Source organism: Carcharodon carcharias, chromosome 19 (assembly GCF_017639515.1).
Source record: "Carcharodon carcharias isolate sCarCar2 chromosome 19, sCarCar2.pri, whole genome shotgun sequence".
Taxonomy (NCBI): Eukaryota; Metazoa; Chordata; class Chondrichthyes; order Lamniformes; family Lamnidae; genus Carcharodon; species Carcharodon carcharias.
Window position 1 is genome coordinate 42,172,459 of NC_054485.1, and position 288,358 is coordinate 42,460,816.

The 288,358-nt window shown below is 42.7% G+C and overlaps 1 long non-coding RNA gene across 1 annotated transcript in view; it reads left to right on the forward strand.

The window, feature by feature from the left end:
• The window catches only part of LOC121291556, a 16,667-nt gene extending 1,875 nt beyond the window's left edge, over nt 1–14,792 (forward strand). Inside the window, exon 2 of the long non-coding RNA XR_005946027.1 lies at nt 13,856–14,792. This is a non-coding gene — a long non-coding RNA (uncharacterized LOC121291556). The remainder of the gene's footprint in view (nt 1–13,855) is intronic.
• The last annotated feature ends 273,566 nt before the right edge of the window (nt 14,793–288,358 follow it).

The following is a 288,358-nucleotide window of genomic DNA, read 5'->3' on the forward strand; positions in this document are numbered from 1 at the left end:
GAGAGGGAGAGTGTGTGTGAAGGGAGTGTGTGTGAAGGGAGGGAAGGAGAGAGAGTGTGAGGGGAGAGATGACTGTGAGAAGGGAGGAAGTGAGAGTGAGTGGGAAGATAAAGGGAGAAGAGAGTATGAGGGGTTGAGAGATGGAGAGAAAGTGTGAGGGGGAGAGGGAAAGAGAGTGTGAGGGGAATGTGTGTGCGGGAGCAGAGTGTGTGTGCATAAGTTTGGCTCAATCCCAATATCAGGGTTCTCATTCACCCTCACCCCCACACACCAACATGAACTCTCAGTCCACGAGGGTTAGTGAGCACCCGAGACTGGGAGTGAGCCAGGCACACATACTCTCACGGTCATCTTTATTTATTACCCATTGTTTTTTGCTCAGAAAGTTGTTTCTTTTTCCATCTCAGTTCCTTTTTGAATTCATGTTTAATGTTGTGCCAAACTTTATCTTTCTAAAATTTGATCATCAGTCCCTTGAGTGAAAAAAATCTTAAAATGTGGGCCCCAAGTGAAAAGGTTGGCCAAGCTTTTATTAAGTCAACAGTCTATATTCACTCAAAGTGAAACATGCATAAGATAAAAAGCAGTAGTAGGTATAAGGTACACACAGAAATACACTGTTCCACTATTCCTTCCAACTAGTAGATATTAAAACAAATTACTATTAGGTCCTTCATCAATCGTGCAGGATGTTCTGCTCTCACATACCAGATTGTTATGACGTGGTGGATGATGTGTGCCAAGCGGATCAAATCCACGAGGGAAAATTGATCACGCGGTCACAACTGTTTTGTAATTTGCATTTTATTTTGAGATGTGTGCCTTGAATTCAGAAGTAATAAGGCTGCCGCGGCTTCAAAGTCTTTTAGAAAATTAAGCATTTATTAGCAAAAGAAAAAAAATTCAAGCACATACATAGGTCTATAAATTACTACTATAATAACTCCTAAAACCACGAATTAATCTGGCTCCCAGTTACACTTTTGTTAAGGCAACTGTAAAAACAAATAGATTTAAATAGACCCAGGCAAAGCAATGCAATACTCTGGATAGTAGTATGGGAAATGATTTTTCTCAGTTTTGGTTCCTGCAGGCAGCAACTAAAAAAGAGGCTGGAGGCTTGTTCACACTTGTGTTATATCTTAGAATTCCTTCTCCCCTTACACATAGCCTCATCTCCTTTATATATGTTTCTCCCTTTAAATGAAAATTTCATTGTTCCCATATGTTTTTGCAACTTTACTTTTCTCATAATATAAATCTTTCCTGGTGCTAATTTTATCAGTAACCTTTGAGAAAAATAAACGCACCGGTTGGCTTAGCTTCTTCTGGATAAGTGAAGCATCTTACCATCTCTTTGAAATTCAATCTACTCTGATTTATCTAAAAATGCAAATTTTCCTTACACCTCACATTTTAAAACTTCAGCCATGTTTATGTACTTAGCATTTCAAACCTAATTTCGTTTTTGATGACTCAAAGCCACCAGATATGCTGTCTCCAATTCAATTAAATCCCATACATACACACATATACACAGACACTATCCAAACCCCACTTATACAATAAATCACAATATTATGAAAATTATTATATTTCCATGACAAGAGCCTCTATTTTTCCTGCTCAGTCCAAGTCAATTGAATACACAAGCAGTGACAGAAGTATATATGCTAATATGCATGGGCATATGTAACCACGCCAAGATGTGTAACAACGTAGTTTTGTACTTTTTAGGTGTCTTCTGTGAATTTTTCTGTCTATCCACAAATGAAACTAGTCTCCTTTGCTAAACAGCGATTAACAATAGTTACTAGCTTACTTTAAGTGGACAAATATTAAATATGCTGGCATAGTTCAAATAGCAGGGAATCTAAATAAATAACATGGCCACTTAACTCTAGGAGGAGGAAAGCAAGATTTCTGTCTATTAGTTATGCCAGATTGTGTCCAGCTATGCTGTTCTTTGAAATTTCAATTGAATGAAGAGGAATGGACAGATCTTATATTTGCATCACTTCAAGGGAGCTCCAAAACTCTAGCAGATTCCTCAACAGAGGGTATTGATTATTGTTATTTCTGTGGGGTCAATGGTTCTGTTAGGAACTGAATTGTTTTTAAAGTTTTCTTTTTATTTGGACCAGAAGAGAAACCTCATGCAGTAGGCAGCTCCGCCTTCGAAAAACATAATGCAGCTAATGGCACTCAAGTCCACTTTAGGTAATACCTGCCTAGGCAGCTGATCCATCCCAACATTTAGAAGAGAGTCATGGCCTTAAGTTTGGGTAGATAGAAGTTCAAGCGCTTAAGCTTGCATTGGCAAAGAGAATTCCCAGGAATTTCAGAGAACTTATGTTTAAACAATTATAGAACGAGCGGATCCAGACTTTAAATGTACAAGATATAGGTCGGATCCCCTTCTTCAGTGTTATATTCTGATTATAGGGAGCATTTAACTGCGGGTATAGAGGATAGAGAAAAGGAGCAAAATTAGTACATGTCAGGATTTTAATTTATGAGAGAAAAGGCTGCAGAATGGTCCCAAGCATCAAAAACTGCTCACTTAGTGATAGCTGGATACAGCAGCATGAAAGTACACATGCTACTTGCTCTTTTCAACATTGGCACTTACCTTCCATTTCACTACTGATTAATAAGCTCCTGATTGGGCAGAATGACATACCTCTCTCACTCGGGTCAGAGTAGGCAGGTAGGAGTACACCTTGACATAACCAAACCCAGAAATTAGTTTCCTGAAAAAAATTTCAGCTGAGCCTCCCCATTTGTGACCTTATACAAGGCAAATTTCCTTATAGATATCAGACCTCTTATCTTGCAATGCAAATTCCTACAACTCAGGGAAAGACACAAGCTGTTACCTTTCTTGTTCAGCACATAAACGATTTGAATATGGTACTGGGATTTTTGATTTTTGTTTCATGTTGAGTTATTATAATAATGAATCATTTTGAGCTAAAATTCAAAAACATTCACTCAGTACATCCTGAAAGAACACTGTTGAAGGTCAAATTCTTGTAATCGCTCTAAATTTTCAATGTAATAAGCCTTTCCTCCAGATATTCTGTGGGACTAGTGTCAAGCATAAAAAATAATTGCCTTTGGTATCATAATGTTAATTTTAGAAAATGGCTCAGAAATGATATCACAAGCTAACCATTGGCAATATTTTGATCCAGTACCTTTTGGTGAGCTTATATAGGTTGGAGGCCCTAAATCAGTAAATACCATGAAATTTCCATAATAGGAAATTAACTTTTCCAGGAGAAAGAGCAGAGATTTACTAGACTTGTATCCTATGTCTGAGTCAATGATTCTAGTGACTTATTACACAGATACACAAGCAGGTGATTTGTGGGTTGAAATTACACTGACAGCCAAACAATCTCAACCATACAAATCTTGTCAAGTCACAAATTTCACAATTTCCATTCACTTGCCAATTCTGCTTTCTTTATCTAGGCTTGAGACAAAACAAGCGTTATAAATTGTTCCTATTAATATACTTTGGCTCAGATTTTGTGGGAAACTTTCATTGTCTTTACTCCTCCGAACTCGATGGCGATTTCAGGGGCTGAAATTTTGGCTCCTCCTGTGCAGGGGTCGAAAATACCAGCACCAGCCAGCATCCTGACATCATTCCTGGCTCTCTCTATTCTCATCAGGGTGGTGAAAGGGCCCCCCCGTGATCCAACCCACTCCAGGATTAAGACCAATTAAGTTAGTTGAAGAGCTCATTAAGAATTGACGAATGGAGGGTGGGGGTGTTGTGATTTTCGTGGGTGGTGCATGGCCTGCATGCAGTGTCTGGGGCAGGCCAGGCAAATGGAGATTGGCACACAGTTGGCAGGGAATTAGCTGGGCCCCCAAAAAAGGGTGAACAGCGCAGAGGGGGACTTGTCCACTTGGAAACAGGTGTCATTGGTGTGGAGAGAGCTTGCAGTAAACGTTTAGAAGCTGCAGGGCGTCATCACCTGCCTGGCATCATGGAGACATAACAGCAAGGGCAATGCTGCGAAGCACAATTGGGCAGCCACCTGACCACATGGAAGGCAGCCAGGCCTCTGGCTCTTCTGAGACATGGTGCAAACTAAATGCTCTGCGATCGCTCACTCTGCAGTATCACTGCTCAAATAGCAGCCACAACAATGGCTGCTGAAGATCAGTTTAAATTGGGCCCACACTTGGGTAGTCCACCTCAGTTTGTGTCCCATTAATCGATCTCCAAATCAGTGTCAATTTAGGGCTTCTTCCATGAAACTCAGGACCCATTTACTGTTTCCGCTTGGCGGGGGGCACGCAGGAGGGGTGGTGGTGGTGTTCAGGGCCAGGAACCAGTCCCAATTTCTATCTCCCACACCTGCAGTAAAAATGCAGTCCCTGGGATCAGCACATTCCTCGGTAACCATGGGGCCGAAGTTTTAGGCTGGCGTGAGTGCGCATTCGAACTCACATGAGAAGATGTCGGGCGAGCATCCCAACACCATCCCACGAGCTTGCGAAATTTCGGTTGGCGAACAAAAGTTGGAAGCGTGCCCGCCGACAATTAAGAGGCCAATTAGTGTAATTAAATTTGCAATTGTCTCTGATTTTTTGTAGTCCATACAACATTAAGGTTGGCGGGCGGGTGAATTGGTCAGGCGGACTTTTCACAAAACCTCATTCATGGGCGGGATGAGGTTTCCGTTATTAAATAAAAATTTTTTTAAAAACCTATGGCCAGCATTTTTATCATGTATATGCTCAAGTGACTGACTGTAATGCTTGGACATTTTTTTTCCTGATTTTAAAAACTTTATTCAATTGTTTTCAAGTCTTCGGCTCTCCGAGGCAGCTCTCGGCCTCCAGGGAGCTTTTATTCCGTGCTTGCCCGCGCCCATGTCAGCGCCTGCCCTCCTCCCACCCCCACCCTGGCAGCGCTGAGCATTTCAGCACAGGCTTCACGCTAGCTGGTTGTTAATTGGCCAGCCAGCGCGAAATCACAGTCAGGGGCCGATCGCAGTCGGCAGTCCGTTCCCCGGCCAATCTTGGGCCCACCGACCTAAAAATTCTGCCCACTGAAATCCAGGGGCTGTCAGTGATTCTACATTTCTCCAGAGGCAGCGCTGTTGAGGTCCCCCCAGAATCAATTGGTCCCCCCATAATCAATTAGAAGTCACTAAACTGAGGAGAACTTGCTCATTTACGCTCTTAGTCTCACAGGAACCTTTGAAAATGTTAAACATTTGTTGAAAGAGGTACAGCAGGGATTTTAGTGGTGCATTAAGTTCCTAATTACGCTAAACAACCTCACTGACCCTGAAAGAGTATGTTTTGCATTCGTTGAATGTCAAATATCTCCACGATGATAAGGAATTCCATATATTTTTAAAATAATACTTTTAAATCTTAGTTTAGTTTCTACCCTCAGCCCATGTTTACCTTTCAATCGTTTATTTCACTATGTATAGCATTTAAAAATAAAAAGGGATCTGGGAATGTTTCTGGGTTCTGAACCTGCCCCTGGGAGGAAACAGTCACATGTGGAAATTATGACTGGTGTACCCCCTGAATTGGCATGGAAACAGGTACCCTGTCCAATTAATGGCAGTGGGCAGGCTCTAGGACCTTGATGGGGTGGGGGGGAGTGGGGGTTTATCAGAAGCCTTCCAGCTTGAGAGGAGCAGCAGGATGCAGTGAAGGGTAAGTAACCGAGAGCGTGCTTCAACATGAAGGTGCCCTCCCACCAACATTTAAAAAAATGTATAATGTAAAAAAGAAAAAGGAACCAGGCCCCCAGTGTGGGGGATGGGGAGGGAATCACTGTACAGAGTGGCCTTTGGCAGCCCCCCACCCAGGCAGGCAGGAAGAGCCTATGGGTCTGCCAGAATGCTGGCCGCTGGCCTACTGTTGAATTCCTGCCTCGAGGTAGTTAGAAACCCCCCACCACAAGCCCTCTCCCCCTCACCACCATTGGCTACCGATACTGGACACCAACGGAAAACTCCTGTCACCTCCTCCAACTACCCTTAAAGAATCTAATTGACTGCCGGCCTTGTGGGGATGGGCAACTCTGACAACCCCAAACCTACCTAGGCAAAGGTTACTACTGAACTGACTAGTTTCATTAAAGATCGAATGAGATTTGTTTGAAACATTCTGATAGAGCATCATGGATATGTGGATGCAGGGACAACAGAAAATGGAAAAGCTTTCAACACCAATGAAGTCAGCAAATTACAGCCTATCTGAATGTTTAAGTCATGCATTTTTGAACAAAACTGTTTTAAATTCTTCTGTGAGAATGGAAAAGGAACTGGTAACTGCACAGGCCCCTTTTATGTACAGTGACCTCATTTCCTCCGGAGATCTTCCCTCCACAACTTCCAACCTCAGTCTCCCAATCCCGCACAGCCCTCTTCTATCTCCTTCCCAAATAGGAATGTCCTGGTTGACTCATTGTGTTAACCTGCTCCTGCCCCACGGAACTCAATTCTTCCTATCTTGATGCCATTCTGTCTCTCTCCTTGTCCAGTCTCTTCCCACCTACATTCTTGATTCCTCTGATGCCCTACATCATTTCAAAATTTCCAGTTTCCTGGCTCTAACTGCCACCTCTTCAATATGGACGTCCAGTTCCTCCACCACGATGGTCTGAGGGCTCTCCGCTTCTTCCTTGAACAGAGGCCCAAAGAATCCCCATCCGTCACCACTCTCCTCCGTCTGGCTGAACTTGTTCCCTCACTGAACAATTTCTCCTTTAACTTGTCTCACTTCCTCCAAATAAAAGATGTGGCTACAGGTTTCCGCATGTGCCCCAGTTATAGCTCGTCTTTTTATGAGGTATATGGAACATTCTTTGTTCCAGTCCTACTCAGGGCCCCTCCCACAGCTCTTTTTCCGGTACGTAGATTACTGTATCGGTGCCGCTTCATGCTCTTGCCTGGACCTGGAAAAATTTATCGATTTTGCTTCCAATTTTCACCCTTCTCTCACCCTCACATGACCCATCTCCGACACTTCCTTTCCCTTCCTTGACCTCTCTGTCTCCAACTCTGGTGACAGACTATCTACCAATATTTAATGCAAGCCCACCGACTCCCATAGCTACCTCGACTAGAGATCCTCACATCCTGCTTCCCACAAGGACGCCATCCCATTCTCCCAGTTCCTCCATGATGCTACTTTCCAAAACAGTGCTTCTGACGTCTTCTTTCTTCCTGAACTGAGGGTTCCTCCCACTGTAGTTGACAGCGCCCTCAAACCATCTGCCACACCTCTGACCTCACCCCTTCCCCTCCCTCCCAGAACCATGATAGTGTCCCCTTTGTCCTTACTTTTCATCCCAGCAGCTCCACATTCACAGGACCACCCCTCGCCATTTCTGCCAACTCCAGCATGATGCCACCACCAAACACATCTTCCCCCCACGACCCACCCCCACCCATCAGCATTCCGCAGGGACTGTTCCCTCCCTGACACCCTGCTCCACTCCTCCATCACTCCCAGCACCTCATCCCCTTACCACGGCACCTTCCCGTACAAATGCAGAATGTGGAATGCCTGCTCCTTTACCTCCTCCCTCCTCACCATCCATGGCCCCAAACACTCATTTCAGGTGAAGCAGCACTTCACTTGCACCTCCTTCGATTTGGTCTACTGTACCTGTTGCTCCCAATGCTGTCTCCACTACATTGGGGAGATTAAATGCAGACTGGGTGACTGCTTTGAGGAACACCTTCACACAGTCCGTAAGCCTGATTCAGATCTTCTTGTTGCTTGCCATTTCAACTCACCATCGTGCTCTCATGCCCACAAGTCTGTCCTTGACCTGCTGCAACGTTCCAGTGAAGCCCAACACAAACTCGAGGGACAGAACCTCAACTTCCGATTGGGCACTTTATAGCCTTCTGGACTTAACATTGAGTTCAACAACTTCAGACCATGAACTCTCTCCTCCGTCTTGACCACTGTTTTAATCTAATTAGTTTCCTCAACAGCAACCCCCATCCTCAACAGGGAGTCTGTCATTTATTCTTAAGGTTTGCTTTCACAGAGTGCTGACCTTTGTTATGCAATTTACACTTTCTGCTATCTTACCTTTATGCCACTATCAGCACCTTCCTTAGCCCCTAACTCTACCATTAACACTTCCTTTGTCTTGTGTCTATGATATCTTTGTCAAATATCTCCTGAGCTCCCATCAATCCATGACCTTCTATTTTGCTCCACTTGCTCCAAACCCTCTTAAACAGTATAAAATCAATCACATTTTTAGCTCTTTTCAGCTCTGAAGAGTCATACAGACTCAAAACATTAATTCTGTTTCTCTCTCCATAGCTGCTGCCAGACCTGCTGAGTTTTTCCAGAATTTTCTGTTTATTTATCCCCTTTATGAACATATAGCAAGAGCTGTTGCACAAGGTTGTAAGAACTTGAGTGGCAATGCACCATTTAGATTTTTTCACCTTTTTATTCTTCCCCACTACCATTCTCCACTGTAGCCCCCCCAACACCCATTATTCACTCACTAAAAGGGAAGACTTTAAAATGTTGCATTTTAGGTAGTTTTGTATCTCAAATTACCTGAAAATACTAATTATCAAAAAATGATCACTCTAAACTTCCAAAAATTGAGAGCCAAAATAATCTTACACACAAAATAATCGTACAAATATTGAGAGCTTACATCAGCAAATATGAGTTTTCAATGTCCTTCAGTTTAGGATTTGCAAGCATTATCTGCCCATTGTATTATTAAAATTGAACAACTTCCATTTAACTGAGGGTGAACACTATGTATACATGCAAGTTACTGCCATTATTTTGCATTTTTGTAGAAATGGCTAGCAATACTTACGGAGCAAATTAGTTCAATGTTGAGTCTAGAGAGCTGTAAAGTGCCAAATTGAAAGATAAAATCCTATTCCTCAAGCTTATATGAAGCTTCCCGAGCACAATGTAGGAGGCTGAGGACAAAAGGCTCAGAGTGGAAGTGGGGTGGAGAATTAAAATGACAGGCTTCCAATTTTTGACCTTTTCCTCACCTTCACACGTCCAATTCTTCCTTTCCTCAACTTCTCAGCCTCCATCTCTACATAGGTTATTGGACAGTAGCAACGAGAAGCCCACTCACTCCCAGAGTTTCCTGGAAACACTCTACTTTACTTTCCCAGTTTCCTTGTCTCTGTTCTGATAATTCTATCTTGCATACTAACAGTTCTGGTACGTGGTCCTTTTGCCTCAACTGAGGACTCCCTCCACTGTGGTTGACAGTGGCCTAGACACTGTCTGTTCTTTTTTCACAATTCTGCGCTCACCCTGAGAACCATGATAGGGTTCCCTTGTCCTCACCTTTCATCCCACCAGCCTCCCTATTAAATGGATCATCTTCCATCATTTCTCTCACCCTCAGCGGGAGGTCGTATCTTAGCCCCCCATTCTCCTGCCCTCTTTCAACATTCTGAAGGTAGCATTCCATCTGAAACACCTTAGTCTCCTTCTCAAATCACACCAACATTCCCTCCCCTTCCCATTGCACCTTTCCATTCAAGCACAGGAGGTGCAAGACTACCGTTCACACCATCCAAAACCCAAAAAAAGCTCCTTGTAGATGAAATAACGATTTATTTGTCCTTCTTTCAATTTAGTATGCCACACTTGCTGCTCATGACATGGTGTCCTCTATAGTCATGAGACTAAATGCATTTTGCAAAACACCTCTGCTCAGTCTGCAAGTGTGACCATGCCTGTCTTTTTAATTCAGTATTCCACTCCCACTCTGACCTCTCTGTCCTTGGCCTGTTTACACTGCTTCAGTGAACTCAAAGTGACCTCGAGTAACAGCACCTTATCTTTCAGTTAGATCCTTCTGGACTCAACATTCAGTTCAACAATTTCAGTTCATAACCTCGATTTCCCCCATTTTTTTCTTTGCGATTGGTTTTGGCGATGATTCTGCTTTTCCCATCTTTTGTCTCTTTACTTGTCCTGTTACCATTGCCTTCTACCTTGCACCATCATCCATTTTTACAATCAATTTCTCCTGCCTTCTACCCAACCAGAGAGCTTCCATTTCATTCTTCCCCTACCCACTACCCCATCAACCTCCAACCTTTTCACTGCCTCTGCACTTGCTTAAATCTTGTTACATCTCCAAGCTTTTCGAGTTACGATGAATGGCCAAGATGAAAACATTGGCTGGGATTTTGGCCAGCTCTGGGCATCAAGCTGGGAGGTCTCATGGAGTTGAAAAGAGAGCCGGTAAATTCCAGGGACCCGGGTCAGGAAGGCTCCCCTGTACAGTCCTGCTGCCGGGCTGTTTTTCCAGCCGCAGGAGTGGCAGGGGGTTGGCTCACTAACCAGAGCCAGATGACCAATTTACATAATTAATTGGCTAATTGTCACCCACTTTTCCCCACTACTGGCAATTTGCCAACAGTGGAATGGACCCCTGTCACAAGTAAAGACCGTCAGCTGCATGGGGATGGCCCCCATGGGAATGGGAGGTTGTGGTGGGATCATTGGAGCCAGAAGCTCCATAGTGCAAGGAAGGGGCCCCCTGCAGTCCCAACGCCACCACTTTCCCTTCCAATTGTTAAGGCCTGACCGCCTGGCCTTGGCACAGGAACACATTTTTTAATCTCCCATGCGAGGGTGCCTCAAACTGGAGAGCCAGCCCAATGCCCTCAATTGGGTAGCAGGCCCAATTTCAGCCTCTTAATTGGCTACTGACAGGAAGAAGGCTGCAGTCCCTCTGACTCGGGATCCATTTATGGTCCAGCCATCAGGACTCAGCCCATGCAGGGAAAATCCTGGCCATTAAGTCTGTATTTTGCTGCCTAATTTACTCAGGATTTCCAGAATTTTCCATTTCTATTATAATCACAAAATCGTTATGGTGCAGAAAGAGGCCATTCAGCCCATCGTGTCTGCACCGGCTGTCCAAATGAGTGACTTAATGACATCCTCCTGCTGTTTTCCCATACCCTTGATTCTATTCAAATAATCATCTAATGTGCTTTTGAATGCTTTAATTGAACCTGCCACTCTAACTAGCATCTTGTATGACCTGTTATCTAGTTGTAATTATAATGCTTGACCCTGAAAATAAGCAAATAAGGCTGATGGGAACATGACTGCTGCACTGTTTTGCAAATGAATTGGTTAAGCATGCTACATCTGCATTTTTCTGGCAATCTACAGCTTGACCCTGACTTTACAGGCATTATGTGTTCAGAGAGACAGACAGATTCAATACAATCTCTGTTACTTCAGTTACTCATAACAGAGTTGACAATGGATTAAATATGACAGGAGAGGCTTCACTAAAGCTGTACCATATAACAGCCTCAAAAAATTCAAAAGGTGTTATAATTATTACTCTGCCTTAATGAATATTTAGCACTGTGGCTTCTGATATTAACAATGTGATACTTTGGAGTTAACGTGCAGAACTTGGTTGAATTACATGATGGTTGAAGCACTGACAATTACTATGTCTGCCATTGATTCACTCAATAATTACGTTTCTAAAGTTTTGTGAGTAATTCAAGAGATTTCCTTTGCTCATGTCACCAGTACTTAGTTAAAGTAAAAGTATTCCTCCCATCGATAAAAAAAATTACCAGAAATCTGTCACTCTCCACTTTCCTGGGTGGGTGCTGCTCTAATAGCACTCAAGAAGCTTGACGCCTTCCAGGATAAAGCAGCCTGCTGGATTGGCACCCCATCCACAAACATTCACACCGTCCACCACCAACACACAGTGGCAGCTACAAGATGCACTGCAGGGACTTACCAATCTCCTTTAGACAGCACCTTCCAAACCCACAACCACTAATATCTAGGTCAAAGGTTCAGACACATGAAAAACTACCACCTGAAAGTTCCTCTCCAAGCCACTCACCATCCTGACTTGGCAATACATCGCCGTTCCTTCACTGTCGTTGGGTCAAAATCCTGGAATCCTCTCCCTAACACCAATGTGGGTGTACTGACACCATGTGGTCTGCAGCAGTTCAAGAAAGTAGCTCACCACCACCTTTGCAAGGGCAATTAGAGATGGGCAATAAATGCTAGCCTAACCAGTGACGCCCATGTCGAATGAATGAATGAATGTAATAATTATTGTTAAAATTATCTATCTCTTCGATGAGGCTAGCTTAACCAGCAACACCCATGTCCCATGAATGAATGTAATAATTATTGTTAAAATTATCAATCTCTTCGATGAGGTGTTTTGTTTTAAAAGAAAAAATCAACATCTCTTAAAAATGATAAAAGAGTTTTATATTTGCATAATCATTACAGATTTACATTTCTGTGGTCCTTTACATCCAGGCAGTTGCTTAAAAACGGATTAACATTAAGAGGACAAAAAGTGATAAATACTGGCCAGGAGGGTACGGGGAAAAGGAAATGGGCCAGGGAGGTGTCTGCACTGATTTTTGACAACTCTGGCAAATAAGAGTTGTACTTCACTGTGTTAGACTGTGTCCAGTTGTACCAGTCCAAATCAAGCCAGTTTAGGTATACAGTGGTAGATCCCAAATTGATTCCAGATTGTATGTGTAAAGTGGTGGTCTCAGTGGGAAGAAAGATTAGATTAAAACTCTTCTGCTTAAATATGCTATGAAGAAATATACTTTCCAAAACTTTGGGGTACTGTGTGCAAATACAGTTTTCCATTCATACACTCACCTGAAGTCTGGTGAATGGTCTTGCATTTGGATAAAGTGCTCATTAAAAATATAGTTCTGAAACTCTCAAATTTTTTCAAAGAGAAGCTCTATAACACCTGAGGGAATCAGGTTGGAGAGCTATTTAAAGTTATCCTTAACTGCAGGCCAGGAAAGGTAGAATCAGGTATGGCACTGCATATTCACTCCAAAGAGTTCTTAAGTATGAAAGGCTTCCACAATTTCATCCTACGACAGTGTTTACTTATAAAATTCACCTGCCACTGAAATCTGCTGATCCATTTAAACTCTCCGCTCACCCCACCCTATCTGCACCAATGTTCCCAGCCTGTCAAGTAAGGAGCTGCTGCAGGAACAAGATGAGAATCTGTCCCTCCGGATTTCCCAACTGCCCAAATGGTGGACTGTCTATCAACAATCTGATTAGTGCCGGCAGCTTATTTAAATGAAGCCTGACAACTGAAATCAATCACTGGCCAATGTCTCCTGGTGAGCACCTGACCAACCTATGCTTGACACTGATATTAACTCTAGGAGCTTCAAGTCGAAGACAGTATGACCAACTATTCGAATGGCTTCCTCAAATCAAACACAATCTTCTCTTCTCAACTAACATGTGAGAATTTAACTGTTCTCAAATTGAAGTAATCTAAAAGAACAATTTCATTACAGTATTTATTTTTCTCATGTAAAGGCAAAGCTTAAGATATTTAGAATGGATATATTAGAAAAAAAATTCAAAAACTAATCTTTTTGAACTTTTTGTCTTATTTGATAAGGAAATGAAATAGGGCACAAGATATGCTAGGATGACATTTTGGGGTGATTTCCACTGGATACCTCAGGAGCTAAAGTGGTCAAGGGGTGGCCAAGACGGAGCGTTAAACTGAAACACTGGATAAACCCACAATTAGTTGAAGCCCACACTGGCGATGGTAACTTGGAGGCCTGCTGATACAAAAGCAAAATACTGTGGATGTGGGAAATTTGAAATAAAAGAAGAAAATTCTGGAAATAGCTAGTCAGGCAGCATCTGTAGGGCATGCCTTCTCCCTCCCCCTTTTCACCTGCTTAAAATCTATTACATTTCTAACTTTTCCCAGTTCTGATGAAAGGTCATTTGCCATGAAACATTAACTCTTTTTTTACCTCTACAGATGATACCTGACCGACTGAACATTTCCAACATTTTCTGTTTTATCTTGGGGGCATGCTAAACAACTGATTATTGCCTGCCAGCAGTCACTGAAGAGGCCACACAGCGTTTAGAGGCTTGTGCTTCAAATAATGCCTTTTCTTAACAGCGACCAGCTGTTTGTGAGTATACAAAAGCATTGATATCAATTTCAAACTCCACTTATAAAGGGATATTTACCATTTAAAGTGATAACATTTCACACTGGACCTGTAAAAAGGGCCTCTGAAACATCAGAAGACTTTCTTTGTCAAGACTTTACCAATTCTCGAGCAACATTTATTCCAGATATTCTCTAAGCACTTCTAATAAAAATAACAAATGTTGAGTCACGGCCATACTGGTGAGACAATATTGTGACTTTAACTGCACTTTAAAGGACTGAAATTCAAGAATGCTTCCAAAAGCCATAAGACACTTTTGTGGATTACAAAAGATTATCTAGTACCCAGAGAGAAACATCTTCAGAGACTTCAAGACCAACCTCCCTCAGAGAGAGAGAGAGAGAGTCCTGCAAAGAGCCATCCGTTGCTGCAGTCAATTAAGCAGCCTAAGTATATAGCTCTAGTACCTTGCAAGAGGACTCCCTCCCCTCAAGTTCACCTGAGTTCTCAACCTCTGGCAGATCTACTATAAGAACTTTCGCAGCCACGGAGAAATCTCTACTTTTCAAGATCTTCACTTCCAGCCAAAACATCAGCTCAACTAAGAAACATCAGGACCCACAATGAAACAGAGAGCAAATTAAATTAAATTTTATAATGACTGTTTTACCTTCAACTGTATCTATTTTTTGTGTGTGCGATAGTGTGGCTAAGTTATGTGAATGAGACATTAAACTTTCATTTAACCTTCAGGGTAAGTGTGTGTGAGAAATAAAGTAACTTTCTTCATTTCAATACACAAAACCTTGCTGCTGATTTATTTATCATTGACTCAGTCACTCTGAGGATAAGAAATACACACATCCACATACAAATATATTTGACCATGGGTAATAAAATATAACACCTTAAAATTGTCTGAGAGAGCTGCTACTCCAAATTACTGACCACCTTATCAGAGTTGCTCAAGGTCCCTCTTGCACTGGATAAGGAAAGAGTGGGGGGCATGTAGACAGGCAGAACAACATCAGTTACTGCAGGAGAGAGAAACAGGATGGCTTCCTTCTCCCTATGGGTGCAGGACACCCTCCTCTGGACCTCCTTCACCAGGACTTCTAGTTCCACATCCAAGAGCTGCGCACCTATTTCTTCAGTCCCTAAAAAAAATGATGCAACGTGCTGCTGTGTGACAGCCAGAACCGTCCCCACCTGAATTGCAAGTGGGTGTGAGAAGCGTACAGATACTGCTCCACAGAAATTGTTTCATTGTTTTATAGTTTGCCATTGTGAGATTTGAACTCTTGATAATCTTCTAAATGAAAATCAAATCAACAAAATTGGGATAAATCAGGCACAGCCCCTAATTCAGGTCAGCTGTAAAACCAAGGACAAAAATTTAAAGGAACCTTACAAACTTCAAATCAAAACGTGATTAAAGGGGTCAACAAAACACCCCAGTCCCCGCGGTGCCCACCGAGCACGGAAGGCCTCGAGAGTGCCAGCAGACACCGCGTGCTCCCTCTCCAGGGACATCCGGCAGCGAACGTAGCCGCAGAAGAGGGACAAAAAATCGGGCAGGACTCCCCCGTCGATCGCCCGCTGCCTGGACCTGTTAATGGCCAACTTGGCCAGGCCCAGGAGCAGGTTCACGAGGAGGTCCTCCTCCTTCCCGACCCCCTTCCGCACCGGGTGCCCATAGATCAGGAGCGTGGGGCTGAAGTGCAAACAAAACATCAATAAAAGGTTTTTCAAATAACTAAAAAGGGAGTGCAGCCTACAACACCCTATGTATACATGGTCCACGGACTCCACAAGACCGCAAAAAGGGCACGTGTCCTGAGAGTCCGTGAACCTATGCATCCTCTTATTATAGGGGACTGCTGCATGCAACACCCTCCAACCCAGGTCCCCGATAGAAAGGGGGAGGACACCTCCGTAGAGGGCCTCCCATCGGGGGCCTCTGCCGCCGGACGGCAACAAGGCACGCCAGGGTGGGTCCGGTCGATGGACAAGGGCGAGAAAATGGAAGGTGTGCAGCAGCAGTCCATACAAAAAGCCCCTCTTTGCCGTGCCAAAAGGCATGGAGGGCATGTCCCCGAGGCGGCTCATATTGCGGGGCACCAGCACCCGAGGGAGGGTTCGGGGCTTGGGGCCAATCTGGAATTCTGTCCGAACAGGGGAATGTTCAGACGGAAGACCACCGCGCACCTGGGCCACCTCAAGACCCAAAATAACGTCGGGTCCGAGCACGACCGTTCTCAGGTCTTGGATGGCATCGGCTGCGACCTGGACACTCAGACGTGCGTCGCGCCAACTCCTGCGGGTGCATCCAGCGCAGTCTTCCGCCACCCAGCACGTCCCTGCTCCTGGTCACCCCTGCGGCCACAGCACTCCTCGCCGCCAGCCACTGAAAAGGACAGAGGGCTGGATTCCTGAGCAGCGGCTCTCTGACGATAGCCGCTACTCCTGACGGGGGAGAGCTGCGTTGCGAGGCGACCACTTTCCAGACTTTGATCAGGTCCTGGTAAAGGACAGGCAACGCCTGCAAGGAGCCACCGAGGCCCAGCTGTTCTATAAACAGGAGCTGCATGTCATAATTCAGGCCATGCACCTGACGGAAGAAATACGTCGTCAGGGCACACCATCTAGGAGGAGGCTCGACGTAGAGGTATCGCTGCAAGGTCTGAAGGCGGAAAGTCGCCACCTGTGTGCGTAGGCACACTAGCGCCTGACCACCCTCCCTAAGCGGGAGACTCAGAACCTCGGCAGCGACCCAGTGCAATCTTTTGTCCCAGAAGAAGTCGACTAACAATCTCTGGATTCTTGTGACAAAGTCCGGGGGAGGGGTCAAAGTGACCAGCCGATACCACAACATGGCGGCGATCAGCTGGTTTATGACCAGAACTTGACCTCGGTAAGATAGCACTCGGAGCAGTCCTGTCCAGCGCCGCAGGCGAGCGGTGACTTTCGTCTCCTGTTCCTGCCAGTTTGCCGGCCAGGATTCCTCAGCGGGGCAGAGATGGACCCCCAGGTAGAGGAGGCTGGTCCTGCTCCAGGTGAAAGGCCTGAGCTCCTCGGGTAGGGGATCCATCTGCCACTGACCGACCAGGAGTCCAGAACATTTACCCCAGTTGATCCTGGCAGAAGAAGCGGCAGAGTAGACCTCCTGGCACTCGCGCATCCTCTGCAGGTCAGCCGGGTCACTAAACATAAGGAGCACGTCATCGGCGTAAGCCGAAAGGACCACCCCGATGCCCGGCCCGCGCAGAACCAATCCCGACAACCTCCTCCACGAGAGGCGCAGGAAAGGCTCCACGCAAATAGAATACAACTGGCCAGACAGGGGGCAGCCTTGACGTACCCCTCTCCCAAAGCGAAGGGGCGCCGTCAGGGACCCGTTAACCTTCACTAGACACTCCGCGGCGGTGTACAGAAGTCGGATCCGGGCGACAAAATGCGTCCCGAACCCGAACGCTCGCAGAGTTCCGAGTAAGTATCCGTGATCCACCCTGTCGAACGCCTTCTCCTGATCGAGAGACAGGAAGGCGTTCGACAGACCAGCCCTCTGGGAATGGTGGATGATGTCCCGGACCAGATGGATGTTATCATAAATGGTTCGGTCCGGGACGGTGTAGGACTGGTCAGGGTGGATCATGTGGTCCAGCACGGTGCCGAGCCGAGAAGATATGGCTCGGGCGAAGATTTTGTAGTCCGCGCTGAGGAGGGAGACCGGGCACCAGTTTTTAAGAAGGCGGAGATCCCCCTTCTTCAGCAGCAGGTCAATCACGGCCCTGCGCCACGAAAGGGGCATCTCCCCGGTAGCAATGCTCTCCCCCAGGACCCCCGCGAAGTCACTCCCCAAGACGTCCCAGAACGCCCTGAAGAACTCCACGGTCAGCCCGTCTAGTCCCGGGGTTTTGCCCCTAGGAAGACCGTCGAGTGCGCAGGTCAGCTCCCCCAGACTTATAGGGGAGTCGAGCTTTCCGGCGCACTCCGGGCCGACCTGCGGCAGGTCCTCCCACAAAACTCTGCAAGCTTCCTCACTGGACGGATCCAGAGAGAACAGGGCAGTGTAGTAATCTCGGGCGATGGCCCTGATGCCCTCCGGATCCGAGACAAGGGATCCGTCGTCGGCCAGCAGCGTAAGGAGCTGCTTACAGACCCCGGGCCTTTTTTCCAGCGAGTAGAAGAAGGGGGAGCCACGGTCCATCTCCTTAAGGAAACAGATCCGCGACCTCACGAACGCGCCCCGAGATCCGACCAGTTGCAGGTCCCGCAGCGCGCCCTTCTTCTCATCGTATACCGACCGCAAGGCTGGGTCCGCGTCGGGCTGACGGAGACGTGCCTCCAGGTCGAGCACCTCCTTCTCCAACTCCTCGACCCTGGATTTGCGTCTCTGTCGACCCCTTCGCGTACTCTTGACAGAAAACTCGGACGTGAGTCTTGCCCACGTCCCACCATAGCCTCAAGGAGGGGAAGCCTCCCCGCTTCCTTCTCCAGCCGGCCCAGAAGCGACGGAACGAGTCCAGGAACCGCTGGTCTTCCAACAACAGGTTATTAAAATGCCAGTACGCGGACCCCGTCCGAGCGCAGAACGAAGTGAGCTCCGCCCACACCAGACAGTGGTCCGTGCACGGAACCTGCTGTATAGAAGCAGCCGGAACGCAGGACACGTACGCCTTTGAAACGTAAAGGCGGTCGAGTCTGGACGCTCCGACTCCAGGTGACACAAAGGTGAACACGCTGGAGTCAGGATGGAGATTTCGCCAGACGTCCACTAAGTCGAAGGACCTGACCAGGTCCCGCAACTTACTCACACCTCGCGTGCAGTGCGGGGTACCGTGACGGTCCTGGACCCCGAGGGTGCAATTGAAATCCCCGAGGACGATGCACTCGCCAGCGTCGATGGAGCCGAGATGAGTGGACACTTCTTCAAAGAAGCTCGCTTGCTGCTGCGTGCCCAGGGGAGCGTACAGATTCACAAAGTGAAGCACCACCCCCCCCAGACGCACAGTCAGGTGCAGCAACCGGCCTGGCACCGGCTCCTTGACCCCCAAGATCTCCGGCTGAAAATGCGGGGCCAACAAGATAGCCACCCCGCCAGAATTGGAGGCTAGGTGACTCATGTAGACCCCCCCTCGCCACTCCAGGAGCCACGTGGCTTCGTCTCCCGGAACGGTATGGGTTTCTTGCAGGAAGCACAACGCATACTTCCCGTCCCTGAGGACCGAGAAGTTCTGGAACCTGCGCTGTGCGCCCCTGCTGCCGCGGATGTTGAGGCTGGCTATAGGCGTCTTCATTGTCAAAGGTACATCAAACCTTCACCTTAAGTCATTAAAAAGAAGAGGACTTTTTAGTCCTTCCTCTCCTTCAGGAGCCCAGCGAGAAACGTTTGGACCCTCCGCCGCGCGTTCCTATCCAACTCAGGAGACTTGAGAGCCTCGCGAGTGGACCAGAACACCAGCGGAAAAGAATGCCACCGGTCCAAGGCCAACTGAACCCTGTCTCGGCGACCACGATGACTCGCCAAAAAGTCCCGGAGTTCCCTTGGGGGGATGAGGGGGGAGTCAGTGGAGGGCACCAGGGGATCCACTGCCTCGCTTGAGAGCGACTCAGCGGAATCTCCAGCGCTCACCACGGACATCCCGTCCTCCTCCAGGTCGTCGCCTCCAGCTTCCGACCCCTCCCCCGCATTGAGTACGGGGGCTGATTCGGACTGCCAGCTGGCCCCACCTGTACCTCGATCCCACCCCCAGGATCAAGGCCAGAGGGGTCCTCTCTGGTCTCCTCTAAACGTTTTGGGTCAGAGGGCAGCGGCAGTTCTGATGCCCGCTCTCCTCCCGGCACCGGGTCGTCCGGGGAGCTCAGGACAAGCTCCTGACCCAAAACTAGGACGCCGGGTGCTAAGGTTTGGGAGGGAGCGGGAAGGCCTTCCTTTTCGCCGCCACCCAATGACCCGTTAACATTTTTTAAATTTTGAAAGCTACAGTCCCCCGACGAGCCAGAAGGTACCTCGGGGGTATCGAGGGTTCCTGAGTCGGGCACCACCTCAAGGGAGGTGCCTTCAGTGACCCCCGAGGGGCCCTGTTCAGGGGACTGCAGCAGGTTGACGGGGGTAACAGTGGTGGGAGTTGGTGCAGGGGTTTTGAGTTCCCCCAGAGGACAGGGCGAGATTTTACTTGGTGGAAACGCCACCACCTCTTCATCGGGGGAAGGGACACACCCAACTTCTTCAGTTTGGGCATCACCCACCTCCTCCTCCGAAGCGTGACGTCTCTTCCGGGTCAGGCTGGGGGCTAGGGAGACCTCCATTTCCGAGGCCCCCTCCTCCTTGTCCAGCCCTCCCGGACACTCCACCCTCTGGGTTTTGGGTGTTAGATTCCCCGGCTCGGGGTCCCGCGTCTTTTCCCCGCCGGCCCCGGGACCACGCGCAGGGACGATGCCGGGCCCAGCACTCGGCACCTTAGCACCCACGGGCCCGGGAGCACACGCGGACACGATGCCGGGGCCGGATGATGTCTTTTCCCCCGAGCCGGTGCTTGCAGGTGTTTGGGGGTTTTGGGGCGTTTCAGGGGCCGCCTCCAGGTTGCGGGTCTTCCTCCGCGCCTTCTTACGGCGCGGGGGCTCTCCCCCCGCCTCACCGGCAGCCGAGATGGCAGTGGCCACCGGCGTCGCTTCCCCTTGCGGGGAGGGAGATGGAGTGGTGGCGGGGGGAGGAGGGGCGGTGCCAGCCGTGGCCGCTTGGGTGGGGCTCGTGGCCTTGGAGGCGGGGCAGTTCTTCCTCACGTGCCCCGCCTCCTTACAAGCATGGCACCGCACGCCCTCCACGGTCCAGAAGACCCGATAGGCGGTCCCCTCAAAATTGATAATGAAGGCCCCTTCCAGGCACTCCTCCTGGGCCAAGCAGACAAATATCTGGCGCCGGAAGGAGTACACATGGCGGAGGGCCGAGTCTTTGAGGCCGAGCGGGATTGGTGCAACCCCCGACCTGACCTCCCCCAATTTATTAAGGTGGGGGAGGAGGAGCTCACTGGATAGAATAGGCGGGATGTTCGAAATAATAATTCTCTGGGCGGTGGCCTCAAGGGGGTCCACCGCCAGAAAAGTCCCGCCCACAGTGAGTCCTTTTTGCAGGGCGAGGTGCACCGCCCGCTCGGACCTCAAGAAGAATATGGCCTTCCCATACATTTTAGAGGCCGCGACAATGGCTGAGGGGCCGACGACCCCAGCCATAGCCTTTACGCAGGCCTCAATAGTCATCTCAGGGTGAGCATAGCTCTTTACCCCAAGGGCCCTGGTCAGGAGGCGGAATGGTGACAGGGCAGCGGGAGCAGCTGGAGCCGCAGAAGCAACCACCCCCGCATAGGTTTTCTTTTTTTGAGGCCCTGCCACCGGTGACAAAACCGCCTCCACATTAGCCCTCGAGGGCCCAGCCACAGGCGATGGTGAATTGGCCTTAGGGCCAGAGCCACGCCCACCCTGGGAAGGATTGGCCATTTTGTTTGAGGAAAGGGGGTGGGGGAGAGAGGTAGAAACAACCTCCCCTCTTTTAGGCAGGAGAGGAGAGGAGGGAGAGGAGTAAAAGACAGGGAGGCACAGGAGGGAAAGAGGTAAATGTCCAGGTGGGTGTCCTCGATGGTGGATGGACGGTGGGTGGGGGCCTGATGTTCTTCAGGCAGGGGGAGGCGATGTCTTCACCAGCTATTGCTGGCCTTACTGGGAAAAGGGCTGGGTTGGGGGGGAGGGGTGGCAGAAAGATGGTTTCAGCACACACACACATCCTCCCTCTCTTCCTTCCCCAACTCCTCTGGCAGTCTTCTTGCCTCCCCCTACAAAACACAGTCCTTAATTGCCCCCACCTTAAACAAAAATACACAGTTCAGACACCCACCTAGGATGTTGTTTTTCAACTCAGTCCTGGCCTCCTGGCCTTCCTGTCCTGTAGCAACAGCAGCAACTGTTCTCTTCTCTCCCTCTCTCTCCTTTGGCACCACAGGGGCAAGGCAGCAGCAGCAGAACTGGAGGAGCAGAAGCAACAACCCCAAAGCAGCAGCAGTTGTTCCTCTCTCTCCCTTGGCTCAAACAGGGGCAAGGCAGCAGCAGCACTGGAGCAGCAACAACCCCAAAGCAGCAGTAGTATCAGTCACAGAAACACTGAGGAGCACCAACAACACACACCTTCTCTCCTCAGTGTCAAGCAACAAACTGAATTCACAATTGCCTCAACGAGATTGTTACGAAAATGAACTCTTGATACTCTTTTGAGTAAACCTGTTTCCATCTGTTTCAGATGAAGTTACATTGTTTCATAGTTTGCCATTGTGAGATTTGAACTCTTGATACTCTTTTTGAGTAAACCTGTTTCCATCTGTTTCAGATGAAGTTACATTGTTTCATAGTTTGCCATTGTGAGATTTGAACTCTTGATACTCTTTTGAGTAAACCTGTTTCCATCTGTTTCAGATGAAGTTACATTGTTTCATAGTTTGCCATTGTGAGATTTGAACTCTTGATACTCTTTTGAGTAAACCTGTTTCCATCTGTTTCAGATGAAGTTACATTGTTTCATAGTTTGCCATTGTGAGATTTGAACTCTTGATCTTGGGGTTGCAAGCCCAGTACCATAACCACTTGGCTATTTAGGCCAAGCCAGAAATTGTTTCTTGAGCACTGAATACAAAACCATTCTGATTTGTATTGTAAAGTTCAAATTGTGGTAACCAGCAATTAGGACCAAAATTCTGTGTTGAATCCAGATTATCAATGTTTTATTAATTACATTGTTATGGTTTAATGGCAATTACATTGTTAAACAGGTGATGGGTATTTGCACACCTAAATTTGGGGATAGCTGGGAAGCTGGGGGTTGGAGTAGCATTGACTGTGAATTCAGACAATAAACCCTTTTCAGCAAAGAAAACAGCTTGGTCTTAGTTTTAACTTCACCACCCAGTATGGATCCAATTAACACTGGCTCTTAAACAAGCTTCATCTTATCAGTGCCATACCCACTTAATCTTTTTTTCCATACTTTGCCCAAAATAACTCAAAAGCCTTTTTAATGAGAATGATTATAGTGCTATGAACAAAACAGGTGCATAAAAATATGAACATCAGGTACAGAAATACCTCCTATAATATTTTTTGTTGTTGTGCGTGATCTGACTATTTCAATGTGTGGAACCTATACATTTTTTTTGCCTAGTCACACACACATAATACCTTAAAGGGCACAACCTGTGAACAGCCTGCATGATACCTTCCAAGTTGTTGTGTGGTCACACATACATGTAACTTAAAGGCCAGAATTTTACGTTCGGTATGTGGGCGCGGGCCCAACATGCCCGAGCATAAAATGACGCACAACGTTGTTGGGTATGTCCCATCGCGCACTTGCACAATATTTTATTCGGCAGGCGCATGCCAGAGTCGGCTGCGCACCCGCTGATAACTGAAAGGCCTATTAAGGCCATTAACAAAGTAATTCACTTGAAATTTACACTACCCATGTAAAAGGCGAAAAGGCCAAGCAGTCTTTACATTTTTTAGGAAACCTCATCCACGAGCGGGATGAGGTTTCCTAAAGCTAATACACATGAAATAAAAATTATTTTGGAATTAAAAACATGTCCCATCTCATAGTCACATGAGGGGATATGTTTTATTAACTTTTTATTGTCTTTATTAATTTTTTTTAAAAATGCTTCAATCTCTCTGAGGCAGCTCTGAGCCTCAGGGAGATTGTAGTGCTCTTTTGTGTGCATGCACGAACTGCATGCCAGGCCCGCTCTCTCCTCCCCTTGCCTGCGCAGGTGGCGCTGAGCACCGCCACTTGTAATCCACACAGGTAGTGCCTTAATTGGCCCGCCCATGTGAAATCGCGGAGTGAAGCCGATCAAGGGCAGCAGTCAGCTTCCCGGCAATTCCCATCTGCTCCCACCAAGCCCACCCAATGAGGGAAAAATTCTGGCCAAAGTGGGCACTGGAGGAGGAAAGTAGCTGCAAGGTTTTTTAGTGACAAGACCACCATTGTAAGGAAATAAACAATTCTCTTCTAATGTGTAGTGCAACTCATTTAATCAATAGATCAGAAATGCAAAAAACATGATTGGAAAATGTAAAGGATTCACATACCAATCTTCCATTTGAACTAATCATAACTAACATATTAAGGAAGAGCAATATAAAAAATTGCACATAAAGTAACTCAGATACTTATAAACAGTCTGGAAAAACCAATAATTGCACCATCGATGTCAGAAGATACCAGAGAGCCTGGTCCAACTGGAATAACCATTCATTTTTCAAATTACTTACATAAATTGGGTTTTGAAAATCAGTTTTGTCAATTATTTTCAGAAAATACTTCTTACATCTTCTGAGTTTCATGTCATGGCTGAAGGTGGATAATAGATAATTAAGCAGATTTGTTTGTAAGCTTCATTTCAGCATAAAATATATGTTACACCAAGAATGCAAGGAATACCAATCATGGTCCTGCAAATTATGTATTTAATGAGGCATAAATTGAATGGCAAAGAGCCTTCACATCTTGAAGCATCTTTCTTCTTCATAATGCACAGACTCATTACAGCACATAACAAATTTAATGGAACATTGGACACTATTAATGATTTGATCCTTTTCATTAACCCCAGCTGAAATTATCCATTAATATGATAAAATTCTGCATTAATTTTCCAACATTTATCTCATCCAATAAACTAACTTAGTCTTACAAAATGAAGGCACATAACACATTTTTGCATCAAACAATGTTTGGGCCTGATTACAGTTGTGTAATGGCACATTACTTCAGTCTCTAACTAAATAAGGATCTACAAAGATTTCCTTTCATAATGCGTCAATGAAAAGTATTTTGGCAAATGAGTTCTAAATTTGAAGAGACTATTTGTGTACTATCTCAGCCAGTTTGGATAAACTATGCACAATCTGTTGCTTGATAGTACAGAACTTGAATATTGCTGAAAAGAGAGCCATGTTGTGGAAGCTTTTCATCTTGCACTCCTCAGGACAAATGCAATAATTTCAAACAATCACAATAGTTTATGCCACAGGACAATTGGGTGCTGATTAGTTGGCAAGTAGATTCTGATTGGCTGAGGCATTGTCATGGAGGAACAGGGAACGACAGGCAACAACAGTTTAAGCAAGGCATTTCCTGCTGCTACTATGCAATGATTATACAACTGGTACTTTCCACTAACAGAATGCTGCCATCAGTCCAAAAAGACCTTCTGCAGTGTCATGTATGTGTGATGCCAGGTATGTAAGCTGTACATTCCAGTGATTGGCTGATCAAATCAAACAGCATGCCCCTTTGTTTGTTCTTAATAGGCAAAGTAAACTGTAGTCAACCAGCCCACACTTACAAAACCCAGAACAAAATTTCTACTGTTAGACTTGATTCTGTAATTGAGCAGTATTTGCTGAATAATTCTGTGTGCTAATAGCTACACCAACAACCATTTAAAGATAAAAATAGAAGGTACTGGAAAACCCAGCAAGTCTGGCAGCATCTGTGGAGAGAGAAAACAGCGTTAACGTTTTGAGTCAAATATGACTTCCTCAATGTTCCGAATTTTATCAAACTTGGGGGGGGGGGGGGGGGTTAATTTAAGCAGCCCTGATTTCTCCTCTCACTACCTGTCGGACTGCATGGCTTCATTATGATATTGTAGTGTCAGGTAAATTATGTTTGGGGGGGGGGGGGGTGGTGTGGCAGTATTGTCACTGGACTGGTATTCCACAGACCCAGGGTAATGCTTCGGGGACCCGGGTTCAAGTCCCACTATGGCGGATAGAATTCCCTTTAGGGAAGGAAATCTGCTGTCCTTACCTGGTCTGGCCTACAGGTGATTCCTGTGGTTGGCACATTTGGTTGACTCATTAGGGATGGCAATAATTGCTGACCTAGCCAGCAATGCCCACATCCCATGAATGAATTAAAAAAAAATTCTCCTTAGAGATTCATGTAACATTGTTACTGATAATTGCTATATCTATATAGTAATTTCTCCTTGTCTTCCAAAGTGCATCACTGAGTATGATTGCAGTATAAGCAGCATGAGGCAGCAAGAGACCGAACAGCAAAAGGTGAGTTCTATGCAAGGGAAGTTTTGAAGTTGGGAAAACTCAGAAAAATAGGTTTACCGAATAATTCACTTTTTACTCCAGAGCTCCTTAATTTTTTTTATGTTAGGTTCAAACTCACAAAACATTCTGATTGAAGCCTAACAAGTAAGGAAGCCCAAGGGGAGCAGGTAGGTCTAGTGGGCAAGTTGGAAAGATTGTGAGGTTGGGGTTATGGAGCAGGGGGCTGGTTGTCCAATATGGTGGCCGGGGTGGAGGGGGAGAGGAGAAAGGAGATAACTGGGTAGGTAGCTTGCTGGACCTGCAGGAAGCAATCTGTAGAGCAACAGATCTCATGGATTTAAGTTTTCTTGCCTTCTTTCAACTAAGGCCTGGAAAACCCAGCATATGTGAGCTTCAAAATAAATTGACTGTTAAAGTGAAGGCAGGCAACCCAATTATAGTATTTAAATAACCAACCAGCTTCTCATGAGCAGATTGGTTGCCTGCCTCTCACCTCTGTTAAAACTGGAAAAGGGTGAGATAAAGGTGAGTTTCAGATTTATTTAATTTTAACCTCTGGCCTGATGCCAACCCATCCATTTTTGGGGTTTAAGATTCAGCCCAATCTGTTTCTTCATTTCACCCCAACATATGCCATTTATCTTTCACCAGTAAATTATACATGCATTAGCAAAATAAACAAGAAAATTATCCACTATTTGATTCAACAAATGTGCATCAAAGATGGAAGAGAGCCTGCAAATGCATTTTTCGGAAGCTCAGATGTTACTTGCTTCACTTTTCTCCCCAGTCTTTTTTAAAAACAAGGCAACCAAAGGAGTGTCATATTCTCGTCTCCCTCTCTCAAGAATAAAATTTGTTCTCTTAGAAATTTCTAAATACCTTGAAAGGAATTGGGGGAAATACTGTGTGAGTAAGAAAGGGAAAGAGACATTAGATAGCCAGACCAAGAGCTGTATCAATAAAGCTCAACTAAGCTACGCATACACCAGTAAACTGAGTCTGCAAAGCTCTATGTTTCTATGAATATCGCTCTTCAGCTGCTCAGAGGTATTAAACAGCAGTCCAGAGTTTTCTGGAAAGTGCTTGAACACTGCTCAGTACCTTATACAACAACAACTTATATATAGCACCATTAATGTACAAAACATCTCAAGGTGCTTTAAAGGGTGTTATCAAACAAAATAGGCACTGAGCCATTTAAGGAGATATTAGGAGAGGTGAGTAAGAGATTGGTCAAAGAGAAGGGCTTTAAGGATCATCTTAAAGGAGGAAAGAATGGTAGAGCGGCAAAGAGGTCTAGGGAGGAAATTCCAGAGTTTATGGCATAGGCAACTAAAAGTAAAACCACCAATGGTGGTGTGATTAAAATAGAGAATGAGCAAGAAATTAGAACTGGAGGAGAGCAGAGATCTAGGGACGCTTACAGAGATAAGGAGGGCTGAAGCCATGAAGGGACTTGAAAACAAAGTGAGAATTTTATAATCAAAATGTTGCTTGAACAGGATCCAATGTAGGTCAGTGAGGTGATTAGGTGAACTTGACTTGCTGAATTTTGAGTGAGCTTAAGTTTATGCAGGTTGTAAGATGGGAGGTCAGTCATAAGAGCATTGAAATAGTCAACTCTAGAGATAACAATGATTGATGAGGGCACCAGCAGCAGATGAGCTGCAGCATGGACAGAGTTGGGTAATATTTCCTAAGATCAGCAATGATAGATAAATATAATTGCAAAGTCCCAGGAAATAATAACGTGATGGAATCCGTGGTTTCAAAGCTTGTATTTTTTGGGGGTCGGACCCAAACTGAAAGGGAAACTGAATCTTCAGGTTTCAAGGAAAAGTAAAATGGAAACTTCGGGGGCAGAATCTTCTGTTCGGCATGTGGAGTCGGCTGCGCGCCCACTTAGCTGTCAAAGGCCTGTTAAGCCCATTAATGAACTAATTAAAATACTTGTCAGGGCTGCCCACCCAACCTTAGGGTTGGCAGGCAGGTGAAGAGCACAGGCAGCCTTTGTATTTTTCATGGAACCTCATCCACAGGTGGGATGAGGTTTCATGAAGGGTTTATTAATTAAATAAAATGCTTTATGAAAATTCATAAACATGTCACATGAGGGGACATGTCTCAGTAATTTTATTTTTTCCTATGTTTTATTATTAAATTAACCTCCCTGGGGCAGTTCTGTGCCTCAGGGAGATTTCTGTGCTCTTTTGCAAGCATGCGCTTCCAGGTGCAAATCACCCTTTGTGGGCCTTAATTGGCCCGCCCATATAAAATTGCGGCGCACAGCCGATTGCACGTGGCGATCAGCTTCGCGCTCACCCGCGCCCGCTCCTGACCAGCCAGCCCTACGGGGAGAAAATCATCCCCCAGGTTTCTGGGAGAACAGAAGATTGTTGACACCATGTAAAAAGAAAAAGAGCCATCCAAGCTCAGAACACCAGTGGTGCATTGGATAAGGAGATGAATGCAAATGCTGGATCTGGGAGCAGAAATGAAGGAAAAATAAGATTACTGCTGCTGCTTCAATTATCTGGCCATACAGTGTACAGGGTAACTACTGAAGTTGCAGGTATCACTTATTTTGGTAGATCCACACCATCAAGATGGTCATGAGCAGAGCTGAAAACACTCTGGAAAAACGTTATTTTGGTGAATACCATGCCCGAGGAAATCAGGTAGAAGGAAAGTTGCTCCCAGATGTGAATCAGTGGCTAACTTCTCTGGAAAAGGAGTTACAATTTTAGTTCAAGAAGTTCAGAATTTTGAAAGGCGTTGTGGCTGAGATTGGTGCCATATATGCCAAGTGGACTGCCCATTAAATCCACAAGAGCTACCTTTGTTGCATCTGCTATTTAATGGGCAGAATATTGCACTCAGCGGTTGAGTGTGCGCCCGACCCGAATGAGGGTAAAGTGACGCGTGATGACGTCGGTCGAGCGTCCCAACGTCATTGTGCACTCAAGTGATATCTCGGTCGGCAGGTGCATGTGGGAGTGGGCAGCACATCCGCCAACAATTAGGCGGCCTATTAAGGCCCTTAATCAACTAATTGCTTGGAATTTCTTGCTGCCTGTCCAACTGTTTGGTTGGTGGGTGGGCGAAAAAGCCAAATAGCCTTTGCATTTTTGGCGAAACCTCATCCACGGGCGGGATGAGGTTTCGACCAGTGATCAAAATAAGAACATTTTGCACTCATATTTTACATATCCCTTCTCATGTGACATGAGGAGACATGTTTTCATTATTTTAAAATTCTTTATTTATATTGATAAAAATTTTCAGCTTCCTGAGGCAGCTTTGTGCCTCAGACAGTTTTTATTGCATGCACCCGGGCACATGCATGAACATCAGCGCACCCGCTCCTGCCGCCCCCACTCCAGCAGCGCTGAACGCTGGCCGTTAATTAGTTAGTCAGCATGAAATCCATGCCGGGACCCGATCCTGGGCAGTGGTCGGCTTCATGACCGCACCCAGGCCCACCTGCCTGCGCCCGCCCAACGAAGACAAAATTCTGCCCAATGTGTACATAACTCACATTGACTGCTACTTTCCTGTTAAATTTGATTGTTAAGGTAAAAGTTGCAAAGAGTGAAATCCTGTCCACTAGTTTTTTCATTGGGGTCATTTGGTAAATACAGTTCTTTTAGTTGTTGGTCTCCACATGCATGATAATGAATTTGAGAGCTTGTTTGGAATTGATCCAAACTAGGTTGTCAAGTGGGTTTGCTGGAACATTCCAGGATTTAAAAGAACAAGATTTCACATTGACTTTTGCAGTTATCATGACAATATTTTTATATTAGTTATGAGCCATGGCAAAATAAGCAGCTTAAGTTTCAGGATCCAATTTTAACATCAGCAAATTTTCCTTGTAATTATATGTATGGACAAATCTTGCATGAATTCAGAAAAGATCCTAATTTGAAATTATAGATAACTTTAACGATGTAAATATGGTTTAAACCGAGTGCAGAAATAAAATTTAAATCCAAATACTGGTTGGCCACAAACATAATTAAATGCAAGTGATAAAAAATGTTTACCAAACTTTATCAGTGATTCCAGTAGCAAGGCAATGAAAAACATCATGAATTAAAAGCTATGACTTTTAAAGTCAATTGACCGGTTTGATAAATGGATTTTTTTTCCCTACAAGAAACTATCTGCAACATTGTATACATTCAGTTCAGATAACTCTCATACAATATCCTACTTTATTTCCTGGCAGGGAAAACCTTTTGATAAAAAAAAAACAGTTAAATTAATGCCTTTATAATTTGGAGTTCATTCAGACTTCCAAATCTAATTTTCTGCAGTTCACTACTCAATTCAATGGAGTAAATGTTGTTGCTGTTCTGTTCCTCTTAAGCTTTTAATGCACTTTACGTTTGTGATGTACTAATCATCTAATGACTAATGACTTTATTCACAGTAAGTCAGAGGTTATACAGAATGTCAGACAGGGAAAGACCAGCTGGTTCATCTAGCCTATTGCATAAAATTGTGATAATTTCTACATACAATACAGACACTTCCTACCCACCGAGAGCCATGTAACTTCCTGGTAGAAACAAAAAAAGACAAAAATGCAGTGTCAAATACATGGAATAAACTCTGGAAATTTTCTCTGCCAGCTGTTACGACCAGAATGGGAGGAGTGTGCGAATTATCAAGACCCACTACTCTGCAGCCTGTGCCATTAATTTAAATGTTTATTTTTCTCACCGACATGACCAATTGTGTACCGATACCTCTAGTACCCAGAGGAAGAGGCTCTAGGCTTCTTTCAAAAACTCAGAATGATTAATTTATATTAAAACAAAACTTCTTTTAACAAGTTGCAAGGACTGGTTAACACAAGTGTAATTGGGAAGTCTCTTCCTAAAGAATTCCCCAAGCGCGCACACACAGACAAACAAAGGACAAACAGGTACAGTCTCTCTGTAGAGATGGGCTTTTGGGGATGGGCGTAATAAAATAAATGAAAAATGTCCACAGGGTCTCAACGCTGTCGACTTGGAGTTCTCTCATGTGCTGGTCTGAGTGGATGCTGGAAATTCTCACGAACACTCAGCTTTCCAGGTCATAACGCAGACTAGTTACACTCAGATGAGGGTTCTCTGGCTATAGATTGATAGCCACACAATTTTAGGCAAGGTAGGAAGAAGGAGCCAGACAAGGTAGCCTTCTTTCCTCAGCTTGGTCTCCAACAAAACTGTGTCTCCTGAACGAGCAGGTTCGCAATGTAAGTTTTCTCCCTCTGCCATGTGATTGCCTTTTTGTCTCCCAGCTTTTCCTTAATTAAAGTGTTTTGCAGTTCAACAAACAAACAACTCCTTCTCAAGTGCCATATCGGTCCCATGATTTCTTGGATGAGGCCTGGTTGTTTACAGTTCCAAGGTGAATTTACGAGCTTCGCTTAAAAAAAATCGCAGGTTGGTATTCAGATGACCAGATCTTGCCAGGTCCTTCCAGTTTTTAAAAGAAAACTTCAGTCTTGAAAGAAATGATCCTAAAACACACCCCCTTAGGTAATTATAACTAGTCCAAGAGATCACATTGACCTTAACTTACATTAAAGGGCATGCGGCTATGTCACGCACAAAGAGATCTCCACCCTGGTCAGAAACATATCCGGCTCTGTTAAACATAAACAATTGAATCAGTGTTCACTGCACTGGTTGCCCTTGAAAGATGGTGGTGAGTCTCCTCCTTGAACCAGTCTGTATGGTGAAGGTCCTCCCACAGAGTCATTAGGTGGAGAGTTCTAGGAATTTTATCCAGTGACAATAGAGGAACAGCGATATATTTCCAAGTAGTGGTAAAAAGTGACATGGAGGTGGTCCCATATGCCTGTTGAACTTGTCCTTCTTCATGGTATATATTGCAGGTTTGGAAGTTTCAACTGAAGAAGCCTTGGTGAATAGCTTCAGTATGTGTAGTATATGGTATACACTGCAGCAATGGTGGGCCTGAGGCAATGGGAGTCAATGATTAGGTGGTAGAAGGAGTGCCTATCAAGTGAGTTGCTTTGGCTTGGATAGCATTGAGTTCCTTGAGTTTTGTTGACGTTACTCTCATCCAGGCAAGTCAAGAATATTTCACTCTCATGACTTGTGCATTTGGGTGATGGAATGGTTTTGAGGAATCAGGAGGTGAATCATTCACCACCAAAAGCCGAACTTCTGACCTCCTTGAGTAGCCACATTACTTACGTCGTGGATCCAGTTAAGTTTCCAATTAATGATCGTTCAAGAAATTTGATCGTGGGTGATTCAGTGATAGTTATCCAATTCAATCTCAAGGAGAACTAGTTAGACTCTTGCTAGAGATGGTCATTGTCTGCTATTTGTGTGACACAAACATTATTTGTCACTTGTTAGTTGAAGCTTAGATGAGCATAAGATCAGAAGTAGATTATCCAGCCCCTTGAGCCTATTTGGCCATTCAATAAACTCATGGCTGATCTGTGACCTGCCTCCATATGTCCACCTTTGCCCTATATCCCCTACTACCTATGGTTAACAAAAATTTATCCATCTCAGGTTTAAAATTTTCATTTGATCTGGCACCAATTGTTATTTGCAGATGAAAATTCCAAACTTCTGCCATCCTTTGTATGTAGAACTGTTTCCTAATTTCACTTCTGAAAGATCTGGTTCTAATTTATAGATCATATTCCCTAGACTTGCAGACCAGCTAAAATGCTTTCTCTCTATTGAGCATAACTGTTTCCTTTAATATCTTGAAAACTTAGGTCACAATCATAGTTTAACCTTCTAAATTACAGAGAATACGACTCTAACCTGTTTATTCTGTCCTTGTAATTTAATCCTTGGACTTCCAGGCATCATTTACTACATTCCCTCCAAAGCCAATATATCCTTCCTAAGTTGTGACGCACAGAGCTGCTCACAATACTCCAAGTGCTAAAGAATGACTTATGTCCCCTTGTATTTTAGTCCTATCACTGTTTTGTTATCTCCTGTGCTTGTTCATGACATTTCACTGATCTATGTACATAGTTCATGAATCTCTTTGGACCTCCACTGTTTCTGATACTACCCACATCTTGCTGAATGTGGGCAGAGACAGCATCATTATCTGAAGAAACATAAAAATATAGAAAATAGGAAGGGTAGGTCGTTCGGCAATTTGAGCCTGCTCCACCATTCAATATGATCATGGCTGATCCCCTATCTCAACGCTGTACTCCTGCACTCGCCTCATACCCCTTGATGCCTTTAGAGTCCAGATATCAATCTATTGTCTTCTTAAATATATTCAGTGACTTGGTCTCCACAGCCTTTTGTGGTAGAGAATTCCAAAGGTTCACCTCTTCTCACTTCCAAAGGTTCTCCTCATCTCAGTCCTATATGGTCTACGCTGTATCCTGAGACCGTGATACCATGTTCTAGACACCCCCCCCCACCCCACCGAGGAAATACCATCCTTGTATCGGGTCTGTCCATCCCTGTCAGAATTGTATATGTTTCAATGGGATCTCCTCTCATTCTTCTAAACTCCAGTGAATACAGGCCTAGTCGGTTCAATCTCCCCTCATACAATGATCCTGCCATTCCAGGAATCAGTTTGGTGAACCTTCACTGCACTCTCTCTATGGCAAGTATATCCTTTTTTAGGTAAGGAGACCAAAATTGCACACAATACTCCAGATGTGGTCTCACCAAGGCCTTGTACAGCTGCAGTAAGACATTCTTGCTCATGTACTCAAGTACTCTTGCAATGAAGGCCTACAGGCCATTTGCCTTCCTAATGGCTTGCTGCACCTGCATGCTTGCTTTCAGTAACTGGTGGACAAGGACATCCAGGTCCCTTTGTATATCAACATTTCCCAATCTGTCACCATTTACATAATACTTGGTCATTCTGTTTTTCCTAACAAAGTGGATAACTTCACACTTATCCACTTTATACTGCATCTGCCATGTATTTGTCCACTCACTCAACTTATCGAAATCACCTTGAAGCCTCTTAACACCCTCCTCATTGCTCACATTCCCATCAAGTTTGTTTCATCAGTAAACTTGGAAATATTACACAACAAAAACAAAAATAAAAATACCTGGAAAAACTCAGCAGGTCTGACAGCATCTGCGGAGAGGAACACAGTTAACATTTCGAGTCCGTATGACTCTTCAACAGAACTAAAGAAAAATAGAAGAGAGGTGAAATATAAGCTGGTTTAAGGGGGGTGAACAAGTAGAGCTGAATAGAGGGCCAGTGATAGGTGAAGATTGCCAAAAGATGTCACAGACAAAAGGACAAAGAGGTGTTGACAGTAGTGATATTAGCTAAGAAATGTGCTAATAGGTGACATTAAGGGTAAAAAGCAGGACGAGCAATGTACAGATAGCTCTAGTGGGGTTTGGGGTGGGGGAATGGATCAAAATGGGCTAAAAGGTAGAGATAAAACAATGGATGGAAATACGTTTAAAAATAATGGAAATAGGTGGGAAAAATCTATATAAATTATTGGAAAAAAAGGGATCAGAAAGGGGGTGGGGATGGAGGAGAGAGTTCATGATCTAAAGTTGTTGAACTCAATATTCAGTCCGGAAGGCTGTAAAGTGCCTAGTCAGAAGATGAGGTGCTGTTCCTCCAGTTTGCATTGAGCTTTGCTGGAACACTGCAGCAGGCCAAGGACGGACATGTGGGCATGAGAGCAGGGTGGAGTGTTGAAATGGCAAGCGACAGGGAGGTCTGGGTCATGTTTGCGGACAGACCATAGGTGTTCCGCAAAGCGGTTACCCAGTCTGCGTTTGTTCTCTGCAATGTAGAGGAAACCGCACTGGGAGCAGCGAATGCAGTAGACTAAATTGAGGGAAGTACAAGTGAAATGGTGATTCACTTGAAAGGAGGGTTTGGGCACTTGGACGGTGAGGAGAGGGGAAGTAAAGGGGCAGGTGTTGCACCTTCTGCGGTTGCATGGGAAAGTACCTTGGGAGGGGGTTGAGGTGTAGGAGGTGATGAAGGAGTGGACCAGATGTCCCGGAGGGAATGATCCCTGTGGAATGCCACCGGGGGGGGGTGAAGGGAAGATGTGTTTGGTGGTGGCATCATGATGGAGTTGGCAGAAATGGCAGAGGATGATCCTTTGAATGCGGAGGCTGGTGGGGTGATAAGTGAGGACGAGGGGGACCCTATCATGGTTCTGGGAGGGAGAGGAAGGTGTGAGGGGGGATGCGCGGGAGATGGGCCGGACATGGTTGAGGGCCCTGTCAACCACCGTGGGTGGAAAACCTCAGTGGAAATACTACATTTGGTTCCCTCATCCAAATCATTGATATACATTTTGAATAGCTGGGGCCTAAGCACTGATCCTGCAGTATCCCACTAGTCACCACCTGCCACTCTTATAAAGACCCATTTATTTCTACTCTCTGTTTCCTGTCTGCTAACCAATTCTCAATCCATGCCAATTTATTACCCCAATGCCATGTGTTTTAATATTGCACACTAACCTCTCATGTGGGACTTTATCAAAGCATTCTGAAAATCCAAATACACCATGGGGGGAACTTTCTCCCCATCAGGGAGGTGGTTGGGTGTGAGCAGGGGTGCAGCCTAGCGCCACCTGTGATCAGCTGCGCGCCACAATTTTACATGGGCAGACCTGGCGTGACGCGCACCCGGAAGCGCTGAGTGCTCCCTATGTGGGCAGGGGGAGTAGGCTGAGTCAGGGCCTGCGCTCTTTCACGCATGCGCACAAAAGAGCACAAAAATCTCCCTGAGGCATAAAATTTAAATAAAGGAAAAAAAAAGACATGCCCCCTCATGTGACAGTGTCACATTAGCTGGGACATTTCCATGAATTTTATTAAACATTTTTATTAAAGTTTAAAAACCTTCATGAAACCTCTTCCCGCCCATGGATGAGGTTTCATGGTAAATGCGAAGGCTGCCTGGGCTCTTCGCCTGCCCGCCAGATAGGAATGTATAACTGTTGTAATGCATATGTTCACTCCTTAAGTAAGTTTTAGCCATTATCTATCGGCCATCATGCCTTTTAATGAAGTTCCCCAATCTACCTTAGCCAACTCACGTCTCATACTGAACATTGCGCAATGGTCAGCAAACACTTTTGACAGAGCATTATTTTGAAGCAGCTGAAGTTGTCTGGCCTTGAACACTGCTCTGAGGAACCCCTGCAGTGATGCTCTGGGGCTGAGATGATCGGTTCTCAACAACCACAGCCATCTTCCTTTGTCCTTGGTATGACTCCAGATTTTTCCCCGATTCCCAATGACTTCAAGCATACTAGGGTTTCTTGATCCCAATGAGAGAATTGGATGGGGGATCAAATGTGTTCAGTGTGTTGGGATTTAGGAGGATTGAGCATGGGTTCATGGGAAGCCGCATACAAAATAGTAATGGAATGGGAAGACAGTGCTCGGATATGGGAGAAATGGAAATGGGGTCGGGTTATTAATATTGAGCATGTTTTCACAGTGGCAAGATTGGGCAGAGGCTTTCAGGTCTTCTTTGGGAAGTTAGGGAGGCAGTTGTGAACTGCAAACCCACAGTCAGGAGATACCGAGAGATGACTGTGTGGAGGTACCACGGACAGTAGATAGAACAGGATGCAAGTCCTAGCCCTTCTATCCTTTAATACCCTAGGACCATGATCTCACTGGATCAAGGCACTTGGCCATTACCTTTCTAGGCTAATGGAATCCCTGTCTTTATGCTTACCCAACCACCTCAATGAGGCAATGCTATATTCCAAGGGCCCTGTTTCCGATGCCGTTGGAAGGGGGTTCTTAAATCTAGCAGTATTAAGGAAGGATATCTCAATCTTGGAAGCTGGCCCTTTTGTCTGCTAGAAGAGGGATGTTGAGTACAGGTTTACCATGTCATCTCTTCTTAAGATTCATATACCTCTCCCTCAATCCTCGTGACTTATCAATCCACTTTTGATCTCATCACTTAGCTCTGACCTCCACTGTAACCATCAACTTCCGTGTTCATGTCCTCTTGCCTCCCAACAGGCAGAAGGAAATGAAAGTGAAGAGGCTGCAGCAATGAGGCATAGGTGGGAAAAGGAAATAGATGAAGGGACAGGGCAAATTGAGCGGAGTGGAGATGAGATTGGACAAAGTGAGTCGGACTAATGGATAGATGGGAGCAGGGAAGATACATCTTGGGACACACAATGTAGACGGCATGAGCTTTTACTATTTTATTGCAGTGTTGAAGATGTGCTACAAAATTGTGCTGCTGAGAAATTCTCTAAACTGATTAAATGTGCAGATTATTTATTTTAGGTCGGGCGATTAATTTATTTTTGAACAAACCAAAATGAGGACAAGTTATTGAACTTTTGAGATATCCAAAAACAGAAGAATTAACAAATGTCAAAGTATTCCTTTGTGCACCATGAGTAAACAGGGCATCTCAAATTCAACAAGATACAAGACAATTCAGAAATTGATGTGTTAGTGATCTTTCACATTCAATGGTTCTTAAAACAAGCCACTTGCTGTAGTTTTGCATTTAACATATACAAATGGCATCTGGGGTTCCCTCAGCAGAGAACAACTGCTCTTTGTCTTTTCATACCATTAAAAACAAGCACTCTAGAATACAATTCACATAAAAAAGCATGATGAAAAACAAACTATGAATGGAAACAGAAAGCAAAAAACATCTGATGCTGGGTATCTGAAACAAAAACAGAAAGTACTGGAAGCAGCCAACAGGTCAGGCAGTAGCTGCACACAGAACAGACTGGTTAATGTTTTTGGGTGCTGACCCAACGTTTTTAAGAAAATAAACTTAAAAACAATTATTCACTCATCATCAAATCCCACTATTTGCTCTAATGCATATAGGCAGAACACTCTGATCAGGAAGGAGGAAGTTAGCTTGCTAGTTCACGCTCCATATAGATTCGCAATAGCTGGGCAAATGTTCAGTTCAAAATCAAAATTCCCACATCCTGGAGAGTCACCAGTGTGAAAGTGGTGTATAACTGGCAACGTGACAAACTGACCAATTTCTGTAACAGTGTAGGATCTATTTGGCTATGCATTGAACAAATAGTACAGGATAACGGCATTGCTGGCAAATATCCAAACACACATCACTTTTATGTCTCAAGGTTTCCAAAGACTAATTACCTCTACAGTCCACAATGCATGTTCCATATAAAATATTATCTTCTATTGTAGAATGTACTTAATATGAAACATTAGAACCAGCAGAATGATGTGGCAGTAATGCTGAAGCAATAAAGTAACAAAGACAGCTGGTATCTTCTTCTCGACATCACAGTAAACACTAATGAAATACTGGGCATCATCCAAGAATGGTGAGAGACAGAAGCTGAAACTTCTAAAGTACAAAATGCAGACAGTTATGTAATTCTATTAAATACAACTTTAACCTTGGGGACATAATTTAGAAATTTGCAGATAATGCAATAATTGGCCATGTGGTTTATAGTGAGGTAGAAAGCTATAGATAGCAGGATGATATCAATGGATGGTCAGGTGGACAGAAAAGAGGCAAAGGAGTTAAACCCAGAGGAGTGTGAGATAATGTGTTTGAGATTTGGGTGGGCAAGGCAACACATGATAAATGCTGTAACGCTGAGAAGTGTGGAGGAACAGAGGTACCTTGGAGTGCATGTCCACAGCTGCCTGAAGGTAGCAGGACAGGTAGCTAAGGTGATTAAGAAGGCATTTGGGATGCTCTATGACATTAAGTTTAAGAGGAAGGGTTGTTATGCTAGAATTTAGTTTGGTCACAGCTAGAGTGCAGCATACAATTCCATTCACCACATTACAGGAAGAACGTAATTGCACTAGAGAAGGTAGGAGGAGGTTTACAAGGACATTGCCAGAAATGGAGATTATTAGTTGGGAAAGATTCGATCGGCTAGGGTTGTTTTCTTTGCAACAAGGAAGTTGAGGGAACTTTTGAGATGTATAAAATTATAAGGGGCCTCAACAGTGGATAGGAAGGATCTACTTCCCTTGGCAGAGAGGACAATAACCGGGGTGGGGGGGGCGGGGGGTGAATATCAAGTGATTGGCAGAAGCATTAGAGAGGAGTTGAGAGAGAAGAAATATTTTTTACCCAAAAGGTGGTGAAAGTTTGGATCTCATTGTCTGAAAGAGTAGAGGATTTTTTTTTACATTGTAAAAAAAATGTATTTGATAAGCAGACTGAATGCAGGTGGTCCACAAAGTGATCACCCAATCTGCATTTGTTCCCAGTGTGGAGCAGAACATAATGTGAGTAGCGATACACTATACTAAATTGAAAATACACGTAACTTGCTGTTTCTCCTTAATGGACAATTTGTGAACTTGGATGGTGAAAAGGGAGGAGATAAAGGGCAGGTGTCAGGTATTTCCTGAGAAAATATGCCCCGTATCTTCCTTCACAGTCAAAACCCCTATTTCTGACTCTGACCAGACAAAAAAAAACACACATTTACTTTCCTCTGGATTTTAAGGGCAACCTTGTGATGAAGGATCCTGCAGAGCTCAGCGCATGAAACCAAGAAGGAAGTATCAGAGTGAATCTGCGCACAAGCTGTGCCCCCTTTTTACCCACTAGCTGCCGTACTCTGTAGGTAAAGAGTTTAAATGCCCCAATGCTTCTTTGAAAAGCTGTGGAGAGAAGGCAAGTGTGTAAAGGGGTAGGATGGGCAAGGTAAGTGGGTAAGGGTGTAGGGTGAGTAAGGTGTTGATGGGTAAAGTAAGTGGGTAAGGAGGTAGGGTGATAGGTGAGTAGGGTGGTCAGGTCGGGGTGGTGGGGGGCAGTCGGGGTGTCAGGCTGAGTCGGAGGGTTGGGGGTGGAGTTGAGTGGTGAGGTTGCGTCAGGTTAGGCCGTGGGGAGGAAGCCAGGTGGGTTGGGGAAAATCAGAGCATCAGGGGTGTCAGAAGGTCGGGGGAGGGAATTGGGTGGTGGGGGTAATCAGGTCGGGTCAGAGGTGTTTGGGGAGGGTTGGGGGTGGTGTTGGGTGGTGAGGTCGGGTGGGGGTTGGTGGGAGTCAGGGGAGTCAGTGTGAGTGATTGGGTGGATTGGGGGAATGGGATCAGTTATATAGTTACCCAGGAGTTACACTAGGGATTTTCTCTCTAACATTTCCTGCGCAACTATCCAGGTAAGTAAGTTGGAACCGTCCAAAGTCTTCAACTCTAACTCAAGAGCTGGAGACTTTCTCGGAGGATCCCGGGAAGCAGGAGAATTACCCATCAGAAGTTCAAATCTCTCGGGTAATTCCTACAGAGTCACTGCTTTGGGACTTCTTAGGGATCCCGTAGCATATCTTGGTTGGGTATGCCTGGTCTCCAACTTCTCGGAGATCAGAATTCCAGGGCCTACATGTCTTCATGAATATTTGAAATTCAATCAGTATGACAAAATGAACATTACTTTACATGGAAAGTTTGACAAACCCTAAGTAACTTTGGAATAGAAGAAATATATCTCACATACAGCACAATAATTATAACTTAATAAATACTAACTAACAGGACTTCATCACTATAATATAAATTGGATCACATACCGAACAGCAATTATAGTACAGGGGGTTACTTTGTGAGGAATAGACTTGCATTAAAAAAATAAATGTTTACCAATAATATTCTTTTATCCAAATCACATTTAGATATAATTCACTATTTCTCAGACCAACACACCCAGAATAAAGCCTGTGATTATTTCAAAATGCATTATTTAAGAACAGAAGCTAAGAATAAAAAGGACACTCATTGCATCAGTTAAACCTACTTTGAGGTGTTGTCAGTATTTCCAACTCCCTCCTGCAGCTATGCTAATCCTGTGTTGCTTTATTTTGCACTGAATCAGTGAAGCTGTCCATTTCTCTTCCAAATTCCAAAACTGAATCAGCATTTGTTGCAACCCAAGCCTATTTACTTCATAGATTAAGAATGTCAACAGTAGAAAAACTGCTTCAATTATAAGGTAAAAATAACCTTTAATTACAAGTATTCATCCCAGATGCACATTAGGTGGCATATACCCTTCCACGTCTCACTCAAGCACTAATTCTTCATGTTTCTAGTGCAATGTGTGCCATTTGGGGACTAAAATGGTAACGGATGTGCACACACACACTTTTGCCATAAACTGTGCTGAATGTCACCTTGGTGAATGCATTAGCACATGCACAGTGAACATCTGTTGCAGAGCAGGTGGATCATGGCATTAATCAATATGCAATGCTGATTTGACACCAGTCATGTCATTTTGCAGCTCAAAGCTCCAGCCAATGTCTTCTCGACTTCACACAGCTGAACAATGGGTTAAAGAACAGGAAGCTAACCTCCCCACCAGTGCATCATAAGCTACTTACATGTTAATTGCTGGTTGAATTCTTCTGGCTGCTGCTACAATTCTACAAGTGTTTGGAGTATCCCAAAGATCTTTCAACTTGCAAAAGTTGGCATGGACTGTGTCATAGGTGCTGAAGAAATTTTTGATGACTTCAAGGCTTTAAAAAAAACAGTTGCTCCCTGACATGGATGAACCAGTAGGTATTCAGCATAACTGTGAGATGAGCATATGTTCAATAGTTTAATTGTTCTGTGTTAGATTGGTTGGTCTGGTTCACTGATCCTTGTACACTTGCTTGATTGCTTAAGCCTGTGGGTAGAGCCAAAGAATTAAGTACTGATACCAGACTGGGAATGTCCCAGAAAGGATTTGAGATCTACCAAGAGCATGTGTGTTGGAAATCCTGTAAGTTCTGAGATATTTTAGAGTATTGTAAATAAAGATTTGCCATCACAGCATTGTTCTGAGATAATTCAATTATGGAAGATATACAGAAACCCAGCGTAAACACAACAGAGCAAATGCCATACAGAGTAGGAAAAACTCCAAGAAGAATTAGAAGTGGAGTAGTATGGCTCTCACCAGGAGGCCACATCTGCCAAGGATGAGCAGGAAGCAATTCTCCTACTTGAACCTCAACAAAGAAAAATGTATGTTTGCATTTCACAAAGGGCACCAGCATCTAAACCTGCCACCTGATGCAGCCACAACAGAAGGATAAGGGTTGCATTGCCAGTGGCTGTGAAAGTGGCCTTGGTAATGAACCATTATGCATCTAGGTCCTTTCAGGCTGGAACTGGAGATATTTACAACATCTTTCAGCTTCCTGTACACTGTTGCCTAAGAAACATTACTGAGGCACACTGTTCAAAGTGAGATAACTTCATTTCATTCTCTCTTGCCAGAAAGAAGTGGGCCCGGAGTGAGCATGCAGCTTAGCTAGAATTGCCAGCTTCCCAAAGGTGCAGGTGCCATTGACTGCATGCTTATCACTTTGCATGTGCCGTATGTCACTCTGCCTTATACCAAAACTGAAAAGGATTCCAGTCTCTCAACATCCATTGGATTGTGTAAACCAATGCCTGGTATCCTTAGAGTGGTCATCATGCCTTCTTTCTGTGGCAGTCTGCTGTGCCAACTGCATTTGATCCGTGATTACAAACTGAAAAGTGGCTATTAGGCAACAAGGACTATCTGCTGGTGACATGGTTCATGACTCCTGGGACAACCCACAGTATTCGGGGACAGCATATACAGATTGAAAGGCATGCTGCCACATCAGACCACTGACAAGCTGCAGCAACACTTCACTGCCTGATCTGCTCTGGATGACACCTGCAGTATTGGCAGAATGACTGTCAAGATTTTTGGTAGTCTGCTGCAGGCTGCCATCGTGAGGGAATACCAGGTGTATGGCAAGCAGCTGAGGAACTGGAGGATTGTGAGGACAATAAGAATGAGACCTTGACAGCCTCTTGCTGCCCTGGAAATCCTTGAAGAACAAATTCAATTGATTTACCAGTAACCACAACCCCAATTCCCCATTCATCATCATCCACATCTTATTTTCCTCTATTACTGACATAGCAGTCACCTGGCAAAAATGCATAAATAAAAGCAACCACAAAATAAACCTTTCAAACTAAATTTATAAATGAAATCCTGCTATATTGTCTCTAAACATAAATTAATCACTCTTGTGCATTTCCTTAGTGCCTGTTATTTGTGTGCCTTTTGTTACAGACAGGAGGGGGTTTAATTTAATCAGCCCTGATTTCTCATCACCACCCATTTGTAAACAGAAAGGTGTTATTGATTTTTCATTTCCCTCCTTATAAGTAGTGGCCTATTTTCCCAACCCCTCAGTTTTCGTGTGACCCAATTTCTATTAACCACTCCACAGCAAACTCAAGATAGGGTAAATGCAGAAGGGTAGTTTATTCACCCATACTCAAACCCGAGAGGAGGGGTCCCAACTTAGCCTCCTTCTTCACTCATGCAGTACAAGAAGGGAGAAAATAGAAAAAGAAAGGAGTTTACAGGGCAAAAGCCACAGCATAAAGAATTATTGTTTCTCTGAGTTCAGAGCCCAGAATCAAAATCCAATGATATATTCTTTCACAGAATCGGCAGGCTGCAGATTGATGCTGGATAATTCCCTCTTACAGTAGAGATGATTTCCACGATGGGATGAGTACATAGAGATGAATTAGTCTTGTACAGAAATTCATAAGTTCCAGTAGAAACAGTGTAGATGGGATCAGGCAGTTAAACCTGGACAGAGCTCTGACTCTGAGCTGCTCCTTGCTAGGTGGAAAATACAGCCTGCTTTTTAGCTCCAAAAGGCAGTATTACAGGTTACTTCAGCTTGCAGGAGTGGGGGAAGATGGAGTCATGTGATTCCCACTTATTTCAACTTTGGCTTGGGCAAACAATGTATATTTCTTTGTCTGGATTATTAAGATTGGTAATGTTTCAACCATTAAGGCTTTCAAAAGAGGTTTCAGGGTCCTTTGTCATTGCAGATTGGCCATCTTCATTGGCCAAGCCTGGCCTAAGAAATGTAAATGGCCTTTGTACATTTCCCTTGGAATTTGGTCTCTGCAGTTACTGGTGTCATTAGCGTCACTTTAGAGATAATGAGGTGTCAGCTTCTCTGAATGCCAGAATGTTCCTTTTGTTTGAGTCATAGCCGGCCATGCCTTCAGAAATTTTAAAGCTTTGTCCAATTTTTCAAAAGATTTTATAAATTAGCCATGATAATATAGAGTGAGGCCTTAGCTACCTGACATTTTGCATGCCTTAGGTGTTACTACACAATGCTAATCCAAAGGCTGCAGCATGGATGGTGGAAGGTTGCTAACTATCAGTGCAAGACACTGTAAATGGCCTTGGGGGATTATCTCAAGCAACTCTGGACCTAGAAGGCCAGACTGCGGATTGCACAATCTCAGCATGGGTAGTGGTAGTTTGGGCAGGCTGGTTGACAGGCAACAAGGACACTGGCATGGCAAGAGTGAGAGGATGAATAACACACAGAGAGGATAGCAAGTGCATGCTCCATGGAACTAGTTCCACCCCTCTGGGGCAGTGCCTGAACAATCTTAGTAATCTGTTCAAAGACATATTGCTTTGGACCACTGACATCTTGCAGGCCCCTTTTAACACTGGTATCTGCAACCATAATAGTAGTAACAGTATGAGCCTGCATGGCTCCAAGGTGAACTAGCATGGCAGCAGTCTGAACTTCCACTGCACCTTTCAAACACTGGGTAGCTTTTGCTTGTGCTACAATGAAACTTGTGACATTGACCAGATGCTGCATCATGGTTGGGTCCAGAAGTGATGAACAACATTGGCCACCACTTCCGAGCTGGAAAGGATGGGCTCTGAGCTCCGTGTAAAGCTCCATCCTCTGCAATAGGGTTCATGTGCAAACCTGCCCTCCAGCAAGTTGCCCCCTGCGTTGGATGCAGACCACTCATGCTGGATGCAACACTGCCTCTAATTTATCCTCATCATCAGTATCTGAGTTGGTGACTAAGCGTGAAATCAATCGGTAATGCTGCATCTTCAACATCATTCTTTACTTGGTATTCCTCCACTGCTTGGCCAGGTTGGACTTCTTGGGTACCTTAAAGGAAAAATGCACCAGGGTAAGGTTGCAGGGAGGGCACTGGCAGTGTGGCAAGGGTAGGAGAATGAATGCTGGAACACACAGAGAAGACAATAAGTGCATGCTCCATGAAGCCATCACCATTCACCCGGGACAGTGCTTACACCACTGACAGCTTGTAAATTAAAAGAGATTGTGGGATGAGAGTGGACTGAGAAGGAGGATTAGATATCGGGATTCTGACATCTTCAATGGTTTCAGTCTTGCCGCTGGCCGTCGCCTTAGCAATAGCCTTTCCCATTATTACAAGCATTGTCTCCTCCATAAGGGTTAGGACGTACAGGTATACCTGCCAACTTACAGTAGCTCCTGCTGCCTCTGGTTGTGAGCCACTTTATTCTGCAAGAGAAAGGGAAGTGTGTCAATGAATGTTGAAACCTGTTTGGCTAACGTGGCTGTCATGGTTGAGTTGGTGGCAATATATGCAAGCTGTGAGATGTGAATGCAAAGCTTGTAGCAATATTAAGTGTGGAGGGTGAGGTGAATCATCTTAATGTTAGTTAAGAGTTCTGATTGACAGAGATTTTTGGTGGGTGAGTCAACAGGATGTGGTGATTTGAACAATATCTAAGGCTGGTGGTGCAGTTGACAAGTTGTATTCAGTGAACTGGGCTTGACCAGTCATGTTAGGTTCTTGAAACGCTTGTGGCACTGTTTCCAGGTCGTCAGAATTTGACTCCTGTCAATGTCTTCCATGGCTATCTGCTTCCATGTCTTTTGATGGTGTGGCTGGAGGGCCTCTTGCCCCTGATTGATACGGGACACCTTTCCTCCTGTACACCTTCTTTGCCAATACCTCCAGCGCAGCAGCTAAAGACCTTGGAGGCCACCCTCTCCCACAGTGTGCCATTCTTCAATATTTCCAAGGATACATTCATTTCCTGCAAATCTCACAGCACCTGCTCCAGCCAAAATGCATCTCAACTTTAAGGGCCTTATGTGGTGCTGGGAAGTTAAGATTTTGGGCCTGCTACTGATGAATGCAGCCAATGATCAGTGCCATAAACAATGGGTACATGTGAAAATCACTAAAATGAGCAAGCAGCACAAAGTTGTTGTGTTGCCTAGATTTCAACCAACAGTGTATATCACACATTGTGATCTCCATGTCCATTTTCAGGGGTTATCCAATTTGGGCCCCAATTTCTCCTCTCGCCGGCTGGGATTTTCCTTGCCCGCTGGTGTTGAGCGTTTTCGGAGGCATGAGCGGACAATATGGTGAGAAGGCCAAAGATTGGTTCACAACATCGTGAAACCAGTTTGCAATCTTCCACTCAGCCTGTTGATGGCGGGTCGCGTACCCTGCCAACGGATGTCGGGGACCTCATTGTAATACATCAGCATATCATTATAAGACCAACCTGTGGGACTCATCTCACCACCCACCCCCGCTTGATCATCTGCTCAGATCAACAAGAAAACATGCTGGAATGTTTCACAACAGTATATTTGAGGTGTGCACTTGGTGGGCTGCACTTCACTCGAGACTTCAAGGTTTGTTGGCTTACCTTGCTTCGGTCAGCACTTGTAGGCATCAGCGCCAGGCTTCACAGACGGCACCACATCGCTTTTAAGGGGACTCATGGCAGGTCTCTATGTACCAGATCAGCCATAGATGGGTGGCTTTTCAACTGCTGCTGGGCTAGGTCTTGCTTGGGGAAGGAGCAGAAGTGACCTCAGGCAAGGGAAGAGGCTGCAGGACAAGGACTGTACTGGGGAAGGAGAGTATCCCAGGGTGTGTGTGGGAGCACATGTTGATCTGTGCAAGCGGCTTCAAGATGGTGAGGGCTGAGGAGGAGTCTCCAGAGGAGATGAGACCAGATGGAGATGTGAGTGTGTGTGGGAGAGAGTGAGTGGTGATGTCCCTTGAGCTGGCAGTGAGTGAGATATCAGCGAATGTGTAATGGACTTGAGTGTGTGAATTTAGAGTGATGAAATAATTGCCATAGCCTGGCTGCACAGTCTTCTTTGCTGCAGTCCTGGGCTGGAACCACTGAGCATGGCTGTACTTTAAATGTGGTGCCTGGCGTGATGAAGCGGGGAGGTGACAGCGTGGCAGGTGATTTAAAGCCTGCCTGGCATTGAAACGGCGTGTATTCCAGGAATGAATAATTAATGCACCGGGTTTGGAACAATACATCATGAAAAGCTGCCATTGCAGCCGGTGGGTAAAACGTCATTTTTCCCGCCCGCTACCACACTTAGTGCGAATCTGGGATGACTCTGCCTGCTGTGTTAAGGTCAAGGTTTCTCACAACAATCTCTAATTCATTCTTTCCCATGACCTCAAAAGTGAGCAACTCCAAACACTTCTTAGTTTTCCTTCCCTCCTACGATCTAAATACCTTCAAAAACAAAGCTTGGCATTGTGTGTTTGTAACTTACCGATGCATTTTTGTTTCTCTTCACACACTTCCCAACCTTTCTCCGTTCCAGAAAAGACGTTAGCCCCAATATTTACAGGGTGTAGGTGGGGCCAAAAATAAAGTAAAATCCTGCTAATGCCAGGGATGGGAATATCCTGGAAATACTAATGGCATGACTTAATTAGCATTTTTTTTGGCTCAGTTGCCCATTTCCCTGGCCAGTTGTAGGGAGGACAAAGAGAACACAAATGACAGGAGGCTGTAGTTCGGGACACTAAGGGATGCCCCATTCCACTTATTAACCCCCTTTCATCTATCAGTGGGTAGTTAGTGTCAAGACTAATGACTTTCAACTCATTATTAGAGGCCATGGAAGGCATTACAATCATGCCAAATTCTATCCTTAGCTCATGTCCACATATGCATGTTACAGCTACATTCACAAGTCAGCAATTAGGGTTACAAACACATAGGTTCAGACTTTACAGAAGTAATGATGTCAAAATCATTATTAACTTTCACTGTCATTACTTCTCTGAATCTGAGGAAATCCAAAAGCTGTTGTCAGTGATTCTCTGCTTCTCCAGAGAATGTGTTGTTGAGGTTCCCCCGATTGCAATCAGTTATAAATTGATGAGAACTTGCTCTTTGACATTCTTAGGGTTCAGTGTAAAACCCTTGAAAATGTTAAAAAATGCTGAATGAGGTGTAACTGAGTTTTTTTAAACAGCATACCAGGTTCATAATTATTGCCAAACAGTCCTACAGGCCCTGAAAGAGCAAATTTAAGTTTATCTGATGTCAAAACTCTCCATTAGCTTGACAATTTTCAATATATTTTAAACTCTTTAAAGATTATGATATTTTAGCTTCGACATGAATATGTAAGTCCCAATTATTTATTCCATGATCTGTAAGATATTAAAAAATTGCAGTGAAGGAACTAAGTGGTTTTAATTTTCTACTTTGCTGTCTGTGAGAATACTTTAATATGATTAGTTTATTTATCCAGCTTGATGACATCATTGTTGCTGGATGCCTGGAGATGCCCTTGACTCGGTGTCAGATTTGAACAGGCATCAGGAAAGGGGAAGTCTGCAGCACAGTGGGCAGCTTTCTTTGAGGTTAACGGTGAGTATTATTACTGTGTCACTGAACTGCCAAGCCCAGCCCACTAAGTCTAATTACAGCAACAATCTGTATTTGACAAAGATGAGATCAGCTAACTTGATGTTGTTTCGGGATCAAAACAAGTACATTCCTTGTCCATATAACTCTACACTACACTGGCAATTCATCTGTCCACAATTTATATTGTACGTGAAGAGAGTGCTGATTGGTTGGCAAGTGGCATTGCCATGAGGAATACACCACTGATGGTGACTTCACATACAGTATAAATTGATTTTCCCCCTTATATTGGTATTCTTGTGAGTGTCCTGACGAGTGCAAGACAAAAAGGTTAGACATGTCTCTTTTTTCAGCAATACTCAAGTTCTATATTACCAAACAACTAGATATGCTGTTGTTTGATCAAAAGACTTTCTTTTGAAATGCCCAGCAATATCTGTAAAGCACTTGTCTTTCACAACTCAAATTAATGAAATGGAGATCATGTGGATTTTCCATGGTTGCTTCTTGAACACCTGCAGCACAATTTCCCATCTTTACTAATGGATTTTGACAGTTCTGACAACTGACTTAGCTTTTCTCAGTTAAACTTATTGATGTATCTGCAGGGAAAGCATATTGGTTTAAAACCATGCATTTAGCAAACACGATGAGATGTTTTGTGGCTTATTACCGGTGTTAAAATTGAAACAGGAGAATTTTGAAACTGTGATGCTGTGGTTATACGGTGAATTTAGAATTTTTTTTAGTGCAAAGAAACATCATGAAATGAAAAGCATCAACAATCAATATACATTTTCATTTCACATTTCTCTGCATTCAATCCTGTTTTCAACTTCAAGCATCTTTTAAAATTCAAATTGTTACAATTTTCTTAGCTAATATACTTGTAGGAATATTTATTTCCGACAAAGCACTCTATATGGTCACACAAAGCCAGTGAATGGGTTTTGCAGTAACCTCTCGCTGTTGGAAAACAGGAAAGGAAATAACTTTATACCGAATGTAGAGCACAGAAACAGGTCTACATGGTTTATTCCTGCATTTAAATTCCATGAGCCTCCTCCCATCAATTCCAGTTAACTTTTTCCATTCCATTTTCGATCTTATATGCTTGCATGAACATTTTTTTAAGATTCTTTTTTCCAGTCTGAAAGCTCTAGTCTCTTGTTTTCCCCTTATAATTCCAACATTTCCCACTAGGAATTCTATGAACAGTGTTCTGTAAATTACAGCAGTAATACCTTCAACCATCTATTTTTCCAGCCCTCTCTTAAGTACCCACAGGGTACTGAGTGAATAAATTACCTCTTTCTTGCCAAATCATGGAAGATAAAGTTAAGTAACCAGGATTATTTATTAATTACAAAGACTTAAGTTTGGGTACCTAAGTACTTAACAACTATGAAAAGATATAGTCTGAGTTATTTAGCTGATCAATATTGGACAGAGTTATGAACCAAATAAGTAGCATAAGTTGCATTAGCAATTCAGTGCATCACAAGTAAATCTAAGATGAAGCAATGCTGAATATTACAGTAGCAACCAGAGTCTGAGATTATTTCAATTGGTCACGTTACTTTAGGACTAAGCTCCTAGGTAGCTAAGTTAATTAGATTTCATAACATCTTGCTCTATTTCCCTTTATTCTAGTCAAGTGCCCTTGTCCTTAACTTTCCTTTACTTTTCCCTATTTCTGCATTTAACTTCATTTTGTTTCACAAATGTTCCCCTATTTGTAACGTCACCAACTTGCTTTGGTTTCGTGCCTACAACCAGGAGAATATGCTTCCTTGTTTGTTGCAGTAACAATACACAGTGCTAATGTACAGCAAAAAACCCTGTGCTTTGTCACCACAAGCATTTCCTATCTTTGTCTGTTTTGGAATAATGCAAGTTTTGGAGGTCAAATGCCCTGTAGATTGCCTGTGTCTAAAATGGAGCTTTAGTTTAGAAGCTGCGCACAAAATGGACTTTAACTGTTGAATAAACGAAGAGAAGCAAGTTAATTCAAACCATCATGAAAGCTTTTAGCCACAGAAGTTTCTAGATAATTAAGCCATAAATACCTTCCAAGCTAAAAGCCATACAGGAAGACTTACTTATCTAACAGATATCCTTCAGTAGTGTTAAAAGCCATTAACTTTGGACTCGATCATTTAGAACAACATTTAGGAGATAGAGATGTGACGTCTTTCTTTTGTGAGAAAAAAATCTCCAGCAGATGTAAGTATGCCAAATCCCCTTAAATTTGGGTGAAGCTATTGATGGATAAATGGGGAAGACAGAGCAACATCTCACAGACTTAGCTTTTATTGGAACATCGTGACTACATCAGTGTCAGCAATAAGGTTGTGTAGGCAGTGGACCTTCAGGGTAAATTTTGCAGGGGGCCAGTCAATTAAGTGAGGTCCTGTGGGATTGGCATCCAAATAGGTGCAGGGGTGGGGAGATGCAGTCAGGAAGCTGAATGAGGGCTGACATTTAAAGGGGACTGGGCAGCATGCACAGTGGCAGAACTGCATACCTGGGTAGCAAATTTGCAGAAGTGAAAGGAGGAGGAAGTTGGATTCCAGAAGAGGAAGGGGAGCCCCATGATTCATGAATATGGTGCCTGAGGTAATGATGGAAGCTGTGAGGGCACAGAGACAGGTGCTCCTTCCAGAGGATGGCAAGAGGAGATCAGCTAGCTTCACAAAACAGGCATGTCTGGAGGTTACGGAGGAGGTGAGCAGCCAAAATGTGGTGCAGACGATGTGGATCCTGTGCTGGAAGTGCTTCAATAATCTTTTCAGATACAGCAGGGTGAGTGGCATGAAGTTTCCAAATGGCAACCATCACACTTTCACCTCGCAGCCTTCTCCAGCATATATATCCTGTGAAGCACTATATTTGCATTCAGGATAAGAAAGTCTATCCACTTGACTCTATGGTCTGAATTTCACGGTGGAAGGGGGGAGCCTAATGTTTGCACACTTGCACCCCCAAAAGTCAGATGCCAGATAACCGACTTTATAAAAGCCCACCCTGCACTAAAAGCTAAACAAGCAGAGAGTGGGACTTCTGCCCCTCAGTGGGAGGAACTCCCACCCTCGAAAGCTCCTGGCCAATCAGACTGACCAGCAGCTTAAGCAGTTGCCGCAGTGCCAGACTGAGTAGTGGACACTACTGGGACTGCAAGTAAGCCCGGGGATGCAGACAGCCATGGCCTCCAAACCCAGATAACAAGGAATTGGGGAGCCTAGGGAGGGGTGGTGGGATGGGTTTTAGAGACAATGGAGGGAGGAACAAATGGAGGGGTAACTAGGCAGAGAGCGGGTGCTCTCCATATGCACAGGGATCACCACCCCCACCCCCACCCCCCAAATAAATGCCCGATTTCTTTTCCCACTTATTTCACAAAGTTAAAAAAAATAGCCTTCTCATTCCTGCCCACCTCAACCGTATTATGGCATAGACAGTATAATATTCAGGTCAATTGACTTGTTAACCAGCTCAACTGCCTGTTAATTATTTATTTAAAAATAATAGGTGGACTTCCAATTTTAGCACCTGCCTGCCTACTGTTTTATGGGTACTGGGTTGGGGTGGGCAGGAAGGAGGTAGACTAGACACCCGTCATATTTTACTTGCCCTCCCTGCCCTGGCTGGGCAGGGGGTGGGGTCGAGAGGGGGAGTTGGGGGGTGCATAAAATCAAGCCCAATATCTCCATAGATAGCAGTGGAAATATCCTTGTGTTTTCTGACCTGACGCTTCCCATTCCACACTGACCCACTGCCGTCCTACCCCACCCCCACCCCCCCCCAAATGTTGTGCTTATGCCCTAAAGACTGAACTCATTAACAGTCCTTGCTCTCTAAATTTCCTCAAAGCATTGAGCAAACGATCACCTTGAGGGCTGACCACTATATTCAAATCAATTGAAATGCTCACCCGTACTTGGTTAGGTAGGAGCTACAATTCGGCCCTGGAGAGAGGAGGCATTGGTGTCCCCCACCCAGGTCATGGACCTTCCCAATAGCCCTGCTGATAAGAAGCACAACACTGGGTCGTAACCAAACTCTCATATGCAGGTGGCACATGACACAGGGCCCTCATGAATTTCACAACACAGAATATCCACCATGAGCATCTAAAGTGTCAGAGCCTGGAAACAAGCGAGCTGCCTCCAGCTCTGCTATAGCCACAAGGGTGACATCAAAAAGTAAGGGAAAGAGGATGCTGAAAGAGTCTTAGCAGCACAAAATAATTCACTTGAGTGCATTTTCTGTGATTGAGGAATGATAAACCTTTTTCAAAGAGCTATTTTCTGTTGTTTCCTAGGAAGTGTCATGGTTTACTTTATTTCCAATCCCAAATTGACCATGGATAGTGTAAAGTATAGGAGCAGCATGAGACTGTAGTTCTTCAATGCGGGACAAAGTACGTAATGCATTGACAATTTCTCACAGCACAGGCATTTGTTTGTGGGAAGTGGATTTGTACATATAGTGAGAGCAGCAGGGCAGAGAATGGCACAAGGGTAACGATGATCACAATGCCTTCAGTTGAAGTGTACCAGGATGAGGGAATGATAGGCTTCTCTGGCATGCAGATCAATGCGAGGACACATCATAAGCATCCCAAAATGTTCATGCTCTGCTAGAACATCTTCCTCTCATCCTCCTTCTCCAACAAAATTGGTCTGTCCCCAACAATCTCTAATGCCAGTTCCAAAGTGCCAAGTTGTGCAGGGTGCAGCATGCCACAGCTACATGTGACAAACTTGCCAGCCCGTGTAGACATGCGCCTCTCCTAACAGTCAAGGTACCTGAACTACATTTTGAGAAGGCCCTGGTAGTTAGAAAGCACCTAGAGAACCTCTTTTGTGTCTCTGTGGTGGTGTTACTCACTGGTGTCAGTAGCTAAGTCTTCAGCAGATACCGTTGGTTACCCAGGAGTCATCCACTGATGGTGTGTGGAGATGTGAAAAGCTGGGATACCTGAGACTGCCTGCAGATAAAGGCATCAAAACAGCTCACAGCAAACTTTGCATGCATCTGTTGAACCCTCTTGTTACAAGATCACATACCTGGTACAGATGGAATGAGTGGAAGGCCCTTACCTCACTTTGTTTTTGATAATTTCACAAGAAGAAGTCAATTCATTCACTGAACGGATCGTGGGTGTCTCAATAGAAGGCTGCTAAAATAAATGTGTTTCAATCCAAACTGTTTAATGCAAGGACAATTTGACAAACCAACAATTGCAATACTCACTTCTACCCAGCTGTGCAAGCTTTATGATTCCTAAGAAATATGAAACTATGAGAATATGAAATATGTACATGAAAACTATTCAATGCTACCATCAATAAATGATGAGAATACGGTATGTTATCAAATATTTAATAATCCTAGGACATGTTTTCAGCTGCTAACACTCAGGGGAAGTTTTCCATATTCAAATGTATCATTGTGTAATGACAGGATTAATTACTAATCTAGTAAAGATTTTTTTTAACAAATCTAGTTAAAAAATATTTTCTGGGAAGAGTGGTCATACATGCTGAATTTCATGTTCAGTTTGAGAGTGATGTAGTAAAATATGAAACTAGGATCTTAAAGTTCAGCAAAGCCAACTACGTGGCAAGTTGGCCAAGGAAGAAATAGAAATTATATTAAGTGATATGAAACAAAAACAAAAACAGAATTACCTGGAAAAACTCAGCAGGTCTGGCAGCATCGGCGGAGAAGAAAAGAGTTGACGTTTCGAGTCCTCATGACCCTTCGACAGAACTTGAGTTCGAGTCCAAGAAAGAGTTGAAATATAAGCTGGTTTAAGGTGTGTGGGCGGGGGGGGGGGGGGATTAATATCACCAACTTTAACTTTAACACCTATGTGTTCTTTTGTACTATTGTTGTTGACATCTTTTGATGATCTGCTTCTATCACTGCTTGTTTGTCCCTACAACCACACCCCCACTCCACCTCTCTCTCTCTCTCTCTCTCCCCCCCCCCCCCCCCCCCCCCCCCCCCCGCCCCACACACACCTTAAACCAGCTTATATTTCAACTCTTTCTTGGACTTGAACTCAAGTTCTGTCGAAGGGTCATGAGGACTCGAAACGTCAACTCTTTTCTTCTCCGCCGATGCTGCCAGACCTGCTGAGTTTTTCCAGGTAATTCTGTTTTTGTTTTTGTTTTGGATTTCCAGCATCCGCAATTTTTTTGTTTTTATATTTATTTAAGTGATATGATGCTGGGTAAGTAATGGTGAACATTTAAAGAAATAATTCATAATTCTCAAAGAATATACATTCTCTTAAAATTGAAAATGCCACAGGAAAATGGTCCAACAGTGGCATACAAGGGAAACAAAGGATTGTATTAATTAAAATAAAAAAGGAGGCTTCTAATGTTGCCAAAATCATGAGAAACCTGCCTGATGTTTGGGGGCGGGTTGGGGGGGGGGGTTTATAATTTTATAATTCAGCAAAGGATGACTAAGAAATTGGTCAACAGGGAGAACATAGAATCCAAGAGTAAATTAGTAAAAAAAAATACCAACAGACAGTCAGAGCATCTACAAATAACTAAAAGAAGATTAGCAAAAGTAAAGGGGCAGAGCCTGAAGAAAGTATAATGGGAAATAAGGAAATGGCAGAGATGTTAAACAAATATTTTATATTTAACTTCACAGTATAAGGCCCAAAAAATATAGTGGAGAGCCAAAGGCCTAATTAGAGTGAGGGACAACTGAAGAAATGAATGTGACTAAAAGCCAACAAATACCCTGATCCTGATTGACATATAACCTAGGGGCTTTGAAAGATAGTGATGTATTAGGTTTTCATCTTCCAAAATTTCGTAGATTCCTGAATGTCCTCATGGATGGATGGCAGCAAAGCTCGCTCTTTCATAAAGGAGGGAGGGGGAAAACAGGAAATAGTGGCCAGTTGTGGGGAGGCAATGACGTAGTGATATTGTCACTAGACTAGTAATCCAGAGACCCAGGGTAATGCTTTGGGGCCCTGGGTTCAAATCCTGCCATGGCAAATGGTGGAATTTGAGTTCAATAAAAATCAGGAATTAAAAGTCCAATGATGACTATGAAACCATTGTCGACTGTTGTAAAAACCCATCTGGTTCACTAATGTTCTTTAGGGAAGGAAATCTGCTGTCCTTACTTGGTCTGGCCTACACGTGACTCCAGACCCACAGCAATGTGGTTGACTCTTAAATGCCCTCTGAACAAGGGCAATTCGGGATGGGCAATAAATGCTGGCACACATCCCATGAATGAATATTAAAAAAAAGTTAGCCTGACATTAATAGTAGGAAAACTGCTAGAATCGATCATTAATGGTGTGGTAAAAGATAACTTAAGTATCAGAAAAAGACTAGGCATAGTTAACGCTGTTTTATGAAAGGGGGATTGTGTTTGAAAAATCTATGGAGTTTTTTTGAGGACATTTAACTAGCAGGTGGATAAGGGAAAACCAGTGGATGTAGTTTATTTGGATTTTCAAAAGGTATTTGATAACGTGCTACTCAAGAGGCCACTCTACAAGATTAAGGCTCAAGAGATTGGGGGGTAATATATTTTCAAAGATTGGCTCACAGATGGAAAACAGAAAACAAATAAATAGGTAATTTGCAGGTGAGCAGTTTGTAACTAACAACAGTGCTGCAGGGACCAATGTTTAGATCTCCTCTATTTGTAATCTGTATCAATGATTATATGAGGGAACCAAATGCATTGTATCAAATTTTGCTGACAATACAAAGCTAAGTAAGCTATCAGGAGGATGTAAAGAAGTTGCAAAACAATATAGGTGGTTTAGTTGAGTGGGTAGTAAGTGAACAGATGGAGTATAATATGGGAAATTGCCCTCTTTGCTAGAATGAATAGAAAAGCAAAATAATTTTTAAAAGTTTGGGAGACTAATAAATGACAGATTTGTGGGTCCTTGTATACACATCACATAGCAGATACAGCAACCAATGAGGAACACAACTAGCATGTTACCCTTTACTACAAATGAGTTGCAACACAAGAGTAAAAACAACTTGCAGCAATTAAACAGGGCTTTGGTGAGAGCACACTTTGTTACTTCTGTACAGTTTTGGTCTCCTTCCCTAAAGAAGGGCATAGGAGTCTTACAGGGGGTGCAACAAAGATTCTTCAGATTGATTCCTGGCACTAAAGGGTTGCCATATGAGGACAGATGGAGTTGCTAAATTGGCCTATATCCTGTGCAGTTTAGAAAAATAAGTGGCAACCTCACTGAAACAGATACAACTCTTGGAAGCTTGACATGTAGCTGCGGAGAGGCTGTTCCCTCTGGCTGGAGAGTTTAGAACAAGGTTCGCAGACTCAAGCTAAGAGGTTGACTATAATACTGAGCTGAGGAGAAACACCTTCACTCCGGGAGTAGTCAATCTTTGGGATTCTTTACCCCAGAGGTCTGCGTGTATTCTGTCATCGAGTATATTCAAGGCTGAAATCAATAGGTTTTTGGAATCTAATCGAATCCAGGGATCTGGGGAAAGTGGAACTGAGATAGAAAATCAACCAGGATCTTATTGAGTGGCAGACCAAACCCGAGGAGCTGTGTGGCCTGCCGCTATTTCCTTTATTCTTTTTTTTGTTGGGGGTGGGTGAAAAGCTAATGTGGATTTCCAACAACTAAAATATAAACTTTCAGTGGTTATAGTTGCAGCAAGAAAATTAGGATTTACAGGGAATGCATGTACTAGTTATTGTAAAGGGGCACACACATTCCCATAGAGGAGAATCGTTAATGAGTGGCAAAAAGACTTTGGCGAGTTTTCTTATTAATAGAGGTTCAGTGGTGGCAGTGACATAACTCACTGATAACATAAGAACATAAGAACTAGGAGCAGGAGTAGGCAATTCAGCCCCTCGAGCCTGCCCCACCATTCATTACGATCATGGCTGATCTCATTTCAGCCTCAACTCCAATTTCCCGCCCTCTCCCCATAACCTTTCAACCCATTACTAATTAAAAATCTGTCTATCTCCTACTTAAATTTATTCAGCATCCTGACATCCACTGCACTCTGAGGTAGTGAATTCCACAGATTCATGATCCTTTGAGAAAAGTAATTCCTCCTCGTCTCTGATTTAAATCTACCACCCCTTAGCCTAACACTCTGGCCTCTCATTCTAGAATGCCCCAGAAGGGGAAACATCCGCTCCACGTCTACTTTGTCTATCCCCTTTAGCATCTTATGTACCTCAATTAGATCTCCTCTCATCCTTCTAAACTCCAGCAAGTATAGGCTGTGATGATGCTGCCCATGACATTTGACTTAATATCTTTACATCTGTATTCCTTAATATGCATTTAATTTACATGGTAAAGATGGTATTTTGAGTATTAAACCAAGAACTTTAAGGCAGTTTATCCCTATTTTAAGTTCACTTGCTATTTAGGTATGCAAGTGTTCATATATGAATTACATACACAATAACACTGGTAAAGACTTTCTTTAAAAGACCAACAATAGTTGGCAGCTGCAAAATAAAAACCAGATCCCGAGTGCAGAAAAGAATAGACATTCAGTTCACACATCAAATGAAAAATTGGCCTTGAATATGGCTGAACAAATCATCAAAAAGTCTCAAAGTAAGTAAAAAGTCTAATGGAATGTTGGCCTTTAATTCAAGGGGATTAGTGTTCAAAGGAACAAAGTGATGCTCCAGTTCTATGGAGTCTTATTCAGGACCCGTCTGGAGTATGGCATTAAGTTTTGGTCACCAAAATTCAGCAATGATATTGTCACAGACTAGAGGGGGTTTAATTTACACTGATTTCTCCTCTCACCACCCATTCATAAACAGAAAGGTGTTTTGATTTTGATTTCCTCCTTTATAAGTGGTAGGCTATTTCCCCCAATCCCTCAGTTTTGGCGTGATCCAATTTCTATTAACAACTCCACAGCAAACTCAAGACAGTGTAAAGTCAAAGGGGTAGTGTATTCGCACACACTAAAACACAAGGTGGGGGGTACACTGTAGCCTCATTTTTCATTCATAAAAGGGAAATTAGAGAAAGAAAGGCATCTACAAGGTGAAAACTAAAGGATAAAGAATTATTGTTTCACGTGAGTCCAGAATGACAGTCAATGGGGTATTCTTTCACAGAGTCGGCAGGTTGAAGACTGATGCTGGATAATATATTTTTCCAGTATAGGTGACTTCCACAATGAGATGGGCACATAGAGATAAATTAGTCTTGTAGGTGCTGGTACAGAAATTCAGAAGTTCTAGTAGAAGCAACATAGATGGGATTCAGGCAGTTAGAAACCTGGACAGAGTTCTGGTTCTGAGCTGCTGCTTGGTTGATGGAAGATGTCAGGCTGAGTTTTGCAGCTCCACAACCCAAGGTAACTGGTTCTGTCAGCTAGGCACAGGGGTTGGGGCAGGGGGGCTTGGTGGGGTTTGTGTGATATGACTCTCACTTCTTCACTTTGTTTAGGACAAAGGATGCATATTCCTTTGGATTCTTCAGATCGGTAATGTTTCAACCATTGATAATTTCAAAAAGAGGTTTCAGGGTCCATTGTCCTCACAGACTGATCATCTCTGTTAGCCAGGACCTGGCCTTAGAAATATAAATGGCCTTTTTACAATTCCTTGGGATTTAATCTCTGCAGTCACAGGGGGCATTAGCGCCTCTTTAGAGATAATGAGGTGGCACCTGTTCCCCGAAGTTCTTTTGAGTCATAGCCAGTCATGACTTCAGTCATTATAAAGCCTTTGTCCAGTTCTTTTTAAAAATTGTAAATTAGCCAGTGGCTTCAGGATTACATGTTGGCTCAGAAAGGTTATAGTATAGATTCACCAACTAGGGGTTAATCAGTGAGGCCAGTTCCATAAAACTAACTTGCATTGACTTGAATTGAGAAAGTTGAGGGACGATTTGATTCAAGTACTTAAAACAACTAAGGGATTTGTTAGGGTAGATACAGAGAAACTGGGTTGAATTTTACTGGGAAAGGTGAAGTCCCACCACCAGTGCTGAATGCGGGAGGTAAACATCAGTTCAGCTGACAATGGGAGGGACCTGGACCAGCATATTTCTGGTGCAATCTATTAAGAAGTCATCACCAGGACTTCCAACTAATTCAGGACAGCGGGCCATCCCCAAGAGCTGCCAGCCGAGAGAGCCAACAGTTCAGCAATCTCAGCCATGCCACAGCTAGGGATGGCCAGCGCCAAGGGTACAGCTGGAAGGAGAGGGCGCCTCAATGGCTGGGTGCCCTCAAAGAAAGGTGAGTTTGATTGGAGGAAGCACGGTTAAGCAAGGAGGACCCGGCATCAGGGTGCGAGCCATCATTGAGCACAAGCAGTGCCGTTACTGTAAGGGTGGCCCGCTGTGGGAAAAATGCTCGCAAAGGCGGGATATGGCCCTTAATTGTCCATTTCAGTAGCTCAATTGACCTCCAGATAGGGGTTGGAGTCACCAATGTTCCCGCAAATGGCAATACAGCACAAAGGTGAAAAAAAGTCAGGCTCCCCTCCGAACACCTTCCCTTGCAATTTTGCCAGTCCTTCTGCCTCCCAGACAGTCCCCAAAGGGCCAAGAAAACTCAGCGCACTATTTCTTCCAGACAGGAATCCATATTCTTAAAATTATAGCTGGGCCATTTAGCACTGAAATAAGGGAGTTTTTTTTTCCACAACAGCACAATCTGGAACTCTGTTCCTCAAGAAGGCTGCTAATGCTGGGTCAATTGACATTTTAAAGGCCATGATCAACAGTTTTTTGTTGTGATAGAGAACAAAGAAGGGTCAGTTATATTGAGATATAGCTCAGCCTTGATCTAACTAAATGGTGGAACAGGCCGTGTGGGTCCACAGCATAAAGCAGGAAGAGAAGGAAACAATGGAGTACAACACTGAGAAAGAACTAGCAATCCTGGCATGCTGAAACCTACCTGAATCCCTAAACCTTGGAAAGTTGACACAGGTTATGATCAAGACATATTTAGTGGCAAAAAATCTCTTCATGCATTATAAGAAAATGTTAGTGGTTACTCCAGGAATTATAAACTTTCACTCTGGATACCACAGTACAGTATTGCAGAAATAACATTTTTATTTTATGTCAAGAAGCTTTCCACAAACTAAACATCAATTAATTTTATATTATGGAAAATCTGTTCTGCAATTGTGAATCATGTCAATTTTATAACACAAACATGAATATATCCTAAATGTTTCATACTGTCACCAGCGACAGATGGTGCCTCTCCCTGTTTACAATGAAATTCTGTTAAACTATTTTTAGCACAAGATTACTGTATCATTTTAACACAACCTGGTTAGTGGTGAAAAACATTTGCTGCTTTGATGTGAAGTAAGAAAAAGTCAGCATTTTCATTTCATGTTTCATACATTGCAGCTTTTTGTCAATTTGTTTTACATTTATGTACAATAAATGAACAAATAAGATGTTACTTTGACAAAAGTAAACGGCTGCAGGTGCTAGACATCTGAAACAGAAACAGAAATTGCTGTAAATACTCAGCAGGTCTTGTAGCATCTCTGGAGAGAAAAACAGAGTTGACGTTTTAGGTCGATGACCCTTGGTCAGAACCAAGACTTGGAAATGTAACAGTTTTTAGGCAAACCAGAGAAAGGAAGGGAGGGGAGGGAAGAACAAAAAGGAAGGTCTGTTTTGGGTGGAAGACAGGGGAGATTAAATGACAAAAGGGATGATGGTGCAAGGCAAAATGAGATGGTAATAGGATAAGTAAAGGAACAAAGGATGCGTCTAAAGCACATCAATGGGAATAACAGAATCAAGCCCAAAAGCTGCAATCCATAAAAAGGAGGGCAGAGGTAATGCTCTGAAATTGTTGAACTCAGTGTTGAGTTAGAAGGCTGTAAAGTGTCTGGTTGAAAGATGAGGTGCTGTTCCCCGAGCTTACAATGAAGTATGTTGAATTACTTCAATGCATTTCACAAACTACTGGGCATAGAAGGTATATAAATTTTACAACTGTTTCATCAAATCCTAGAAACAGGATAGCATTTTGCGGTAAACCATTTCACATTGGTTATATTAGAGGCATATCAGGAGGAAAGTGACTGAACAATTGAAGAGCTCAGGTCTTAGAGGCTTTTCAAGGTGTGGGAAGAGAAAGCAGCACTAGAGCAAAAGCGAATGGGCTTGATGGCTAAAGTCGCCAATGACGGTAGAGCAAGAGCAGGCAGAATATACTGTAGACCAGAATCAGAAGAGTGCATTCTGCTTGCAGGTTCTTAAGGCAGGAAATAGTTGCAGAGTTTAGGCAGAGAAATGTTCTCGAGGGATTTGAAAACTGGGATGTGGAGTTTTTTCTATGAAGGACAGGCCACTGAAAACAAAGTTCTGGACCAGCTTGGGAATCCAATAGAAACAACATTGGAACAATTGAGCTTTTCAGGAAATGAATGCATAGATAAGAATTATGGAGGTAGTGCCATTAAGACGGGAACATAGATGAAGAATGTTCCAGAAATTTGCATTAACAAGCCCTATCAATGTGGAAACTGAAGCTTACTTCAGAGTTCAACAGGACATTTGAGGTTTTCACAACTATAGATTTAGTCTGAGCTGGAGTTCAGAACAGAGGTGGGATAAGTAACAAAGGTTCTGATGAAAGTCAAATATAATGACCTTGCTTATGAAAAATGCTCTGAGTTTTTAATGGGTTCAATTTTTAATGTAAAATCAGAAAGTTCAGCTTTTGATAAGGTCCCACATGGGAGACTGATAACGAAGTTAAGAGCCCATGGGACCCAAATCAATTTGGCAAATTGGATCCAGAATTAGCTGAATGGCAGGAAGCAGAAGGTGATGGTTGAGGGGTGTTTTTGTGACTGAAGCCTGTGTCCAGTGGGGTTCCACAGGGATCTTTGTTGGGTCCCTTGCTGTTTGTGGTATATATAAACAATTTAGACTTGAATATAGAAGGGTTGAACAGTAAGTTCGTGGATGACACAAAAATTGGTGGGGTGATAAATAGTGAGGAGGATAGCCTTAGATTACAGGAGGATATAGACGGGCTGGTCAGATGGACTAATCAGTGGCAAATGGAATTTAATTGGGATAAGTGTGAGGTGATACACTTGGGCAGGACAAACAAAGCACGGGAATACATGATAAATGGTAGGACCCTGGGAAGTACCGAGGATCGGGGGACCTTGGTGTTCATGTCCAGCGGTCCCTTAAGGTAGCGGGACAGGTAGATAAGGTGGTTAAAAAGGCATATAGGATACTTGCCTTTATTGGCCGAGACATAGAATACAAGAGCAGGGAGGTTATGCTGGAACTGTATAAAACGCTGGTTAGGCCACAGCTAGATATTGCGTGCAGTTCTGGAATCCGCATTATAGGAAGGATGTGATTGTACTAGGGAGATTTACCATCGTGTTGCCTGGGCTGGAGAGTTTTAGTTATGAGGAGAGATTGGATAGTGGAGTTATTTTCCCTGGAGCAGAAGAGATTGAGGGGGAACATTATTGAGATGTATAAAATTATGAGGGCCATAGATCGGTTAGACAGGAAGGAACTTTTCCACTTGGTGGAGGGATCAATAACCAGGGGGCATGGATTTAAGGCAAAGGTTTAAAGGGGATGTGAGGATGAATGTTTTCACCCAGAGGGTGGTGGGAATCTGGAACTCACTGCCTGAAAGGGTGGTAGCAGAAACCCTCATAACGTTAAAGAAGTATTTGGATGTGCACTTGCGATGCCAAGTTATACAAGGCTTTGGGCCTGGTGCTGGAAAATGGGATTAGAATAGTTAGGCACTTGTTTGACCGGCGCAGACTCAATGGGCCAAAGTGCTTTTTTCTGTGCTGTAACCTCTATGACTCTATGAGTTCAGTGATAGACATGGAATTGAGAGTGGCGGTGAAGAGATAAAGTTGGACATCATTAACATTCATACAAGTGATGCCCATGCATGCAGATGTTGTCAATCAGAAATAGACTATAACCAGCATATAGGAGCAAGATAAGGATTGAAGGTTGGGGCATTTCTGAAAAAAGCAAAACAAACATTAAAAAAACTTAAATTTAGGAGTTTACTTAAGCATGCAAAATTCCCATTTCTATTTCAGATGCAAATTAGTACATTTTGGGAGGAAGGACCAGAGGTGCATATTCCAACAATTTGTGCTTTCAGTAATTGTGTTTTATATAGGAATTTTCTAGCACAGGTAATGTCCTTTCCATCTATTGTGCCTGTGCCAGCACTCTAGAAAGTGCTATCCCCTTATGACCTTTAATCTTCTTTCAAGGATTCATTGATTTCTTTCATACAAAGTACCCATGGATTCTGCTTCCACATTACTTTCTGACATATATCATAAAGGTTTGCAGGACAGCAGGAGGTCATTCATTTCATTGTGTCTGTGCTAGCTATTTCCTCAGGCAGTCAAAACTAATGCCACTGCCTGTTCCCTCTCCACAGGCTTCCATCAACTCTGCTGCAAATATTTATCAATTATTTTTCTCCCAAAAGATGCAAGTTTTTGCATTAACCATTCCCAAATGCAAAGTCTCTGTGTGCTGCATTCCTGGAGGGTCCTATGTTCCTTCCCTCTTCCCACCCAGCTGGACGACTATCCAATTCTTCTCCTCATGGACTCAATGTAACTGCACAGTGACTACCTCCTGGAATGTCCATTCTAGGAAATTCCCAGCCCTGCGACATACCTTGCACGACTCCAGCCACTCCTCAACCTTAGAAAGCCTGAGCCTTAGATCATATGACTGCTGGTACTTTCTGCACACGTGATTATTCAGGACACAGGAAACATCATGTGGTTTTCACAACACATTTAAATTGCAAGCAACAATTCAATTATAAATTTATTTATTTTAAGATTAGTATCTCCTTACCACCATTTGTTGTTCATCAATAACAGACTTTTTATTTAACACAGTTAAGATCCCTTTAATATTGATAATCCCTACTAAATTAATCTTATCTTCAAATCTAGTTAATTCCTTGTTATTTCTATATTTACTGTTGCCGCTTGGTTTAAATGACAAAACACTGCTTTCCATTCTGCACCAAGTTCCCAATCTCTCCAACGTCCAACCTTAACTCATGAATCTCTTCCAAGTTTTTTCCATGGCACTGGAATTCTTTCTAAAATAGGGTGCTCAAAATTCTAACTGTAACCTAACCAGTGATTTGCACAGATTTGCATTACTTTTCTACACAATGCCTCCCTTACAACATACAAGATCTTTACAGCTATATCAACTTGTCCTCCCACTTTTAAAAATTTGTCAATCTGAACCCGTATGTTTTGCTGTCCGCTGGTATTTTAACATATAAATTATGGCCCTTAACTTCAGCACCCCCCAGCTTTGGATTTGGGTAGGGTGGGGGGTACCCCAAAAATGGGCTGGGGACTTCCTCTGGCAAGTTCCCAGGCAAGGGTTTGCATGGCAATTGCCCAGAAGTGCTAACTTTGTCTGGACAATTGCGCTGCGCTGGAACCACCTGAAAATACAATTTAAATTGCAAACTTTGATAGTTCATCTGGGATTATACCAATAGTTACCTGGAAAAAGTGTGAAGAATTAAAACGTTTTCAACTTCTGAGTAGTTATTGTAAAGACCCAGACCAACTCCACGGCCGCCCCCCCCCCCCACCCCCAACCTACCCCTGTCCCCACTGCACCCTCCCCGCCCCAGGAGATTCTCCCCATTCCCCTCCAGACTCGGACCATCCCCAGCCCCAAAGACAAGGACTCGGACCGAACCCCAAGAATCGGACTCAGATCCCCCCGACCCTCCTGACCTCCAGACCTCCTTAACTCACCCCACCCTCACGGGTCTCCCCGATCTCTGGCCCCTCCCCCACCCTGACCAAGACACCCAACACTCCCCCACCTAGGACTACAACCCCCGACCGCCCCCACCACCCCTAGACATGGACTGCCCCACCCCCACTAGCTGTGCTCCTAACCAAGCTGCTCCAGCAAAGCTATAACAGCGGCATTTACACAGCAATGTGGAAAATTGCCCAAGTCTGTCCTCTTCACACAAAGCAGGACAAATCCAACCGGCCAATTACTGCCCCATCAGTCTACTCTCCATCATCAGCAATGTGATCAAAGGTGTCATCAACAGTGGCATTAAGCAGCACTTACACAACAATAACCTGCTCACTGATGCTCATTTGGATTCTACCAGGGCCACACAGCTCCTGAGCTCATTACTACCTTGGTCTAAACATGGACAAAAGAGTGGAACTCAAGGGGTGAGATGAGAATGACTGCCCTTGACATCCAGCAGCACTTGGCTGAGGGTAGCATCAAATTGCCCTAGTAAAACTGGAGTCAATGGAAATCAGACGGAAAACTCACCATTGGTTGGAGTCATACCTAGCACAAAGGAAGATAGTTGTGGCTATTGGAGGTCAATTATCACAGTCCCAGCACATTAACACACAAGTTTCTCAGGGTAATGTCCTAGGCCCAACCATCATCAGCTGTTTCAACAATGAACCTACCTTCCATCATAAGGAAAGAACTGGGATGTTTGAAGAGAATTGCACAATGTTCAGCATTATTCTCAACTCCTCAGATATTGAAGCAGTTGTGTCCAAATGCAGCAAAAACCTTTTTAAAAAAATTTATTTATGGGATGAGGGCTTCGCTGGTTAGGCCAGCACTTATTGCCCATCCCTAATTGCCCTTGAGAAGGTGAGGTGAGCTGCCTTCTTGAACCACTGCAGTCCATGCAGTGTAGGTACACCATAGTGGTGGTAGGGAGGGAGTTCAAGGATTTTGGCCCAGTGACAGTGAAGGAACAGCGATATAGTTCCAAGTCAGGATGGTGGGTAGCTTGGAGGGGAACATCCAGAGGGTGGTGTTCCCATCTATCTGCTGCCCTTGTCTTTCTAGATGTTAGCAGTCGTGGGTTTGGAAGTGCTGGCTAAGGAGTCTTCATGAGCTTCTACAATGCATCTGGCAGGTGGTACACACTGCTGCCAGTGTTCATCAGTGATGGAGGGAGTGAATGTTTGTGGAAGGGGTGCCAATCAAGCGGGCTGCTTTGTCCTGGATGGTGTCAAGCTACTCGAGTGATGTTGGAGCTGCACTGATTCAGGCAAGTGGACAGTTTTCCATCACACTTCTGACTTTTCCCTTGTAGACGGTGGACAGGCATTGGGGAGTCAGGAGGTGAGTTACGTGCTGCAGGATTCCTAGCCTCTGATCTGCTCTTCTAGCCACAGTATTGCTATGGCTAGTCCAGTTCAGTTTCTGGTCAATGGTAACTCCCCAGGATGTTGATAGTGGGGGATTCAGCAATGGTAATGCCATTGAATACCAAGGGTCGATGGCTAGATTCTCCCTTGTTGGAGATGGTTATTGCATGGCACTTGTGTGGCATAAATATTACTAGCCCACTTGTCAGCCCAAGCCGGGATATTGTCCAGGTCTTGCTTCAGTATCTGAGGAGTCACAATGCTGCTGAACATTGTGCAATCATCAACGAACATCCCGGCTTCTGGCCTTATGATGGAAGGAAGATCATTGATGAAGCAGCTGAAATGGTTTGGCTGAGGACACTACCCTGAGAAATTTCTGCTGTGATGTCCTGGAACTGAGCTGATTACCCTCTAACAACCATCTTCCTTTGTGTTAGATAGGTGTACAACATCCAAGCTTAGGCTAAGTGGCAAGTTGCATTTGCACCACATAAGTGCCAGGCAATGACCATCTCCAACAAGAGAGATTTCAATCATCTACCCTTGACATTCAATGGTATTACCGTCACTGAAATCCCCCACTACCACCATCCGGGGAGTTACCGTTGACCAGAAAGTGAACTGGACCAGCTATATAAATACTTTGGTTACAAGAGTCTGGGAATGTCTGGGAATCCTGTGGAGAATAACTCATTTCCTGATTCCCCAAATCCTGCCCACCATCTACAAGGCACAAGTCAGGAATGTAATGGAAGACTCTCCATTTGCCTGAATGAGTGTATCTCCAACAGCACTCAAGAAGTTTGACAACGTCCAGGACAAAGCAGCCCACTAGATTGGCACCCCTTCCACTACAATCAAAATTCACTCCCTCCACCGCCGATGCACACTGGCAGCAATGTGTACCATCTACAAGATGCACTGCAGTAACTCACCAAGGCTTCTTCAACAGCACCTTCCAAACCCATGACCTCTATCACCTAAAGGACAAGGGCAGCAGATGCATAGGAACACCACCACCTGCAACCATCCTGACCTGGAACTTTATCGCTGCTCCATCAGTGTTGCTGGGTCAAACTATGGAACTCCCCAACACACTGTGGATGTTCCTACAATACATGGTCTTCGATGGTTCATGGCGGTGGCTCACCACTACCCTCTCAAGGGCAATTTGAGATGGACAATAAATACTAGCCTAGCCAGCAACACCCACATCCCGTGAATGAAGAACAGAAAAAAATAGGGCCAATGCTGGGAATCAGAAGTAAAAACAGAAAATGCAGAAAAAGCTCAGCAAGTCTGGCAGCATCTGTGGAGAGAGAAACAGAGTTAACATTTCAAGTCCAATATTACTCTTCTTCGGAAGTTATTCTGAAGAAGAGTCATACTTAACTCAAAATATTAGCTCTGTTACTTGCTCCACAGATGCTGCCAGACTTGCTGAGCTTTTCCAGCATTTTCTGTTCTTGCAAAAAAAAATACTCCAGACCATGGACATTGGCAGATAATTTTTGATTCTGTTGTTCAGCTTTAATTGCCTGAACCCAGTTTGTTGCTTGCATTTTATGCTGTTGTAGGTCTGCTACCTTTTCATTCTTCAATATTTCACCAATATTCTGACTAGTACAGGCATGTCATACTCTAAAGTTTCAGTCACTACTATTAAAAATTGGACACAAACAAGCTGTACCGTGGCAGCTGAAAATCATGTGACTTTTGACATTTGGACTACAGACAGTATCAAGTCCCTGGAAATTATCTAATTGAATATGGATATAGGTGAGACCATCTGTGGGATTGCACATCTCATTGTTTAAGGATGATCCAACACTTAAAGTCTATGGAGTTTCTATACTGCCTGTCTCCATTTTTTCATTCTGGAAAAAAGGGAAGACCAAAACTGAATGGCCTCTATCAAATTCCCATTGAATCACGATGGCCTCCCCAGTCCAAACTAGAGTGGATGGGCCCCATGAATGTTAAGCCAGCTGTAATCTGAAAAAAACTGTTTTCAAGGACTGAATTCTTAACACCCAAGGACCCAGCAAAACCACCAGTTGTCAGCCAGTCTGAGAACCAGGCTCTGAAACTAGCTGCAAATCATCAAGCAGCCAAAGTACTTAATCTGTTCCAGTTTCAAAGTTCAGCTGAGAACCAACCTCCTAGACAATCGATTGCAAGAAACCTCACAACCTGCCATGCATCCTTTGCCTTACAAAACCCTCAGTTCAACTTTCAACTTCGGGTCCGTTCAAGAATCCATAGGCCTGCCATGTGGGAGACTAGAAATTATAAATCAAAGGCTGAATTAACTGTAATCTGTAAAAGATCACTATCTTTATCTATACCTAATATTTGTGTGTGTGTGTGTGTGAGAGAGAGAGAGTGAGTGACAAAGTGGGACTCTGTGCGTGACGCTGTGTTAATTCGGGTGAATGGGTGAGAATAAATAACCTTTTTATTAAACTCACATAAGCTTGCAGCTTAATTATTTAATTGGATTACACTCCAAGGGTAAGAAAAGACTGACCTCTTTCCAGAGAAAACAAATACTAATTATGGACAGTAAGGGCACATACATGTTGTTCCTGACACAAATCTTCTTTCATACTAAGGGAAGTATTTTCGGGTCAGTGAGCGGGGGTGGGGCCCGCTCGCCAACACGTAAAATGACACGCGGTGATGTTAGATTTTCAGTTCGGCAGGCATGCAGCTGAGTCAGCTGCATACCCGCCGAACTGTCAAAGGCCTATTAACGCCATTAAGAAAGTAATTAAAGTAGTTCAGAATGTTGCCCGCCCAACCTTAAAGTTTTCGGGCAGTGGAAGAGCCCAGGCGGCCTTCACATTTTTCATGAAACCTCATCCACGGGCGGGATGAGGTTTCATGAAGGGTTTATTAATTAAATTTAAAAGTTTCAAACATTTGATAAACATGTCCAGTTCATGTGACAGCGTCACATGAGGGGACATGTCCAAATCATTTTTCTCTGTCTTTAATAAAAACTTTCATTCCGAACTTAATCTCCCTGTGGTAGCTCCATGCCTCAGGGAGATTTCTGCGGCACAGGCCCCAACTCAGGGAATCCCCACTACAAACCGCACCCCCCTCCCGCCCGCACAGGGCATGCTCAGTGCTTCCGGGCACGCATCATTCTGGGCAGGCCTTAATTGGCCTACCCACATAAAACGACAGCACGGCCCCGATTGGGGGTGCCGATCTGGTTCGCACCTGTCCCCGCCCACCCTGCACAACCCCCCACAATGGGGTAAATTTCTGCCCTAAGAATCAATATCCAATCCCACAAGTATCATGAACTGACCAAACTCCTGCTAATTTCCCACCCAATCCTCAGGTTCCAAAAAACTTATAATCAGAATCTATTGTTTTTTTTAGAAAATGTGCTGGTTATATATATCCTGTTTGTACTCAGGCTTATAAGGAATGGAATAATGGACAATAGTGATCCTACTATAATTCCAAATCATATACATGCATTTTCCCATAATTTAGTATAAGTGAAAGTTCAGAATCAAAGAAGATCACAGCACAGAAACTGGCCATTTGACCCTGAAAGTCTGCACCAAGGTTTTGTCATGTGAACATGCTAGTCTCATCATACTCCCCTGTTTGCTCCCCACTTCCTTTCAAACGCTGCTGTTATTCGCTTTTAAAAATAACTTGTTTCAACAATGTTGAATTACACATTTTTAGTGTATTTTTTTTCTCTTACATCTTGTGTGCGTTTCATTATTGTTGTACATGCCTGTTCTTTTGTTGCAGCCTTGCAAACATTGAGAAGAATCTTTCATTATTTATCCTTCATAACATTGAGGACTTCCATCAGGACATTTCTTAACCTTCATTCAGTTCTAAAGAAAATGTCAGAACTTTGTAATGTTCTCGATTTCCAGTGAATCTATGCTGCCACTTATCTGTTATTTAGACATCTTTCCTGTAACAGGGTGTGTAAACATGTGCCCAACTTTGCAACTTAATCAATGACTTGTATACATTCAGCATTACTTCCTTGATTTTGTCCGTTATGTCTCACTAGAAAACCAAGGATTTGGTTTGCCTTTTTTATGGTTTCATACACTTGTGTTGATCTTTAACATTGTTACAATCCCTGTGGGGACCAGTGATGTAAAAGAACCAAACTGTCCAAACAACTTCAATTGAAGAAACAGAGGGACAAGATTTCAATTTTTAAAACTTTTTCTGTAACAATCAATATTAATGAAACATGAATTAACAAGAAAATTGTATTCAGTAGAAACTATAAGTTGATCTTTTCATAGCCAATACAACAAAGACAGATCTCACAGATTTCTTCAGTTGTCCCTTCAGCATCCAAGGCATTAATCTCAGCCACATAGTTCCACAAAACTCCATTCTTCCCAGGTAGCGTTTCAGTTCCTTTATTCACGCAGGAGTTTGGTCCGAAGTCCCAGAAGACATCAGGTTTATCACCACTGAGTTCCACTGATTCAATGTCCATTAAAAGGTACATCTCTCCAGATCCTTCACAGCCCTCCTCCCAGAATCAGCCTTTTTTGGTCTTTGCCAGTTTTGCCATGACTTTCCACCTTAACTCTCATACACTCACAGCCCTTCCGCCACCACTGAACTATTCTGCTTCTGCTGAAACACGACACTTTTTGAGCCCTGTGTCTGTTCTGAAATTTGACCCCTCAGCCTGGCGTTTTTTCCCCTAATCAGCTTCTACTTCACTAGCAATCTAAGTCACATGCTAACTTCTCAGAAATCTGATGTTATAGCCAGGAATTCCAATTAGCCTCCCTCCCAGAAACCTGGTCATGGTTTCTGCCTCAGTTAGGGACTGTCTCAAAAAAACCACAGCCGGTGCAGACAACACCCTGCAAGCTACGGATTTCCACACAATAGTCTGTGTGCCTGAAAAGCAGGTTTCAAAATCATGGCTACCCTTCCACCCAAATTAATATCATACCTCTTTACAGCATGCATCTTTTCCCTTTCAATTCAAAATGTATTGTTTCATATTTTTTCCTACATTAAATTGCATCTGATGCTTATTTTGCCAACTGTTACCTTCACAATGTGCTCCTGCAGTATTTTACAATCTGAAAAAAAAAACTGTTACACATTTGGTGTTAAGGGTAAATTTCAATATTGCTTTTTTCATTCTTCAGTTCATTATTTACATGTGTAGTACAAACAAGTAGGCCCAACACTGACCCCTGTGGAGCACTACACACCATCGACTGGATTTTCAAAAATGCCCACAGGGTTGGGACCTTGTGTGGGCACAATTTCAAAATCATGGTCTCAGAGATCATCTCAGGATCCTGATGCATCTGGGAAAGTTTGGAATTTTCAAAAGGACCAGGCCTAGAGAGAGGGAGAGGGGTTGGGGGGAAAGTGGGAACGGAAAACCTACTCACTGTCAATTAGTGGCCCATTAAGTGACTTAAAGAGCTTATTAAGGGGCCTATCCAGTCAGGAATACTATTTTATATCTTTATTTTGACAAACCTGAACAGTCTGTTTGTTAGCATCCATCTATTGGATTTATTATAAATTCAGAAAGAATTTGTGGAAAACTGAACTTTGATGGGCCAACTAGTGTCTGGCCAAGTGCTGAATCTTTTCTTTGTTTGCGTAGCTACCCTCCTCTATGTTCCAGCTCCTAGTCTTCTAAGAAGTGGCTGCTCTATCTGGCAAGGTAGTGCAGGCCCCGAAATGGATGCTGTCTGCCTTTGCCCCTGGTGCCAGGCAGGCAGCTCCTGCATTCTGGAGGTCCTCAGTGCCACTGATTGGGTACTGATCTTGCCTCCTGCCCAATAAGGGCATTTAAATTTAAAAATAATGTTGCAAGATCAACGCAATTGTGACACAGAATTCATAATTCATCCAGGTGTCAGGTTCCAAACCTGGCTTTGAAAATCCAGCCTCATAACATTCCAGTATGAGAATTGGCCTTTTATCCCTACCTTTGCATTATGCCATCTAACTATTTCACTAATCATGCAGCTAGATTCTTCGTAATTATGTACGTTATTATTTATACCATAGTCTATGTGGAGTACAATAAATTTTGCCACATTTTCATAATGCAAAAGATATTGCTAGAGAACTTTGTTTAAATATAGTGTTTACTTATAACTGTTAGGCTGATACCAGTTAAAGAAACAAGATGAAAGTATTAATATTAAGTATTAATATTTACAAGATACATTTCAAGCCTTTTCAATGAATCATTGATACACTTTTAGCAATATAACAATGAAGACCTTGGTAGATGATGTCCCCATAGATTTGTTTACAGTTTTGTTTTTCTGATGACTAATACATTTCAGAAATAAGTATTATTGAGGAATCAACAGTGGATTTAAGTAAGTGAATTTTGGGCTCATAAATATTCTGAAATTGATTAAGACAGACAAGGGGGCATACATCTTAATCTGACTTCTTTGAGTCTGTGATTTTTGAAGGTAGCCTGGGTAAAAGACTTCCTCTTTAAAGAATCAACAGAAAATAAATAATTTAATCTTGTTATTCAGCTAAGTGGTATAGATCCAGTACAGTAATGCACTTAACTCTTATTTATTTTTCAAGTTCTCTTCTATATCACATTGCTGACATCTTTATAATGGTACAACAAACATTGAAGCGTGTTTTTAATCTTAAATTTATCCCCTCAGCAATTGTATCACAGGCATCACTTCTCTGCTAATTGCTTGAAAAATTTTGCATATGAACAGGTTGTTGAACAAACTGCTGTTTCAAGTATTTATTTGTAAAATGAATCATCAGAGGCTTAAAACAGCACCTTCATCAAATTCAGATGTTACTGTTTTAAAAGAATCAACAGCTAAAACAAGCAACCTGAAGAACAACTAAGTCCGCCACATCATAAAGCATTAAATAGTTACCATTTAATAACTCTTGCCAAGTCGAAAAAGGTGGCTCATATTCGATTGACGTTCAGCATCTGATGCAACTACCAGCAAATTTCTTTGCTTCACTAACTATTCGAAGATGGCATTTATAAGAGGTACAACATCTAGATGAAAATCAGTCAAAGGGAAACCAAGTTCAACTATGCATCCTTAAAAAAGTTATTTTATTGGTTGTATTCCATGATTTAAAGAATATATGCAGTTGAACAACTTGAAAACAATGGTGAAATTGGGCTAGATTTTACAACGGGGGGTTGTAGGGAGTGGTGGATCCTGTTCAGCAGTGGGTGCTGCTGGGACTCCAAGTAGCCCAGGATGACGACCCAAATGGATCCCGGACTCAGGTAAGTCAAGGGTATTGGGCGGGGAGGGGTCGGGCACCTTAGGGAAGGGGGTGAGAGTGTGGGTTTTGCAGTGTAGGCAGAGTGGAAGGAAGGGAGTAATATCTTCGGGGAGGTGCCCCAGTGCACAAGGGGTATCCCCCTGATATAGTAAACCCTTTCTTTTAAAAACTTTTTTGAAAGAACTTCTGCCTGCCTGTCCATGCCAACAGTTATGGAGTGGACAGTACAATAGTGAGGTAAATTCGCTTGTAACAAGCTCAATGGACCATTAATTATGTATTAACATATGGTGGGCGTACTGTCGATTTTGGTGCCTGCCCACACCTGGTATTATGGGAGAAAGCTTGGGAGTAGGCGGGAAAGTGGTGGGCTAGCCACCCCTCGTCTTTTACATGCCCCCCACCACCCCACGTCAAAAACACACCCAACGTGGGACCATAATATCCTGTCCAATTCCTTTTAACAATTTTTGTGAAAATGCAAGCATAAGTATTAAATACACATTTATTATAGTGAAATAAATCATTGCAAGAGGAAACCTTCCCCATTTGAGCTTTATTTTGAGTTTTACTATATTTAACCTTCACTTTCCATGTTCCACTTTTGCTGCAGCCTTGTAATGCTCCCAGTTCACATTCATTTTTTTTCTTTTAGACAGGATCCCAAATCATCTATTTGCTACTGAATTCCCTTACTAAAGCATGACTGATTTTGATTAACAGCTGTCTGGTAGGTCATCTCCAGTCCCAGCATGACCAAACAATGTACATCAGTTGCAAGCTGTGAAGTGGCAAAACATCTGGCAACATATGGCTTGTATACAATTCAGATCTAAGTAGCTCTTGCTACATAATTTAATCAAAGTCACCTAATCTGCCATTTCCTTTCAAAAGAATCTGTTTATCCATTAATTTTCATTTGCCACACAAAATTTATTTGTAATTTAGAAACAAAACCACAATAATGGCAAGACATTAATCTTGGTTACTTTTACTTGTGCATATATAGGATAATGTGAGCAAGCTACATGTAAATCATACCAAATGAGCCAGTATCTGAGATCAAGACACACCTTATTAATAAATGCAGTATGCAGTACATTTTTATTGGTGGCATTCATGTCCTAGGCAGGTACATTCACAATGTTGATGACCTAAATTTTGGGCTCGTACAAAGATTGCTTCTGTTCTCTTTGTGTTGGAAAATGGCATTTTAACCCACAATACTGAATTCTGGGAAAGTCAAGGTTGTTTGTACTGGAATTCTGGGAAATCTGGGGTGAATTTTCACTTTTTCTGCTGTTTTCCCAGGTGGCAGTGCATCTATGCAAATGAAAATCTAGCAATAAAAATGCAACTTCATCTGACTGATGCAAAAATGGGATTCTTGTAACTAGAAATTGTTTCCAACTAATGGCTCTGTCTGGTTGATTCCAGACTTATCAAGGCTAAGCTGGGTAAATAATTATCCCAAAAAATATTAACTTGAGGAATTTCAAGGCCTTTTTGGAGTTGTGCGGGTACAATTTACTCTTTTCCTTTTTGGTTATTTTGGGGGTACAGTTATCAAATTATATCTCAGTCAGTACCACATTTTCAGAATCTTTTTGCTACCAGCGTTTAAACATGAATACTACACAGTACATTTTTTGTAATGTAGCATATAGTCACACAAGTATATAATATTTGAAATAAGAGTGAAGAAAAAAATAGCTTAAGGTTAGAAAGAACATACAAATGTTCCTAAAGTAGCTGTGAATAGATCTTTTCTTTTTTTTTTCCAATTTCAATATTTAATAAAGAAAAATACAATATCCCTTTTGTGCTCCACAGCATGAAAAATATGGGACTCTGTTTTACCCATAACATCTCACTAATTGTCTTTTTAGATCACTTTAAGCTCTTAGTTGCTGCAACCCAACAGAAAAGAGACCAAGTTTATATCTCCATCAAATAATATAAGAATAGCACCTACCCTCATAGACTGCTCTGAAGCCTTGAGCACTCACTGCATAATCACTAAGAAGCCACAGGGTGAGAATAGAACTTGAACTCACAATTGGTGGAGGAAGCTGAAATCCAGTCAACCTACAAAGCAGAAACGAAAATACGAAAATTCAGCATAAAAAGAAAGTTCAACTTTCATTATTATTGGAATTAAAATTGGAATATTTCACTTTTTAAAAAAATGTCAGAATCTGGCAGTAACAGGCATGGGCGGGTAGATTAAAAACAGTTCATCGAGTCACAGAAACAGCCACGTGCCATGCCAGGATTGCACAGTCTTTAACATTGATTAATGCAGAGAACTAAAATTTGCACTGAGAAATCCAGCCTGCAAAAATACTCTTGCAACAAAGCTCAGTTGGGGTTGCTAATTCACCACCAGGTTTTGGAACACTTGTTGCTTTATCGTTCCCAAACACACAGTGAGGCAGAAATGAAATGTCTACGTGGTTGCTTTAGTTAAAATTATGTGCTGGCTAGTAGAGTCAGCTACCTGAGCACTGTCCAAATCTAGGCCTATTGCTCAGGTTCTCACTGGATGAACAACAACAACATATTGGATTTATATAACATGCTGAATGTCAGAAAAGCATCTCAATGTGATTCACAGAGGCACGGGCGAATATGGAAACCGAATCAAAGAAGATGATATCAGGATCTATGACCAGAATGGCACAGTGCCTGTATGGTTTGGTGAACTGAAAAAGGATATGCACAAAGGATTAGAGGAAGGGGCTATGTTGGGCTCGAGGAAGTTTCAGAGGTAGAGTGGTAAGGCCCATGAAGGGATTCAAACACAAGGTTGAAAAATTTAAATTGGAATTTGAATTCTCTAAATTTAAATTTGAGGAGTCATAAGCTGAAATAGGCTTGTTCTTAGCATCTGCCTCAGATGCTCAAGAAATGGGCCTCATGAATGTTGTGACATAATCAATAGCTGCTCAAATTGGATTCAAGATGCTAATGGCTAAATTGGAATAAGTTTTGTGCCCATTTTACACCAGAAATACAGGGGCAATACATGTAAAATACCCCCTAAAAATACTCAAAATTTTAAACTATGTTATTTCCAAATCTAAAGCTGATAAGTGTTCTTTATTTAAAATTACTAGCTGTGCTATTTCATAACATTAAAATATTGATATTAAATGTTACACAATGTTTTGCAAATGCTGCTCCTAAGCCAAAATGCAATAAGTCACCTACAACCAAAATAGAACTGTAATTTTTCAGTTGAAAAGATCTTTCTCAATGTATTACGAGGGTCACTCAGCAGACAAAATAGTATCATGAATTTGACTGGTCTTGTCCTCTTTTCATAACTTTTTCCCTCAGGACTGCTCTGAGCAAGTCCAAGTTGTTTACCCAAGTCAAGCTAGCATGTTGCGTGTCGAATGCGTGCTCTACACTCCTTGGTTCCCTTGCTTCCTAGCATCTAGAGCTGAAGTGAGAACAATCACTAAAGAATGTCCTGCAAGAGCAATCCATCTTGCATTGTTAATTCATTTTTCACAACCTTCTGACTCAGGATATTGCTACTGAGCCAAGGCTGACAGTGTGGCAATAATTTATCAGATTTACAACACAACCGCTATAGCTAGAATTCCTCAGCAAGAAACAAAGAACCCCCCCAATATATTGACAGAAGTTTCTGCTAAACAAGTGAAGGAATGTTCAGCAAACTGCAGCATAAATTATGATAATTGTGACCTATTGCATTATCAGCTATTTTGGGTATGTATCGGTTTGCTACTTTTCTAGGCTGGTATGCAAATTTGAACTAAACACAAACTCTAGCAGTTTTATAAAATTGCAGAATTCATCATGTGGAGTCTCATTCCTATAGAAAATTTATATGTTGCAGATTTTCTTTGAAGCTTGTGTTCTGCTATTTAAGTTTCTACCTTAGTCCAATGCATGGTGTTATGATACGGTAGGTGGTAAGTGCCAGCAGGTGGTAATTACCATTCATTGCAAATGAAGTTTGTTTTATATTCCAGTCAGTGAGACAGTCTCCTGCACTCCTGTACAATAGATGTACTTCAGGTCACAGACTACTGCATTTTTCCACAATACCTTTTCAAATAGATTCTTAGGAAATGAAATTGTAATTTCAATTCCAATTATTTTAAGGAATTACCCATCACTAACTCCAATATTCTTTTCATCATTACTGTTGTGAAACCACTCTTACTACAATTAAAATATCAATAATTATCCAATGTTCATAGCTATCAGCAAAATATGGAAAACTTAGTGTTTTGTTGCAAAGGGAAACTTAGCTAAGCTATTGCAACAATTTGCAATTTGTATTTTTATCATGAGAAGGTATGTGCACTGAAGTCAAGAAGTAACAAGCCCACTGCCGCTTTTGGAGATTTTAAATATTAAATTAAAATATTTATTAACAAAAAAACTTAGACACACAAGATTACAGTTACACAGTTAAATTTAACCTTACCACATTCCGTAAAAGATTTCTACTTAGCTAGATTCCCAAATAAACATCTTTTTCCCAGGCACAATCCAGATAGATTCTTAATCCATTAAAAATCCAATGATATTACCACAGGCACCCACTGTCACTATAAGGGAGGCAATTCACAATCTCACTCGATAATGAAATTCCAAAGCTTTTAACAAAACCTTGCTTTCTGGAACAAGCAAGCACTTCCCTGGGGTGACTAGAAACTGACACTTCACAGCATATGCTTCAGGATCTCACATGGCCACTCCTCTCATACAGCTTTCAATCTTTCCTTAAATATATTTCTCCCTTTTTGATCTTTAAATCCCATTGTTTCAACCTTCTTTTAAACTCAAATTCTTCCAAATATAAGATCTTTTATGTTTCTATTTTGTCTTTGCTTTTGGGTCAATAAAAATATGATATTCCCACTGCTTGTTTACTTATGAACTCCTCCAAAATGATATTTCCTTTACAGTGGATAGCAATCTTTAATTTGCTTTCTGTGCGATGGTTTAAAAATGATTGGTATCCCCTGCCTTTTATTTCTTGTCTTGCTGTTGAGAATTCCTCAATCTGATTGGTTGATCAGCCTGATTTCTGCTTGCCATAGATTCCTTGTAAAAGGTAGTAAGTTCAAACTGATTTTGGAATGGATGAAGTCTGTTCTGCAAGAGCCCCTACTGCACATTAAGAGCAGTCACTCTCACCTCATCTCTGGTATTCAGCTCTTTGGTCCATATTTGGACCAAGGCCACAATATGGCTTGGAGTTGAGTGGCTCTGGCAGGAGTGTATTCCTGCTTCTCTCAACAAAGATGATTTTAATATACATTTGGAAGTGAAGCAATATTAGTAGCTCATCAAAGCGTTTTGTAAACTGCAGTGCCAATCTTTCTTGCTGTTTTTGTTGGTGCATGTGGTCTCAAAGAGAGAAATTCCAAAATAGCAAAAATCATGGGGCAGAATTTTCTGTGCCTGCTGGCATCGAGTGTCATTGCGGGTTTGAGCGGACAATATGGCGGGAAGGCCACAAGTTCCATTTCACACCATTGTGAAACCAGTTTCCAATCATCTGCTCCGCCCGTCAAAAGCGGGCCGCGTTTCCCCCCGCCACACGTTGGGAACTTCATTGTAAGACATCTGGATATCATTATAAGTCCAGATCACTGGAATCACCATCCTTCGCTGGATCATTCGAGCACGTCAGCATGATTGCACACTAACATGTTTCACAACTGAACATAGGTGACATGCACTTGGTGAGCTGCACTTCACGGTTTCTTTGCCTACCTTGCTTCGAGCAGCACACACGGTCATCAGTGCCAGGCTTCGAAGGCAGCTCCACATCACTTTTAGGGGACTTATGGGCAGGTCTCTACTTACAAGACCAGCTGTAAGGTGGGAGTGGCTTTTCACTGGCTGCAGGGCTATGACTTGCTTAGGGAAGGGGGAGGAGTGGCCTCAGGCAAAGGAAGGGGCTGCAGGGCTGAGGCATTACTAGGGAAGGGGGGGGCATCACAGGATGTATGGGTCACATGTTAATCTGTGCAAGTGGCCTCAAGAGGGTGAGGGCTGAGGAGGCAGTCTCCAGAGGAGATGAGGCCAGATGGAGATGTGAGGATTTATATGAAATGTCCCATGAGTTGGCAGTGAGTGAGATGCCAGTGAATGTGTGATGGGTTGGTGAGTGTGAGTTGAGAGCAATGTAATGGTTGCCTTACCCTGGGGGCATGGATGAGATCATTCATCCATTTTCTGCACTGGATGGCCGACATCTTCTGCGCAACATTGGCACTGACCACCTCTGCCACTGGCTCCCAAGCCAGAGTGGTGACATTGATGGGCCTCCTGCTGCCAGAGCCGTGGTAGAGGACATTGCGGCGGGATCCAATGGTGTCTGGAAGGCAAGCCAGGGATGTGTCTCTGAATTGGGAGGCTGCAGACTTCTTGCCATTCAGAGCCATGTCTTCTGTGCAGCAGTTCTGGCATGGAAGCACTGAGAGGTGTGCACTTTACATATGGCGGTGAGGTGATGGCGTGGCAGGCGAATCAGAGGCCACCCACCAGCAAAAAGACATGTTTCCCATGAATGCATAATTAATGAGGCTGGATAGGGTCAATATGGTGCAAAAAGCCACCATTGCAGCTGACAGGTAGAATGTTCTTTTTCCCGCCCGCTACCGCACTTAGTGAAAATCTGGGACAATTCTGCCATGGAGTTAATAACTCTTTACCATTCCATGTCTTATGATTTGAACAGTTACAATCAGTCAAGTGAATCTACACCACCCAGGAATAAGGCATAATTTTGTTCAAATTTCCTGTATTTCTCTTGTCGGACAGAACCTTTGCATAATAATTATTCTGGAATAAATGACACGGACATTAATAACTTCAGTGTCGAAAAATAGCCATAAAACTAAACACTTAAGTAATCACTTGGAAATTGCAGAGTCGCCAAATTATGATTACCCCAAAACATATGAATACCCTTTAGTCACAGTTCATTTTATATTTTGAATGACGTGCTCTTTGTGCAAAGGAGAAACATATTGGGCAGATAATGAAAGAAAGAACTTAAATTTCCATAGTGCCCTTCAAGACCTCAGAACATTCTAAAGTGTTTTACAACCAAGGAAGTATTTTGAGTGTAGGCTTAATGTTAATTTTATAAAAAGCTCCCTCCTATATCATCAGAAACTGAAGTGGACTAGCCATATAACTTCAAGAAGCTTGACATCATCCAGGACAAAGCAGCCCACTTGATTGGCACCTCATCCACAAACATTCACTCTCTCCACCACCAGCAAACAGTAGCAGCAGTGTGTACCATCTAAAAGATGCACTGCAGAAACACACCAAGGCTCCTTAGGCAGCACCTTCCAAACTCACGACCACTACCATCTAGAAGGACGAGGGCAGCAGAGATATGGGAATACCACCAAGCAATTTCCCTCCAAGCCACTCCCCATCCTGACATGGAAATATATAACATTTCCTTCATTGTTGCTGGGTCAGAATCCTGGAACTCCCTCCCTAAAAGCACTGTAGGTGTACCTACACCACGTGGACTGCAGCGGTTCAAGAAGGCAGCTCATTACCGCCTGCTCTAGGGCAATCAGGGATGGGCAATAAATGTTGGCTTAACCAGTGACGCCTACATCCCATAAATGAATAATAAATAGAAAACAATCCTGACCAACGATGTGCATACACACATCCTTCACCCCAAGAACACCGTCACTGTGACAGCTCCTGATTCTAACTTACTTTCTGAACAATAAAACGTAATCATTGGATGTTTTACTGAAATACAGAATCTTGTGCTCTCACTGGTGGTGAGCTTGGAGGGAAGGGCACATAATTAGGCAGGCTGATGGTGTACCGGAACCCTGCCGCAATCCCGTTTCCCCCCCCAATGGGAAAACCCATGGTCGACCTTCCTGCCCTGCTGCCAATTCAGGTCCTTAAGTGATCAATTAATAATGACTTAACTGCCTCATCTCACCACTACTGGTATTAACCAACCTGCAGGCGGGCCTGTCGCCATGCACAAGCAAGATGGTAAACCTGCGCAGGCTGCTTGTCGCCTCTGATGGTGGTGGGGGAGGAGGCCCTCAATCAAAGACACTCAGTCAATGCCCCTGCACCACTCTCTCCACAACCCGCATCCCGCCAAACAGCCCTTTCCACATTACTTATCTGTGGCCTGAGTCGCCATGTTGGGACTCTGGTGCTTGTTCTACTGGCAGCAGCCACGACTTTCTCAGTGGCGCTGCTGAGCAAAACAGCTGATAGCCTCTGATTGGCTGGCAACTCTCAGTAGGCGTGACATCTGCATCCAGGGTCATGATTCCAGGGGAATGCCTGCCACTGGCCTCACCACTCTCTGATTGGCTTGTGGTTCAACAGGCCTTCTGGAAAAAAGACAGTGCAGGTCTCTCGCTGGCTCTCCAGCCGGGATCTCCAGGCAAGATCTCCGATGCCTCAACAAGATTCTGTCCATAGACTGAGAAGGTGACATTCGTTTTGTTGAAGAAATGGGTAAACCACACTTGAAAATAATTACATTTTAGACATGAAACTCACATCGGTTTTCTAATGCTACATATTTTTCTAAAGCTGCACATTTTTCACAGTCTCAAAACAAAATATCATGTTACAGAATAAATCAAAAGATCATTGTATCAGAGCCAAAGCCATGACTAGGTACGTGATGTTGATTTAATTCGAATGGTTTAGTTCCATGATCATTGCAACAAACAAGCCCACAACAACAGCTTCTTGCTTTTTTCCCTTCTGACCTGCTTCAATGTACCTTGCAATTTAAGTGCAATGTAAAATGGTTTTGTTTTAAACTTACAGTTCATGAATCAAAATGAATGTCTCCCCCCTTTCCACTTAAATAGATCCTTGGAAATAACAAAACAAAACATTCCTTATCTGACCTCTTTAAAGCTGCTAAAACAGGATTTCGGTCATTCAACAGCAGCAACTATCTGTTGCTGTTGGGTTACATTTGAATATCAGAGCAGGAACTATGGAGAGGGAAGGAACATATTCCTGATATATTCTCCCAGAGAATTATTTTCAATACTAGTCAAGGGCATTGGAAAGTTTGCTTCCAGCCTCAATCCTGTACTTCCTCATCATTTTATATGTATTATTACATATTATAGGTTAGAAGCAGTTTGGTGTAATATAATGGAGTATGTTAGACTAAGTACCATAAAGGGTTAATTGTGATGTCATAGAAGGAAGTGATAGATTCATGATGTGAGACTCTGGGACAGTCTAAAGTGAAAGGAAGAGAAAAGCAAGCATGATCGGAAGCTTTTAAGAGTGTTGCCCATAACCTGTAAATATGTTAAAATAAATGTTTATAGAGTGTTTACAGCTAGCAGTCTTCTGAAGTCATTGAAACTTGTCCAACTCATCAACACAATAATATATTTGGTCTGTATTTCACATTAACTGGAGAGTTTGGAAATCAATGGGGCCATAGAACTTTTACTAGCAGGCAAAAATCATACGGTGGTACATCAGTCATCTGAGATACACCCTGCTTGATGCACACCGTGACAAATATACAGCCTGCCCACCTGTTTTTCCTTTGAAATTCTGTCTCTGGGAATAATCTCTTGGGTAGTTCTTTCTGCTCAAGCTTGGTATTTGGGACAGAAATAGGATTCTCTTCCTGTTAATATTGCACTAAAAAATCAGTAAATTAATTCTAAAATGAATTTGAAATGTTCTGATGATCTTCAGATACATAGCTTTATTCGATCTATAAAAATCTGTTACTTCCTTCTTGCTGCAAGGGAACAGTATAAATACAATTGTTATATTTTAATACAGCTTGGTTGTAACTTTAGAGATTCATCCATAAAACCTCGGCTGCTACTCCAATGCACATGCAGTGCTAATTAAGTGCTGCACTGTTGGAGGTGTCATTTTCTTCTTGTTTTGGTTGAGACAATAAACCTAGATCCCCTCTGCCCTATCAGTTGGACATAAAAGAATCTGGACCACAACTTCAAAGAGCAGAGGGGAGTTCTTCCCATTGGTCTGTCCAATATTTTCCATTAATCAGCAATGCTTAAACAAGTGACCTGGCCATAATCACAATGTAATTCGTGAGACCGATGTGTGCAAATTAGCTGACATGTTTCGATAGTTAGAACATAGAATCTTTACAGAGGAAGGTGAATAAATACTTGAAACAAGGAATATGTGCAGCATTGGGGAATATGCTGGGCAAAAGGTTTCATTTTGGATAGGTCTACCAAAAGCTAGCATGAACGTGACGGGCCTGATTTTTGCTATCGACGCAGGACGCTCAAATTGGGACATTTCCTAACTCTGCACACCCACTTTGGTAGAAAATTCCGTCAGACCTAATTTTCGCGCTGGGGATGGGATAGAATCAGGCCTGCTGTACCCAGAAGCACATCAGAGGCAGCCATAGGGTCAGCCAAGTGCCAAGGTGGGCTCGTTAAAAAGCCCACCAAAGTTCTCTGGGACCTCATCTCAATCATTTGTTTACATTTTAGCACTTCTAGCCCTCACCACTCATGTCCTCTCCATGCCACATTATGATCCCCAGTTACCCCAATGGCCTCTCAAACCCTCTATGCTATTTCATGGTACTTCCATGCCCATTCATTCAGTATCCACTCTGTACAGAACCAATGCTCTCTATAGTAACGATGTCGTGTGTGGAACCGCTCAAAAACACCCATTCATAATTTTCATTTAAAAAACTGCTGTTGCTACAACCCTATAAAAGTGTCAATCAACCAGACCTTTAAAGTATCATCACAGAAGCAATAAGTACTTGGCACCTCTTTATCTCATGCACGAAAACATTGAGCCATTAACAAAATATGTCACAGAAAACATTAGCTTATTATACCATCATAAAGCTGTTAGTCAAGCAAAGTTTCATTTCTCTGCACCTGTGTCAACAAAGTTAATGCTTCTATGAGAGTCTGGGCTCTCAGAAAAGCATGCATAATAAGGCTTTATACAAGGTTAGCAAAAGTTTGGTTCAGACAGACAGTGGCCTGAGGGAAGATAGAATCAGTGGCTAGGGTATGAGTTTGTGGTAGAAGCCAAAGAAGATGGCTTCAATGTTTACCTGAAAAAGTTGGATGTTGGACAAATAATAAAGGGAAAAGGAGTGGTGGAGAATTGGAGTTGCATGTCATCAGCCTACAGATGGATGCTGACTGTGGGTCTGTGGATGGTGTCACCAAGGGGCAACATGTTCATGAGGAAGAGCAGGGAACCAAGGATTGTTCCTTGGGAATCTCCAGAGGTAACAGAGGCAATGATGAGGGGACAGGGAGATCAACTGTTGCTGGAGTTGCTCTGATCCTAGTTGGACATTTAAGCGTCAAGCTAAATAAAGTAAAGCAGTCTAATTTGGAAAATGCAACAGAAGAATTAGAAGAAACCTGCAGCTGATTGTGCCAAAGGCTATTGGAAAGTCAGGGCAGATGAAGATGGGTATTGCACTATAGTCACAGATAGCCATTTTGAGACTGGATAGGGCCATTTTAATACTTTATCTCGTCTCCTGTGCTGTATAGTTCCATAAGAGTCAAGATAGTTATGTATTTGTTCCCAATTATTGAACAATAAAATAGTGGCTGATATCACGTTAGCTGTGCAAGTTGTTGCTAAATGGCATTACTCCACAATGCAGATACAAAGCCCTATACTGCTTAGCAAAAGGATTAAATTAACATTTTCAAAGTAAAATGAATGCTAGGGCTAAATTAATTCTGGAACCATGCAGTAACTTTAGAGTGCACCAAAGGAAAAAAGGCACAAATAAAAAAAACACGATGATGTGCTACCAAAAAATGCAAGGAATCGTAAGACATGTTTTTCCTTACTGCAGTAATGACATCAGAATAGTTAATCCTCAGATGTGAATCTGATTATATTTCCAACAGGGAATCAATCCATCTGCAGTTATGGCTAGTTTCAAACAGACCCCAAAATGAATAAATGAATACGTAGAACTAATTTCAAGGTTGTATTTCAAAATCAGAATTCCACAATTTTCACAATTACTTTATCTGATTTATCTTAGACATGAATTTAAATTTCTGCACCTTTTTTATTACTTTAAAATTAGCCTTTGGTGTTGACTATTGTGTGGTGTTATCTGGTCACACTTTAGCTTCTTAACTGCCTTTTTAATATTATTTTTAAAAAAAGGTTTGAAAACTTAGATTAACTTTTTTTTTAGCTTTTACTGGCATGGGGAATCTTAATTCTTTATCGTTAATAACTCCAGCTACAGATGAAAAACAATCACCTTGTGATGTTTTAATTCATAAAATCCCAGTTTTATAAAAAAGCGAACATTTACCCTGAAGATGTAATAGAATTCTTATTTGACCAATAGAGCATGAAATGGAAGCCAATGGGAATCAAGAGGAAACCGCTCCACTGGCAGGAATCATACCTGACAGTAAGGAAGTTGGTTGCAGTTGTTTGAGGCCAAATCATTTCAGTCCCATTTAGTCATGATTGTAAGAGTTCCTCAGGGCCAAGTCCTATGCCTGACCATACTCAGTTGCTTAATCAGTGGTATTCCTTCGATCAAAATGTCAGAGGTTGGGATGTTGGTTGACAATCGCACAAGAATTCAGTTCCATTTGCAATTCCTCAGATAATGATGCAGTTTATGCCCACATGCAGAAAGATATGGGGTGGAATTTTACATCAGTGGGATTTTACCGTCCCGCCAAAGTCAATGGACTTTTGAAAGGCTCGCTGCATTTTTTGGTCCCACCCCTGCTGTGATGGGGCCATAAAATTCTGCCCATGAGAAATATCCAGGTTTGGGCCAATAATTGCCAAGTAACATTTGAGCCATACAAGTGTCAGGCAATGACCGACTCCTGCAAAAGAGAATTTAACTATCTACCATGGACATTCTACAGCATTGCTCATATTGAATCCTGTATCATCTATACCCTGGGGTCGTTACTGACCAAAACTGAACTGGACCAGTCACATAAATACAGTGGCTAAAAGCGTAGGTCAAAGGCTGGGAACTTTACAGAAGGTGACTCACCTTCTGACTCAAAGCCTGTCCACTATCTACAAGGCATATGCTAGGAGTGTGATGAAATAAACTCTACATGCCTGGATGGCTGTAGCTCCAGTAACACTCAAGGAGCTCAATGCCTTCCTAGTCAAAACAGCCCACTTGATCGGCACCACATCCACCACCTTAAACATTTACTCCCTCCACCACTGGCACAGCAGTGGTTGTAGTGTGTAGCGTCTACATGATGCACTGCAGCAGCTCACTAGGAATTCTTCAACAGCAGCTCTCAAGCCCCTACTATGACCACCTAGAAGGATAATGGCAGCAGGTGGATGGGAACACCACCAACTCTAAACAGTGTCCAAGTCACACACCATTTTGATGTGAAAATATATAACCATCCCTTCATTGTCGCTGGGTCATTATCTTGGAACTCTGTATGAACAGCACTGTGGTGGCAACTTCACCACATGGATGGCAGTGGTTCAAGATGGCTGCTCACTATTACCTTCTCAAGGGCAATGAGAGATGGAGAATAAATGCTGGCCTTGGCCAGTGGTACTCGTATTCTGTGAATGAATGAAGAAAATCCGCAACAAAGACAGTTCAGTTACTGATGTTGATGTTGGTGTTAATTTTATGGAGGAACTCTCACAATGAAACAACTTTACATCAACATGATTCCATTAAACACATTTAGTAATTAGTTCATGAGAGCAGCCAGATTTGTTCAAAGGTACATTTATGTTAATTGCTAAATGACAGATGTTTGCTAGAAATGTACTGGAACTTTAGAGTGCTACAAAATCAGTGTGATACTGCTGGCCTGTGGTTTTGTTAATTGTTAGTGATCGCCATGTATCATGACTCATTGGGATATACTTATGCGTGCATTTTATACTCTTTTAACTTCTACTAATTTCTACCATTCTTGCCTGTACATGTTTCAAAAAGTGACCAAAATATGACTGAATTTATTATGAAGTTTGAAAGCAAGGAGGAAAAGTGACAAGGTTTTAAAGTTAAATGGAAAATCTTTCAATTATGAGAAATATATTGACCAGCACTGTAAGGAGGCTTAGTTTTTCACCATACTTACTAATGATTTGGTTGAAAGAATAAAGTCTATAAACCAAATCTGCAAATGACACAGTGGAAAGAGGCAGAGTAGGCTGTGAGATTGGAAGCAGGGAGTTGCAAAGGACCTTTAACAGGCTAAGTGAATGAGCAAACTATAGCAAATGGAGTTCAATGTGAGGACATCCACTTCGTACCTTAGAAAGACAAAGTGGAACAATTACTTAACAGTGAGAGGCTAGGAACTAGTAGGGAAAAAGGTATCCATGCATGCAAACCACAAGGAGTTTGGTACAAAAAGTAAGCAAAAAGGCTAACAAAAGGTTGGGCTTTATGACAAGTGGGTTGATATAAGTCATAAGTTTGCAGGGCAAATTGAGGGAGCAGTTAACAAAGCATATAGTATTGTAGGCTTTATTAATAGGGGCATTGAATACAAGAGTAAGGAGGTTATGTTGAACTTTGTGTGAGACACTAGTTAGGCCTCATCTGGAATGTTACGTCCAGTTCTGGGCACCATACTTGAGGATGGATGTGACAGCATTGGAGAAAGTACAGAGGTGATTCACAAGAATGATTCCAGAGATAAAGAACTGTAGCTATGAGGGTAGATTGGAGAGATTGAGACTGTTTTCCTTGGAGAAGAGAAGGCTGAGAGGAGACTTGATAGAGGTATTCAAGATCCTGGGAGGTATGAAAAGAGTAAATAGTGAGAAACTGTTCCCACTCAAGAGAACATCAAGAACTAGAAGGCACAAATTCAAAATAATTGGCTAAAGGAGTAATAGTGATGTGAATAAAAACATTTTCATCCAGAGTATGGTTGGAATCTGGAACAAACTTCCTGAGAGGGTGGTGGAGGCAGGTTTGATCGAGGTATTCAAAAGGGAATTGGATTGCTATCTGAAAAGAATTAATGTGCAAGGTTAAGGGGACAAGGCAAGGGAATTGGACTGGGTAGAATGCTTTTTCAGAGAGCCAGTGCAGACTCAATGGGCTGAATAGCCTCCTCTGCCCTCTAAAGATTCTGTGATCTGTATTCAAATGTGAAGCAGCTATATTTCAGCTGTACAGAACTTTGTTCAGACCCATACCTGGAGTATTGTGTTCAGTGTTGAGCATCGCAGTCAGGAAAGATATATTAGCATTGGAAAGGTTACAGCACAGATTTACCATAATAACAAATTATGAGGATAGATTGCATAAATTTGGTTTGTATTTCCTTTAGTTTGGAAGGTGATCCAATTGACATGTTTAAAATGATAAAATGATTTATTGTAGATGGAAACTATTTCCTCCAGCAAAGGGATCCAGAACAAGAGTGTATCATCTTAAAATTAGCGCTAGGTCATTTAGAAGTGAAATTAGGAGGCATTAATTCACGCAAAGGGCACTGGGACTCTGGAATTCACTCCTCCAAAGGCTGGATGCTGGATCAATTGCTGTTTTCAAGACTGAGATCAACAGATTTTTGTTAGGTAAAGATGTCAAGGAATAGAACAAATGTGGAAAGTGGAGTTGAGGTAAAGATCAGCCCTTAACCAATTGAATGGTGGAACAGACTTGAAATGATTCAACTGATCTATTGGATTTGAATCAATGCCAAAACTGAAATGCAATTTTCATAGTCATAACTCATTGTTGTGAAAACAGTCAATTAAAAAAAATACCATTCTATTGTGATCCTACTTGAAGATGTCCTGCATTATAATTAAGAGTTTGAGCTGCCAGATCTTTGAAAAAGGATATGTATTGGAGCTCAGATCTGCTCACTTAACTTTGCAGAAAATATATAAAATCAGTTTTTTATAATTTTCCAGTGACTAATTTTTAAACATTTACAGAAACGTCAAATGCAAACATTAGACACCAAGCATCAGCAATTTAGCAGTTCATGTTCTTTTATTGTAATGCAGATCTTCAAAGAGGATCACAATAAAAGAGTTGTATTTTTTAAATCAAATGTTTTAGCAATAGTGAGTTATGATTATGAAAATAACATCTCAGTTTTATCATTATTGCTAGCATTCTGAACAGATGTGCCATCATGAAATTGATTACGATACGCTGTAGGTAGCATGACACTTTCCACAGATTTTGACAGAAGCACATCATTTGAAAAATTTCTGCTAAGACTGAGACACTAGAAGAGAAGAATTCAACTGTCTGACTCTCAGAAACAAACTGAAAGCACAGGACAAATTGACAATTAAAATGCTATTATGCGCAACAAATAAATATTGCATCCCTTGACAAAAAAATAAGATTATTCATTCAAATTCCAAGTCTCTTTGGGTGCAAGTCTCCAGTTTCCTGCAACTTTGTCAAAAATCTAAAACTCTGAAACAGCAATGTAATGTTCCATAACACAGTCATCCAATGTTGATGGATGTCCCCAGTGCCCAGCTAATAGATTTTGTTGCTGCTCAGGGAAACAGTACAGAGCTGTTGAATGGGCCAATCCAATTAAATTGCAAGCAGGTTGCAGGTTTCAAATTTCAAATATCTAGACTTAAGTGGCCTCCACATGTTGATCTCGGAACTGTTGCCAATGGAGCAAATGATGTCAAATAAGCAAAAGAAAATTTGATTAAAATTTGAGAAAATTAGATTTTTATTTGATGTGGAACAATACAAATTTAGGGAAACTCTGACTGGCATCAATTATATTAAATGGAATCTCCTCTGCCAAGGAGAGAAACATTATTTACCAATGTGCCAGATGCTGAGTAGAGATGTTGTGACATTGTCAATAGGAAAATGTTAACAGTTTGACTTTATTCACTGTATCCATATTTTGAATGGCAGCTCTCGCTAGAACTGGAGTATTATTTAATGTGAGCTTTTTATTTTTTGAGTTGGCAGATTGTTCATAGTAAGATTGGAATATTAGCAATTCCAAGACAAAAATAACAGTTAAGCTATATAGTACACCAAGATAGGCAAGAAGTTGACTGGCAGGGAAGTAATTTCACTTAATTCAAGCTTGATTTAACCTCTTCATTATAAATAATATTTTAGAGCTACAAAATGCTACAATCAGCATGTAAAATTATGCTTCTCTCTATTCTAACTTATTTCTTTTTCATAGCAATGATTTTATTGTATTTCGAATTAATTCATTTAATGTTATTCACAGAAAGCCAAACACGTGGGTCAGAATCTTCGGGTTGGCGAGCAGGGGCAGTGCTCGCTTACCAACATGTAAAATGACATGCGGTGATATCAGGCGTGCGTCCCGACATCACAGCGCGTAATTCAGATTTTCAGTTCAGCCGGCACGCACCAGAGTTGGCTGCGCGCCCGCCGAACTGTCAAAGGCCTATTAAGGCCACTTAAGTAGCAATTGAAATGCTTAACGAAGTTGCCCATCTAACCTTAAGGTTATCGGGCAGGCAAAGAGCCCAGGCGGCCTTCGCATTTATCATGAAACCTAATCCACGGGAGGGATGAGTTTTCATGAGGTGTTTATAAATTGAATGAAAGCTTTAATTAAAGTTTGTTGATATGTCCCAACTCATGTGACACTGTTACATGAGGGGACGTGTCTTAAAAATTTTCTTTCTTTATTAAAATTTTTTAAAAATCAAACTAATCTCCGAGGCAGGCCCCGACTCAACCTCCTTCCCCTGCCCACATAGGTAGCGCTGAGCACTTCTGGGTGCACGTCACGCTGGGCGGGCCTTAATTTTCCTGCTCACATAAAATGGTAGTGCGCAGCCGATCACGGGTGGCAGTTGGTGCGCGCTCGCCCGCACCAGCTCCCGTCCAACCCCCCTGACGAGGAGAAAAATTCTCCCCATGATTTTTTTAAATCAATTATACAAAGGAAATGAAAATGAACCACTTAAGTTTTGTCATTTTGTGTGGTTATATTGACTAAAGAATAAAGAAATAAAGAAAACACATTATATGCTTTGCACAATCTTTGGAGAACCTACTTGACTGCAATTTATTTCAAGGCTATAAAATGAATCATTGAATTTGAATAATATCAAGGAGCCATTTTAAACGCCATTAAAATCTGTAAGATAAGTGTCCGTCAGCCTTGAAGATGCTATCAGCCATTAAGCTTTACAATATACAGACTTACAATTCTTGTTTTGTTGAAGCCAGCTTTATGTTTGTCAGTTTTGGAGTAGAGCGAAAGAGGGGTTATTTTTGTTTTGATTTTGAGCTTCCCAGTTGCTCTGATTGTGGGTCTAAATATGAAATAACCACATCTTTAAAAGTCTAACTTAATGGTAAGCAGACCAAAAGGTTTTATTAGAAAATAAAAAGGATTCTTTCACACAACACAAATTTTTTATGGTCGTATAAAATTGCTATTTAAGAATATTATATATAAACCAGAGTCAACGATGACAATCCAGAGTGGCCTAAAAGTCACTTATTTGCATGCAATTTTGTGCCGATGTGTTGTCATAAAATGTTTATGAACACTCCTTCCTCAATGTAGTGCATGCCTTGAGAGCAAGATATTTTTTCAAGTTTTAACAAGGCAATTGTTATGGGACTAGTCTGGAATCATGGCCCTGTGGCCCTATAATAAAAGTAGCATTATAACTCAGTGCCACATGAAAAGAGGGCAAATACAATGGATACAAAGTTCCGACATTAGGTTGAACAATGCTTCCTGGAATACTTAATCGGACAGCATGTCAACTACATTACAGGCCATGTCCCTTGCATACGAGAATCCAAGGTTCCGTTATCGAATTAAATGGTGCTGTAAGTTGTCCATCATTGATAGAAGAAATCAACTCCCAGTTAATGCACACAAACCTGAAGTGAAACTAAACTGGTTATTTGGTAATGCTGCCTTCCTCTTTACTGTGCCAGAAGATTCCTGTTTTAGTCACAGCGCAATAATTTTGAGAACTCAAAAAGGTATAGCAAAACATGACATTTGTGCTGTTTTAGTATGTGAAAAGAAAATGAAAGCAGTATTTTTTCTCTAAACAAGAGTTTAAAAGGTTACTGGCATTTCCTTGCAGAAAGGCAGTGAAACTAAATGAAATAGCTAATTCAAAAGTGTGAAATAATATTAAATTGTGGAAATGACAATCAGTTCAATTCAAATGTTTGCTGTTAGTATGTGTGAAACTGTAACATTGAAAATGCATTTTTCATGCTTCAACACCAGGCAGGAATAAGATTTCCAATTGGTGTCATGTGTTTAAGTACTTGGTTGCTATGTGTGGAAACAAAAAATAAAATCTGATCTGATGAATAATGCGACAGCACAAGTGAAATTAGCAGCTTCTTCAAAAGAATTGCGTTCGGATAAAAACCAGGAATTTTGTTTGGTGCCTAAGATTTCAGAGGCATGTTCAGACTCAAAAAGCTTGTGCTAATGTTTAGCATGTGTATTGAACTGAGGCTAGATGACATTTTATTCAATGTTAGGATAAGTTTTGGGAGTGGCTCTGAGGGCACTGTTTATATACAGCTGCCTTGTACACTTGGGCACAGAACGTCCATTAATCTCCATGCTCCGACTATAATCGACCAAACCAGCACAAATGATTGTGGAATTTTAAACACAAGTTACGTCAAGTGTAATTCAAGTTTCCACAATCTTCAACACTAGTTTAAAAGTGGACATGCTGGAAGCCTTGTCTGTCAACAAAACAAGCCACACTCCCAAATTGAAATAGTGAGCATGGTCACTTTCTGCCAATGAGCTCATTTGCTTTTTGGTGCGCAGCACTAAACAGGGATGTCTTACCATATTTACAAATATCAAAATCATTGACTGCAGTATCAATAAATGATTTACCAGTTCTTGTTTAAAGTCAGGTTAGTCACAGGTGGTGGACCAGGCATTGCCACTCTTAAATACATGATTTTTTGTTTAGGTTCAATAATGTGCGTCAGCTTCAGCTCAGCTGGAAGTACATTCACCTCCAAATCACAACATTCCAGATTCAAGTCCTAGTCCGGGGGCATGAGCACAAAAATCAAGGCTGACACTCCAGTGCAGGACTGAGGGAGAATTGCACTGTTGGAGGTGCTGCCTTTTGAATAGCACGTTAAACTGAGGCCCCATCTACCCGCTCAAGTGGATGGAAAAGATCCAATGTCACTATTTGGAAGAAGCACAGGGGAAAGTTAACCGTAGTGATCGGCTAATACTTATCCCTCAATCAACATCAACAAAAAACAGATTATCTGATCATTATCATATTGCTGTTTGTGGTAATTTGCTCAGTGCTGAGTGGCTGCCACATTTCCCAAATGGCAAAAGTAACTATTCTTCAAAAAGTCCTGCATTAGCTCTATAGCACTTTGAGACATCCGATGGTCATCAAAAAAGCACTATATAAATGCACAACTTTCTTTTTTAGGCCCCATTGTCCTGGATTAAGGAAGATTTTAGTTTTGTAACTATGCAAGTGAGTTTGGGTATAAACTTGAACAATAGCTTCACTTAGGAAAAGGGGCCCAAAGATAAAATCTACCCCCACCCTATATTTTTTGTTGCTGGATGTTATGTGCATAGATTATTAAAGTCTGTACAAATTTAGCCACATGAATGATATGTCCTGCTGCCTGCTAATGTAGTGGGAATCTTGCATATATTGAACTTCAACATTTACCAATTTGGATGAATTTTTAGGCAAGAAAGTGAGTGATGCACATTTCAAATCATAGGTGATGCAATATATTTTTTGAAATTATTAGGATTAAGCAAATTAGAAAGCCTGAAGTGTGACAGAAGGGGACCGCAAATTACCTCTCATCAAAAACTATGGACAGGGTTTTGTATTTTGTACTGGGATCCTGACATTGAGGTCAAATGCTAGTCTCGACCCCGCACCCTGTCAGGAAGTCACCCTGGCCAATTAGTGGCCAGAAAATACGCTCACTGTCCAATTAAGGGTGGGTGGGGGTTTGGAACTGAGTTCTCAAAACTGGAGGACCAATAGGAAGCCCTCCAGGATTGAAAGAGTTGTGCCTCTCATTGCAGGTGAGGGAGAGAGAAGGTGCCTTTATCCTGATGTGCCCTGTCAGCACTTTTAAAACATCTGAAATAAAAGTGGCCACAGCTTCTGGGCCATTATTGTTGAAGGGGGAAGGGTGGCCTGAAACCACAGCTGTAGTCAAGGAGGCAGGGTTTGGGCTTTGTGGGGCGGGGAAGTCTCAAAGTCACGCTGGAGCACTGTAACCCCCCCCCCGCCACCCCCACCGACCCTTGGGCCAGATTTCCCATGCATTGGGCGGGCTTGGTGGGAGCGGCCGTGGAGCCAACCACCGCCCGCGATTGGCTGTGCACCACAATTTCACACAGGCAGGTCAATTAACGCCTGCCCTGCGTGGATCATGAGTGGTAGCGCTCAGCGCTACCTGTGCGGGTGGGGGGTAACGGGGGAGAGTCGGGTCCAGCGGCGCATGACTGTGTCACATGAGATGGGACATGTTTTTATTTTTCAAAAAAAGTTTTTATTTAATTTGTAAAAGCTTTAGGAAACCTCATCCTGCTCACGGATGAGGTTTCCTAAAAAACGTAAAGGCCGCTTGGCCTTTTTGCTTGCCCACCAATTGTAAGTTTCTGGTTAATTACCTGGTTAATGGCCTTAATAAGCCTATCAATTATCAGCTAGCATGCAGCCAACTCTGGCGTGCGCCCACCAAACAAAATATCACGCGTCATTTAACATTCCGGCATGTCAGGCGCACACCCACACACCGAATAGAAAATTCCCCCCTTGGAATCCCCCATGCATATGAGGCCTACAAACTGACTAATAAGTTGCAGTCAACCTCTGATCAATGATCTTTAAATAAACATAAGAAGCTACCCATAGTTTGCACATGGGTAGCTCTTCCACGCTCATTCCAGAATATCTGAAAATGCTATGGGAGCGGGATGGTACTAGAAGCCAGGAATGAAATTATGCACATGCCCATCTCAATTCCCACCCCTATCAGCATCAGAAAATCCTGTCCCTGATCACTTTGCAAATGGATATGAGAAACATTGAAGATTTCCTTGTTTATTCAAAATATTGGATGATACGAAACTTGGAAGCATTATGAACTCTGAAGAATCTCAGAATTGCTTTCATGCAGAAGGAGACCATTTGGCTCATCGTATCTGCACTGGCTTTCCAAATGAGCAAGAGTTAGGGGATAGTGCAGAACCTCAAAAGGCACAGGCAGATTGCTGGAATGGATGAACGAGTGACAGATGAAATTTAATGTAGAGTGAAGTGATTCATTTTCGCAGGAAGAATGCAAAGGGACACATAAAATAAAAGGTGTAATTCTAAAAGGAGCGCAAGAACAAAAGGACCTGGAGGGTGGCAAGGCAGGTTTTGGGAGCGTTTAATAAAGCATACATTATCCTCGGCTTTATCAATGAGGCACGGAGAATAAAAACAAGGAAGTTATATTAAACTTGTATAGAACACTGATCTACTGCTCCAGAGCAAGCTTAGCATGGAGGTCCATGGTCACAAACGCCCTCTTAGGGCATGACGCCTGAAAAGAGAGAGAGATAGAACACTGGTTTGGCCTTAACTGGAATTTTGCATCCAGTTCTGGGCGTCACCCTTTAAGGAAAGATGTGAAGGCATTAGAGAGAATGCAGAAAAGATTCACAAGAATAGTTTCAGGGGTGAGGATCTTTAGTTACACAGGCAGTTGGAGAAATTGGGAAAGTTTTCCTTGGACGAGAAGATTGAGAGGAGATTTGATGGAGGTATTCAAAATCATGAGGAGTCTGGACAGAGTAGATAGGGAGAAACTGTTCCCATTGGCAGAAGGCTTGCGAATAAGAGGACACAAATTTAAGATAATTGGCAAAAGAAGCAATGGTGACATAAGGGAAAACTTTTTCATGCAGTGAATGGTTAGCATCTGGGATTGTAATAAACATGGTATACCAGACAGGTTTCTTGTTAGAAACAGTAAACTTTATTTAAAGAGCTCTTGATAAAGCTACATGATTGAACAAGGTCCACGGCTAGAAAGCTCTGCCCTTAAGGTTACCTGCATTTAGGACTGATTCATCTGTACAGTCACATGATCTTCAAAAGAGTATGAAAGGTTTTACTTATAGTCACTATATACCTCCCTCTTCAATTTTGCTTTGCATCTCTTATTTGCAAGAATATCTTAATCTATGACAGATACAAATATACACAGTTCATGCAATTATTGATTAAGTCTCTGAGGTGATTTTCTAATTCAGTTAAAGTGACATAGCTCTATGACTTGAGATTCTTTTACTGGATCGACTTGATCAACAACTGCAGCATCAGGGGCATCCTTAGACAATGGCAGTTCAGAATTAGTTACTTCAATAGAGACATCAGGCATGTCTATTCTATGTCGATCTGGCAATTCAGGGATCAAAGGTTTGACTTCGATTTCAGGTGGAGCAACTGGGTGCCGGAGTGTCTCTCTGCTTCTTAGATGAACCATATGTTTGCGAACAATCCATTTTTCCACTTCCACTTGGTATGACAAAGGTCCTGCTTCAGAGCCAATTATACCAGGAACCCATCTAGGTCCATTTCCAAAGTTTCTCAGGAAAACTGTCTCTCCCACAATAAATCTTCACTCTTTACTGTGAATATCATGATTCACTTTTTGACTACACTGGTTCTTCTCTATCTTTTCTTCTAAGTTAGGAAACACCAGACTCAACCTTGTACAAAGGTGGCATTTCATCAGTAATTCAGACGGTGTTGAACAAGTAGTTGCATGAGGAGTCATGCAATAGTTGAGAAGAAGTCACAAAATCCGTGTTTCTAACGTTCTTTTGGTTAATTTCTTCATTCCTGTTTTAAAAGTTTGTACTGCTCTTTCTGCTAAACCATTGGATGAGCGACGATATGGAGCTATTTTAAAATGTTTAGTCCCATTTAAGTTCATGAACCTCTGGAGTTCCATACTAGTGAAAGCAGTCCCATTATCCAAAACAATGACTTCTGGTCGGCCATGTACACTAAAACATTGGCGCAGCTTTTCAATAGTTGCGCACAATGTAGGTAATCTCACTTCATACACATCCACCCATTTAGAATGCACGTTGATGATCATTAAAAACATGGTACCTAAAAATAGACCTATATATTCTAGATGTAGTCTAACCCAGGGTCAACCAGACCACTCACACAGATGCAGTGGAGCTGAAACAGGCAACACCTGTTGTTGCTGACACTGTAGAAAATGTCTAACCATTTTTTCTATATCATTGTCTATACCTGGCCACCAGATATAGCTTCGTACAAGAATCATAATTTTCAAAATGCCTGAATGGACACTGTGAAGCTCTGTCAAGAGTGGTTTTCTTTTTTGTGAAGGGACAATGACTCTTGCTCCCCACAACAAAATACCATCTTGACAATTTAATTCATCTTTATAGGCATAGAACTCTTCAGAGACTTGTGCATTTGACCATCCTTGAAATGCTTGTTCTCAGACTCTTGATAAAATTGGATCCCGGTTTGGCCAATTCTTTATCTGATTCGCACAGACCAGTGAGGAGTCCAGGAAATTCAAAATAATGCTATCTGGCAAAGGAAGGTGACTTAGGGCATCTGTATTTGCTCTATGCATACCCAGGCGGTGCATAAAAGTGTACTCCTATGCCAACAAAATCAAAGCCCACCTTTGAATTCTGGCAGAGGCATTGGCAGAATTGTTTTATCTTCACTAAATAAACACATAAGTAGCTTGTGATCTGACACTATGGCGAAATGTCAGCCATGCAAATATTGATAGAATTTCTTTACTCCAAATATTATGGATAAGCCTTCTTTTTCAAGTTGCAAATAACCCTTCTCGGCTGCAGAGAGGGTTCTGGAGACATATTCTATTGGCCAATCAGAACCATCTTCCATCCTGTGACAATACTGCTCCCACACCATAGGGAGATGTATCACGGGTTAATATTAATTGCTTTCATGGGTGATAATGTGCTAGCAGACATGATGAGTGAAATAGCTACTTTGGCTTTTATGAAGGTTTCTTCTTGTTATGCCTTCCAAGACCATCTGTGGTTCTTCTTCAATAATAAATGTAAAGGGGCTAACACTGTAGATAAATTTGGCGAGAAGTGGCTGTAATAATTTATCATGCCCAAAAAAGACGAGTTCAGTGACACTGGTAGGAGACCATGCTTCCTCGATTGCCCTGACTGGATGCAACCCCTGGGCATCCACCCGATGACCAAAATAAGTGACTTCAGTCGTTTAGAAAGTAAACCTCTTTTTTCAATTGTACCCCAGCCTCCAAAATTCTCCTTAAGACTTCTAGGTTGGCCAAATGTTCAGCTTCCGTTAATCCTGTGATCAGGACATCAACCAGGTACACTGCAACTCAATTAAGTCCTTGTGGTAGGTTTTCCATGGTGCTTTGGAAAATCACACCAAAAGCCAGGTGTACATATTGGTACAGGCCGTTGCACGTATTGGTTCCATACCCTCTAAATGTGCTGTCCAACTCTAGCTGTTGGTATGCATGGCTCATGTCCAGTTTGGTATACGATTTTCCTCTAGCAAACTTAGCATACAGATCTTCAATCCTCCAGTTGGATATTTGTCTAATTTAGCAGCCTGGTTCACAGTTAACTTGTAGTCAGCACAGATATGCATAGTTTGATCTGGTTTCATTACAGGGGCTATGGGCGCTGCCCATTCTAAAAATTGGACTAGCTGGATTATTCCTAACTTCTCTAAGCGGCACAATTCTGCATCCACCTTCTCCTTTAGTAAGCAAGGCACGGGTCTGGCCTAAAGAACCTGGGTGTTGCCTCCCAATCTACGTATACTTTTGCTCGTAGGCCTTTAATCTTTCCCAATTAACCACGGAATATGCTGTCTTACTTTTCTGGCAGCTCAGGAATTCCTTCTGTTCTAACTTGAAAAATTTCTAACCAGTTAAGTTTAATTTCTTTTCACCAATCACTACCCAAAAGATTAGGTGCTTCAGCTGTTACAACAATCACTAGCAACTGGGCTGTCTGTTGCCTGAAGGTTACAGGTACAGAGGCGAATCCTTTTACCTGTATTGCCTCTCCAGTGTACATCTTCAGCTGAGCCATGGTTTGCTCCAGATTCAGAGGCTGGGTACCTTCCTTAGGTAGTTAAAGACATTTTCTCCCACCGCTGTGGTCGATGCTCCTGTGTCAACCTCCATGACTAGAGGCTTCCCCTTTACCTGAAGGGTGATGATGACTGGTTCAGTTTTCATTGCCTCAAGATTACAAAGGGAATAGATATCAGTTTCAGCGGCTTCTGGCTCAGTTATATTGTGCACTTCAATCATCTTGGCCTTCCGTCTGATTGGCTGTCTTGATTTTGCCCTCCATTGTTCTATAACATGCACTTTTTTGAGAGAGTATCACACAGAATCACAGTGCAGAGTAGTGGCATTCTGCCTCTTTAAATCTGTAGGCTTCCCGTACATTTTTCCCCCCACATTGGTAACAAATTAATTTCTGAATCATTAGTAAGATGCTTCCAGTATTTCTTTTTGTTTTTCCAGCAGTCTAGGCTGTTTCCTGCTTCATGGTTGTCTCCCTGGTTTTCATGCCATGCCCAGTGCTAGGTTCCAGCCCCAATTTAAGAGCGGTGCCATGTTGCACACTCTGCAAAACCTGCGAGTACCTCTCAGCACTCTCCAGTGCTAGCGATATTTCCATGGCGCACTTCAGATTAGTATTAACTTCTGCAAGTAAACGGTGCTGAATGGCGTTGTCGTGTATGCTGCAAACCAAATGATCCCGCAAGATGTCATTGAGAGTGTCTCCGAAGTTGCAGTGCTCAGTCAACTGTTTTAACTTTGCAATATACATTGTGATTGACTCACCTGGGCCCTTACTCTAGAGTTGAACTTGAATCTTTGCAATAATCACCCGATGACTCAGGCTGAAAATGTGTCTCCTTGAGGTCTGCTATCATTAAAAGATTTGGAATTGGGTGCTTTGGGGGCTGTCAGACTATGGATGAGGGTATATGTCTTGCGGACACTTAGAAGAATTGCTTTCTGTTTCTCCTCCACAGTTATTTCATTCGCCATAAAGTAGAAACCTAAGCGCTCTATATACTGACTCCAGTCTTCCATGGAGAAGTACAGGTCAATTCTGCCAAGAAGTGGCATAACTGGTAAGTTTACTTTTCCTTCTTCTCTTAAAAATTGATATACTCCCATTCAGGAGGCGAGGTGCAGCGTCGGAGCTATTTATCCTCGATGTCAATTGTCATAAAATTGGTGTACCAGACAGATTTCTTGTAAGAAACAGTAAACTTGATTTACAGAGCTCTTGATGAAGCTACTTGCTTAAACAAATTCCATGACCAGAAAGCTCCGCCCCCTAAGATTACCCGCGCTTAGGGCTGATTTGTCTCTACAGTCTCGTGATCCCCAAAACAGTATGAAAGGTTTTACTTACAATCACTACAGGAATGCACAGTCTAAGAGTGTGGTAGAGGCAGATTCAATGGAGGCATTCAAAAGGGAATTAGATTGTTATTTAACAAGGAAGAATATGCAGTGCTAAGGGGAGACGGTGGTGGAGTGGCACCAGGTACACTGCTCCTACGGAGAGCTGATGCATACATGACAAGCTAAATGGTCTTATTATGTACTGTGACAATTCTGTGATTTCAGTCCTTTCTCCACCCAACAATAAGGAACCCACAGAACATTTAGCAAGAATGAAATCTAAAACAAGCACAATGGGCAAACTCCTCCACAACAATCAAATTGTGACCTTACCACTGCATAGTCCCACTTATTTCATTTTCTGGAAACATAGCACTATCTCCATGAATTGGTAACTTATTCATGTTCAAATTCATATTGGACCCCAAGTAATACAATTGGACATTTTTAAAGCAAGATCCTGAAGGATAAAGTCCTCAGCTGGTTATAATCCTCAAAGTTTTCACCAAACAGGACAGGAATTACACATTTGACACAAATATCTTACACCAAAACTATTCTATGTTTCCATAGTTATAATAGCGCTAAAAGTTGTCTATAGCCTGCTTAGTGGTGTCAATGGATGCAAGGACAGTACATATGAATAATTCCCTGCACTGCTATGTTTGAAAGGAATCAGGTGATTGATGAAAACGTGCTAAATGAAAAGTTTCTTTTAAATTTAAAATAACTTCTGAAAAAAAAAGCACAACAAGTTGCTATTCCATGGGCAGAATTTTGCCATCGGCGAGCAGGGGGCGGGGCCCGCTCACCGACACGTAAAAGGATGCGGGATGATGTCAGGTGGAACCCCCGATGTCACCCCGGTCTATTTAAATTTTCAGGAAGGGTGGGGTGCAGTGAAATCAGCTGCGGGCCTGCTGACCTGTCAATGGCCAATTGAGGTCATTGACAGGATCATTTAAACAATTAAAGGACTTGCCCATCCAACCTTAAGGCTGGCGGGCAGGCCAGGAGCTCCGGCGGCAAATAGAAAAAAACATGAAACATTTCATGCAGGGTTTTAAAAAGTTTAATAAAATTAATCTGTAAATTATTAACATGTGCCATCTCATGTGATATTGTCACATCAGCGGGACATGTTAGGGAATGCTTTTTTCTATTTTTAACATTTTTCAAAGTGTAAGCGATCTCCCTGAGGCTGCACTTAGCCTCAGAGAGATGTGCGCTCTTTTGTACGCATGCATAAAAGAGCGCACTCTCGCTTTTAGGGAATCCCTCCCCACCGCAGCACCCCCCCCCACCACCCCCACCCAAACCCACACAGGGAGCGCGTAGCGCTTCCTGCCAGATGACACGCTGGGCAGGCCTTAATTGGCCCGCCCACATAAAGTGGCGGTGCGGCCCGCTTCGCTGGTGGGGATTGGCTCCCTGCCCGCCAGAGATTGGGTCGGGCCCACCCGCCTGACAGGCAGAAACTTCTGCCCCATGTCTTGGGAGTTACAATGATATCGCCAAGGAAATTGAAAGAAACAGGTAGAATTAAAACCCAAACATGAGCGAATATTCACATTAAATTAACATTATTATTAAGGAACTGCTCTTTACCCACATTTAATTATTTTAATAATGCCTTTAATATTCTATTAATTATTTTACTTATTATCTAATAATGCATTTTCCACCTTTCTTTGCCTCCCTCATTGTCACACAATATTCCCCAACCAAGCAAGTTACCAAATAACAAGATTCTCAGCTGACAAGGGTGGTGCTGTTGTTGTCTGGCGCACTGACCTCTACCTCGCGGAGGCTGAGCGTCAACTCGCAGACACTTCCTCCTACCTCTCCCTGGACCATGACCCCACCACTGAACATCAAGCCATTGTTTCCAGGACTGTCACTGACCTCACCTCCTCTGGGGATCTCCCTCCCACAGCTTCCAAACTGATAGTCGCCCAACCTCGGACGGCCCGCTTCTATCTCCTACCCAAAATCCACAAACAGAACTGCCCCGGTAGACCGATCGTCTCAGCTTGCTCCTGCCCCACAGAACTCATTTCTCGTTATCTTGACTCCCTTCTCTCTCCCCTTGTCCAGTCCCTTCCCACCTACATCCGTGATTCCTCTGACACCTTACGTCACATCAACAATTTCCAGTTCCCTGGCCCCAACCGCTTCCTCTTCACCATGGACGTCCAAACCCTCTACACCTCCATCCCCCACCAGGATGGTCTGACGGCCCTTAGCTTCTTCCTCGAACAGAGGCCTGAACAATCCCCATCCACCACTACTCTCCTCCGTCTGGCTGAACTTGTTCTCACGCTGAACAATTTCTCCTTCAACTCCTCTCACTTCCTCCAAATAAAAGGTGTGGCTATGGGTACCCGCATGGGCCCCAGCTATGCCTGTCTCTTTATGGGGTATGTGGAACATTCCTTGTTGCAGTCCTACTCCGGCTCCCTTCCACAACTCTTTCTCCGGTACATCGATGATTACTTCAGTGCCGCTTCATGCTCTCGTCGGGACTTGGAAAAATTTATTAATTTTGCTTCCAATCTCCACCCCTCCATCATTTTCACGTGGTCCATCTCTGACACTTCCCTTCCTTGACCTCTCTGTCTCAATCTCTGGTGATAGACTGTCCACCAATATCCATTACAAACCCACCGACTCCCACAGCTATCTCGACTACAGCTCCTCACACCCCGCTTCCTGTAAGGACTCCATCCCATTCTCTCAGTTCCTTCGCCTCCGTCGCATCTGTTCCGATGATGCTACATTCAAAAACAGTTCCTCTGACATGTCCTCCTTCTTCCTTAACCGAGGTTTTCCACCCACGGTCGTTGACAGGGCCCTCAACCGTGTCCGGCCCATCTCCCGCGCATCCGCCCTCACGCCTTCTCCTCCCTCCCAGAAACATGATAGGGTCCCCCTTGTCCTCACTTATCACCCCACCAGCCTCCGCATTCAAAGGATCATCCTCCGCCATTTCCGCCAACTCCAGCATGATGCCACCACCAAACACATCTTCCCTTCACCCCCCCCCTTATCGGCATTCCATAGGGATCGCTCCCTCCGGGACACCCTGGTCCACTCCTCCATCACCCCCTACTCCTCAACCCCCTCCTATGGCACCACCCCATGCCCACGCAAAAGATGCAACACCTGCCCCTTCACTTCCTCTCTCCTCACCGTCCAAGGACCCAAACACTCCTTTCAAGTGAAGCAGTATTTCACTTGCATTTCCCCCAACTTAGTCTACTGCATTCGTTGCTCCCAATGTGGTCTCCTCTACATTGGAGAGACCAAACGTAAACTGGGCGACCGCTTTGCAGAACACCTGTGGTCTGTCCGCAAGAATGACCCAAACCTCCCTGTCGCTTGCCATTTTAACACTCCACCCTGCTCTCTTGCCCACATGTCTGTCCTTGGCTTGCTGCATTGTTCCAGTGAAGCCCAACGCAAACTGGAGGAACAACACCTCATCTTCCGACTAGGGACTTTACAGCCTTCCGGACTGAATATTGAATTCAACAACTTTAGGTCGTGAGCTCCCTCCCCCATCCCCACCCCCTTTCTGTTTCCCCCTTCCTTTTTTTTCCAATAAATTATAAAGATTTTCCTTTTCCCACCTATTTCCATTATTTAAAAAAAAATAAAAAAAACCCCCACTAGAGATATACCTTGAATGCCCTACCATCCATTCTTAATTAGCTCATTCGTTTAGATAATATCACCAACTTTAACTTTAACACCTATGTGTTCTATTGTACTATTGTCGTTGACATCTTTTGATGATCTGCTTCTATCACTGCTTGTTTGTCCCTACAACCACACCCCCCCCCCACCTCTCTCTCTCTCTATCTCTCCGCCCCCAACACACACACCTTAAACCAGCTTATATTTCAACTCTTTCTTGGACTCGAACTCAAGTTCTGTTGAAGGGTCATGAGGACTCGAAACATCAACTCTTTTCTTCTCCGCCGATGCTGCCAGACCTGCTGAGTTTTTCCAGGTAATTCTGTTTTTGTTTAAGATTCTCAGGTATATTGATATCCATTGGTGGCAAACTGAAATTTTGACTGATTAAGCCATCAGTCAAAATACCCTCCAAATATCTCCATTCTTTATCAAATAAACAAAATTTGAAAGAACGCTAGAACAGCAAACTCTCATCCAATGAACTTGTTGATTTAATTGGTCTTTTCCAGTCATTAAGCATGATACTGAAGTCTTCTTGGCAGCATCACTAATACAATTAGCAGCCATATGCTCATGTTTGTGCATTGGATACATGAATTTTTCTAATCCCACCACTAAACACCTCTCAAACCTTAATAAACAACAGTGATTTTATATCAATCTCCAGACAAAGACAAAGCTGACCCAATTCCACATTTCCACTTCCTGTTTCCTCCTAGCATTTCAGATTTGCCAACAGTAACATTACTGGATAGTCCCTAAATGCCATTTCAAATGATAAACATGTAAAACCAAACCATAGCAGATTTTACTTCAGGGACAGCAGCCTAATTTGGAACTCTCAATTCGATCTGGGATGTTGTAAAATATTTTCTACAATTTTGTGCAAGTTTATTTCTGAATTAATAATTCGGAATATTTTATATTGCATTCTGTTCTGGACAGTACAAAAATCCTGCAGCATCTACAAAAGCTTTTCAGAAATCAGACAGACAAGTTTTTTCTAATTGTTTAAATTTAGACCATGGTGTTTTAATTTTTAAGTTTTTAATGGATGATCTTGAGTAAGCTGCACAAACGCTGTATGGATGGGAGAACTCAGAGGTTTGAAGGGAATGAACTTGATTTCAGTAGATAAGAAAACCAGGTGTGGTGTATATTGGGCAGCTGACCTTATCCCATCCATTTTGCACCTCAGCAATGTTCAGCTTCACCATCTTTGCTTCTCAATCATCTTTTGGCCACATCTTCATCTACACTATGAAACAACACTGAGGTCGATCTGGGGATAGAACTAATATCGGAAATTGGGGGTGTGGGTGGGCAGGTAGGTAGAAGGCGCATTTGGAATTGAACACTCGTATAATGCAGAAACTAAATTAATATTTAGCTCTTTATCAAGAAGAACAATTGTGTATGTAAAGGTATTCTATATAACAAAGGGTTTAAACATGAATTGTTAAGTTTCTGCATTATTCCAGTGATCAATTACAAATGCAACTTCCTCCAATATAGCAAACTGAGGGCCATCTTTTCTTCTGGCCATTCACGCATTAATTTTCCTTCCTGGTGTTTATCTGACACATGCCCATGACCTGGCAGCTTGGATTCAGAACCCAGTCGAGCTGAGGAATCAAATCTACATTCTGCCTAACATTAGTGTGGTGGTGTTGCAGAATTCAAACAATTAATAAGGATGACTTTTTTTTTAAATTTGCGTAGTGGCACAGATGCCAATAAGTTCATTCAAAATGTCAACTCAATGATTGTAGCATCAGGCTGACACTATTCATGGAACTGAAGGTACTCAGTGCAAGGGGCAGTCTGGTATAACAGAACATGGATTAAACTATGATGAAAGAGAAGCACGTTTTTTCATAAAGTCTCAAAATTAGTATTATCCAGAAAGCTCAAACTATTGCTTCACAACCAAAACAGGATCAAATCAAGAATTATCACTGAATCAGGGGAGAATTAGATTAGGCCCATTAGCAGTTGAGGGAATCACAGTGCACAAGTCCTTGCTCTATAAACATTTAAAAGCTATGTAGGAGCAGACTGCTCTTTCTCACTGTTGCTGGAAAATAACCATTATTTTACTTATCACCTTTTAAGGCCAGCTGAAGTTTGAATAATCCATTTATGGTATAACAGTATCATGATTAGGGACCGTGACCTTCCATTTATCATAAGGCAAATACTGAAAATGAGTTTTCAACTGGCTACAACCATGACCGGGATCAGACATTTATTACGTAAAAGAATCAAACTCTCAAAATTAAAATACAGCACATAGGTATTGTACAAAAATAGTGAAATACAAAATTACACTTGTGCTTGTATCTGACTATTTAGCTAGAATTTTCCAGCTCCATCATGGCGGGACCGGATGATCATGGCGGCCGGTGAGGCCAGAAGATCCTGTGCTAAACCTCCAAGCAGCAGTGGATTATCAATGTTATTATCCCTGCATTGCTCTACTTCCTGGGCAAAACACCAGCTGACAGTAATGCTTACAGTGGTAAAGACAGGTGAGATTTGCCATAAACCTAGTTTGTGCATACAGTCCATGTTATTTTTTCTGGATCAGTGCAAACTATGCTTTGTGAATCCATACAAAGATAATAGACAGAAAGAGGCAGATGGTCCAGTATATGAGTCCCATTCAGCCACATTGCAACTCAGCAACCTGACCTTTGATGCTTCTCACTCACTTGTGACTGCATAATGTCCTGGAATGGGCAAAACAAAAAATCTTAATAACAAGAAACCTTCGGGTAATTCAATGAGAAAAGGATTATAGGAAATATCTTTGAGCCTGCTGAGGACATTATCCAACATCCTACCTATCTATTTTTCGTTAGTGCACTGCACATTGATTGTATAACAAAATCATTCTTTAAGTCAAAAGATTTTCATTGAAATTATACCTGGTGCTATGAGGCCACAGCATTTGGCAGGTTATCCAAAATGAGTTAAGTAATATTATGTGACAGACTACTCTGTAATTGAATGTGCAATGTTAGTTCCTCTAAGTGGCAATAAGAACATACAAACAAAGGCAATCAGTAGAAGATTAAAGACTTAAGAAGCAGAATGTCAAAATTATGGCCTGTAACCATGACCTGACTATTTGATTAAATTATGAATCATATTGCATTGGAAACCAAAAGAATAAAGAGAGCAAAAAACCTTCAACAAGCTTTTGCATGCTTCTTGGCAGCATTGGCAACAAGAAACCTCATGACCCGGCAGAGCCATCTCCTTTAAAAAGGCTCCTCCTGTACCAGTGAGGCAGGGGCAAAATAGAGCCAGAGGCAGGCCCAATGCCAGTAATGGAGGTGGTCGGATGACCGGGCTGCGAGATAGAATGCCCCGCTCCATCTACTGGCTCATGAGCACAATTTTAATGAAGAATGCCAAGCTCTCTAACCCTCACCCCTCACTCATACCCACCCCACGTACCCGCCTCCTCATTAACTGAATGGCCCCTCATATTCCCCATGCACTCTATGTATCTTCCATAGTCACTCACCCACTATCCACTCTGGGGAGATCTCAGGAGCTTTGTCTTTGAAATGGAGATAAAAAATTTAAACTTCTGACAATCTAATACAACTGCCACTCTTACACACTTTCACCTGAAAACAAAACTATCATTCATAAAACCTATTCAAAAAAGGCAAATCAAGTGCTCAATCACTTATAAAAACAAATATCTAATTCAATAACCATATCAATGACAGATAATCCTTTCATAACCTGATAAAACTGTCAATCAAATAGTCTATAGAGTGCCTTTCTGAGATATGTGGTTCTGGATCTTTTGAAACACAGCCAAACATTCATAATGGACTCAGCTATAATAACAAACCCTAGGAAATGTAAACAATGCAGTCAATTGAAACAGAAAAATAAAACATTTAGCTTTTATTTTCTCAGCTGCATAAGATTTCCTGTCAATTAAAGTAATTTAGGGGCAGGTGGGGACTTTTTTCCATAAGCTGCTGAAGGCTTTTATTTCATTTGAAAAGGACTCTGGGCATCTAAATCACTTCAGACTATTACATAAAAGATCCCAAGCAGTGTTTTCTTCAGTTTTGAATGCAAAACAGTGCTTCCCCAATGGAAAAATGGACCCAATAAAAAAAAGTAGTCCAATGCATCACAGTACCTACATAATGCTGATCAACATACTGGTCAACTTACCATTGCAGGACAGAGCCCTATAATCAATCAGTGCAATAAAAGCACATCTATCTTACAATACAGCAACAAATTATTGAAACTCAAAGAACAAATATTATTTTTTACATTCTCAAGCCTGTCAGTGAAAGACTTCCAGGGGCAGTTGACTTTTTTTTTGTTCCCCCACTTGGGACTGGGGGTTTCCCATTGCTCAAGCCTCCTCTGGGAGACCAAGAAACAAGTCAATTTACCAAACGGGCCCAACTCCAAACAAATTGCAGGACTTTAAGTGCCCACACCCACAATGGAGGGAGCAAGGGCAGGAGTGTGGCTTACAGGCTGGATATCCCCTTCCAGCTAAAATTGCCAGGAACAGAAATGGGAGTGGGAATCCTGGAATTGGGTCCCATCTGCCATTTTTAAAGAGCTCCTGAGTCACCCTGACTCAGTGGGGAGAATTTCTCCCCGACGGGCAGTCCGATCACCGCCCACGATCGGCTGTGCACTGCCATTCTACGTGGGTGGGCCAATTAAGGCCCACCCAGGGTGACACGCATCTGGAAGCGCTCAGCGCTATCTGTGTGGGCGGGGGGAGGAGGGAGAATCAGGGCCTGCGCGAGCGCAGAAATCCCCAAGGCATGGAGCTGCCTCAGGGAGATTAATTTCATTATGAAAAATGGAAAAAATAATTTTAAAAATTATTCAGACATGTCCCCTCATGTGACAGTGTCACATGAGCTGGGACATGTTTATGAATTTTGATTGGTAAATCCTTCATGAGGTTTCATGAGAAATACAAACGCTGCCTGGGCTCTTCGTCTGCCTGACAACCTTAAGGTTGTACGGGCAGCCCTCTTAATTATTTTAATTGCTATTTAAATGGCCTGAACAGGCATTTGACTTTTCGGCAGGTTAGCAGCCAACTCTTGCGTGCGCCTGGCAAACTGAAGATCGAATAATGTGTGGTGACGTCGGGACGCACGCCTGACGTCACCGCACGTCATTTTACGCATCAGCATGTGGGGCCCACCGCCCCCCCCCCCCCCCGACCAGAAGATTCTGCCCATGGAAAATACGGATCAGTGTCAATGTAAGAGTTCTTCACTTTAGGAAATATGCAGTTGCCTGCTCTGTTCATACAATCTCACATCACCTGTAGCGAGCACTGATTTAATTTTCTAATTTCCCCAACTTCCAATGCAAAAGTTTGCAGAATACCTTTGAGCAAGTGTTTTTTCTTTTAATTCTTTCAGAGGACGTGGGCTTTACTCACTCAGCCAGCATTATTATTGCCCCTCCCTAATTGCCCTTGAGAAGGTGGTGGTGGGCTGTCTTCTTGAACCACTGCAGTCCAAGTGGTGTAGGTACACCCACAGCGCTGTTAGGGAGGGAGGGTCTCAGGATTTTGACCCAGCAATAGATGTTATGATGTGGCAGATGATGTGTTCCAGTCGGATCAAATCCATGAGGGAAACTTGATCACACAGCCAAAACTGTTTTAAGATTTGTATTTTATTTCGAGCTGCATCTCCTGGATTCAGAAGTAATAAGACTACCAGGACTTCAAGGTTTTTAGAAAACTAAATTAGACATTTATTAAAAGAAAAGATTTCAAGCACAAACATAGATCTACAAATTACTATAAGAATAATGCCTAAAACTCTTAATTAATCTGGCTCTCAGTTACACCTCCATTAAGGCAACAGTAAAAAACAAATAGATCCAGGCAAAGCAACACAATACCCTGGACAGGAGAATTCAAAGTGAGTTTTCTCAGCTTCGGATCCTGTAGACAGCAACTTGACACACAGGTGCTGGAGGTTTTTCATGCTTGTGTTAGATCTTAGAATGTCTTCTCCTCTGACACATAGCCTCATGCCCTTTACACACGTTTCTCCATTTTTAATGTAAATTCCACTCTGTTCCTATGTGTCTTTGCAACTTTACTTTTCTCATAATATAAACCTTTTCATAGTGTTCATATTATCAGTAACCTTTGGGAAAAATAAACACACTATTTGGCTTAGCTTCCTCTGGTTAGGTGTAACATCCTACCATCACTTTGAAATTCAAACTACTCCAATCTATTTATAAATGCAAATTTTGCTCCCACCTCACATTCTAAAAGTTCAGCCACATTTACCTATTTAGCATTTCAAACCTAGCTTCATGTTGATGACTCAAAGTCTCCAGACTAGCTGTCTCCAATTCAATTCAATTAAATCCCCCCCACACACACACACACACACACACACACACACACACAGAAACTATCCAAACCCCACTATTAAACTACCTTTACAATAAATCAATAATATTATAAGAATTATTATATTTTCATGGCACAGTGAAGAAACAGCGATATATTTCCAAGTCAGAATGGTGTGTAGCTTGAAGCAGAACTTCTAGGTAGTGGAGTTCCCATGCATTTGCTTCCCTGGTCTTTCCAGGTGGTAGAAGTTGCAGGTTTGGAAGGTGCTGTTGAAGGGGTGCAAGTCTAATGAACAGTTAGTGGCGTTGGCTCATTGCTGACTGCAAAATCCAGGCTAATAAGAATATTACATTCCTTTATCCCAATCAAAAAGGTGCTGTTAACCCGAGATCAGTACTAAGACTTTTTGAATGAACTGTCAACCAAAATTTACTTTGAAATCATAAAACCAGTGCAAGTATTTGGCAATGTACATGACACAAACTTTCATGGATTGCTTAGGAGGTCAAGTGGAGAACACTGAAATATTTTTCCTTTAACAAAAGTGGACGATGCATTTGAAAATGAAAAGCAACTCTACAACCCATAAATTCCAGTCCTTTTTAAAAAATAAACATTCTATTCATATTGTATTAAGTTACAGGTGAGTATAAAAACAGACCATCTTTTAACCACGAGTATTTCTTTTCTTAGTACAATTATTTCTGCATTATTCAATGAAATCCTTCACACTTTTCATGGTCACTTAACAACTGCAGCCTTTATTTAATTTTCCAGCTGCTCTTCAAGTGTTTGTGTATGACTTTAATCCTCTGAGATGACTTGTAATTCTTAATGCTGTCAGTCACTGTCAATTTCCTTCCAATTAATTTGGACTTTTTGGGGTATTCGGCTGGAATTCAAACAAAAAGCTGTACTGCTACTGTGCATTGTGTAATGCTTCTTTATTAGCACATTTTGTACCTCATTGTTTTGTTCTCTATCATCCTGAAGAATTTTATCTCCTTTATGATATACCTGTAAACATGAGGTATTAAAATTATATAATTTTATTAATACAGAGATTCAGAGAGATCTGGGTGTCCTAGTGCATGAATCACAAAAGGTTAGTATGCAGATATCACAAAATCACAGAATTTTAATGGCACAGAAGGAGGCCATTCGGCCCCTCATGCCTGCACCTGTGTGAAAAAGTTTCTTCTTTTGCAAATCACAAAATCTGTGCCCTCTTGCTCTTGACCCATTTACGAGTGGAAACAATTCTCCCTATCTACTCTGTCCAACCCCATCATGATTTTGAACATCTATATCAAATCTCCTATTAACCTTCTTCTCTCCAATCTATCTTTGTAACTGAAGTTTCTCATCCCTGGAACCAGTCTTATAAAACTCTTCTGCACTCTCTCCAATGTGTTCACATCCTTCTTATAATGTGGTGCCCAGAACTGTACACAATACTCCAGCTGAAGTTTAACAAGTGTCTTATATAAATTCAGCATAACCTCCTTGCTCTTGTGCTCAATGCCCCTATTAATAAAGCCCAGGATACCATATGCTTTATTAACTGCTTGCTCCACCTGTCCTGCCACCTTCAATGATCTATGCACATATACACCCAGGTCTTTCTGCTCCTGCAGCCCTTTCAAAATTTCAGCCCTTATTTTATATTGTCTGTCCATGTTCTTCCAACAAAATTAATCACCTCACACTTCTCTGCATTGAACTTCATCTGCCACCCATCTGCCCACTTCACCAATTTGTCCATGTCCTTTTGAAGTTCTACACTGTCCTCCTTGCAGTTCACAACACCAAACAACAAAGTCATTTGGACTTTTGGGGGTATTCGGCTGGAATTCAAACAAAAAGCTGTACCACTACTATGCATTGTGTAATGCTTCTTTATTAGCACATTTTGTACCTCATTGTTTTGTTCTCTCTTATCCTGAAGAATTTTATCTCCTTTATGATATACCTGTAAACATGAGGTATTAAAATTATATAATTTTATTAATGCAGAGATTCAGAGAGATCTGGGTGTCCTAGCGCATGAATCACAGAAGGTTAGTATGCAGGTATCACAGAATTTTAATGGCACAGAAGGAGGCCATTCGGCCCATCATGCCTGCACCGGCTCTCCAAATGAGCCCCCAAGATTCATATCATCCGCAAACTTTGAATTTTTCTCCTACACACCAAGATCTCGATCATTAATATATATCAGGAAATCGGTCCCGAAACCGACCCCTGGGGAACTCCACGACAAATCTTCTTCCAGTCCGAAAAATATCCATTGACCATTACTCTCTGCTTCCTATTTTTCTAATATTGTACCCATGTTGCTACTGTCCCTTTTATTCCATGCAAAATGACTTTTCTCACAAGTTTGTTGGGTGGCACTGTATTAAATACCTTTTGAAAGTCCATGTGCACCACATCAACAGCATTACCCTCAATGACCTTTTACCTCTTCAAAAACTCCAGCAAGTTAGTTAAACACAGTTTCCCCTCTAGAAATCCATGCTGGCTCTTCCTTATCAACCCATATTTTCCCGTGTGACTACTAATTCTATCCCAAATAATTGTTTCCAGATTCTTGCCCACCACTGAAGTTAAACTGACTGATCTGTAATTGCTGAGCTTATCCTTACAACCTTTGCTGAACAAGGGTGTAATGTTTGCAAATCTCCAGTCCTTTGGCACCTCTCCGAGTATAGGGTAGACTGAAAAATTATGGCTAGTGTCCCCTCAATTTCAACTCTCACTTCGTTCAAAATCCTTGGATGCATGTCATCCGGCCCTGGTGCCTTGTCAACTTTAAATACCAACAGTCTATTCAACACTTAACAATTTTGAACCCTTCTAGTGACAGAGTTTCCTCGTCTGTCACCATGGCCTGGGTAGCATCTACCTCCTGGTAAAGACGGATGCAAAATATTCATTCAATACCTCAGCCATGGCCCCTTTGTCCATGTGTAAATTCCCTTTTATGTCCCTAATTGGCCCTACTCCTCCTTTCACCACCGTTTTACTATTTATATGCCTATAGAAGACTTTTTATCTTCTAGCTGCCAGTCTTTTCTCATAATTCCTCTTCGCTTCTCTAATAAGCTTTTTCACCTGCCCTCTGAACCTTCTGTATTCCTTTTGGATCTTAATTGTATTTTCTACCATTACACCTGTCGTAAGCACACTTTCTCTTTTTTATCTTAATTTCTATCTCCTTTTACATCCAAGGAGCTCTAGATTTGTAGCCCTACTTTTCCCTTTCATGGAATGTCCCTTGCCTGTGACAGAACCAATTCTTTTTCAAAGGTAGCCCATTGTTCAGCTACAGTTTTTACTGCCAATCTTTCATTCTCATCTATCTGACCCAGCTCTGTTCTTGCCCCATCTAAGTCGGCTCTCGTCCACTTAATTATTCTTTCTCTGGATCTATCATCCTAAAATGTACAATACAATGATCACTGTCTCCCAAATATTCCCCCACTGATACTTGATCCACTTGGCCCACCTCATTTCCAAGAACCAGGTCCAACAGTGCATCTTTCTTTGTTGGATTGGACACATACTGCTGTAGAAAATTTTCCTGAACACAATCTAGGAACTATTGCCCCTCTCCACCCTTTACACTGCCACTGTCCCAGTCTACATTCGAGTAATTAAATTCCTCCATTATAACTGCTCTATAATGCCTGAATCTCTCTGTAATTTCCATGCAGATTTGTTCTTCTACGTGCTTCTCACTAGTTGGCGGTGTATAGACTACAGTGAGCAATGTCACTGCACCATTTTTGTTCCTTAGCTCTGGTCAAATTGATTCTGTCCTTGAATACTCTGGGGTGTCCTCTTTCCCCAACACCGCAATGCTCTCCTTAACCAATACAGTCAACCCTCATCCCCTCAACCGTGTCTGGCCCATCTCCCGCGCATCCGCCCTCACGCCTGCTCCTCCCTCCCAGAAACATGATAGGGTCCCCCTTGTCCTCACTTAACACCCCCCCAGCCTCCGCATTCAAAGGATCATCCTCCGCCATTTCCGCCAACTCTAACATGATGCCACCACCAAACACATCTTCCCTCCCCCCCCTTCCCCCCCCCTCCCCTCAACCGGCAGCATTCCGTAGGGATCGTTCCCTCCGGGACACCCTTGTCCACTCCTCATCACCCCCTACTCCTCAACCCCCACCTATGGCACCTCCTCATGCCCACGCAAAAGATGTAACACCTGCCCCTTCACTTCCTCTCTCCTCACCATCCACGGGCCCAAACACTCCTTTCAAGTGAAGCAGCATTTCACTTGCATTTCCCCCAACTTAGTCAACTGTATTCGTTGCTCCCAATGCAGTCTCCTCTACATTGGAGAGACCAAACGTAAACTGGGCGACCGCTTTGCAGGACACCTGCGGTCTGTCCGCAAGAATGACCCAAACCTCCCTGTCGCTTGCCATTTTAACACTCCGCCCTGTCCTCTTGCCCACATGTCTGTCCTTGGCCTGCTGCATTGTTCCAGTGAAGCCCAACGCAAACTGGAGGAACAGCACCTCATCTTCCGACTAGGCACTTTATAGCCTTCCGGACTGAATATTGAATTCAACAACTTTAGGTCCCTCCTCCATCCCCACCCCCTTTCTGTTTCTTCCCCCTTCCTTGTTTTTTTTCCAATAATTTATATAGATTTTTCTTTTCTCACCTATTTCCATTATTTTTAAATCCTTTATGCCCCCCACCCCCACTAGAGCTATACCTTGAGTGCCCTACCATCCATTCTTAATTAGCACATTCGTTTAGATAATATCACCAACTTCAACACCTCTGTGTTCTTTTGTCTGTGACATCTTTTGATGATCTGCTCCTATCACTGCTTGCTTGTCCCTACGACCACATCAACCCCCTCCACTTCTCCTCCCCCCCCTCCCCCCCCACCCACCCACCCACCCACCACCTTAAACCAGCTTATATTTCACCCCTCTCCTTGTAAAGAAAAATCAGTTCTGTTGAAGGGTCATGAGGACTCGAAATGTCAACTCTTTTCTTCTCCGCCGATGCTGCCAGACCTGCTAAATTTTTCCAGGTAATTCTGTTTTTGTTTTGGATTTCCAGCATCCGCAGTTTTTTGTTTTTTTTTCACCCCTCATCCTTTCCTATCTTTTCTGAACATTTTGTACCCAGAAATATTTAACACCCAGTTCTGCCCTTCCTTGAGCCAGGTCTCTGTTATCACCACAACACCATATTTCCACATGTCAATCTGCACCTTTAACTCCCCAATCTTATTTACTATACTTCGTGCATTCACATACATACATAGTAACCCTGATTTAGACATTGTTATCTTCTCCCTCATCCCGTCATCTATTAAATTACCATTCACTATACTAGTGCTATCTGTTCCTCCCAGTATTTTGTGCACGCTGGTATTCCTCTCTAATATTCTCTCTTGGTTCCCACACCCCTGCTGAGTTAGTTTAAAGCCCTCCCAACCACACTAGCAAAATGACCAACAAAGAATTCTGTCCCAGCTCTGTTCAGGTGCAACCTGTCCTGCTTATACAGGTACCATCTCCCCCAGAGCCAGTTCCAGTGTCCTAGGAATCTAAAGCCCTCCCTCCTGCACCACCTTTCCAGCCACGCATTCATATGCCTTATCCCCCAATTTATGTACTCAATGGCACGGGGTACTGGGAGTAATCCGGAGATAACTATATTTGAGATCCTGCATGCTAATTTTCTACCTAGCTCCCTAAATTCTAATTGCAGGACCACATACCCCCTTCCTACCTAAGTCATCAGTACCAATGTGGACTACAACCTCTGGCTGTTTACCCTCCCCAGAAAAATGTCCTGCAGTCACTCTGTGACATCCTTGGATCTGGCCCCAGGGAGGCAACATACCATCCTGGTCTACAGCCATAGAAATGCCTGTCTGCTCCCCTAACCAATGAATCCCCTATCACTATTGCTCTTTCTTTCTTCTTCTCCCCACCTGTACAGCCGAGCCACTCATCGACAATTTGGCTCTGACTACACTCCTCTGAAGAACCAGTGCCCTCACCAGCTGCCAAAACGGAAAACTGATTTGTGAGCAGGACCCCTCCACTACCTGCCTACTTCTCTTGGACTGCCTGGCGGTCACCCATTCCCTCTCTATCTCCAGGCCCTTAAGCTGCAGTGTGACCACCTTTCTGCACGTGCTATCCACGTAGCTTTCAGCCTCGCAGATGTGCCACAGTGACTCCAGCCAGCGGGCAAGCTCTGAAAACTGGAACTCAAATTTCTGGGGCTGGCAGCATTTCCTGCACATGGTCATCTAGGACACTGGCCACATCCATGTCTTTGCACATATTAGAGGGCATGTCCTAACTCTACTTCCCTTACATTAACTTTATTCTACTTTGGATTATTTACATTACTTTATTATATTGACCCTAAATTTCCCTTATTCCTGGCACTTCTCCATTAAATCCAAATACAGCAACTTGATTAAAAATATTACACTTTTCTAATTTACTCACCCAGGTCCTACTTACCAAGCCTATTGCTCTTCTTTCTGAGGAAAGGTAGAAAAGGAAAGGAGCACCTCATCCCTCCTCACCAAGCTCCCTCAGTCACCTCTGCTCTCGAAATCTTGTTGCTTCTCGCAGTTTTTATAACTCTTCTGCTCTCCTTTAGGTGCTGCTGACTGCCTTTCTCGGGCTCCTCCTCTCACACTCCCCTCTAGGTGCTGCTAACTGCCCTGGCCCAGGGTCCTCCTCTCCCACTCTCCTCCTACAGCAGGTACACTACAGCAGGTAATTAAGAAAGCTATTAGAATGTTATCATTTATTGTGAGGGGAATTGATCACAAAAGTAGGGAGGTTGTGCTTCAGTTGTACAGAGTATTGGAGAGATCACATCTGGAATATTGTGCACAGTACTGATCTCCTTATTTAACGAAAGATGTAAATGCATTATAAGAAGGTTGGAGAAGGTTTACTAGACTAATAACAGGAATGGGCAGGTTGTCCTATGAGAAAATAGTGGTGAGGTTAGGCTTATATCCACTGGAATTTAGAAGAGTAAGAGGTGACTTAATTGAAACCTTTAAGATCCTGAGGGGTTTTCTTAGGGTGGATGTGAAAAGATGTTTCCTCTTGTGGGAGAGTCTAGAACTAGGGGTCACTGTTTAAAAATAAGGGTTGGCTCATTTATGACAGGGATCAGGAGAGTTTTTTTTCTCTCAGAGGGTTGTAAGTCTTTGGAACTCTCTTCCTCAAAAGACAGTGGAAGCAGAGTCTTAGAATATTTTTAAAGCAGAGCAAGATAGATTCTTGATTAACAAGTGGCTGAAAGATTATTGGGGGTAAGTAGTAATGTGGAGTTAAGATTACATTCAGATCAGCCATGATCTTATTGAATGGAGAAGCAGGCTCAGAAGGCAGAGTGGCCGACTCCTGCTCCTAATTCGTATGTTCGTAAGTTTGTACGTATATCTTTTTATGAATGCCACTGTAGAGTAAAGGGTTATCTTCAGAAGCATACATGATGTTGATGTAATAATGATGTCAGATCACATGGCAGAGAAGTAAGAGAGATCTGGAAGGAGTAGAAGCTCCAACTTCATGTGGAGGTCCAAATGTGCAAATACTTACTGTAAATAAAAAGTAATGGTTTTGAGAAATTACAGAATCGAGCAGTATACTTTGGGAGAATAGACAATCCCCAAAACACTCAACTAGATCCTGACCGCACAACAAAACATGCTGGCACAATTATTGAAAAAACTCCACTACCAAGATCATACAGGATTGAGACAGACCAGGATATCATAAGGAGCAACCGCAGCACCTTAATATCCTTGGAGAAAAGCCAATAGAGACTTGGGCTTACTACTCAGATCCCGGTGAAGAAGAAAGACTTACTACAAGCTCTACAGTCACCCAGGAGAAGATCACTCACACTGACAAAAGGGGAGGGTGCGAAATGCCCTCGACCTCAAAAGGAGATCAGAATGATATCAGGGAAATTGGACAAGATACTTCAGGGACTAACCCTGTGAAGTCTGAAACTTTGGGGGGGAAATGTAGGAGGATGTAAATATGATTAGGATTAAAAACTTGGAGGGAGATGTAGAGTACAGGGTTAACATCAGAAGCATTAATAATCCTGATGTAATAATGATGTCAGACCATACGACTGAGAAGTAAGAGAGATCGGGAGGAAGAATCTCCAACCTCGTATAGAGGTGCAAATGTATAAATACCTGTTGTAAATAAGGAGTAATGGCTTTGAGAAATTACAGACTCAGGTGGCATGCTTTGGGACAGTAGACTATTCCCAAAACCGCCATCTAGACCCCATCCATACAACAAAACAGTCATCACCTATCAAGGCCTACCACAGCAAAAACAGAATTACCTGGAAAAACTCAGCAGGTCTGGCAGCATTGGCGGAGAAGAAAAGAGTTGACGTTTTGAGTCCTCATGACCCTTCAACAGAAGGCCTACCACAGTCTGTGCGAATACAAGACAATTTGGAATAGTGAAATCCAAATGAATTAAGTTGTTCCATTTATAAAAGAAAATGCATCTCTGCTTTGTACTCAAATTGATTTCTATCTTCACGATGGGTAAAGTTAGTAAGGATTATGTCCAACATTCTAATCTAACTTTGATATACAAATTACTATTAAAAATGGCTTCAATTGGATGGAATATTCACCACTTCCCTGGATCAGTGCAGCTCCAACAACACTCAAGTAGCTGGTCACCATCCAGGACAAAGCAGCCGCTTGATTGGCACCCAATCCACAAACATTCACTCCCTCTACCACCAATGCACAGTGGCAGCAGTGTGTACCATCTACAAAATGCACTGCAGCAACTCACCAAGAGCCCTTAGACAGCAACTTCCAAACCCATGACCTCTACCATCTAGAAGAACAAGGGCAGCAGACACATGGGAATACCACCACCACTTGGACGTTCGTCTCCAAGCCACTCATCACCCTGACTTGGAAACATATCGCCATTCTTTCATCGTCGCTGGGTCAAAATCCTGGAGCTCTCTTCCCAACAGTACTGTGGGTGTACCTATGCTACATGGACTGCAGCAGTTCATGAAGGCAGCCCTTCTCAAGGGCAATTAGGGATAGGCAATACATGCTGGCCTAGCCAACAACGCCTACATCCCATGAATGAATAAAAATGTTTATCTTTCACAATGTGTGGCATTTCTTGAGCTGTATATTTAGGGTGTACCCTTACTTGCTCTATTGTGCTCCCAGATACACAGACTCAATGTGGATTGCTTCCTCATTTGCCTTTCGTGTCGCAAAAGGCACTGTGTTATCAGAGTTAGCAAGTGTCATTACGATCAGTCTGATTCTCATACCTCACGATAATATCGAAAATATACACCTTTACTTCATTTGCTGCATAACATATTTTGTACAAAGAGGGCCACAATCTGCAGGCCCAAGACCGAATCTAAACTTCAATTTCAGGACTAAAGTTTATTAAGCCATTCCACTTATCCTTGTTATAACTTGGATATATTTAGTTGTCACCACATACTTAACTAATGGAGTAATAAGATTTCAGTAATTATTTATTTACAACAATGTCAAATTGGAATACTTTGTGTACTAGCCATTGACCTATCATGACAACTGGTAGACCAAACGATAATTCTATTATTGTGAATCTAATGAAATTATATTTTCATGGTTTGTAGCTGTGAATGCTACAATTACATTCTAATCAAATATGCATTTGTACCTATGAATTGATTAACTGAGACACTTTTTTTTTACTGTCATTGCATTTCCAATAGCAGTTATTTCAAATGAACGCCACTTAATTGGTCAATTTATTTTCCACTGAAATTGATGTGTAAGAAATTTCATACCATGCTATTTACTGATCTTTTTAAATGTCTATGTTGACATTAGGATAATTATTATAAAAAAATTAAAAGACATTGCAGTCAGAGTATTTTTAAAACATTACCCAAGAACATTGCAAATTGCTTGATAATCTTAAGCATTAATTGCTGTATATACTGTCTGCACTGTTGAAGGAGCACTACTTAGTTTCCAACAGACGTTTACTAGTCTTGGTGCACCAACTTCAATGTTAATCAATGTGTCATTTGTCTTTTGTTTTTCACAAAATATCTCAAAAAATAGTTAACATGGATCTAATTGGCAACGCAAAATACTTGAAAGAAAAGCCATTTGGCTCATCAAATCTCTGCTTCTATTTGCAGTCAGTTACTCATTCTAACCTCCTTAAATTTCCTTGGGGAGCGTAAGCCAATGTATCAGAGAACACTTCATTAATTACTTTTATTTTTAATATAAAAGTATTTACATAGTTAAGTATGTAAACTATTTTGGATGTGGCCTTGGGTGCAGAGTTTATCTCACAGTGGAGAGACATGGGACATCAAGGAGAAAGAAGAACCTGGGACTGAAGACATCCAAGAACTGTGTAGTATGGGTGTGGAGTGGTCCATGATAGTTAACTCAGCCAGGGCAGAATCTTGTTAGAATTAGAAAGTTCTGCAAAACAAATCAGCCTGTGCATCAGGGAAAAGGTACAGACCCTTGCTTGTCAGAGATAATGAGCATGTCTGTTTTTACTGAGATTTATAACAGTACTAGAGATACCAAAGGGGAGCCAAAGTGGCTCTGTTGATTCAAATGTGGACCTTGAGATTCCTGCAAGAGGCACAGCCAGGAGTTATCTAGAGAAGGAACTGTTTTATGCTGGAAGGCCAGTGGAGTAAATACAAACTAATTAAATGGGCTTACTTTATATGGCATAAGGCCATAGCGAAAGAAAAGGAATAGAGAAAGAGCCCACAGAGCCGTCGGGATTGCAGTCAGGTAAGAGTGACATGGTCAGTCACTCAGACACTGAGCTCAGCAGCAGATTAACCACTCAGGACGACCTTGACATGCGAGGATACTAAGCAACTGGTATTGTGAGTATGTACTATTGCTTAGTTGTGTAATAAAGGTGTACCACATATCGTGGAAACAATATCCAAGTTGTTGTGTGCTACTGACACAGAAAGTAGAGGTCAGAAATTTTGGGCTAGGTAGAGGACCTCACAGGAGTTAACCATTTCCAGATACATCTAATGAGAAACAGATAAAGTATGAAGAAAAATCCGGGACCTTAATCTATATTAACAATGGAGAATGAATGAACCTTACGTATGTCCTCAAAATGATGTCAGTAGTCAGACTGAATACTAGAAAAGAAATAGAATATTATTTAATCAAGGTAGCTGATGCAAACAAAATTTTCCCGATCAGAGATTAATGATAAGCCTTCAAGAGCACAGCCTAGGAAATCACTTCTTACGGAACTGATAAATATGCCCTGCCTTGAATGAACTGCTGTAAGGTCTTTTGCTATTATGGACCTAAAGTTAGGGAGTAAATGGGTGACCTGGAATGTATAAGTGAAGGGGATTCATCAGCTTCAAGGTTATTAAGGGTATCGGCAAAAGAAAGGCTGAACACTTCCAATGTATGCATCACTGAACAGGTCAATATAATTGAGAAGGTTTCTTTGGAATTTAAGGATACATAAAAAGATACCATTTTGATGGTAAAGTGGAGCTCTCAGTTCTTTTAGTAGTGTTTTGCATTGTATATATTGGCTTCTGGTTCCAAAACAATTCAAAATTAAATTTCTTACTGTGTTTAAATCCCTTTGTTGCCTTGTCTCTCTCCATTTCTTGCAACCACCTCCAGCCCTAAAAGCTTCCAACTATCACCTCTTATGTATTCCACACAGTCTTCATGCCACTGCTGAGAGCCAGGTCTTTAACCAAAGTCAATACAAACATATGAATTAGGAGCAGTGGTAGGCCACTCAACCCCTTGAGCAGATCCGTCATTCAATAAGATCATGGCTGATCTCATTTCAACCTCAAATCCCATTCGAACATACCGCTGTAACCTTTCACCCCCTTTCTTATCAAGAATCTAGCTACCTCTGTATTAAAAGTATTCTAAGACTCAGCTTCCACCGCTTTTCAAGGGAGACAGTTCCAAACACTCATGACTCTCTGAAAGAAAAACAATTCTCCTAATCTTAAATATCTTAAATGGGTGACCCCTAGTTCTAGATTCTTCCACAAGAGGGAACATCCTTCCCACAACCCCTTTTCAAGAACCCTCAGGATCATATATGTTTCAATCAAGTCTTACTCTTCCAAACTCCAGCAGATACAAGTCTAGCTTGTCCAACCTTTCCTCATAAGATAACCCTCCTGTTCCAGGTATTAGTCTCGGAAATCTTCTCTGAACTGCTTCGAATGCATTTACATCCTTCCTTAAATGAGGAGACCAATACTGTATACAGTACTCCAGATGTGGTCTCACCAATGCCCTGTATAATTGAAGCATATGTTAGAATTATATCTCTCAAGACTGAAGTTTTCTTTAACAAAATGTAAGGACCTGGCATAATCTGGTCATCTAGATGCTAACTTGGGATTTCTTTTAAAAGTAAGGTCATAAGTTCACCTTGGAACTGTAAAAAAGCAGGCCTCTTCCAAGAAATCACCTGACTGAAATGATACTTGAGAAGGGGTTGTTTATTTGTTTGCACTGGAAAACACTTTAATGAAAAACTGGGAAACTAAAAAAGCAGTCACATGGGAGAGAGAAAAAAACTTAAGTTGTGAACCTGTTGTTTGGAAGGCAGTTTTATTGGAGAACAAGCTGAGAAAGAAAGGCTACCTTAACTGGCTTTCTCTCTCTACCTTGCATAAAATTGTGTGTGGCCATCAACCTGCAGTCAAAGAACCCTCATCTGAGTGTAACTAGTCTGAATTTGGACCGGCAAAGTTGAGACCAGTGGTGAGAACGTCCAGGCATCCACTGGGACCAGTGGCCCACCTTCACAAGAGAGAACTCCTGGTTGACAGCATCAAGACCTTACAGACTTTATCCTTTATTTTATAAAACCCATCCTCCAAGGCCCATTTCTGCAGAAAGACTCTATCAGTTTGTCCTTTGTTTGTGTGTGTGTGTGTCCACGTGAGTGCTGGAGCAATTCTTTCGGAAGAGATAGATAGTTACACTTCCCGATTACAATTGTGTGTTAACCAGTACTTGCAGCTTGCCAAAAGAAGTTTTGTTTCAAAATAAATTAATCATTCTGAGTTTTTGAAAGAAGCCTGGTCAGAGTCTCTTTTCTTCTCGGTACTAGAAATATATGTACACAATTGGCAATTTTAGTGAGAAAATTAAACATTTAAATTGATGGGATGGCCAGTGGAGTAGTGGGGCTTGATAATTCATGCAGTTCTTCCATCCCGGTCATAACGCATAACCTCCCTACTTTTATATTCAATTCCCCTCACAATGAACTAGAACATTTTATTAGCTTTGCTAATTACTTGCTGTACCTGCATACTAACCTTTTGCTATTCATGCATTATGTGATGAAAATATAATAATTTTCATTATATTTTTTCTGGTTTATTGTGAAGTAGGCTTATGGGTAAGTATAGTTGGGTCTCCGTGTGATTTAATTACATTTGTAGTCAAGTAGACTGCAAGTTTGAAATAATCGAAAGAAGCTAGGTGCTTGACGTGCTAATGAGTAAACATGGATGCTTAGCATGTAAGGTGTGAAGGGAATTTGCATTTTTAGATAAATGAAGGGATATTTGGATTTAAAACGGATCTTAGCGTGTTTACAACTAGCCAGGTAAGCAAGGCTAAGAAATGCTAAGAAAATATTTTTCCCAAAGGTTACTGACAATATATTGGCAATATGAAATGTTTTATATTATGAGGAAGATACAGTTTCAAAGACATAAGGAACAATAGAATTTACATATTAAAAAGAGAGAAACATATATAAAGGAAAATTAAAGGCTGTATGTCAGAAGGCCATTGCGATCTAACAGGAGTGTGTGAAATAGCCTTATTGAAGCCTCCAGCATTTGTGCATAAGTCGTTTATATAACAAAACTGAAGTTGGGGAAAAGCCTTTTGGAATTCCACTGTCAAGTGGGTATTGTGTTAACTTGCTGGGTTTGTTTGAAATCTAAAATCGATTTTGGACCATTGCCTTAAAGGAATTTTAGGAGTTATTATTGTAGTAAGTAATTGTGGTCTTATGTAAGTGCTTAAAATTTTTTTATATTTTGTTAATAAATATTTTATTTATTTTTTAAATCTCTAAAGGTCTTGGCGGACTTTTTACTCCTGAATTCAGTACCATATCTCATAATAAATACAAATAGCAAAACTGTTGTGGTAGCACGACCAAGTTGCTCTTGTGGATTTGGTCTGCCTGGAACACATCATCAGCCATGTCATAACAATTAGGACACCCAAATCCCTCTGCATCTCAGAGTTCTGCAATCTCTCACCGTTTAGATAACATGCTTCTTTTTTATTCTTCCAGCCAAAATAGACAATTGCACATCTTCCCACATTATACTCCATTTGCCAGATCTTTGCCCACTCACTTAACCTATCTATATCCCTTTGCAGCCTCCTTATGTCCTCTTCACATCTTACTTTCCTACCTATCTTTGTGTCATCTGCAAATTTAGCAACTATACCTTCGGTCCCTTCATCCAAGATTGTAAAATGTTGAGGCCCCAGAACTGAGCCCTGGTTTAAGAACATTGCAATAAAAAGTGAGATGCCCCTCTTCACCATTTTATATCCCGCTGTTCCTATAAGATACTCTCCTTAAAACCAACCTCTTTCACCAAGCTTTTCATCATCTCACCTAATGCCTTCTTTGACTCAGCCCATTTTCGTGAATGCAAAGTGGCTCAGGGCGTTATTAAACATTAAAGGTGCCATATGAATGCGTATCATTCTAATATACCAAATGCCTCTGGAGATCACTAAAGGTGAAATTCTACCTAGATCAATATTTCATATGCCAAATAATTACTCTTAACATGGAATTTGGTGTATTTAATATAAACTACATCATTTAATGTGTTTTCAAACAGGATTTCTGTTATCAATTTTCTCATTGAACAACAACACTGGGAAGGAACAAATCTAATCTCATCCCAGGGGTCCACTCATTTGCAGACAACAAGTAGGTTTTGCTTCTTGGTAAAAATGCAAGAATTATCATCATACAATACTCATGCACACAAAATACTGTTGGCAGGGAAACCACTCTAGGTAACATGGTTGTTCTACAGGAAATTGAATCAAAGGACCAGTTCTTCTTTTCAAATTATCAATGAAAGTAACTGATCAAAATTCAACTTTCCAGATCAGATTGTGAATGTATACCTTGAGTTTGTGTACAGAGCAATACACGAAAATGTCCTCCATAAAATGATTACATTAGCCTCAAGTGTAAAAAACATCCTCTTACTAAAGGTCTATTGCTGGAAAAGTGGTGCTTTGTCATATCATAAATTACCACCTTTCAAGTAATGGCCAATAACAGATTTAATTTCTACTCTAGCAGTTCACATTGGATTATAGCTGACCAACCTATTGGTCATTAGATAGGCACAACTTTTGAACACAACCCAAAGTTTTCCAACTAAATGCTCATGTTTTTAAGGCAAGCTGTGATAATTTAGAAGGCTGTGGCACATGATAACACGCACCTATTTACACCATTTACTCAGATACAAATGAAGTTCATTTTCTATTTTGCAACAGGAAATTATTCTTCAAGATGAACCTTTTACCTATCTTATAAATTAGACCAAGGGTATATTATTGCTGACAGATTAGAATTCCAGATCATCTGCACAAACTCCCTAAATCTACAGGACCACCCTGAACAAAATACCTTAATTTGTGCCCAAATACCGGAAGTCCAGCTGTTTCAGCTGATTCATGGGGGATTTTTAATTTGGGTCAGTATGTGGGATTGGCTGTGGATGGGGAGGTTAAATGAGGTAAAATTCCAAACATGTCCGGAAGCCAGCTCTGACCTGCTGACTCAGCGATGCAGCTTAAGGGGTGAGCAGTGAACCCACTCCAAAGAAGCGGATTGGCATTTTAATATATTAATGAGGCTAGCTGCCTCTGATATAAAATTCATGGCAGGTTTTAAGTGGCCAACTGGGTTTTGCAGAACCTACAGACCCAGCAGCTGAGGCAAGGTGGGGCAGCTTCAGGGAGAAGGCAAGTACTGCATTGCTTGTGAGCCAAGAGGAGGAGAAGTATCTCTCCCCTGCTCCCAAAAGCTTACCCCAACCCACACAGAGGCATTGTGTTCAGGTATTAGATACCCCTCTATCCCTGCAATAGGGATTGGATGCCAATCCCTCACCCCTCCCATACCTCCCCCTCTCCCCTGGGCACATGGATTAAACTATCCTAGACCTATATCCTGCTCTGGTGTGCCCAGCTGAAAGATAAGTCTATCAATCAAGCTGACTTCCAGGTTGGAAACCTGTCAGGGGCAAAAGACCCACACTGCGTGGGTCCATATGGAGTTAAAACAGTGCAACATGTAACTTACTACATGTAACACTATTAATACATCCAGGCCCATGTATTTTAGTTTTGGACAAAAGGATGTATTAATAGCGAGAATTGAAAACAGGTTAACATCAGTTGTAGGGCAGATAATGGAATCCTTACGCAAAGACAACTAGATAAGGGAAGATCAAATTTGACGAGCCTTACTGAATTCTTTGAGATAGTAACAGATATGTATGCTATATTAGCATTGTCTACCTTAAGATATTTCAATTTTCAGAAGCCCTTAGAGTAGTCAATTCATGACAAAGTTCAGAACGCAGAGTGTGGGACAAGTAGCTGAATGCATAGCAAGCTGGCTATTAAAAGAGAGCAGAGGCAAAGGGTAGCAGGTCAGACTGGCAAGAGGCATTCTACAGTGTAGTAATTGTAAACTGAACCATTTCTTACTTCTTTGGGGATCATGTGGCTATATAGACAAATCAGCCCTTAGTGCCAGGAATTGGGGTGGAGCTTTTTAACCCTGGTCTTGAACATGCATGTAGCCTCACCAGGAGTCTGTAAATAACGTTTACTGTTTCTTACAAGAAACTAGTCCCGCATTTCAAGTTTATTACACACAGGGACCACAGTAAGCCATCACTTACATAAATGATTTGGATTTGGGCGTAGGAGGTACAATTTCTAAATTTACAGGTGACACCATATTGAGAAGTTTAAGTTCATACAGAACAGAACTGCAACAAAATGTAAGGGGACATGAATAAACTTGCAGAATGGACATGTAAATGGTAAATAATCTGCAATATAAAAAACGTGCGAGGTGTTACATTTTGGGAAGCAGAATAAGGAGGCCACATATTCCTTGGAAAATGAATGTCTAAATGGGGTAGAGGAGAAGGGGGATCTAGGCATTCAGATACATAAAGCACAAAAATTAAAAGTAATGAAACAGGTTAATAGGATCATTAAAAAGAAACAAATAAAGCACTAAGATTCATTTCCAGAGAGTTAGAATTGCAAAGCGGTGAAGTTATGTTAAACTTGTAGAGAACCTTGAAGTACTGTGAACAGTTCTGCTCACCCATATTACAAAAAAGGAGATTGAAGAGATAGAGAAGATGCAAGTAATTCAATAGAACAGGTCATACAACAAGGCAAGGGAGCAATAATTTTTGGAATAAAATTTTAAGGTGCAGATTGAAGATTCTGAACTTTCCAGCAGTAGACTTTAATATTGATCCATCAGCCACTCAAAGAAAATCTGAATTAAAGAATTATAAATTAAAGCATTAGAAACTTAAATAACAACAACTCCACTGATTCCAATAAATTAGCCTGAGAAAACTCACTAAACTCTATGGCTGTATTTTAAATGACTAGTTGGTCCTGACTATTAACTTGGAAAGTTGAAATATGATCATTGGAAAAATGAGGATATCTTGACCCAACATAATCAAAGATGTTAACTGATAAAATCAATGTTCTACAATAAGTTAACCACTGGCCACCTGTGGGTATCCAGGTTTGACTAACTGCAGTTTTGATTAATAGACAAAAAGATCACAGTAGTAATAAGCACCTTTGCTGTGCATGTAATCTCAATATTCACATTTGCATGGCCAAAGAATGTGTACTTGAATTTTTTGATAAAATATTAATTCTTTGATTTACTGCTTGTTGGTTAGCTGCTAAAAGGGTATGTGCAACATTAAGCTTTAGCCGAAACATGGGAAAGGTTGCACAGAGAGGGAAGTTATCATCATTGTCAGCTTGATCCATCAATACCCAATACAAATCAGAAGGAGAAAACAAGCCCAGCCAATGATTTACAGGGTAAAATAAAGAATGGGAATCTGTGTAAGACATTTCACAGCTGCAAAATTCCATCCCTTCAAAAGCTAAAATGCTCAGGGGAAGAGAACAATAAGGCATGGAGAGAAATATAAAATCCTCCTTCAATATTATCAGGACATCCTTTAGGTGAATTACATGCATTTTACATAGGTGTGCTTTGTGTCTAGTTCCTTAATTCCTTCGTTTCTTCCCCATAGATTTTTTGGGCTAATTAGGCTAATTGCTAATTAAGCAGTTTTAACAAATCATAAATTCTGACACTGTTCTGACATTATACCAGCTCACTAAACAGATTTTCTGGGATAGAGCACTGCAGTCATCATAAAAACTTAGCATTTTATTCTTTCACTTCTGCCAACATTCTGTAAACATCTGTGATTTGCGTATTCATTTGCTACACTTTCATATATATTCAGTAGGCATTTCAAATTATCTGTAGCAGGGTATTTCATACCATGGTGATTTCAAAAACATTCAAATAAGTAACACAAAATGATCATACAGTGCTTAATATTCCCTCCAGGTTGACAGAAATTTTAATTGTCTGCCTTAATTTCCACCATAGGGCCAGGATTTTCTGGCCCCGCCACAGGGGATGTGGCAGGTCAGCCAAAAGAACACTGACTTTTGGCGGGACAAGATGATCCAGGCAGTGGGTGGGGCTGGAAAATTCCGCTCTAAAAATTATCATTCACATAAGCTATTTGACAGACATCTTTGGCTGTCCCCTTAGCTTTGGTACCACCAGGACACCTTCAATTCCAAGGTCACGATCACTTGTTTTTCACCACATTTGTGCATTATTCCCACCTCTATCCTTGCATTCCATGTCTGTAATAAATATCTTCACCTAGTACCTAGTCCTCTTGTGGTCAGCCGCCCACACTGATCAGTTCATCTGCTCAATAATTCCCTTCCCTCCTCTTAAGCACTGTGGTTTCCTGTGGATCAACAGTCATTTCCACAGAGCCTGGTCCACCAGCTACAGTTCAGACCCAATTTCTCGTCCACAGGGCATATCGATCTCTTCTCATCTACCTTTTCCACGGCCAGGATTTTATGGTCCTGCAGCAGCATGTTTCCCCCTGACAGATACAGCGAGCCATTTAAGGTTTTAAGGCCCCTCCCACCTAGCGGGATATTACGATCCTGCCGAACTGAATGGTGATTTGAATGGCTCACTGCTGCAGGGCCATAAAATCCTGGCCCAACTTTTTAAAAGCCCCATTTTCACAGTCTAAGATTCATCCCCAAAATTTTCTCAAACTCCTTCGTAATCTGACATTTCTCTCCAAGTTCCTTGAAATTATAGTGGGAAGCCAACCATATATTTTTCTCTGTCATATAACACTCCTTGTTCAAGTTTTTCCAATCTATCCAATCCACTTTCTAATCAGTCTACAACACAGAGATCCTCACTGTAACTAATGAGATGGTTGCCACTTCTCTGTTGTGCATCTTCAAGATCTTACTTTCTTATGGTTCCATTACTATGCTTGTAAAAAGACACTACATCTCCTTGAAGGCTTTCACTTCTATACCCAGATATCTCTCCCATGCCCTGGTGCTTTGTTTTCAGTCTCCTGCTATGTATCATCTCCATGCTAACAGTCAATGTTAACTGCAAACATGTAGTCACTTTTCAGCATTATGTGGGGATTCCCAACAGATCATCTCCATTAACTGTATCGCCTGGAGGCTATTGCTGTGCTATTTGTCTGCCAATTTGACATTCGAGTTCTGAATATGTTGAAGTTTATTGTGACTCTACATGACAATGCTGATAATATGTTATTCAGCCCCTGGCAAGATGTACATGCCCCTGGCTGTGAATCACATCAACCTCTCTTCTTGTCTAATCATACTGAACCTTGGGTATACAACCTTGATGTTCTTTTTAACTCGAGTTAAGCTTTGAGCCACCTTTGGAATATTGACTCTTTATGGCTCCATTTGAATAAAACTCTTATTAAACACTTCATCTATTGCTTCTTTGCCATGTGGATATGTTTCTTAAAAAGTTATTTTGCCAATTTTCCCATCTCTTTCTCTTAAACTTCAGCCTATCCAGAAGCTTGTGGCATGAGACCCCAATTGTGCAAAACCGGACAACTCCTCACCTCTGTCCTGGGAAGGTTTCTCGAGTACCAAGTTGCATCTAACAGGCTCCATTCCTTTGGAATGGTAAACTGCTGGATTATGACTTGCTTCTTGCAAGATCTATCAATTACAATATGCCAACTTATGGATGTTGCTTTCAAATGCTACTCCAGATCTTGTTCTCTCACTTTCTACCCATTAAAATCTGAGAATAAATCTTCTGAATACCGACTAAAATATTTCCCACCTCTCCCCTTGAAAAGCATTCAATAATCTACTTACATGACGAGTGCTACCTAAATGCTAGGGTCAGCACTTTAGGAGTAATTTTAAGATGAGCTTTATTTTGTACATCAGAAGGACAGCTTGCTGTACCTAGAAATATTGAACAATTGCTCTAAAAAAAAGGCTGTTCAATTGTCTCCTTCAGTTTGGCATATATCTCATACTACAATCATTGCAAGACAATTATTTTAACGGACATGGAATACTTCCCAAATGTGGAGCATCAGTGACAAGGTGCCAATATCAAAAAGCTTTCTAGGTACCCGGACAGCTGTTCCATCCACTGCTTATGACAGAATAGTTAATTATGTTTCTAGCCTGAAGTACAGGATCTGCAGTCATCAATAACTTCAATAGTGTATTATACATTCAGATACAGGCCTTATGCACAATATAGAAGATGTTTTCTTCAGTTTATTTGGCTGATGAAGCAAATGACTGTTTAATGCCGATGCCAGGAGATTTCTCAGCATAAGGTTAGCATACAGCAAATTAGTATTGTTTCTTCTGTGTACTTAAAATTCTGACAGAGGCCCATATGATTTTGAAAACCTCTGTCCATTTTTATACATGGTTATCTCATAAAATCATCACCCTTGTAGGATGAGTGAATTCTTGTCACACAGCATTGGGCTGTAACTACAAGGTGTGTTCATATAGTCCCATGCCTGTCTAAGCTCTGTTTTTTCAGTGAGGAAAATTATAAGAAAATTATGTTTTAAGATTTCCTTAAATTTGCTGCACAAAATGACCTGATAATTCTCACAACATGTTACCACACACACTTTAGAAACCAGAGACTCCCAATCGAGTGGCTCAGAGTGATTGAGCACAAGAGCAGCTGCCAAAGTATAAAATCAGGCTGAAAGCCCTCATAGTGATGGCTCAGGACAAGATCATCAACAGGAGAAATCCCACTGGAAGCTGATGGGTTCCAATCAATTTGCAGTCAACCTAGTCTGATTAACTTGGGGATAGCCATAATGCTATTTTTTTTTTTCAAGTTTATGATTTTGCCAATAAAGCTCTTGGATTTGTGGTGAAATTGTCAGTTATAGTTCTCAATCTCTCAGATGTTAGAAAATAATTCAATATATAATGCCTGCTTTACATGCAAAATGGATAACATTATTATGCTTTTGAAACTGTGCTAATTTACTTCTTATGAAGAATTTCCAAAACAGCAAAGTGTACTTAAACTTTAGATGGACAATGCTCTGTAAGGGCTATTAATTTAGATATTGTGGATTTGCTGGCAGTCAGAACACCTTCCCTGTTAATCATAAAAAAAACATAAAAAATCTAACCTGTTTTCTCAATTTCTTGCCAGATGATATATTGAGAGTTATTAATTTGGACAGTTTCCAAATCATCCAAAAATGTCCTTGCCCTTCATGCAATCGTTATCAGCTCCACAATACATAAAAAAAAAACAGCTTGAACATATCAAAGCAACACATCTTTGATTTTTTAGGCATAGCTACACAAAGCAAATTGAGCTTTAGGGGTTTATTCAAGTTCACTTTATCGGTATGAAGAGAGTCACCCCATTAATCATAATGAAGCATACAGAATGCAAGATATGCCTGATACAAATGCAATATCTCAGTGCATAGTGTACAAAACATAACACAAATTATAACATTTTATCTAACTGCCACGATTTTTTTGTTAAAAAAGTGAAAATATAGTTCATTTACTTGTGAAATTTTAAGGGCTAAAGGTTAAATAATGCTGCATCCAAAATCAGAGAGTCATTATTCAAACATGCATATCCAGTTGGATAACCATACAAAGCTTTCTCCATTGTTATATTTTCATGTGCCTTTGTAGGAGGAGGAAGATCCAGTGGAATATCCGGTTGTTTTATCATGGATATTATATTTGATTGTCATAACCAAGCATGGCCGAGAAAAAGCAAGGACATAAGATCTAATTTTCATCTACCTTGTTCCCAAGTAGCACCCAAAAAGTGGTTGTAAAAGGAAGGAATAATAGACAACAATCCTATACTCCCATTTTGCTTATCAATAGAACAGTATTCTCACTTCCTAAATGTCTTCTCTGGTGCCTGCACCTGAAGTGGGCGCACCAATGTAAATTCAAAGCAAATAAAATGTCAGGGAGCTTTTCACCTCGAGATTCCCACAAATTCTGGCAGGTAAAGATCAGGGGCATACTGGCTCTATAAACTCTGTTACTAGAGATTCCTCAGCTCCTGATTATCACCATTACGAAGGGATAGCTTGGTCATGTCAAGATAGCTTATTAATCCTCACTTCTACAATAAAGTAAAAAAAAAATCTGCTTTCAGAACTTGAAGTAGAATGCTATTCGTCTTTTAAATGTAGTGATGAAAGCTGTGCTCAGTACTCCTCCTTATTCTTTTACCCATTGCTATATTTGGAGGCAGGCAAGAAGAAAGAAACTGCTTCCATCTATGTAGCACCTTCCTGACCTCAGGACATCTCAAAGTGCATTACAACCAATGAAATACCTTTGAAGTGTATTCACTGTTGTGATGTAGGAAATGCAGCAACCAATTTGACATGCCAGGTCCCACGAACACCAGTGAGATACAGATCAGATAATCTCTTTTAGTGATAGTTGCTGAAGGACAATTATTCATCTGAAAACCTCCTTTTGCTCTTCAAATAATGCCATGGGATCTTTTACATCCACTTGACAAAAGCTCAGTTTAATGCTTCATCTGAAAAAATGGAAATCAAGTGCTGCTGCAGTACAGCAATTAAAGATTGAATTTTCAGGGCAGCCCCAAAGACAAGAAAGGAGGCAGAGTCAGGGTGGGGGGGTGGGGTGTGTGTGTGTGTGTGTGAGTGGGGGTGTTTGAAAATACCAGCCTCAGATGGCACATCAATTTCAAGGCTCAATCCCTGAACTGGTAATAATCACCAGAACAAGGGGAAGATCCCCAAACTCCTCCCCACTGAGAAAAGATTCAACTTGGAAAAAAAACTTAACAGCTTAGAAATTCTAATTTATAAAGGACCAGATAGGTTACCTGTTGTAGGCTGAGTTGTACTACTAATGCTAGAGCTGATCAGTAGACACTCCTTGGGTGGAAACATTAAGTTTACTTACAATATGCTCAGCAGCAGCTACATATATGCTTTCCACTCTAACTCCATCTCTAGAGCTGTACCTTGTGTGTCCTGCCATCCATTCTTAATTAGCACATTCGTTTAGATAATATCACCACCTTCAACACCTCTTTGTTCTGTTGTCTGTGACATCTTTTGATTATCTGCTCCTACCACTGCTTGTTTGTCCCTACAACCACACCCCCCTTCCTTAAACCAGCTTATATTTCACCCCTCTCCTAATATTACTCAGTTCTGTTGAAGGGTCATGAGGACTTGAAACGTCAACTCTTTTCTTCTCCGCTGATGCTGCCAGACCTGCTGAGCTTTTCCAGGTAATTCTGTTTTTGTTTTCCATCTCTACACTGACTGCTGAGGTAACCCACAGTACTCTACTACTGGTTACTAGATATCATGTGATCTTGCCTAGCAAGTATTATTCTTAAAGGTACATTGCACACTAAATAAAACCATAATGACTATGTTACCCATACATTCAGAAATCTAAACTTAGGCAGGTAAAGAGCGGGGAGTCGATCATGACTGCTCCAGGGCTTCACCCTGGCCTGGTAAGTGTTCAGTAGGGCAAAGAGGCCCTGGGCACTTGGTAAGGGAGTGAATAGTGGAAAAATAGACACAGGGCCTGGGCTATGAATAGGATTGGCACTCTCCAAGCATCGCTTGGACAAAAGCAGGGGGAAAGGCTACCAAGGATAATTGGAAGGAAGGCCCCAGTTGGCAATGGGAGTACGACTGTCAGATTTTGGACCCAGTGGCAATATGAGGCAGAAACGTTTGCAAGAAGGACATAACCTCAGCATCAGGAGGGCACAGGAGAAAAAAAGGGCAGGAAGGCAATAGAGGCAAAACCTTCAACACAGGATCAACTGCCAAAATGGAGCTACCAGAGATAATGGGGAACCAGTGATGCAGGAGATTGCAACTCTCAAGGCAGATGGTCACAGACATCTGTACCCTCATTGCCGAAGACCTTGCAACTCCTGGTTGCCATCCCCTCCCAGTGGGTGTCCAAGTCATTATGGCCTTGAACTTCTTCAATTCTGGCTCCTTCCAAGGATCAGCTTTAGTTCACAGTGGCTGTACACCATTGCATCTCACTGATTACTGATGCGCTCCTTGCCAGAGCTGGACAGCAAATTCATTTCAGTATAGGCATTGACTTGGAGGCTCAAAAGACAGTGGGCTTCATCTCCATCGCTGGATTCTCAGGTGCAGGGCATCACTGATTGCACCATCAAGTCACCCAGTGACTTGCCATCAACAGGAAGGCCGTCTACTCCCTCAAACTGAACTGCAGCCCCAACAAGTGCTTCCTTCATGTGTGTGTGCTCGCCTTCCTGGAAACCAGCTTGACTCCATGATCCTCTGTCAGTTCAAGCTGCCTCAGAACTTCACACTAAACTCAAAGTGCATGGATTGATCCGAGAGGACAAGGGAAGTCCCTTGTAGAGGTGGCTACTCACCCCTCTACAGGAGCCCAAGGTAGAGATGACACAATCAACCCCATTTGCTCAGCAGGACTACCACTGAGCAAGCCACTGGGCTTCTGATAATGCACTTCCCATGCCTGGACCAGTTGGGTGGTAGCCTCCAATGCCCTCCTGTGAGGAGCTCCATCATCGTGGTGGTCTGTTGTACTTTCCATAACATGGCTCTCCAGAGATGTGCGGAGATCCTGGAAGGAGACAGCTCACTGGGGGAGGAGTAGGTGCAGCAGGTAAGAGGAGGAGGAGGACTTGGAGGTGGAGGAAGGTGATCTGAAAGGAGAGGTGCCTCTGCGGCTTGACGAGATAGCCCTCCTTCTGTCATTCTCTGGGAAGAGGACAAGCTTCCTCTCCCTCAGAGTTTCCATTATTAGATCCAGGTAGCTCTCCCCTGTGTACCAGGTCTCCAGCTCTCCTGTGACAGCGTGTTGCCCTCTGGCGAAGTGGAAGGCATGGCACTGTCCGCAGATCTCTCCCTTTTGGGTCACCATAGTTTCAGCAATGGCTGCTGAGGGGTGGCTGAAAGAGTTTCACACTTCATCTGACCCATCTCCAATCATGCCCAACCTGCTCCAAATAGACAGGAAACCTGTTTCTACATCAATTCAGGGCACATGTCTGTGAAAATCTGACCTTTAATCAATTTTCCACCAGAGGCACATTTCTGATCCAGAAAACAGACTCCTGTTTCACACATTTGTGGTAAAAAATTCAGCTGTACGCATCAGCCTAGATGATATACTTACACCCTAAAGCAGGACTGAACTTACAGGAGCCTGACTTATAGAGGCAAGGGTGCTAGCAAAGATCCAAACTCGCACCAGTCACTGAGCTTTAGAACATTCTAACCACTCAATTTAGTAGATTACAGATGTCTGGAGTTTAATTATGGTTGATAATATGCTTTAGTGGCAATAGATTGACCTTGTGGAGAAGCTAATCAGTTACTCCTTCCCTTGAAGTTACACCTTAAACAGATTTGGAAATGAGTAAATTGTTAACTATTTTCCTCTTCAACTGAAGTGCATTTATGTAGCGCTTCAGTCAAAATGCTCCAAAAACACTTTAACTACAATGATAAAATAGCTCAGAAGATGAAACTGAAATATAACTGTAAAACATTGGAAATATTCAACAAATGAGGCAGCATCTGTGGAGTAAGTAACAGTTTCATCAGATTTGGAAAATATTAGCAATATAATTGGCTTCAATTATGTACAAAGGCAGGGAAAGTGGGGAGCAGAAGGAAGAACAAAAGGTACAATCTGTGATAGGGTGGAAGTCAGGAGAGATAAAATGACAAAAGGAATGATGTGCAAGATAAAGAGAACAATAGGACAATCAAAGAATCAAAAGTTGGGTTCAAAGAAACTGTAAATGGCAACAGCAGAATCATTACCAACAGCTGATGTCCAAAAAAAATGGGAACAGTGGTTATGGCCTGAAATTGTTAAACTCAGTGAACTACATCATGGAAAATTGAGGTGCTGTTCCTCGAGCTTCTGTTGAGCTTCATTAGAACAGTATAGGAGGCAAAGGACAAAGAGGACAATGTGGGAAAGAGAATTAAAATAACAAGTGACTGGAAGCTCAGGGTCATGCTTGTGAATGAAAGCAGAAGTGATTATTTAATCTGTGTCTGAAATCCCAATATAAAGGAGACAGCATTGTGAGCTACAGCTAATGAGTACAACTGAATACAAGAATAAGTAATCACTATTTCACCTGGAAGGCATGTTTGGGGTCCTGGACAATGGGAAGGGACGCATTGAAAAGGCAACTGTTGCCCCTTCTGTATTTTCATAGGAAAGTGCAGTACATACAATAAATTAGCTTGAAATGCAATGACTGTTCTGTAGTCAAACATACAGCCATGTTATGCACAGCAATTTTCCACAAAGGTGATAGTTTTTGATGCTGTTTGTGGGCCAATATTGGCCAGGATCTCAGGATAACCCCTCAATCATTGAAGTCGTGCTCCAAGGCTTTTAACATCTACCTGAAGCACTGGGGAAGGAAATCAAGCCCCTCTGGCCTCGATCTCGCATTTCCTGACTGCTAAACAAGAATATCAGAACAACTTACATACTCAATGTAAGAATGAGGATCTAGCTGGTGTTACGATCAAATGAGGAGGGATTGAATAGCTCCCCTCTTTTCCCAATCATCAACAGGTTTTTTAAAAGGATATGCTCACCAATTCAGTGAGTGTTTACTGTTTACATGTGGTGACTGTAAAAGATACAATCAAACAATCATGTTTCCTTAACTTTCTTTCAAAAGGAAAAGAGGATTATTTTTATTATGCTTCACCCGGTCTAAGTAAAATAATAAAAATGCTCCAACTTTCGTGTAGGCACGCACACACACACTACAAAGTTGGAAGATAGATTAAGTAATAGTTTTTAAAATCCAATTAAGATTAAAGTGATACAGTTCTCATAGGTTGATGACTTGGGTGGGTCCAGGCTGGGCTCAGTGGTCAGTCTGGGTGTCAAGATGGGTTAAAGATGTAGACAGATGATTCATCTGTTCTTCTGGAGACAACAGCTGCTGGATCAAGTTCTTTAAAAAATATCTCTGCCTGTGGAGGATGATAGTCAAGAACAGCAGACAGGGGTTGAGCTTGTAAAAATAAGTGGAGAGAGAGAGAGAGAGAGAGAGAGAGAGAGACCCTCACAAGGATCTTCTGTTCTGTGTGTTTCCAGACTGGCTTGTTTCTCCCTAGAGTAAGAAATATTGGTTATCCGAATTCAGTTTTGATCAGGTGACCACCTAATCAATACTTCCAATGTTCACAAAAATGATTGGAAGTTAGAAGCCATTGTTACACAATGGGGAATGGATGGTGGCTCATCACACCTCCTGGCATGAACTGGCTTCTCTACAGCACTCCTTGTTAAGTTTCAAATTCAGAGTTAGTGAGTCTGGAAGTCCATGGATTTTCTGTTTTGGTCAGTCCAAAGATAATAGAAGGTGTGAATTCCACAGCTGACAAAGTTGGAAAATAGATTAAGTAATAGTTTTTAAAATCCAGCATGTCTCAGCATGTCCATAGAAGGGAGGGTATTTCACCCAGTGTAATTTAATTAAGAACTTTCTGAAGGCTTGAGATAATGCTGAATCTCAAAAGTCACCTGACTCTCGGTGGCCATCTTAACAGCTTGCCGTTTTTAAAACTTAGTAAGTGATTTTCAGCCCATAAAAACATAACCATTTTTTTATAAAGCATAGCTTTATAACACTGAAAAAAGGGGCAAAAAATAACTGTAAACATCTTGTGGTACAAATTAAAAACTATTTCTCATTACTGTGCATTTTGATCTAGTTTCTATTCAATTTCAAATGAATTCAATTTCCCCAAAAATAAAAAAAATTGAGCCCTGGAGTTACACTGTCCTCCATACAGAATGAATGGACAAACTTGCATTTACATTGCATCTCTTAAAAAATTCCAAAAATGTTTTAGAGTCACTGCTGTAAGTAAATGCAACAGCTAATTCATACACAGCAACAAGATTATGACCTGGTCATCTCTTTTTAGGTGTTGCCGAGGACACCAAAGAGAACTACTCTTCTTCAAATAGTACCATTGGATCTTTTCAGCCCACCTGAGAGGGCAGACTTGGCCTCTGTTTAAAGTCTCATCCAAAAAGGTCACTATCAATCTTGCAAAATTTGGAAGTTAGTCGAGTTATCTCCAATTTTAAATTCTCAAATTGAATTTTAAATTATTGCCACTTTGGAGATTTAAAAAACAAAATTCTATTGGGCACAGAAGTAGACTTTTGGTCAATTTAGATAGTGAGGGAGGACGATTGCGAACCATCCAGGAATTGTCTCAGAACCTGAAGGGCCTGAAGATTACTCTTCAGAATACTCCGAGGAGCACACACAGGAGAAAGATCATTGGGCTTTAAAATATATTTTGTTTTTAATTGAATATTTGAATTTAGTATTTATAAAAAATATTGAAGATTGAACAAAAGATTGTTTAACCAGGCCCTCACTTTCAGCAATGTTTTGAGGTCCATGACTTCACTTTTTATTAAATAAGCATGTAGAACATCGACTGCTTTTTCCAGGTAAATCATAGAAATAGCTGATGGATAAGCAGCATTTCATTTGGATTATATTTGTTACTGTCCCCTGAATCAACTATATGACATAATCAGATTGGAATGTGGATGATAATCAATCCCTGTAGTTAAATAAATCATTCTATTTCAAAACTGGTAAATGACATGGAAGATTTATGACAGATCATTAGTCAAACAGAACAGGAGATATTAAACTTTGCTTCAAATGTGTCTTATAGCACACACAGTTATTGCATGAAAAATGACAGTTCTACTTGTTTTAGTGGTTTAATTGGCATTTTAGTTATTTTGCACTAATCCCTTATGGCTAGTTTCGCAATTCATGTACCCGAACACACAAGTTTGTGGAAATTATTCTGCAAGTCTCACTAATTTCAGAATTTAAAATCTGTCAATCATAACTTACTAAGCAAGGCAGGTGTTTCCACAGCACCCAGGGGAACAGTTCACACTCTTGGGTCGAATCCTACATTTTTGCAAAACCCACTCATCCTGGTTACTGCTTAACAGTATGCATAATAGTTACAAAGAAGATTTCCACTGCTGCAGCTAACATGATGCCTTCATCAGGTTAAAGCTAGCAGGCTCAACATTTCAGGTAAATCATACAGATGATGAATTGACTTTCCTCAGCTGTCCAAAGCATAGGTCAGTAATGTCCAACTTCAATTAGTTCATTAAAACATTTTTTTATAATATTAGTTTGGCCATCCGTATTCTGTAAGGCGGTGATAGATGTAATGTATCATATTCTGGCAATTTTTCTTTTAGTCATACAAATGAATATTTTCTGACTGACGTGTGAGTTATTCAAGTTTGCCTGGTGCTTCATAGTGCTGGGACTGGGCAAGTGAAAACTCTTTCAACATGACTGGTGGTGACTCTAGGTGAAGATTCGATTTGCCATCTTCCAATCAATACGCAATTGAATCCTTGGATTCTAAGACACTAATATTACAACTATCAAGAGCTAAGCATTTAAAAAGTAGCTGGTTATCACACCATACTGACATAATTATCCCCATAACCAATCACTTACTTTTCAAAACTTAGGTTTTTCCAAAGATTATCAGCTTCAAATGTGATACAGTGTGTCCTTCAGTCAGTATTTCTGTCATAATTTGTGATTCTTATGTTATGATTACATGCTCCTGCCTCCAGTCTGTAGAGCAATTCAGCAAATTTGCTGTTAATTGCATTATGCACATCTGTAAAATAGAAGCTATTGGCTAAAAGGAAATTTAGTTATGCAAATGAGGTTAATTTGAATTTGAATTTTATAGCTTGAGATAAAAAAAAGGTTTTTTATACTGGAATCACAAAACACTATGGCCCAGGTCCTCCAGTCTCTTAATGATCATACCCCGGAAGTACGCTGAAAGATGTGCTGAAGGACCCATCGGAAGTCCAAATGCAAGGTCTCCAACAACTTCTCAGAACTCCTCCAACAGCACAGTACTTCCACTAACTCTGTAGCAGAAAAAAAAGACTCACTGTGATGTCTTTAATAGAGAGTGGGGCGGGGTCTTCCTCATAGACCTGAACTCTTGTTCAATGAGTCTTTAAGAGGGAGCGTTAACAGGATATGTTGTGAGAACAAAAATGGCAGGTCAGGCACCAAATCAGCATTTAACACTGAGTGACGTTATGATTTGCACACTCTGCATTCTTCCAGCACGTATATAGCACACTTGTGCTAGCGCCCTTCCAAACCATACCAGGAGATCGGCTGCCATTTTCCAGCAGTGTTATAAAGCACAATTTTTAGGCCTTTGCCAAGTTGAACTTCATTAAAACATGAATATAATCCAACTAATCCTGGTTACACAAGAAATATTTAAAGATGTGTGTGTAGACATATAAGACACCAAGGTCAGAATGTTATGTTCAGCATGCAGGCTCATTGGGAGCGGGAGGGGGCGGTTGGGAAGCCACCCGCAAATGGCTCCGCACCGCAATTTTATGTGGGCAGGCCAATTAAGGCCCACCCAGTGTAAGATGTAACAGTGGCAACAGCGAGGAGTGGGCGGTGGTGGGGGAGGGGCTGGGCGGGAGCTCAATGTCCGCCGGTCCAATGGCAACCCAACGGTTGATTTAAAAGTAGCCGCAGCAGCCATGCGAAGGCTGTCGGTGAAGCACACGCATCCCGTCATGGAGCTCGTGAACACAGCAGGTGGAAGGGCAGGTCATTGAGACAGTCGACCCCGCGTTTTTCAGACGAGTGTGTCGCTGCACTCCTGGAGAAGGTGGCAGCACGCAGAGAGATCCTTGTCCCCAGAGACGGGAGGAGGAGGCTCCCCCACCTCACCAAAAATAGCTGGAAGAGGTGGCATCCGGGGTGAGCTCCCATGATGCGGTGAGGCACACATGGGTGCAGTGCCGTAAGTGGTTTAATGATCTCCTGCAATCAGGAAGGGTGAGTATTGTGTTGGCATGGGTCACTTAGCACAGCAGTTAGGAGCTGCCCCCCACCAACCTTTGGACCTCAGAGGTCTTAGAGTGTGAGTGGCAAATGTCAATGAGGCAGCACCAGGGGAAGAGGGTGAGCTTTGGCTGCTTGGAATGAATGTCTTACAGCTCCAGTGTCATGAATTGGTTGAGCCCTGTGAGGTGTTCCTCAGGTGGGGTTGGCCAGGCTGCAATGACAATCCAGGTACAGGGTGGACTAATCAATGCTCCTCTGTCCTTTCAGGGGAAGACATCCGAAAATAATGCCGAGAGGTTGCGGACTGGCGGAGGACCGCCCCACCTACTCATCCTAACTTGATATAAGCAGGAGGCCCTGGAGCTGGAGAGGCGCCATGCCCTAGGTCAACTGGCAGCGGTGAGGTTGGGGTGCTCTGAGAGAGGAGAGAGTGCAATGCACTGAGGTCAGAATATCTGAAATAGCAACCATTCCATTGTAGTCTCTATATTGACGTGAGCCTCAAACATGGAATCCCCATTGATAATGGAAAGGCGAGGGCACCCTGATCCGGGAGCCAGGCATGCACAGTAACAGTGTAATGACTTCAACTAATGACATGTCCTTGTTCTCCCTTTCAGGCTCATCAGCAGCCCATTGGGGTGAGGAGCCTGAAGGCCCACCACTCACCCCAAAGGACAGCAAGCATGGAAACACACCTGCATCACGCCCGCTTGGCCAAGCAGGCACCAGCGCAGATACCAGCACCTCGGTGGGCATTACATCGGCAGCTAGTATCTTGGTGCACATTGATGAGGGCACTTTACACTCGCTTGAGGTGCAGGCCGAGGCAGAGCCTGCCCAGGGCGTTGGCAGTGGGAGGATTGCTGGGGACCAGGAACATGCTCAGTCGGTGGCTGATGATGTGCTTCTGGAATCGTCCGTGAGCCAGCAGATGTTGGAAATCTAGCAGGGTGTGTGGGAGGATCTGGCAGAGATACATGAGGGAATGTGTGTCATGGTCTCTGTTCTGGAGGAGTCCTTGCGCAACATGAGCAATGCAATAACCCTCATGGCTAAGCACAATGCCTCCTCCGTGGAGAGAGTGGCGAGTCTCATGGAGATACTCCTCCAGGGGCTGAATTAGGGATTCCTGGTGACGCGCTCGGACCTACAAGCCCTCACACTGGCAATGTCTTCAGGTAGTCACTGTCAGTGGGGAGATGGATTGGGCACCCAGTATCCCAGCTAGGTGCCCATTCATCAATTGTGAGCAGGGAGGTCCAAAGCAACCTCATGGTGCTGCATGAGCTGCTTGTTGTCTCTGCTCTCAGGGCGCTCCAGATGATGGCAACAGCTCCTCCGCTCCTCTGCCAGTGACTGTGGCATCTGATTAGGCTACGGTGACTGGGGAGATGCCAGCCGTGGCACTGGCACTCCCCACCAGGCGGAACCAGCACAGGCTCCACAGGCCAGAGGACGCCTGCCAACATCATCAAGGCCAATAGGACAGTAGAGTCAGCAGGCTGTCTCCAATGCTGGTGCCAGTGAAGAGGGAGCACCTAGACCTAGCATCCGCAATTGAAAACTTAAAGCACCTTAAGCGCAACACAGGTTTATCACTGGTGATATTTTTTCCCCCACTTTTACGTTAAATGCTATTTGGTGTGATGGATAACACCTATCAAATTAATTTTTATTATGTATGCCAGGCACCACAACATTAAATGTATTCCTGTTCAACAAGTCTCTGGGTGCTTCATTAGTTCTACAGGTGCAGGGTAACCCATGGTGATATGAGTGACTTGTTAGTTATTGAACTTAATTGAAATGGCACATAATGCATGTTGTTCACCAAGCAAATGTTCCAGTCAGGTATTGAGTATGAAGCCTGCAGCCTGGCATTTGGTGGTACTTCTTATTTGGTAGGCTAGCTGATGGAGCATTGGATCAAAGCCTTCCCTGGAGGTTGCTCAGGTCAGTGTCTATCCCCTCAGCGTTCTCCTGACCTTGCTCATCCTCGGACTCACTACTGGACTCATCGTCTGTTGTCAGAGCAGCTGCATCAACATTTTCTTCCTCCACTGCATTCCCCCTTTTCCAGCGCCAGATTGTGGAGAGCACAGCATGCAACCACTATCAATGACACATGATCTGGGGGGTATTGCAGTGCGCCTCCTGAACAGTCCAGGCATTGGAAGCACATTTTGAGAAGACCTATGGCTCTCTTTGCCACCGCCCTTGCGGACGCATTGCTCCTATTGTACCACTGCTCGGCCTCTGTTCTTGGATGGCAGAGAGGCCTCAGAGGCCACCTTTTGAGGGGATAGCCCTTGTCGCCCAGCAACCACCCATCCAGTCGGGTTGGAGCACTGAAGAGCCTCAGCACCAGCGAGTGTCTCAGGATGTCAGCATCACAGGAACTGCCTGGGTACCTTGCACAGACTTGCAGAATCTGCATCCTATGGTCATATATTATCCGCACATTCATGGAATGTAAGCCCTTCATGTTGACAAAGGCACCGGGCTCACCCGCTAGCACCTTGAGGGCCACATGTGTGCAGTCGATTGCACCCTGGGTGCGGTGGAACCCAGTAATCACTGCAAAGCCTCTGGCTCGCTCTGCCTGGCTGGCCTTGTCTATGTGATATGAATGAAAGTCAGTGCATGTCTGAACAGAGCGTCTGTCACCAGCTTGACACAACTGTGGACAGCTGTTTGGGACACTCAACAAAGATCACCCACCGACACCTGGAAAGGGCTGGAAGTATAGATGTTGAGGGCCACTGTGACCTTCAGAGCCACTGGCATAGGGTGTCCACCCACACAGTCAGAGTTGATCTCAGGGCCGATCATCTGACAGATGGAGGTCACTGTCCCCCTTGAGAGATAGAGCCTCCTTTGGCATTGCACCTCAGGCATATTGAGGTAACAGCATCACCGCATGTAAACCCTGCCAGCAGATGTCTTCTGCGGCCCCTTCTGCTTTGGACTTCCTGTTGGCCCTGCGTCCCTTGTGCCTGCGCCTGTCCTCCCACAGGTCACTCCCCTGGAGGCTGAATAAGGACACCTGGTCTCCTTCCCCTTCTGGCCCTCTCTTCCTCAGAGGAGGAGGTGCCTTTAGCGGAGGCCACGATCTCCAATCCCAGGATAAGGGAAGGCTGGCTGATACCTGGAAGGACCCAAGTGGTATAACTCCTCCAAAGTCCTGAACTGAAGCCACTTATTTCTGTCAAAGCAGCTCTGAAGTGAAATGAAGATATCCTGTTCACACAAGCAAGCAGCAGCAACTTATAAGCTAAAGTACAAACAACTCACATTAGCGAGCCCACTCAACCCTCTTATCCCGCCCTTGGATGAGGTTTTTGAAAATGTGGCCATCCGCCTGCCTGTTGCGCCTGTGCGACGCCCTGAAAATCACACAGGCTACATAAACTCCGGGACAATTGGTGTCTCAAGGGCCTTAACTGGCTCATTAATTAATGGCGGGCACGTCTCCGTGTTCATTCAGTGCCTGCCCAACGTCATTCCGCATCATATTATGCTCCGGCATGCACCCACATGCCCAACATGAAATTCTAGCCTTAGAATCTGATGAAAAGGACTCAGTGAGTGTGTTACAAAGTAGGTCCTCACCCTACTTCCGAAAAGAGTAACTTGAGCGAAAGCTTCTCATGTGTTAGTTACCCTTAGCTCTTGTGGAATTAGTTGACTGGACATAAATTAGAATGGAGATAGCTGCATTCTACTCTATTTTCACGTTGGTTCAGATCCACACAATGACTTGCATTCACAAAGCATGATATCTACATAGCCTTTATGTAGAAAAACATCCCAAAGTGGTTCACAGGAGTATAAGGGGGGAAAAAGGTAGACACTGAGCCAAAGGAGGGGAAAATCAAAATTTCTCAAAGGGAAGACTCAAATGGAATGCTGGAAGGGTTTATGTTGTGTGCAGTAAAATACTACTGCAGATTGCCACTCTTTCAAACTTCCATTATTTTTATTCTGACTTTTCCCCTCCAAGAAAAATGAGCAGAATGCTATAAACGTAACTAATCTCCAATACTTGCTCAGCTTTCTGTCAAGGTTCTCTGCACTACCCATTTTATTTCCATGTTCATTAGAATGAAGATTGATTTAATGCTGGGGAAAGTAATGATTTTCACATTACAGCAATGGCAATGTTGTAGCACTGGAAATCAAGCTGCAAAACCACAAAGCCATTTTTAACTGTAGGTATGAGTCAACAGAAGGCAAACTGAGATTACAGCAGGTAATAAGGAAGGCAAATGGAATTTTAGCATTTATTGCTAAAGGAATAGTGTATAAAAATAGGGTAGTGTTGTTGGCAACTGTACAAGGCATTGGTGAGACTGTACCTGGAGTACAATGCACAGTTTTGGTCCTCTTACTTGACGAAGGATGTAGTTGCATTGGAGGTGGTTCAGAGGAGGTTCACTGGATTGATTCCAGAGATGCTGGGCTTGTCTTATGAGGTGAGATTAAGCAGATTAGGTCTATACTCGCTAGAGTTTAGAAGGATGAGAGGAAATCTAATTGAGGTATATAAGATACTAAAGGGGATAGGCAAAGTAGACATGGAGTGGATGTTTCCCCTTGTGGGGCATTCTAGAATGAGAGGCCATTGTTTTAGGCTAAGGGGTGGTAGATTTAAATCAGAGACAAGGAGGAATAACTTTTCTCAAAGGGTCGTGAATCTGTGGAATTCACTACCTCAGAGTGCAGTGGATGCCGGGACGCTGAATAAATTTAAGGAGGTGATAGACAGATTTTTAATTAGTAACGGGTTGAAAGGTTATGGGGAGAGGGCGGGAAATTGGGTTGAGGGCGAAATGAGATCAGCCATGATCATATTGAATGGTGGGGCAGGTTTGAGGGGCTGAATTGCCTAACTCCTGCTCCTAGTTCTTTTGTTCTTATGAGGTGACCAACCTGGAAAATGTGCAATTTGTACAATATCCATGTTGAGAAAGTATCACTGTGGCAATTAAGATTTCTTCTGTAATGATTATCCAATGCATAAATCTTTCCTTCAACTCTGAAATGTTTGCAAAGATTTTTTGTGTTGGCTTGTACCATCTATCCTCGTACCATCCTAGGCCAGTGCAGAGTCAGTAGAACCAAAGTTTCAATGTCAACACTCATGTTTTGCTGCCAGGAAATACAGCAGTCTGAGCATGCATACAAACAAAGCATCTGAATGCCAATTATATCTGAATGCTCAAACAGGGCTGATTGTCCCATTAACATCCATCAATAATAAAATGATTCCAAAAAGTCCATTACACTACTCAGCATCAAGATAAACTGCAGCAGGCCAGAGGACAGGAGTGCACAAAGACTGCCTCCTGCAGCTCAATTTAGCCTTTTGTTTAAATGTATTTCCTTTAACTGGTGATGTCTAATTACTGTTCCAAATATCTGAGAATCCCAATCCAACAGAGAAAATAGAATTGAATTAGGTGGTATAACAAAGAAAGCTGGTTTGACTTGGATATAAACAAGTGTCACAAATTTTGAATATTTGCAATGGATTTTTTAAAAATTTAATTTATTGTGAATAGTTTCACTGTGGAGATTTCACTAGTCTGGATGCTGGAAGTCTCCCCAGGAAAGTCTGCACTAAAGAAGAATCAGGTAATCAGATGGTCAGGGAGTGGGGGTAGTCGGGTGGTGGGGGGAGGTAATTGGTGGGTGTCCAATGGTGCATTGGTGGGAGCGGGGTGGGGTGGTGCAGTCAGTACCACAATTACCCAGGAGTTAGAAGTGGTTTTAATCCCTCTAACTTTTCATGGGTAACTATTCTGCTAAGAGAATCAGAACTATCCCAAGTATCCAATTTAAATAGGAGTATCGGATGATTCCAAGTGCAGGATAATTGCCCAGCAGAAGTTGAAACTTCCCAGCAACGTCTGTGTAATCCTTGCATAGGGGCATCCGGAGGATCCCCAAACGCATTTTCTGGGGCATCTTTTGGGTATGACCTGCCAGAGAACAGAAGATCTGGGCCAATGTGTCTCCTATTTATCATTGGATTGGATACCAAATTCATCAGATGAATTCAACATTCCAATCCCGGTTGATTTACGAAACGATGTAATATAATTTGTTGCAGCATTTTCTTTTGGTCAATCTTTCTTCAACTAGCTTTCAAAAAGTTGTCGGGGTCGGTGGGGGGTGGTTTGTAATATATCTTTAAGGGGTGTAGCATGACATCACTCAAAAGGAAGTATATCATGCGATCCAGTTATATTTTCGTTTTTGCTTTTAAGCAGAGCACATAGCTTTGCTGTTGGTGTCTTCAAGCTTTCCATTCACATATACCTGTTCTCATGTGACTAGTCTCAATAAATTAACCCATAACGTGTTTACCCAATCCCTTATGAGTGATTGGTGCCTTCATATCATTACAAAAACACAATATGGTGTGCGGCAGTGGTTCCTTCTAAACAACATGGTGCTCAGCCTGACAGCAAGATTAAGTATCGGTACAGCATGGTGAACAGCCTTAGATCATGCTACATGGCACGACAGGACCCTTGACATTTTGGTCAGACTGCAACAGAGTCGCAGCATTAGAGAGTATTAAGAACAGAGTGTGCTGACTGCGCGGAAAAGCTTTAAAGACATAGTGCCAGGATATAGCTCAAGTAATGAGCTCGTAACCAGACGGATCCCTCATGGTGAGATTGCGGCGCATAGCCTGTCAGTTCAGTGAGTGGGACAGCAAGATGAGAGGACCAACCCCGAGTTAGCTCAGTCGGGAATGGCGGGTGACCAGGGTGTGGGCTAGATTGATACCAAGTGAGGGAGAGTCAAACAAACAAATGAAAAAGTCCTAAAAATTGAGCCAGAGAAGGTTACAATTAAAATGGGCAGAGCTTTGGAAAAATGCACAAAAACAGCTACAGTGACTCTCATCCCTGGTACTATAGGAGAAGGAAGGTCATTGGGATATTGTCAGAGTGTCTACAAAATTTCCCAGTTTTAATTGGGATGCACCTGACCTAAGTTGTGCATGATCAAGAATGAACATCCAAATTCAAAATCTTTAAACAGCATGCAGAGCTATGGTTTCTTGATTTAGATGTGTCTGAACCAGACAAGCAAACCGTAAAAATTTGCCTAGCAATTGGGATCAAAGGTCTACAAAGGTTGAACACATCAGGATTAACCACAGAAGAGCTAAAGGATTCTCAAAAGATATGGACTACATTGGAAGACAAGTTCAGAATCACGTTAAACTTCTGTATTCATTGACTAGAGTTCATGTAATTTTGAAAGCAGCCTACCAAATTCATAGACTACTTTGTCAGCAGATGCAGAGAAAAAGGTGTATACTGTGATTCTCAGATGCAGAACTAGCAGACAGAATTGTTGAGTTGGTAATCGCATCCACTCCCATGGAAGCATCTCAGAAAGATCTGCTAGACAACCCCAAGAGGTAGAGCAAGCTACTCATGGATGGACCTAATTACGAAGCAATCCTCACAGGTCGACATTGCTTATAGGTTCTAAGCACATCCCCAAATTGTTGACACACTTACTAAAACACCCAAACTTAGCAAGCCATATAGAATGTGTGGCCTTCTGTATGCACCAAGGAAATGCCCAGCTTTTCAACAATTCTGCAAAGCATAGCAAAAAGGGCCATTAGCGGCAGCAGTGCACTAAAGCGAAGGCTGATGCAGCTACAAAGAGCCATGCACTGATCCAAATAGACTGTAAATAATGGGTACCTTCAACAATAAGAATAACCATCCAGCATCTTGTAAGAAACACATACATGAGGTGATTGACAAACCACAAAATGATGATGATGTGCACGTGACAAAGATGTTGAACAGGTATTTCATGCAGACAATCTCAAGGAAACCATAGATGCCATCCTGCTGTCTGAAGTGTTTGCCAAGATTCAAATTATTTGTCCTAAGAAAGTTGGTAACTACTCATTATTGGCCAAGATTAACACAGAGGCAAGTGACAAAATACCACCCCTGCAAATTCTAAAAGATATGTATCCATAAACCTGGACAGCCATAGCGAAATCTACTGCTGTGAAACTTGCAATGCTCAATGGTTCACTTACTCCATTTGCAGGATCCATAGTCCTGGAGTGCAAGTACAATCAATCCTCCATGGTGCAACAGATGATCTGCACCATGGAAATGAAGGCCCGGCAATCACAGGTCTCCCAACATGCCATGACCTCACATGAGTAATAATCCATGGAATTAGTCAGACATCACCAGGCAGATCAATCTCAGAAACTACTCTGATCACCTCAGTTCCTGACCTAACATCGAAACATCCAGACTGTTTTGACAAAATTGGCATTCCAAGGCAACTGCAATGTTACATTGCAGGAGAATACAAGTCTGTCAACTGATCTGGTACATTTTGCACATTGTAAATGCCAGCAGCTATAAAAAAGTGAAAGATTCTACACTACAGAAACTATGGAAAACCATTATTGAAAGATGGCCTGATTCAATTCAGCATGTCCATGAACATGTGAGACCATGTTAATGAGCTAGGCATCTCCCATAGAGTCATTTTTAAAGGCAGGCAGATCATCATACTGGAATCTTTGCCACCTGATATTCTTCAACAACTTCATCACTCTCACATGGGCAATGATCAGATGAGAAGACTCGCAAAATACACTGTCTATTGGCCAGGTATGAACAATTGAAGTTGTTACTAAGACGTGTGAGCCATATCAAGAGCCTCTGCCAAGTCAGCACAAATAGTCTTTGATTCCACTTGAAGTTCCTACCCATCCTTGGTCCAAAATCACATCCGACCTCTTTCATGCCCATGGACAGAATTGATCGTCATCATCGACTACTTTACCAAGTACCCCATCTTTCGACGATTACACAACACATCAAGCACAACTGTCGCACACACTCTATGTGCTATTTTCAGTAAATCTAGTGTGCCCAGAGAGATCATTATGGATAACAGTCTGCAATTTACCAGTAAGCCATTTCAGGATATGTGTGAGAAGTGGAATGTCATACACACTACTTCTTTCCCTCATTACCCTAGATCTAACTGTCAAGCTGAACGAATAATTTACATGGTGAAAGCCCTAATTCTCAATGTAGACAGACCAAACAAGATTTACACCTTTCTATGTTACATCTGAGAGTGACACCTCTAATTGCAACTATTCCATCACCGACAGAGCCCATGTTTGGCAGACCAGCAATTTACCTACCCTTACCCATTATCTACCAATTTACCTACTCTTACCCATTCTACTCTCGCAGAAACTGCAAGTGAAGATGGCCTGTGTGCATGATAAAAATGTGGGTACAGAATTTCCAAGTTTATAGCTGGGACAATGTCTTTGCATTCAGGATGCTACAGAAGGTACATGGCATCCAGCCAAGGTGACAAGGCTTTGTTCGGAAATAAGGTCCTATGAAGTCACTAAACACAAAGGTGCAATGGTGAGGACAAATCAGAGCCATTCCCAGTTCCTCAACACCATCCAGTCCGACTGCATCTAGGACAAGGTCTCAAATGCAATCAGGAGCAACATTCAAGAATTACAATCCCAAAGATCACCATGAGCAACTGAAGAAACCTCCGGACAAGCTTACCATAACAAGATCTGGGCATACCAGCAAATTGCCTCTAGACTTTATAGACTCAGATTAATCTGTTTTATACACTTGTGTAATAGTAACATAAACATATATTATAAATAGTTATAATTCTTGGGAAGGGGGAGAATATCTTTAAAAAGAAAGGGGGTGTTGCAATATGCCTTTAAGGGATTGCAGCATGCCATCAGTAGAAAAGAAATGTGTCATGTGATTCTCCTTTTATTTTTGCTTTTGCTTTTAAGTGGAGCATACAGCACACAGTTTTGCTGTTGGTGTCAAGTTTGCCATCTATTGTCTATCTGTTCTTATGTGACTTGAACCCACAACATGTTTACCCATTCCTTTATGATTGATTGGTGTCTTTATATCATTATAAAAACACAACAGGGTTTGGGGAAATGACTGTTCATCTGGCACATCTGACAACACTCTTAAGCAAATGTGATGCAAGTAGAGGCTGCATCCCACTTTAGCACTTCCAACAATACCTAATCTGTCCAGGTCAGATGAAGGCATATGGGCTAACTCCAGGACATTGCAAATGTTTGTAACTGAAATAAGCATTGGACTGAGGTGAATGAACACACAAATTCAATGTTTAGCACCAAATAACTACTGGAATTGGTTTTATAGATTTTCCGATTTAAAATCAAACAAAACATGAACTACACCGTTAAGCAAATGACGATGTAACTTGAGTGGAGGGATGGTTTTGTCTTATTTTATCTCCTGTTGTAAAGATATTTTATGCCCTGTGTTGAGGACTCCTGGGCACCGAGTCACTTTATAACAGGGTTGCATTGCTATCCAAGGCATAAAACTTATGAGCCAGGAAAGAGGTCAGGAAATAGAAACCTATTTTCACTGAGTAGCTTAGCGCTCTACTGGTGACAAGTTCCTACATGAAACTAGCTTTCAAGTAACTGAAGTATCAGGTACATCCAATATTCTGATTTGTTAAGAGTTTTAGGTAAAGCAGCATCAACAATTATTTTTATAAATAATAAGATTATAAATAAAAACATTATTTATAAATTAAAAGTGAGTCTTGTGGCTTGGTCACCTTAAGTTAATAGCATGTTGTGATTGGAAATTTATGCCACATTATGCACAATGTTATTCTGTTGCTCAAGAGGAGCTGTGTTCACCCTGACTCATCTATTTTTGCCACAAATATCCCATTTCTCTGCAGTGAATACCATTAGAGAGGAAAGTTTGCAGATCTCTAGCTAAATTTCCAGCCTGATGAATATTTGTTGTCTTTCCTCACATATTAACAAGAGCAAATGACCCATCAGTGACATCAACATGAATCAAATACCTTTCTTTCTTGCAACACAAATCTTAAATTGCATAAATGCTGAAACCTGACATATTGTTATCAAACTTCATTTAGTAATTAGCTTTTAATACATATTCTCTAGAAGTGTTTTTTTATAAGAGTGCACTCCTGTTTGAAGCTCATACATGACCATTTATCATCTTCCAAGGTGATGTATATTTAATCAGAGAGTAATGTGAAATTTAATATTTCTCACTGGCCCTCTATTAACATCTTGTGCAGAACTCAGCTGCCAGCTTCCCAATACAAAAGCAAAATACTGCTCATTATGTATTCACCAGCTCGCTATCTATGTCCATTTTATCTTAGAGCAATGCAGAGATGACACTAATTCCAAATCTACAACAGATTTATTTACTGCACTTACAAATATCTCTGAACTAATGAGATTTCAACACACGCAGTTTCAACCAGATGCCCAGCTCTTTTCTCTAAACACTTCTCTGTTTCGTTAGTTCTCCAGCTTCACCCACAGGCTTAAGCAATCAAGTACAATTACATAGATCAGAGAAAAGACCAACATAATCAAACACAGATCAATCAAACCATTGAACATTACACCTTTTCCCTATTTTAACTAACGACATTGGCCGGGATTTTCCATGCCCACCAGTGTCGGGTGTGTTCAGTGACAATGATGTGAAACCAGTTTGCGATTGTCCGCTCCGCCAGTCAATGGCCAATGACCATCGGATGTTGGGAACCTCATTGTAATACATCAGCATATTATTATAAGGTCAGATGGCTGAACTCATCCCCTGTGCCCAATGTTCCACCTACATCAGTGGGAAAACACACCAACGTGTTTCACAACAACATATATAAGGCATGCAATTGGTGGGCTGCACTTAGCAAGGGACTTCAAGGTTTGTTTGCCTACCTTGCTTCGGTCAGCACTCGCAGTCATCAGTGCCAGGCTTCATGGACAGCACCACATCATATCATTACGGATAGGTCTCTACATACTAGATCAGCCATTTGTGCTTGGCTTTTCAATGGCTGAAGGGCTAGGGCTTGCTTGCTTGGGGAAGTGGGGAGAAGTGGCCTCAGGCAAGGGAAGAGGCTGCAGGACGAGAGCTGCACTGGGGAAGGAGGGTATCCCAGGGTGTGTGTGGGGGCACTTGCTGATCTGTGAAGTTGCCTCAAGGTGGTGAGGGCTGAGGAGGCAGTCTCCAGAGGAGATGAGGCCAGATGGACATGTAAGGGTATATGTGTGAGAATGGGTAGTAATGTCCTTTGAGGCAGTAAATGATAAGCTAGTGAATGTGAGTTTAATGAGGAGATAGTTGCCATACCCTGGCTTCACAGATGAGCTCATTCATCCTATAACTGTATTGGATGGCCAACCTCTTCTGTGCAACATTAGCATTGATCACCGCTGCCATCGCCTACCAAGTCGGAGCAGTAATGTATCTGCCCCTCCTGTGGCAAGAGCAACGGTAGAAGACATCACAGTGGGCATCCATGGCATCCAAAAGGTGCTCGAGGGTTGCCGTCTTCTTGCCTTTTGGGGCCATGTCTTCTTTGTTGCGGTCCTGGGCTGGAAGCACTGAATGCGGCTGTACTTTAAATGTGGTGCCTGGCGAGGTGAAGCGATGAGGTGACGCGTGACAGGTGAATCAGAGCCATCCCGCCATCAAAACAGCATTTATCCCAGAAATGCATAATTAATGCAACAGACTTGTGACGAAATGGTGTGAAAAGCCGCCATTGCAGTTACCTACCCGCTACCGCACTTAGTACAAACCTGGGGTGATTTCACCCATTATCCTCAATTAATTCTTCGTAAAGAACAAATATATGTACAAGTCATTTCTCAGAATTCAACTTTTCTGTTTTCTGTAAGTATAGAAATGGTCTTTGAAATGCGAAGATTTCTTCAATCTGTGATTAGATCCATGAACTTGATGTTGTGGTTCTGTTTGATAAATTTGATGAGCCAGATGATCAACATCAAAGGAAAAGTCATGTATCATCATAATCACTGTTCACATATGTTCATCTAGGCCCCTCTTCTTACTAAAGCCTTGTTACATTGTGAGCAATGGTAAGACTTTTTCCTATGCGTGTGCGTTCTAATGCGCATCTTCAATCTGTCATTCTTTTTGAAAGTTTTGACACAGTAGGGACACCAGTAGGGGTGTTCACCCATGTGGCTTCAAATGTAATGATCTATTGCTGGAAAAGTTCTGGCTACAATACGGACAAATCTCTCCTTCTCTCCAGTATGTGTCTCCTTCTGACTTTTAAGCACAGCGGGAGTCACAAAGGCTTTGTCACCTAGATTACATTTGAAAGTTTGTTCACTGTTAAGGAATCTGAAACAAAGCCTTATACTCAGCACACTGGAATACTCCCTCTTCCCAGTGTGTCTTTTTGTGATTCTTGTACACATTTCTGTGGGTAAATCCTTTTGCAATGGTATATACATGTTGTACCTCATTCTCAGGAAGAGACTCCGCCATGTGTGGAACCGATGAAGTCTTCTTCTTCAATGACCTGTACACCTTTGCAAAATAGTTCCACTGTTTTCCCCTCAAGCTAGACATGGCATGATGACTCGATGAGCACTTTCACAATTTGGGAACAGTTTTGATGGAGCACTCGTTAATGAGATTGCTAAGATCTTCTTGTCCGTGCACTTGATCTGGTTGGGTAAGCTTTGTCTTCAACACTGAATTTAAGGGTGCATTCCTGTGTCACCTATTGGAATCTAGCATGGCAGATTTGATTTGCAGAGCCTCAGTTCTGGCTTTTTTCACAGTTAGATCATCATCTTCCATGAGGAGACATTGCCTAATTAATTTAATTGAAGCTTCTTCAATTAAGTGAACACAAGTCAGTTCATTGGTTAGTGTACCAAATTTACATGCTGCCACATATTATTTAATGGGCTCTCCATTTCCCTGGCATCTCTGAAGGAATGTATATCACTCAGTAATTGCACTATTCTTTGGCTAGAAGTATTTTTCAAGAGCACTTACCGCCATACCAAATGTAGATGTATCTTCTGTAAGCTACTCGAATGTTCATTGGCCTTCTACTCTGAGACAATGTACAACTTTTGGGAGCTTTCCCTGTCCCATGTGTGGGACACTAATCTTCCAAGGTGCTCTGCTCCCAGTCACCTGATCCTGGTTTTCAAGCCGTGTTCCTTCTTGCACAGGTGCCCCGAGCCCACAGAACGTGAAAATGTAGAAGTGTGCATGTGCAGCCTGCTCCCAGTCTGTTCATGTGCAAAAGTTCCGAGGTTCGTCGGGAGCTGAAGTTCCTGACCTCCTCTCTCAACACCAAGGTAAGTTTGGTTTCCATAACATATTCTTGAATGTTTCATTATGGTTACTGCTACCAAGTCGATATTGTAATTGAGATTTTAAAAGATGGATTAAACTTTAAAGTTTAAAATTTAATTGGATTAGTTGGACACTGCTGAGAACAACTGATGTATTCAGGCAATTTACTGAACCAGACTGTCCATTTTAAAATGCTGTTCTTTGATTCAGTTTACTGAGGTGAGATACTGTCTGAAATGAGTTGATAAAATATTGGAAAAGCTGCTCACCCAAACTCATTATCTGATCAGATCTCATTTATTAGATGACTATTTATATTTTTGGACTTACTTTCTGAAGTTTCTATTATTTTGCAGCATTTCTCTTAAATTTTTTTGTACAACTCCGTTGATTAACATTTCCTTCCTGATGCTGAATAGTTCAGTTTCATTTTCATGAGTAATGGTAGTTTCTGGCAAATGTGTAAACATGACTTGCAATGGGAGTTTGTCATTTTAAACATTATATATGTGTGTATTCAAACAGCATGTTTTATATTCAAATGGGTAGACTCCTCTTTTAGCAATTCTGTTGCTTCTGGATTAATTTATCTAAAACAACCTGAAGTACAAACAAATCAACTTCTTCCTTAAAGAGCAACGTGCAGATTTCTCACTGGGAAAGGTGAATTAGACTAAATTTTCCTTTTTCCTACCTACTATGATAGTTTATTGCTTTGTGATGAGGCCTGGATTCTTTGCACTAAAGCTAAATCCATTTTCTTTTCACAGATGAAATAAAGCATCAGTGCATTGTAAATGTGTGATGGTGTCTCACAGAATCTATATTTTGGACAGTGAAATTCTCATTACTTTCCCTTTTTTCCTTCTTCACTTTTCCTAGTGATTTGGGAAGAGACAGGGCAGGAGCCTGTTCTCTAGACAACTACCAATATCTTTTAGAAGCCATCCTATAGGACTTTCATAGGAGAGAGGTACTTCTTCAAAGGAAGAAATAGAAAGTAATGGGGAGAAACAATTTGCAGTTTTGGTCTCCACATTTAAGAAAATATATATTTGTATTGGAGGTGGTACGGTGAAGATTCATTAAATTGGTCCCTGGGATGAGGGGATTGGCCTATGATGAGAGGCTGAGCAAATTGGTTATTTCTCTCAGGAGTTTGAAAGAATGAGGTGATCTCATTGAAACATACAAGTGGAATGTAGGAGGTTGATCAGTAAGTTTGCGAATGACACGAAAATTGGTGGGGTGGTAAATAGTGAGGAGGATAGCCTTCGATTACAGGAGGATATAAACAGGCTGGACAGATGGGCTGATCAATGGCAAATGGAATTTAATCAGGATAAGTGTGAGGTGATGCATTTGGGCAGGACAAACAAGCACGGGAATACGCGATGAATGGTAGGACCCTGGAAAGTACCGAGGGTCAGAGGGACCTTAGTGTGCATGTCCAACAGTCCCTTAAGGTAGCAGGACAAGTAGATATGGTGGTTAAGAAAGCACATGAGATACTTGCCTTTATTAGCCAAGGCATAGAATATAAGAACAGGGAGGTTGTGTGGAACTGTATAAAATGCTGGCTAGGCCGCAGCTAGAGTATTGCGTACAGTTCTGGAATCCGCATTATAGGGAGGATGTGATTGCACTAGAGAGAGTGCAGTGGAGATTTACCAGGATGTTGCCTGGGTTGGAGAGTTTTAGTTATGAGGAGAGATTGGACAGACTGGGGTTATTTTCCCTGGAGCAGAGGAGATTGAGGGGGGACATTATTGAGGACATTAAAGGGGATGTGAGGAAGAATCTTTTCACCCAGAGGGTGGTGGGAGTCTGGAACTCACTGCCTGAAAGGGTGGTAGAGGCAGAAGCCCTCATAACATTTAATAAGTATTTGGATGTGCACTTGCGATACCGTGGTATACATGGCTATGGGCCTAATGCTGGAAAATGGGATTAGAATAGTTAGGTACTTGTTTGACCGGCAGACTCGATGGGCTGGAGGGCCTTTTTGTGTGCTGTAGACCTCAATGACTTAATTTATCTCAGAGCAATCTAGTTTCATATCTATTTTCAGCACTTACAAATATCTCTGAACTTATAGGATTTCAACATACACATGGTCTCAACCAGATACCCAGGTCTTTTTGCTAGAAGCTTCTCTGTTTCATTAACTCACTAGCTCCACCCACAGGCTTAAGCAATCAAGTGCAGTTAAATAGATCAGTGAACAGATCAACACAATCAAACACAGATCACGAAAACCATTGACCACTGCACTGTGGATGCTGGAAATCTGAAATAAAAACAGAAAATGCTGGAAATACTCTGCAGGCTGACAGCTTTTGTTGAGAGGGAAATGGAGTTAACATTGCTGACTAAAGGTCATCACCCTGAAACATTAACTCAGCTTCTTAATCCACAGATGCTGCCAGCCCGAGCAAAAACCAGTAAAACTTGGTAAATGACTGGTACTGGTTCTGGTCTGAACTGGAGCTCCATTTTTAGGTGAACAAGACCAGTTCTGACCAGAACCAGTCATTCCCCCAAGTTTTATTGGATTTTCCTTCTGGAAGATTCAATATTTTATTTTTTTTAATGCCAGCATTCTGATTTACACACAAAAATTTGTCTGTTATCTAATATTCATTGCCTTTGCAGGTACCATAGCTGGGTCTCACTGTACCTCTTTTATCACTTCTGGCTTTTCATGTGCTCAGGTGCGGGGCATACGGGGGGGTGGGGGGGCAGAAAAAGTGTGGGTGTTCATTTACCTTTCTCACCCATCATTCTATCTCAAAATGATGAAGGTCCTTTCATTCATCTTTGACTGACTTCTATGAAGATCCCTTTCCAAGATGATTTATCTCAGCATTTTACTTTTCTTCTTACCTTTAGAAGTAAAACTAATTTCTTTGACCAAATTTTCTCAGCTTTTCCCACAGGGTTCTGCTCTTCCCCTGTAAAGTGCTTTAGGGCTTTTTTTACATAAATAAAATGCAAAGTAAATACAAGTTTTTTTCCATAGTACAGTTAATGGGCAAGTATGAAATGTTCCCAATTATCCAAGCTTTTCCAGAAATTTGCTTTGATAGCTCTTTTTTACAAATACATTTAATACTTTAAGAGCTTCAAAAGTTGCTTTGGAACATTTCAGTTTTTTTTTCCATACCAAAAAGACTCTTGCCTCCTGCTCCAGATATTCCTGATGGTTTGGAAACAATTAAAAATGCCCGTGCCCCTTCTTGAAAAAGGTATGAATTCCATTCTTTTAAAACCAACAATCTATTGGCACTTTCACTCCATCATACAATCTGCTCTCTTGATCCACTCCATTTCAAAAATGATTTTAAAAAAGGATAGATTTTCATGTACACCATTGATGACCTAATCTATGCCATATCCTATCCAAGATAACTTGACTGATGTTCATTCCATTCAATCTCAATGCTGTACTGTAGTCACTACTGGAGCTATACACTCAAGACCATGATTTAAACTACTCGAGTGAATTAATATCTATCACCTTTTTATACTGTGCCAGTAGAACAACTAAGTTATTGCTTATTTTATTTAAATTGATGTTTCTCACAACCAATTATTATAATCTATACATTGAAACGCCTGAACTTGGTTAATTTTGTTTAAGCCAGAAGGTGAAATGTCTACTTATTAACATTTGGAGTCTCACACGATTGTCTAATAAGCTGTCAGTTTAGGTCCATTCCATGGTTATTGCACAGGAAATACTATTCTAGAAATCAATTATTTCAACTCTATCAAGCTAGATATTTACATATCATTAGTTACTACTCAGCTATCAACATTCAAATCCAATTCTCTATCCAGGCTATGCTTAAGAATACTGAATTGTAGTCTATGAGATCTTTAGACATGGATTTAGCTGGTTTGCTTCAGTTCATCATGCAAGAGAGATAGAAAAAATCCGTCTTTTTGTAAATGCTCCAAAAAACCAATTTTCTGCTGCAGTGCTGTAATCACCATTAAAATTATTGGAGACTCACTTTAAGTTGCAGGAACTTGGCAGGAATTATTTTCTTTTCCTGAAGCCTATAAAAATATCTGTTAAACTCAAAATGTCAAGGAGTCTTTTGGATACTATAGCTTACAATGAAATACCGCTGCAGCAAGATGTAAGTATTTCAAATATATGAAGTAGCAAGCCCTAAGAATGAAATCAGCCATAAACTTTATTTTTATTTCTAAAGTTTAGTTGACCTCTTGAAATTCCTATCTTTCAAATTATTGTTTTTCTACAGTCTCCTCCATACCTCTACATTGGCGTTTGTAAGCACTGATTCACAGATATTTTATTTAATATATCTGTCATACTTTCATCTTCCAAGTGTTATTTGCAATTTTTCTGAAGAGGGACACAATTATTTTGTTAAAAAGTAAAACATTTCTCCAAGATTGCAGGATAGCATTGCAGTAACTGTGACGCAGGATGAACAGCCCTAAGGTTCTTAATTCAAACTTTCTTATCACAAATTGAATTCAATAAATATAGTAACATTCTGAAGAAAATGTCATGAAAGATTTCATTCGTCATAAAAACTCAACTGGCTCTGTGATATTCTACAGGGAAGGTTAACTTCCACCTCTATTTTAGTCTGGCCTACACATAACTCCTGCCTTCCCATTCTCCAGAAACTTCAGCTCACTCAAGCCTCAGCCTTTCACATCCTATCCCACACTGTTTTGCCTGGAAGCCATGAAAAACAAACAAGTTTGTTGGGATTTGCTGTAAGATAAGAAAAAGAAAGACCTATAAATCGGTGGAAGTCATTTTAAAAGTTCAAGGTAATGACTATCCTTCACATATGCCCACCAGATAAGTTTGGTTTCAGCAAGCCAGCAGAATGGTCATGAAGAATGAAGAGATATGGATGATTTAAAACTGCTTCAGGCTTGGATAAGAGAGGAAAAATGAATCAAATAATGCTTGATATATTCAATGGCCAAGGAAGTGGAAGATTTGTGCATGCTTTCAACTGGCAAAGAATGATGTGGATATTTATTTTACAGCACTAGATTTTCCAGTCTGCAGAAACCCAATTTTTGGAACCACTAAATGTAATCGCAGAAAACAAGAAACCAAGTCAGTTGAAGATTTCATAATAACCACATATGATGCCTATGGAATTGTACATGGCAAAATGATTTCTGAACATATTGGGGTGGAATGACGAGATCAGGGACAGGTCGAAAGATTACTGTTAGACACCGAGTGAATCCATGATAATGCAATAACTCAAGCGAGACCAAGCCAGTTGCAGTGAAGTTATTAAGAGATCACCCAGGTGACAGTGGTGGAGAGAACAAATAGCAGCAGCAGACAAGAAAAACAGAGCAGCTGAATTATGTTTCCAAGCAGGATTATAGAGAAAGAATCAGGATCCTGAAAAAACAGAATACCTGCAATAGAGACAGGAGATTCCAAGCACATACCAGGCAATTATGCCCAGCTATAGAAGCCAAGTGCCCTAATTATCACTGAAATGGGCACTTATAACGAGCGCATCAGAAAGAAAGAGCAGATGGTAATGTTTCAAATAAATATAAACATGCTTTTCTGAGCATGAAAAGAAGAAACAACACCCATGGATAGACTAAAACTTTTTTTTTTGTAGAAGGTCCAAGAGAGTTTAAAACACGAGGCAAATGGATCTGTAATTGTTAATTCTAAGTAAGAAGAAATTGAACCTCCAGTAAAGGCTAAATAAAATTTACCTGGTCCACAGAACACTCTAGATATAGGACAATGGTTCCTAAGTTCCTATTTTCAGCAAACTATATGGTACTAAGAAATTATCCTTGTATTAGATCTTAGCAATGCAACATTACAAGTTCTTGGAATTACCTCATGGATTGACACAATTAAAGTCCCGGATTAAGTTTTTTCACAACACTTTAAGTTCAAACCTGATAGAACACTTTTCACTACCAGTACAGAGAGAAATCCCTATCCCATGACATTAGGAACTAAGAAAAGAAAATCATTCACTTAGAAGGGGAGCCAGGAGTGATAATGAGCACAAGAATGGGCAGGTCAAGTCCACGAGCATAGCATTACATTAAAGCCAAAGTGGTAATGTCCAAATTTAATAGCCTTGGCTGAGTTGAACGAGCGTGTCTCAGATGATGATCACCACCTCGGTGAATCAGTACATGGTTAAGCTGAAGAAAAAGATATTTTCAGAACTTTAGATTCTGTCACATTTCTCTGTTAAAAGAATCCTTAGTGTTTAAAACCTTTATCACACCCATTTCAAAAGACCAGCATTTATGATCCTTTCAGGCCCAGAAGAATTGCAAAAGCGTGTGTCAATTCATCTGGCAGGCTTCCAAGAGTTTCTATGCTAAACAGATAATATTTGAGCACGTGGAAAGACCCAAACTGAACATAGCAGATGTGGAAAACCAGTCTTGAAAAAGTACAAGTGGAAGGTGGAAGAGATCGAGTTGAAAGGGAGATCTTGATCCTCAAAAGACAATCAAACTTCAGGAATATATAATAGTTCTCAAGGTCTTAAAGTAGGTCCATACAAAATCCATGTTTTATATGTTATCAAGCATGGAGAAAAAAATCCCGAACTTACAATTTCCAGTCTTCTCCATGCTTAGCAGAAAAAAACATGAACCTTTTAAGGGGCCTTTTGCACAAAAATAAGTCTTACATATGCAGTTCCATCGAAAGGATACAGAAAGAACAAAGGATAAATAAAGAAAGTGCACTGACCGCCCAGAGATTATATCGGACCTTCTAACTTCGGCCCCAGACAAAATGGCAGGACCTCAAGCTTGGCAATGTCAGCCATTCATAATGGTTCAAGGAACCATTGCGTGGTATGAAAAGCCAACGACTTTATGGTAAGAACTGGATCAATATGAAGGAGGGGTACTAGATATACTTTGGAATAATTGTTGCAATCTTGCTCAACTGCATTACTTTAGAGATAACTTTCTACAGTAATATGCCCTGAATGAACAAGGGTGGTGAGGGGCGGTGTGTGTGTTGGGGGGGGGGGGGGTGGGTTTGTGAGGGGAGGGGTGCATGTATGATAGAATTAATAATAAACGATGAGCAGATTGTTAACAAGCTAATGGATGCATGAATATTTATCTAACAGGGATCATAATATGATTGAGTTCAACATAGTGTTTGAAAGGTAGAAGCACAAAACAGTGAGCAAAATTTTGCCCTTGTCGGGCAGGCTCGGCAGGAAGCCAACCACCACTCACGATCGGGGCCAGACTGCGATTGCATGCTGATGGGCCAATTAAGGCCTGCCCAGCGTGAAACGTGAGTGGCAGCGCTTAGCGCTGCCTGTACGGGTGGGGGAGGCGGGCGAGCAGAGAGCTTTGCGTGTGCCCGCGAGTGAGCACTGGAAAATCTCCCTGAGGCACAGGGCTGCCTCAGGAGATGAAGAGTTTAAAAAATTAGAAATAAAGATTTTTAAAATGTTATAAAAAATATCCCCTCAGTCTCTGTCACATGAGTAGGGCCATGTTATAAATGAAACTTTAAAAATTTAATTTTATTTTTATTTGATGTTGGAAACCTCAACCCACTCGTGGATGAGGTTTTCAAAAATTGCAAAGGCCGTTTGGCCTTTTTGCCCATCCACTAACCACAAGGTTGGAGGGGCAGTGAAAAATTTAAGCCAATTAATACTTTAATGGCCTTAATAGGCTTTCTCGTTGTCGGTGGGCGCGCTGCCGATTCCCATGCGTCTGCGAGCGAACTATTGCGCAACTGCACGTTGATGTAAGGACGCTTGCCCAATGTCATCGTGTGACATTTCAAGCTCGAGCGGGTCAGGCAAACACCCACCCACTGAGGTGAAAATTCTGCCCAGTGAGTAAGATTTTAGACTTGGGTAAGGCTGACTTCGATGCAATGAGACTGAGTCTGTCCAAAGTAAACTGGGCAAGACAACAGAAGAGTGATGGAAGGTGTTCAGAAAAGAATTTGAGATACATCACCAGTATATAACACAAAGGAGCAAGAACTCTACTTGCCAATAAAAAAAACAACCATGGACCACTAATGAGTTGTGAGATAATATAGAACTAAAAAGAAAAAGCATACAAAAATGCAATAAAAATGGCACAGATTCTGGGGAATAGGCAAGATAGAAAGAACAGCAAAGGATGACAAAGGGTGATACTAAGAGCTACAAAAAGGGAACATGAAAAGTAACTTGCAAAATCAATACCATTTTTTTCAACAATTCTATTAGGAAAAAGAGGGTGGTCAGAGTGGCTGACAGCTGCTAATGGTGATATTGTCAACTAAAATAAGGAAATGCAGGCAAGATGAATAATCATAAACACTGACAAAAAGACAGGGGAAGGGACCAGCATGCTAGAAATCCCAAGGAAACTAGTCAGGGACAGGGACTCACCAAAATTAAGATAAGCAAAATACAGTAATAAAGAAAATAAGAGTGACACATCTCCAGCTTTTCATCCTAGGATTTTAACAGAAGTGGGTGAGTATATTCCAGATGCCCAAACTATAATCATCTGAAGTTTCTCGATTTGGGAACTGGTCCTTTAGATTGGAAAATTTTACATGTCACTCTGCTACTTAAGAAAGGTAACGTGGGAAAACCAGGAATGATACACCGGTTAGCTTAGCATCTGCTGTTGGCAAATTACTGGAGTCCATAATTAAGGATAGGGTGACTGAACACCTTGGCTGATCAGAGAGGGAGAGAGAGCCAGCATGGATTTATAAAGGTAGCTCCTGCCAGGCACATCTGACTGAATTTATGGAAGAGCTAACTAAAGTAATGGACAGGGGGGTGTCTATCGATTTATATGGATGTCCAGAAATCATTTGATAAAGTCCCTCATAAGAGACTATTAACTAAAGTTGAAGCCAATCGAAATAAAGGTAAATTAGTGACCTGGTTAGGAAATCATTTGAATGGCAAAAGTCAAAGAGTAGGGATAATTTGCAGGTATTCTAATTGGCAGGAGTGACTAGTGGTGCCCCACGAGAGTCTGCACTGAGGCCTCAATATTTCACCATATTCATGAACAACTTATATGATGTGACAGAAATTCAGATATCTAAATATGCTAATGATACAAAGGTAGGCCATACTGTAAGCATTGTACATGTAAGTGTAACATTGTGAAGGGATATTGACAGATTAAGTGACTTGCAAAATTAAAGCAAATGGATTTCAATGCAAGCAAACATCTGGTTATTCAATTTGAGGACATAACGTATTCGACTTAGTAATAAGTAGTGAGACAGATTTAGTTTAACAACCTAATGGGTGCATGAATATTTATCTAATGGAGATAATATGAATGAGTTCAACATAGTATTTGAAAGGAAAAAACATGAAACAATGGAGCAGCACCAGGCATAGCAAAAATGAGGTATCAACTTGGTGAAGTTACAAAATAGGACAGCAAGCAATAGACAGAGCTAAGCAATTCCAAAACCAATGAATCAGGTCTAAGCTCTGCAGTCCTGCCACATCCAGTCACGAATGTTCGGGGACAGCTAAACAACTAGCCATGCCATTAGCTAAGCTGTTCTAGCACAGCTACAACACTGGCATTTACCCGGCAATGTGGAAAAAAAGGCACGTCCTGTCCACAAAAACCAGGGCAAATATAACCTGGCCCATTACTGTCCCAAGTGTCTACTCTCAATCATTGCTATTAATTAGCAATAACCTGCTCAATGATGCTCAGTTTGAGTTACACTAGGGCCACTTCAGCTACTGACCTCATTACAGCTTTGATCCAAACATGGACAAAAGAGCTGAACTCAAGAGGTAAGGTGAGAGTGACTGTCCTTGATATCAAGGCAGCATCAAAGAGCCCTAACGTCATTGGGAATCAGGAGGAAAATTCTCCACCGGTTGGAGTCATAACGAGCACAAAGGAAGATGGTTGTGGTTGTAGGAGGTCAATCATTTCAGTCCCAGGACATCACTGCAGGAGTTCTTCATGATAGTGTCCTCGGTCCAACCATCTTCAGCTGCTTCATTAATAACCTTCCCTCCATCATAAGATCAGAAGTGGGGATGTTTGCTGATGATTGCATGATGTTCAACACCATTCATGACAGTAGCACCATGTACAAGATGCACTGCAGGAACTCACCAGTTTCCTTCAACAGCACCTTCCAACCCACAATTTCGACCACCTCAAAGGACAAGAGCAGCAATTGGATTGGAACACCACTACCTGCAAGTTCCCTCCAAGCCACACACCATCCTGACTTGGAACTATGTTGCCATTTCTTCACTGTCACTGGATCAAAATCCTGGAACTCCCTTCTAAACAACACTGTGGATGTACCTACAACACATGGCCTCCAGCGGTTCAGGAAGGCAGCTCACCTTCTCAGGGGCAATTAGGCATGGCAATAAATGCAGGCTTAGCCAGTGATGCCCATCCCAGGACCATAATTTTTTTTTAATGCAGCATCTAATGTTGAAACGGATAAAATAATTTCAATTGTTTTTACTTATTATTTGCAAACCAACAACACATATTTATTTAACAGAATTTATCAACATAATCATTTGTATTAAAAAGGTTTGCTGTCATGTAAGATCCTAGAATTTTACTGGTTCTAACTTTTAATTTCAAAATTGCTGTACTTTGTTACCAACTTGTTCCAAATTCACAAGATCAGTCACGGGATACATGCCATGTCATTTCAAATCAATGACCTAAGTGCATTGACTAAAGCAAAAAAATGCTCATATCATGCATTTTTCCATGTCATTGATTAGCATAGCTCATAAAATGTACACACAGATGTGCATAGGTATGTTATAAAGTGTGAAAGAGCACTGCAAAAAAGTTCAAAGTATTTATATAAAAATGGCACTTGCATCTAACTTGCAATTGATCTAACATTTTCCCAAACTGCAGAAATCCTGGACGATCCTGGCTGTCTTGTTAAATTCACATGAAAGTTGTCCTTCAATGCTGCACATTAGTTAGCAAAAATCCTTCAGATTTCATTTATCTATAGAAATGTGCATGAATCCTTGTTATATACATTTGATTCTCTGGAATTGGCTCTTTTTGTGCCATTTCAAAGTAGGAAATGCAATTTCTTGTTATTTATTTTGCTAAGTAGCCTACTGGCTTCACTCCTGTGAGTCAGTCAGTTGTGGATTCAAGTCCCACTCCAGGAATTGAGCCTAAAAACTATGGGTGGGATTTTGCCCCAAGTGCGGTGGCAGGTGTGAAAATTCGCGATTTACAAGCCAGCTGCAATGGCGCATTTTCGCTCCTTATCATCCGCATTGTATTATTGCGCTGTATCATCTGCTTCCCACCTCGTTAAATATGCACACATGGGAAACACGCCCGATCGCTGGCAGGTGGTCTCTGATTTGCCAGTCCCTTTGTGAGCTTACCGCTTCCTCAGTCTGGGAGCCATGTTTAAACTTCAGCCACGCACAGCATTCTCAATGTCTGTAGCCAAGACTGCTCCACTGAAGACATGACCCCAAAAGCCAAGGAGACAGAATCAGACAAATTCAGTGGTGCCTCACTGGAATGCCTTTTGCATGCAGTTGAGGTCCGCCACAATGTCCCCTACCACCACACTGGCCGCAGGAGGTCCAGCAAGTTCACCCATCTGGCTTGGGAAAGGGCAGCAGCAGTGGCCAGGACCAATGCTGCACAGAAGCGATCAGGCACCCAAAGCAGAAAGAGGATGAATGATCTCATCCATACCGCCAGGGTAAAGCAACCATCTCATCACTCTCAACTCTCACACTCACAAGCACATTGCACATTCACTGGCATCTCACTCACTGCCAGCTCAAGGGACATCACCACTCACTCTCACACATTCACATCTCCATTTGGGCTCATCTCTGCTGGAGATCATGTCCTCATCGCATCCATGGTTCCCCTCATCACCCACATATTCCAGCCATCCTTATCATCTGTCCTGGTATGTGTCTCGTTCACACTCTGTCCATCTGTCTTTAGGCAGGACAAGATCGGACAGAATCACAGGGAGAGTTCCCAGACCGGAGGTGAAGTGCCAGAACTAATGGTCCTCTCAGAATTCGAAAACCGAGTCATTGAGCTGGCCGGAGAGGACGTGGACTGTGTCTGTGGCGATGGTGAGATTGGCAGCAAACACACTCCTGAGGCTCCTGCACCAGCTCATCCTTCAGACAACTATACTGTGAGTGCATTGTCCTATTTTAGAGTCGCCTGCCATGCACTATTTTTTAAACATTCATTCACAGGGTATAGCCTTTGCTCGCTGAGAAAGCATTTATTGCCCATCTCTAGTTGACCTAATTATCTCTACTTTCTTTCATAGGAACCTCAGCCAAGTGCCCAACAGCCTCAACCAGCCAGGTCCTTAGCTCAAGCCCCAACAACACCTTGGATGAGGATCCTGAGGACATCACAGCAAAAGATCGGTAACATTGCCCACCCACACCCTTCGCCAACACAGAGACACACAGGTCAGTGAGATCTAGTTCTAGAGCAGGCTCATGGTCACAACCTGGTGAGCACAGCACACACTCTGGTCCACAGCAGGTGGACGCAGGGACATTCAAGGTTGCCGGAGCTTGGAGGGCTGTTGGAGGCAAAAAAATCTGCTGAGTCCGAGTCAGATGACGAGCCTCCGGACTCGGTCCTAAATCAATTGATGCAGCTGCAGGAGCAGTCACGGGAACACCAGGAAGGGATGTCAGCTGCATTCCTTACATTGCAATGGACGATGGAGGAGTCCATCTACCTTCAGTCTGAGGTGATAGCGCCAGAATGCCAACGCAAGCACTGGCACTGGTAAACACTGGCAAGATGGCAGCCACCATGGAGATCTTGGTCCAGGACACTGGTCCTGCCTGCTGCAGGAGCTGCACTCCAACATGGTTGCCATTGGTGGCATCCATCAGTGGCTACGCGAGAGGAGGGCCGGGCACCTGGATCATACTCCAGCTGCCCCTTCTCCTCAAGGAGTCAGCCAAGGGCCCTTGGGCACCCATAAGGATGAGGACCTGCAGATGGACACCCCAGGGCCATCCACCCAGATAGCTCCAGGAGTGTCCAGCCAATCCCAATCCTCTCTTCCTGTGACCCCCATCAGCTCCAGCTCCACAGGCCGAGGAAGGTCCACCTGGCCCACAGCAGGACACCCAAAGCGGGCGGGGCCCTCCAGGTCTTGGCCCTCCAGAGGATATCTGCCAAAGTCATCACAGACAACAGGGCGTCGCAGTCAGCAGGCTGCTGCCACCTCTGCTGTGGATGCTGGGGATGCACCCAGGTGTAGCGGTAGGGTTAGGCAAGTTAAAAAATTACAATGGTGGCACGGGTGCTCACAACATGTATAAAGGATGTAAGTAGAATTGCACCCATTTCACAGTTCCTCTTGTGTATGTCTCCTTTTTATGATGAACTGTGTTGCTGTCCATCAGGTGTGATACCATGGTGCCGCCCCCCCTCAATTATCACAGATGACGCTATCCTGAGCTTCTCATCTATGTGGTGTGCTAGCATAATCACCACAGTGTGTGCCTTCTTTTTATTCTTGACATCAGTGATGCTTCGACGTTAATGTTAATTGTGCTTGTAGAAGGAACCACGTTCACATGCTTTGCTTTATTCTTGGCTGTGTAACATTGATCGTTTCTCAATCTGTAATTGTCTGTGTTGTGGCCACAAGGCTCTTGTCACAATGTTGCGATGCAGCGCTGTGCATCCATCACCTAAGCACTCGCTGAGACATGTGATGCTAATTGCAAATATTGATTTTCAGCAGTCAATATAGCCTTTGAGCAGGCTCTGGAAGCGCACATCGTTGTTTTGACAATGTTGAGAAGTGCAATGGGATAGGAGCGAGGATGTGTTGAAGCTGAAGTCTGCTCTTAATTAGCAGCAAATCATCACCTTGAGAGCCTCATGGTGTCTGATCAATTTGGAGTTCACAACGGCCAGAGCTAGCAATGAGGGCACAATGTGTGTATTAAAGAGGAGGCATTTTAATGTCTGCCACCCAGGTGGTTTAATGTCGTCATGTTCAGGTGGTCCAAATGCATAGTTAGGTGAGGATAAAATTGAGCCAGCATCCCTACCTGAGAGTGCTCCATGTGAATGTGATAGAGAAGAAGGTGACAAAGAGGATAGAGTCATCTCTGATTAGATGCGTACCTGGGGAACGCCCTCAGCTGCCTTGGTCCAAGTGTTGCCTATCAGTTTCACCATTGAGGTTACACAGAATGCAATATGCCACTGGAGATGGATCTCCTTGAGGAGCTTTGTCAAATTGAAGGCATACAGCTACAAGCCCACTGAGGAACAGCTCCTAGATCTTGTAGGCTGCCGTTGCGACTGGGATGCTGCAGAGACGCTTGAAGAGGCAGCACCTTCTGACATCTGATGCCGGGACCCCCTCCTCCAGTTAACACCTCAACTCAGCAAGGGCACATGCTCCTGAGGCTTCATCATCCTTCAAAGGAACAGGACGATGTGAGCCTAATGTCAAACTATTCACTCTCATATTGAAGTGCATGGTTGAAATGAGAGGAATAGCAACACTGGTGTTAATGTTGGCCCATGATGGAGGGCACTTGTCCAAGGGGGTACTCACTGCAACTTGCCATCCTCTTCATGGAATCTGGTGGCAATGAAGGCCACAAACGCATGCCTGCCTCATCTGGCCTGTACTATGGCCTCTTCCCCTGTAGCTTCAGCTTCCTCGATCTCAACGCCCTCATCCCATTCCAGGTCCTCCTCATCAGGGGAGGCTTGCAGCTCCCCCATGTCAGCATCTAGCAAGTCCTCCCTACTTTGCAGTGCCAGGTTGGGCAGCGCACAGCAAGGTACAATGATCTGTGGGACCCTCTGGGGAGTGTACTGGAGTGCTCTGCCAGATCTGTTCAGGCATCGGAGTCGCATCTTTAACATGTCTATGGTCAGCTCCACTAATGCTCGGGTCATGAGCCTCATTGTATCTTCTCTCTGCAGAATTCTGGGGCTGCCGCACAGGCGTTATCAGCCACGTCCTTTGCGAGCACACCTTGTCAATGAGGAGCCAACCCTGGATATTGTTTGGTCCCTTGAAGATATCTGGGATCTGCGATCTACTCAAGATGTATGAGTTGTGGACATTTCCTGAGTATCTGGCTCAAACCTTCATGATCAGTTTCTTGTGATCACAGACCAGCTGTACATTGAGCAAGTGTAAGCCTTTCTTGTTTACATGTTGGACTGCCTGTTGCCAGGGAACTTTTATAGCCGCAAGAGTGCAGTCAATGGCACCGTGCGCCTGTGGAAATCCGGAAATCATTGCAAAGCCCACTGCTCTGGTGTCCTGGCTTGTTTGAACTCTGTCGAAGTTGATGTAATTGTGGGCCTTGGCAAAAAGGGTCTCTGTCACCTCCTATATACATTTGTGTGTAGATGTCTGAGGAATTTAACAGAGGTCCCCAGTGGAGCCACGGAAGGAGCCATTGGTGTAGACATTCAGGACGGCAATTGCTTTTCGAGTCAGTGGCAATGATCCAGTCCCCGTTGCGCCAATTCTTGGAGAATGTGGCAAATGTGCGTCACCAGATCCCTGCGCATATGGAGGCATTGACAACACTGTCTCTTGCTCATCTGCAGATAAGACATGTGAGTTCTGTACCCACTTGGTCTTGTGTGGTGCCCATGCACGATGTCTCTGTGAACCTCATCCTCTGCATCTAGAGGGGACCCTGCTGCCCCTTGGTCTTAAGGGTTTAGCTCCTCCTTTTGGCGAGCCAGGCGCTCCATCACATTCTTCTCCTTCTCTCCTGCCTGTGTGCCATTAGGCAGGCAGCAATAAATCCAGGCTCCACCTTCTTGATGGTCTCCTCTATGCAGCATCAATGAGAAACAGACATGAGTCAGCATCAGCCTGCAAAGGTCCTATTTCTGTTAATAACCTGTCATTGAATGCGGGTTCAGGAGCTTTGTTCTAGTTTCAGCAACTATTCACCCCTGAAATGCTGGCCAGCATGGGGTGCATTTCAATGTTCTCCTTCCCCCCCCCCCCACTCCTTTTACATGGTCAACTGCTGTGAGATAAGTTTGGCCAGGCACTTGGATGTGCTGCTTTCAGCCGAGACACTTGGATCCTCATTCACTGCACTCTAATACCACACTCTTTGCAATGCACGTGAGGGAAAGTGTTTCGTCAGAAGCTGAGATTATCTGAGGGTGGCTGAAGCTTCTCTTCCGTAAAGCTGCCATCACCACAATTGTAACACGCATCTGAAGCTTGTCCAGCCGCCCAATTGCTCTGGAGTTTGTTACCCCTCTAGGGAATCTCCATGCGAGAACAAGGGGTTAACACAGGAAATCAATTAGCGCCACTTTGCTGGATTAATTTCACATGATTGCACATCATAGCATCACTTTGCTGATTCCCTGCATCATCATTGAAAGGCTCCTAACATGTCTCAGTGTGCATGTCTCCACTTTTGGGAATGCACAATTCTGTTGGGTGCCCCTTTAATTGGCTCCTCCACCCACCAGCCCCCACCCCCAACAGTGCATGCACCTGCCCTCCAATTGGCCCTCAAGAGACCCCACTAGCAGAGCACCACCTCATTTTAATTTTGTACTGGGCCATCGCCCATTGGAAAATGGTGGTCCTGAGGTCTCACTGCTCCAGGCCAGCTTAGACCCTCCCTGTGTGTGTTGAAATCCCTCCTATCATCCTCTAGGAGCTTAATATTTTAGGTTTTCCTCCCTCCAAGAACCTCCCAATCCTCCCACTGTATTCCTTGATCTCATCGTGATTGGGGTGGATATCCCTTTGTTATCCCTGGAACATGGTGAGATGGAAATGCCTTTACCCCGTGTGGACCTCACCCCTCCCCATCGTGAGGACGCTTGCACAGTCTGACATATACTGCCTCTCCCCCCTTCCAACACCCTTGTATGGCCCCACAATACTATTCCCCATATAAAGGCTGCAGGAGCCTCCCTTGACTGAGTGTGCTGTCTGCAGCCCAGTGTGATGCCAGAAGGCCCCTGGACCAACGCACATGATGTTATGACAACGCTCTATGCACAACATCCTGGGCACGGCTAAGACTGGGCTGACATGTCCTCCCCCTGCCTGGACTGGGATAAGGATAGTCTTTACAGCTCAACATTGAAGCACATCTTCACTCAGTGATCCTCACATTCTGGCCCAAAGTCATTTAAGTCATTCTGTAACCAACTCTCTCCCCATCCTGGCACTGAAGACTCTTCCCCACCACCTCCTGCCCCCAGTGATGTGCCTTACCCCCACCCCCCACTCTTCCCAACCCATGGAGCCCTTACCCTGCAGCCCTTTCCCTTGTCTCAGGTCTGTTACCCCCCCACTTCCCTAGTGGAGGCCTTACCCTGCAGCACACTAAAAGCAATCCTCACTTTCCCGCTTGTCTGGTAGATATAGGCTTGTTTCTGACACCCCCTTGAATGTGATCTGGTGCTGCCTGAGAAGCCTGGTACTGAGTCTGAGTTGCTGTGCACACTGCGCAATGCAAGGTAGGCGAATGAACCTTGAAGGTACGAGCAAAGTGAAGGTCGCCAAGTGCAAGTCACTTATATACTGTTGTGAAACATGCCGGTCTAATTGGGTGCTGATGTGCTGTTTTGATCCAGCATTGGGGGATAATTCCAGCAAGCAAACCTTATAATGAGATGTAAATGTATTAAAATGACATTCCTGACATGTTGTGACAGGAATTGCGACCCACCATTAATGGCTGGAGTGGACAATCCCGGACCTGCTTTTACAATGGCAGTAAACTGATTTTTCTGATCTCACAATATTTTCTGTGCCTGCCCACCATAATGCCTGTCGTGGGCAGGACTGGTAAATCCCACCCTTAGGCTGATACTCCAGTGCAGTATTGAGTGAGTGTCACACTGTTGGGAGTGCTGTTTTTTGGATGAAATGTTAAACTGAGGCCTAATTGCACTTTCAGGTGGATGAAAAAGATCCCGAGGCATTACTTACAAGAGGAGCAATGGAATTATCCCAATGTCCTGGCCAATATTTCTTGCTCAGTCAACATCACAAAAACAGGTGATCTGGTCCATATCACATTTCTGTATGTGAGAACTATGTGCAAATTGGCTGCTATTTTCTAATATTTCCTAAATTACAACAATGACTACACTTCGAAATTGGCTGTAAAGCACTTTGAGGTGTCCTATGGCTGTTAAACACACTGAATAAATGTAAGACTTTCTTTTTTTTCTCTTTCAATCAAATGCTGAAACTAATTTTCACTTTTTTTTCCTCTGATTAGAAGACATTTATCTCAACCAGCTGGCTCATCGCTATATTCTTTTGTTCCAAGTAATTGGAGAATCTAAGACTTTTTTCGCATGTAGTCCACTTTATATTAACAGTTGAATAACTTATACCGATGATAAATCCACTCGTCGTGTTTGCGACTTTCAGTAATCCAAACATTTTCAGAGCAAGATCTTAGACCAACCAAATAAAATCTAGAAGGAGCATTTAAAACTCTTAGACCAACAAAACAGAGGGAACAGTGAGTTAAGTAATGAAAATAATTCCTTTGTTGTTGGCATGAATTACCCATTCAAAATTAACTTCTTGTTTGAGCACTGGTCTGTGATGATGTAGAGCTGTTGATGATGTCATAATATACAGTCAATTTTGAATAAGGGCCTGTTGTCAAAGATTTCTTTTAGCAGAAGTCAGAAAAACACATGATTTCATGTATGAGTTGCCATAATCATTCTTTGGGGCTGCAATACATTATCTAATATACAAAACATGATAAATTCATTTCCCATTTAATCTCCCTGCTTTTTAATTTCTAATCTCTGTAGATTCTATTAAAATCACTGGTCATTTTGCCAATTACTCAATGGCTGACTGAGCAGCATGACCACAGTTGGTAGGCTCTGTTGGAGACCTCATGAATAATGAAAATAATCCACAATTAAGGGGGCGCAGACATTCGAGTCTCTTGAGCTGAGCATGAAAAATGATGAGTTATACATGAAGCAATATTCTTTGCCAGACTTTACAATCGATGTAAAGACTGCCATTCTTGAAAACCACTGACAACTGAGAGATAGAAAGCATGAAGGCACTCAATATAACAAAGGCTATGAGTCCTGGCAACATTCCAACAATAGTACTGAAGGTTTGTGCGTTAGTGCCAGCCATGCCCCTAGCCAATCTGTTCCAGATCAGCTGCTCTATTACCGTCCCATCCCAATAGTCTACTCTCAATCATCAGAAAAGTGATGGAAGATATTGCCAAAAGTGTGATCAAGTAGCACTTGCACAGGAACAACCTGCTCACTGATGCTCAGTTTGGGGTCTTCCTGGACCATTCTGTACCAGATTTCCTTACAGCCTTGGTCCAAATATGGGCAATATAACTGGATTCATGTGTTGAGTTGACAGTGACTGCTCTTGATATCAAGGCAGCATTTGATCAAGTGAGGCATCAAAGAACCTCAGCAAAATTGAAGTAAATTGGAATCAGGGGGAAAAGTCTTGACAGGTTGGAGTCATGCCTAAAACAAAAGATGATGGTTGAGTTTGTTGGAAGTCAATCATTTCAGCTTCAAAACATTGCTGCAGGAGTTCTTCAGGGTAATGTCCTAGGCCCAACCATCTTCAGCTGCTTCAACAATGTCCTTCCATCTATCTTAAGCTCAGAATTGGAGATGTTTGCTGATGATTGCAGTGTTCAGTACCATTCTCAAACTAGTGAGTAGTCTGTGCCCAAATGCATCAAGACTGGACAACATTCAGGTTTGGACTGACAAGTGGCATGTAACATTTATGCCACACAAGTGCCAGGGAATGACTATCTCAGCTAAGAGAGAATCTAACCATCTCTTCTTGACATCTAACAGCATTACCACTGCTGAAAACTCCACCCTCAAAATGAGCAGACCAGAGATTGGGAATTCTGCAGCAAGTAATTCACCTGCTCACTGTCCACCATCTACCCTTGACATTCAATGGCATTACCATTGCAGAATCCCCCATCATCAAAATCCTGGAGGTTAACATTGACGGGAAACTGAAATGGACCAGTCATATAAATGCTGTGGCTACAAAAGCAAACTAGAGACTGGGATTCTGCAGAGAGTAACATAACTCCTGACTCCCCATATCCTGTCCTCCATCTACAAAGCACAAGTCAGGAGTATTATGGAATACTCTCCATTTGCCTGGATGAGTGCAACTCCAACACACTCAAGAAGCTCAACACCACGCAGGACAAAGCAGCCTGTTTGATCGGCACCCCATCCATCACCTTAAACAACCAATCTGTTCGTCAAGATGAACTTCGGGATGAACTACTGCAACTCATCAAGGCTCCTTCAACATCATCTTCCAAACCCATGGGCTCTATCACCTAAAAGGACAAGAGCAGCAGATGCCTAGGAACATTATCACCTGCAAACTCCCCTCCTAGTCAAAGAAACTTTTTCGCTCCTCCTTTAATGTCGCTGTGTCAAAATCTTGGAACTCCCAAACAGCACTGTGGATGTACCTATACCACATGAACTGCAGCAGTTCAAGAAGATGGTTCACCATCACCTTCTCAAGGGCATTTAGGGATGGGCAATAAATGCTGGGCTTGCCAGCAAAACTCACACCCCATAAATGAATGAAAAAAAGTAGTGCCACCACTGACTAAGTTGGCTGAATCTGAAAGTGTAAAGTTGTCAAACTGGTCCTGAGATAGGTGGTGACAGTAGGAAGGGAATAACCTACTTGGCCTTGTCCTCACAAATCTATATATCCATGATAGCACTGGTAGGAGTAATTGCTGCACAGTTCTAGTGGAGACCAAGCCCATCTTCACATGAAGGACACACTCTATAATATTATATGGCATTACCACCATACTGGATGGGTTAGATGCAGATTAAGCAACTAGAAGAAGGGGCATCCATGAGGCATGGTGGACCATCAGCAGGAAAACAATCTATAAACAATCTATAATCAATCTATAATCTCATGCCCAGGCAAATTTCTTTTTCTTCCATTGTCATCAAGCTAGATGATCACCCTTGGCTTAATAAGGAATGCAGAAGAATATGTTGTGAGCAGTACAAGAGTACCTCAAAAAAAGATGGCTGCCTGGTGATGCCACAACACAGGATGGCACGTATGCTAAACAGTGGAAATGACATGGTATAGATAGAGTTAAAGGATCCCACAACAAACAGATCATTCCCACCATATTCAGTTGCAAATGGACAATGAAGGAATGAAGCGCAGGTGCAGGTGCATTGAACATCTACATCCTCAATGATGATGGAACCAAGCATTTAAGTGCAAACGAAAAGGTTGAAACATTCACAATCATTTTCAGCCTGAAGTGCCAGGTGGATAATACTTCTCGGCCTTCTCCTGGGATTCCCACCATCACAGGCGCCCGTCTTCAACAAATTCCATGTGCTATCAAGAAACAGCTGAACACGTTGAACACAGTAAAGGCAACAACCCCAACAACATCCCTGCTCCAGTGCTGAAGTGCTCCAAAAATAGCTAAACCTTTAGCCAAGCTGTTCCAGTATAGCTTTCATACTGGTAGCTACACAAGGTGGAAAATTGCTCAGGTATGTAGGCCTGGATTTTCACCAAGTCAGATTGACTCAGGAGCTCTTTAAAAATGGCTGACAGGTCCCGATGCTGGATTCCCAACCCCATTCCTAGGCAGTGCAATTTTTGGGAGTGCCTTTAAAAGGTTCCTGTCAAAAGCCCACATCCAGCACTCCCGACCTGGCCAGCTCCATTGCGAAGATAGGCATCTCCTGCTCCTATGCAATCATGGAGTGTGGCCAGGTTTTTAAAGAGTCGTGGTTCACGGCCTGCCAGAGGAGTCATAAACCCCTGTCTGCATGAGGGGACCTTTTAAAAAGCAAGTTACACCCAACCTGCCATGACTCCTCATGCCCCCTATGTCCCTCTACTACCCCCTATGCCCCTCACGTGTCATATGCCAAACTCTGCTCTTCCACACACACCCTATGTGCCCTCATGTCCCTTAAGCCCCTCTACCCACTCCTATGTCCCTTCATTTCCCTATGTCAAGCTCTGCCCTTCCATACACACCCTGTGGCCCCACTTGCCTCCTATGCCAAGCTCTACCCTTCCACTTACCTCCATGGCCCCTCATGCCTCCTATGCCAAGATATAGCACTTCCATGCCCATTGACCTGTACACTTTCTAGAACCAATGAACCCAATAGTGTATGGTGAATGTGTAAAATAAAATGCTTTGGAAAAAAAGTAATTCATTGAGAACTTTCTCCTGTGTTGGCAAAAAAAGTCTGGACTACAAGCTAATAAAAGTGTCAGTCATCCAGGTGCTTTGAAGTTTCAGCAACCAGAAGCCACATAGATCAAACTACTTCACTTGTGTAAACAAACATTGTGAAATTGACTGCAGAGGTCAGAGAGCCTGAACTATCAATCAAACAATGTTTCATCTGGGGTCCGGCTGTTTCAGTATTTTAATAGCTGTCTGGGCTCTCAACCAAGCATACATAATGAAGGAACCATATGGCTCCAAACCTCATTGTAGCCCTGGACAAAAAGTAAAAATGAGAACTGAGTTGCAGAAGGGAGGTCAGACTGATTAACCTTACCATCAAAGCAGCACTTAATCTGGTGTGGCACCAAGAAGTCTTAGTAACACTGAAGTTAATGAGGAATAATGAGAAATGCTAGAATCATTCCTGGCACAAATGAAAATGGTTGTGGTCACTGATGATCATTTGTCTTTCTTCATGTGCATCATCAATGTGCTTCCCTACATTATAAAGTCACAAGTTTGTTGATGATTGCACATCTTTCAGCTCTATTTGCAATTCCTTAGATAATAATGCAGTCCAGGCCCACACGAAGTAAGACCTGGGTAATGGCCAGGCTTGAGCCGTTAAATAGGAAGTAACATTTTTGTCACACAAGTGTCAGGCAATGACCACCACCAACTGGAGAGATTCTAACCACCTCTGCATGAAATTGAATGGCATAACCATCACTGAGTTCCCTACCATCACCAGGCTGGGGGTTACCATTGACAAAAACCCAACTGGACAAGCCGCATAAAATACTGTGACTTCAAAAGCAAGTCAGAGGCTGTAAGTTCTGCAGTCAGCAGCTCAGCTCCTGACTCCCCAAAGTCTGTACCTACAAGGCAAACGTCAGGTTGTGATAAAATACACTTGAAGCTTGCCTGGATGGGTGCCAGTCCAATAATAGTCAAGAAGCTCTGCACCAACTGAGAAAAAGCAGTCCAGTTAATTGGCACCCCCATCTACCAGCTTAAACATCCACTCATTCCCCAGCATACTGTGACTGCAGTTTGTGCTGCTTCGACTCGCCCTTGTGGTCAAGGATAGTGCATGAAATGTCAGATTCTTGGATTTTCAAAGGCCTTCAACAATGTGCCACATGATAGGCTCATTACAGAGGTTAGGGCAATCAGAGTCGGGGACAAATTGCTGTGTGGGTAGTAAATTGACTAAAAAAAGGGAACTCAGAGTGGAGCAAAGGGTAGTTACTCAGACTGAAGGAAGGCAGAAAGCAGCGTTCATCAAGCATCAGTTCTGAGGTCACTATTATTCATAATTCACATTAATGACTTGGACTTCGGAACAAGTAACACAGTTTCAAAATTTGCAGATGATACTAAATTGGGAGTTCACCCAACACTGAGAAAGATTGCCACGTAATACAAGAAGTCATCAGAAAACTTGCAGACTCGGTAGTGAAAGGGAAAATGAACTTTAACATAGATGAATGTGAGGTGATGTACTTCCATTGAAAAACAGAAACATCACCTACACCTTGGAAATTAAGAAAAACTGAGTGCGGTAGGGATCTAGGGACACAGCTGGCAAATTATTGAAGGCAGCATCACAGATTGCTGAAGTAATTAAACATGACAACAAAGCCCTGGAATTTATTTTCAAACTTATAGACCTGAATTTTCCTGCTTCAGGCGGGCTCGGCAGGAGCGGGCGGAGGTGATCATGGAGCCAACCGCTGCCTGCGATCAGCTCCGCACCACCATTTTACGCGGGTGGGCCAATTAAGGCCTGCCCAGCATAATACGCAAGCAGTAGTGCTGGACGCTACCTGTGTGGGCGGGGGAAGGACGGAGAGTTGGGTCCAGCGCTCTTTCGTGTGCATGCGTGTGAATCAGCATTTCAATCTCCCCGAGGCAGCTCTGTGCCTCAGGGGGATTGAAGCGCTTTTTAAAGAAATAAATAAATGGAATAAAAATTTAATGCAACATGTCCCCTCAAGTGACTGTGTCACATGAGATGGGACATGTTTTTATTTTTCAGAAAAAGTTTTCATTTAATTTGTAAAAGCTTTAGGAAGCCTCATCCCGCTCGTGGATGAGGTCTTCTAAAAACCGTAAAGGCCGCTTGGCCTTTTTGCCTGCCTGCCGACTGTTAGGTTGGACGGGCAGTGCGAAATTCAGATTAATTACCTGGTTAATGGCCTTAATAGGCCTAACGATTATTGGTGGGCACGCAGCCGAATCCGGTATGCGTCCGCCAAACAAAATATCGCGAGACAGCACAATGACTTCGGGACGCACGCCCGACATCATCGCACATCATTTTACATTCCAGCATGTCGGACCCGCCACCACATGCCAGATGTAAAATCCTGGCCATAGAATTCAAAAGTAGTGAAGTTATATTAAAGTTGGATAGGACACATGGCATAGGGTGCACAGTTCTGGTCTCCATATTACAGAACGGACACAGAGGCACTGAAATAAGAAATAAGGTTTACAAAGATTGCACCAGAGCTGAGAGATTACAGGGACAATTGAACAGGTTGGGATTTTTCTCTCCAGCAAAGAGAAGACATCGAGTCTTTAAAATTCTGAATGGGTTGTGTAGGCTAGATGTAGTAAAAATGTTTCTACTTGTGAGGGAATCCAAAACTAGGGACCATAAATACACAATTAAATTCAATAGACAAATAAGAAGACTTCTTTACACAGAGAAACTTCAAATGTGAAACACACTAACATAGGAAGTGGTTGAAAAACTAGCTTTGATAGTTTCAGAAGAAACCTAGATGAGTACATGAGGGAAATGGGAATAGAAAATATGCTGCAAGGCTAAGATAAAGTAGATGGAATGGGAGATGTCGAGTATAAATATCAGCACAGACCAGCTGGGCAAAATGAGATGTACATTTTATGTAATTCTAACTAGGGATAGACAATGAAGTTTAAAAAAGCCTAGCCATTTGCCCTTTGTTCTTTCAACTTTTCCTTTATTTGGAACACTCCCCCTTTTTGATCCTCTCCCTGTCTTTGCCTCCACTGACGTCGACTGGATATTAATCAGAAATTATTTGATTTACCCATCCGTATTCTGGGGCATTAAAGAACTTGCTCAGCAATTTGATTGGCATAGATCAAGAACTGGATGTGGAACTATCCTGGTTTCCACGGTCTAGCAACTCACTGGGAATATTCAATGAAGTAGAGACCATTTTTATTCTGAAATGCTGTTCTAATTTCACCGGGGATGGGATTGTTATGTTTTGCTGTTAGCAAGTTGCCGTTCATTTTGACATTCTGGCTCCATGACCACTAACATGTCAAGGAAGTTACAAAATGCAATTTAGGTGAATGGCAAGGCAGTAATTAAGAGCTGCAATTCTAATGTGATTGTTGACAGGCAGGAATAAGCTTCCATAACATTTTTTCTACATAGTTACAAAATTGTAAAATGAAATGTTAACCTTCAGCATATCTTTTCTCTTGCACGTGACTTATTGAGCAGGAGTTTATGCTAGGTTGCTCTGATATTTTTCAGTACAATTCACCAGAAATCTGCCAAAACAGCTCAAAAGGTCACAGGATCTTAAACACAAAAGGCAGAATTTTCTGCCTTCCGGGCGGGTGGGCCCGACCCAATCTCCACTGGGCGGGGAGCCGATCCCTGCCGGAGAAGCAGGTCCCACCGCCATTTTACATGGGTGGGCGAATTAAGGCCTGCCCAGCGTGACATCCGCCGGGAAGCGCTACGTGCTTCCTGTGCTGACGGGGGCGGATTCTCCAAAAGCGAGAGTGTGCTCTTTCGCGCATGCGCACGAAAGAGCGCATATCTCCCTGAGGCTAAGTGCTGCTTCAGGGAGATCGCTGACAGTTTTAAAAATGTTAAAAATAGAAAAAGAAATCCTTAACATGTCCCCCTCATTTGACAATGTCACATGAGATGGGACATGTTCATAAATTACACAAAAATTTTATTAAACTTTTTAAATCCCTACATGAAACCTCATCCCGCCAGTGGATGAGGTTTCATGTTTTTTCAGAAGCCCACCGGGGCTCCTGGTCTTCCCGTCAACCTTAAGGTTGGACGGGCAGGTCTTTTAATTGTTGCAACGATCCTGTCAATGGCCTCAATTGGCCATTGACAGGTCAGCGGGCATGTAGCTGATTTTACTGCTGGCCGGCCTTCCTGAAAATTTAAATGGGTCGGGATGACATCAGGGGTTCCTGCTGACGTCATCCCGTGTCATTTTACGTGTTGGCGAGTGGGCCCCGCCCCCTGCTCGCCGATGGCAAAATTCAACTCAAAGTGAGTTTGCTGAAAATCAAGTTTCTACCATCTTTAATGCTAGGTTAAAACACAGCGCAGTGGAGTAGAGCCCTACCCAGAAAACTGACCACACCCCAAGATCAAATTAATCACATTGCAAGTTTCTGCTAATTTCAGCTGTTTGCAGGCCTTCAAGGAGGCTTTTAAAACAGAAAGTTTTGTATAGTTTTTTTGAGACGCAAGGACATTAATAGGTTTTTTTTATTTGTTCATGGGATGTGAGCATCACTGGCTTGGCCAGCACTTTAGCTTATCTCTAATTACCCTCGAGAAGGTGGCTGTGAGCTGCCTTCTATGTGGTGTAGAGCAGTGCTGTTGGGTGGGGGGAGTTCCAGGATTTTGACCGTGAGACAATGAAGGTACATTTTAAAAGCCTTTGAATGTAAATTAATTTACTAAGAAATAACTACTGTACACTAATATAATGAGTACATGGTTCTTTACAGTTTTGCAATGTAATTTTCCGTGGTTTGAAATTGGGTTTCTCTCAGGTGGTGTACATTGATTGAAATGTTTTTTTAATGATAAACCCTTTTTTCAGTTATATTAGTCAATCTGCACTAATTTACTACTCTTAAACATACCAAGGAATATTTTGTAAAGCAAAGATTTTATTAAAAAATTACCTTTTAAACTACTGCTCAATTGCATGGGGTTCACGGAAGATTTTACGTTCAGTGGTGTGCAAATAGTTTAAGCAGAAACATGAGAAAGTAAAACGCTTCCCAGAACCAGCAGAATTCTTGGCACAATTCACATCCAGGCTGACGAACGCGACCAAAGCGGAAACTCCAGACCACTGCAGTTTAATATACACATTTTTTTTTTTAAAAGGGCAGCTTCAAAATAATTTCACACAAAATTGGATAGGTTTGCATTTAAAACTTTTGCAATTCCAAAGAATATTGGGCAGTTAATTGTTTTCACTGTGAAAAAACGTACTGCTTATTCACGTAAATAAACCAGTTAGTCATCTAAAGCTGTGTCTTGCTTTGCCCTTGATAGGGTGCTCTTCAATCTGCTTTCTGCAATGTTTAAATAGCAAATATTCAGTGTAAGGATTCTCTAATATGATCATTGACTCATGCTTTCAGTTAACTAGATATTCGACAGAAAGTGGTATATGTCAGATCATATACTGCCATTACTGAACCCAAGGATAGCTGTTGCACAAATGGCAACAGTAAGGTGTAATATTTACACGATCAAGTCACTAGCAATCTGTGTTGAATAAGAGTGAAAAAGGTAAACTCAAATTTGCAGCTATGAGACAGTATAGGTCAATTTGCCTGTCAAAAAAAGGATGGAAAACTGTCAGAAGGCAAGGTGGATGAGTGCCCTGGTAAGAATCAGCCAAAGTAGATTTCAAAAGGATCTGTGGAAAGAGAAATGCAGATTTGTGTTTCTGGCGCCTCCTCAGAACTAGCAGGTCAACCACCTGAAATGTTAACACTGCTTCTCGCTGCTGCTGCCAGACCTGTTGATTGTTTACAGCATTTTCTGTCTTTATTTCAGATTTCCAGCAATCACAGTATTTTGCTATTGTTTAGATTCACGATGGGATTTTCCAGTCCCGCCAGTGATGGGCACTGTCGAGGGGAGACAGGGAAATTTGGAGAGCAGCCAAAAGTCAATTACTTTCGGCTGCTCCTCAAATTTTCTCATCCTGCCCACGATGGGGCTCACCGCTGGAAAATCTCAGCTCTAGAATTCTATTTCACTGTCGTTCACTTTTTCTGTGTGATCTTTATTTGAAAGAATAAATTGCATCCTGTACCTTTACTTCATTGCTTGTATTCCATTACTAACTCTTCAGTTTCATATATGTGTGGTGGCAGTACTATCCAAGTCTTATAACCTTAAATACTTAGTACTAACAAGTATTAGCTGGCAGTGCAATGTTTATTTGTGTGATAATGTAGTCCTCTCACCTCGGCTCTTGCTAGCATGACGCTTGGGACTGAAGGTTGAGCCTTTGTCAGGGCCAGGAGCAGAGGAAGGGAAGAAATAAAAACAGCCCTGACAGAAAGTGTGCCACTTCCCCGAATTCGCTGGCTCCATCCTACCTCTGGGCTACTTTTGTGGAGATGGAAATGGGGATGTGTGGGGGTGGGGTGGGTTGTGGGTAGTGGGAGTGCTACCTAGAGGCCTTCCCTGCATGCAGGTGCTCTACCCCGTAGAGATGCTCTCCTGAAACAGTGGTGATCTGGCTGCAGGATCCATTGTTTAATTTAAGCTTATAAAAGTTTGTGAGAGGCTGCCCCCATTTTGAAATGCCTCTCACAAATTTACAGTCCATTGCAGCCTGCTGTTCCTTTCAAGCTGGAAGGCCTCTGATTGGTCCTCTAGCTTCAAGAGCCTTCCACCATCCTTAATTGGATGGTGAGCCCATCTCCAGGCCAATTGATGACGCATCCCAATGAAAATGATAATGAGTGGCCGAGGGACAGGTTCGGCACCCAGAAACAGTCCTGATTCCTGTTCCCTGACCACAGAGGGAGAATCCTGCCCAGGGTACTGAATTAAGCTTCTCAGCCAATCCATCAGCTTAATGGGATCTCTCTGAGCCTAGAAAGCTGGCTAACAATACCCTTTTGACATCAGTTGTACCCATCTAGCCTCACCCACAGAGGTCACGGTTCAAGAAACTGAATGTAGAGTGCAAGTTGCAATGAGGATAAATTAAAAATAAATGAAAAAATATTTTTGAAAAAAAATTCACAATATATCACATTATAAATGACTGCTTTATGCCGTGCACCCAACCACTCCCCCCCCCCCCACCCCCACCCACACCTGCCTCCGCACCGTATCTTGGGTTTAACTTTGCACTCACCCTGAACCAGCAAAATTGCAGGAAACTTGAGTGCACAGCTCTTCAGCCTGAGGGCGGGGATTTGGCCCAAATCTTCCAAGAGGTGGGAATCACCATCGGATTGCCACTTCGTTCCTACTTTTCTGTGGCACATCAGAACTCTGCATTTCTGCCCGGGTTTCTGCTCCCAGCTTCTCCCGAAATGTGGAGTGTACCTGAAATCGAACTACTTCTTCATTGCTCTGGACCTTTGGGGTTGCAGGGGAGAAGTAAGCCACATCCTCTTTTTACGGCACTAGCAGCTGTGTTCTGGTAAGTGTTCATTAACACACAGAGAAGTATGAGTGAATGGGTTAAATGTGTAGTTGGATAAGAGAGCAGGATGGATGAGGTATACAGGTGGGGAGGGGGGGAGTGGGAGGTGGGTTGGGTTAGGGTGGCAGGTGTGCAGGATGGTAGATGGGTAGGGTGGTAGGTGGGTAGGGCAATAAGCGGGTAAGGTGGTGAGCGCATCAGGTCTTGTCAGGTCAGTGTGTATTGGGGGGGTGGTGTCAGGAGAGGGATGGGGAGTCAGTAGAGAGGTTGGGCCAGAGATCAGGGGGTGGGATTGGGTGGTGAGGTGAGGTGGGGTCATGGGGTCGGGTGGGTCAGGGGCTCAGGGGGTCACCGATGGTTTGAAAGGAGAGTTAGGGGAGGTCAGTGTAAGCAAATGGTGGGGGGTCAGTTGCATAGTTACCCAGGAGCTGTTTAAGATTTTTCTGTCTAACATTTTCTGGATAACTATTCTGGTATGTAAGTTGGAACCATCCAAAGCCTCTGACTCTAACTCAGAGTTGGATACTTTTTCAGAAGGTCACAGGGAGCAGGGGAACTGCCCATCAGAAGTTCAGACTTCCCAGGCAATTCCCACAGAGTCAGGCGTTGGAGCTTTCAAGGGGTCCCAACTCATCTTGCAGGATATGCCGGGACTCCGACGATCCGGAAACCAGGAAAACCTGGGCCATTATATTAAGATGAGATGCATCCGGATGCAGGGATCAATAGACGGGTATAAATATTTAAGGAATTTAGGGCCCGGCATGATTAACTACATAATTCAATTACACTGAGTTTGCTTAACTTTTATACCAGATATTTGCTTTACGTCCCAATTACTGGTGTGTCAAGGCAAAAATACAATGGAAGTTCAACGCCACTTCATACATAAATGGTTTTGACTTTAGGCCCACTTCAGTGGACAAAACTTTCACAAATCTAAGACAGGAAAGAAAAAGAATTCTTAAATAACAACTGAAATATCATGTAAGGAATATTGACAGCTTTTTACTAATTAGCAGAAATGAGTGAAATGAATTACTAAAAGCTGAGGATATGCAATAAGAAGATATGGAAGCCCATTACATGCAAATTAAGCTATCTTAGATGATACTCAGATCCACAAGGTCCATTTAAAGATTGTGTGATATAGGAATGCATTTGATAAACAATTCTGCCATTTTCCATACACATATCACTATTGCACCAGGCCATTTCCTCTACAAAGATCTGCATTTGGCTAGTTGACTTGTCAGGTGAGCATGATAAATGGTACGTACATGCACATCTCAGGATAATGTAATCATATGATAAATGATGCACATTTAGGGAAGAGATGGGCCAAAACACAGGGATTGAAGTACTGACAAATACCAGCATCAGTTTTCATAAAAAACACAATAAAAAGCTCTAATTTATTCAACTTTTCTGAGCATTACAATCAGATAAAGCTGTCACATTCATTCCAAGTTGCATTCAAACATCAACTGTCATCTTTAAAGGAGCATAAGCTACATCAGGGATGTTTATTATATTACTAGACCCGCTTTGCCATTCCTCATAGTGAGCCAGTGGATACATAATTTTATAATAAGGGAGTTACACCAGCAGGACAGACTAGCAGGGCCAATGATTTACAGTGACTGAGGAAGCCAAATTTCATTTTTATTGCCTGGCATTTTGGACCTTTCTCGGTCTTTTTGGAATTGAATTCTACATCTGACAATTATTCTCTGAAAGCTGTCAATGAGTCATCTTCATTTTTATATATATGCTGAAAATACACAACAGGATGCCATTGCAGTTTGAGGGAGGTACCTCTTTTATTTAGCAGTTCTCAGGATTGACTACATGTCCTAAACTTCCAGAATAATGGGGGAGATTCTGGACTTTTATAGCACTTGAATGGTTGCCATGAGTGACAGAATTGAAATGCAGGTCATTTGGCACATGATTTGATCACTGGAACATGTTAGCCATGACAGCAGGTGAGGGGGCATGGAATTGGTAACATTCGTGTGTAAGCTTCTGAGAAACTGCTTTAAGTGTTGAACTCAGTGGGTAGAATTTTCTGTGCCTGTTGGCGTTGAGCATGTTTGGCAGCGTGAGTGGACAATATGGCGAGAAGGCCAAAAATTGGTTTCACAACATCATGAAACCAGTTTGCTATCGTTTGCTCTGCCCGTCAATTGTGGTCCGCGTTTCCCGCTGTCAGCTGTCGGGAACCACTTGTAATATATCTGCATATCATTATCAGGCCAGCCTGGTAGAGAACATTCCCCCATGATGGATCATTTGAGCATGTCGGTGTGATTGCACGTTGACATGTTTCACAACTGAACATAAACGGTGTGCACCAAGCAAACTGCACTTCACTCGGGATCTCGAGGTTTATTTGCCTGCCTTGCTTCGGAGAGCACTCGCGGTCATCAGCGCCAGGCTTCACAGGCAGCACATCATGTTAGGGGGGCTCAGAGGCAGGTGTTTACCTACCAGACCAGCCATATGTGAGTGGCTTTTCAATGGCTGCAGGGCAAGATCTTCCTTGGGGAAGGGGCTTAAGTGGCCTCAAGCAATGAAAAAGGCTGCAGGGTGAGGGCTGTACTGGGGAAGGAGGGTGTCCCAGAGTGTGTGTGGGGTAACATGTTAATCTGTGCAAGTGGCCTCAAGATGGTGAGGGCTGATGAGGCAGTCTCAAGAGACGATGAGGCCAGATGGAGAACAGAGGGTGTGTGAGAGAGTGAGTAGTGATGTCCCTTGATCTGGCAGTGAGTGAGATGCCAGTGAATGTGTGATGGACTTGTGAGTGTGTGAGTTTAGAGTGAGGAGGTGGTTGCCTTACCCTGGTGGCACAGATGAGATCATTCATCCACTTTGTTCATTGGATGGCCAACCTCTTCTGTGCAGCATTGGCACTGATCACCACTGCCATCGCCTACCAAGCTAGAGTGGTGAGATTGCTAGACATCCTACAGCCATGGCGGGGATGGAGGACATTATGGCGGGGCTCCACGGCGTCCAAAAGGCATTCCTGAGACACGTCACTGAATCGGGGGGCTGCAGTCTTCTTGCCTTTCGGGACCGTGTCTTCAATGCAACAGTCCTGGCTGGAAGCACTGAAACGTGCGCATGCAGCTGCATTTTAAATATGGCACTCAGCGTGAGGAAGCAGTGAGATGATAGGCAAATGAGAACCCGCCCACCATCAAAACGGTGTGTTTCCTGGGAACGCATGATTAATGAGGCAGTAATGGACAATACGGCTCGAAAAGCCGCCATCCTGCCCGCTTCCGCACTTAGTGCAAATCTGGGGTGATTCTGCCCAGTGTTTCTAATTGGTACTTGGTCATTTGTATCAATCAGTCACACAACCATCAATAATTAGAATATTTACAATTTATAACATCAAACCGAAGCTAATGCTCACCAGAACCTAGTTATAAATTCATTTGAATATAAATATTCATACAGGGCAGAATTTTCTGCCTGTCAGGCAGGCCGGTGGGGACCGGGCATGGCCTGCAATCGACTGTGCGCCGCCATTTTACGTGGGTGCGCCACTTAAGGCCCACCCAGCGTGCCACATGTCTAGTAGTACTCAGTGCTACCTGTGCGGGCGGAGGGAGGAGGGAGAGTCAAGGCCTGCGCTCTTTCGCACATGCACGCGACAGAGCGCAGAAATCTCCGAGGCACGGAGCTGCCTCAAGGAGCTTAAGTTCAGTTTGAAGGTTTCAAATAAAGATGGATAAATTTTTTTTAGACATGTCCCCTCATGTGACAGTGTCACATGAGCTAGAACATGTTTACAAATTGTAAAAAAATGTTTTATTTATTTAAGCAAACGTTCAGGAAACCTCATCCCACCTGTGGATGAGGTTTCCTGAAAAACACAAAGGCCGCTTGGGCTCTTCGTCTGCCTGCTAACATTAAGAGTACATTGATAATTAATTTAATTGTTTTTTTAATGGCCTTAACAGGCCGTTGACAGTTTGGCTGGCACGCGCCTACCAAATAAAAGATCTGAACAAATCACACTAGCTATCTTGGTACTGGAATGGTGCAGGGAAAACTCTTTACCTATATTTAGTATCTAATCCATCAGCAACAAGGAGAACTTGCTGTGTGTTGATTCATGGTTCAAACCTTTTATATAATTACAAGCAATGGTTGGATAATGCGAGAAGTTATGAAACCATCTTTCAAGAGACTGAGAGGAAAGCAACTTCCTCTAGGTTGAAATAATTGGGAAGAACATTCTTGATGCATTGATAGAACACAAAAAAAAAATTACAGCCCACTTCTGCATGGAGTTCCACATCATTATGGAAGACTAACTTCCAGACATTTCAACAATCGCTGTGAGGAGGAATTAAAATGTTAGACTGGTGCAACAGTTGTCATGTTTTAAGCAACCATTGACTGTGCTCCTGATATACTGCCTGATGTGATCATTGGGTACAAACTATTGAAACATATTCCATTGGTGAAAAATCAATAATATAATGGTAGTGTTACTGGATCAATAATTCACCAGCCTGAACTAATGCTGCAGAGACACGAGATCAAATCCCAACGTGGCAGCTGAGAGAATTTAAAATTCAAGTAATTAAATATGGAATAAAATGTTACTCCCAGAAATAATGCTAAAGGAATGAGAAAAATGTTGTGAAAACACATCTGGTTCATTAAAGTTTGCTGTCCTTACCAGGTTTGGTCTGCATGGGACTCCATGACCTTCAGCAATGTGGTTGAATCTTAACTGCTCTATTAAGCGGCCTATCACGTTACTCGATTGTGGCAACCTGCTACACAAATGTTGAAGAGGAATGCAAGTAGACGGACCCAGCATTGACTCAGGCACTGGAAATGACAAAGACACACCTTGCCCAGCCAACTCTGCAAAGTCCTCCTCATTAACAGCTGGGGATTTCTACCAATATTGGGAGAACTGTTGCATAGACTAGTCAAGCAATAGCTTGACATGGTCAAATTCAGTTAATTGTACCTTAACAGCTAACGTCCCAGATTCCTCTATCACCGGCCCATCATCAGGACAGACCCAGCAGAGGTGGTGGCACAATGTTATACAAGAAGGAGGGAATGGCCATGGGAGTCCTCCACGTTGACTCTGAATCCCATGAAGACTCATGGCATCAGGTCAAACATGGTCAAGGAAACTTCCTGCTGATTACTACCACTTGCTATCCCTCAGCTGATCAATCAGTGCTCTTGAATGTTGAACAGCATTTGGGAGAAGTATTGAGGGTAGCAAGGGCACATAAAGTACTCTGAGTACAGTGGGACTTCAGTGTCCATCACTAAGATGGGCTTGGTAGCACTACTGACCAAGCTGGCTAAGTTCTGTAGGACAAATCTACCAGACAGGGCCTGTGGCAGGTGGTGAGAGAACCAAATAGGGGGAAAATTCTACCTATTTCAGGCACATGTGTCCATGACATGAATGTGCCGAGTTCCAGAGGGGCGGTAAGAGTGACTGCCCTTGACACAAAGGCAGCATTTGACCAAGTATGGCATTAAGGAGTCCTAGTAAAATTGAATTCAATGGGAAAACTCCACTGGTTAGAATTATACCCAGCACAAATGATGATGGTTTGGTTATTAATGGCCAACCATCACAGTCCCAAGGATTGCTCCAGGAGCCTCCCACGGCACTTTTCTAGGCTCAGCCATCTTCAGCTGCTTCATCAATCACCTTCCACCAGGCCTAAGCTCCCTGATAATTACAATGATCAATACCATTCACAACTCCTCAGATCTGGACAGATTTCTCCAACAAGATCTGGACAACATTCGGGCAAGGACTGGACAATCAGGCTTGGGCTGATAAGGGCAAGTAACATTAAAATCTGGAATTAAAAATTTAATGATGACCATGAAACCATTGCCAATTGTCATAAAAACCCATCTGGTTCACTAATATCCTTTAGGGAAGGAAATCTGCCGTCCTTACCTGGTCTAGCTTACATGTGACTGCAGACCCATAGCAATGTGGTTGACTCTTAAATGCCCTCTGAACAAGGGCAATTAGGGTTGGGCAATAAATGCTGGCCTAGCCAGCAACGCCCACATCCCATGACTGAATAAAAAATATATTTGTGCCACACAAGTGCCAGGCAATCACTATCTGCAATGAGAGAGAGAATATAATTATCTTCCCTTGACATCCAATGTGTCACTATTGCTGAATTCCCCACTAACAACATCCTGGGATTTACCGCTGACCAGAAACTAAACTGGTCTAGGCATATAAATACAGTGGCTACAAGAGCAGGTCAGAGGCTAGGAATTCTGTAGCAAGTAACTCACCTCCTGACTCCCCAAAGCCTGTCCATCATCTACAAGGCACAATAAGCCAGGTGTGATGGAATGCTCTCCACTTGTCTAGGTGCGTGCAGCTCTAACAGAGTTCAAGAAACTCAATATCATTCAGGACAAAACAGCTCACCTAACCGACACCCCACAGGACTCCTTAAACATTCACTCCCTTCACCACTGGCATATTTGACAGCCATGCGTACCACATGTAAGATACACTGCAGCAACTCACTGAGGCTCCTTTGAAGCACCTTCAAAACTTATGACCTCTACCACCAGAAGAACAAGAATAGCATGTGCCTGGAAATACTACCACTGAGGTTCCCCTGAAAACTACACACCATCCTGACTTGGATCTTTATCACCATTATTTCACTGTCACTGGGTCGAAATCCTGGAACTCCCTTCCCACAGCATGGTGGGGTGTACTCCCACCCACATGGACTACAGTGGTACAAGGAGGCTGCTCACTAATGCCTTCTCAAGGGAAATAAAGACTGGTCCTAAGTTTTTAAAAATTCCTCTAACATTGGCAAATGTCACCTTAGTAAGAACAGAAATTCATCAGCAAAGAATATTGTGGCACCATGGAATAATTGTACAAGCATGTTTTATAAACATTTTAAAAAAAAAAGTGAATTTCTTGCAAAAATAGGTTTACAGGTAGTTATGAAAAGCATTTATCTCAAAACAGAGAGAAAGAAGTTTTACTTCAATGTAAAATAACCTTGATTTGTGTAAACAGTACCTTGTCCTTAAGTTTTCCTGATGTGGTTGACCATCATAAATTGACAGTACATCAAAGTCTTCCTCCAAAGCAAATGACTGAAATGCCAATTGTATTCTGTTCCGTTCTTCAGTGATAATCGTCCAGGTGCAGTTGGCATAATTTGGATACCCATATGGAAATCCTGGGCTATCGATAGTTCCATTAGGACCACGTAATGTATCACCACAGTTCTGACCTGAAACACAAATTTATAGATTTTGATATTGAAAATATTTAATTGGCAAAGAAATATAAAATAGAACATGTGTAAACTAGCAAAAGGCATGAAACAGGTTGGAAAAGCTTCCATAGGTATGCAAAAACAAGATATTAGCGAAAGTAAACATAGACCCCTTTGAAGCAGAGACAGAGGAAATTATAATGGGAAATGAGGAAATAACAGAGGCATTAAACCAACACATTAGGTGGAATTTTACTGCCTTAATTCTTAAACAAGGAATGGGATCATTTGCGGCTCCTGATCACGATTGTTTATGAGGTCTGCCTGCCTCCATGACCTTACTGGAGCCGGTCAATTAACAGGCCATCACCGTGAGACCTGTCTAATTTAGAATGGTGGGTGGGATTTGCAGGTGAGAAGGCCAATGGAAGCAGCCGAGGCTGTGGGCATCCAGCAGAAGAGATGGGTGCTGCTGATGTAGGTGGAAGACTGTGAGTGCACCTCAAGATGAAGGTGCCCTCTGGAGATGTCAAATAAAGGTTATGTAAACTGTGGCCACAGCTGCCAGGCCATAATTATGGAGAGGGAACCCCTTAGCAGGATGGCCTGTCCCACAACATTAGCCCTCTAGTGTCCGAGGCTTCAGCATAATTAATTTGTTCCTAAATGAGCATTTAATTGCCCCTAATAAGCTACTTGCCACTGCCAGGCACGTGGCACAGGCGAGTATCACCCCACCTCTGGCAGGATTACTTGGAGGTGGGAACACATCAGGTCTTCCACACAACATACACATTTCAAAAATTCCCTGGCCTCCCATCTCCATATCCATCTATGCGCAGGTGATAAGCTTTCACCCTGTCTTCATTGTAGATGCGACAAAATAAACAACCACTCTGGAAATGCTGGGAACCAAGGGTTTAGTAAGAATGGAGAACTTAAAGAAATGAATATTAGTAAAGAAATGGTACTGGAGAAATTAATGGGACCAAAAGCCAATAAACCTCATAGACCTGATGACCTACTTCCCAGGGTTATAAAAGACTTGGCTACAGAGACAGTGGATGCATCATTTTGATCTTCCTGAATTCCCTAGATTCGAGAACTGTTCCAATAGATCGGAAGGCAACAAACTTAACCTTGTGATTCAAGAAAGAGGGGAAGAAAAAACAGGGAACTAATGGCCCATTATCCTAATAACATTGTGAGACAAAATCCTAGATCTATTATTAGAGGCCTGGTAACAGGTCAGTATGGTAGCCCATGGGATTGGGAGTAATATATTAACACGGTCTGATGATTGGTTAACAAACAGAAAATACAGAGCAAGAATAAATGCATCATTTTCAGGTTGGCAGCCTGCAACTAGTGAGGTATTGCAAGGATCAGTGCTTAGGCCAGTCTATGATCTAGATCAATGATTTAGATGAGTGGTCCAAGTGTAATATATGAAAATTTGCTGACAATAAAATGTTAGGTGGGGAAGTAAGCTGTGAGGAGGATGTAAAGAAGCTGCCAAAGCTTTTAGATAGGTAAAGTGATTGGGCAATAACATAAAAGATGGATTATACTGTAAAGAAGTGTAAAGTTATCCATTTTGGTAGGAAAAATAGAAAAGCAGAATATTGCTTCAATGATGAAAGACTGGGAAATGTTGGAAGAGGAACCCGAGTGTCCTTGTATACAAATCATATGCAAACATTAGCAAAGCAAAAGGTATGTTAGCCTTTATTACAAAGGGATTAGCGTATAAGAGTGAAGAAACCTTAATGCAAAAATACAGGACCTTGGAGAGACCATTCCTGATGTACTGAGTACAGTTTTATTCTCCTTGCCTAAGAAGGGATATAGTGCCTTTAAGGGAGTGCACCATAGGTTTACTAGACTGATTTCTGGGAGAAGGGGATTCTCCTATGAAGAGAAATTGAGTAAACTAAGCTAAATTCCCTAGATTTCACAAAAATGAGAGGTGATCTTGCACAGGAACAGGAGAGCGAGCACATCCTGAGTGGGGCACAGCCAGAGTAGGTATTTGGAATTTGGTGCAAAGCGGGAATTGAACTGCTAAGTCTTTCTCTTTCTCTTTAACTTCTCTTTAATTTTTGTAAGTTCAGTCATCTAGTTAAAAGGTTGATAAGGTAGCTGACTCAGTTGACTGTGTGACAGTTAACTGTCAATTGTCTGAAGCCTGATTAGGGCCTGAATAGGTGTTAATTACTATTTGAAGCTTAACTAGTGGTGAGTCAAGTCAGCTCTATTTAAGAAAGGGACTATCTAGAAGCACACTACAGTGTACTTGCACAGGAACAGGAGAGTGAGCACATTCTGAGTGGGGCACAGCCAGATTGGGTATTCAGAATTTGGTGCAAAGCGGGAATTTGGTACATAGGGGATGAGGTGCTCTTTGCATTTTTTCCTTGCTATCCAACTTCTTAAATCTTCAGAGCGTCCTGCAGCAGGAGAGGCTACAATGGAAAGGAATCACTGGTAAGTAGTGGGTAAGGTACTTACTACTTTAATTGCTTATAGTTTAAGGTCTTTTTGTGGTTTACAGTTTGTATACCCTACAGTAATGAGGATCAGGAAAGAAGGGCCCTCGAGTAATTGACTTAAAAGGTTTAATTTTAAAGGGATAAGGCATGGCAGGAGCGCTCAAAGCCGTGGTGTGCTTCTCGTGCTCCATGTGGGAAGCCAGGGACATTTCCAGTGTCCGGGACCAGCATGTGTGCAGGAAGTGTGTCCAGCTGCAGCTCCTGAAAGCTCAAGTTTCAGAGTTGGAACGGCAGCTGGGGACACTATGGAGCATCCGCGAGTCTGAGAACATCGTGGATAGCACGTTTAGAGAGGTGGTCACACCGCAGATGAAAGGACTTGAGGAAGGAAGGGAATGGGTGACTACCAGACAGTCCAAGAGAAATAGGCAGGTAGTTCAGGAGTCCGCTGGGGTCCCGCTCACAAATCGGTATTCCATTTTGGAGGCTAATGAGGGTGCTGGTTCCTCCAGGGCGTGCGGACAGAGCCAAGCTTCCGGCACCACAAGCAGCCTGTCTGTACAGGAGGGGAGGAAGGGAGGAATTGCAATAGTAATAGGGGATTCTATAGTTAGGGGAACAGATAGGTGCTACTGTGGCTGTCAACGTGACTCCAGGATGGTATGCTGCCTCCCTGGTGCCAGGGTCCGGGGTGTCACTGAACAGCTGCAAGGCATCCTGAAGGGATAAGGCAGAGGTTATGGTACATGTTGGTACCAATGACATAGGTAAAAAGAGGGATGAGGTCTTGCATCAAGAATTCAGCGAGTTAGGCAGTAGACTAAAAAGCAAGACCTCTCGGGTTGTAATCTCCGGATTACTTCCAGTGCCATATGCTAGCAAGCTCAGAAGTAGGAGAATAGCACAGATAAAGACCTGGCTTAAGAGTTGGTGCAGGAGGGAGGGTTTTAGATTCCTGGATCACTGGGACTGTTTCTGGGGAAGGTGGGACGTGTACAAGCGGGATAATCTACATCTGAACCAGAGTGGGACTAACATCCTTGCAGGCAGGTTTGCTAGTACTGTTGGGAGGAGTTTAAACTAATTCGGCAGGGAGAGGGGACACAGAATGTTAGCAGAATAGGGACACATCATAATACAGTAAAACAATCAAGTCAGAGGGAGTACAGCTGCAATAAGCTTCAAGGGAGTAATGCAAGGCTGGATGGCCTCTACTTTAATGCCAAGAGTATTACAGATAAAATGGATGAGTTAAAGGTGAGGATTGACACGTAGAATTATGATATAGTAGCCATCACTGAGACGTGGCTGACGGAAGGGTAGGATTGGCAGCTCAACATTCCGGGATATAGAATCTTCAGGCGAGACTAGGGAGGGGGTAAAAGAGGAGGAGCGTTGCATTAATAGTTAAGGAGTCAGTTACTGTAAGGAGAGATGATATCTTGGAGAGGGCATTGAATGAAGCTTTGTGGGTAGAGCTTAGGAATAAAACAGGGGCAGCCACATTATTAGGTGTTTATTATAGACCCCCAGACAGTCAGTGGGAAATTGAGGAGTAAATATGTGCACAATTTGTGGAGGTGTGTAAAAACAATAACAATAGGGTAATTATATTAGATGATTTCAACCTTCCCAACATTAATTGGGATAGACATAGTGTTAAGGGCTTGGATGGAGTGGATTTCTTGAAATTTGTACAGGAGAACTTTTTAGGTCAATATGTAGAGGGTCCAACAAGGGGCGGTGCATTGCTGGACCTAATTCTGGGGAATGAAGCCGGACAGGTGGTGGTGGGCGAGCATTTTAGCGATAACGACCACAGTATGGTCCAGTTTAAGTTTGTTATGGACAAAGAAATCGACAAGTTGCAAAAAAATGTTTTGGATTAGGGGAGAGTGGATTTTAGTAAAATAAGGCAGGACCTGGCCAAGGTAGACAGGGAACAGTTACTTGTGGAGAAATCTACAGAGGAACAGTGGGGGGTGTTCAAAAAGGAAATGGAGAGAGTACAGGCTCAACATGTTCCCTCTAGGGTGATAGGGAGGAGTAACAAGCCAAGAGAACCATGGATGACCAGGGATATTCAGGTTACAATGAGAAGGAAAAGAGAGGCTTTTAGCAGGTACTTGGGAAGCAAATCAGCAGAGGCATTAGTGGAGTACAGGCAGTGCAGAGTGGAGCTTAAGAAAGCAATTAGGAGTGCAAAGAGGGAATATGAGAAAGCTCTGGCTGATAAAAGTAGGGAAAATCCCAAGATATTCTATAAGTATATCAATAGGAAGAGGATAACCAGGGAAAGAGTCCATAAGGGACCAAGGGGGCAATCTATGGGTGGAGCCAGAGGATATCGCTAGAGTGTTGAATGAATACTTCACGTCCGTCTTCACCCAAGAGAATGAGGATGAAGGTATCGAACTTGGGGAGAGAGACTGCGAGGTTCTTAAGCAAATTGTTTTGGGAGTGACAAGGTATTGAAGGTGTTGGCAGGCTTAAAAGTGGACAACTCTCCAGGTCTGGATGATTTTTGTCCCAGACTGCTGAAGGAGGCAAGGGAGGAGATCGTAGGGGCTCTGACCCAAATTTTTAATTCCTTTCTAGCCATGGAGGAGGTGCCAGAGGACTGAAGAACAGCTAATGTGGTTCCGCTTTTTAAGAAGGGTTGTAGCAATAAGCCAGGGAACTAAAGGCCAGTGAGTCTCATGTCAGTGGGAGGGAAACTATTGGAGAAATTTCTGAAAGAGAGTATCAATCTCCACTTGGAGAGGCAAGGTTTGATCAGGGATAGTCAGCATGGCTTTGTCAGAGGCTTTGCTGATTGAATTTTTTGAGGAGGTGACCAGGTGTGTAGATGAGGGTAGTGCAGTTGATGTATTTTATATGGATTTCAGCAAAGCCTTTTACAAGGTCCCACATGGGACACTTATAAAGAAGGCAAAGGCACATGGGATACAGGGTAATTTGATAAGGTGGATTCAAAATTGGCTTAGTTGTAGGAGGCAGAGGGTGATGACAGAAGGATGGTTTAGTGACTGGAAGCCAGTGTCCAGTGGTGTACCACAGGGATCTGTGCTGAGTCCCCTATTATTTGTCATTTATATAAACGACATAGATGAGTATCTGGGGGGTAGGATTAGTAGGTTTGCGGATGACACAAAGATTGGCCAGGTGGTTAACAGTAAGATTGAGTGTCTTGGGCTACAGGAAGATATAGACGGGATGGTCAAATGGGTAGATAAGTGACAGATGGAATTTAACCTGAAAAGTGTGAGGTGATACACTTTGGAAGGAGTAATTTGACAAGAAAGTATTCAATGGATGGCATGGCACTATGAAGTTCTGAGGAACAAAGGGACCTTGGCATGTGTGTCCATAGATCTCTGAAGGCGGAGAGGCATGTTAGTGGGGGTGGTGAAAAAGGCATATGGGACACTTGCCTTTAGCAATTGAGGCATAGATTACAAAAGTAGGGAGGTCATGTTGGAGTTGTATAGAACCTTGGTGAGGCCGTAGCTGGAGTACTGCGTGCAGGTCTGGTCGCCACATTATAGGAAGGATGTGATTGCATTGCAGGGGGTGCAGAGGAGATTTGCCAGGATGTTGCCTGGGATGAAACATTTAAGTTATGAAGAGAGGTTGGATAGACTTGGGTTGTTTTCGTTGGAGCGGAGAAGACTGAGGAGCAAGCTGATCGAGGTGTACAAGATTATGAGGGGCATGGATAGGGTGGATACTGAGCAGGTGTTCCCCTTAGTTGAAGTGTCAGTCACAAGGGGGCATAAGTTCAAGGTGAGGGGCAGGAGGTTTAGGGGGGATGTGAAGAAAAACTTTTTATCCAGAGGGTGGCGACGGTCTGGAATGCACTGCCTGGGAGGGTGGTGGAGGCGGGTTGCCTCACATCCTTTAAAAAGTACCTGGATGAGCACATGGCTTGTCAATGCTATGGGCCAAGTGCTGGTAAATGGGATTAGGTAGGTAGGTCAGGTGTTTCTGCCATGTCGGTGTAGACTTGATGGGCCGAAGGGCCTCTTCTGCACTGTGATTCTGATATTCTGTGATCTCATTGAAACATATAAAATTTGTAGAGGGCTTGAAAGGGTAGATGCTGGGATGTTTCCCCTGGTTAGGGAGTCTAGAACTAGAGGTTACAGTACAAGAATAAGCAGTTGGCCATTTCAGACTGATTAGAAGAAATTTTTTCACTCACAAGGTTGTGAATCTTAGGAATTCTCTACCCTAGAAACCTATGGATGCTAAGTCATTGAGTATACTCAAATTAGGGGTTAATAGATTTATGCATGTTAAGGAAATCAAGGGATATGTGGATACTATGGGAAGGGTAAACTGAAGTTCATTAACCATGGTCGTATTAAATGGCAGAGGAGACCCTAAGGGCTATATTGACTTCCCTGATCCTATTTGTATATTCTTATGTTATGCTCCACCACTTTTCTTAACTTACCTACTTCAAAAATAAAAGATACCTGTATATAAAATAGGGTATTACACTGTAGCAAAACAAAGTGTATAATTTCTATGTATCATGCTATGAAGCATTTAAGTAGAGCTAAACAAAATGTACAATTTGGTCACCTTTGGTTACAAGAAAACAGAAATATGGGATGTTGACTGAGACTCAATGACATGGCTGAGGAGGAAACATAAGTCAGTGGAAAAAAAAACATGAATTGAAATGGAAAAATTTGCTGTTTAAACTTTATTCCCAGCCACACTTCATCTCTTTTTGTGTTACACCAATTGAATTTGAATGAGCCATAGGCATTCTACACCATAGCTTTTGCCAATAGTGGTGCTCAGAGGCATGCAGGAACAATATAGGGGTAATGCCAAGGCTTAACTCCACTGACCAGAAAGAGTGTGACTCGAATCAGGAACCTAGCAGAATTAAGGATAAGAAGGTCAAAAACAAAATTTCATATTGGTACTCAAATACATGTCACATTGTACTATTGGCTTAACTTTCTAAATCAAATTACACATCACTGTTCTAATAATTTTTTACACTAATCTCAATGTCAAGCTGAGAAGACACTAAAATGCTAAAAGATAATTATTCCGGAAGTAATACAAACCAATTAATTTGAGATTGAGATGGATTTAATCTATTACTTCATTTTATGAGGCTGAAACATATCCTAAAACAAACACATTTTGAACAAATGCTACTTGCAATTGTTTTCCTTATACTTGCAATTGACTGCAGATTTTCTCCCGATTTATATTATTTTATCAGTGGAAACTTGCCCTGGCTCCAGTATTGGGTGTTATGATGCAGCAAATGATGTGTGCCAGGCGGATCAAATCCACGAGGGAAAATTGATCATGCATTCACAACAATTTTATAATTTGTATTTTATTTAGAGATGCATGCACTGAATTCAGAAGTAAAAAGTCCATCAAGACTTAGCGGTTTTTTTAGAAAATTAAATTATACCTTTAGTAGCAAACGAAAAGATTTCAAGCACATTCATAGGTCTACAAATTACCTATATAATAGCTCCTAAAACCCCTAATTAATCTGGCTTCCAGCTACACCCCCATTAAGGTAACATTAAAAAACAAATAGATTTAAACAGATCCCGGCAAATCAACACAATATCCTGGACAGTAGAATTCAAAGTGGTTTTTCCAGCCTCGGTCTCTGTAGACCGATTGCACAAATACTGGAGGCCTTTCACATTTCCGGTAGATCTTACAATGCTTTTTCTGACACATAGCCTCATTTCTTTATATATGTTTCTCCCTTTTAATGCAAATTCCATCGTTCCCCTATGCCTTTGAAATTTAACATTTCTCAATATAAATCATTGCATGGTGTTAATATTGTCAGTAACTTTTGGGGAAAATAAACACACTGCTTGGACTAGCTTTTCTGGCTAGGTGTAGCAACCTACCATCTCTTTGAAATTCAAACAACTCTGATTCAACTAAAAATGCAAATTCTCCTCACCTCACATTTTAAAACTTCAACTATGTTTAATTTCAAACCTAGCTTATTTCGATGAATCAAAACCTCCAGACCAGTTGTCTCCAATTCAGTTAAATCCAACACACACACACACACACACACACACACACACATACTCAGAGAAAATATCCAAACCCCACTATTAATTTACTTTTACAATAAATCACATAATACTATGAGAATTATTATACTTTCATGACATAGGTTTGTTTTTTTGGTCTTGGCCAAAATAGATGTCTTTCTCATTTGACATCCCCCAACCTTATAAATCTATTACTTGATATTTACACTACAAAATTGTGCCAAGATTTATTCACTGAACAACAATTGTCCTAAGATCAGCAATCTATCACTGCCAGTATCAGATTATGACAATAAGGAGCAATAAGAAGGGTACTGCATTCTGAAGCTTCAAAACATTGTGCCAGAGGACTGAATGGGACTTTGTGCTGACGCAATGAGTTTCCAACTTAAACCACGCTATCAAGACAAAGAACCAGTGTTGGTATCAGTACAAAGAGAAAGCAAGTTGAATAGCCAGATATTCAAGCATTTGCTCATACACAAAAATCACAAAGAAACATTCCTACAACATCTTGGAACAGTTTCCAACTCTGCATCAAAAACTGTTTGTGTTGTGCGGTAACAATAAAGAAAAATATGTAATTAAGGGCATATAGCAATGTTCTATCATCATAGAAGTATTTATTAAAAACTTGATTAATTTATGTTATGACATAAGATGATTACATTTTAAACAGTTTCTTTTAATTTAAGGTAAAAGGGGGTACATTGGAGAGGTGGGTGTGACCTCCTGCAAAATCTATCTGGAGACAAGCCCATGTAACCTGGAGACAGGAGCTTAGGTCAAAACCTACTGAAAGATGCAAGTTTCAACACCTGGACTCAAAAGAGGAGGCAGCTTTCCTTGCTGTGTACAGACTTACAGAGTCAACTAGAGAGCTTTTGGGGAAGAAAATCCACAACAGATGCTGCTATGCCAAGCAGAGGGGAAAAAAGGTTGTTTTCAGGTTAACCTCCAAGCAGAGTGCTGGTGAATACAGATACCCTGTTCAAAGAAATGAAGCTTGTCGAGAGTTATAGACCAAAGAGTTGCTAGTGGGTGCCTTGCTACTAGAAATCCATTTCAGTATACTTAGAAGATTTAGTTGAAGGGAACTTTGTTTAAAAGAACACTGGAAGATGCAGCCTGGAGGGGCAGGGAGATGAAATTTTGTTAAAGCTGTGAGGAGTTTGAGAACATTAAACACTCCAAAAGATTGACCAATTCATGGAGAAAATGGATTCTGTACATATTCTTATGTCAATGGTAGAAAACTGCTGGAACTCCCTTCCTAACAACACTGTGGGTGTACCTATACCACATGGACGGCAGTGGTTCAATAAGGCAGCTCACAACCTTTTCAAGGGCAACTAGGGATGGGCAATAAATGCTGGCCCAGTCAGTGAGGCCCACAGCCCATGAATTAAATTTTTAAAAACCGCTCCACCACTAAATAGCATGTTATTTCTAACGTATCAATTGCTATGGAGTTGGTCCACCTTAAACAAAGGGAAAAGATAACTAAGAAATATCGCCTAAAGACATTGAAGAAATCACAGTTGATAACAACTCTGCAAAGTACAAATCTTCTGTCACATAAAATGCCTCTATTGATTAAAAAAAAAGCTGTTACCTTGGGAAAAATCCACATTCATATTTTGTCATACTGCATATATTTTTCTTGTATTAGAATGTCTTCAGAACACACAGTATGTAACAACTGAGGCTTTTAAGTAATTATCTGAGCAATAGTCTATACAGCATTTAGATCCTACACCTTCAATTCAACAGTGAAATTATGCTAATTCCATTGTGTTTATGAAAAGTAGCGAGTAATCACATTAATGTGAGAATTATTTCCTTGAGAGGTGCATTACCAGATTTCTACCACACAGACAACAGAAATCCTGTTTTATAACAGTGGGTGGAATTTTCCATTCTGGGGCGAAGTCCCGTGGTGAAGGCGGGAACAGGGAGTATTTCTTGTCATTCACCGGATGTGGGCTTCGCTGGCTGGGCCAGCATTTATTGCCCATCCCTAGTTGCCCTTGAGAAGGTGGTGGTGAGCTGCCTTCTTGAACCGCTGCAATCCATGTGGTAGGGTGGTCAGTGCCCTGCAGTGCAGGAAACACATGAATGACCTTCATTGACCTCTCTGTCTCAATCTCTGGTGATAGACTGTCCACCAATATCCATTACAAGCCTACCGACTCCCACAGCTACCTCGACTACAGCTCCTTACACCCCGCTTCCAGTAAGGACTCCATCCCATTCTCTCAGTTCCTTCGCCTCCATTGCATCTGTTCTGATGATGCTACCTTCAAAAACAGTTCCTCTGACATGTCCTCCTTCTTCCTTAACTGAGGTTTTCCACCCACGGTCGTTGACAGGGCCTTCAACCGTGTCCGGCCCATCTCCCGCGCACCCACCCTCATGCCTTCTCCTCCCTCCCAGAACCATGATAGGGTCCCCCTTGTCCTCACTTATCACCCCACCAGCCTCCGCATTCAAAGGATCATCCTCCGCCATTTCCGCCAATTCCAGCATGATGCCACCACCAAACACATCTTCCCTTCACCCCCCCTCCCCCCCCACCACCGTTGGCATTCCGTAGGGATCGTTCCCTCCGGGACACCCTGGTCCACTCTTCCACCACCCCCTACTCCTCAACCCCCACCTATGGCACCTCCCCATGCCCACGCAAAAGATGTAACACCTGCCCCTTCACTTCCTCTCTCCTCACCGTCCACGGGCCCAAACACTCCTTTCAAGTGAAGCAGCATTTCACTTGCATTTCCCCCAACTTAGTCTACTGTATTCGTTGCTCCCAATGTGGTGTCCTCTACATTGGAGAGACCAAACGTAAACTGGGTGACCGCTTTGCAGAACACCTGTGGTCTGTCCGCAAGAATGACCCAAACCTCCCTGTCACTTGCCATTTTAATACTCCACCCTGCTCTCTTGTCCACATGTCTGTCCTTGGCTTGCTGCATTGTTCCAGTGAAGCCCAACGCAAACTGGAGGAACAGCACCTCATCTTCCGACTAGGCACTTTACAGCCTTCCGGACTGAATATTGAATTCAACAACTTTAGGTCTTGAGCTCCCTCCTCCATCCCCACCCCCTTTCTGTTTCTTCCCCCTTCCTTTTGTTTTTTCCAATAATTTATATAGATTTTTCTTTTCCCACCTATTTCCATTATTTTTAAATCTTTTATGCCCCCCCACCCCCACTAGAGCTATACCTTGAGTGCCCTACCATCCATTCTTAATTAGCACATTTGTTTAGATAATATCACCAACTTCAACACCTCTGTGTTCTTTTGTTTGTGACATCTTTTGATTATCTGCTCCTATCACTGCTTGCTTGTCCCTACAACCACACCACCCCCTCCACTTCTCTACTTCTCTCCCCAACCAACGCCCCCAAACTTAAACCAGCTTATATTTCACCCCTCTCCTTGGATTCACCTAGTTCTGTTGAAGGGTCATGAGGACTCGAAACGTCAGCTTTTTTCTTCTCCACCGAGGCTGCCAGACCTGCCGAGTTTTTCCAGGTAATTCTGTTTTTGTTTTGGATTTCCAGCATCCGCAGTTTTTTGTTTTTATATATATATATATTATATATACATGAATGACCTCATCCATTCTGCCACAGTAGGTGAACCCTCAGCTGCTCACACGGAATGGTAGAGGGGATATGGGCCTCAGTGGCAACATTATAAGATGATGCCACATAACCCCACTCTAGTGCATCCAGTCTACACGTGGAGAGGCCACTCCCTGCCCCTTTGACACAGAGAGCTCAGATGCTGTTTTGGGAGGTGGGGAGGAGGGAAAGGGGTCAGGCATTGAAGCAACAAGCACTGCTAACGACATGGCTCTGTGAACCTTATCCTTATATCTGCATGTTTTCACTGCTCTGGAGAGTGCTACCCCAGAACCCTTGTGGACAACCTGCAGTGCATCAATCACATGGCATACAACCCAGTGGGTTATTTGTAAGACAGGGAGCATCTTCTCTCTTTGCGCAGGAAAAGTTATGGGACAATAGGAGAGAGAGGGAAAAGAGAGGAAGGGGAACCTGACCTCAAGAACCTGACGGAATTCAAGGAGCGGGCAGCCTACCTGGCAGGGGAGGAACCTGACCGAGCCTGTGGAAATGGAGAGGTCGGTGGGTGACCTCCATCCAGTAAGGATCCATGCATATCACATAGAAACCTAAGGGTCATCCATTCCTCCATGTTTGAGGCAGCTCATTCAGTCACACACTCTATCCTCTCTCACTTACAAGTGCCAGCAGGAAGAGGGCAGCGCAAGAGGATAAAACTCTGTCCAGCAGTCACTCTAGCTCACAGAAACTGAGGGCACTGGAAAGGAGGAAGAAAGTGCACCTATAGAGGCAGTCCCCTGCACCCTCCACCAGTGCAGAGACACACCCCCCAAGTGGGTATAAGGTGTAGTTCAGCAGGAGGTGGCAGGGTTAGCCAAGCTCACTGGCACTCGAAGGACTGCTGGGGAAGAGGCTTCTGAGTCTGATAAAGAGGCTCTGGAATGGGTCCTGCACAGGAGGCTGGAGAGGCAGCAAGAGGTAGGGGAATATCAGGCAGATATGGCAGAGGCCCTCAACAGAGTGGCACGTGACGTGGAGGAATCCATCCACGTGTTCTATGATGAAATGGTTGAGACCTCTGCCTGCATCAAGGTCTCCATGGGGAGAGTGGTGGATGCCATGGAGAACCTGGTTCAGCAGAACACCCAGTTTCTGCCGGAGATGCGCACAGGCCTGCACTCCATTGCTGTAGCCATGCATGAGCTTTTGCAGTGGCTACGCAAGAGGGGGTGGGGCACCTCGACTTCCTTCCAGGTACCCCTTCCGCTCAGGAAATCAGGCAGGGGCGCTTGGGCACCCAAAGTGAGGAGGAGCAGCTGTTGGACTCCCCTGGGACCTCCATTAAATCTCTAAGGGTATCTGAACCGTCGGAATCCCCTTTGCCTGTGACTCCTTCAGCTTCATCTTCTGTCACATGAGCAGGGACATGTTATGAATGAAATTTTTTTTTAAATTATTTAATTTTTATTTGATGTTGGAAACCTCATCCCACCCGTGGATGAATTTTCCTAAAAAATCCAAAGGCAGCTTGGCCTTTTCACCTGCCTGCCAACCATAAGGTTGGACGAGCAGCAAAAAATGTCATTTAATTAATTATAGGATCGGAAAGGGGGTGGGGATGGAGGAGAGAGTTCATGATCTGAAATTGTTTAACTCAATATTAAGTCCGGAAGACTGTAAAGTGCCTAGTCGGAAGATGAGGTACTCTTCCTTCAGTTTGCATTGAGCTTCACTGGAACATTGCAGCAGGCCAAGGACGGACATGTGGGCATGAGAGCAGGGTCGTGTGTTGAAATGGCAAGCAACAGGCAGGTCTGGGTCATGCTTGTGGACAGACCAAAGGTGTTCCGCAAAGCAGTCACCCAGTCTGTGTTGCGCTATCCCCTTTCTGATGCCCCTTTTTCCAATAATTTATAATGTTTTTACAACTATATTTTTTTTCTTTTCCCTCCTATTTTTAAATTTATTTTGATCTATTGTTTCATCTCCACCTTTTAGCACATTTCAGTCCCTTCCCCCCACCCCACCCAGACTCGGGCCATCTGCCACTAGCTTGTCCTGATTGCTGCCCTTAATATCCCCATTAGCACATCCTTTAGATAATGTCACCACCATCAACACCCCTTTGTCCTTTTGTCTATGACATCTTTGGCAGTCTCTTCTTGGCCTCCACCTATCACTGGCTCCCTATCGAGCTCTACCTGTCCCATTTCCTTCTACCAACTTATACTTCATCTCATTTCTATATGTCTTAGTTCTGATGAAGGGTCTTACGGACTCGAAACGTCAACAGTATCCCTCTCCATAGATGCTGTCAGACTGGCTGAGTTTTTCCAGGTATTTTTGTTTTTGTTCCAGATTTCCAGCATCTGCAGTATTTTGCTTTTACCTGAAGTAGAATGTGGACTGTATAGTAATGCAAATTGAGGCTGCCATTTTTTTGCCTGTAATTAGCATGTTGTTTTTAAAAAGTATTTCCTTAAAAGTGCAAGTTGCCAGCCTATGGATTCATAATCACTATTTAAAATAAGCACATCTTCATGACAACAGATCCCAATTGGGAGTCAATCATGATCATTTCAATTGTAATAGATAAGAGTCTAAACAATAAAGTCAAATAAATTCTTCTTTCCAAACCCATTCCGATTGAAAACACAGAATTTGGTATGGTACAAATATGGAATTATCCCTTACAGCCATGCTCCCAAATGAAATTGTATAAGTTAACAATACCAGTAAATCTTTAATAAAGAGGAATAACAATATAATGCAGCATATTAATTTTTCAACTTTCAATTCATAATGTACAGTGTTTTAATTTAGTTTCCTTGGAATATGCATAGGGCTCCAATGATGGTAACTGGTAGCTAATTTAATCACTGGCTTTGCAAATGTTGAACTTCAAATGATCCCAAGGTTGTAAATAACTACATTTTAGAGAAAGGAGTGGGGGAATGGGCATGCTGATATATTTGAGTTTGAAAACAAATTGTGAACTTAAGGTGATGCATTGCAAAATCTATTGTTATCTGCTTTAAGACTGCTAAGACTCATTGCTAAGCAGTGAGCGTGTACAAGTGGGTAATGCATAGAACTTTCCAACGTTGTGGGAAAATGAGACCTATGGGGCTTAATTTTAACCTGACCTGCCAGTCAGAAAATGGCAGGATCTGGTCATCCATCAATGTACATTCTGCTAAATTTTACTTGATTGTTTTTGCAGGGTTGGTTACCACCACCTCACACTGTCGTCAAAAGTGGGAATGCACAGCACAATGCAAATGATGTCAGTTTGGGCTCAGTAATAGGGCTTTTGGCTTGGAGCCATGGGTACAAGCTCCATTTCAGAGACTTGAGCACACAGTCCAGACTGGCTCTTCAGTGAAATACTGAGAAAGTGCCGCAGTACTGGATCTTTTGGATGAGATGTAAAACCTCTCAGGTAGACACAAAAGATCCAATAGCAACTGTTCGAAGAAGAGTAGGAAAAGTCACCTGGTGCCTTGGCCAATTCTTATCCCTTAAACAACCATCACTAAAGCAAACACATTATATATTTTATTGCTGTTTGTGGGATTCTGCTGTGCACAAATTGGCTGTTGTGTTTCTTACTGAAAGAGACAATTGGCAATACCTGGCTTTACTGGGAGGTTGCTGCATGTGAAGTCTACAGAAATCTGAGTAAAACAGTGGTTAAGTGACAGATAGCTTTGTTGCCAGCTAAAAAAAGTAGCACTGACCCTACATGAATTGCTACATGAATGAAAAAATACAGCAAGCAATAACACTAATCTTCAGAGATTATGTAGATCATGTCATCAGCTATTGAAACCATGAAATAAATTATATTTCTTAGTAAAACCTGTTTTGAATTTAACAATTATAATTTTCTCCGAACTTGGAACTAACTGAACCTCACTAAATAGAACCATCTGGCTATAAAGCCAAGGCTGTTGGTAGAGGTCAAAGTTCAAGTCTCTCATTTACTTAAATAGCCTAATCATGAAAGGCAAACAGTTGGACTGGTACAGGCTCAATATTTCTTACCCTCTACCTTTCTCCTTTCTTTCCTCCTTGCCTCAAAGGCTCTACACAAGTTGCCAGCTCTTTAGTACCTCACCCAAGTATCCACTTCAGAGGTGAGTCCTGATATTGAATGCCAGTTGGCTCTTCATCTATAGTTGAGTACCACAGGCAACCTAACGTCAGCATTCAGGTATATGCCCTTCCCATCTAGAATTACTAAAAGTGATCAGGGGCAACAGTTGCATTTTGCTTTCCTTTTGTCCAACTGTATTGTGGTCAACTGTAATGCCATATCATCACTCTAGGGGGAGCTTAACTCAGCTCAGATGAAGAACTGAGAGACCACCTAATTTCTTGTTCTCAGCAACACACAAAATGGTGCATTTACTCACTGAACAATTAGGCGAACCTGACTCTAGAGCACTTTTAAAAAGCATCACACTTACAAAGTGAACACTTAGAATAGTTTCCTTTTGCGGTCAAGCTTTTATTAGTTAGGTTAGCTGTTCAATCATATTAAGTCAGGGCAATATAAAACTCCCTTTCACTTCACACACATGGCCACTGGATTAATATTGATAACACTAAGTTGGGGGACATGGTGATGTAGTGGTAATGTCACTGCATTAGTAATCCAGAGATCTAGATTAATGCTGTGGGGACATGGGTTCAAATCCTACCACAACAGTTGGTGGAATTTAAATACAATTGATATGTCTGGAAATGAAAGCTAGCCTCAGTAATGGTGATCATGAAACTATCACTGATTATTGTAAAAGTCCATCTGGTTCACTAACACCCATCAGGAAAGGAAATCTGCCTTCATTACCTGGTCTGGCCTACATGCAACTTCAGACCTACAGCAATGTGGTTAACTCTTAACTGCTCTCTGAAATAGCCTAGCAAGCCACTCATTTCAAGGGAAATTAGGGGTGGGCAACAAATGATGGCCTTACCAGTGATACCCACATCCCATGAAAGAATAAAGAAATTAACCAAATAAGGCTTAGTAAGGAAACTTTGATTTTTTTCGAAGATCATGGTCAAGAATATGAAAGGGCACTATGCTTACTCCAACTTGGATCCCAAAAGTGTAATGAAATAATCCACCACCCACAAACACATCCATAAAGCCACGGATGTCATCTTCTCCATGGCACACAACTTTGTGCATTTCGCCCGCGACTGGAACAGCCAGGGTGCAAGGGCCATTGGATTCGCCCTGATCTCGTGATTCCCACCGGTGCAGGGTGCGATTGACTGCACTCATATGGTGCTCAGGTCTCCATGGCTTAGTCAGTGGACTTCAGCAACCGCAAGGGCTTCCACTCACTGAACGTGCAGCTGGTGTGCAACCACCAGAAACACATCCTGCAGATATGCCCGCAGTTTCCAGGGAGTGTGCACGACGCCTACACCCTGAGTCACTTGCAGATCCCTGCAGTCTTCCAAGGTCCACAGAGGCTGCAGGGATGGCTCCTTGGGGACAAGGGCTATCCACAGAGGCCATGGCTGATGACACCCCTGCCGCAGCCTCAGGCTGCAGCAGAGTGATGCCGTAATGAAGCTCATGCAGCAGCTCACAACTTGATGGAGCAGACCATCGGAATGCTGAAGATGCGGTTCCAGTGCCTGGACTGGTCTGGTGGAGCTCTGCAATACAGTCTGCAGAGGGTGTCACACATCCTCATAGTCTGCTGTGCCCTTTACAACCTGGGTCTGCAACGGGGTGAGGAGCTGGCTGAGGAGGAGTTGGAGGAGCTGCATGTCTCCTCCAATGAGGAAGACGCTGGCGGGGATGAGGGTGAGGGGGTCCTCGGTGGTGACGATGATGGGGATGATGCTCTCACACTAGCTAGAGGCAGGTGCACTCAGAAGGCCATCACAGCTGCCAGACTTGGGGAGGATGAGGACGGGGTGAGGTTTCCCTGTAGATCCTCACATCGCAGTTGTGAACATTTGACTCGTCTGGCTTATGGCAGCGCGAATACCCTCTGTGAGAATGCTCCTGTCATGGAGACACAGCGGAGGCCCTAATAGTTGCTCGATTGCAGGAGATGTTGACAACATGCAGTGAGGATACTCCATAGGTCTTCACACGGCCCCGAGAAGGTCTGGTCAAGGGCATCTCACTTGCGCTCCATGATAAGGGCCATCTCAGAGGTGCAGCTATGAAACTTTAGACCCTTCTGATGCTATGTCCGCCTTCAGTACCTCAGCCCTTCAGGAGCTGATGCAGAGCATCACTGGTCACAGATGTGGTAGTGGCCAGCCCCACCTTAAAGGTACTGAGAGCACACAGAGAGAATGAGAGAACTCTGTGGCACCTGCCGACAACATTCTGGCAGCAATGACCAGCACTGCCGAGGTGCAGGCATCAGTAATGTTTCCAGAGAGTGTGAGGCTGGACCTTCATTTGGTCTGAAGGCCGTACAGAACACAGGGAAGAGGCCCTGGAATGAGACACCTGCCTTTTATCTTGTGCAGAAAGGTTTCAGATCTGAGTGACAAGAACACTGCTCATCAGAACAAGGAGCCATAGGCAGGGAGACATTCTTGGGAGTTTAGTGACAATAGTGAACATTATGTCCAAGTGATTAACACCCATGCCCAGGCTGTGCAACTAACTCTCCATAACTTTCCTAACCCTGCCGCTACGTCTTGATGCTCCCCGGACATCCACAGCGGAGCCAGCCTACTGACTGTGGCGTCCTGTCTGTGATGACGTTGGCGGGCGTCCTTTGGAGGACAGAGACTTGGCCGCCTGCTTTCGGGGTCCTACTGTATGGCAGTGGCACCCTCCTCGGCCTGTGAAGCTGAATCTGCAGAGGTCATAGGAAGAGGGGAGCCAGATGGGCCATTCACTCCCAGAGTCACCTGAGTGGATGGCCCCGGAGCGTGCACCTACTGATCCACCTCCCTACGGGTGCACAAGGACCCCTGGCTGATTCCGTTAGCGGAAGGGGTAGTTGCAGTGAGGTTGAGCTGCCCAGCACCCCTCTCGTATACACACTGTTGGAAGCCAACTGTGTCATCAGCAATGGAGGTAAGATTGCGCAGCAGTGCAGAAATGACGTCCTGGATCAAGGTCTCCATGGCTGCCGCGATCCTGCCAGTGTTGACCTGTGTGTGTTGTAATGCCGGCGCTATCACCTTAGCCTGAACACGGACGGACTCCTCCATCGTACCTTGCAATTTGAAGAGTGCAGCAGACATCCCTTCCTCATGATCCCAAGCTTGCCTTTGCAGCTCCAGAACTATGACATGACCAAGTCCAGAGGCTTGTCACCTGACTCGGATTCAGCAACATTCTGGCCTCCAGCAGTCCTCTGAGTGCCAGGGACTTGGGTGGTCCCTGCTTCCGCCTGCTGTGGATCAGAAAGTGCGATATGCTCACCAGACTGTGGTCCCTAGGCTACTCTAAAGCTAGGTCCCACCGAGGTGTGTGTCTCCACGCTGGTGGAAGGTGTGGGTGAGCACTGTTATGGGACTTCAGAAAGGGTGCCTTCAGATTTCTCTTCAGAGGTTTCTTCGAAGTTTGCTTGGAGGCTCTGGGTCGTGGACTCCGTTGGCTGCTTCCCAGATGTGCCTGCGAAAGCAAGAGGGGATAATGAGTGCATGGCAGTGGCCTGTGAAAGAGGACACATCACTCACGGCATGGTTGTCTGATGGATGTTGTACTGCTGGACCCTCACTTGATAGAGCAGCATTGACCTCACCATCAGCACAGGACCGGCCCCGGTCATCACCGGCCAGCTGGATGTTTTCGAATTCCGTCATGACTTTGAAATCCGGCATATCCTCTACCTGTCTATGATCCTTCCCTCCTGTTGTGAGCCAGTTTGTCTTGCATGGATAGAGATGGGGAGAGTGTATCAGGACACATGCCGGGCCAGGTGATAAGTATGTCTGACCTTTGTGGGTGGTGAGCGGTCCCATGGATGAGCTGAGGACAATGATGGTGTGTATGAAAGACTGAATGGTGATGTCCCTTGCACTGGCAGTGAATGAGGGCCCTGTGGGTGTGTGATGGGCTTGTGAGTGTGTGAGTTGGGAGTGATGAAAAGAGTGATGAACGGAGGAGATCATTCATCCTTTTGCAGCACTGGGTGGTTGTCCTCCTCTGACCACCACTGCCACCGCCTCCCAAGCAAGGTCCGTGACTTTGCTGCCCATTCTGCAGCCAGAGTGGGGGTAGAGCACATCCCGGCGGGCCTCTACAACATCCACCAGTTGCTCGAGGGACCCGTTGTTGAAGCGGGGGTCTGCTGTCTTCTTTCATTTGCTGGCCATGTCTCCCAGGCAGATGGTGGTGAGCTGGTGGTGATGAGCGCTTTGCTGGTGGCTGCCTTTTAAAGATGGTGGCCGGCACGATGCAACAGCATGGTGATGGTGGGCAAGTGAATGAGAGCCTGCCCGCCATGGATACGGCATGTTTTGCGGGCGTGAATATATAATAGGCCGGCTCAGGAAGATACGGTGTGAAAACCCATCATTTTCATCAGTGGGTAGGACTCCATTTCACCCGCCCGATACCACACTTAGTGCAATTTTGAGAAAATTCAGCCCTCAGAGTTTGAAAGGCTCTCAGAATGCAACAATTGGCTTGCACGCTCATTTCACAAATTTTGAACAGTGGATTCCAGGCTAAAGTTTGATCTTAAATATCTCTGCCAGATAACTGGATTTATTTGGAACGGCACTTTTTGTTTATAATTCTCAAGTTTGCGGCACCAGCTCCACAACACAGAGTCTATGTTTTACAGCACTCTGCTGCTAATAGCAAATATATACAGAAAAGTTCGTTTTAGAATTTTAAGTAGAACTTTTGAGTTAAGGGGATTAGAACAGACATGAGTAGAAGACATTGTGATAAACAGATGACAAGATACAGCTAGAAGCTCATTAGCAACACATCATGGATTTCCCATGACATCCTTTGCGTGTAACTTCAGCAGTTTGTCAGCATTAGAAATCCTGAGGTGTGATATTGAACATTATATAAATGTAAGTAGCAAAGCTTACTAAGTTTCCCAACAGCAGGTACTAATGACACATATAGTGATGTGGACCTCCCTCTTGCTGATACTCTGTTAATTCGCATTTCAGATATTACCAAAACAAACCATCAGCACCAAATATCCAATCATTTTAAACTCTGCTTCAAATCTTTCTTAAGTCTTTCTTCTTGTCCAAGTTATTTAATCTCACTGATAATTATACTGCTACAAAAGCAGAGTATCCATTTTATTCTGGAGTAAATTGTGTAGCTCATCATCACAGTGTGACAATGAACTTAACAGCCCTATTACATTCTTAAGGTTTCGCCAGGTATTTCTTGTGCTTTTCACCAAATACCATTCCTGTAATCAAGTCCCTGTTCTCTAGAAATGAAGAATAACTTTATCTGGACAATTTCTTGTCTTGTAATATTATTTAGAGTCAAACAAAATGCATTAATTACTGTTATTTATTACTGGATATAGCATCAGCCCTGTCATGTTCTCCTAATCTTCAGACAGTGCAAGAATAAACATCATCAGGCTGTGTGACTTGGACCATAAGCTACAAAATGAGTTTTAATATTTGTCAAAGCAATAAAAAAATGAAACAGTGTAAAGTTCATATAGCAGACTTTTAGCTTTAAGACAGAACTGTTCACATACCTTATTGGGTGCAAAGGTAATGTTCTACAGCACCAAACTTTCACCATGACTCTCACATACACCCAAATCTGGACCAGTGTCCATTTTACAAACTTAATTTCCATGAGCCCATATCTACCAAGGCTGTGGTACGGTGGCACTGAAAACATTATACCAGGAAGCAGCCAAGTATTTCTCCCTGCCCAAGATACAAACTGTAGGGACCTCCCTCACTGATGGGATTCGGTTAAAATGGTTCAAAGTGGCCCTTCAGGAATGTAAACCAGCAATGAGAAAGATAATAGCGCCTGGCTGGCTTTTGTACAGAACAAAACCAACTCTGAAAGTTTGGCAGTTAGGAACCACAATATGTGGTTCAATCTTTGAAACTGCTATAAACAATAGAATAAACAATTCAGAATAGTTAAGTTTTAATGAAAGGTCATCAACCTGAAACATTAACTCTGTTCCTCTCTCCACAGATGTTGCCTGACCTGCTGGGTGTTTGCAGTGTTTTCTGCTTTTGGAACAACAGAAGGGATCGCCTGCTCATTGTCCTAATTTCCAGCCACAAAGGGAGATAGATGGTTGTGGTTGTTGGACGTCAATCATCTCATTCCCGGGATATTGCTGCAGGAGTTCCTCAGGGTAGTGTCCTAGGTTCAACCATCTTCAATTGCTTCATCAAAACTTTCCCTCTATCATAAGGTGAGAAGTGGGGATGCTCGATGATGACTGCGCAATGTTCAGTACCATTTTTGACTCCTCAGATACTGAAGCAGTCCGTGTCCACGTGCAGCAAAAACTGGACAACTGGACTTAGGCTTGGACTGATAAGCGGCAAGTAACATGTGTGCCACAAAAATGTCAGGTAATGACCATCTCCAACAAGAGAGGATCTAACCATCTTCCCTTGACATTCATTGGGATTACCGCTGCTGAATTCCTCACTACCAACATCCTGGCAATTACCATTGACCAGAAACTGAACTGGACAGCGACATAAATACTGTGGCTACAAGTGCAGGTCAAAGACTGGGGACAGAATCTTCTGTTCAGCGTGTGGGGGCGTCCCTACATCACCATGCATCATTCCAATCTTTTGTTCAGCGGGCGCGCACCAGAGTCGGCTGCGCGCCAGCCGAACTGTCAAAGGCCTGTTAAAGCCATTAATAAGTAATTAACCAATCTGACAGGTCTGCCCGTCCAACCTTAAGGTTGGCGGGCGGACAAAGAGCCCAAGTGTCCTTCGCATTTTTCATGAAACCTCATCCATGGGCGGGATGAGGTTTCATGAAGAATTTATTACATTAATAAACATGTTGTAAACATTTCATAAACATGTCCCAGTTCATGTGACACTGTCACATGAGGGGACATGAGTAAATGCTTTTCAGCTTTCTTTATCTTAAACTTCAAATCTGAAGTTAGAAAGAGCACAGGTCCCGACTCTCCATCCTCCTCCTGCCTGCACAGGTAGCGTTGAGCGCCACCGGGCATAAGTCAAGCTGGGTGGGCCTTAATTGGCCTGTTCACATAAAATGGTGACGCATAGCCGACTGCAGGTGGCAATCGGCTCCGCGCCCGCCTGCACCCGCTCCCGACCAGTCGGCCTTCGAAAATTCTTCCCTGGAAATTCTGAAGTGAGTAATTCACCTTCTGGCTCCCTGAAATCTGTCCGCCATCTATTATTATTATTATGCACCTCAAAGCACTGGAATCGTACCATCAATGCTGCTTGTGGAAGATCTAACATATTAATTGGGAGAACAGACGCACCAACATCAGTGCCCTCTCACATACAGGCACCAGAAGCATAAAGGCTATAATTGTCTGCCATCAGCTTCGTTGGGTTGATCATATAGTTTGATGTCAGATACCAGATTCCCAGCTCAGTCAGGGTAGACACAGCAGGGGAGGAATCAAGAAGTGTTTCAAGGATGTGCTGAAAGCCAACATAAAGAAATGCAACATTGACATCAACACAGAAGACAGACATCTGTAACTGCAAAGACCCAGCAGTCAGGGGCACAGATATGATGCTGGGGGCAGGATGCAGGCAAATACATAGGTGTGCAGGTGTGAACCACAAATGCAAAATACTTATCTCATATTGCTAGCAGCAGTGTCGGAGATTAATTTTCTGTTCTTGGAGATTCCGGACAACCAGGGGACTTGGAAACCTTTCCCAAAGAAAATGTTTTTAAAAAATTGAAAGAGAAGGAAAACGCAGAAAACCTCTGGATCAAGCTTAATGTTCAAGGGATACAAGATGGCAAAGTGCAACATGTCCACTAGCATCAAAAGGAGAAAAAAACAGGTAAACAGGGAGAAGCACTGTACACCTCAGGCAACCATCACTATTTTATTGACAAAGGGCTTCTCCCCTCATCCAAAGCACAAATTGCCTCTCCCATGGGCACTGACTTAGTAGACAAATCGTCATATCACCAGCGACACTTGGTGACATCCTGCCATCCTTTACACCAAGACAGATAAAATACAGTATTGCTCCAAAAGCTTGCATGGAGCTTCACTGGGAAAGGGTAAAAGGCTTAGAATTCAGCAAATATAGGGTGAATGGAAGAGAAACTTTGGCTGGGTTTTATGAGTTGGTGTACTGCTCTCCTCCCCGCCAACTAAGAAGCTAGTTAGAAATCAAGCAAAGAAAGAAAAGTCCACCCTGCAGTGAAAACGAGGAAAGTGTGGGAATTCGACCTCTCACTGGAAGGAAGTTCTGCCCTTGGGAGCTGCCAGCCAATTTGATTGGCCAGGAGCTCTTGCAGTCCCGACAGCACCAGAGCTCAGTAGCGGGTGCTGCCTGGACTGCAAGCAGCCCAGGATGAAGTCCCCAATCGATCCTGAACTCAGCGAAGTTAGGGGTATTGGACAGGGAGGGATTGGCGACATTAGGGGGAAGGGTAACGGAGGGTGGATGGGTGTGTGGGTCTTGCAGTGCAGGCTACGAGGAAGTAAGGTGGGGTACTATCTTCATGGGGGGTGGTTGCCCCCATTATGCAATGGGCATCCTGCCCGAAGATAGTACCACCACCCCCCTTCCTTCCTGCTCTTTTAAAAGAATGGCTGCCCACTCCCTCCTGCCTGCCCATGACAAACATGTTATGCCGTGGACAGCATAATATTTGTGTCAATTGGCTCGTAATCAAGCTCAATTGACCCTTAACTATTTATTTAAATACAGCAGGCGGCCTGCCAATTATAGGGTGCTGCTTGGGGGTGGGCGAGAAGGTGGTAGGCTAGCCACCCCTCGTATTTTACGTCTCACCCACTGAAAATATGCGCAGGGTGCGGGACAAGGCTGGCGGCGGCGGGAGGGGGGGGGGTGGTGGAATGTAAAATCTAGCCCCTTGGATAGAAAGCTATAAATGCAGATGGTATAAAAGTGTTTGGCGAAGCAGTCACTGAACTCTTATGTTTGTTATAAATTATGTAGACAAAATTATATTTTGAGCAGCAGGAATATTCTTTCTTTGATTTGAGATAAGACAGATTTCCTAATTTGTCCTGGTTCCAGGTTCAGTCCCTCATGTGTGATGAGATAGCTCATCTCAGATAATCTGCCACTGGAGATTTCACCCTTAGCCTGAGTGGCCCCAGGCTAGTGAAAGGAATATAAAATAAATACAACACTATCATTGAGCTCTCTTGAAAATATCCATGTAGGAAAAGCACATTTGTACGCACTGCAATGCTGCCACAACCCTCCTCCCCATCCCCATTCCCTTCCCCATCCTAATCTGTAAAATTCAACTATTTAGGGTTCATATATAGATTTGCAACTTCAGCAAAGCACCAGTGGAATGCCAAAGTCTGTGGAACTGTTGCTCTCAAGAAGAGGAGTAATGGAACTGAAAGAGAAAAATGAGTCACACCTATTTACAAAAGCATTATAACATAGATCCTAAAGCCCACTTAACATAAGCTGAAAGTGATGTACAATTTTGGACCTCCCACCTTTAAAGTTGATACCCAAGAGCTTTCTAAGAAATACAACAAGGGTGGAAATTACATACCATGTAACATCCTAGATGGCCATATTCTTTGGGAACTGGGCTGACTGATCCTTTGTCCCTTTCACCATCAGGGCTGACGTCCTGAAGGTGCTGGGGATATGGTTCTGAGGGCCCGAGGCATGCGTTAGAAACTGGAAGGAGCGAGTGTCTATGGTGAAAAGAAAACTGGGCATGTGGGAGTGATGCTCCCTCTCCATTGCGGGTAAGAACCTGGTCATCAGGTGTGAGGCACTCTCACTGTTGCTGTACGTGGCGCAGGTCTAGCCCATTCCAGATGGCGATCACCCGAGCCATCTTTCGAGGTCGAAAATAGATTGTGTCTGCAGGGATGCGATGTACAAGCCTCTAGATAAGGGGGGAAAAAATGTTCCCAACATCGCCCTCATACTGATGGCCACCTTTGTGTGCGGCTGCATCAAGCTGTGCGTCAACCCTTGGTACACAATGTCAAATGTCACTCTGTGCTGAGGTTCTATCTGTCCCCGGTGTTGCGAAGGATGAATCTGGCCACGCTGCCGCGGAACGCTCCAAGTAGTTGGACCGTGCTGTACCACCTGTCCCTGGTGGAAAAAATTATGCAGAGAAACACCTTTGACCACAAGTCCAACAGGCAGTGGTCGGCACGTAACATCTTAGAGGATCTGCAGGAAAAGGAGAGGGTGGATCCTATGGGATGGTTCCCCGAGCAGACTGTCAAAGTCATTTGGCAGAATGCCTCATTGCCATAACTTTCCAACAAGCACCAAGACATAGCTTGGCTGGTGGTGAGAAAGGCCCTCCCCCTCAGATCCTTCCTACACGCCAGGGGTCTCACACACTCAGCACGTTGCCCTCGAGGTGGCTGTGGTGGGAAGAGAACATTTTTCACCTCCTTGTAGATTATGCCTTTGCAAAGAAGGTCTGGAGAGAGATGCAGGGGTTTCTGTTGAGGTTCATCCCGAGCAGTTCTGTGACACAGGACTCTGTGCTCTACGGGCTGTTCCCAGGGACAGAAACCGAGACAAACATCAGCTGCAGCTGGAGGATCATCAACTCGGTGAAAGACGCTCTTTGGTCTGCCCGAAACTTGTTGGTCTTCCAGCGCAAAGAGTTGTCCCCGACCGAGTGTTGCACATTCCAAAGTCCAGGACTACGTGCCGAGGGACACACTAAAGCTTGGGGCAGCCACCGCAAAGGCGCAATGGGGAAAGGTCGCTGTCTAAGACCTTTCTGCCACAGTGCACTGAGGGACTGGGAACTGTTTAGAGCCCCTCAGGCTGTACAGCCCAAAATGAATGAATGCATTGAATACTAATTGTATTATAATTGTATTGAAGCACCTCAGAGTGCAACATGATGTATGTTGATAACTCCAATACCATTGTCTGATTGTCTGTAATGACCATATTGAAATGATTGTAATATTCATTGATTGTATTGATGCACCTTGTGATACGTGTAAAAGTTGAATCTGATTGTACTTGTGTGATTGTGATTTTGAAATGGTTTGGAATGTTCTTCCAGATATTTTATGAATAAAGTATATTTTTCAAAGAAAAAAAAACATGTAACATCCTAGAGGCCCTGTGGGAAAAAAGGGATGGTGGACCCTGTCAGATGGTTCCTTGACCAGACTGTCAAAGCCATTTGGTAGAATGCCTTACTGCCAGAACTTTCAAACAAGCACCAAGACGTAGCTTGGCTGGTGGTGAGAAAGGCCCTCCCTGTCAGATCCTTTCTCCATGCCTGGAATATCACCCCCTCTGCATGTTGTCCTCGAGGTGGCTGTGGTGGGGAAGAGACCATTATCCACCTGCTTCTGGAATGTGCCTTTGCAATAAAGGTCCGGAGAGAGATGTGATAGTTTTTATTGAGCTTCATCCTGAGCAGCTCTGTGACGCTGTTCTCAGGGACACACACTAAGGAAACATCAACTGCAGCTGGAGGATCATCAACTCGATGAAAGGCGCTCTTTGGTCTGCCTGAAATTTGCTGATCTTCCAATGCAAAAAACTGTCCTCAATTGAGTTTTGCAGACTGGCAAATTCCAAAGTCCAGGGCCACATGCTGAGGGATGCACTAAAGCTTGGGGCAGCCGTTGCAGAGGCGCAATGGGGAAAGGTCGCAGTCTAAGAACTTTCTCCCATAGTGCACCTAGGGGTTGGAAATTGTATAGAGCCCCTAAGGCTGTAACACTCACATTGAGTGTATACAGTAAATATTTCATGTATCATCATTGTGTTGAAGCACTTCAATGTGCAACATGAACTATGTAGATAATTTGAATATCATTGCACTTTCTGTAATGACCATTTGGAAATGTTTGTTATGTTCTTTTTATTGTATTGGAGCACCGCAGAGTGCAAAGTGATTTCTGTAGAATATCTAAATATCATTGTACTTTCTATGAAGGCCATTTTGAAATGTTTTGTAATCACAGAAGCCATTCCATTAAGTCCTATACAATTTAAGCATAAATGGCTAAACATCAGTACTTTCTGGACTCTTCTAAAGTTCTTTATTTATTGCATTAAAACTTGTAAATAATATCCATCATTTCAGTTAGTAAATTCTGCTCTTGATAGTTTGTGATTCAACCTCAGGAACCATAACTTACCTATAATTTTCAGATTTCAACTGGCAAACAGATAACATTATGATATCAGTATACTTAAATTTCTTGGTAACTCTGCTGTCCCTATCCTAAACTTGTCCTGCGCTATCATTTTTCTTGTCTTGGCTCACCTACACTGACTCTAAGTCACATAATGCCTCCACTTTATTATTCTCATCCTGTGATTAAATCCATTCATGGTCTATCTTCTCCTTTTCTGTGATCTTGTCCTGTCCTATGACCACCCTGCCCCATGACTCCATAGTTTGCTGGTCTTCCAAATCTGGCCTCATGCATCTCTGCTCCCTTCATCTGTCAACTGGTGACTCTACCATCTGCCATCTGGGCCCCATGCTCTAAATTCTCTCCCTAAGCCTTTCTGCCTCTATATTTATGACACTTCTTAAAATCCATTTCTGATTAAGCTTTTGATCATCCCTTCTAATATCTCCTCATTTGGCTTTGGGCAAAATTTTCCCCCCACTGAGGGGGAAGTGTGGGAGCGGGTGTGGGCAGGCAGCCCTCCGATTGGCACCCCCAATCAGAGTGGGGGTGGGGGGGGGGCCGTCATTTTTTGTGGGCGGACCAATTAGGACCCACCCAGCGTGACGTTTGCATGGAAGTTCTATGCGCTCCCTGTGCTGGCGGCGGGGGGAATGGCAAATGCAGAAGTGCACACGAAGGAGCGCTCCAATCTCCCTGAGACTAAATGCTGCCTCAGGGAGGTCGGTTCCCAAATTGAAAAAGTTACTCTTTTGAAAATTTCATTTACCATGCACATCCCCTCATGTGGCAATGTCACATGAGTTGGGACATAGACATAACTTGAAGTAAAAGTGAATCTAAATTTTTAAATTCAATCATGAAACCTCATCCCGCCCATGGATGAGGTTTCACGCTTTTTCAGGTGGCTGCCAGTGCTCCCGACCTGCCTGCCAACCTTAAGGTTGGACGGGCAGGTCCACTAATTGCTTTGTTTTTTAAATGGCCTCAATAGGCCATTGACAGGCCGGCGGGTGCACAGCTGACTCGGCTGCACCCCCGCCAACCTGAAAATGCAAATAATGCAGGATGATGTCGGGAGTTCCGCCCGACGTCATTCCGCTTCATTTTATGCGTCGGCGAGCGGGCCACGTGCCCCGCTAACGGACGGGAAAATTCTTGCCTTACTGTCCACCTTTGTCTGGCTGCAGTCTCGGTGAAGTACCTTGTGTTTTTTTACTTTAAAGGTGGTATCTAAATGCAAGCTGTTGTTGTTAAAGAATAATATTCTCTCGAGTTTAGGCAGAAATTCAACTTCAGCATAAAGTGACATAAAGGCACTTCAACATCCTCATGACACATTAGAGGATAAACTCTTTAAGGCACATCCTTATGCTATCCTTTTTCTGAAATCTCTTGAGAATGCACGTGGTCATCAGTGCTTTGGTAGCTAAACTTCAGACACTAAATTCAACAATAAAAATGGCAGTGTTCATCATACATTTGAATAAATCCAACAAGTTGTTTTATGCATTGCAAATGGCACTGCAACTGTGCATTCAATAGGAAACAAATTCATTTCATAGAACTTACAATGAGATTCACACCACGAAAAGGTGTCTTGCAGTAAGGACATATTTGGCAGTTTTTCCCAATAGGGAATGATGTAAGCCCACTGCTTGGCCAGATTTCTTTTTAATATAAAATGCTGTTTGATCAAAAAAGTTGTAAATTAACAGCTTGTTCTATGTAATAATCAGTGCAATATTTGCCATTGCTCACCATCACACAAGCATTTTATATGTCAACTTATTAGCATTTCTTAAGAACAACTGTTTACTCTCTTTGATATTAGAGGTCATCAATATCAATCAGATTAGTTGGTGGGCAGAACAGAAAGCTGAGAGTATTGACCTGTTTTAATGATGGGACTGAAAGCTGCCAGAACCATCTTGAGAATCAGAGGCTGAGATTCAATACTATTGGAGCCAACCAAACTTCTACCATTACTGGTTGTGCCCAACAGTGAGGCGCTATCACAATCTATAATGTATAAACGAAGCACAGAAAATGGGAATTATTGCAAAACATTATTGCTGTGGGTTTTAAATGATTTCTGGAATGCAAGGACTCTGGAACAATGCAAAAGAAAGAGGGGTTATGTTTAAGTGACCTAAGTCATTAATTATATGCTTTTATAGACCAGAATTTACTGACAAAATTGATAACAGTGAGTGCCATTAATGTGTAAATTCTCCAGTAACTTTGTAGAGAGGAAAAGATACTCAGAGAATTCTAACCCTGTCACAATAAAGGGCAACAATCCATTTGCCTTCCTAATTGCTTGTTGCACCTGCATGCTAATTTTGTGTTCCTTAATTTTGAGGACACACACAGTGTTCTGAATGAGTTTTAAAAGTTTCAAGTATTTTAAATAATCTGTTTTTCTATTCTTACTAACAAATAGATAACCTTATGGTTCGCCGTATTATACTTCATCTGTCACCTTACTACCCACTTCATAAACCTATCAAAATCTCTTTACAGCCTCTTTGTGTCCTCCTCATAGCTTACATTCCCACCTGGCTTTGTAGCATTAGCTAACCTAGATACATTACTCTCAGTCTCTTTGTCTAAGTCATGAGTACAGATGTTAAATAGTGGAGGCCCCAGCACTGATCCTTTCAGTACTCCATTAGTCGCAATCTGGCAACTTGAAAAGGCCCAGTTTATCCCTACTCTCTGTTTCCTTTCTGTTAACCAAACCAACCATGCTAATATATTACCTCCAACTCCTGGAGCCCTTATCTTGTATTAACCTTTTGTGTGGACCATATTGAATGCTACATAACATACCTACATCTACTAGGTCCTATTTATCTACCCTGCTAGTTAGTGTAGAGTAAAAGGATAACATCAGGAGCACCTCGTACTGATTTAACTACTGAAGTAATTATGATGCAATGTCACATGACTAAGAGACTCAGATCTGATGGAAAGCAGAAGTACAATCTCATGTAGAGTACTAGATATAGGTCTGGACCAGCCATATAAATACTGTGGCTACAAGAGCAAGTCAGAAACTAGGAATCCTGTAGCAAGTAACTCACCTCCTGACTCCCCAAAGCCTGTCCACCAACTACAAGGCACAAGTTAGGAATGTGATGGACTACTCTCACTTGGCTGGATGAGTGCAGCTCCAACAACATACAAGAAGCTCAACATCATCCAGGACAAAGTAGCCTACTTGGTGGTACTCCATCCACCACCTTCAACATCCATTCCCTCCACCAACGATGCACAGTGGCAACCGTGTGTACCATTTACAAGATGCACAGCAGCAACTCACCAGGGTTCCTTCAACAGCACTGTCCAAACAAGAGACTTCTACCACCTAGAAGTACAAAGGCAGCAGGTACATGGGAACACCACCACCTGCAAGTTTCCCTCTAAGCCACACATCAACTTGGAACTATATCATTGTTCCTTCACTGCCGCTGGGTGAAATACCTGGAACTCCCTCCCGAACTGCATTGTAAGTGTACCTACACCACATAGACTGCAGCAGTACAAGAAGGCAGCTCACCATCACCTTCTCAAGGGCAATTAGGGATGGGCAATAAATGCAGCCTTGCCAGCAACGCCCACATCCCATGAAAGAGATAAAAACAATAACAAGTATGGGTTTTACAAATAATGGTTTATGGTAGCAAGCTTAGGGTAACGCGCAAACCCTAAAAAAACACTATCTAGACATTAAACCCAAAACAAGACAGTTACAGCCTGAAAAAAACTAATTAATTTGTCAAACACTATTTTCTTTTTGTAAAACAATTTTGACTCTGATCGTACTACGAATTTCGAAGTGCATTGTTAAGGTTTCCTTAATAATAGATTCCACCTTTTCCAGATGACTGATGTCAAGCTAACTGGCCTGTTAGTGCATTATTTTCTCTTTTCCTCCTTTTTTGAATAGCAGTGTTACATTTGCTAACTGGGACCGTTCGAGAAACCAGGGAACTTTTGATAATCATAGCCACTGCATTCATTACAAAGTCGAACTAAAAGAGCATGCGGTGAGATGCCCGAACGCTCTCACCAACAACAGTGATGAATTAACTATCATAGCTCCACCCTCCTACTTAAATCAGTGAAGAACATGATTTTATTGGATTGTCAGTGTTCATAAATATAGTAGTTTGGTAGTCCCTTGGTGACTCAGCAGTGGGGCGTGTTATTGCCCTGAAATCAATAGCCTTTAAACAGTTGGCCTGGACCTGATTGCTCAGCTCCCGGAGAGCCTGACCCCTCATTGCATGCTGCTTTTTTGTAGTTATTAAATCATACAGCAACTTCATTCACACTTTATCACAAATCAGATGTCAGAAGACTATAAAAATATGGAAACATATGATGAACTTCAAGCTTCAAAGCGATTCCCCGGGACAATAACAGCCTTTATTCTGTAGACTGGAATGGATTTCTCTTCAGGAATGTGCTTTGAATTATGTCAGAGGCAAGCAGGCTGATCCTACCAGAATGCTTCGTAGTGAAGGAGAGAATGTTGAGAGAGGCTGAGTACTTCCAGCTTAGTGAGCACATCACATTTCTGGTGCCCAAGATAATCGAGCAGAGTTCAGTGACTAATGAGGCATGCCAGAGTGACATAGTGAAGAACTCCCATACAACGTTCTGTTGACCATGAGATCAGTGCTGATGCCATCAGCCATTGTGGCTCCTACACCTTTGCGATAAACAAACAGGTGCAAAATTTTGAGAGTGAGATCATGGTGTGTGGCAGGCCATTGCTGCCCTGTTTCTGCTCCACTGCTGTGCTCGTTAGACCAGAATTCATTCAAATTTAAAATGTAGGAAAATGATCAACATACTAAATGCTAAATTTATGATGAATGTCATGGATCTCGCATGAAATCCTGGGCCGATAATTATAAAGCACAAGGGTGAGTTGTTTGGTGGCAGGGCTGCCTTGCAACTCTTCCTTTCAATCCATTATTCTGTATTTCAATGAAAACTTAGATATCCAGGAGCATTGTTTCAATTTTACTTGAGAGATTTTTTTTATCCATCTGGCGGCATCTTGCTTGTTCCTTTATTATTTACAGCAAAGTCTTTTGACAGGAAAGTAACATGTCTGTGAACAGATGATATAATACATGCCAACAACTTTTTCTTTAAGTACTTGATTTCTCATCTTAAAGAAAAGCCCCTCGAACAGCCTCATTTTAAAAGTTGGTGTCACTTTTGATTTTGATCTGTTTGAAAGCAAAACACAATTTTATAAAATGTCAGATGGAGATTGCAATAGTATTGCAAAAGAATTACAGAACAATAATGTGGAATAGAAGCTCATTTGCTGAAACAATATAAGCCAAGACAAAGTACCGTAGATCATGGTGTATGTTAATCTTTGAAGCCTCCAAAAATGGAGGTCAGCTTATATGCTGAGCATAAAATTTGAACATTGGTAATACCGGAAATTCACATTAAATTAATGTGGCATGGTTTATTAAATGAATTAATTCTACAAAGATATCTTTAACCACAATCAAAGACTGTAAAGCCCATCAAAACCATTGTCTTCAACCCTTTACATTGAAAGGGTTCATTGAATTCATCCTGAGTCATCATAAGGATCCCACTCTGAATCAGATGTGGCGTTTTCGGATTCAGAATCACCCCTCCACAACTTCCTCATTTTCCATTGAATTGGATATTAACATTTTTTGAATGATCTGATGACCCTTTGTGCACTAATAGCATCCCACAATTTGATGACAAAAACACAAAACATCTAGTGGGTCAGCACGTGTATTTCCACTTTTTGTGAAGGTATTTTTCACCCCATCAACCATCAACCTACTCCATTCGGCATGCACACGACCTTTGAATGACTTGTTGAGGCACACCTCCAGAGGTTGAGCTATGGGCGTTAAACTCCCGGGTATAACTGTAACGTCAATGTTATTTCTTCACAGGTACCTCTAGTTCTCATTGATTCTAATGGGATCTGAACAGGTTCCCACACTAATAAGCTGCATTCTTGGCATGGATCTACTCCATACATTATCGATCCACAACTTCACTCCATCCTCACCCAACCAAGTGTTGTCATGGGCATGGACAAAGGTTACTGAAGGGAACTTGTAATTTTGGTATGGTAAAACTGGACCAAAAATCCATAGGCTTTCATTTCATTCTGTCGGTTATGCAGGCTAGTCCTACCGTGTTCTCATGCACAATCTATGCTTTTCATTAGAACTGCTTTGAATCTTTCCATTCCACAGTTTGGTTGCCGGGTAAATCAAAATTTCTGGGCATTTCATCCCTGCGGTCGATGTGGCATAAGGGGTATTTGTGTTTTTGCCAATGTCTGATGATGAATCGCTGGAAACTGGTAATTTTGACATCATGTTCTTTTGATAGTTTGAGCGATCTTGGTTTTCTGCCACAATACTAGACATTTTCATTTCACAAAGCAGCTACACCGACCAGCTATTGCTTTGAAATCTTTTCTGGAATCAAGATTTGATTAGGCCCACTTAAGCGCATATAGACACATTGCATTTCTGGTGACGATGGAACCATTCCAACGATTTTCAAGGACCCATTCCGGTACATGCTTCTCAAGATCAGGCCAGTGGCTGGTCCTGTTCTTATGGCACATTTGGTCTTGGGCATCTCCTTCATTGTGGATTCCTTCTTCCATTCCCACACCAGTTTCTCACTAACACCAAATTCCCTTGCTGCAGCAGTTATTTGACGAGTTAGCAAATGTTACGACTTTTAGCTTGAAACCAGCTTCATACTTCATTCATTTTCTTGAAAGACTCATTTCTCTTTGTTGATTGTCATGCACGGTCTGCTCTGTGTGGATGTGTCTTAAAGTCCTGTGCATCTTCACAACACAGCCTGTATTGCCTGTTTGATCTCTTGCATCAAGTTATAAGGTTCCAGCTAGTAAAACATGCATTTGTGGGGTGAAAAACTGAGGCTGACTGGTAAATGCAAGCATTGCACATCATAGCTGAAAAAGAGTTTGGCTCACATGTCGAGCATATGCAAAAACATGGTTTTTGGGGCTGGAAAAATGGGGTCATCTTGACGGGTTGACTTAGACACTGAAATCTATGGTAGTACTACTCTTAGATCAATAAACTAGCAAAATACCATCAAATGACACAGGCGGGAGTTACTGAAGGTCACACCAATCACACATATTAGAATTAAGGTTGTCTAACACAGTTTGAAAATGACTGTTAGGAAACTTTCTTGCTTCACCCACCTACAAAAATCTTCTTTATCCCATAAGGAATAGATTTCTATCCCACAATGCTGAACAGCTTTAGTTAAGGGGGGGTGGGGGGGAAGAAATGATAGGAGAGGATCTAGATCATCTGCTTTTTTGTGCATTTGTGTAAATCAGAGCTGGTGTCATGTTACACGTTAGTGAGATATTGCACCTTTCCAGTCAAACTTGTTATACAGATAAGCATATCAACGACAGGTGCAATCAGAATGTTCCTGGAAAATTATCATGCATCACTGCACTGCTATGAGCCCAGCTGATGTTACTATTAGACAAGCCAGATCTCAGGGTGGAAAATATGGCTTTATAGATCCTAACCTTTATTTTTTGCTTAGATATGTGGAGTTACTACTGAACAGAGTCACAGGAGTCAGCTGATGAATATTCAACAAAGGGATAAAACATTTATTAAACAAGAAAAAATGAACACTTTCATCCACAACTATATATACTTTTACAGATATATATGGATTTGTATGGATAACACAAGTTACAAAAGCTATGTTATACTCTAATGTTCATAGTAAGTACACAGTCCATGTAAACCAATAGGAGACCTGTGGACAGACGCACCATCCTCTGAAACAAATTGACAGATGCCACTCCAAACAGATGCTATGGATCTCTCATCAACTCCCCTTAGACACTTGTCACACCGTGAGCTAACTGGTCTCACTGAACTCCCTCTTTCACACAAGGGTTTCCAACCTCCACTCTCCAAGAACTCACTTTGGAATCTTCTCCCAAACCAAGCTTTCTCTCAGATGCTTCTGCAAGGGTCCACCTCCAGGGTTTTGAACTCTCCTTCCGATGTTTCTCTCCCCTGGATCGTCACGTGCATTCAAACTTCTTTCCATGCATTCTCCCTCACTGACTCAGCCATGCCAACAGAACACCACTGCCTCGCATGCCCATAATGAAGAGTTACAGACCTTCAGCTGTCTCTGTGGACCTTCTGGCTTCACCTTACTTTCACTTCCACAGAACAGGAACTTTTCCAGGTTTCTGTCCTTATCCTTTGACTAGATTGTCTTCTTGGGACCTTCCTGTTTGACTCCTTGGCCTTGGGACCTTTTGGTTGTTTTGGGAAATCTGCTCTCTCTGCAATTCCCAGTATCTAGCCTCTCTAGGATCCTGGTTTCAACTTCAGTTTGGGACGTTGTCTGTGCCTCTGCTGTCCAGTCTCTCTTGCAGCTGCTTCCAACTGAACTCAAACTGCTTCTTTTTAGTTTTTTCTGTCTGTGTGTGTGTGTGTATGGGTGGGTGGGTCTCCCTCCCTGGACCCCTGTTGCTAGGCAACAGCATAGTTTTTCCCACTTCTGTTGGCTTTCACTCTTCTTCAAGGGTCATAAAAATCTCATTAGAAGTGCAGGCATACAAACAGAGCTTTAGATCTGCTGTCTCCACTCAAAAATGAAACTAGATCCCAGGTTTCACCTTTTAATAGAAAAAAATATAAATTGAAATTAAATTTAAAGATGTACCTTATTTATAACACACATAAATGCAAATATAATTTACTTAAACTATCTCTATTTTCCAACAACACAATGACAATATCATGTTTTTAAAAATAAAATTGTGGTTTGCAATTTTTTCTTAGTACCTTTAACGTCTCTCCTATTGACTCAGCATGTTTAGCCAGTAATACTTGAGATATACAAACCAGGATCATCCAAGATCCGATTCCTCCTCTACGATCAGTCAATGATCTCACCCAGAAATTAGTCTGTGCCGTTGCATTAAGGAGGAGGGAAATTCAATTATAATTCCTGCTGTTGAGCACAACCCAATAATTATCACTGGAGGCTAAATTTTCCACTCAGCTGTCTGGTGGTGGCTTCCTGGCTGCAGACCAAAGGGTCACCGCTCCATGTAGGCTTAAAGGCCCATTCCGCTTGCCTAGTTTCAGCCCTGCAGTGGAGGGGAATCCACCTCAACAATGGTGGCCCAGTTGCAAAGGGCTTTTTTGATTTTAAATTTTTTTAAAAGTTGGAGAGAAGGTGCCTCCATCTTGGCACACCTTCTCTCTCACTTCCCTGAAAAAGCACCTTGATGCTTCTTCAGTGCTGTGGGCTTCCTATTGGCCCTCCAGCTTCAAGAGCTCTCACTAGCTGAGTCATTAGCTGAATGGTGAGCATGCCCTCCAACCAACAATTGGCCAATTCAGGGAAAAACACAGCTAGGTGACTTTTTCCCACACAGTGTGGTCTTCCGGTCGCCTTTTCATGCTACTGGCTAGGTGCCGAAGCCTGAGAGAAAAACCCTGCCCTGGATCTCTATATGCAACATTGAGTGAGGACAAAAACAAAAATAGCTGGAAAAACTCAGCAGGCCTGACAGCATCTGTGGAGAAGAACACAATTGACATTCGAGTCCCTATGACTCTTCAGTTCTGATAAAGAGTCATACGGACTCAAAACGTCAACTGTGTTCCTCTCCGCAGATGCTGTCAGGCCTGCTGAGTTTTCCCAGCTATTTTTGTTTTTGTTTCAGATTGCCAGCATCGGCAGTATTTTGCTTTTATATTGAGTGAGGACAAATAGTTAAAGAATATTCTTCCCCTCAATAGCTGAATTGGTTCTTGATCTTGATGCATGAACACTGACTAGATTAATTGGACAACATAGCTCTGATATTTCAGAAATAAATTGAATTTAACAACAAATGACCCCCAGAGAGGAAATTAACAGATTGAAAATCTTACAGGAAAATAAGAGTTACTCTACCTGTAAATGATACATCTGCATATATAAACACTCAGCAGTTTAGAGTACATCATCAATAGCATCAGTCAAGTATAATGGAACATCAAACAACTGTCTCATCAGGACAAAGGCTTTGACAGATAAGCAATTATGTTTGTTAAGTGGAGAAATCACATTAAACTAACCCACTTAAAATTGTGAAAATATATTGAATAGGGAGGGTAAAAATGTAACACTCAGGTCCCTGACATTCTGTTCCATTCTGCAGAGCTGGATAATCTTAATCAGTGCAGCAACAGTGCCACTAAAATTTTCTTCAATCCCACCCAGCTAGAAAGAGGGAAGAAACAATAACCATAGGAACATAAGAACATAAGAAATAGGAGCAGAAGTAGACCATTCAGCCCCTTGAGCCTGCTCCGGCATTCAATAAGATCATGGCTGATCTTCTTGTGTTTCAATTCCCACATTCCCATCTACCTCTGATTCCCTTGCATAACAAGAATCTATCTACATTTGCCTTAAAAATATTCAATCACCCCACCTCCACCACCTTCTGAAGCAGAGTTCCAAAGTCGCACAACCCAGACTGATATCCAGAAACCCCTGTCAGAAAGTCGAAGATTTGGATTAAGATTTGTTGTGATGGCCCATATTCAATAATAAGTCAAGCTTCTAATAATGGTCAATTTAATAAAGGCTGCTGGTAGCCAAAGAACAGTCTTTGTTGGCCGAGGACAATATTCTCATAATAATAATAATAACCCATTCCTTAGTCATAAGTCATCTAAAATAACAAGCTGTTCAAATGTCAACTTTCAAGTTAAATTTTTAGCACCAACAACTTTGAAGCCACATTGATGTCATCCAAATTATTTGAAAGCCAAGCACCCCGTCATTAATTGCAGTAAGTTAACGCAAAAATATTATGTCCATTTAAAATATTCTGAATGGTGGTTTGTAATCAGATAGGAACCTATAAATTTTGAGGCAACAACTTTACAATGGTAGTACATTTTAAATAACACCATCCAGCTACTTCAATTTGTTCAAACCACTCGACACAGCAAGTATTTTGGGGCTGCAAAGAAATTTCTGTATGACTGAATATTTTCACATAGACTTATATGCACATGGTTGTTGTCAATGTTCCGCCAGGGTGCAAAACCAATGTTGCCAGTCAAGACCCCTCTATAGAAACTGTCAGATTTCCCACTGATCTCAATAGAATTAAAATTGAGCACTTTGTATAGCAAGCACTCAACCACATCATCAATTTTATGCTCCAGTGATAACTTGAAAATTATCCCCACTTTGATATATTTTTGCAGTTGTTTTATTCTGTTCTTTTTTAATGTCTCTCAGTTAAGTCTGGGAGTCATCCAAGTGTGGTTAAAAAGAATTTTTATTCACCAGGGACGTATTTGTATTAACACTGCACAATGTGAATTTGCAGACTGTTTAGAAAATTGGGGTGTGTGTGTAGTAATCACTGTTTTCACTGCTTGGCCAATAAACCAGCAGAGCCAATCACTCTTCATTATATAAAGCACCCAATGTTCATTTGTATTGATTTCTGGGCTTTTCTCAGCAAACCAGAGGTCAGAGGTTATGGAATGTGCAAATTTGAATTTACCTGACTTCATACACAAAACAAAGATTAGCATTCATATAGTGCCTTTCATAACCTTGAGATGTCCTGAAGCTCTTTACAGTCAATGAAGTACTTTTGAATTGTAGTCACAGTTGTAATGTAGAATGCATGGTAGTCAATTTGCACACAGCAAGGTCTCACAAACAAAAATCAGTCAAAGAACCATGATGTTGGATGAAGCATAAATATTGGCCATGCAGGACACCAGGGAGAACTCTCCTACTCTTCTTCAACAAGTGCCATGGGATCTTTTACATCCAGCTTAGGGGATAGATGGGGTCTCCAGTTAAAAACACCTCCAAAAAATAGCCTCTCTACATGCAATAAGTGTATAAACCAGATTGCTTTACGCAACATTTCCTTTCTTCTCTGAAAATAGGTTTTAGTAATATTCCACCTTAGATTTCAATGCTTGCTTTGTGGATGGAGGTACAAAATACAAAATTCTTAGCAAAATAAATGCAAATAACGATAATTTCAAAAGTGTAACAGGCAGGGATTTAATATTTTGGTTTAGTTACAGATACAATAATCTATAATCCACTGGATTGATGGTGTTTTCTTTATATAAATAGGCAGTAAAAAAAACAAACTTAGACAAACATCATTCATTGGAATTCTTGTCAGCTTTATTACTGACTGGTGAAATTGAAATACTTGAACAGCTGATATGCCTCCAATTAATTTAATGTTGCATTTCCATTTAAGTAACTCGAAAGTAGCAACCAGTTCCCTCTGGAGACAGATAACTTGCAACACCGTCTCTTGAATATTAAAATATATTTTAAGAAATGTTTAAAATTTAGATGATGATCATATGTATGGAACCTCACTAAACCTTAAATGTTGTCTCAAAGTCTGCAGTTCAGATTTATAGACTGAAAATCACTCAATTAGTTTGATTATAACCTGTACTTTTGAATTGATTTCTTTTCAATATCTCAACTGATATCTTTTCAATTACTCACCAGTATCCATTATTCTTCACTTTAAGTTACCACAGATTCAAGGATAATATACATTGAAACTAAGGAGTACTCAATACCATTTTCACTTCAAACTCCCTGCCTTTCAGAATTACAAAAGCTGCAGTTTAAACCGAGAACAAGCATCAGGTGGGATGGAAGGGGCAACAAAGGTGAACATTAAACATTACATAACACCTCCTCCCCCCCCCCCGACACAAAAAAAGGAGGCCAGACAGTTTTAAAATTCAGGTCTTATCTGCATGATGGTGCTCGATCACCCACCTGAATGGTGTGAGTAGTGGACTCAGGCAGGAGTGAGTTTCAGGCAGCTGGGGGTTATCGAGCAGAAGGAACACACACCAAGGACAATGGAAATCATGGAAGTGGGGGCAGTATATGTAGCAACTTCAGTACAGGAGGGAGAAAATTGGAGGAAAGAAAAGAAATGCAAAAAATACTCTTTGCAACTGTGTGTTTAAACTCTGCTTTAACAGATTACAGATGTAGCTCAATGTCCCATAAGCAAGTTACAGGCTCCACTTGAATTATTAACTTTACTTTTGGATAACAACACCGAACGACAAATCTTCCATTAGGAATCAGTCTGAAAAAATATCATCTGACATATAAAAAAAGCTCCATAAACTCAGTGGCTGGGATTTTCCAGCCCCATCGTGGCGGGACACACCACGGGAGCTTTGGCAGCCCAGCCAAAAGTCCATTGATTTTCGGATGGTTCCAATGTTGGGTGGGGATGGAAAATCCCACCCAATGAGTGTGGTCTACTTTGGTAAAAAATATAACCCAGTTAAAGATGTTCTTGTTTAACTTCCAATTATTTTTGTGTCAGTATTGCAATTAAATAAAATTATGCAGTTACCTTTTAATTACAATTGAATAAAATTGTGCGAATTGTAGGTCTAACATCAGGAGAGGAGGTCTCGTGGTGCAGTAGTAGCATCCCTACATCTGGGACAAAAACTTTGGGTTCAAGCCCCAATTCAGGACTTGATAGCCATGGAAGATGCGCTGATAACATGGCCAAACAGGTCTATTGTTAGCCAAAACAAAAACAGAATTACCTGGAAAAATTCAGCAGGTCTGGCAGCATCAGCGGAGAAGAAAAGAGTTGACGTTTCGAGGCCTCATGAACCTTGAAGGGTCATGAGGCCTCGAAACGTCAACTCTTTTCTTCTCCGCTGATGCTGCCAGACCTGCTGAGTTTTTCCAGGTAATTCTGTTTTTGTTTTGAATTTCCAGCATTCGCAGTTTTTTGTTTTTATCTCTATTATCAGCCAATGAGCCCTTCCAAACTGCCTACTACAGGCAATAAGTGTGGGAGAGTTTCTTGGTCAGCCATACTGCAGAAAGCAATGGCAAACCACTGCAATGTGTTGCCAAATATAATAATGTAGCAATCCAATGGAAGTCCATGGCTGCCAACACCCTCTTAGGGCATGGTATGAGGAGGAGGTCTCACATTATTTTTGCCTTGATGCCCACCTTGCCATTTTGAAGTTGGCTGCGCCATACAGGCTACCTGTGAATTCCACCCCAAATGCAATTCATCCCCTCCATCAGGTATTGGGTACTAAAGTACAGGAGCAGACAGGCTTGGAGAGACAGGGCAGAAGATAATACTGCTTTGGAGAATGTAGAATATTGCATTAACTTAATGCATTAAGGAACCATATCACATAAAACCTATCAACTAAATATGAGAATTTAAAAAATAATTCTAGCACAGAAAACAAAATTAGAGAATTATTCAGATCCAATAGTCTGATCAGGTAATTTTTGAGATAAATTTACCACAATGCATTAAATAGTGACCCTGTCAAATAAATCTTTCAATGTTATTAAAGTCAATTTACAAACACACCATATATTTAACACTTTGGTAAATAATTTTTCCACAAAAGTAAAATTATTCATTTGAACAATAATTGTGAATATTCAACTGAATTTAATCATATGTTATGACCAGTGAAGGCATGCCGTATTCATAACTTTAAACATAGGTGGAATCATCTCCCAGGTTTGCACCAAGTGTGGTAGCAGATGGGAAAAGGACTTTTTAACCGCCGGCCGCAACGATAGCTTTTCATGCCGTATCGCCTCAATCCTGCCTCATCACACTATGTGCCATATTTAAAATGTAGCCACATGCACACCTCTCAGTGCTTTCAGCCCAAAACTGTTGTAAAGAACACATGGCCCTGATGGGCAAGAAGACTGCAGCCCACCGGCTTCATGACGCATCCCTCGAGTGCCTTTTGAAAGCCATGGAGGCCCACCGTGATGTCCTCTACCCTCCGCTCTGGCCACAGAATGGGCAAAAAAATCACCAATCCAGCACTGGAGGCAGTGGCAGTGGTGGTCAGTGCCAATGCCCTTCAAAAGAGGTCAGCCACCCCGTGCCATAAAAACATTAATGATCTCTTCCATTCTGCCTGGGTAAATCACTCTTCTCATCACTCTCAACTCAACTACCCACAAACCCATCACACTTCCACAGGAATCTCACTCACTGCCAGTTCAAAGGACATCACCATTCACTCTCTTATACACACCCCCACAGTCCTCATCTTGTCCATGGGTCCACTCACCATCCACACATGCCAGGAATACTTATCATCTGCCTGCCAGGCATCATGCTTACACTCTCTCCATCTCAATTCATGACAAGCTGGCAGACAAGAAGAGGGAGAGGTCACAGACCGGTGGAGGAATGCTTGAAATCAAGGTCCTCACAGACTTTGAAAATAGAGCCATCCAGCTGGCTGGCTATGACCTGAACCAGTCCTGTGCTGACGGTGAGTTCGGCAGTGCCGTACCAAGTGAGGATCCAGCAGTGCAACATCCATCAGACGACCATGCTGTGAGTGACCTGTCCTGTTCCGCAGTCCCCTGTCATGCACTAATCATCTCTCCTTGCTTTCGCAGAAACATCTGGGAAACTGCCACTGGAATCCATGACCCAGAGCCTCCAATCAAGGTCCAAAAAAACCTCTGAAGAGAAATCTGAAAGCACCTTCATTGAAGATCCATCACAGAGCTCACCCATACCCTCCACCAGTGCAGGGATATACACCTCAGTGGGACCTGGCTTTAGAGCAGCCTCAGGAGCACAATCTAGTGAGCACATCACACTGTCTGATCCACAGCAGGTGGCAGCAGGGATTTGCCAGGTTTCTGACACTTGGAGGACTGCTGGAGGCCAAAAGCCTGCTGAGTCCGAGTCAGATGATGAGCCTCTGGATTTGATCAAGCCTCAGTTGCTGGAGACTTGCAAAGGCAAGCTAGGGAACATCAGGAGGTGATGTCAGCTGCACTCTCAGATTGCAAGGCATGATGGAGTAGGTCCACCTATAGGCTGAGGTGATAGCGCCACCTCACCAACGCACCGAGGTCTTCACTGGCAGGATGGAGGCCGGTATGGTCCAGGATATCGCTCCTGCACTGCTGTGCAGGCTGAACTCGATCGCTGATGCCATAGTTGGCCTCCAACAGTGTGTATGCGAGAGGGATGCAGGGCAGTTCAAGCTCACTCTAGCTACCCATTCTCGTCAAGGTGTCAGCCAGGGGCCCTCGAGCACCCATAAGGAGGAGGATCAGCAAGGGGCCATCCACCCAGGTGACTCCGGGAATGTCTGGCCCATCGGAATCCCCTCTTCCTGTTACCCCAACAGCTTCATCTCCACAGGATGAGGAGGGTGCCACTGCTATACAGCAGGACCCCGAAAGTGGGCCGAAGCTCTCCAGGTCTTGGAAATCCAGAGGATGTCCGCCAAGGCCATCACAGACAGGTTGCCTACAGTTCCGCTTTGGATGATCAGGGGGCACAAAGACATAGCGGCAGGGTTAGGAATGTTAAGAAGATGTAATTGCACAGCCTGGGCATGGGCATTAATCACTTGTACATAATGTTCACCATTATAAATAAACTCCCAAGAATGTCTCCCTCCCTATGGCTTCTTGTTCTGATGAGCAGTGTTTGTGTCACTCAGATGTGAAGCCTTGGTTCCTGCACAAGTTTTAGGCAGGTGTCTCAGTCCATGTCTTCCCTGTGCTTTGTGTAGTCTTCAGACCAAAGTGATGGTCTGGCCTCACACTCCCTGGGCACATTACTGATGCCTGCAGTTTGAGGGCGCTTGCCATTGCTGCCAGAATGTCGTGGGCAGGTGCCACAGAGTTCTGGCATTCTCTCTGTGTGTTCTCAGCACCTTTAAGGTGGGGCTGGCCCCCATTTTGTCAGCATCTGTGACCAGTGACGCTGTGCTCCTGAAGGGCTTAGGTGCTGAAGGCAAAAGATCAGGTGCATTTAAAGTTCCATGGCTGCGTCTCCATGATATGACCCTGATCAAAGCGTACAAATGTGCTGCCCTCAGCCAGACAGGAGTTAGACATTCTCAGAGGCAATGTGAAATTCTATGGAGTGTCCTCATTGCACGTCGTCATCATCCTCCTGGAATCGAGTGACTATTGGGGCCTCCTCTTTATCTCCATGACAGGAGCCTTATCACATAGGGTATTCACACTGCCATCAGCCAGACTGGACTCAAACATTCACAGATGCAATGTGAGGATCTATGTATCTTCTCACTGCATGTCATCATCATCCTCCACAAATTTAGCTGCTATGAGGGCCTCCCAAGCATGCCTGTCTCACTTGTCCAGTGCGATGGCCTCATCGCCTTCATCCTCACCTTCAAGGACCTCCTCACCCTCAACCCCATCAACATCCTCCTCATTGGAGGAGACCTGCAGCTCTTCCATTTCCTCTTCAGCCAGCTCTTCTCCCTGTTGCAGCACAAGGTTGTAAAGGGCATAGCAGGCGATAACAGTGTGTGACACCCTTCATAGACTATTTTGCAGGGCTCTACCAGACCAGTCTAGGCACTGGAACCTCACTTTCAGCATCCCAATTTTTGCTTCACCAAGGAGCAACAGTCTGAGCCTTGTTGTATTTTCGCTCTGCTGCAGTCTGAGGCCACCGCTTGGGTGTCATCAGCCACGTCCTTTGCAGGTAGCACTTTCCCCTGAGGAACCATCCCTGCAGTCTCTGGGACCCTGAAGATGTCAGGGGTCTGTGACCTACTGAGAATGTAGGAGTCACGGACACTGCCTAAGAACCATGTGCAGACCTGCAGGATGCGTTTTTGGTGGTTGCACATCAGTTGCACATTCAGAAAATGGAATCCCGTGCTGTTGACATAGTTGACCATGTGTTGCAATGGAGATCTGAGCGCCTTGTGAGTGCAGTCGATGGTGCCCTGCACCAGTGGGAAACCCAAGATCTGGGCAAAATCAACCGCTCTTGCACCCGGCTTTCCTAGTCCAGGGAGAAATGCACAAAGTTATGTGCCCTCACTAAGCTGACATCTGTGACCTCATGGATGCATTTGTGGGAGGAGGCTTGTGGCAGCCCACAGAGGTCACCTGTGGATCCCTGAAAGGAGCCACTGACATACAAATTGAGCACCATGGTCACTTTCACGGCCACGGGCAATTGATGCCCTCCATGTCCCCGTGGCACCAAATCCTGCAGCAGCTGGCAGATGTGACCAACCAGTTCCCTAGACATGTGCAATCTTTGGCGACACTGGTTCTTGGTCTTCTGCAGGAATGAAAAGCGGCATTTGTAGGCCCTGAGTCTAGCTAGGCGTCGACCAGCAACAGCTTGCTGTGGGTTTTCAGCAGCGTTTGTGTGAGGCCCTGCTATCCCTTCTTCTTCAGGATGCTGCTCCTCCCTCTTCGCAGCCAGGTGCCGCCATCGCTCTCTTCTCCTTCGCCTCCACTTTCTGAACACCACAAGGCACACAGCTAGTTCACCAGGCTCCATGTTCCTGAGGCACTCCTCCTTCAGGATGAAAAAGGGAGAGATGCATGGGTTAGCTTGGGTGCTCTAAGAACCTCTCTTGGTTGAGTCTGAAGGCCCCTTAATGCATCCCAGGGGCTGCTGGCCACCACTTGGATGGCCAGAGATTAGTGTGCTGCATGGCTGCCCGAAACCCCACCCACCTCCACCCCAATCCACCTCACTGGCAGCAGCTTTGCCCACTGGACTGCATGCTGTGCTCTCAACTCAGATGCAGGCATTCTCCTAACACATGTTGCAAGGCTGCGCTGTTAGCTTGAACCATGGGGGAGACTGGTCCAAACCGGAATGATGACTTTGCAAGGGGCTGTGAACACCTCCTGCAGTGACTGCTCCATGGCCAGCTTTAGCATGGAGATTGTACAACGTGCCCAGTCGTCCACTGTTCTGCAGTCCACTAAAATGTTCATTAGTTTCCAGTCTGTGTCTAGGGGTTGAAAAGCTCTGGAGCACTTGATGGCAATTTCATGCCTCTGCATTGCTTGAGGGGGCAGGTAAGCTGGAGTCCTGATTCCAAACATGTAAATCCATTTGAACTGTCTCAGCTGTGGAGGAATGGTCACTTTATATAAGATTCCCCTAATGCGTGGCCGCTTCCCTCCTCCATAACCTGCACGTACTTGTGCACCATCATCACCTGCAGGGTAGCCCTTGCCCCACCCCCACCCCCCAAAGGCATCTTAACCTTGAAGTACAACAGGCGACTCTGGTGAGCACTCTGCAATATTAGTGTGCACTCATCTCCAAGTTCCCCTTGAAGTGCAACCCGCCAAGTGCACGCCTTATATACACTGTTGTGAACCCAGCTTGGAGGGATGATTAAGGTGGGATGGGCTTATAATGATATGCAGATGTGTTACAATGAGGCTCCTGATATTCAAAAATGCGGCCCGCCACTGATGGGCAGACTGGACGATTGCAAACTGATTTCACAATGTTGTGAAACTAATTTTTGGCCTTCTCGCCATATAGTCCGCTCACGTCATTGAACACGTCCCTCACCAGTGGGCATGGAAAATTCTGCGCTTCCTGTGGAAGCTTCTGGAACTGCCTTTTATATTTTAAAATGCCACTCACAAGGTGGCTGAGATGGCTGCTAAGAGTAATGTAACCTTTGCTTATTCAAGATAGACGACCTCAAGCTTCCAGAAAGTTCTAACTGAATCACCATGGGTGCAGGCCAGCCCCTTGAATGGGCAGGCCTAGACAGCATCCCTTAGTGACATTCAGAACTGCCACTGTTCGAAGTTCACTCCAGACAAAGAACCAATGGACTTCTAGACTCTATGGCTGGAATTTTCCAGCTTCTCAGTCCTGCTGATGTGAATTGCAATTTCAAAGGCTCACCAGTCTCAAAGTGAAACCTGTTTTGGGGGCCTGGAAAATGGCGGCCTATGTCTCCAAGTTTCCAATGTAACAAAAGAAAGGACATGGCGCGAAAGTGTGAAACACTACCATCTACTGTCTTTGAACTTTGGTTAGACAATACCAGTATTGGTCATATGACTGAAACTGCCTGGAGATGACAGGTTTTGAACTAAAGACCCAGAAAAGACCTGGACAGTCTACAGAATTGCTGCACAAGCCACAGTAGCTGCATGAAAGTCAGGGAGGTCTTGGACTTTTTTGAAGGGAGACGCTGTAAAGTCTTTAAACGCCTCCTAGCCTGATTCCTTAATCTAAGTCCACCTGTAAAAAAATTAGACCTACAGATACAAAAGCCACAAGCACCTAACTTCAGAATCTGGTGAATACTCATCTCTTTGAGAGGGTCCTGCAATAAACCAGTTATGTGACTCAAGCTATCTGAACTCATATAAACTACAATGCAACAGTGGAAAAGACTTCTTTCTTCACTGGACCAGCAAAGACAGCTTTCCTACAATAAGCTAGACATGTGAACTGTGAACTATTCTTTTGTTTACAATTTGCAGAAGTGCTCTATTCTCTTTAACTGTACTTTTTCTCTTGTGTGTGCGTGCATGAGTGCAGAGTGCCTGACACAGACTCGGGGTGAGTGTGTGAATAAATAATCTTATTTATTAATAAACCCACAAAAGTCTGCTATTGGTCCTTTAAATTGATCACACACTAACAAAGGCATAGAAATACTAGGCAAAATTTTCTGCCTGTCGGGCAGGTGGGCCCAACCCATACTCCGGCGGGCGGGGAGCTGATCCCTGCTGGAGAAGCGGGCCACACCGCCATTTTAAATGGGCGGGGCAATTAAGGTCCGTCCAGCGTGACATCTGGTGGGAAGCGCTATGCGATTCCTGTGTAGGTGGGGGGGTTCCTCAAAAGCGAGAGTGCGCTCTTTCACACGAACGCACAAAATAGCGCACACCTCCCTGAGGCAAAGTGCTGCCTCAGGGAGATCGCTTACACTTTGAAAAAGATTAATAGAAAAAAAAATTCCCTAACATGTCCCCCTCATGTGACAATGTCACATGAGTTGGGACATGTTCATAATTTACATAATAACTTTACTAAACTTTTTAAAACCCTGCACGAAACCTCATCCCGCCGTTGGATGAGGTTTCATGTTTTCTCTATTTGCTGCCGGGGCTCCTGGCCTGTCCACCAACCTTAAGGTTGGGCGGGCAGATCCTTTAATTGTTTAAATGATCCTGTCAATGGACTCAATTGGCCATTGACAAGTAGCGGGCCCACAGCTGATTTTGCTCCAGCCCAGCCTTCCTGAAAATTTAAATGGGCCGTTATGACATCGGGGGTTCCGCCCAACATCAGCCTGCGTAATTTTACACGTCGGCGAGCGGGCCCCACCCCAGCTCGCTGACGGCAAAATTCTGCCCACTACCTTTCCAAAAAAGCCACACTAATTAAGGATGATAAGAAAAAGGAATAGGGGGTTTCAGTTTATTTCTCCTCCCCTGTAGGTAACACATGTTATATATTCCGAGACACATGTGATGTACTAAACCAACTTTACTGGAGCACGACCTGACTGGCAAGGCGGATGACAGCCATGATGGGGCCTGCTGCTGACTTGCTGAATAGAGCAGGCAACATTTCGAGGGATAGCAGCCTAATCACATGTGAAAGTGACCATACTGCGAGATAAGACATAGGACATAAGACATAGGAGCAGAAATTAGGCCATTCAGCCCATCGAGTCTGCTCCACCATTCAATCATGGCTGATAAGTTTCTCAACCCCATTCTCCCGCCTTCTCCCCGTAACCTTTGATCCCCTTACCAATCAAGAACCTATCTATCTCGGTCTTAAATACACTCAATGACCTGGCCTCCACAGCCATCTGTGGCAATGAATTCCATAGATTCACCACTCTCTGGTTAAAGAAGTTTCTCCTCATCTCTGTTCTAAAAGGTCTTCCCTTTAGTCTGAGGCTGTGCCCTTGGGTCCTAGCCTCTCCTACTAATGGAAACATCTTCCGCATGTCCACTCTATTCAGGCCTTTCAGGAGTCTGTAAGTTTCAATCAGATCCCCCCTCATCCTTCTAAACTCCATCGAGTATATACCCCGAGTCCTCAAATGTTCCTCATTTGTTATGCCTTTCATGCCTGGGATCATTCTCATGAACCTTCTCTGGACCCTCTCCAGGGCCAGCACATCCTTCCTGAGATACAGGGCCCAAAATTGCTCACAATATTCTAAATGTGGCCTCACCAGAGCCTTATAAAGCCTCAGCAGCACATCCCTGCTTTTATATTTTAGTCCTTTCGAAATAAATGCCAACATTGCATTTGCCTTCCTAACTACCAACGCAAACTGCAAGTTAACCTTAAGAGAATCCTGGACTAGGACTCCCAAGTCCCCTTGCACTCCAGATATCTAAATTCTCTCCCCATTTAGAAAATAATCTATGCCTCTATTCTTCCTACCAAAGTGCCTGACCTCACAATTCCCCATGTTGTATTCCATCTGCCACTTTTTTGCCCATTCTCCGAACCTGTCCAAATCCTTCTTCAGCATCCCCGCCTCCTCAATACTACCTGTCCCTCCACCTATCTTTGTATCATCTGCAAACTTAGCCAGGATGCCCTCAGTTCTTTCATCTAGATCATTAATGTATAAAGTGAAAAGTTGTGGTCCCAACACTGACCCCTGCGGAACTCCACTAGTCACCGGCCGCCATCCTGAGAAGGACCCCCTTATCCCCACTCTCTGCCTCCTGCCAGACAGCCAATCTTCTATCCATGCTAGTACCTTGCCTCTAACAACATGGGCTCTTATCTTACTGAGCAGCCTCCTGTGCGGCACCTTGTCAAAGGCCTTCTGAAAGTCCAAGTAGATAATATCCATTGACTCTCCTTAGTCTAACCTACTCGTTACCTCCTCAAAGAATTCTAACAGATTTGTCAGGCATGACCTCCCCTTGATGAAACCATGTTGACTTTGCCCGATTTTACCATGCACTTCCAAGTATTCTGAAATCTCATCCTTAATAATGGACTCTAAAATCTTACCAACAACTGAGGTCAGGCTAATCAGCCTGTAATTTCCCGTCTTTTGCCTCACTCTCTTCTTAAACAGGGGGGTTACATTAGCAATTTTCCAGTCCTCTGGGACCCTCCTTGACTCCAGTGATTCCTGAAAGATCACCACTAACGCCTCCGCCATCTCTTCAGCTATCTCCTTCAGAACTCTGGGATGTAATCCATCTGATCCAGGTGATTTATCCACCTTCAGAACTTTCAGTTTTCCTAGCACCTTCTCCTTGGTAATGGCCACCATACTCACCTCTGGCCCCCAACTCTCTTGAACTTTGGGGATGTCACTCGTGTCTTCCACTGTGAAGACTGACGCAAAGTACCTATTCAGTTCCTCCACTATTTCCTTGTTCCCCACTACTACTTCTCCAGCATCATTTTCCAGTGGCTCAATGTCCACTTTTGCCTCTCTCTCACCCTTTATATATCTAAAAAAAACTCTTGCAATCTTCTTTTATATTACTGGCTAGATTACCCTCATATTTAATCTTCTCCCTCCCTATTTCTTTTTTAGTTATCCTCTGTTGGTCTTTGTAGACTTCCCAATCCCCTGGTTTCCCACTGCTCTTCGCCGCATTGTATGCTTTCTCTTTAGCTTTTATGCTGTCTCTGACTTCCCTTGTCAGCCACGGTTGCCTAGTCCTCCCTTTAGTATGCTTCTTCTTCCTAGGGATGAATTTTTGCTGTGTCTCCCAAATTACTCCCAGAAACTCCTGCCATTGCTGTTCCACTATCTTTCCTGCTAGGCTCATCTCCCAGTCAATTCTGACCAGCTCCTCCCTCATGCCTCTGTAGTTGCCTTTATTCAACTGTAATACTGTTACATCTGATTCCAGCTTTTTCCTCTCAAATTGCAGAGTAAATTCTATCATATTATGGTCACTTCCTCCTAAGGGTTCCTTCACCTTAAGCTCCCTTATCAAACCTGCCTCATTACACATCACTAAATCTAGAATTGCCTGTTCCCTAAGGGGAAGATAAGGGGTAATGCCTAAGGTCCCCAAAGGTCCCTAGACCAATGCTTCCCAAACGTTTTCCTCATGTGACCCAATTTTTTTTTAGTTCCTGAGCAGGTATGTGGGCATGGGGGTGGTGGGTGGGGTGGGGGGGCAAGGGTTAGCTTCAACTCTGATTGGAGGAGGAGGGTGGAGGGGAGAAGTTCAGCATGGTGCGAATTGTTTAAAACTGCAAGTTTAATAAAAAACAAATACCTACCTTTCCACCAATTGGACTTCACAAATCTATGCCCAACAACAGAAAAAAACACCTGAGGATTTAAAGGGACCTTACAGCTGTTGCCACTCAGTCTGAGCTCCATGGCTGCCATTGCTGCCTCAGAGCTCGGGATCCCAAAATCTTGCATTGCAGCCACACTGAGGGTCATAACTGACAGTTTGTCGAGCCCTGTCCTTGACTTTTCTCTGCCTAAAAAAATCACTTTGTTTCTCCCTGCATTGAACCCGAGAGTTAAACTGTTTAGGCTCATCAAGCTCACAATCGAAAATTATTGCTTGGTAATACAGAACTTGAGTACTGCTAAAAAAGAGATATGTTGTCAAAGCTTTTCATCTTGCACTCATCAGGACAGACTCCAATTCTCAAAGTGAACAACAATTTCTACTACATGAGAAGAGGGTGGTGACTTGTTGGAAAGTAGACTCTGATGCATTCACTCCACCCCTCCCAAAGCATCAACAAGCTCCTCAAATAGCTGATTGGAATGTTAATTGAAGGCGAGTAGGTTCCCCAGTCCCCACCTTCCACCCTCCCTTTGAAAATCAGAGTGCCTCCTGGAGACTTCGGGATCCAGACACGCCATCCGGGAACACAATTTTTAAATGGTGTCCTGCCCTCCCGGCAATTGAAAATTTAGCCCAATTATTGTGCATAATATATCGATGTGGAAGAATTATGCATAAATGCTGATGGGATTAACCCATATGGCATTCAGTGCAATATAAACAAAAAAATCCTCTCAACACCTAATTATATATTAATCCAACATTTGAAACAAAACTTTGGAAATTAATCCAACTGCAACATTAATATGGAGGAGATGATTTGTTTTGCAATGTACACCTTCTACATCATTATATTAATGATTGCTGGACTTACACCATTAGGTATGACTGAACATTGCATGAATTGCAACAGTTACAGAAGGCATGGTTCATAAACAAGATTTTCCATTGATTCTAGCAACTGCAAGATACTCTATCAGATGTGAAAACAGTGAGAATGAAGGTTAGGGAGAAAAATATTATTTAAACTTAAAAAGCAGCAAGGACTTGAATTGTAGCCCTGACGTGAGCGCAGCTCTACACACACTGCTGAAGGATCCACATCCATGTAGTCTCTGCTGACAGTTCTGACTACTTTGATGAAATCTCAGACTGCTGGGAACCAGCATCTCTCCTGGGCTATAAAGCCTTAAAGACAAAAGTAAGTTTGGGGTTTTGAAGACACCCTAGCATACTTCCAGGCTTCTAAAGCCAAGAAATACAAGTTCTGAAACTCAAGCTCTTCCAAGTGGCACTAGCTCCATGGGGAAGCATTTGCTGTAATCTATCAGGTTCATAGCATGCCTACATTTCTGCCAGCCTCTCAACCAGTGCTCCTGTTGGTGTCTGATAGCTAGCTGAACCAGAGTACCTTGACAGAAGCAAAATTCCAGCAGTCTGCAGCTGGATGCCCAATGGCCAGAGTTTCCTGCCCAATATGGCCATCTCAAAAGCCATCAGTGCAAGTAGAGCAACCTTCTATCTTCTGAACTGTAGCCACTAGGGAACCAGCTCATTTATAGGAGCACTATGTAAATAGGTATAGGAGCACACAAGAAATAGTGAGCTGCTACACAAAAATGATGCGTAGTTAAGCATCAGTCATCTAAGTATTTGTCAAGTCAAGAATGGGTCGATTGAAGCCATGGAAGAAAATATCTTGTATTGGTATAACTGTCAGTCTTCATAATCATATGGATATATAAGGTACACAACAGTTGTGCAGTTTGAGGGCATTAATGTGGTAGGTGCCAGGACTGAGTGAAATGAAAGCACTGAGCGTTGGTGCTTGGGTAGGGGAGGGATTGATCAAATGAATTTCTCAACCCTCTATTGGCAGCTCACAATAGCATGCATTTCTTTAGCTGCCTCTGGCTCCCCGACTCCTGGTCACCTTCACAATGCGTTTCTTTCTCTTCAGGAATCTCCAAGGCAACTCCTTTTGAATAGCTGGAGTGGGAGCGTGCAGTAAACAGTTTTGAACATTGAGACTCAACCTGCACTAAAAAAAAACCCCTCCCAATCTGTACAGACAGCAAAATTATTGTTTTAGAATGCCAATGATTTTCTCATTGAAAATCATTATTGATACATAGCTATCATTACGTCAGAGTTCAGTATCAATGACTGGATTCCTGGCAGGAGCCATGAAGCAGTTGGTGAGAGGATAGCCCTAGTCTCCCAGAATCCAAGCTGGTCTTGGGTACAATTGAGGACTGCTGCAGTATAAAAGAATCAAGGCTGCTACCAGCACACTGGAAACAGACGTGCATGACTCATGGTCAAAAACAGGTTGTGCATTGAGTGAATGGAAGCATTTCCTGTTGAGAAACAGAATGAGTTCCTGATAGGAAGCATGCAGGAGTGTGTGTGTGTCAGCATAAAATGCCCTGTGCCTGTGGTAATCCAGCAATGCAGGCAAATCTCAGCCCTCTTTGGTCCTGTTTCTCAGCCTCAATAGGGAAGGTAACGTACTTTTCATGTCTCATAAGCAATGGCCTGCCTGATCACGCTGTACTAAGAAACTGATGGGCGTTGCTGATATTTCCAGAGCAGTTTAGAAGCATTCAGACTTTAAGGCCACAATAACTTTACGGCACAGGCAGAGAAGTGCAAGCCATGGTGTTGGGTTGCAATTCTTGATCCATCAGGTTGCAGAAGTGTTTAGCGGACTCCCTGTTAAAATACAGCCACCTTACACAGTGCTCCTCTGTGAGTTCGAGATGACCAGTTTCTGAAAACCCACATGCTGCAAGACCTCCTGCACCCTTGCCTCCTTTGTCCTGTTCTTCCAGCCAGTCCTTTGCTGCCTTCCCTGCTGCTGTCCCTCTTACTCTTGAATTGGGAACATCAAGGCTAAAGTTCATCAGCATGCCCAAGTTCAGCAATTGTGAACAAGTATCTTCAGGGAAATAGCTCTGGGCCTCCAAAATTGGACTCTGTAAAATAATCGGACTGCCAAGCAGTAGCAAAAACAGTCAAAAGCTTGAGTCAACTGCACTCTGCCAGGCTAAAACAACTGATAAAGGACTTAATTAATAAAGGTAAGGATCCCTTTAAATGCTGCTGATGAAAGCTGCAGTTCAACTGGTCCCATGATGATCAGCTGAGTGTCATTATTTTTACTAATTTAGTTTGCTATTGTTTCTCGTTTTAGTTTACCTGATAATCAAAATTCATTACCCTGGATTTTTTTGTAAACAGCAAAGTGGCTGATTTTTTGCCATTCACTTCAGGTACAGAGGACCAAGACTTCTCACACTTAGAAGCGAAGACTGTCAGTCATCTGACAACTGTTTGAACTTGGCGCCCTCTACAGAGGATGTGTAGCATCTGTGAGCAGGGCAAGCAGAATAATATTCTTTCAATCAGGTTGAGGACATTTAGAGACATGTAGGAAGCAAAATGCAGGAAATGTAAATTACATTGAAGACATTGTACAAGAAGCAAAATAAAAATTGGGGCATACACACGGGATTGACAGAAAGGCATAAAAATGCAAATCAGAACATTTTTTTAATCTGCTGAAGAATTTTATCCTGAGGGAATGAGATTCCATATTTGTAAAAATATTTTTTCAGAACCAAACATGTTGTTCAGCAGTGAATATTGCTTACTACATTGTTTAAAAATACAGTTGCTCATGATTGAACAAACTGCAACTTCTCAGCCATTTTATAAGAGAGTGAGTAGTGGGTAATTAGCCTAAGCTCACACCAGGACTGTGATCTCCTTGCAGATTCCATCAACAGAAACCAAACAACATTTTGTTGAGAAACAAGGCATCACTGACAGTATTTCCAAGATTAGCCATGCACTAACCAGCAGTTACTGTTTTACCCTCTAATTATGGTGAGAACTGATAAGCTTGCTGCTGTTAATATAGCACAACCTGGACCATTCTTCTTCAGGTGCCATATTTTGCGCCATCAACAATCATGGTTCTCCATCTTTCACTTTCATTGATAATGGCCAACATTTTGGTCTTATTCTCAAATCTCATACCTGTTCTGGATAGTACCATTTCTCCAACTGCCAGCTCTCATGGATGAATAATGCAGAGGTCTCATCTTGTTACTGAGCCCCAATATGCCTTTGGACATCAGGGAACAGTAACCTGTTACTCTACAGCATGCACCCAAAGCCGTTGGACATCAGGGAACAGTAACCTGTTACTCTACAGCATGCACCCAAAGCCGTGAGCTACATTTGCATTGTCCTCACAGAGAGTGGCTCAGCAAGACCATCATTTGATCATTTATAAGTACTCATGGCCCTGCATTTATTGGAAGCCTTCCAAGTCTACATCCTGCATTGCCCTGGCATTTGGGAGAGACATGGCCCAGTCAGTTTTGACACAGCAGTCAACGACAACTTCTTCCCTTCCGTGATCCTGCTGAGTATGCGGAGATGTGCTGAAGCACCGTTTTCATATTATAATCCTTGACATTGTCCATCTCATAAAGGTCAACCCTTTCCATCTACCCTAAATCAATAAGGACACAGTCAAGCAATGAATTCCATATCGATTTGCATACTATGCCTTAACAGAAGGATTCTGTAAAGCACTGCTAGGCAGCCGTTCAGGAGCAACTATCCTCACAGGTAAGTAGATGGCTTCATCAGGATGAGAACACACCTCTGACAAAAAACGCTTATTCCCCTCTAGTAGACATATCAAAGGTCACCAAGTGAAACCTACTTCATTCATTCAGCTCATACCTGGGGAGAATGGGAACTAAGAAAAGAATAATGTTCAGCCTTCAATGCAAAAATGAACATGCTGCAGGGAGGCAGAAAAGACTATTGTGCTTGACAATGAATACTACTTTTCCCAAATATTCAGAATCCTAAAATAAACGCCATTGCAAAGTAGACCTAGGAGAAAAGATTCTAGGATTGATCGAGATGAATACTTGCTACATCCACAAACTTCAGACTTCAGTGCAGCAGCATCAGGATAATCAATAAGCTTGATGAGCAATTCTCCTGGGGCCGAATAATGTCTTCCTGGGATCGAAGGGTCACAGTTGTATTATCCAGCCAACATTTTCACACATGAAAAGCCTTTATTTATGTTGCATATGTGGAAGTAACGGCAAATCTCCGTGATGAAATACAATGAGACTTAACGGAACTGAGGATCCGGATGGGAGATAATTGGAGTATAGGTTCATTTTGGACCCTTGATTGAATGCAGGACCTTTTATCACATCAAATAGCCAGACCTGAGACTTGTAGAGAACTTGAGTATTGCTGAAAAAGAGACATTTTTTGTCAAAGCTTTTCGTCTTACACTCATCAAGACAATTCACAAGAAAATACTAATGTTAGAGGAAATATATTTAGGCTGTATGAGAAGAGAGTGCTGATTGGTTGGCTTGTGGACTCGGATTAGCAAAGGTGCTCTCATGGAAAATGCACCATCTGGTGTTGACTGACAGTTAACTGCCAAACATTGTTTGAAATTTAAACTAGGCAGCTTGACTCTGATTGGTCAATACATTGCCCTAGGGAATGAACCAGTGAATGGCTGTCACCTGTTTTGTTTAGTGAACAGCATGTCCCTTCTGTTGTTCACAACAGGTAAGGTATGAACTGTACCCAACCAGCCCATGCTTGCAAAATTCCCAACACAGTGTCCAACATTAGATGTGATTCCAGAATTGGATATCATCTGAAAAACAATCCTCAGTGTGCTAAGAATTATGCTGACAACCTATTTAAGATTGTCAGTCAGGCCTGCAGCATGGGACATTTATATATACTGGAAGCCGTATACATTAATACACAGGACCTTGTTCTTTGCAGACATAAATAACATGTACATACATTGTGCCTGTTTCGTCAAAACAAAATAGATGACAGCCATTCACTGGTGGGACCTCCCTTCTCTCTTTGACACCAGATAAATATATATATATAGAAATGCATGCATTGTACTTTTTACTTCTACTTTACTTGCAAACATAAAGGATTGAGTTCAAAGAATTTGTCTAAGGTTTAATTGCCTTATTATTATAGAGAGACCTGTTAAAAATGAAAAGAACTTTTGAAAGTGGATGTCAGGTTAGAAAAAAGAAGCAACTTGAAGGATGGATAAAGCAATTACCAAAACTTGACAGTTATTTCACTGTAAAAAAGGAGGGACCTCATGCTCAAGAGAGCCAGCTGGGTCCACAGAAACCACAAGCATCCATCTCTTCTACTAAGATGCATGATACAGATTGAATGTGTCTAGTACACCTGAGAATGTTACAGAGCCTGAAATCCCAGATGAAAGAAATAGGTACCCAAAGTCGAATTATCTTAGTCTCTTGGGTCTTGACTGAGGATGTTATTTCATTCTGGGCACAGAAAGATCCCTCACAGTGTCAACATTGGAACAGTCCATTTGAGAAATCAAAGTGGCCATTCAAAAACCAAATTAGATATTGTTCAAAGGGTCTAGTTCAGTTATCAAAATTTAATGGTGAAAAATACAACTGAGAGTGGCTAACATACTCTCCAACAACTGGCTGTGCTTATTGTTTTGTCTGCAAACTCTTCTCAACATCATTAATAAAGCATTGGCTAGTGATGGGTTTAACGACTGGTGAAACCCTGGTGAAATTCAATATCATGAGAACTCAGAGAATCATAGAAATGCTTTGCTTACATGTCTGATGAGGCAACGTGGGTTAACCTTGGCTTCACACTTGGAGAAACAGATGAAAAAGGAGCAAGAGTTCTGGAGGCATGTCCTTGAACGTGTTATCACAGTTGCGTGCACATTAGCAGAACGTGGACTAGCTTTTGGGCAACGCAATGAAAAGTTTGCCTCACCATGTAACAGGAACTTTCTTGGCTTGATAGAACTCATTGCAAAGTTTGATCCATTTCTTACAAGCCATAGAAAACATTATGAAAGCAATGGAGCTGGGAAGCCTTCATACTTGTCTAAAACAATATGTGATGAACTATGTGATGAGTTAATGGCTGAAAAAGTAGAAGATCTATTTTGGATGACTTGAGAAATGCAGGATACTCCTGAGCTTTCACATGTTGATCAACTAACTGTTATTGTAAGATGTCTGTTAGCTGATGATGGTTTTCCTATTGAACACTTTCTAACTTTCCTTGAATTCGAAAACCAGAGTGGAAAAAGTACGGCCAATATGGTGCTGGATTATCCAGGCAATGATTGCAAAGTTGACTTCAGTAAGTGCTGAGGAAAGTCATATGACAATGCAACTAACATGGCATGAAGGTATAATTGCATGCAGCAAAAACGTCTAGAGAAAAATAATTATGCTACATATATTCCATGTGCTGGACATTCACTGAATCTTGCTGGCCAGGCTGCAGCTAATTGCTGCCTAGATGCAGTATTTCTTTTTTTTTGCTGTTGTGCAACAAATATGCACATTCTTTTCTACCTCTACAAAATGCTGGAAAATACTCAAATCATTTTTGTGTCCTGATTCCACCATACCAAAACATTTTTCTGACTCTAGATGGGAAGCACAAGCAAAGGTTACTTCAGCCACAGCTGAGAGTTATGGTTCAATTATTGATGCTCTTACTCATGTTCATACTGATGACAATGAAAAAGGTGATACAAGGAGAGAAGCTGGCATTCTGCAACTGAAAATGGAGGAATGAGAGTTTATGTTCATGTTAGAACTTTGGAATCATTTGTATCAGTTCCACAAATCCAGCCAGGTCCTACAGGGATCCACAAATACCCTCAGTACATGTGTAAAGCTTTACACGTCACTCTCTCACATCTTGAAATAAAGCTGAGAAACTTTTGATGAAATTGAACTCAAAGCAAAAGAAAAGCTGCCTAATATATACTTCAAGTGTGTGAATAAAAGGAAAAGAATGAGAAAAAATGAACTCAATGATGGTGACGTACCAAATGCTGATGAAATGCTTTCTCCAACTGACAAGTTCTTTATTCCTATGATGGATGCATTTGAAACCAACTTGAAGAAAATAGAGACCTATATAAAAATGTTGTAAAGAATTCTTCATTTTTGGTTGATTTAGATGCCTCAGAAAATCAGCTGTGTGAAGTTGTAAAGCTTCTGATGAAAAATTAACCTGACGATGTTGATGTTAACCTCGTCGGAAAAATAAAGCACTTCCAAGCTTATATCAAGCAAATTATTCAGATAAAGGAACTTTATGCCATCAGGACCTGCACCAAGTCATCATCCAAAGTAAAATTCAGTTGGCTTTCCCTAATGCAAGATTGTGACTCTTTCTGAGTCTCATGGTAACAAACTGCTCAGGAGAAAGGTAATTTTCGAGATTGAAAAACATCAGGAATGAACTGTGGACAGCAATGCTGCAAGGAAAGGTCTTTTCCCTCAGCATTGAAAGTGCATTGAAAGTGATAAATCTCATAGCTTAGCATTTGAGGATATTACCGATTACTTTGTCTCCAAAGATCATGAAATAAAATGTTTAAAATTTTTAACTTTATGTGATGTGCAAACAGAAGCACTGCAGGTTGTATTACTGCTTCCATTTAGTAAGCTGCTGATATGTGTAACAGCTAATCTGTTGGTGTTGATAAAAAGCTTTCATATATAATAATTAAGGAATCATGAAGTTTAATTTGAAAGTTTTATTTAATGCAAATAGGTATTTTCTAAGACGTGTTTCAGTTAGATTATATTTTTTCCTTTGTGCCTTCACCTTTGAATATATGCAAATATAAAACTTTCATTTTTATATTTTCAGTGTCCTTTCTGTGAGAATAACAAAGTATAATTTTTATTGTAGGGGCCTCTTAAGCTTGATATAGCTGAAAGCCTCAGCATGTCATAATTGGGCCATGCCTGGAGGAGGAGGAGAGCTTTGATGGAGTGCAAAAATGTACTTTTAAATGCACCATTTTATCCAGGGAATCATGAAAGAAATTATATCAGTTGGTATATTCACATGATAGCAAACGCATCTGCAGTAGGTGAAGAACTAATATCCAAAACAATGGATCTCAATGCTCGTTCAATTTAAACAGATTATTGAAAGAACCATGTTACAAGATGTTTACTTCTGCTCTGGGGAATGTCTCTAACTTTTCCATTACAATTTTTCCTTCAGTTATGGATATATTCATGAATAATAGCATTAAATTCCAAAATCAATTAAGGGATTCCTAAGGGTGCCCTGGGTATAACTGCTTGAAAAACACTGAAATGTTTGAACCTATTATTTAATACTGAAAAATCCCCGTCTCACAATACATAAATCCTCATTGTATTCAATCCTGAAAAAACGCAAAATAGAAGAATAAAATGACAAATGGAATACTCCAGGATAAACTTTCGAATTACCTTATCTTAAAGTTCTCATTGGTATAAAATAATCTTGTATTTTTTTTAAAAGTAAAATCAAAAAGCAAACACAGCTCAAGGTAACTGACTTCCCAATCAAGGCTGCCATGTTCCTGGTATTTCAAAGATTGGAAAGGGAAACATTTATTTTTTCTTTACCTTCCCACTCCTCCTACTTGCTAAACAGTGGTTGGTGAGGGAAGGTAAACAGTAGAGTGCCCACTGTCTTCCCACCATCAAGCCATTTTGCTAGCGGCAGGGAAGGTGGAAGACTACCCTCCCTCCCAGACGCCAATTCTGCCAATTAAAGGACCAATTAGGAGACTCTTCCCACTGCCACTGGTATTTTACAAGCGGCAGGTGGGCCCTCAGCTGCATAGCAAGGCACCAGGTCTCCCTGTGGATTCACAAATAGGGGGGAGTAAGAGGAGGGAGCTGGCCCCTCCTACTCAGGATGGGCCCCCTGTTGGTAAAAGCCAACTGCCCTCACCAACATCCCCTCCACCTCCTCTGCCCACAACAGGCCCTACCTGACTGGCCCCAGTGCCCCAGACACCCTTTGCTGCTTGTGACAGTAGCAAACTTACTTGGCATCCTTTTCTCCTATGTGCTGTCCCAGCAGAGGCTACCAGTTTTATTTATTCATTTGTGGGATGTGAACATCGCTGGCTGGGCCATCATTTATTGCCCATCCCAAATTGCTCTTGAGAAAGTGGTGGTGAGCTGCCTTCTTGAACCGCTGCAGCCCATGTGGCGTAGGTACACCCACAGTGCTGTTAAGGCTGGAATTCCAGCATTTTGGCCCAGCGACAGTGAAGGAACGGTGATATATTTCCAAGTCAGGATGGTGTGTGGCTTGGAGGGGAACTTCCAGGTGGTGGTGTTCCCATGTGTCTGCTGCCCTTGTCCTTCTAGATGATAGCGGCTGTGGGTGTGGAAGGTGCTGTATAAGAAGCCTTGGTGAGCTCCTGCAGTACATCTTGTAGATGATAGACACTGTTACCACTGTGCATTGGTGGTGGCGGAATTGATTGTTTGTGAATGGAGTGGCAATCAAGCAGGCTGCTTTGTCCTGTTTTGGTGTCCAGCTACTTGAGTGTTGTTGGAGCTGCACTCATCCAGGCAAGTGGAGAGTATTCCATCACACTCCTGATTTGTGTCTTTTAGAAGGTGCACAGGCTTTGGACACTCAGGAAGTGACTTACTCACCGCATGATTCCTAGCCTCTGACCTGTAGCTAGTCCAATTCAGTTTATGCTCAATGTTAACCTCCAGGGTGTTGATAGTTGGGGATTCAGAGATGGCAATGCCATTGAATGTCAAAGGGCAATAGTTAGATTCTCTCTTGTTGGAGATGGTCATTACCTGGCACTTGTCTGGTGTGAATGCTACTTATACCTTATCAGGCCAAGCCTGGATATTCGTCAGGTCTTGCTGCATTTTGACATGGACTGTTTCAGTATGTGAGGAATCGTGAATGGTGCTGAACATTGTGCAATCATCAGCGAATATCCCTACTTCTTACCTTATGATGGAAACAAGGTCATTGATGAAGCAGCTGAAGATGGTTGAGCCCAGCACACTACCCTGAGGAACTCCTGCAGTGATGTCGTGGAACTGAGATGATTGACCTCCAACAACACCAACCATCTTCTTTTGTGCCAGGTATGACTCCAAACAGCGGAGAGTTTTCCCCTGATTCCCATTAACTCCAGTTTTGCTGGGGATCCTTGATGCCACACTCGGTCAAACGAGGCCTTGATGTCACTCTCACTCATCTCTGGAGTTCAACTCTTTTGTCCATCCTTGAACCAAGACTGTAATGAGGTCAGGAGATGATTGGTCCTGGAGGAACCCAAACTTATAGTGGCGCAGTTGAGACTGCTGACCTCCTGATTAGCTAGCAACTCCTAACGTCCTTTAAAGGGACAGCAGCCCTAGATGCAACTAATTAGTTACCTAACACCCATAAAGTGCGGCTGTAGGTTCCACGAACAGCTGAGATGGATTCATCCCTGGTTTTCCGGCCTTTAATCGAGCCTGCCACCATGAGGATAAAGTTCAGCCCAATATTCCAGTTGGGGTTGAACCAATCTTTTATAAAGGTTCACCATAACCTCTTTATTTCCATACTCTATGCCTCTATTTATAAAGTCCAGAGACCCATATACCTTATTCTCAACCTGCCCTGCCACCTTTAATGATTTTTACGCATGTACCCCAGGTTCCTCTGCTCCTGCCACCCCATTTAGAATTGTACCCTTTATTTTATATTGCCTCTCCTCAATCTTACTACCAAAAGTGTCACTTCATACTTCGCTGCATTAAATTTCATTTGCCATGCACCCACCCATTCCAGCAGCCTGGCTATATCCTCTTGAAGTCTATCATTATCCTCCTCACAGTAACTGCAAGCTTTTTTGTCTTCTGCAAACTTTGAAATTGTGCCCTGCACACCCAAATCTAGGTCAGTAATATAGGTCAACAAAAGCAGTGGGCCTTGAACCAACCCCATAGGAATTGGGAACCTCACTGTGTACCTGCCTGCACTAATCTCAGTTTCTTGGCTTTTAGCTATTTTTTCACCCAGACTGGCACTATTCCTTTATTCCATAAGATTTAACTTTGTTAACAGCCCTGTTATAAGGCACTTTATCAAATGCCTTTTGGAAGTCCATGTACAGCACATCAGCTCTAAAAGAGTTACATCTTCTCTAAAAGAGTTACAGCACATCAGCCAAATTACCCTCATCAACCCTCTCTTTTAACTCATCCAAAACTCAAGCAAGTTAATTAAACATGATTTGCCTTAACAAATCTGTGCTGGTTTTTAATGGACAATGATCTCATTACTTTAACCTTAAGTGTAAAGAGCTGACCATGGCTATTGAGTGTTCTTCAAGTAAACTCTCCAGTGCATCTTGTTCATCTGAGCATGCCATGTAAAGACGTACATTTTCATTAGGATAATCAAAGTTAATAATTTCAATTAAAGATTGGCAACTAGCTACTCTTAGGCAGACTAGTATCTTCTTCCACCCAGCTCAATTTCCTCCTTCTTTATTGATTATTACTTTGTGATGTATTCCTGACTGCTCGGGTTCCATAAACGTTGAGGACAAAGGTGATTGTGCACAATGACTGGTCAATTTCCAGTTGCCGCACCAGCTTTACCTAAAATTCAGCAATCAATCCAAATAAGTGTCAAAAGTGATCAGATAGCACACAAGATTAACTGAATATCAGACACAAATACACAAAACAGTGAACCTATGTAACACTTTTAGAAAACACAAACAATCAATATTTTAATATCTTTGTCATGGACATTTCAGTCTCCTTGTGACCTTTGTAATGCATGGGGACTAGAATGTCATCTAATGTTGTAGAAACATTTCCTGAAAATGTCTATCACAAGTATGCCTAATAAGTATGCAGTTTTGATTTTGTTCAGCAAAGAATAAATTATGCAGACAAGGGTCACGGTAGTTTGCGAGCAGAAGGAGTAAAGATATCAATCTTGTGGACAGGGAAATTACTGTTCATGCTCTTAGATTAAACTGTAACATTTTACAACTGTACTCTAAGATATTCAAAATGAGAAAATGTTTCACATTAAATGGGATGATTACAGTCCCAATTCTGCATCACAATGTCAAAGTACACTAAACGTAATCCACAGAATGGACCACCTCAGTGGGTCCCATTTATAATAAAATTCTCTTTAGCACTATTACTCTATTTCATGTTATTTTCCTGAACCTCACTTCTTTTGACATGTAGTTGGAACTGCACATTTTTGCTAATATGTCAGTTACATATGATGTGGAATTATATTGCCATTCAACTAAAAGAACCTGGAGTTGCTGCTTTCTGTTTGTGTAATTACACCATTTACAGTCAAGCTCCATCAACAGCAGGGGAAACTATACCACCACCAACCAACAATTGGGAAAACACCAACATTGCCAACTCCACCAACATCAGGGGGAACTAGATCACTGCCAAATCCACCAACTACAGGGGAAATTACATCACTGCCAACTCCACTAACAACAGGGGAAACTACATCACTGCCAAATCTACCAACAGCAGGGGAAACACCAACACTTCCAACTCAATCAACTTTCTGTTTTCCTCTTGGCTAATTTTGTAGTTTTCCTTTTGGCATAATTCAAAATAATACAGGATTTTTAGATACAAGCATACTTGGCACCAGCTTTTACCCCCAGTTTGGCACATTTTCTGCCCTTTACTTGTAAGGCACCAAGAACAATAACACTGAAGGTCAAATCTCACTGACAGGAGCTTGATCCAAACCTTAAAAGCCCCAGAGTACCAGAATCCATAATGCACAGTCACACTTGCTTTTCTTCCTTGATTAATTTTCATTCTGAACCATACATGAAGTTCAATCCATTAATAAGTAATATAACAAAGCAGAACAAGAGAGAATCTATTCATCTTCCCTGGACGTTCAACATTACCATCTGCTGAAACCCGCCCCCGCTCCTCCACCACCCCCCACTCTCCCAGCCCCCACCAACAACATTCTGGAACCACCATTGACAAGAAACTAAACTAAACCAGCCATAAAAATACTGTGGCTACAAGAACAAGTAACAGCTTGGGTATACCATGAGGTTTAATTCTCCTCTTGCCCAACCTAAAGCCTGTGCAGCATCTACAAGACATAGGGCAGGAGTGTGATGGAATATTCTCCAGTCACCTGAACAAGTGTAGTTCCAACAACATTCAAGAAGCCTGGCACCATCCAAGACAAAACAGCACACTTGATCAGCATCCTATCCAATAGCTTAAGTACTCACACCCTCCACCATCAGCACACAATGACAGCAGTGAGGACCATCTACAAGATGCACTGCAACAATTCACCGAGGCGACTTCAACAACACCTTCCAAACTTGCTCCCTCTTTTAATTTAAAACAACAAGGACAGCAGGTGCATGGGAACATAAATGCCTGCAAAATTCCCCCCAAGGCACACACTATCCTGATCTAGAACTATTTCATACTGAGTCCACTGTCGCTGGGTCAAAATCTAGGAACTCCCCATCCTACAGTGCTGCAGGTTTACCTACCCCACAAGAATTGCAGCGGTTCAAGAAGGCAGCTCAACACCATCTTCTCAAAGGAAATTAGGAAAGGGCAATAAATTCTGGTTTTGCCAGTGATGCCCACATCCCGTGAACAATATACTGACTTAACGGTTATTGCAACAAAGGGGCCACATAAACTGTGATGTCCACAGTTGCTTGTGCAAAAAACAAGAATAATGTTTACAATTATGAGTAAACAAAATTGGAACAAATAGCAGTGAGTTAATTGCCATTCCAATTTATTGAGTAACAGTAAATTTTCAATATTTATTAAGGCCATGGACACATAATGGTTCATCACTGAATTGGAAATCCAGAGACAAGAGTTCAAATCTCACCACGGCAGCTCAGGAAATTGAAGTTCAGTCATTAAATAAATCTGGACCAAATTAGTCTCAGTAATGGTGGCCAAGAAACACTGGATTGTTTTGAAACCCTCAGTAGTTCACTAAAGTTCTTCAGAAAGAAAATCTGCCTTCCTTATCCCATTCGATCTAAATGTGAATCCTGGCCCACAGAAATGTGGACTGTGGTCTCTTAACTTCCCTCTGAAATGGGCAAGCAAGCCACTCCGTTGTACAACCACTACAATAAAGCATAATAAGCGCCACGCAGTCTGCAGTAATTCAAGTTGGTGGCTCACCACCACCTTCTCAAGGACAATTTGAGGTGGGTAATAAATGCTGGCCTTGCCAGAAACACCCACATTCCATGAATAATCAAAAATTTGGAAATGAATGCAGATTGACACCTTGGTTCCTCACAGATTCTGCCATAGTGTCAAAGGAGCCAACAAGCTGTAATCAATTATTTTTTCTGCAGGGTCTCAGGTAATATTAGAGGGAATGTTCTCTCCTCGCTAGGTTCTACTTGTGCACTTTTGCACAGCTGGTGACAAACAGCGGCCCAGCACTCTAGATTCCTACCTCCCTGCTGACCAATAGGACAGCAAATTTCACAAATTTCTTTCAGAAAACAACATTTTGGGATACAGTATATGCATAATTCATGATTTAACACATGATAAGTGTCTCATACTTCAAAGGAGACTATGGCTCCCAAAGCTCTCCAACATTGGGATTTCCCTATCTGGGAATCAGTGTGGTCTCCTTCCATTGTGTAGCCGTCTATGAGTCTAGGCCACTAATTGATCAGGATTAATTCCAATGATTAGCCAACAACTCTAATAGCTCGTTATACCATTACCAGGATGGTAAAAAGCGAACAAGGTGGACTTTGGTCTTTCTTCTTCTAGCAATTCCTAAGATTCTACATGATTTGGAAGTACTGGATTTCTTTTACAAAAGAGGGAGTAGTTAAAATAAGGATGAGGAAATTTCTCCCATTTTGGTAAAAGTTTTAGCCTGAGAACAAAGTGGGATTTTCTGTTTTGTACACATGCTGACTTTTTCCAGTAAAAATAATTGACAAAGGCAATGTCATCTGCAAAGCGATTAACATAAGAACTCAAGAAATAGGAACAATAGACAATATGGCCCCTTAAGTCATCTCTGTCATTCAATTTGATTATGGCTGATCTCCTGCCTCAACTCCATTTTATTGTCCACTCCCCAAAATCCTCAACTCCCTAAGAGATCAAAAATCTGTCTATCTCAACTTTGAACACATTCAACAATAGAGCATCCACAACCCTCTGGGCTAGAGAATTCCAAAGGGTCCGAGTAAAGAAATTTCTCCTTGTCTCAGCCGTAAAGGATTGTTCGTAATCCTGAGGCTCTGTCCCTGTGTTCTAGATTCCGCAGCCAGATGAAACAACCTCTCAGTATCTACTCTGTTAAGTCCCTTCAGAATCTTGCATGTTTCAATGAGGTGACTTCTCGTTCTTCTAAATTCCAGAGAGTACAAGTCCAATTTACTCAGTCTCATCATTCGACAACGCCCTCATCCTAGGAACCATTCCAGCAAACGTTCACTCTACTGTATCCAATGCAAATAAATCCATCCTTATATATTGAGACCAAAACTCCGCACAGTACTCCAGGTGTAGTTTCAATGAAACCTTTGACAATTGTGGCAAGACTTCCTTTTTCTTGTACAGTAATCACTTTTTGCAATAAATACCAACATGTTATTTCCTTTCCTAATTGCTTGTTGTACCTGCATGCCAAACTTCTATGTTCCTAATATATCTTTGAACAATTGTACCCAAGTCTTTCTGAACATCAACATTTACAAGTTTCACTGCTTTAAAAAAAATTCTGCTTTTTTATTCTTTAAAATGATTGAACATGGTCAATGTAAATGTAAAATGTTATTTTGCATGAAGCAGTCTGTCAAAACCAACAGGTGGGAAAAACCTACTTGACCTCATCCTCACCAAGTTGCCTGCCGCAGATGCATCTGCCCATGTCAGTATCAGTAGGAGTGACCACCACACCTTCACATTGAGGATACCCTCCTTCATGTTGTGTGGCATGACCAATGTGCTAAATGGGATAAATTTCAAACAGATCCAGCAACTCAAGACTGGGCATCCATAAGGCACTGTGGGCCATCAGCAGAAGCAGAGCTGTACTCAACCACAATCTGTAACCTCATGGCTCAGCATATTCCTCACTCTATTATTACCACCAAGCCAGGGGATCAACCCTGGTTCAGTGAAGAGCGCAGGAGGCATGGGAGGAGCAGTATCAGGGATACCTAAAAATGAGGTGTCAACTTGGTGAAGCCACAGCATAGGATTACTTGCATGCCAAACAGCATAACCAGCAAGCGGCAGACAGAGGTAAGTGATTCCACAATGGGTCAGGTCAAAGCTCTGCAGTCCTGCCATATCCAGTCATGAATGGACAATTAAACAACTCACTGGAGGAGAAGGCTCCACATATATGCCCATCCTCAATGATGGGGGAAGTCAGCACATTAGTGCAAAAAATAAGGCTCAAGCTTCTGCAACAATCTTTAGCCAGAAGTGCTGAGTGGATGCTCCACCTCGGCCTCCTCCAGAGATCCCCAGCATCACAGATTCCAGTCTTCAGCCAATTCAATTCACTCCACCCAATGAAGAAATAATTGAAAGCACTGGATACTGCAAAGGCTATGGGCCCTGACAATACTCCACCAATAATATTGAAGCCTTGCGCTCCAGGACTTGCCACAGCCCTAACTAAGCTGTTCCAGTACAGCTGCAACACTGGAATCTAACCGGCTATGTGGAAAATTGCCCATGCATGTCCTGTACACAAAAAGCAGGATAAATCCAACCAGGGCAATTACTGCCCCATCAGTCTACTCTCGATCATCTGTAAAGTGATGGAAGAGATCACCAACATGGCTATCAAGCAGCACTTGCTTTACAACAACCTGTTCACTGATGCTCAATTTGGGCTTCCGCCAGGGCCACTCAGCTCCTTACTACAGCCTTGGTTCAAGGATGGACAATAGAGTTGAACTGCAGAGGTGAGGTCAGAGTCACTGCCCTTGACATCAAGGCAGTACTTGATTGAGTGTAGCATCAAGGAGCCTTAGCAAAACTGAAGTCAATGGGAATCTAGGGGAAAACTCTCCACTGGTTGGAGTCATACCTGGCACAAAGGAAGATGGTTGTGGTTGTTGGAGATCAATCATCACAGTTCCAGGGCATCACTGCAGGAGTTCCTCAGGGTAGTGTCCTAGGCTCAACCATCTTCAGCTGCTTCATCAATGACCTTGTTTCCATCATAAGGTAAGAAGTGGGGATGTTTGCTGATGATTGCACAATGTTCGTGGATCCTCAGATACTGAAGCAGTCCATGTCGAAATGCAACAAGGCCTGACCAATGTCCACGCCTGAGTTGACAAATGGCAAGTAACAGTCGCACCAGATAAGTGCCAGGTAATGACCATATCCAATAAAACAGAATCTAACCACCGCTCCTTGACAATGACATTACCATCACTGAAACTCCCACTAACAGCACCCTGGGAGTTACCATTGAGAGGAATGAACACATTCAAATCTAACGGGTGCAGACTTCAACATGTCAGGTGTACAACATATTTGGTCATCCATTAATAGATCTGGCTGGATCTCATTCTGGCCTGCAAAAGAAAAACTACTTCAGTAACATCATGGGAAGCAAAAAAATCCTCAACTTATTTTCTACACCTCTGTTCAAGCCACTATTAAGCTTTAAGTGGCAATGGCTAAATAATGGTATTTTAGGAGAACTTTAAGAGCAAAGGGAAAAGTAATAAGGCAGAGGGGCTGAGGGAGGGAATTTCAGGGCATGGTGCCTAAACAGTTGAACACATAAAATGAATCTTGTGTTGAAGCGTGTGGTTGCGCATCAGAGGTGAGATCAAGGAATGGGGAGTTGCGGGGATTGTTGAGCTGGTTAGAGATGGGTCATAGTAAGGCCATGAAAGCATGCCTTATCTCCCCTGTGCCTTCCACTCTCACCAACAATTATTAAGAGCTCATGGACTCATTACTATGGTTGAGATTATCCATTCAACTGCTTCTGTTGCTTGCTTCTTCCCCGTGTCCTTCAAGTCAAACCTGTCCCACACTGTCTATTGACATACTCCTGTCTCGCATCTTTTTCTAATTCACCTTTCTCCAGTTTATCTCTGATCTTCCTGCATGTCTCCTAATGGGACCTTCTGTTGCCTTGAGCCCATTCCCACTAAACTTGCCTTCAGGCTCTATGCAGCCTGATGTAACTTACTTCTTCGAAGCACATCTGACCACTGAAAACTCAACTGTTCTATTGCTCCCCTGCTCAGCCTCCACCATAGCTGTCTCTATAAACATGAAACCCATCATGCAATAAGTTCCATTCACCCACTACCTCTGTCATTGCCGACCTACACTGGCTCCTGATCAATCAATACTTACAATTTATAATTTTCACCCTTGTTTTGAAATTCTTTCATGGCCTTACAATGCCCTAACTCTAACCTGCTCCAGACCCACCACTCCTACAAACTCTCTATTCCTCTATCTCCCCTTTCCTGTAGGATCATACCCTTTATTCCATGATTCATATTGTGTGTTCAACTGTCTCGGCATCACCTTCTGGAATTCCCTCCCTAAATCTCTCTAAAACCCAATATTTAATTAATGCCACTTGATAGTTTAATGGACCTTTGTGAAATGCTTTGGAATGTCTAACTATGTTAAAGTGACTACATAAATAGAAGCTCTTGCTGTGGTGGTGATCATGGTTGCTGTTGTTATTTTAGATGACACAATGGTAATTTTCACTTGGAAACAGAATGGTGCATCATTTGCAAATAACACAAGAATTTTGAAAGTCCCATAAATCTCTTCTGGCTTTACATTTTCCATAAACAATAAAGAATTTATAGAACAAACTATTCTTGAATGCTGAGAACTTCAACACAAAATTAAAGTCCATATGTGCTACAAACATTAACTTTGTCTATGAACAGATGATAAATGAAATACTTAGTTGCAACAATACTTATTCTAGCGATCCAAATTTTTATACTCTAATTAGTGAGATTGCTGTTACACCAATTAAAAGAAATGGGACAAGAAAGGGAATGTCTCGTTAAAATGGAAGCAATGGCAATCTTCACATCTTATCATATTAAACTTTATATATATAGATGTTAAAAACATGCATAATTGAAACATTTTACCACAGGATTTTGTTCCTTGAAAGATTTATCATTGCTTCAATTATTTCTTTTATTAGTTCTTGGGATGTGAATTTTGCTGGCAAGCCTAATATTTGCTGCCTACTTCTAACTCTCTTTGAAAAGCTGGTGGTGAGCCAATCTTGAACGGCTGCAGTCTATCTGGTCGAGGTGTGCCCACAGTGCTGTTACCAAGGGAGTTCCAGGATTTAACCCAGAGACAATGAAGAAGTGGTGACATAGTTGCAAGTCAGGATGGCGCATGACTTGGAGGGGAATGCACAGGTGGCGGCATTCCCATGTGTCTGCTACCTTAGTCTTTCGAAGTGGTAAAGGTCATGGAAATGGAAGATGCTGTTGAAGGAGCCTTGGTGAGTTGCTGCTGTACATCTTGTAATTGGTACACAGTGGCCCCGTGTGCCAGCAGTGGAGGTTGTGAATGTTAAAGATGGGAGATGAGATGCCAATCAAATGGACAGCTTTGTCCTGGACGGTGTTGAATGTCTTGAGTATTATTCAGGCAAGTGAAGAGTATTCCATCACATTCCTGACCTGTGCCTTGTAGATGATGAACATGCCTAGGGAGACAGGAGGTGAGCTACTCACCACAGAATTCCCAGCCTGTGACCTGCTTTTGTAGTTTTTATATGGGTGGTCCAGCTCAGCTTCTGGTTAATGGTAGCCACCAGGAGGTTGATGCTGGGAGATTCAGCAATGCAAAATGCCATTGAACATCAAGGGGAAATGGTTAGACATTGTCTTGTTGGAGATGGTCATAGTCTGGCACTTGTGTGGTTTGAAGGTTATTTGCCATTTATCAACCCAAGTCTGAATATTGAACAGGTCTTGCTGCAAGAAGGCATAAACGGGTGGGGGGGGGGGAGATCATGTTATAGTGGTAATGTAATTCAGAGGCCCAGGCTAATACTCTAGGGGCACAGGTTAATTCAATTAATAACCCTGAAATTGAAAGCTGGTCTCAGTAATAGTGACCATGAAACTATCATCGATTGTTGTAAGAGCTCATCTGGTTCGTTAATGCTCTGCAGGGAAGGAAATCTGCTGTCCTTACCTGATCTGGCCTACATGTGACTCCAGACCCGCATCAATGTAGTTGACACTTAACTGTCTTCTGAGGTGACCTTGCAAGTTACTTAGTTCAAGGGCAATTAAGGATGAGCAACAAATGCTGGCTGTGCCAGCAATTCCCACATCCCATGAAAAAATAAAGAGGAAAAAACTGCATTAGCATCTAACAGTTCTCAACATGTGCAATCATCAACAAACATCCCCACTTCTGACATTATGATGGAGGAAAATCATTAATGAAGCAGCTGAAGATGTTTGGGCCTTGGACACTACACTGAGGAACTCTTGCAGAGATGATTGGCCTCAGATAACTACAATCATCTTCCTTTGCGCGATCCATGGAAGGTTTCCCCTGATTCCCACTGAATTCAGATTTACCAGGGTTCCTTGATGCCACACACAATTGTTGCCTTGGTGTCAAGGAGGGTCACTCTCACCCTACCTCTAGAATTAAGCTCTTTTGCCCATGTATGGACTAAGGCTGTATCGATATCTGGAGCCAACTGGTCCTGGCGGAACCCAAACTGAGCATCGTTGAGCAACGATTGATGAGTAAGTATGGCTTGATAGCACTGCCAATGACACCTTCCACCGTTTTTCTAATTATTGAGAGTAGACTGTTGGGGCGGTAATTGGCCAGATTGGATTTGATCTGCTTTTTGTGGCAAGGACATGCTTGGGCAATCTTTGACTTTGTCAATAGATAATCCAATATTTCTTGCCCTCTTGTTATTTCTCTTCAAGTACCGAATTTGATGCTTAATTGATCCACTCCAATTCACACATCCTTCTCGGTCCTTGTACTGTTTATTTCATAATCCTTCAATCTGACTGTTTAAGTTGATGCACATCTCAGGGTCCAGATGTCTGGTTTCCCTCACTGCACTGTTATTCACGCACACCTAAGCAATTTGCCTTGCATTTTGTGGAATATTTTTGTCTGTCCCAGCATTTACAAGTAGTTTACCACTTTAATATTTTACTTACCCCACCTACCAAACTAAATAATATTTATATTAACATCACATTGCTAGCAATTCCGGGAGATTCTGGCCTGTTTTCTTTAAAATTTTCAACTCATAGACTGTGGTGCTGAAACCAACACTAACAGGTATAGGAACTAATCATTCAGATATCAAACTTAAACCACTGAACACACCTGATTTCTGATCATTCACATATTCTGGAGATGGAGCCCACATGATACAAAATTAACCTCAGGTTTACTCAGAGGAGATCCTCAAACTTTGGCTGATAATAATTTTCTTCACTTGTGATGCTAACTGTTAGCATCAGTCATACTGTTAGTTTATGCTAGTATTTCCTTCTCTTACCCATAACAGTGGGAGTACAAGTGCAAGCATGATTATGGGCGAGATGTCTCTTTCCTTCCTTCTGCACTCCTATTGTTGCAGTTAACAGTAATTGTTAACTGAAAGTAAATTGCGGTCCATCCAGTAATCACAAACAAACATGCAGCAAGACTTTGCACCAACTTTGCATCTTGCATCATGTAATGCATTCAAACCTAACATCAGCAGATGCACTTTACCGGTTGAGGCAGACTGCTCGACCCCTCGGAAGGAAAGTCAGCCGAAAGTTGATATGTCATGAAGAAGCTTGGCCCAAAACCATAACACCGTGCAGGTAGGCGAAAGGGCCTGAGAGTGGGACTTCCAATCCTCAGTGGTAGAGGTTCGACCCTCAGGAGCTGCCAGCCAATCTGACTGGCCAGGAGCTCCAGCAGTCCCTGCAGCGCCATAGCTCAGTAGGGGGCACTGCTGGGACTTCAAGGAAGAGCATGAAGAAGATGGATGGCTGCCCCAGAAAGGGAAGCTCTGAGGTTTTAGGGCAGGGAAGGATCCCAGAGCCCAAGGAGGGGGTCAGGGGGCAGGGTTTTGGAGGGCAGGCAGCACAGGAGGAAGGGAGGAGTGAGATCTTGGTGGGGGTATGGTGGACTGCCAGTCTTCCATGGACCCATTATGTATAGTATATGCTAAGTAGTATGTCATAAATGATCAGCTGTCCTTTTTTACTAACAGGCAGCTTGATGTTCATTCTTGATCATGCACAACTTAGAATTATCAGAAAGCAAAGCATGATTTTCTTTAAAAAAATTAAAAAAATAAAGTTCAGTATTCAGATCATCAGGTTTTAAGTTACAGCCCAAAAGGAACATGAGAGAAGCAGATTTGTTGCCGACATATAGCAGGTTGTGGATGGAGAAGGTAAATGTAGTGTGATGATGGGGGGGGGGGTGTGGCCCCGACACGTCAGCTATATTATGGCATGGGCAGCCTATTATCTAGGTCAATAGGCTTGTTAACAAGCCCAAAAGACTACTCATTATTTATTTACATATGGTGGGTGAGCTGCCAATTTCAGTGCTTGTCCACTAGCATATTACGGGGGTGAGCTTGGAAAGGTGGTTGGCTAACCACCCAACCTATTTTATATGCCACCACCCCCCCCTCAACCCTGCCAACTGAAAACATGCCGAGCGGGGGCACATAAACTCCAACCCCAGGAGTCAATACTTTTCTAAAACCAGGCCACAAAATTTAATATGTTATTGTTAAGCAAAGCAACAGAGTTCGGCATCATTTCATGAGCATGGGGATTTAGATGGGCATCAAGCCACTTAAACATTTCCATCTCAGTTTGGCATCATTGGAACTCATGGATTATATTCCTGTCTTGCAAATTACCCATGCTATACATTATTCTGTGTCACTGTTTATTCATTCATCAAGTCAATAGCTACACATTATGGCAATTTCTCACTTGTGTGCTTATTTACCAGTACAACTTAATGCTGTAGTATGATCTTCAGCACTTAGCATAAAATATTACCAGTGTGATATCAATGTTTAATAAGCTTCCTAAAAGGTGGTGGCTAATGCTCAATCTTACATATATCACACAGCATGACATTGTGAGCACAAATCTCCTCCAAACTGTCAATTAAATCAACATGATCTCATCAGCGATGCATGAAATCCTAGTGCAGGATGAATAACCAAATATTAAATACAATTTTACTTCATGAAATTTTACTGGGCACATCCTCAACTGTTTTCCTCTCATCCATAAATTGACATGTTTTCTAAACTTACAGAGATTAATATATTTCAAATTCTCACCAAAATCAATGGCAATCACATCCACTGAATAATTTACCCTTCCATTTGCCTGATACAATTTTATCCTTCATTTTCCCTTTTCATTTCTTTCAGCATCGAATAACTAAACAATGGGTGTATAGTAAATGAGCACGAATTTTGGACATCTAATAGAGACTATGGGCAGGATTTCCCCCCTCCCCCATCAGGGGCGAAGTTGAATGGCAGATGTGCCTCTGATTGGCATCCCCAATCGGCGCCATTTCATGTGGGTGGGCCAATTAAGGCCCGCTCAGCTTGATGTCCACATGGAAGCATGCTATGCCCTCCATATGCGGGTGGGAGGGGAGTCCCTAAACCTGAGAGTGAGCTCTTTTGCGCATGCGCATCAAACAGCGCACTCATCTCCCTGAGGCTAAGTGCTGCCTCAGGGAGATCGGTGTTCTGTGACAAATATTAAAAGTAGAAAAAAAAATTCCTGACATGTCTGCTCATGTGACACTGTCAATGTAACATGAGTTGCGACATGTAAAAAAAACTTTAATATATTTTTTAAAACCTACATGAAACCTCCTCCCGCCCTTGGATGAGGTTTCATGCTGTTTCTAATTCCCGCTAGGGCTCCTGGCCTGCCCACCAACCTTAAGGTTGAACAGGCAGGTCCATTAATTAGCTAAATGGCTCTGTCAATGGCCTCAATTGGCCATTGACAGGTTGGCGGGCACACAACTGATTTTGCTGCACCCCTGTCTACTGGAAAATTTAAATGGGGCTCGACATCACTGCGCATCATTTTACGTGTCGGCAAGCGGGCCACGCCCCCCCCCCCCCGCTCGCCAACGGGAAAATCCTGCCCTATAAGTGTATGATTTTCCCTATGCAATTGCTTAATTGTCTTTTGATGAAACATTGAACTAAGGCCCCATTTTGCCTCCTTGGATATGAAACGTATCATGGCACTATTTTGAAGAGCAGGAAATGCCTTGCCAATATTTACTCCTCAACCAACATAATTTAAACAGATCATCCCATCATTACCCTACTACTGTTTGTTGGAGCTTGCTGTGCACAAAATTCCCTTCTGTATTTTCTGTTCTACAACAGTGACTACATTTTGAAAATACTTCATTAACTGTCATGTGCTTTGGAAGGTCTTGGGGTTGAGAAAAGCATTGTATAAATGCAAATTGCCCTTCTTTGCATGACAATTTATTGCCAAGGGTAAAGTGATAACAACACAGTTTAAATGTACTTTCAACAATGCCCATTAATCATTCTAACAAGCTCCAATTGAAGATCAAAGTTCTCACCTAGTACTAACAGCAGCAAGGCAATACAGAAAGCCAAAATAATACCCTTACTGAAAAGATCATTAAGGTTCAGGTCACAGAACAAGAGGTAGAATTCACTGTAAATGACCACTTAAATCAATGCTTTTTGAGGTTTGAGACGAGTTCAAAATCATTCCCCGACCCTCTCTCCTGTAAAACAGGGTAATGTTATGATCCTTAGCAAGACCTCAGGATGTTGGGGGAGATCTGGCCAGGGACCAATAACATTTTCTTTAAAGCAGATAAACTCTTTACTAAGTAAATAAAGCCACAAATTCCACAGGGTTGGAACAAACAAAAATAAACTTTACTATACAAGTTCAGAAAGATAAAACAATTTACAATAGCTATCTTATACTCTAAATTCAGGGTAAGTATGAGGCACATGTGAATTAACAAGCGATCTGTGGTCAGACACACCATGTTACACAACAGATAACAGAAGTGACCAAAAAAGATTCCATGGGGAGGATTTTTGGTCGGCGAGCAGGGGCGGGGTCTGCTCGCCGATGCGTAAAATGACGCAGGGTGACATCAGGCGGAACTCCCGATGTCACTCTGCATCATTTCCATTTTCAGGTCAGCGGGGGTGCAGTTGAATCAGCTGTACGCCCGCCGACTTGTCAACGGCCAGGTTTCACTAAAAGTGATGGACATGTCCCAACTCGTGACAGTATCAAATGAGGGGATATTAAGGGAAATTTTGATATCGTCTCTTTAACATTTTTAAATTTGAAGCCAATCTCCCTGAAGCAGCATTTAGCCACAGGGAGATCAGTAGTGCTCTCGGCTGAGGGAATCCCCTCCCCCGTCCGCACAGGGAGCGCATAGCGGAAGTCACGCTGGGCTGGCCAATTAAGGCATGAAATGGCAGTGTGCCCCCAATCAGGTGCGCCGATTGGAGGCGTGCCTGCCTGTGCCCGCTCCTGCACTGCCCCCACCCCCCCCCCCCCCCCCCATTGGGGGGAAAATTTTTCTCGATGGATTTCTCCACAACCCATTCAGATATCTCTCAAAATGTGAGCTAACCAATCTTTCTGAAGTTTCAGCCAGAATTTTCCAGCCTTGTTGGCATTGGGCACCCTGACAGGCTCGGTAGGAACAATATGGCAAGAAGGCCAAAAACTGGTTTCACACCTTTGTGAAACAGTTTGTGATCATTCGCTCCACCTGTTAATGGCTGGCCACGATTCCAGCTGCAGCACATTTGAAACCTAATTTTAATACCTTAGCATCTCATTATAAGCCCTGCTCACCAGAGTCATCCCCCGCCTTGCTGGATCATCTGGGCACGTTGGTATGCAATCACACCGACATGTTTCACAACTATACATAAGCAACGTACACTTTACTTGGGGCTTCGATGTTTGTTTGTATTATGACACAGCCAATGGTAAATGCTGAGCTGTTCAAATCCCAGAGGGAAACTTGAAACAACTGTCATAACACATTTTGCAATTTGTATGTTTCAAGATGCAGGCTTTGAATTTCGTAGTAATTAGGTCACTGAGTCTCAAGAGGTTTTTATAAAACTAAATTAAACATTTATTAATTCAAGAAAGATTGTAAGCACATACCTATGTCTCCAAATTACTAATATAGTAACTACAAAAATCCCCAAATTAATCTGACTCCTAGTTACACATCCATTAAGGTAAGAGTAAAACACATACAGACTTAAACAGACCCCTGGCAAAACACACCCTGGACAGTCAAATTCAATATGAGTTTCTTTCAGCTCTGGGTCCTTGCACGCAGCAGCTTGAGGCTTGCAGGCTGAAGGCTTTAGATCTTAGAATCACTCTTCTTTTACCAACAGCCTTTTCTTCCTTTCTATATATTTTCCTCTTTAAATGAAAATTCTCATTGTATCGTTAGGTCTTTTGAACGTCACCTCTTCTAACAATAAAATCCCTTTCACATCACCAGTTGTATTAGAAAGCTTTGAAAAAAGTAAACACATTATTTGGCTTCTTCTGGCTAGGTATAATATTTCACCCATTCCTTTGAATGGTTTATTTAAAAATGCAAATTGCTCCCTTGATACCTATGTTTCTAAGCTTCCCCATGTTTATCTAATTAACATTTGAAACCTACTTCTCTTCTATACATCAAAGCCTCTGGTCCAGCTACTTTAATCCAATTAAGACACACACACACTTGGACACAGACAGCATTAAACTCTATTTTAAAATAATTTCCAATAACATTATAGACATTAATATATCTACTTGACAGTTTGCCTACTTTGCTTCACGCAGTACTCATGATCATCAACGTCAGACTTCGCAGGCACCAATCCATCATATTTAGGGGGGCTCACAGGCACCATACCAGCCGTAAGGCAGGGTGGCTTTTCAACAGCTTCAGGGCTAGGGCTTGCTTGGGGAAATGTGGCCTCAGGCAAAAGAAGGTGCTGCAGGGTGTGGGCTGTCCTGGGGAAGGGGGGTACCCCAGGGTGTGTGTGGGACACATGTTGATCTGTGCAAGTGGCCTCGAGATGGTGAGGGCTGAGGAGGCAGCCTCCAGAAGACCTGAGGCTAGATGGTGATGTCAGGGTGAGTGTAGGAGAGTGGGTGTTGACGACCCCTGAGCTGGCAGTGAGTGAGAGGCCAGTGAACGTGTGATGGCCTTGTGAGTTTAGATGGTTACTCCAAGTATACTCAAGCTCCATTTCCATGCATAATCTTAGATCTTCAGCCGTGCCAAGCAGAACACCACTGCTCCACAGGGGTACCTTTGCCCCAATAACCCACAGCACGGAGTCAGCTACCTTCAGATCTTTAGGGCTCCTCTCATACCCACTTCGCTTAAAGTCTGCTCCCTTCAGCTCTTTCTTGAATTCAGAGTCTATTACTCTGCTCCTTTATTTAACTTCACTTAAGGGAACCTACTACTGTCACCTGTCTTCATCCCTTACCTGGGATTATCTTTTGGGGCCTCTCCCTGTCCCCCTCCTGATTTGGGGCCTTCTCCTTGTCCCCCTCCCATGTCCTGCTCCCTGGGACACAATTTTACAATGGCATTCCCTCCCAGGTCATCTGACCTGCCTCTTTGCGCCATTTTCTTTTTATTATCTGCACAGACAAGAAGGGCCAGTCCTTGACCTAAAGGATGCAAAACCATCAAACTGCGCCTCTGTTGCAATTTCTGAGCTGCTGTATATGCAGGAGGTCAGAGTTTCATCGGGAATTGCAGTTCCCAACTTCCGAACGTCAAACTTAGATAAGTAATTGATTTTCTGAATAGTATCTCAAAAAGCATGTGAAGAGGCTGTTGAGAGAGAGGACCCAATATCTACCAATCAAACTGGATGTCAGGGACAAGCATGCTTATCTGAAAATTAAATAATTATGACCGCTGGACTTCATAAGGTGGTTGTGTCTTATAAGGTCTCCTTTAACTCTCAGTAAAATGGAATAGTTTGGAAATGGTGAATGGGGCCTGATACAGCATCTGCCTAGAGACAAGCCCATGTGACCTCATACTGAGTCTGCCTGGAGACAATCCCTTGTGACCTACTGATTATGGGGAATCTCCAATTGAAATTTATTCAAAGTAAGGTGCAAGTTTTAACAACTAGATACAAAGGAGTAAGTAATAGACACGCAGACTCTCAGGGTCAGTCAGACGGAAAGATTTGGGGAAGATGGCCGAAAGAAGGTGCTGCTATACCAGGTAGAAAAAAAAACGAGTGCATTTGGCTTAATCGCCAAGTAGACTGCTGATGAGGATAGGTCCCCTGTTTGAGGAAACAAAGATTATGCAGAATTAAAGACAACAAAATCACCAAAGAGGACCATGCTACTGGAAGTCCATTCGTTTATACACAAAGAGTTGAGCAAAGGAGACTTTGCTTAAAAGGACTTCCTGCTATAAACAAAAATTCTAAGGGGAGGACCAACCATCTGTGGTTGACTAGAGATGTTAAGAAAAGCATCAAACTTAAGGAAAAAGCATACAACTCTGCAAAGAAGAGCAGCAGGACAGATGATTGGACAGAATATAAAGAACGGCAGAGAATGACTAAAAGGTTAATCAGGAAGAAGAAATTAGTGTATGAAAGGAAGCTAGCTAGAAATGTAAAAATTGATAGCAAGAGTTTCTACAGGTACTTAAAAAGGAAAATAGTAAGTAAAGTGAGTGTTGGTCCTCTAGAGTGACAGTGGGGAGTTAATAGCTAATTGGAAGACTCATCTTGGCGGGTCAGGGAGAAGAGACCCTATCAAAGCTGGGAGGACTTTACACACAACCAAATTTCTGCAGAGTACAGTATAATGTATCAACATGGTATGGAGTTTTCGATTGCATTAAGGAGTTAATAGGGAAACCTTTTCTGTAGTTTAGGTGCCTACTAAGTAATGTTTAGTTTACGTTGCTTTTAGCATGTTTGTTACAGGAAAAATCTTAAAACGTGAAATCTTGTCATGTGATTCTTTCAGCTGGTCATGAGGAAATTCATATCATTTATTAATAATTATTGGTCTCTACAGGGATTGTAACAATCAAGAGAAGACTGTGTCCGACTAATTGCCGTAGGATATTAGACCTAAGAGAAGCTTATATATTGTGAAAGGAGTAACTGCTTCTTTTTTTAAAATTTGACTCTGAGCATAATTATTGTAGAATCACCATTAATTTTGATATCACCGCTTTGGGTAACATTCAGGATTTGCAAATCTTCCCTTTTATTCACATCAAATAACTGCAAAATAACTTTCAACAACCTCTTTATTGCGGTGCCTGCTAATCCTTCATGTCACAAAAGAGGCAAATATGCTTATTGGTCCATGTTAATGCATTATGGTATTCTCAGCTGCTTTTCATTTATTCCTTCTAGAAGTTACCTGCGACTATTAGAAATTCCAAAAGCAACAGAGGCAACAAAAAGCTATACAGTAAAGGTGATACAGGGACTGTATGCTGGATTCCCTGAGGTTAGGATTTTTTTGTCATCTGTTTCATGAGATTTTTGAAAATTCTGAACGTTGGACAGGTGGCTTACATTCAGTTAGTTGAAAGCGAGAAGAGTGCATCAAAGACTAGTATCTTAAACTTAAATAAGGGCAACTATGTAGGGATGAAAGCTGAGCTAGCTGAAGTGAACTAGGAAAATAGGCTAGATGATAGATCAATAAAGAAGCAGTGGCAGACATTTAAGGGGATATTTCAGAGTGTTCAGGATAAGTACATTCCTACTATGAATAAAAATTCTAAGGGGAGGACCCACCATATGTGGTTAACTAAAGATGTTAAGGAAAGCATCAAACTTAAGGAAAAAGCATACAACTCCGCAAAGATGAGTGGCAGGATAGATGATTGGACAGAATATAAAGAACGGCAGATAATGACTAAAAGGTTAATCAGAAGAAAGAAATTAGTGTATGAGAGGAAGCTAGCTAGAATTGTAAAAATGGATAACACGAGCTTCTACAGGTACTTAAAAAGGAGAAAAGTAAGTAAAGTGAGCGTTGGTCCTCTGGAGAGTGACAGTGGGGAGTTAATAGTAGGTAATAAGGAAATGGCAGAATAAATGAACAAATATTTTGCTTCTGTGTTCATTATAGCGGATATAAAAAATATTCCAGTTATAGCTGCAAAATCAGGAGGTGAACGGGAGAAAGGAACTTGGTGAAACTGAAATTACTAGGGGAACGGTGCTGAGCAAATTGATGGAAATACAAAACAAAAACAGAATTACCTGGAAAAACTCAGCAGGTCTGGCAGCATCGGCGGAGAAGAAAAGAGTTGACGTTTCGAGTCCTCATGACCCTTCGACAGAACTTGAGTTCGAGTCCAAGAAAGAGTTGAAATATAAGCTGGTTTAAGGTTTGTTGGGGGGGGCGGAGAGAGAGAGAGAGAGAGGGATACAGGCTGGCAAATCTCCGGGTCCCACTGGACTACATCCTAGGGTCTTAAAAGAGGTGGTTAATGAGGTAGTTGATGTGCTGGTGTTAATTTTCCAAAATTTGCCAAATTCTGGAAAGGTTCCATCAGGTTGGAAAGTAGCAAATATAACCCCTATATTCAAGAAAGGAGGGAGGCAGAAAACAAGAAACTATAGGCCAGTTAGCTTGACATCTGTCGTGGGGAAGTTGTTGGAATTGATCACTAAGGAAGTTATAGCTGGGCAATTTGAAGAGCTCAAAGCAATGGGGAAGAGTCTGCATGGTTTTGTGAGAGGAAAATCATGTTTAACCAATTTATTGGAGTTTTTTGAAGAATTAACATGCAAAGTGGATATAGGGAAGCTTGTAGACCTACTGTACTTGGATTTCCAAAAGGCATTTGTTAAGGTGCCACATCAAAGATTATTATGGAAAATAAAAGTGCATGGCATTGTGGGTAACATATTAGCATGGATAGAAGAAGATTGACTGGTTGACAAAAGCAGAGAATATGCATAAATGGGTATTTTTCTGATTGGCAGGATGTGATACTTAAAGGGGTGACGGTGGATAGGCAATGGCAAACGTTCAAAGAGCACATGGGTGAACTGCAACAATTGTTTATTCCTGTCTGGTGTGAAAGTAAAATAGAAAAAGGTGGTCAAACCATGGCTTACAAGGGAAATTAGAGATAGTATTAGATCCAAGGGAGAAGCATATAAATTGGCCAGAAAAAGCAACAGACCTGAAGAATGGGACCACTTTAGAATTCAGAAAAGGAGGACCAAAGGATTGATTAAGAAGAGGAAAATAGAGCACGAGAGTAAGCTTGTGGAGAACATAAAAAATGACTGCAAAAGTTTCTATAGGTATGTGAAGAGAAAAGGATTGGTGAAGGAAAATGTAGGTCCCTTACAGTCAGAAACAGAGGAATTTATAATGGGGAACAAAGAAATGGTTGACCAAATAAATACATACTTTAGTTCTATCTTCACAAAGGAGGGCACAAAAAACATACGAGAAATGTTGGGGAACACAGGGTTTAGTGAGAGGGAGGAACTGAAAGAAATCAGTATTAGTAGGGAAATGGTGTTGGAGAAATTGATGGGATTGATAATCTACATCCCAGAGTACTTAAGGAACTGGCCGTAGAAATAGTGGATGCATTGGTGGTCATCTTCCGAGATTCTATAAACTCTTGAACAGTTCCTACAGATTGGAGGGTAATGTAACCCCACTATTTAAAAAGGGAGGGAGAGAGAAAACAGGGAATTATAAACCAGTCAGCCTGATGTCAGTAATGGGGAAAATTCTAGAGTCTATTATAAATGATTTAATGGCTGAGCACTTAGAAAACAATGGCAGAATCAGATAGAGTCAGCATGGATTTATGAAAGGGCAATCATGCTTGACAAATCTACTGGAATTTTTTGAGGATGTAACTAGCAGAGTTGATGAGGGGGAGTCAGTGGATGTGGTTTATTTGAACTTTCAGAAGGCTTTCGACAAGGTCCCACATAAGAGATTGACGTGTAAAATTAAAGTGCATGGGATTGGGGGTAATGCAATGAGATGGATAGAAAACTGGTTGGCAGACAGGAAACAAAGAGTAGGAATAAATGTTTTTTTTTCTGAATGGCAGGCAGTGACTAGTGGGGTACCACAGGGATCGGTGCTGGGACCCCAGCTATTCACAATATATATTAATGATTTAGATGAGGGAACACAAATTTGCAGATGACACAAAGCTGTGTGGAGGGTGAGCTGTAAGGTGGATGCAGCGATGCTTCAGTGTGATTTGGACAAGCTGAACGAGTGGGCAAATGCATGACAGATGCAGTACAATGTGGGTAAATGTGAGGTTATCCACTTTGGTAGCAAAAATAGGAAGGCAGATTATTATCTGAATGGCTATAAATTGAGAGTGGGGAATGTGTAACGAGACCTGGGTGTCTTTGTACATCAGTCACTGAATGTAAGCACGCAGATGCAGCAGGCAGCAAAGAAGGCAAATGGTATGTTGGCCTTCATAGCGAGAGGATTCGAGTACAGGAGCAGGGATGTCTTGCTGCAATTATACAGGGCCTTGGTGAGACCGCGTCTGGAATATTGTGTACAGTTTTGGTCTCCTTTTCTTAGAAAGGATGTTCCTGCTATGGAGGGAGTGCAGCGAAGATTTACCAGCCTGATTCCTGGGATGGCAGGACTGACATACGAGGACAGATTGAGTCAATTAGGATTATATTTGCTGGAGCTCAGAAGAATGAGGAGGGATATCATAGAAACCTATGAAATGTTAACAAGACTAGACAGGGTAGGTGCAGGAAGGATGTTCTCGACGGTGGAGGAGTCCAGAACCAGGGGTCACAGTCTGAGGATATGGGGTAGACCATTTAGGGCTGAGATGAGGAGAAATTTCTTCACCCAGGGAGCGGTGAGCATGTGGAATTTGCTACCACAAGAAGTAGTTGAGGCCAAAACGTTCTATGTTTTCAAGAAGGAGTTAGATATAGCTCTTGGGGTGAAAGGGATCAATGGATATGGGGAGAAAACGGGAGCAGGCTATTGAGTTGGATGATCAACCATGATCATGATGAATGGTGGAGGAGGCTCGAAGGGCTGAATGGCCTACCCCTGCTCCTATTTTCTATGTTTCTATGTGATGAGTGGCATTCCACAGGGATCTGTACCGGGGCTTCAACTTTTTTTACTATTTATATCAATGACTTAGATGAGGGAAGTGAAGATATGGTGGCTAAATTTGCAGATGACACAAAGATAAATAGGAAAGTATGTTGTGAAGAGGACATGTGGAGATTGCAGATGGATATAGATAGGTTGAGTGAGTGGGCAAAGATCTGGCAAATGGAGTTTAAAGTGGGAAAACGTGAAGTTGTTCACTTTGGCAGAAAGAACAAAAAAGCAGAGTATTACTTAAATGGAGAACGGCTGCATAATTCTGAGGTGCAGAGGGATCTAGGTGTTCTAGTACATGAGTCACAAAAAGTTAGCATACAGGTACAGCAAATAATTAAGAAGGCTAATGGAATGCTATCCTTTATTACGAGCGGGATTGAACATAAAAGTAAGGATGTTATGATTCAGTTATACAGGGCATTGGTGGGACCGCACCTCGAATATTATGTGCCGTTGTGGTCTCCTTATTTAAGGAAGGATGGAAATGCATTGGAGGTGATTCAAAGGAGGTTTACTAGATTGATACCTGGAATGAGTGGGCTGCCTTATGGGGAAAGCTTGGACAGGCTGGGCTTGTTTCCACTGGAGTTTAGAAGAATGAGGGGTGATTTGATTGAAGAATACAAGATCCTGAATGGCCTTGACAAGGGCGTCGAAAGGATGTTTCCTCTTGTGGGTGAGTCTAGAACTAGGGGGCACTGTTTTAAAATTAGGGGTCGTCCTTTTAAGACAGAGATGAGGAGAAGTTTTTTCTCAGAGGGTTGTGCGAGTGTGGGATTTTCTGCCTCAGAATGCGGTGGAGGCAGGGTCATTGAATATTTTTAAAGTAGAGGTAGGTAGATTCTTGTTAGTTAAGGGAATCAAAGGTTTTGGGTATTAGATGGGAATGTGGAAATCGAAACACAAGAAGATCAGCCATGACCTTATTGAATGGCAGTGCAGGCTCAACAGGCCAAAGAGTCTACTCCTGTTCCTGTTTCTTATGTTCTTATGTTTAGAGAAACTCTGCACACTACACTTAAGGTTATGCTTGAGCCATCGTGAGCAGAGTGAGATATTTTTGGTCAACACTGCTTTTATGGTGACAATAGCATCATTTCAACCCTCAATTAGCTAACAGAAGGCTACAATGTCCTAAGTCAAATCAGTCAATAGCGCTGAACCCTTCAGTCTATGAAATTGGGTGGGTGCACTTCATCCCACTAGCAGTCTCAATATATATCATTCTCCATTGCAGCCAATAAATAAATACAGAAAATGCTGACCTCCCAATTAGAGGTCAGGCAGCGTCTTTGGAGCCGGAAACAAAGTTAACATTTCAGGTAGATGACCTTTCGTTACAACGCATCAGAACTCAAAGGTGCAGAAAGTGAGCCTCTCCATCGTGGTGCAAATGGCAGAAGTGCCTGAAAATCCTAAGTCCTGCCCCTGAAAACAGGACTTCTAATTTTTGTGGGGGCAGGAATAGGGCTGGTTGGTGTTTCGTGCATGCGTGGTTTACGGAGGCAGCTATCTTTTCAAATGTTCAGCTGTCTCTGCTGAAGTTGGATTTTTGTATCTCAGGAGTCTGAAACTGGAAGTGTGCAGGATAGACCTGGTAAGAGCAGATTTGAACTTTGTACATTTCTTTGGATGGCCAGGGCTCCCCTTTGGAGAGGTAGGGTGCCCTTTTGGATCTGATCCAAGGACACTTTTTGGGGAGGTCAGGCACCCTTTGGGAAGGTCATGTGTCCTTTGAAATTGTTAATATTAGACATGAGTGTGTGTAAAAAGTGCATAAATTCATTAACAGTAAAGTTCATTGGAACTATCAACAGACCTATCAAAACTGTCTGGAGGACCTATAAAAAATGTCAAGAGGAATTGTCAAAATCACATGTCAAAGGGAAATGTCAAGCTGTTTAAAAATCCTGCCCTTTAAATATATTTTAAAAAATCTGGAATATTAAAAAAATCATTGCTTGCTATTCCACTCTGTCTGTTGTCATAAGCCTGATAACTTCCATCACTGGATGACAGCTGCATGGAAGATTTCACAACCATCTATTATCACAGTAGGGTGCCTGCCATTTCACTGTTTGATTAACTCTCTAAGTGATTATAGGCTCTGTAATGTGGAACTATGAATTCCAATGTTTGTTATTATAAGAGATTGTGAACTTCAATGAATGTTTGCTGTTATAAGGTTTTATGTAGTTGAAGGAATGTAAATGTAATTTTTTTTATGAATGAGTGTTTTATTCATATAGAGTGATGTCTGCAATAGGCACTTAGGATGGAATTTTACACCAGCGGGATTTTACGGTCCCGCAGAAGTCAATGGAGTTTAGAATGGCTCACCACATATTATGGCCCTGTTCCCGCCTCGACAGAGCTGTAAAACTCTGGCCTTAGAACTTAATTTTACAGAATTTTATTTTATCTCATCCCTGCATAAGACCTGAGCTCTGCTCATGGTGGATACTGCATAAGTTGGTATGGTCGGTGTAAGGTCAATGGGTGGTGGGGAAGGAGGCATGTATTGGCATGAATTGGCACTAAGCTGGCATAGAGGCTACAAAGAGGTGGGTACAGGGGTACAGGATGGCATGGAGAGTATAAGGGGTTATGGGCATTGGGTGCACAGGGCTTGAAGTGACATGGATGGAGCATGGGGAATGTGTGGTGGGGGGTTGGGTTGAGGAGGAGGGGTTGTGGGGTGAGGGGTGAGGGCTGGAGGGAGGTTTTGTGTTTTTAAAAGTTTTTGGACACAGTGCTGAAGCAAAGAGGCTGGCGTTCCACCTAGCCCACCTCCACACCTGGCATCCCAACTTCTCATATAGCTTGCCATGGCACCACCCCCCACCCCACATCCCTTCCGCGACTCCCGGACTGAAAATCTGGCGTCCAGGCAGCCATTTTTAAAAGTTCGGCTCACAGAGCCAGGAATTCTCACAACTCTACACCTTCCCTCTGTTTCTTTCACCACAGGTGCTGGCTATCCTGCTGAATATTTCCAGAAGTTTTTATTTCAGATTTTGAGCATTTGCGGCATTATGCTTTTGTCATCATAAATAAAAGTCCAAGAATAAAAGTATACATAATTCATGCTTTTATATATGACCATAAAACAGGGTTCATTGGATACAGTGTAGAGTAAATACTCTTACACCAGTTCTCCAATTCATGCAAAATAATGAAATTAGTTATCAGGGGTAAACTTGAGAATCATCAGTACAATAACCACTTAATTAACAGCAGTCTGAGACATTCAGAAAGGGAATTGTGAACCCAATTAAACCATGCTATGCCCCATCACATGGAGTGCTTTGACTTTCAAAATACTTTTGATTAAGTTTCACATTGAGTGCCATAAATTAAAATTGAATGGAATAAAGAACACAGGTTCAAACTGGAGAAATTCTCCACACAAAGAGTGAGTAACCACCAAATACACCAGAGGAGGCTAAAACCCTAAAATAATTTAAAGAATTATTGCATGCTACAATGTCTCTGGGTGAATGAGCTTCCTTATCCGTAACTATACTGCGAAAGGTATCAGATGTGCACAATGTGTATTCCCATATATACTCGAGTAATAGTCGACCCCTGACATTTCAAGCATACTCCGCCCCGATTCAGCTCACCGGCCCACTTTGTGTTCAAAGTCACACAGCAGAGATCAAGATTCAAAGCAGGAGTGTTCTGATCTTTCTGCATTGGGTGCTAGGTCACAGACTGCAATTTGCCCTGGGGAACTTTGGTAAAAGTATAATTCCTTGTTGAAATGATGGAGCGACGATTGGAACAAACTGCAGCGTTAGACTGCACAGTGTATGTGAACCTCAAGCCTATTAAACTTTTCCAGAAATTGAGCTAAACTTGCTGAGCTGTCATGAAGTGTCCTGTAGCCCCATAGGAATAGAGAAAGGATTATTAAAAACTTACCTTTTTAGGCTTCCTCCATGCTCCAATCCACTTCCTTGCAAACCGTGAGCGTCTGAAACTGAGAGACTGGAAACTCAGCACTGTTCTCTGCTGACTTTGTGAGCCGCGAGTGTGGGTAGTGGAAAGTATGCCCCTCAAAAACATTACCCTTGTAAAAGTCGACCCCTTATCCCTTTGCCTAAAAATGGGTCTCAGAAATTTGACATTTACACGAGCATATATGGTATATTTATGGAATGTACATTAAATGTATCTACACCATATATAAAATCTGCACCAAGATAGCTTGCAGGAGGCCAGTTAGCTCAGTTGACTAGATGGCTAATGGATGATTCAGAATAATGCCAAAGGCATGGGTTTCAATCCTCATTCCAGCTGAGGCTTGGGGCCTTCCTCCTCCTCTCTCCGCCCCATATGGTAGCTATTTAAATATTTCTCAGAGCAAAGTGAAGTATTCCTTACTCAATCAAATGAAGGAGCAAAGAAAGGAGGTGCAAAGTGATTTTATATTTGAATTTGAGGAAATTGCCTTTTATTTTCCATATGGTTTGATCTTAGTTTTAATTTAATAGGCTCTTTCTCGAGAGAAAAAAAACTATCAGGTACAAACCATAGCTTTATAAAGAAACCATCGTTATTAATACATTATAAAATTGACATTGGCATTTAAACAATACCTTGGGTGTATGCATGAATTAGAAGTGACTTAACAATACAACACCTTCTGAATTTCCAATGTATAATTTTGAAATCTGACGTCGACCTTAGACCAATACCATAATAAAAGTTGTATACCATGGCTGATTCAAGGTTATTGGAAGGAGTGGGATGGATATAGTTGTCATGGGTCATGGCTTTCTTTTGTAGCCAGGTTGTCTGCTTCACATGCAGTCTGTAAACCTGTCTGAAGGTGGTGACGTGTCAAGAAGATGCCAGGTGACGTGTCATCAGGAAGAGAATGGTATGGTTGGCGCAGTTAGGGTGCAGTTATGTCTCTCTACACTCTCAATTCTGTCTATAGCCTTTAAAAGCCCTTTTAAACATAGGGCCAGACCTCTGGAGCAGTGACTTGTCAACAATAGGTTTCTACAAAATGCAACCCAAAATGCATTGACAATTCACTTGTCTTCTCTGTCCACCACCTAATGCAGCTGTTCAAAATAACCTCCAGCCAGCATGGACTCATTCTTGTTGCTATGGTGATTTATCCTCAACGATGTGGTCTTTTATAATGTGTCATTTTAAGAGTTTTCTTTTCTTCAGTTATACTGAAGTCAATCTGGTACTAAGCTTTTATTGCTTATGAATTTTCATGACACTAACGTCGGTCAATGGCAATATGACTTTTTCCTCTGGTACCAACTACTTATGCACCTAATCTTCAGTGGCACAAAACATATATACTTAAACATTTCTAGGATTGTGTCAATCTTGATATTCATCATGCAACACACTGACATGATTACGCACATTGTGAATATACAGGATCCATCCATATACTGCCAAATATCCCAGGATATTTTTTTTAGATCCATCCAAACCTTTGAATTCTGTTTTTAGCATCCTGAAATGATATTGGAATGCTTAGTTTGTATCAGTGCTCATTGACCCATAATTAAGCTGAAGGTCCCTGAAGCAAAAATCTTGCTGAGTCACCCTTTTCAAATAACTAAAGTTTGCCTCAGAATAAATAAGGCACATATTGATTCCAACTACTTAACTTTTACCTGCAAGATAAGAGTTGTGCATCAATGAACAGCTGAATCAATTTGCATTTATTGAAGGCTGTTACATTGGTTAAGATATCAGCATGTCAAAACTGGCATATTTCAGCAATTCCAGAGTCTGGAAAATGCAATATGATGTTGTGGGTACCCTTTTTCTCTGAATACTTGGTTAGTGGATGAGTCTGCCATATGAGAGTACCATTCACCTCCAGTATGCAGGGTGAAAGGCTACCCTATTTTTACCTACTGTGGCCTTCATCCATAAAAAGATGCCTATCATCTTCAGAAGCTCTTTAGGGACTTGTTTGGCCTTGCTAAGACTGTTGGTGTAAATTATAAGTCATTTTACGATAGCAATTCATTCCCAACTTGGACCTAGGTTAAAATCATCCAAGCTCATTACCATTAATAATGTTATATTTTACGTTAATTTAATTGACAGTTTACAGGAGTTTTGGACTGACAATGTCATGGTGTGAGATGCATATAAAACTAAGCTGTAGCCATAGCACAAATGAGCATCTGAGGGGAACTTTAGCAAAAAAGTGAGGAGACTTTTCTCATCAGTCTGGATTAGATTCAAATGTAAATCCCTGTAATGAAAGGCCATTGTCTATCCTCCGTGCTACTCAAATCCCTTGAATGATTAAGTTACTAAGCATGCAATCTTCACTGCTGATGCTTAAATTTGTATTCAAATCCTCCACCCCATCTCATTCAGCAATATTCATGAATCTAAAAATGAACAAAAATAATTGCCATGGTTTAAATTGCTGTATTTGAAGTTGTTAAAAAAGATGCTTTTTATAAGAACATTTCATTGTGATTCCTGTTGTCATGGTTCAACAAAGCCATTCAGGGTTTGTTATATA